Source organism: Callospermophilus lateralis, chromosome 4 (genome assembly GCF_048772815.1).
Source record: "Callospermophilus lateralis isolate mCalLat2 chromosome 4, mCalLat2.hap1, whole genome shotgun sequence".
Lineage (NCBI taxonomy): Eukaryota > Metazoa > Chordata > Mammalia > Rodentia > Sciuridae > Callospermophilus > Callospermophilus lateralis.
This window is the reverse complement of record NC_135308.1, coordinates 25,234,522-25,522,879: the sequence shown is the minus strand read 5'-3', so window position 1 is coordinate 25,522,879 and position 288,358 is coordinate 25,234,522. Positions and strand designations below refer to the sequence as shown.

Below are 288,358 nucleotides of genomic sequence, written 5' to 3'. Positions count from 1 at the left end.
GGCAAGGGATTAGGGTTCTGGGGTTGCTTGGCAATGTCCTGTGGTCAGCAAATTTGACTGACATCTCGAAAAGCCATGCCCATCTCAGGTGCTGTGTGGGATCAAAGTCAGAGCAAGCGAAAAGGACACATATGTCGTCAGTCCAGTCAGAGAAGCAACGTCAGGCTGGTGTGGACACATTTTTAAAGGCAAAAAACTGTAATGTTCTCCTTGTCTATTACAGGAGAGGCATGATTCTGCCAAAAGCATTTCCTCTGCTTTTTCCTCTCTAAGACAAGCAAAACTGAGAAGGGGGAAGAAATTCTTTCAGCACCTAAGATCAATTTCAAGTGGCATAATAGAATCACTAATGAGCAAAGCAATCAAGGAACACCTTGAAATGATTTTCTCACAAGCTACAGTGGAGGGCCAGGCCTAGTCTCACCTGTCTGACTATTTTTGGCCTGGGAGACTATAGACAGACCAGGTAGAAGGTGACATATTTGCAAGATTCCAGGGGAAAGTCATTCAAACAATAGCCTAAGAGCCTAGAGCCGTAGCCAGAGCAGAGCCTGCAGCAGACAGAATCATGAAGGCTTTGTGACCAGGCAAGTTTTGCCCTGTGAGTCCAAGAGACACAAACCAAAAAAAGATTTTTCCACATACACTCTGCAGAAAGGCCCTGTCATCTGTCACATCCGGGTATTTTCCATCACACTTGTGTACATGGATAACAACAGTGTCAACAGTATCATCCTTGACTACAAAAGACAACAGTGATAAATCTCAGGGCCCTTTGAATTTGAAGATAGCATTGTTAACTACTGTGAATGCCAGATTTTTTATTGTCAACAGAGCTTCTCAAGTTATTTATGCCTGCAATGAATTGTTTTAGATCACCCCCCTCTTTTAGCTGCTTTTCTGAGACATGTCATAATGAAATTGAGACTGTTGTTCAGTAACAAGTCCTACATTGCCTAAACGACCACTGAAATTGGAGTTCCCCAACCCAAACTCTGAACCTCTCTTTTCACCTTGCTCCACTTTAGCCTGTCTCTATAATTCCCTTGGGAACTTATCAGTGGCACAAACTGCTATCTCATTCTTCATTCTGGAAACTCTGAAAATCTTCCAAAAGAATAAATCACTCTCTGAGACTCCTTAAATGCTTGGTTCCAAACCATTTCTGCAAGGATTTTTGAAGAACCTGCACAAGGAGGCTATTGTATGCATATACAAATAAATGACACAATTCAATGGTTTAATACTATCTGCCAAGTTAAACTACTGCCGAGCAGCTGTGCACATTTAAAATGATGCCTGGCACAACTGGAGATCCATAAATCATTAGCTGCATACTTTCATCCAATTAAGAGAGTAAAATAAGAAAAAAAAATCCACCAATTGAGATGTGTCTAAGGACATGGATGAAATCGTCATTCTTCCCTGAATGAGAAAATAAATAAAAAATAAAAATAAATCTTCATTTTGCTAATGTTAAAACTAGAATTTCATTTCTAAGGACACAAATTTTCTGGTATATTAAATCCTGGCATAAGATCTTGTTAGGAGGGTTATTTTGGTCTCATTGCTTTGTCTTTCTGTAAGTAAGAGGGCAAACTAAAAGGGATGATTCACTCTGAAGAGCAATCATTCCTAAAAAGGAGTGTGTGCGTAAGCCAAGATTCCAAGGCTTTCCTGAAATTACAGCCATGTTATAGTTTGGGGGGATCATCTCTGTGTAGTAAATTCCTTTTTTTTTTTTTTTTGGCTTGTTCATCTTCAGCTGTCAGATAGTAGAGGCAATGGATGCCTCCATCCTGCCTTGGTCAGCCTGGGCATGTAGGCTTGACTAGAGAAGATGGGTCAAACTAAAATGAGGAGAAATCACATTGTTATAATTGGGTCACTGTAAGAGGGGGTGACCAAGCATTCTGTTTTGTTTCTGGGATGCATGTTACAATGAAAAAAAAAATTCCCAGGAAATCAGGATGAATGGGTCAAATCTAGTAGGAGATCAAGTTTTAGATGATTTGGAAAACCTGAATTATCCTAAACTAGCTTATAATTCTCCCTTTCTCTTTAGCTGAATGATTAGTCTCAGCAATCCAGGCCCCAAACACCATTATGTCTCAATTAATTCTATTAATGGAATCTTTGCTTTGTACTCTCTCCAGACAAGAGGACTTACATTTAAAAAGATTTGGAGAATCCTTGCATTAACTCTAAAGGAACCAGTGACAACGTCTTGTTATCCTCAAATTTACCATTTTTAGGTACTTTCTTAATGTGAAACTTCAAATGTATACTATTATGACTCTCAGACCATCCTACAGAAGCTCTGAGAGGCACATCTGAGCCACGATTGCTCCTAGGAAGTTGCACATCATCACTCTAAGCCTAAAATATAGATGAGAATCACAGCAGAAATAAGGCCAGATGGTAGTGAACCCAACAAGGCGAAATGCTGAATTTCAAAGCTAACTATGAATCAAAGGCTTGAGGAATTAAATACATGTTAAAGATCCTGGCAGGCAAGAGCTCTCAGGAGGATCAGAAATAATTCCTTCTGCCCAATAATGTTTCAACCTTTTTACTCAACTTGGTAACTATTTCTTAATTATTGTGTGCCTGAAATTGAACTGGGGGTGGGGGGGGGCAGATAGGGCCATAAACAAGGTCAACATGATCTCTTTTACCATGGATTTTATGGTCTGTAGTGTATATTACTTGTGTTTTCTTTCTCCCGTCAGACTAGACTTTTCGAGGACAGGACTAATATTGTATTTACTTTCTTAATCTCCTCACACCTAGCACAGTGGTTTACACATAATTAATAACAAAAGTTTGTGGAATGAATGAAGGACTCCACTGACTGACTGAATGAAGTCAGCTCTGAGCTGAATGCATGATCTTTTATGAGCGAGAACAGCCCTACACCCCAAATCAGAAAAAAAATGAGAGGCCTACAGGTGTTCCATGTTCACTATTGGAACCAGGCCAGAGAGGCTAAGATTACAGAGATTCTTGCACCAGGAAGTGTTAATGTGATATATATTTAGCGCATGGGCTCTAAATATTTCACAGCTGAGAATAAAGTAGAATTGCCTGGATCAGAACATTGAAAGAGACCTTGTTATAGGAAAAAGACAAAGTAAATGTTTGAGGCTGAACTTCATTCTAAGGTAATACAATAAGAATCTCTGTGTAGAGAGTACAGGGTTTTTTCGTTTGTTTGTTTGTTTGTTTTTTGGTGGTGGTGATTGAACACAGGGCCTTATGTATACAAGGCAAGCACTCTACTAATTGAGCCATATCCCCAGCCCCTAGAAGGCATTTCTAACCCTGCTTTGCACTTATCACACATGTTGCGGTGATGAATAATCTTATTTCCCTTTTGCTCCCATTCAACTTTCAAGATGCAGCTCAGCTGTCATCTTCTCTAGGAAACATCCTTTGGTGATCTCTCTGACTTGCCCTGATCTGGGTAGAGTTGAACAGTATCCAGAATTCTTCTCCACCTGGATCCTGTGAAGTTGACCTTATTTGGAAATGGGCTCTTCCAGACCTAATCAAGTTAAAATGAGGTCATACTGAGTTAGGATGGGCACTAAATTCAGCGACTGGTGTCCTATAAGGAGAAGAAAAATTGAACACCCACACAGAAGAAAAGGCCTTGTGGAGAGGCAGAGATTGGAGTGATGAGTCTATAGCCAGGCAATGCCAGGAATTATTAGCAGCTACTAGAGGCCAGAAGATGCTGGCCTAAGGAAGGATGCCTCCTACACTTTAGAGGGAACACTACACTGCCAACACATTGATTTTAATTTCTAGGGTCTAGAACTGTGAAAGAATAAATTTCTGTTGTTTTAAGCTACTTGGTTTGTGACCATTTGTTATAGGAGTCCTAGGCAACAAACACAAAGCCCTTTTCTTCTACATCCACCTACAGACAACACTGCCACACCATATTGGATGTTCTTCTCATGTACATATCTCCCCACCCAGATTATGATTTCTGGGATAGGAAGTATGTTTCACTTGTTCTAGTATCCTCACCACCTAAAACAAAATCTGGCAAAATAAATCTTATTAATGTAAATTGATTGGGGCATGACTGGTAATTCTAAATGCTGACAAAATTCAGATTTGCCATGTTTGCCAAAATTTCAGACTCACTAATCCATGTCAAAGCCAGGCCGTTCCTCTAGAAATAGCTCCACCCCTGACTGCTACTTATTCTAGCCTGAGGAGTAGAAGTAACAAATATGGAAATATGGAAAAGTGAATTTACTACAAATTAGTAAGAGTAGTATTTAAAAAATATCTCAATCTTGATATTGTCTATGGAGGGCAAATGTTTGAAATGGAGTTCTTCATGATAAACATGCTCAAAAACACTGTCGTAACCCATGTTTTATTAAGAAAAGAGCCCCAAGCCCCCACATTAAGGGATTGGCTATTTGCCAAGCAATAAAAAGAGAAACTGAGAAGTTTGTTTAAACATACCATAAAACCAGAACCTCCTAATTTTGCCAGAAATATTATAATATTTTTGCAGAAATGCAACTAAAATCTTAGAGTACTTCTGTGAAACTTCATCAATGTTTATAAGTTGATTATTTGGATTAAGAGCCACAAAAGAAGTGTCCATAAAGAATGTAAGAGGATAATAATTTCTGTGAAGACAGTGTCATTTGTCCTTGTTAAATATGAAGAAACAAGAATAATTAATCATGTCATTTCCTCAAGGACCAAAGGACCTGGCAGGGAACATCTTTCACATGGCATTTAATTTTGGGGGTCTAAGTTCTTCCCATCTTGTAGTTCTGTTATTTGCAACACATGGATTCCAAAGACCCTGAACTTATTTCCATTAATCTGGAAAAGGGGAACGAAAAAACATGGAGAACCACTCTTGGGAGGCTCTTAGGGGACAGAAGTGTCTCTGTCACTTCTGTACAATTTCCATTGACTGAGACTTAGTCTTGTGACCACTTATAATTGCATCAGTGCCTTGGAAACCATGTGCAACCAGGAAGAAGAGGAGTCTGGTTCAGTGAACAGCCAGCAGTCCCTGTCTTATTGAATTACTGAATACAACTATTTTATAACACATTATAGCATCTCAAAAGTTTTAAGAAAACTTAAATAAAACAAAGCAAAATATCATGAGCAAGTCTTGCAAGAATTAGGTAAATCTATTCAATCCCAATAACAATATTTGAAATGAAAGAAAACAATTAGAAGTATGAATGAACTCTGATAAAAACAGAGTCTGAGGCTGGGAATATAGCTCAGTTGGTAGAGTGCTTGCCTCTCATGCACAAGGCCATGGGTTCAATCCCCAACACCATCAAAAAAAAAAAAAAAAAAAAGGGTCTACAGATACTTAGAATCCCATCAATTAAACATTTATATTGTCTTTTTCTAACGTTCCTTCTGAATATTTTGTTAAGCTTGTGATTAACATTTAAGTCACTAATTAAATTAAAATTTCCTTATCTCCAAAGTTTATAATTTAAACTAGTAGAAAAAATGATAGCAATTTTAATGTGACACTTAGTTGTAAATTTACAAAAAGCTTAGTTGTCAATGTTGGGTTACCTCTCTTTGCATTGAGAATGGCTACTTCTATACAACCACAGTTTTGGCCAAATCAGTTTATCTTCCTGATAGCATCCTTAGCAAAATTCCACACATTTGATGTTTCTTGGAATGATGTGGTATAGCAGGCCTTATGGATCAACTGAAAGCAAGTTAAATTCAGCCTGATGTTTGGAATGGTTATTTTCTGATGCAGGTTGTTTTAAAATCTGGGTTTCTTCATTGTCTTTCCCTGCAGTTAACATTAATACAATGAGGCAGAGACTATGTTTTAAGTTATCTTTACTGTGTAAAGGGGCAGATTGTCATCAGCTTGCTTGAGAAGTATCATATACTGACTAACTCAAGCAAGGTCAGCCTTTGGTATTTTCTAGTTTCTGCTGAAGGTTTTCTTTTCCCTTTTTTCTTTTCAGCTAATATATGACCCTAATAAATTATCACTCTAATTGGGTGTTTGCTCTGTCAACTCAAAAATAGAATTACTAAGAAGGGTAAATGAGTTAATAAGTTCTTTTGTTTTTTTTAACGAGGCATCTCTTAAATTCTAAATGTTAAATTATAGGGAATTATTACAAACCTTCCCTCATTTGATGACATCTGTGGCTAAATGTTGGGGCCTTCCTTTGTACATAAGTTATTGCATTAAATGCTGCCAGGGAAAATAAGTACTGTGTGCTTTATGAAATATGTTATTGAGTAAGTGAGGTTTTAAAATAAGGAAAGGATACCCAAACTGTTTTGTCCTGACCTACGTGTGTGTGTGTGTTGGTGCCTTATGTAGTGAATCATTCCAAGATTGCTCAATAACACCATTTCATGCTTTGAGAAGCTGGGGTAATATTTGCTTCTTTTCTAAAATAAAACTCATCAGAAAGCATATCACAGAATGCAGACGATGAAAGAATAAGTTGATGTTAACATAAAGTCGGGCTGCCTTTTATGTCTTCCTGGACTCTGAAGAGAGGAATCCCAACCTCATTACTGAGCAATGAATGTTTCCGGTTAATATGAGTGTGGGTGGGGGAGCAGGGGAAAGCCAGAAGCAGGCTTGGACTGTTAACTAATCTCTTACAGTCTTGGGAGATGCTTAAATGAGTGAAGCAGTTAAAGTCAATACACCTGGGAGACCAGGAGGAAAACTGGTGCAGAGTGAATGAAACTCCAAACCTACAAGCAGTTGTTATCTACAGACTCTGAAGTTGGTGGTTCAGCCAGGCATCAAGGTATCTCAAACCCTAACATATGAGCAGATGCTCAGGTTTCCTGAAAAACAAACACACACACACACACACACAATTTGTGTATGCATGTTACACAGCTCCAAGTTTACCCATCACACAAACACAAGTGGTTTATGCACTATGGGCAGTATATAAATTTATACCAAAAAAAAAAAAAAAGATGAAGAATGCACAGAGAACGATTGTTTTGCTCAGTGTGTAGGTGAACTTTGATGGAACTTAGTAACGAACACAGAACATTTATTACCATGATCAATGGCTCTCTAGGGAGTCATTTCCTTGCCCTCCCGGCTGGAGGTACAGGACTGCAGTGACAGCATTGGGTAAGAAAGGAAGAGAACAATAGGTTCTGTGAGTTCAAGAAGCTGAGGTTGCCCTCACTGAGTGGGTGGTACAAGCATCAGTCCTGAGCAGCACATAATTCAGAGGAGTGACGGATTCCTGTGCAATGTGGAAATAACAAAGGGGGTAAATTGAGAGCAAATTATGAAAGTGCACTTGAATCACCCAAAGTGCTGAGGATTTTTCGTGTCAACAGATTCCGCTATTGAAAAGCCACACGCCTGGTGAATTTCCTGATCAAATCCAGGACACTAACACGAAGCAACCCAACAATATTACCCAAACCAGACTCTGCCGGGTGTTGAGCCGACTGGATCAATTAGAAAACAAGTAGCTTTTTCACCCTTAAAAAAAATAATGAATGAACGAATTTTATTTGTTTGAATTTTTAAAAAATAAATATAGTTAAATCAGTAACTCTGGTTCATTTCAGCTTTCCCTACCACTGGGTGCAGGGCTGGCTTCAGTTTCTCTGCCTTCTCTTTGTCTGTGATGACAGGTATGAAAGTATTTGCTACATCAAAGTTTTAACTTCATATTATCCTTATTTTTATTGAACTTGACAGATTTGGCATCTTTTCGCCTGGCTGTGAGTACAAAGTCCTTGGTTTCCTCATTTTGAAAGGAATGGTGGCCAGAGAGGACTCTGACAGGCATAGCCCTAGAAAACCCTTGTCACCCTCTTCACAAGAGTGCTTAAAAACTACTGAGGCTCTCCTTTGCTTTGTTTTTCATTTCAAAGTCACAAAACAAAACAAAACTGACCCTGGAAAACTTTTAAAAAAACATATAAAAAACTTTTAATGAGGACATATTCATTAAATGAGACACTTTCCTTCTGTTTGCCTTAGCTATGTTCTCTCCTTTATTTCATTTTCCATTTACTAGATAAACTCCTGGTAGTATCCAGGGACATACTTGGGCGTTTTAAGAAGTCAGATGCCTGGTCACTACATTTTAGAATCACACAAAGGTAACAACTGGAAAAAAAGCTTTGCAATGAATAAAAGCCCCCCTTGGGAGTATATCCCAGTGCCCTGGGCACCCCCTGGAGCCCTGGCACCCAGAGATGTGCAGTGGTGTTGAAAGAGAATTGCCAGGGCTGACTTGGCACTAAGGATCCATGATTGGCTTTGACGTTGGGTGGAGGATGATCAAAAGCCCTTCAAAAATCAGCCTCCAAGGGAAGCTCCATTGTCTTTTGTCTTTTCCAGCCCAAAGCTTTCCCCACTGCCCCCTGCCAAGATAGGGATTGTCAACACGTGATACTCCTGACTCAAACTTTCAATGAGGGGGTAGAAAAGGCTGAATTATGAATCTAAGTTCTATAGAATGAAATAGTTTTATTCTATGTAACAATGGATCTTAAACGTGTTGATTATCAGAGTCCCTTGATCACATGAGGAGTTAAAAAAAAAAAAAAAAAAAAAAAAAACAGCTCTAGGATGCCTAGCTCACAGTCTGAATCCCTGGGCACCAGGTCAAACTCAGCAATCTGTAATTTGAATGCTCCCAGATGACTCCAATGATCAGCCATATTCAAGAACCAGAGACAGAAGTTAGTTATTTTTTAAACCAAGTATTTTTAAATGTACCTTTGGAGATTCCATTAAAACATATTTCTTGCACTTTACTCCCAATTCTAACACTTTACCAAGTCACATATCTCCTCCCACTTTCTTTGAATAACTATGGTTTATAGTCATAGCAAACTCAGCCCTGCAGAAGGATACATTAAGCTCTATTTTTACTAAATTTACCATGTAACTTAAATCAATAGCATTCATAATTTCATAAAACCAGAAAAGACTTCTTAATCCAATTTTTATAACACTCAGAATTGTCATCTATTATCTCTTGGGATGTTGTAAAAAATTTTAAATTAAACTCCTCTGGGTTCACTTAAATTGCTTAAGTTGGAAAAACATTGCTTTATTTTATTTATTTATTATTTTTTTAAAACATTGCTTTAGATTGCAGCAAAGACTCCAAGGTGCATCTGATCTCCTCCATGCTCTCCCACCCTCCCTGCGCCTATGCCCCACACCTGTGCAACAGAAGCTCTGACCTAAGTTCTTTTCCATTAAGGTCCAGGCAGGAAAACATACACTATGTTAGGTTTTTGAACAGGGAATTTGCTAGGGGAAATTTATTATAGACGTTAAAGGGTGAGAAAGCAAAAAGGGCCATTATGAGCACAGACAAAGGCAGGAGACAGCTACCACTCTTAGGGATGAGATTGGAGATACCAAAACTAGAAGTTGGACAAGGGTCATAGACAGCTGGGACTCAGGTATCAGGGTAGGGGGACTGCCAAGCCACTGCTGGTGCCCTGGAGCTTGGAGGATGGCATCCTGGGTCTAGGTCTCTGACCTCTGATGGGGGCACTACCTGGATGCTGCTCCTACCACAGGCCTCAGTCCAAGTACAATGAGTTCAAGAGTAAGGAAAGAAGCTGAAGCCAGGAACTGACTACTGCGGCCAATGACAGGCTATCCTTAGGGTGGCACATGAACCAGCAAAAGAGGAAGAAGGAAAGTCCCTCCCCACTCTTCTTGCTGCCCAATCTCCTTCTAGGATCTCCTAACAAGAAGCGAGCTGACCAGTGCAAAATGTGGTCTCCAGAGTCTTCGTCTCTGCAACACAAGAGAGCATCCTAATCAAGACAGGGTCCCCTTGGGTCAGGAGAGCACTGGAAGTTGCACTGGTAGGAACAACGAGGTTAAAGCTTTTGTTTTCATGTCTGTGTTTTTTTCTGATGGTCAAATAAATTTGGGGAAATCAGATTTTAACCCACTCTGGGAGTGTCACAGTGTCTGTTAGCCTGCTTTATTATTTATTTATCAGAGGTAGTGGGGATTGAACACAGGGAACATTGAGCTATACCTTCAACCTTTAGGAGCATATTAGAGGACCTGAGAAGTCCTACACTAAAGGAAAATGCTCTACTTTGCTTAATTATTTCTAAAATTTATTCAGTGTAGACTTTCTTCCTCAGAAAATATAATATTCCTCAGAACTTGCAAACTTTGTCAATGCTATTCTAAAGAAACTACTACATAAGGCCACCTTTTTAATCTATTAGCTTCTAAAGTTGGGAAAAAGAAAAACAATATATCTAAGTGAAATCAAATAATTAGTAAGAAGACTGCAATTCTATCTGCTAAGTATTCTACCTATTTCTCTTTTATGCTTCCTGGTATCTGTGAAATGGAGATCCTTGTCTGCCCTTTACCATACTCTTTGGGAAAAAAAAGTCCTCACTGACCCTCCAGAAGGATCACTCCTTGTAAGCTACAACAAAGACCATCAAGCTCAACAAAACCACATAGAAATGGTGGTGTTATGTGGAACTGTACAGATCATTGCAGGGTGCCCTGGGTGCCCAAGCTGCCTGAAACACACAGAGCTTGGAAAGGGAGCTTGGAAAGTACAGAAGTCTCTCCATACTGCCTCAGACTGGAAAAACCCCTGATCATAACATCTGACACTGACAGAATTGAGCCAGAGTGCAGCACAGTCAAGTTTGAGGAGCTGAACCAGAAGGCTGTGTAGATACAGGCTCAGAGGCCACCATTTGGCAGGTGCAGGTTAGTGAGCATAAAAGGTTCTTTACAAAGACCCATGCTAAGAGAAAAAGAATGGTCAGAAATGGATGTGGGGAGGAAGGAACGAATAACCACTGGATGATTTTTCAGATCTCATGAGGACTGGCACAAAATTCTTCATATTTAACTAGACAGTTTTGTTTTTATAACACTGCAGTGTCCAGCTAATATAAGTGGCCCCATCAAGTTATGCTAATCCCGTTTTTACCTCTGAGTTCAACTTTGTTCATGAAGACAACTGATTCCTGTCTAGAAATCTAGAATTATCTTCTTAGGCAAAAACAGTTTGAATTAATTTTATGAATTTGATTATTCATTTCCTACCCTAAAAATAGGTGTAAAAACGTTCCAAACACTTGAACGTAGGTGCAAGTAACCAACACAGGATTTCAGCTTATTTTTTGCATCTTGATGAGTTACCTATAAACCTGACATGATGCTAAATTCACACTAAGATAAAACATCAAAGCCTAATTCTAGTGTGGAGAACCTTTCTATCTCACTCATTTGGAAGGTAATGAGTTGAGGCAGAAGCCTGGAAAATTTGTCTCCAACACTCACACAACAAAGATCAGATGTTCTTGGGTGTAGAGACAGGAGAAACCATACCCATTTAAATGTCTATGGTTCCAGGAATTAAAATCTCCTGTTAACATCTCAGCCTAATTCAGAATTTTATTTCTGAGATTAAATTCTTCTATTGGATCTGGTTTCATTTCACAGGCAAAGCAATGTTCCCAAATATTGCCCAAGTCAGCCTCCAACCACAGACTTCTCTAAGGAAGAAGATCTATAATGGGTTACTTGTGTTTGTTCTTTTTCCTTAGGGAATACCATCTTCCACCTTTGAAATGCTCTAGCTTTGTCTTGTTTCTCCTTTATTTGATTCTGTACTTTCTTGAAATTAGTCAGTCTGCTTTCCAACTTCAGTGGTAACACAGCTTTCCCTTTGCTCAGTGGCCCACAATTGAAGCAAACCTCCCTCCCCAATCCCACATTTAGTTCTGTTACTTGAACCCCAGCATGTATAGGAAAGATTGATCTAAAAATAACAGAGTACCCTCTCACCCCTAAGTGGAATTCTGGCTCTGATTAACTTCATGACTAAGGTGCAGACAGCACACAAATTAACCCTTTTGTAGGCCTGAAAAATTAGTCCTAATAAATATTTCACTAAGAATATTTATTTTACTCCTAGTAAATATTTCAGCAGTATCTGCTTTTTCTCTTTAACAAATTTAAACATTAATTTTATAGGTTATTTCTGAACTAGGATCTAATTATGTTGGCTGTTATTTCTGATGATTCTGGATTGTTTGTGTATTTTCCAATTTTAAATTGTGAGCTCATGTTTAGTGGGATTTTATCTATAGAAATCCTATGCAGCCCGGGTTGAAAATATGGCTTTCTAGAGAAGGCTTTGAATTACTTCTATTAAGTGTACTGTATTATTACCAGGCCCATAATGCTTTTTCCCCCTCACTTAAAGAATCTAGGTCTTCTAGACAGTATAAATTCAAACCCTAAACTGGAATGAGAGTAGCCTAAGGTTCTCAGGGTTTTCCTTTCTTCCCCTTTCCTTAGTAGATCAGGCTAAGCTTGAAAGTCTCTTTTAAATCTCACTTTGAGAAGAAATGAATGGTTTAAGTTCTCCTCTTTCACAGTTCCACAATCATTCAAGGAGTCTTTATTTGAGAGTCTTAGATACAATTTTCTGACCCTCATGGGCCCAAAGATTTGTCAACTGTTCTTTCATGGTCATTGAAACCCATACCTAATGTTAACCAGACTGGCAGAAAAGTAAATCTAGAGGAGTCAAAAGATCAATTTAAAAAAAAAAATGAGTTTCCAGGGTACCCTCCTGCCTTTCATAATAGCATTTAAAAGCACGCATGTTATATTTCATCCAGCATATCATATCAAGTGGTTTGTAGTAAAAGTGTTTTCAGATTATCTGGTCAGAAATATTGCTAGAAATCAAAGTCTTAAGTTGTTATTTTTTGTGTATTTCACTTTAAACATTTCCATTTTTCTTATCTTTAATTCCTTTGGATCTGGATTCACTTCTGAGAATGAACTTGTTTGCGTGAGGCATGGTGGTACACACTGGTAGTCCCAGCTAATGGGGAGGATGAGACAACAGAATTGCTTGGGCCTAGGAGTTCAGGGCTTGCCTGGGGAACACAGAGAGACCCTGTCTCTTTAAAATAAAAAAGAACTTGTTTAATAACCATTTTTTTAATCTTTTACAGACATACATGGAAAATATATCCTTAGGTAAAGTGAAAAGAAGAATTGAGCATTTATATGCCAACAGAAACTATCAGTGTGGAGAGTACAGTTCCTCTTCCTGCTGTTCAGTCTCCATTAACATGCTTCCAAAGTATTCTCCGACTCCCCCAAATGAAACATAGGATGTGAATGCTTCCTTATTAGAAATAAGCTTTGGGGAAAACAAGCAAACAAAAAAGAAACAATCTTATTCTCAAAGAAATGTAGGTTCTCCCTGGGAAAATCAAGATTCAAATCTTAAATATAATATTTGAAGATTTTTCATTTTCTATTTTCTTTAATAGAAATTGTTGTGTGGGGAAGATTGTGTCTTCACAAAAACAAAATTAACTTTCTATTTGATAAATATAATTAAACCCAACAATCAAATTTTTTTTAAAAAAAAACACGTTATTGGATTGAGTAATAGTAATAAGAAGAATAATTTAGAAAAGTTTAAGAGTGATGTTAGAAAAGTGGGTAGAGTAATGCAAATTTTATGTGCTAGATAGAATATTCAAAAGACCTTATGATTTTTGGAAACTGTTAGTAATACAATGTCTATCACAATTTTACAGATCTAAGGAAGGATATTGCTTAGTTTCTCTTGGATATCTATTGTACTGATTACCAACATTGTCAGAGAGTGGATTGAGCTTAAATTCTTCCTTCTGCAATTCAAACATATTTCCTCTTGTTCTATTCTTAATGGAGACCAGATTCTTGTGAATAACCCTTCATCTTCTGGAGGACTCACCCTATTGCCGTGCATTCCACTGTATTGTCTTAGTTACACAGCCGCCATAGAGGATATCCTCAAGCAAAACGTTCAAGATCAAACGATATACGTCTTTCTTCATGAACTAACAAACATAATTTTCTCCTTTCAGTTTCATTAACAGTAAGAATTTATCTTCAAATAACACATTGAAGCCGAAGGTGCCACAGGGGGGGGGAAAGTAGCACTTTTAAATCCCACAGAGGCTTGAAAATATTACCCTGGTAAACATTTTTTAAGTAATGCTGTCTGTTGAATAATTATAGTTTGAACTTATCTGTCATCAATATCAAATGGTTAATTCTTCAATGCCCTTTTGCTCTAAAACAAGTTCTGTTTCTGACCAAAAATTATATTATTCCAGGATAAAGTTTGATTTGTCTCTCTTTGTCTCCAGAGTGTTCATTCAAAATCAATCAATTTGGATAATTAAATACTGTCACCTCTGTTTGCCCCCTATCCCATACCCCAAATGCATTTATATACATAAGGTCTTTTATTTTCAATAATGGGTATTCATGTTTGACTTTCCTGACATTTGCACTTTTTCCACTTCATTTTTTTCCACATCGACTCTCTTTACATATTTAATCCCAGAAAGAAACTGTTATTTATAAGGACTTGAATAACCATGTATTCTAGTATCCATGTATTGTAAAGGATCAGAAGATAAAACTACGAACAACTGTAAGAATTGCTAAGTACTTCTTATTTCCTGGGATTTCTGTTAGGTGCTTTATTTATTTAGTGGTACTAGAGATTGATCCCAAGACCTTGTATATGCTAGGCAAGTGCTGTACCACTAAGTTACATCCCCACCCTTTAGTTCGGTGCTTTGTATAAGTTATTTACTCTCTTAACAGCATGTTATGAGTTGAACTCTATATTCTCTAAAAAGAAATGATGGAGTCCTAGCTCCTAGTACCTCAGAGTGTGACCTTATTTGGAAGTAAGGTCTTTATAGAAGTAATTATGTTAAAGTGAGGTCACAGGGTTAACCCCAATCCAGTGTGACTGGTATCCCTTATAAAAAAAGGAAATTTGGAATCAGTGACATACACATTGATAAAGTGCACGAGAACCTAAAGACTACCATCAAAGCCAAAGAGAGAAGCCTGGAACAAATCCTTCCCTCCAGGCCTCAGAAGAAATCAAGCCTGCTGAAACTTTCAGCTTCTTTAGCTTCCAGAACTGTGAGACAATACATTTCTATTGCTTAAGCCACTTCCATACTTTGTTATGGAAATTCTAGAAAACTAATATATAACCCTACAATTTAAGTCTTATTCCCTTTTTATAAGGAAAGAGAGGAAGATTAAGAACCTTGCCCCAAATCATGTGGGTAACAAGCAGAAGAGATGCAGTTTAACCCAAATTTGTTTTGTTCTAAAACCTGTGATATTTGACTTATATTATGCTGCCTCTAAACTCACTTTATGCCACCTTAAGTTAATACTTTTTAAAAATCTATCTATATAATAAAACACAAACACATACTGCATATGGGCTTGTATAATCGAGATATTTTGACATTATTTATTCTGAGGAGAACTTTAGAAGATAATTCCACATCTTTGAGGGGTGAGTTATATAGAAAACTCAAGAGGTAGGTAGAGTTGTTGACTTGATCGGGAAAGGCAAGAGCTTTATTAGTACCTAAGATTATCAGCTACTTCACTGCCGCAGTCCGGCTGCAGCAGAATATCCGGGGGGGTGACGAATAATTTGTGTAGATTGATGCAGCAGGAATAGGAGCCGTTTATTGTAGAATAAGAGCGGTATTTAAACATTTTACACAGCTTATCTAATTAGCATAAAATAGATACAGCAGTCAACCAATAAGGATTCTCCACACTTAATGGCTTGCTTTTGTTACTTCACAAACCACTCCCTCTGGCATTTGGCCAGGCGCCATCCAGACTTGTTTACAGACTCTAACATTTCTCTGGCAAAATAACAGGTGCCAATCTGACTTGTTTACAGACCTTAACACTTCACCCTGAAAATCAGTTGGAATTGGAAAGGTAAAACTAGACCCAAGTGGGAAGGTCTTAGATAGTAGAGAGAGTTTGTGTTTGCCTGCTTCACTGGGGTTGGACATGGCATAATTTTCCTAGAAGAGGATCCAATGGATGATAAAACAGATTCAGCTGGGAGAAAGGCAGTAAGACACCTGGAGAACAGGTAGTTAAAAGCAATCATGAAATTCATATGGAATAACAAAATACCCAGAATAGCAAAAGCAATTCTAAGCAGGAAGTGTGAATCTGGAGGTATAGCGATACCAGAGTTCAAACTGTACTACAAAGCAATAGTAACAAAAACAGCGTGGTACTGATACCAAAACAGGCAGGTGGACCAATGGTACAGAATAGAGGACACAGAAACCAATCCACAAAATTACAACTTTCTTATATTTGATAAAGGGGCTAAAAACATGCAATGGAGGAAGGATAGCATCTTCAACAAATGGTGCTGGGAAAATTGGAAATCCATATGCAACAAAATGAAACTGAATCCTTTTCTCTCGCCATGCACAAAAGTTAACTCAAAATGGATCAAGGAGCCAGATAGCAAATCAGAGACTCTGCATCTGATAGAAGAAAAAGTTGGCTACGATCTACATACTGTGGGGTTGGGCTCCAAATTCCTTAATAGGATGCCCATAGCCCAAGAGTTAATAACAAGAATAAACAAATGGGACTTACTTAAACTAAAAAGTTTTTTCTCAGCAAGAGAAACAATAAGAGAGGTAAATAGAGAGCCTACATCCTGGGAACAAATTTTTACCCCTCACACTTCAGATAGAGTCCTAATATCCAGAATATACAAAGAACTCAAAAAATTAAACAATAAGATAACAAATAACCCAATCAACAAATGGGCCAAGGACCTGAACAGACACTTCACAGAGGAGGACATACAATCAATCAACAAGTACTTGAAAAAATGCTCACCATCTCTAGCAGTCAGAGAAATGCAAATCAAAACCACCCTAAGATACCATCTCACTCCAGTAAGATTGGCAGCCATTATGAAGTTAAACAACAATAAGTGTTGGCGAGGATGTGGGGAAAAGGGTACACTTGTACACTGCTGGTGGGACTGCAAATTGGTGAGGCCAATTTGGAAAGCAGTATGGAGATTCCTGGGAAAGTTGGGAATGGATCCACCATTTGACCCAGCTATCGCCCTTCTCGGACTATTCCCTGAGGATCTTAAAAGAGCGTACTATAGGGATACTGCCACATCAATGATCATAGCGACACAATTCACAATAGCTAGACTGTGGAACCAACCTAGATGCCCTTCAATAGAAGAATGGATTAAAAAAATGTGGCACCTATACACAATGGAGTATTACGCAGCACTAAAAAATGACAAAATCATAGAATTTGCAGGGAAATGGATGGCATTAGAGCAGATTATGCTAAGCGAAGCTAGCCAATCCTTAAAAAACAAATGCCAAATGTCTTCTTTGATATAAAGAGAGCAACTAAGAACAGAACAGGGAGGAAGAGCATGAGGAAAAGATTAACATTAAACAAAGACGAGTGGGGGGAGAGAAAGGGAGAGAGAAGGGAAAGCATATGGAAATGGTAGGAGACCCTCAATGTTACACAAAATTACATATAAGAGGTTCTGAGGGGAAAGGGGGGGAAACAAGGGAGAGAATTGAACAACAGCAGATAAGGTAGAGAGGGATGATGGGAGGGGAGGGGAGGGGGGATAGTAGGGGATAGGAAAGGTAGAAGAATACAACAGTCACTAATATGCCATTATGTAAAAATGTGGATGTGTAACCGATGTGATTCTGCAATTTGTATTTGGGGTAAAAATGGGAGTTCATAACCCAATTGAGTCAAATGTATGAAAGATGATATATCATGAGCTTTGTAATGTTTTGAACAACCAATAATAAAAAAAAAATGTAAAAAAAAAAAAAGAAAGAAAGAAACCAGGGATAAAAAAAATGGCTGTTAATTAAAATTAAAAAAAAAAAAAAAAAAAAAAGCAGACAAGGACCTGAGAGAAAAGAAAGAATTCTCAGTTTTTAAACAGGTGCTATGGACAAAACTCTAGTCCAAGACCAGATAGGCCCAGGAAGGGACCATTAAGTATAGAGGTATAGACTGCTCAATCCATGAGGGTACCTGGCTAGGTGGTGAGTGGGAGCTGAAATTCAGCCTGCATTCCTCCTACCAGGTTATGTGCCATGGAGCTGTGCTGTTCTCTTTTTCTAATTCACACAAAGGTGTCCCATAGACTACGATGGGACATGATATCTCTATGCTAAAAATCATTATCTTAAGATCAGGGCATTTGTGCTGGACTCTCAGAAAGGGTGTGGAAAGAGCAGGGCCTGATGGTCACTACAGTGTGTGAGCTTTCTGTTACTATTACGAATACGTGAGATAATGAACTTAAAAAGAGAAAAGCTTTTATTTTGGCTCATAGGTTCAATAGTTTCAGCTTATAGTCAGCCAGCCCCATTGCTTTTTGGGACAGTGGCGAGGCAGTACATCATGGTGGGAGCATGGGGCCAAGGAAGCTGCATACCTCATGACAGCTGAGAAGAAAAGAGAAAGGAAAGATAGACAAATTCTGTGCTTCATTTCCACAGACGTAGCACAGAAAGACAGCCAGACAGTTGTCAGACAAACTACACAAAGTCCAATTAAATTGAGTTTCAGATAAATAACACATGCTTTTTAATAAAAGTACTTCCTATGCAATATTTAGGACATACACTAAATTTTTTCCATTGTTTATCTGAAATTCAATTTTCACCAGGCTTCTTGTATTTTTATTTGCAAAATCTGGTGATCTTACACTAGGAGAACCTGTAGCTCAGCCCCTCATGGAATGAGAGTGATGGCACAGAATTGGTAGTGGGAGTGTTGATAGTTAGGCCTAAGGAAGCATTCTTGCTTCACATTTAAAGTTCCTGGATTGTCTGGCCCACAGTTAAGTGCTCAGTAAATATTACACATTATTATCACTACAGCAGTTAGTGACACACCCTCTTAGGCCCCTGTAGAAGATACAGAGGGCAAAGGGAAAATGCAAATGCAAGAATAGAAAAAGTTGGACTAATATGATTATTTTAAGAGTAGACTTGGAACTGGCAAGGTTTATTTATATATATTTTTGCAGTTCTGGGGATTGAACTCATGGTTTCATGCATGGTAGGCAAGCAATCGACCACTGAGCTACAATCCCAGTGCATTGGAAAGGTTTATGTTAGATAGATGCTGAGGCATCTGGTTTCAGGATCCAGCTCTCTTGATGATAGGAGTCTCATTGGTTCCTGAGCCAAGGAAATGAAAGAGGACAGAGCTTCACCACTCTAAGGGACTATTAGTCTAGAAATACAGTAGCCCATATTTTCTCTTTAGAGGAAACAGGAAGAGATTCAGTAGATATATGAGAGACACAGAAGTGGATATCTTTTAAATGAAGTGGAATGACATAGTGTTATTATATTGGAAAACTGATGAAAAGCCAGCTATCAATTAAAATAACCAAAAAATTCCTTGCTGTTGAATCAATCTCAAGAAAAGCATACAGTGCTCTTTTTGATTAGCTTACCTTCTGAGTTTATGGCTAAATCCTCCCAGCTAGTAATAATAAATCTTTTGGAAAATGAAAAGAATGTTGTAAGAACAAATTAAAAGGTCAAAATGGTGGTCACGCAATTGACAACTTACTGGTAACTCTTTTTTTTTTTTCTTTGAAAATATGTTTTTACTCCTGAGTAGCTCAACCTTAAAATTTTCAAGTGATGTTACAGAAACACAAAAAATACTTCCATAGCATAAAATTCTTGTCGGCTAAGAAATTCTAAAATATATATATAAATTTCCTGATTATTGGCATAGGAACTTCCAACTTAGGGTCACTGTTTATTCTTACTTAGCCCTATGATGATTTTTCTTTCTTTTGACTTTTCATTTCTAAAAATGTGTCCACCAGTGGTGATAAGTGAAAGTAGGTGAAATTCAAATTAATGCTTTTACCAATTCTGGCAAAAGTTCAGAAGGGAAGAGGTGTGAAGTGATTGGCTACAATTAGCACCAAGTATATGACCCTGAATATAGCAGTCACTCAATAAATCCTTAATTAGTTAATTAGGTTTTTGGTCTATTTTTGTCTTCTGTCCATCATAATATGTATTCAAAGTTAATTATAGTTAATTTTAATGCTACGCGATGTTACCAATGATCGTGTTATATCTAAATACATACAGGGTAGAATCAATGCCCACTTGAAACACACATGATTTTATTATTCCAGTCTCACAAAAAGCATTTGAAAGCCACAGCTGTTGATAATGCTTTTGATTTGCCAGATCCTCTAACAGTCTACTTACTTTGCCTTGAACATGGCATTTGTACCACATTAAAGTTTGGCAAGCTTAATCTTTGCTAACCACTGGCAAATGTGAACATGCTATAAAATATAAAAATATATTTCAGCCAAAGCCATTATCAGGTATACATTTGTTTGGATTTGACTAAGAGCCTCTAATTTGTTCATGTGCACTTGGCATCTTTCTGCATGGTGATTATGCTTGCAATTTATATATTATATGTCTGACAGCTGACTAAAGTTCTAAGTACTGGTACAGGAAGAAAAGAAAGAGGAAAGAAAGAAAGAAATCCAATTTTACTTCTGTTAGTGGGAGAACTTCCCTAAGCTCATGGAGGGAACTAAGAAGATCAATGGTAATCTCCCCCAATCTCACCGTACCTGCTACACATTAAGAATGTTTTTGAGTAGTTTGTATATTCTCTTTCACATCATCCCCCAGGAGAAGTTACCCTTGCAGTCTACCCAGCTAAGAACCTCAGAATAGAGTAAAAACTACATGATCAGGCTTTCTCTGAACACAAAGCTCAAGGAAATACTAGCACAAGACAGTTCTTCAGTGTGGAAGTCTGCACCATCCCCAGGTGTAGGTAGTGTATGATATTGAGAATACTGATCTGTTTCATTTTTCCATTCATCTGCATAAGGACAGCCACAGCGATGCCTGATACTGGATGGAGCTGGTGACAGACTCCTTCCCCAGTGGACATTATAGGAAAGTTTTCATTAAACTTTCATTCATTGACAATTTTCTCATTTCATGACTTAAAATCTTTTCAATATGACATCTTATCATTTCCTCATGACATGTGTTGAAGTAGAAAAAGTAGGAATTATGTAATTATCATTCCCATTGTACAGAACCGAAGGGAAAGATCTCTTGCCCCTGCAGAGCTGGAATTACCATCCCCTTGTCTTAGCTTTTCATCCATGCCCAACTTTATGGGTTTCCTGATAAGGACCATCTTCTACTTTTACTTTTTAGGACCCAAGAAATGGACACCTCACTGGGCACAGTGATGCACACTTGTAATCCCAGCAACTTGGGAGACTGAGGCAGGAAGATCACAAGTTCAAAGCCAGCTCCAGCAACTTAGCTTGGCCCTAAGCAATTTAGCAAGACCCTATCTCAAAATAAAAAAAAAATTATTTGGTTAAGTGACCCTGGCTGGATTCAATCAATCCCTGGTACAAAAAAGAAAGAAGGAAGGAAGGAAGGGAGGGGAGGGGAGAAAGAAAGAAAGAAAGAAAGAAAGAAAGAAAGAAAGAAAGAAAGAAAGAAAGGAAGGAAGGAAGGAAGGAAGGAAGGAAGGAAGGAAGGAAGGAAGGAAGGAAGGAAGGAAGAAAATGAATACCAATAAAAGGATAAAGAGTACATTCTGTACCCACATTCTGAGGTTGTTTGATTTAGTTCTGTCAAGGAAATACAACAGATCAACTCCCCTCAAACCAAAACAAAGATTCAAATTCTTCATGCTAACTGTCCTTTACCTAGATACTCACTCATTCAACAACTGTTGAGCTTTTACTAAGTTCTAGATGCTATGTTGACATTGGTCACATCAGGGAGCAAGATAACAGGTAAAATTACTTATCATGGTGCCCCACATATGGGAAGTGATCTAAAAGCAAATTTCCTTTTCTCAAATGTTTGTCCTTAAACTAATCAATCAGGGCTGGGATGTGGCTCAGTGATAAAGCACTTGCCTATCATACACAAAGTGAGTTCAGTCCCTAGCACCACACACACAAAAATCGTATTAAGTTAATCGATCAAATCTAATATGCAATCAAAAGATAACAGTTCACTTCTGATGTGATATCACTGTTTCTCTATATGTAGTAACATATTGTGACATTTAAGCATAAGCCATTAAGCCAAGAAAAATAAACCATACTCAGGCAGAATCATAGCTTGGAACTGCTGGTTTGTCATTTTTTGTGGTGTTCTTGTTGTAAAAGGGAAGAGGAAAATTTTGTTTAAGTGTCCTTGTATTGAGAAGATTTATCTGTACACGTACACACACACACACACACACACACACACACACACACACACTTGGTGGGGGAGATGTTGTTTATCTAAGCAAACAGCTTTGCAATGGAAAAGAAACACTTATTATGCTCTGTAATCATTTGATTGATTTTAACTTTCATTTACAAGCAATTTATACAAATACAGCTTTAAAGCCAAAACTTTTTGTTCTTATAGAAAGAAAATTTCAATTTCTATATTTCCCCCCTGCTTTGCTCTCAGGACCAGGTCATACATGAAGGGGAAGCCAATCTGAGGCATCATCCATGTGTGTCTTTCAGCAGTTTCCATGATCCATGGAACTCCCCCACCACACTGTTAATGTGGAAATCCACACTGATCAAGATCCTCCTATAAATACAAAAGTAACTGCAAGTCCCTGATACTTACAGAGCTCATCTATGACCTCTACTGGTCATGTTACTAAAATACAACCGCTCGCATTCAGAACTGTTCTTGCATTTCATTCGTTCATTTAATAATCTTAGCATCTACTGTGTGCCAGATGCTGTTTAAGGAATGACAGTAAACACAACAGACAAAACCCCTTCCCTCTTAAAATTCATCAGTGGAGACATTTTAACTGTAGACATTATAAACAAATTCATTGCATAGAATTTTAGAAGGTAATAAAAACGTTTAGAAACAGAAAAAGTAGCCTGGCAAGATGGTACACACCTGTAAGACCAGCAATTTGGGAGACTACAGTGGAAGGATCATAAGTTCAAGGCCAGCTTCAGCATTTTAGTGAGACCCTGTATCTAAATAAAAAATAAAAAGAACTGGTGATGTGGTTTAACAGTAAAGTGCAGCTGGATTTTAACTCCCAGTATGAGAGAGAGAGGGGGGGGGGGATGCGGGGCTCAAGGTAAAGGAGAATCAAAAGTACAGTGGAAATATAGTCAGAAAAACAGGTTGCATAATTAAATGGGTGCTTAGGATAAGGGGCAGTGATAGCAGAATTAAGTAAACCCTTAAAGGAGGTAAAAACATTAACAACTTAAGATCTAACACTTAATTGGTTCTCAAATCAGTTAAATTGGACATCATTCTGGAAGTACTTTCCTCTTTCACAGAGAGTTTCTAAAATTTCTTAGAGTTCATCAGACTTGTGTTCAAACCCTACTTGTCAGTTTTTGCTGCAGGAATAAACAAACTCAAATTCCCAGTAGCTTAAAAAAAAAGCCAAATGTTTAGTCAAAACCACAAGGAGATACCACCTCACATCCATTAGGATGATTTCTACCAAAACAAAACAAAACAAAACAAAACAAACTAGAAAGCAACGAGTGTTGGCAAGGATATAGCAAAACGGGAACCCACGTGCACTGCCAGTGGGAATGTAAAGAGGCACAGCTGTTAAGGACAACAGTGTGGCACTTCTCCAAAAAATTTAAAAGAGGATTAATGTTTGATTCAGCACTTCCACCTCTAAGCACATAATCAAAAGAATTGAAAGCAAGGACTTAAGGACATTTTTGCACACCTGTGTCCAGAGCAGCATTATTCACAATAGCCAATAGGTGGAAGCAATCCTCATGTCCATCAATGGATGAATGCACAAACAAAATGTAGTATATACATACAATGGGATATTATTCTATCCCCAAAGGAAGTAAATTCTGATGCATAATACAATGGTGATGAACTTTGTGGACAAACTAAGGCAGGTCACAAGAACACAATTGCTGCATGATACCTAGAAGAGTCAGATTCATAGAGATAGGAAGTAAAATGATGTTTGCCAGGGGCTAGAAGCAGAGGGAATAGGGAGTTATTGTTTAATGTGTACAGAGTTTCAGTTTCACAAGATGAGATGCTATTGAGATGGATGGTGGTGATGATCCCACAACAATATGAGCTATACTATGCCACTCAACTGTACACTGAAGAGTGGTTAAACTGGTAGATTTTTTGGTAGGTGTATTTTGCCATGATTAAATTATTTTAAATATTTAAAAATCAAAAGCAACTGTGAAACTTTAAATTTAAAACAAATATTTCTGGCTTACATTTCAGGAAGGTGCACATTAACTGTGGGTTAGCAGTGACTCTGATGGGCTCAGCTTAGAGCCAGGGCTAAAGGAACAGTCTCTCTGGAACGCATGCTGTTCACATGCAGAGTCACAGCTGAAGCAGCCTAATCAAATCACACAATTTAAAGGTCCTGCTCATAGGTGGTACCCAACCAGTCTAGCCACATTCTACTGACCAAAGAGAGGATAGAATTGGCCAACCCCAAAGTCAACTGAGGTCGGGAGGAGTATATTTTGCCTAAACAGAAAAACACACCAAAAGGCAAGGATTGAATAAATAATTGTGAATAAATAATAAAATATAATCTTAATGAGTTACTCATTACCTCCCGTTTTCACAATCTATGCCAATTGCCACCACCAAATTGTCTCCACTCTGATCAAGAAACATCTAGGATAAAGACATCTTGTATAAACATAGACATGAAAGTTGCTGCAGGTACAAAATAAGTTGTGGGTCTCCCAATTTTATTTTGTCCAGCTGTTGAACAGGAGTAAGAGCAAAGATCCTCTTCCAAAAGTGACATCACTCTGGCCCAACTCCTTTTGGAGGCTTAAGAGACAATGGAGACAAGCCTGGTACTGAGTTCAGACTTTAAATTCCAAGTACACTACTAATCTATAAAATGAAACAGCTGTCTAAATTATCTCAAGTTTCCTTCCAGTACTGAACATCTTCAATTTGAATTAAAATATTTCTTTTTTCTCTAGAGCTGCTGTTCACTTTTAACACCAGGTGGCGCTAGATAACAACTTAACAGAAAAAGATTAAGACTTTTTGGTGGTGAAATCTGGAGTTCTGCGCTATTTACCCTCTTCTGTTTGTTGTTTTGAAGCAAAACTCTTGCATCTGATAGTTCCTCAGAAACCACCACTCTTAGGAAATGGCATCCACAAACATAAAATGAGAACACTAGTCCCAGGACTAGTGTGTACTTTAGGAGAGGGTCCCTAGATAATTTCTAGGGTTTGACTTTGAATTTGGAAGTTTCTCTTCTTTTGAGCAGAAGCTTGAGGTAATTAGAGCTGTACTTTCTGACAATATATCTAGCAGTCATGTATCTGTAGCTAATAGTGGCTGGCAAGGGGGAAAATTGTTTAGGAAGTGTTTACAATGGACCAGAATCAGTACACACTGTTCTGCGGATGGGGTAGCAGGAGTGAAGACAGAAGTGGTTAGTTGTTGCACCAACACAGTCTCCAGAACTTGGCAACATTTAAATGAATAGGCTTTGAGGTGGGCATGGTGGAGCCCGCCTGAAACCCCAACTACTCAAGAGGCTGGGGCAGGAGGTTCAAAATTCAAGGCCAGCCCCAGCAATTCAGCAAGACTCTGTCTCAAAAACAAAAACAAACAAACAAACAAACAAAAAACAACAACCAAACAAACAAACAACAACAACAACAACAAAAACAGAAAGGGTTAGAGGTGTAGCTCAGTGGTAGAACACCTTTGGGTTCAATCCCCAGCACCATAATTAATAGGTAGATAGATATATAGATAGACAGACAGACTTTGAGTAGGATTATTCACCACAAAAGATGACTTCTGATAAATAGGTCCCTGATGGAAAACAGAAGAGGACTCTGAGGTGGCAGTACTGTCTCACTGTCATTCCTGCACAGCTCACTCACACTGAGAAGAGACTGGTGTGCTTCTACCCTCTTCCATACTAAGACCACCCCCTGGTGTGTGAGACCACCCCTTGCCTGCTCCGGAGTGTGGAGATATTCCATATGACAATAAGCCTTGTTTCAGAGGTTTAAAAAATAAATACTGACTTCTTCCTTACATTTCATGAGGGTGCAGGTTGACTTTAAGTCATCTGTGACTCTGAAGGACTGAGTTGATCTAAATTTTCTCAGAAAATATTTTCTCATACATGTTTTTTTATTCATGGCACTTTAAATTCCTGTGACACTTCTCTAGGCTTCTGAGTATTTGAGTGGCAATCTGGTCCAATACAAGGAGCAATGGATTTGGGATCAGATAGACTTCCATTTAAATCCTAAAACCCAGCTCTATAGTATTATCACCTTGCTTCTACTATATAAATGACCAGAAGAGAACCTGTCTGTTTTAGGCTTCTAAGGTTGTCTGTTACCTTTAAAAAGTTACTTAATTTTCCTGAGCCTCTATCCTATTCATAATATAGGGGAAATAATACCATCTCACAAATTTGCCATGAGAGTTAAGGTAGTGTGGCTTACATAGTAAGTAACCAGTAAACATCAATTCTCTTTGCCTTTAAAGAAAAGAATGTAAAGATGTTCTTGTGTGACTCTGTCAGATAAATTCAACATCAGCACAACAGGGAAGGTGGTAATTTCCATGGTTATCTGTGGGCACTTTTTGCAAATGCTGAGCTGTCCTGATATAAGGCACTCAAAAATTCAATCTATTAAGCTGGTGTACAGTTTGAGACTTAGGATACTCACTGGTCCACAAGAAATAAAGAAGAAGAAGGAGTTACACAATGTTTCTCTGTTGGAATTACTCAATCTCTACCCAACTGAAATCTTGCTTCACAAGAGACTAGCCACAGCCCAAGAGCCATAAACATCCTGAATTGCTAACCCCTTTGCCACCTCACAAAATCTTTGTAAATCTCAGTTGCAGCCAATGCATCCATTTGTTTTATGAAGTGACTGTTTTGAAAGCATCTTTATTTTTTTTATTTTTATAATTTTTATTGTTGGTTGTTCAAAACATTACATAGTTCTTGATATATCATATTTCACGTTTTGATTCAAGTGGGTTATGAACTCTCATTTTTACCCCGTATACAGATTGCAGAATCACATCGGTTACACATCCACTTTTTTACATACTGCCATACTAGTGTCTGTTGTATTCTGCTGCCTTTCCTATCTTCTACTATCCCCCCTCCCCTCCCCTCCCCTCCCCTCTTCTCTCTCTACCCCATCTACTGTAATTCATTTCTCCCCCTTGTTTTTTTTTCCCTTTCCCCTCACTTCCTCTTGTATGTAATTTTGTATAACCCTGAGGGTCTCCTTCCATTTCCATGAAATTTCCCTTCTCTCTCCCTTTCCATCTTTATAATAGTCACCATTATTTATCCTTTTACCAACTCTCCAAATTGGGGGAAAGAGAAATTAATAAGCAATATCAATATTTCCATTTTGCATACGAAGGGAAGATAATTTACTCTTTTTAAGAGCTAAGGTCAGGGGCTGGGGATGTGGCTCAAGCGGTAGCGCGCTCGCCTGGCGTGCGTGCGGCCCGGGTTCGATCCTTAGTACCACATACAAACAAAGATGTTGTGTCCACCGAGAACTAAAAAATAAATATTAAAAAATTCTCTCTCTCTCTCTCTCTCTCTCTCTCTCTCTCTCTCTCTCTCTCTCTCCCCCCCCCCCACTCTCTCTCTTTAAAAAAAAAAAAAAAAAGAGCTACAGGTCAATTTCTGGGATGTCACATCACCTTATGTGGTTGGTAGATTATTTCCAAAGTTGGATCACTGCTGTTTCCATCTCCTTCTGCAGTCAGACAAAAACGACTGTTACCAAAATACCAATGGACAAATGCCCTACAGCAAACAAGGAATGTACAGTATCCATCAAGGGGTGCCTGGTGATAGCCCTTTATTCCCAAGGAAGGTGACAACTAAGTGAGAATATTTGAAGTTCTGATGTCCCATCTGTACAAGAACCAGGGATAAGAATGGCAGAGCAAGCCATAGAAGCACATGTTCTGACAGTGAAGAAATAGGCAAATCTGTGTACTCACCCACAGCTGCTATGTACACAGTTCTGCTCTTGTGGATAAGAACACCCTACCCTTTCTTCGTTTCACCCAAACCATTCCCTTTTCAAGTTACATGATCAAGGAGCACGAGGGGCTCAGTAGGAACTGTGCTCAGTGGAATAATCGTCCTTTCCCATTCCTCACCTAAGGGAGCTCTGTGCATCATTATGTGGCCTCTCCTCAGCTCACCCTCTCAAGATGAAGAGGGCAGTAAAGCCCGCGGCAGGAAGCTGCAAGTTTGCTTCTTCATGAAACTACATGGTCACAGCATGTGAAATATATTAACTTGTTTCCTAAGGCTCGGGGCTATAAGACACCAGAATGCATTACAGAGAGCATTTAGAATTATCTTCTGCTGATTTTAAAGAAGTCAGTAGGGAGTTGACTTCCTAGTTGGATTTAAAGAGAGGCACATGAGCCAGGGAAGGAAGCCTGAGGCTTCATGGGTGGAGCTTCACAGGATGGTAATATGGGGGAGTGCTCAGGCTGTTCTGGGGCTGACAGTCAGCTTTACAGGTCCAAAGAGTGGATTCTGTCTATGTTGCTGGGTGAATAGGTTGGGGGACTGACCCATGCTAATCAAGCCCTCAAGAGACTGACATATCAAACAGAATGCACATTAATTTGTTTTTGTTTTGGCACCTGAGATTGCACTCAGGGGTGGTTAACCACTAAGCCAGATCCCAGCCCTTTTTTTTTTTTTTTTTTTTTAATGTTTTGTTTTGAGATAGTGTCTCATTATGTTGTTTAGGGCCTTTCTAAATTGCTGAGGCTGGCTTTGAACTTGGGATCCTCCGGCCTCAGCACTGAGAGCTGCTGAAATTATAGGTGTGCGCCACTGCACTTGACTTATAAAAGACTTCTGAGTGAAATGTGCTCTGTAGATGATCTGAGCACAACCCAGGAAAACTCCCTCTCTAATCTGGAAAGTGTTAGATCAGTGGGAAATTTTCATCTTCCCTTTTATAAAATTCTCATCTTCCCTTTTATAAATAAATGTTGATCACCCAGTTCCTAAATGTCGACCTATGCTAATCCCACATTTCTTTAGATGAAGCACAGTTCTCACTGCTTTGTTACATATTCAGTCACTTTCCTTAACCTATACTGGCTCATCTTAACTATCCCCAATCTTTTCAGCTCTTTATTAACAACTTTCAGAGAAGGTTATTGATGGTTGGTCTCTTCAACAATGTGTTGGCTTTTATTAGTTCTTCTGATGGACTGATTTTCTGTTCTGGGAGCACTTTAATACATGTGTGACAGGTTTATCCTCCCACCTGCCTGGAGGCAGAAAGAAACCTCCTGTAGCCTTGTTCAGCAACAATTATTCTGTTCATCTATGGAATGCATTTGTAATGTGTTTTATTTATTTGCCTCCACACATTCCCACCTTCCTAGGGAAGAGGTGAATAAACCACCCGCCACAAGAAAGTAATTTTTTTCACCTTAGGTGGGCCATCTGCTTCTCCTAAGAACTCTGCTTTGACTTGAATTGAATACATCTTGTCCCAGGCATTTTGCCAGCTGTAGGCTCCAGGAAATAGAGCAACTAAAAGTGGTTTCCTTATGATGTCAGGCCTATTTTTTTTTTTTTTCCAAATGCAACTTATAGAATTAACCTCAAGGAAATTGTTCATCTGCATCCATAGGAGTAGTCACAGAGTGGCAGGAGTCCCAGATTAAAAAAACAAACAAACAAAAAAGCTAAGCTGTATATGAATTTCCTGAGCTAAACTCATTGAGTATGTATGAAGTCTAGTAGGGGACCTGAAAGATGGAGGGGAAGATTGAATACTTAGGACCCAAAAGAGACCTCCAAAGCTAAAGATTGTCAACACTGGGTGCAAATCCAATTTACATAGGGGAATTTTAGTTTTCATGCCTTGGTCCCATTCGACTGACTGCTTCAGAACAATTCTCCCAAACTATTAGGGATCAAAGACTTCTTCTTAAGCTCCCAAGCTATTGGGGAAAAGAAATTACTGAGGGCAGAAATTGTCAAAACGCTCAATTGTAATCTAGAAGATGATGAACCATGGGAGGTAGCAGTAAACTGAGATTGTTTTCTAACAGAGTCATCCAGACACTCAGGGTTGTAGTAAGGAACAAGTCACAAAGAGAATAAGGCAGTCTTGGCCTGGTGACCATTGGCTGCTCATGCCAATGGAGGGGGATTTTCTCCTACTTCAGCTCAGAGACAGAATGTCAGCAAGGGCAATACCACTTGAGTAACTTCAACAGGTAAAACAAAAACAGTAGCTGCTTCTAAAAATCAATACATAAGCACAGGAACAACTTCATGGAAGTGAGAGATAGCAGAAGAAGCTGTAGAAAATAAGGGAAAGAAGAAAATAGCACTCATGGTCTTCTTGTTCTGAGACTTGTGGGAGAAGACATAGAAACTTTCTGAACTACTTGGAGGAGATGGGCCACAGCTGATACTCAGGCAATACATACTGGTGCAGAGTTATTACAGGCAGCAACATAGAAACACTGCACTGATGGTTGGTAAATAGCTTAAACTAAACCATGTCACCAAACAAAATTGTACAGCAGCCATTGCGTAGGCAGTGATGGGACTTGGTAATGGTGGACCTGGACCTTAGAGCACGGGAGGAATAGACCAAGGTGGTATCTGAGGCCAGTGCAGTGTCTACCAGTTGCTCAGGAGAGGCCCAGGGCTGCAGGAGTAGTGGGACAGGCTGAGCTGATGGCAGTATTGTCAATAAGAATGGAAGCCCCTTAGGGAGAGGGTAGGTGAGAAGCACTAGCATCCTGGACAGAAGGAGCAGCCCACCCAGTCACCCTCTTGCTGAGGCAAGTGCCCCATCCCAGATCCAATCTAGCAGAAGTCATTGGAAGAGTTTGGGTGAATTTTCCCCTATAAAATTGTAGCTTAGAGATGAGCAGTATTTAGTTTAAAGGAAACTTATCAAACTTAAGACCAACCAGGAATTTCTAAAAACCAACAATGACTTAGAAATTATCAGAATGATTTCATGAATATTGTGCCTTATAAGTTATATTACAAAGCAATGTCATCATAAAGCCTAGTTAGAAGATAGAAAGGAAGTCTTTAAATTTTATTTTTTATACTGATTAATAAAAATATACTCCATTTATTTATAAAGTGTCTGCAGCTATACAGGTTGCTAAATAAACTTCTCATCATCTTCAAACTGGGGAATGTGGAGACGAGGAAGAATGGGATTCAGCTGGTATGATTAGAGATGGCTCCCTACCATCACACCCCATTCCAGGTTGGTGGAGTTGGTAAAATATGGTTTCCTTTGATTTACAAATGAAATGAGGTTTACCGTTTGTTCCTGAGGATGGACCTACTAAAACTAATCAAGAATTCTTAGCCATTACTGCTCTCAAACTTCCTGAACCTTCCAGGAGACATCTTCTCTGAAGCTGTAAGATGCAAACTGTGCAAAAGAAATGGCTGTTAGATTTTTAGTAACATTGCCAAAATGGTGATAACCAGAAATCCAGTTTCTCAATAAATGGTTACGAAGCATCTAAAATTCTGTCATTTGAGAAGCATTTTCCAAGTTTTCTTTGGAATCCAATCACTTTAGATACTTAGTTTTTTAAAAAATAGTTCTGGGTCTGGGGCTGGGGTTGTGGCTCTGCGGTAGAGAGCTCGCCTAGCCTGTGTGAGGCCCTGTGTTCGATTCTCAGCACCACATAAAAATAAAGGTATTGTATCCAACTACAACTAAAAAATAAAATAAAAAAAACAGTTTCAGGTCTAGGGGTGCAGCTCAGTTATAGAATGCATGCCTAGCATGCATAAGACCCTGGGTTCAATGCCCAGCTATACACACACCACCCACACACAAGTTCAGTGGTCAAATAAGTTTGGTAAACACTTCAGCTTTTAAAGATTTATAATGTACTTGCACATTTAAATGTAATTGTCTAGATTCAAAACTTGGGCTTCTCTTCACTTTGCAATTATTTGATCAAGCCTTCGTTTCTCTATTACTGTAGGTAATTCAATAACTTTTTCTTAAGGACACCTCATCTCTCAAGTTGATCAGGAACTCTGGGAAATTTACTAAAGGGGGAGTCTTGTTTCAATGTTCCATGTAGAAAGAACGGATCAGTCATTAACAGGTTCTGGTTTGGTGGTGCTGGGGATTGAATCCAGGGTCTTGTGCTAAGCAGGCACTCTACCACTGAACTACATCTCCAGCCCACAGGTTCTGGTTTTAATCATCACTTCTACAGGAGATCACTGTTGTAAACTGATTCTGACAGGCTCCAGTGAGTCCTTGTCCTACTTTAAGGACATCCTTGCTCCTGCAGAACCCTGTGCAGGCAGCAGGGTAGCACTGTGCTCATGGACATCCAAGATGACAGCTTACTGACTCACACAATCAGCTACTATTGCCCAAACATAACTGCTGGCCAAGGTGGCCAGGTATAATTGGGTTTCAAACCACAGCCACACATAGTACCTAGGACAAGCTGTCCCCTACAAACCTCTAGGCCTGGCATTGAGCCTGTCACTGAGCCAGGCTTCCTCTTTCTTCTTGGGGGGGCTGTGTCAGGACTACCTTAGCCCTTCAGAAAGTTCCAATTAGGTTGAACTTCAAATGGAAATAGGATATGGTCTTGATCCCTTTCCTCCTGAAAGATCCTTGGCCTAGGTAAGGTTAATCTGGCATATCAGGGAATACGGGAAAGAACAACCTTAATAAAGCTACAAAATGTTCTTTACCTAGAGACAAAAATCTCCACTCACCTTATATTGGTATGAATAAGAGTATTTAGGAAACTATCAAAGAAAATACACAGTCAACTACAACAACAAGACAATACAAAGGCCCAATATCTTCATCTATCTTTGTGCTTCTCCAGCTTAAGAAAAAAAAGAATGTCAAATCACTACAAGTGTTATTACAAGTGTTTCTGGGAAGTTAGGACACTTTAAATTCATTGTTTTAGTTTTGCCCAGATTGTTTGATTTGTTCTTATTTTGAAAGATAAATAAACTCTGGAAGGATAATGAGCATAGTGCTAATAAATTGTTACAGGAATGAGAGAGAGAGAGAGAAAGAGAGAGAGAGAGAGAGAGAGAGCGAGCAGTTGGGGAAGGGAGAGAACATGCAAATAGAGAGAGGTTCTATGATATTGAGGGCAAATAAGCATCTGAAGTTCCCCCTGTCACATGGGGTAATAAAAGATGAGGCAGAAGGGAGAATTCTCATTATAATTTTGTATAATAAGAGAGACATGGTGTATCTAAGAAGCTCCCATTTAATGAATCATAAGGTCTAATCTACTTCAGAGAGAATTAGACCCTCAGGAATTCTCTCTTAAATTTCTTCTTCTTTTTTTAAACTATCAAAGAAAATTCACAGTAGTAACAACAACAACAAAAATTTGTTATACATGACAGCAGAATGCATTTCAATTCATAGTACACACATAGAGCACAATTTTTCATGTTTCTGGTTGTACACAAAGTAGAGTCACACCATTTATGTCTTCATACCTGTACTTAGGGTAATGATGTCCATCTCATTCCACCATCTTTCCTACCCCCATGTCCCCTCCCTTCCCCTTCCTCCCTTTTGCCCTATCTAAAGTTCCTCCATTACTCCCATTATGAATCAGCATTCACATATCAGAGAAAACACTGGGCCTTTGGTTTTCTGGGATTGGCTTACTTCACTTAACATGATATTCTCCAACTCCATCCCATTACCTGCAAATGCCACTCTTTTAATGCTGAGTAATATTCCATTGTGTATATGTACCACAGTTTCTTTATCCATTCATCTGTTGAAGGGCATCTAGGTTGCTGAACTTCATTTTCAGTGATACTATAACATCATTCATGGTATATAATAGACACTCAATAAATAATTACTGAATGAATAATTTTCAAAAACCTATCCTCTACCCAAGAATTTCATCCATTTACTCATGTATTCATTGACTTGTTGTCTTTTATTATATTGAGTGCTTGGCACTATAATTTTATTCCTAGATTTATAACCACTTAGGAACTCTAGCTAAAGTACTGACATTCTGGCAATTTCACATATCTGACTTTGTAGATAACTCTGTTCAACTTCTTTAAGTTTATGTGTCTAGGTAAGAATCACATCAAGCCAAGATTAGCAGAAAATAGATTGCAGAGACATAATAAGAGTGGGATGGCTATATGGTTTGAAGAGAGCATGTGCAGTTAATTCACACTCAAATTATGGACCACAACTTTTAAAAATAGTATTATACTTTTCAATCACTTCTTCTACTTCTTTTACTATTTACTACTTATAGGCAGATAAACAAAGATAGTTTTGTCTTAGGCTTCACTATTTACCCACTGTGTGATCCTAGCCAAGGTGCCTAATTCTTTTGAACCTCAGTTTCCCATCTGAAAACTACCTCAGAAAATAAGTCACTCAGATTAAATAAGACAACATTTATAAAATGTTTAGTATGCTTGACAATGTCAGCAAATGTTATTCTCACTAGTATCATTACTATTATTTACTACTATTATCAACCAATCTGATGCTTGTCTATAAAACAACTTTGGGAAGATTAGGGCAATAACTCAGGACCTACAACAGAACATCCTTTGGCATACTCAGTCATTCTTTCCATTTTTCAAGGTTTATTAAGTAAGTAGTATTGTTTCCAACAAAACACAAACTTATTTTGGGGGTCTGGGCTCTGATTCTATGCATTGCTAGTCTGACACTCTTACAGCCTCTCAGAACACAAATAGGTTCTTTTCAAATTTCTCCCTCCCCCCCACACATCTTTTTTTGCCTCTTTCCCCCCCAAATTTTCCTTCCATACTAATATTCTCATTCATTCTAAATATAGAAAGGGCTCCTAAAACTTAACAATTTTCCTTGACACACTTCTTTCTTGATGTTCATTTTTCTGACTTTATTTCCACTGTATTTAAAGATCATGTTACTCACAGTGTTCATGACCTTTATATATAAATTCCTTGGAAAAAATCCATTGCTCCAGTGGGAGCCTTACTCTCTCTCCCTGGTAAAAGAGAGCTTGTCCTCATTTTTCTGTCTAAAGGCATCAAGAAGACAGTCCCTGTTATCCCCATGATAGCCAGGGATGCCCACCTGGGAACACTGGTAGTTCTAAAGTACATCAGATCATTGAAATTGCATTCTAATACAAATGCTTCTGGAAAAAATTTCTCTTCCTGCAGTTGTAGCATTAGCTCAACATCTTACCTTTCCTATTTAGTAATTCTGCTTTCCCCTCCAGGGCCTCACTGGAGACTCCTCAGTGCACTCTGTTTTCATAAGCTTCACTTCTGTGGCATAAAGCTAAGTTTGGGTAATAGAGGTTATATTGTTCAACCCAGTTGCAAAAACCATTCTAAGCACAAATGTTCCAGGTTCAGTTGAAATCTTAAGGGAACTTTTTAAATAGTTCCAATCAAAAAGAAATCTCTTTTACAGAGTTCAAAAATAATTAAGTTAATAAAACAGCTTATTTATTTTTAGCTGATGAAAGATTATAGGGTAGTTTTAAAAGATGATTTTAACTGTAATTTGTAATATTTCAACAAACATATTGAGAATTAATTTCCAATTGGTGTAATTACTTTAAAACTCCTTTTATGGAGGATACTTGCATAAAATAAGTTCTACTTCTCTCCTGGGAGGATCTGAACTGTGAAGGCTGAACCCAGCAGCTGCTTCCCCCCTGCACCTCCAGTTTCAGTGATTCCAGAAGGATGTAAGCCTGAGGGAAATAAGAGAAAGGGGTCAATTATAGAACAGAGAAGCAGCAGATTCTAAATCAGGACAAACGCATGAGCTCCCAGGTGAAAATCAGAGGGAGAGCTTATGTGTGCTTCCATTTTTTTTTCACAAGTTTAAAATTTCTGATGTCTGAAATTATTTGTTTCTAAGATGTCTCCTGAGACTTCATCTGGTTAGAAGGATTTTGATGATTTTTTTCTTTTTTCTTTTTTTTGGGGGGGGGGGAACACTAATTAGATCACTTTTAAAATTTAATAACAGTGCTTCAAACACAATTGTTTAAGTTCATATAAAATGTTTACTCATGAATTGGTCTGTCATTAATTTGTAAGGATTTTCTATTTTTAACAAAACTAGATTGGATCTAAAAGTGATAACAGGTATCTATATAAATAAAACATCCAGATAGGACACACACATATATATATTTTCTAGAAATCTGGACAGGATATTTAGATGGCCTTACTTAAAACATACTAGATGTCACTTTGGGGGGTTTCTAAAGCTTTCTTCATGAGACAGGTGGTCTCTAGAGCAGGGTTCAACAAGAAGTTTGAGTAATAGCCTATTAGGAGAGAAAGCAAAAAAGAAATCCTAATTCTCTGTAAACAAGACAACAAATAGTGATTTCAGATTTGAGCCCCAAATTAGAAGTTACAAGGACAGATATTCCAGTTGTAGTTCTTGGTTTGCAATTCACTTGCTTCTCAAAATGGACAACTCTGTAATGGACATCAGAATGAATAACATCAAGCCTTTTAAATTTAACAAAGTTTAATAGTTCTCCCCAGATATAATGGAAAGTCCAGCTAAGAATAAATGTTTGACAGCACAACGAGGGACTAGGAAGTCAGGATTTAAATGTGTTTCTTGGGGGATCACTTTTCTAAGTGACTAAGAATCTATTCCAGACTATTAGCCCATAGGCAGAGCATCTGTGTACCACTTGAAGCCAGCATGCAGGACGCACAAAGCCAAGCACATGTATGTATGGATTTGAACATTGCTGAATATAAAAATGTGAATTCAGATACAAGGAGACAAAGTGCGCACAACAGGGAAATAAAAAAAGAGACACACAGGAATTTCAGAGTAAAACAAAGACAAAAGAGAGGATCCACCCACAAGGAACATTAATTTGCCTTGGCATCATACTTAATGTCTAGATCTACTTAAGATAAATAAAATAGATAGTTCTTAAGATGGAATGAAGGCCAGTTTCCATTTCCTTTCTCATACTCACATATTTCTACACACTTAAATCATAAAAGCAAGTTAATATCCTCTATGACATAAACTTGACTTAGTAGGATCACAGGAGATTTGTTTATTAAAATGCGAAGGAAATGTACAGTCAATTGCATGCACGCTTCTCATTTCCTTTCTTGAAGTCCATGCCACTTGCCTTAGCTTCAGTTAAATGGAGATGGGGCAAAGATCTGCTCTCTCTCAGGGCTCACATTAAGAGCATGGTAAATTTCAAGGGTCATAGCTATCATTTAGTTGAATAACTCCACTAGTTACTTAAGTGGCATTACTTGGTATTTAGTTGATTAGTTAATGAACCTCAATTCTCTAGAAAAGATTTTGTTTTCCTGATCTCTAGGTCTATTTAGCCAGCTGCCCAGTAACACTCCCAATTGCATCAAGGGCTCCTTAAACTCAACATTCACCATTCACCAACCAATTCATTTATATCTTCCCACTCCTGCTAAGGAAAAACTTTTAGATTATTTTTCCTGTTTAAATAACAGATCTTCCTTTTATATTCTTTTTTAATTTTTTAAAAATTTTAATTTGTTATATATGACAGCAGAATGTATTACAATTCATATTACACATTTAGAGCACATTTTTTCACATCTCTGGTTGTATACTCCTTTTGTATTCTTTTTCTAGATAAATATCACCACCATCCATCCAAGGGCCCAAGGCTTGGAAAGTTAGTAAAGTCTCTTCTGCTTCCCTCACCTACCTCTACCTTAAACATGACCCAATTGGGTATTGGTCCCTTCAGTTTTGCCTTCTACTTATCTTCCCTTCTGGGTTGTTGCAAGTGCTTCTGTTCTCCTGTCTCCAATCCCCTTCATCCCACACCATCCTTCTTTCACACTGTTGTTGGGGATTCATTCTTTCTCATATTCATTCTTTCCATTCACTTTCAGGAAAAAAAATTCCAAATGGTTAGCACAGCAAATGAGACACATCATCTACTTGCTTCTTTCTCTAACTTCATCTCCTACATTTCTGATTCCAACAACATGAAGCTACCTGTAATGCCCAAGTTGTCACCTTCTTCACCTTCAATGCTTCAGTTAATTTAACCTGGGATGCCCTTTCCTCCTTTCTCTGTCTAGATAATTCCTACTCTGTCACAATATTTTCTAGTTCCCAGAAGACTATTCCTAATTGAATTTTTTAAAACTGATGCTAAAAAATAGTTAAACAGATGCTAGAGTTCCAGGATTGTTTGCTCAAAAAAGAATGAAATTACTTTTGTGTCTTAATTCCTGAGACATAGAATAGATTTCATTTTTAGTTGCTTAGTTTTGCTTTCCATTGACTGCTAATAAGTCTTTGAGTGAGAGGTTGAAGGGATGAAATAGAATGGAATATAAATTGGAATATATCTTTTGCCAAAATGTTATATCTAGATGGTATGAGAAACTTGATCAAATAAACAAACAACACACACACACACACACACACACACACACACACACACAGAAACTGTGAAAGGGGAAGAGGTGTTTAGCCATCTTCCTAAGTAATGCTAACCATTCCCCTCCTGTTCTTCTCTCTTCCTTTCTACCCTCCCTCCCCCCACATACACATGTAACCTTTTCTTAAGGTAAAAATCTGTGTGTTCTTTTAAATCCCTCAGGTTTCATATTTATTGCTCAAAAAGTCTGCCTCCCTGAGGTTCTTGTATGGACTAGTTATTTCCTTCTGTGAAGAAGCTGTTTAGTTCGTTCTTGCCTGGTTTGGAAGAACCCAAGGGAGGCAGCTCTTGCAGTCCTGTCTCCTTCCATTCCCCTCCTCCCCTCAGTCCTGGCTGGAGCAGTGAGTCTGTCAGTTCCAGGCAAGAGACAAGGCAGACAAAGGTTCATTTGTAAAGAACCTCTTTCCAGCACCTCCTCTCTTCTCCGTTTGCCCAAACTCACCCAGTCAGTTTGAGCATTTAAGAAGATTCTTCTGCCAACGAAACCAAAAGGAAAGAAGAAAAAGGTATGTAATTTTTTATCCTCTGTAGAAAGCATTTTATATCATTTATTTTGCTCCAAATTGCTGTTATAGATTAGAACAGAAATGTATGCATGTGTTGAGTCAAGAAGGAAAGACAGTGAGACAGAGATGCTCTAAGGAGATGGTGTCTGCACTTTGAAAAAGATGATGCTTCCTGGGATAAAAGAAAAGAACCAGATCAAAAGATAATAGAAAACATATATTCCTTAACTGGGAAAGCCATTTAATCATGGGTTTAAGAAGAGGCAGGCTTCATTCTTATTCATTTAATGCACAAATCCTCTCTGAATCTTATCCCATACAACAGAACTTATGCTACCCCCCAGAATTATGTGGGCATGGTTAAATATATAATTGTTTTAATGCAACAGTTACATTGCTCCAATACCTACTCTACATGAAGCTAACTTCCATGTCTAATAAAGCATGTTTTTTTCTTTTAAAAACCCTTATTCCTGAAAAGAAACTGGTGTTAACATTTGATACAAAGAGGGAATTCATTGAATTCATTCTTGGTGTTCCCACCATGGAACACAACACAGTGTCTGTACTGCTAAGATAAAGGGAACACTTTTTCCTTTGGGGATTTAGAAAAATTCCTTAGCTTAGTTACCTGGGCTGTGAAAAGCTCTCCCCAGTTTTGGTCCTTTCCTTCTATGATGATGACTTATTGTGGCCAGGAAAACAATTAGAATGGTGCAAGACTAGATATTAATATCATCTTCTAGCTTGCTCTAAGAGGCCTGAAGGCATATCTCCATCAGGGAGGATGCAGACTTCATTTTTCCACAGATGAAGGAATCTTAGGTAATCAGGCCACTGCCTGTTATAGGAATCTTTGAAAGATTTATCCACTTTCTAATGTCACTTCTGTTCCTTGACGTACACTTTGAGAAATTTCACTTCAGGACTTGGTCATCTTAGTACAAACTTCTTCCAAGACAGTTAATAAGAAAAAGAGAGAACTTAAAAAATAACAGTGATTTTCATTATCCAAAAGAAATGAATGAGAAATCTCAGAGCCTGAGCAATTTTAATCTCTTCCATCTATAATTTTGATATTTCAAATGTCAATTTCTAGACTGAAGTTTTCATTTATTTTTGTGGTTTTGTTTCACTCTTGCTGCTTTTTGAGAGAAATCTGAAAATGAACTGCTCTTTCTGTGTAATTCATCAACTTTGTTTCATTCCACTGCTCTTAATACCAGTTCCCAGAACTGACATCAGCTGCCTGTATGAGCATTGCACCATAAATGTCTGAATACATAAACTGCATAGCCCTGTTGGTTTTGGCCATTTAATGAGACAATTTTTCTTTTTAAGCCTCCATTTAACTCCAGCCATTCAAAAGCTTGCTGGTGCCAAATACGCTTCCAGAATAAAAATTTGCAATTCCCTCCCAAATGATGGTGGCAAAGATTTATTGCTTAATTGGAAATGTCTTACTCATAACTCTGTATCCTCTGCATTGATTTTTTAAAAATCATATCAATACTGGGATATGAATGATTTCATACAATATTGGGAACAATGTTAATTACACAAAATTGAATTAAAAAAAGCAATGTATAATCAATTAAGGCTCTTTTGCTATTCCTTCAGAGTTTCTGTTTTTAACTTTGTTTTCTTTTGTAATTTGGAGGCACTCCCAGGAGAAATTTTAAATGCATATACTTCAATTGGAAGAGAAAAAAATAGAGTAAATTTACTTCAAATTGGCCAAAATCATTTTACTCTGGTTAGCACTTGAAAATATATGGTTTTGATGGATTAACAAGGATTGAGGTTGGTGTCTTTTAATGAAGAAAACAACCAATGCATCCCAGGAACACACTGGCTCAGTCATTTTTCCATTTGCTAAATACAAGTTAAAGCTATTTATCTGTACTTAGGTAAACGAAGAAAAGAAGGCTTCAGTTAAAAGGTGTAATTTATAAAGTGTTAAAAAAAAAAAAAACTACCATAAATGCTTGCCAGGTGTGGAACTTTCCACCGTTGTATGTGACTGAGACTGGCAGAAATACTAACTACTTTGTGCTCTGGCATGGACATGAGCTAAATGGTATGGTTACATCCTGCTTTCCCAGAAATTTATTTATTCATTCCTTCAGTGAATGTTCTCAAATACTTACACTGAAACAGGTGCTCTAAGAGATTGAAAAAAAAAAAAAAGTTACAGTCTCACCTTCATGATGCTGGCATCTCCTCTTCTAGTCCTCTGAATATTGAACCACCCCAGGCCGCCATGTTCTGCCTTCACTCCTCTAGGTCTCTATTTACTACTCTCCCAGACCCATAGCTACAAATACAATTAATAAATATCTTGATTACTCTCAAATTTGTATTTCCAGCCCTGACCTTCAGACTCATATTCGGATGCCAAGTTACTCAATGTCTTCACTTGGGTGTGTAACCGGCACCTCAAACTTAACTATCACAAATACTTACTCTTCATTCCCCCAAAACTGGCTGCTTCCAATTATTTTTTGGGTCATAAAATGGTAATACCATTCAGGCAAAAAAAAAAAAAAAAAAGAGTCATCCTTGATTCTTGCTTTTGTTGTCTCATATCTTCCATCAGTTCTCACCCCAAATCTCTTATCTTGTCTTCTGCTTCCAATCTTGCACCAATACAACATGAATCTGATTTTTAAGACACAAATCAGCTCTTTTCACTTTCCTGTCTAAATCTTCTAGTGGTTTTCCAATAGGCTCAATAAAGTTTAAATTCCTCATCATGTCCTATAAGGCCCTTTATGATCATTCCAGGTCTTCCTTACTGTCTATAATCAAATTCACAAAATGACCAATTCACTAAATGGTTTTTTTTTTTTTTTTTTCCGGCTCTCAGTGAATTTCCTATTCCTACATATCCAGTTATAGCCATATTCTCCATATGGTTAACTGACTTATGTAACATGCTGACAATCACAAGGCATTATTTAGTCAAATTCTCAGGTCTTATAGTACAGATTATACACACATGCTCTGAAAACAGCAAGGAAACTGTGAGAGTGGTATTAAGTGGATTAAGAAAGAGTTCTCAGAAGATAATGTTTGTGGTTTGCCTTTTGTTGATGTTTTGGTGAGAAATCAACATTAAGGGACGGAAATGAACGTAAAGGGAAGAGGTAAGAAGTATCAACAAGTCAAAGATACACATATTGACAAAAGAGACAACTGGGCTGACTGGCTAGCTCAACAGGAATGAATGATAGGTGGGGGAAGTAGAAGGAAGGCCTTAGGATTAGTCCTAAGAAGCTCACACAGTCTTTTAGATACCAGGAAACCTATATAGGACTTTGCCCCAGTTTTTTTTTTTTAAGTGTTTTTTGAGAATCATTTACTCATTTCAACAAATATGAACAAAACTCTGTATTAGCCACTGAGTGTGTGGTGGTAAACAAGACAGATTGCTCTTGTGGAGCTTTCAGTCTAATGGGAATGATAGACATATAAAATGAATAATTTCTCAAATAATTTAAATTGTCATAAGTATCATTAAAGAAGGGAATACTGTGAGTCAGGTTGAAACTACTTTAGAGGGTTGGGATGTGGCTCAAGCGGTAGCGCGCTCGCCTGGCATGCGTGCGGCCCGGGTTCGATCCTCAGCACCACATACAAACAAAGATGTTGTGTCCGCTGAAAACTAAAAAATAAATATTAAAAAAAGAAACTACTTTAGATTGGAAAGCCTTTGAAAGAATGACATTTAAATTGAGACCTAAATGTCGAGAAGTCAGTTAAGTAGAAAGAGTTACTGGTAGAAGGGGAAATACATAGAAAGATGACAATAGAAGCAACATTTACTTTTAAGTATAATGAAATACTCTATACATATTTATCACAATTTTTTTTTCTTTCAAATGGGTGAAATGGCTTATTTTCCAATAAAATAAATTATCAAAATAACTCAGGTAGAAAACTTTATAACAATTGGTATATGCTTACACTAAAAACCATTCATTGTTAATCCAAAATTAAACATAGATATCATGTATTTTACCTGGCATCCTTACATTTTAACAATGCTAAATATTGTTGTCTGAGTGGAGATCTTGGGCATAAGGAGAGACAGAGACTATAAAATAGGTCAGAGAGCGATGATATACAGATTTTTAAATTTATCTGCTTTTATGTAGCAGAGTGTAATGGAGACATCCTGAGAAACAAACCTCAGTTAATTCCAAATTCCACATGTGTTTTCTGAGCTTTCCATTCATATATCCTTTCCATCTCGTCTCATTACCTTATAACCAATATTTCCTCTCAAAACCTTTGACTGGTTTATAACCTGTTTCTCTTACTTATCTCCCATACAGTTCATAAATGTTTGAGTTTCCCTGTATTCTGTCCCCCGCCATCTCATTTTCTCCTCATCAATGTAGAACAAAACAAAGAAAACAACAACCTGCACACCCAAATGTTAGCAACAGTTCTCCCTATATTGAAACTCTAGTCGAATTTTATACTATCTATTCTTTTCTGTATTTTTTATGTATCTATAATATGCACTTTTTTATTTTATTAAGAAAATATATAAACAGACATACTAAAAGCACACCCAAAAGGATGCACGTTCAGACACTATGTATAAGTCTTTCATGATATTTTTATAATGTTCTTATACACTATTTTGCTTTCTAAAATGGCCCATGCCTTAATTTCAGTTAAATGCTTAAAGTTTTAATTAATAAGATTATTAATGTACTTTTACCTTTTAATAAACACAAATATTTCAAGTTACCACAGTCTAGAACTAATATTAATAATGTAATTCACGTAGATAAATCCAGATAGTGACTTTGAATAGTTAAAAAGTGTTTAACTGAACAGTTTCTTTACTACTAAATGGTTGTACAAAATGAAAAATTTACTTCTATCTTTTCACTTTTCTTTTTCATCTCCTTTGCCTGACAGGTTTGCAAGAGTCTCAGAATCTGACCTTGTATAACCTTTAAAATATTTTTTTTAGTGAGTTGCTGTTTTATTTTTATTTATTAATTTATTTATTAATTTGTTCTAATTAGTTATACATGATAGTAGAATGCATTTTGACTCATTGTACAAAATGGAGCACAACTTCTCCTTCTTCTGACTGTACATGGTGCATAGTCATACTGGTAGTGTAATAATACATGTACATAGGGTAATAATGTCCATTTAATTCCATTGTTTTTCCCATCCTCTTTGCACAATCCAAAGTTCCTTCATTCTTCCCTACCCCTAACCCCATTTTGGATCAGCATCCGCTTATCAGAGAAAACATTAGGCCTTTGATTTTTTGGCTTATTTCACTTAGCATGATATTCTCCAGCTCTATCCATTTACCAGCAAATGCCATAATTTCATTCTTTTTTGAGGCTGAATAATATTCTATTGTGTATATGTACCACATTTTCTTTATACATTCATCAACAAATAGGTATCTAGGTTGGTTCTGTTTAGCTATTGTGAACTAAAATTCCAAAGCCAAAACAAGAAGAAAAAAAAAGAAAGAAAAGAAAATATATTTTTGGTTAAAAACAAAAAAAGTCAACAAGGTATATGGTTCTAATAAGAACCATTGGGGTGTGGGGGGGAAACAGCTGTCATGAAGAGAACTCTGGAACAAACTGTACTTATATGTAGGTAAGATAAGAAGAGTAGCACCAGCTCAAGTTGGCTAACCGCATGACCTTGTCCAAAAGCCACACAAGTGAGACAGAATTAAACTAGGAAAAAAAAAAAGACTACATAGTAAAAAACTAGGAAGATCAAAGCTATAAAAGATATGAATAATGGTGTGGGAGCACAGTTCACTGGTAGAACTCTTGCTTGGCATGCTTGAGGTCTTGGGGTCAATCCCTACCACACATATCACCACCACCACCCCCACAAAAAAATAACCTGCCAAAGATCTAAAACAACAGAAATATTCTTCAAATACATTAGGAAAAAAGACTAAAAAGAGTTTGTAATTTTTTTCCTCCTTTCACTTAACCTTTTGATGGAGAAGAACCTAGTAAGAAAGATTAAAGGCAGGTGGTAGCTGATAAATGTACACATATACATACTTACATGTGTTTTAAGTCAGATACAAGAAAAGTAAATGATAGTTTTTATTTTAAAAAAGGAAAATAACAGAAGTTGGGAAACACATTTTAAAGTCACACTACAGAAAAACTGATTATTAAAACAATAGTAGCTGATGGCAAGCAAATTTAAGAACTTAACAGCTTGATAACCTCTCCAAGTAACAACTAGATACTAAGTTTAGCAATCTGAGAAACTCCTGCCTTCCCTGACTTTTTAAGCATTTAGAAATTAAGATATATTATTTGAATTCACTCACCAGCATGCCAGGAACCATTTCAGGTGGTTGGTTCATATATGTTAGATGAAATCCTTGCTCTCTGGGAGCTTCCATTCCAACAGGGGGAGGCATAATAAGAGTATTTTATAATAATTTAGAAGAATAATTTTATGATCATAATTTTGTAATAATTTGGAAAAATAAAACAAGCAAGGCAGCTTGACAGTACATGAGAGGAGATATGATTTTACATAAGGTAGTGGGGTGGGGCTTAGAGAAGAGATGACATGTGAGTTAAAAAGTGAATGAAGAGAAAGCGGGGGAGATGGGAATAGGAAAGGCAGTAGAATGAATTGGACATAATTTTCCTATGTTCATATATGAATACACAACTAATGGAATTCCACATCCTGCACCATCATAAGAATGGGATCCTAATTAGAATAAGCTATACTCCATGTATGTATAATATGTCAAAATACATTCTATTGTCATGTATATCTAAAAAAATAATAAATTTTTAAAAACTGAATGGGAACTCAGAAATGCTGATATCTGATCAAAGAGCATTCTAAGAAGTAGAAGCAACCAGTGAAAAGTTTCTATGGCAAAAAGTATCTGGGCTAGGGTTGTGGCTCAGAGATAGAGCACTCACCTAGCATGTGTGAGGCACTGGGTTCTATCCTCAGCACCATATAAAATAAAGATACTGTGTCCACCTATAACTAAAAAAAATTTTTAAAAAGTATCTGTCATTCTTGAGTAATACTGGAGTAGAATGAACACAAAGAAAAGTAGATTATTTTAGAGAGATAATAGGGAACCAGATTGCATTACAAGGCCATTGTAACGACATTAACTTTTACTCCAAGAATTTGGAGTTGTTGGAAGAAGCTATGTTTATTTATTGATTTTTAGTTTCCTGAATTCATTTAGTATTCCTGGTACTTAGAACATTGTCTCGCATAAAGAAAACACTAACAAATATTTGTTAAGTTGAATCAGATAAACTAGCTTACTCCTATGTTCATTTTTCTGAGACAATTACTTAATTACTTTGTCAGTGAGATAGGCCCACACCAGTGCCAGTCCCTGCTTTGCCCCATGTTTCCAATATTGGCTGCAGTTCCTGTAAATATCCTTGACAGCTTGGTCTTCGTATGGGCAGAGGAAGTCTAAATCACCTGAACAAGTGTACAAAGATTTGGGCCTAAAGATAGGAGAATGATTCCAGACTGTATTTCAACAGCCTATTTTTTCTAGAACAAAACAGACAAGGTTTATAATCAGAAGTATGAAGGGCAAGCCTGTGGTTCCTTGTGCAAATAATAAAGGGCCCTATTTGTTGTATTTGGGACCCACCAGCAACTAACCCTATCCAAGAGATGGGAACCAGAGGAACCACTGTTCAACCTGGGAAAGGGAGTAGGAGAAAGAAACATAATTTTGATAATTGAGTTTGAGTAATGTAATTATCAGAATAGAACACAGCTGATTTTTAGGATCTATAGGATTTGGGTATCCTTCTTTTGTATTCCTCTAAAACTAGTTACAATTTAGAAAGGATGATATAGTATGTAATTTTGTAAAACCCTGAGGGTCTCCTTCCATTTCCATGCAATTTCCCTTCTCTCTCCCTTTCCCTCCCACCTCTCATCCCTGTTTAATGTTAATCTTCTTCTCATGCTCTTCGTCCCTACTCTGTTCTTAGTTACTCTCCTTATATCAAAGAAGACATTGGCATTTGTTTTTTTAGGGATTGGCTAGCTTCACTTAGCATAATCTGCTCTAATGCCATCCATTTCCCTGCAAATTCTATGATTTTGTCATTTTTTAATGCAGAGTAATACTCTATTGTGTATAAATGCCACATTTTTTTTTATCCATTCATCTATTGAAGGGCATCTAGGTTGGTTCCACAGTCTTGCTATTGTGAATTGTGCTGCTATGAACATCGATGTAGCAGTGTCCCTGTAGTATGTTCTTTTTAGGTCTTTAGGGAATAGACCAAGAAGGGGAATAGCTGGGTCAAATGGTGGTTCCATTCCCAGCTTTCCAAGAAATCTCCATACTGCTTTCCAAATTGGCCGCACCAATTTGCAGTCCCACCAGCAATGTATTACATACAAGAGGAAGTGAGGGGAAAGGGAAAAAAAAAACAAGGGGGAGAAATGAATTACAGTAGATGGAGTAGAGAGAGAAGAGGGGAGGGGAGGGGAGGGGGGATAATAGAGGATAGGAAAGGCAGCAGAATATAACAGACACTAGTATGGCAATAGGTATATCAATGGATGTGTAACTGATGTGATTCTGCAATCTGTATACGGGGTAAAAATGGGAGTTCATAACCCACTTGAATCAAAGTGTGAAATATGATACATCAAGAACAATGTAATGTTTTGAACAACCAACAATAAAAATTTTTTAAAAATGGAAAAAAAAAGAAAAATGTACATTGTTAGCTTCTCATTTTATGTTCACACACCTTTTCTTTGATAAATAAATATTAATTCACTCTATTTTTAATTCACATCCAGTAATGCAGGCATCAGAGACTTTAATGCTATTCATCATTGTTGCTGGAGTTGCTTGTTTGTAAGTTTGTTGGGAAGGAGGGACCTTAGACAAAATGCTTTGCAAAAGTAGATCTGAAATACACAACAGTAAATCTCTACATTTGTACAACCACAAGACTGGGATCCTAATTAGAGTAAGTTGTACTCCATGTTTGTATAAATATATCAAATCACACTCTACTGTCATGTATAACTAAAAAGAACAAATAAAGTAAATAAATAAAGAAAAAGAAAAAAAAGAAAGGATGATATAGGAAGCTTTGTTCTGTCTAATATGGAGTAATAGAAATCAGATTTACCTGCTCATTTGAAACAACAAAACGACAAAATATATGAACATTTGGTTTTCAAGCAGCAAAGGATACATGTCTCTAAGAGATGAGTAACAAGAGAAGCTCTAAAGATTTCCCAATCTACTACCTTGAGAAAAGTTTCCAGGCTGCAACACAGACAAAGGGAGCCCAGACAGAGTCCAGCTGACTCCCTGATACAAAATTACATATAAGAGGTTGTGAGGGGAAGGGGAAAATAAACAAGGAGGGAAATGAATTACAGTAGATGGGGTAGAGAGAGAAGAAGGGAGGGGAGGGGAGGGGAGGGAGGATAGTAGAGGATAGGAAAGGTAGCAGAATACAACAGTTACTAATAGGGCATTATGTAAAAATGTGGATGTGTAACCGATGTGATTCTGCAATCTGTATTTGGGTTAAAAATGGGAGTTCATAATCCACTTGAATCTAATATATGAAATATGATATGTCAAGAGCTTTGTAATATTTTGAACCAATAAAAAAAATAAAAATAAGTTAGAGACAATAATAGATTAGCAACCAAAAAAAAAAAAAAAAAAAAAAAAAGAAATGGAGAGGAGAGATAGGGAGACCAAGCCAGCTACAGTTCACAGAACAGAGTACCAGCGAGAAGAAAGAAGACATGCACAGAGAAAGAACTCTGGAGGTCTACTGAGGGCCCCACTCAAATATTCAGCAGAAAACTAACCAGTATATCCACACAAGAAAGCTGTCCAAGGTCAGGGAGGAAATCCAAAAGGATTAGAATGCAGAATGCCTGCCTACTCATAAAGGTTAGGAATGAGCAGATTGGAAAAAAAAAAAACCCTCATATTTCAGAGGGCATTGGGTAGAATGCTCAGGAAGGTTTGGTCTCAACAATAAGTAATGATTAGCCCTAGACTAAACACTGCTCTGGAACTACCTAATGAATCACAAAAGCAAGACATGAAAGGGTAAAACTGTTACCAAGCAAAAATTTAGTCACCTCCAATAACAAAGCATGAGTATACAAGAATATAAAACTATATAGCATTTTATCTAATAAAATAAAGTTTTCAATGTTCTACGTCTGATCAAAGATTACCAGGCATTCAAAGAAGCAGGAAACCATAAATCATAGGAGAATAATCAATCAATTAAAACAACCTCAGAACTGATACAAATATTAGAATTAGTATATAAGACATTAAAACAGATACTTATAGAAAGAAGGGAAAAAACACCAACAAAAAAACAAACAAACAAAAAACAAAAATGCCAGGCATGGTGGCTCATGCCTATAATCCCAGCAACTAGATTTCAAATTCAAGGCAGCCTCAGCAACTTAGCGAAAACCTCAAAAACAAAACAAAGCAAAAAAGCTGAAATAAATACATTTTCAGACATACAAAAGCTAAAAGAATTGGTCACCAACAAATATTCACTACAAGAATGCTAAAGGGTGACTTTCAGGCACAGAGAAAATGATACTAGATGGGACTATGGATCTACACAAAAGAATGGAAAGCACTAGAAATGGAAACTAGTACATGAATAAACAAATGTATAAGATGTTTTCTCACATTAGTCAAATCCCTAAAATATAATTGACAGGTTAAACAAAAATAATAACAAGAAGTATGGGATTTATAATGTGTGAGTGTATAAAATGTTATAAGAAAAATAGCATAAAGGTCAGAAAGAGAGAAACTCAAGTATAATCTTCTGCAATATTCAGCTACATGACTAAACATTGAGGATGGTATGCTAGGTGAAATGAGCCAATCATTGAAGGGCAAATACTATATAATTTCACTAAAATAACTATCTAAAATAGTCCAAACCATTACAGAATCTAACATTGATTTCTAGGGATTGTGGGAGGGCACATTGGGGAGTTTCTAATCAATAGATATAATGCTTCAGTTAGGCAGGATGAACAATTGGTAGAGATCTGATGTACTGCCGCAGTCTCTGGCTGGGCACAAATCACGAGTCTCCACACAGCTTGTAGATTCAAACAGCAATTCTTTATTCCCGAACTCACACCGTCCGTCTACAAACACGTTCTGGGGGAATCCACGTTCTCTGCCCAAATCCACTCCGCATGGGCTTCTGTCTCCCAAAATATACTGTCTGACCCTAAGCACTCAAGAGGAACTCAGCAGCAGGATACGCCCTATTCTAAAGGGGGAACACCCTAATCTCCTATTATGCTAAACTGCCCTATTCTAAAGGGGGAACACCCTAATCTCCTATTATGCTAAACCGCCCTATTCTAAAGGGGGAACACCCTAAACACGGATCCTGCCCTGGTCCTTGAGCAAGGTCACCTTTCAGAAGTCCTTCCACTAGACAGCATGGGAGTAAGCTGGCAAGGAATTTGTCATACCTACTTGGCTGATGGCTCCCAGCATCTCCCCCCTTCTGATTAATTAAACAACAAGTAATGTGGCTTAAGGACCATGCCTGGTAGGTTGTCCAGTTCAACATATGGCTCTTACCCGTCATTGGAAAACTGACCTTTAGGCGTCAGCCTCCTGTCTTAGGTTGATACCACTGCAACTGGATCATACCCGTCACTGACTACCGGTCCAGCATACAGCCATACTTGTGGATAGGTCTATGCACCAGTGGGGGGGTGAGGTTCTTTGCCTCACCTCTGTTGGCCCCCAAATTTGGCCTTGGTGCCAGTGGGGGAGTGAGGTTAATGTGGCTTAAGGACCGTGCCTGGTAGGTTGTCCAATTCAACATATGGTTCTTACCCGTCATCGGAAAACTGACCTTTAGGCAACTGACCTTTAGGCGTCAGCCTCCTGTCTTAGGTTGATACCACTGCAATTGGATCATACCCGTCACTGACTACCGGTCCAGCATATAGCCATTGGCCCCCAAATTTTAGACCATCACTAGCAGAAGGGAGGAGGATACAGAAATGCCACGACACCAAGCCAATTGACAGTTCCTTTGGAAAAATTGCATCATTGGTGACACCATCAGCAAAGATCACTGGTGACACCATCAGCAAAGATATGCCAGCATTACCACAATTTGCTGCACTAAACGTAGTTACATAGTCCAGGCAAGTTCTGTAAGCAGTTCAAAGGGGAGGAATCTATCAATCTGTCCGTCTCTTCCCAAAGTCCGTTTCCTCCCAAAGTAAGTTGACTCCTTGATTGAGCATACTTGTTGAGTTATATTCATTGGGATGAAGATAGGAATTCTGGCAATGATGCTAAAAAGACATTAACCTGAAAAGAATTATTAAATATAATGAAAAGGAAAGGTGAAAGTAAACAAACAGATCTGTTAACCTTCTTAAAAAATAATCCTTAACAGCTGTTTACCTGATTTAAATTAGTGAACAAGTAGATCTGTTAACCATCTTTAAAAAGAATCCTTAACAGCTGTTTACCTAATTTAAATTAGGCCATTTAAATCACGTGAATTAAAAAAATGATAATTTGGATCCATTTTCTCATGAGCGCTCCTCATATATGAAATACGCACACACAGACATACAACACAAAACACAAATGTGCAAACAAACGTACAACACATAAGATAATAATAAAGGCCTTGTAGCTTTACCTAGGTGAAATCTCCATTGCAATGTTTAAAAACTCTATAGTCAAAAAATAAAACTGATCAGAAAAACATTAACCTAGGTTTGTATGAGCTCAAAAAATAAAAATAGAACCTTATGATGTGGAAAATGCAATAATAAAATAGATATTGAAAAAAGCATCCTGGTTAATCACAGTCGCAGATGTAAGAATGGCCAAGCTGGAGTTCTGGATATCAGCTGTTATGGATTTGAGTCAAATCATCTTCTTTTCGATCTGTAGAAATCGTTTTGGTTAGTCTTTCTGGAATCCAAATCGGCTGCTGTTCTCCCTGTGGAAACACGCAAACAGAGCCCCGACTCCAGACAATCACTGGGTCTGGACCTTTCCATTGTCCTGTTAGAATATCTTTCCAAAGAACTTTAGGCTTATGCACATTTTTTGGATACATATGCCTTTCCGCAGCACTAAATCCTGATGAATCCAAATTTAAAAAGTTTAGAGTAAAAAGCGTTATTTTAAGTTTATCTTTGGGGGATATATACCCCTTTCCAATTCCCTCTTTTTGTTTTAGTAAGTACGTTTTAATAGTTTGATGAGCTCTTTCAACTATGCCTTGTCCCTGTGGATTGTATGGAATTCCTGTTATATGAGTAATACCAAATGATGAGCAAAATTGTTTAAAAGAGGTAGGGGTATAGCCAGGACCGTTATCAGTTTTTAACTGTTTAGGAACGCCCACAGTGGCAAAATTTTGTAAGCAATGAGCTATAACATCTTTAGTTTTTTCTCCGGCATGAAGGGAGCCCATCAAAAATCCGGAAGAAGTATCAACTGTAACATGTAAATATTTTAATTTTCCAAATTCTGGCAAGTGTGTGACGTCCATCTGCCAAATATGGTTAGGTATCAGTCCTCTAGGATTGACTCCAAGATTAACTTGTGGTAAAAAGGTCACACAATTTTGACATTGTTTTATTATATGTCTGGCTTGTTCCTTAGTTATTTTAAAATGCTTTTGTAAAGTATTAGCATTAACATGGAATTTTTTATGAAAATTCATAGCTTCTTCTAGTGTAGAGAAAATATGTATGTCATGTGTAGTTTTATCTGCTAAATCATTGCCCAAACTAAGGGCTCCAGGCAATCCTGTATGTGCTCTAATATGTCCTATAAAGAATGGATCTTTTCTGTCCCAGATTAGACTTTGTATAGTGGAAAACAAAGAGAAAACAGTAGAAGAAGGGGAAATCCTACCAGCATCTTCAAGAGATACTATAGCATTAACTACATACTGACTATCAGAAAATAAATTAAATACAGAATCTTTAAACATTAAAAAGGCTTGTAATACTGCATTAAGCTCTACCTTTTGAGCTGATTGTTTGGGTACTAAAAATGTAAAAGTTTGATCAGGGGTAACTACTGCTGCTGTACCATTATTTGACCCATCAGTGAATATATTTGGAGCATTCATGATAGGGGTTTTTCTTGTCATTTTTGGAAAAACTACAGGATGCTTAGACCAAAAAGACAACAAAGGATTAGATGGTAAGTGATTATCAAATGAAACATTAGATTTACACATGATTATTGCCCAAGTATTTTTTTTTTTTTTTTGCCCAAGTATTTAACTCATTAGCTAACTCATCAATTTGATCCATAGTATATGGAGTAATAATTTTATTGGGAGAAATTCCAAACACTCCCTTCGCTGCTTTTATTCCTTTGAGGATTAATTGTCCTACAGCCTCAGGATACCTAGTAAGAATAGTGTTAGGAGAATAAGATAAATGTATCCATAATAATGGACCTTCTTGCCAAAATACTCCTGTAGGAATATTTTTTGTTGGTAGTACAATAAATAATAAAGGCAAACTTATAGCAATTCTATCCAAATGTATATTTTCCATATATGTTTCAATAATTTTCAATGCCTTTCTTGCTTCAGGCGTTAACATACGGGGTGAGTTTGGATCTGATGGACCTTTTAGAATATCAAATAAAGGTCCCAACTCTCCTGTTGGTATGCCTAGATAAGGCCTTATCCAATTTATGTCTCCCAATAACTTTTGAAAGTCGTTAAGTGACTTGAGTTGATCTACTTGTATTTGAATTTTTGGTGGACGGACCATGGTTGAGGATAATAGAACTCCTAAATAATTAATTGGAAAATTTAATTGTACTTTATCTATTGCTATCTCTAGATTATAATTTTTTAATAAGTTTGTAAGTGTGGCATAACATTCCAGCAATATGTTTTTATCTTTATGTGCCAATAATACATCATCCATATAGTGAAATATTTGTAGTTCAGGATTTTGATTTCTAAGTGGCTGGATTGCTTTATTAACATATATTTGACACATAGTTGGACTGTTAGCCATCCCTTGAGGGAGTACTTTCCATTCATATCTCTGATCAGGACCTTCATGATTTAATGCAGGGATAGTAAATGCAAAACGTGGACTATCCTCGGGATGAATTGGAATTGAAAAAAAACAATCTTTAATATCTATGGCTAAAACATGCCAGGTTTTTGGCAAAGCAGACAATTGAGGAATCCCTAATTGAGCAGGTCCCATAATAACCATTTCATTATTAATGGCTCTTAAATCTTGCAATAATCTCCATTTACCAGATTTCTTTTTAATGACAAAAATGGGAGTATTATGAGGAGATATGGAAGGTTGTATATGTCCTTCCACTAATTGTTGTTTGACCAGATCATGGGCTACTTGTATCTTTTCTTTAGTCAGGGGCCACTGAGGAACCCACACTGGTCTTTCTGATTTCCAAGTAATTTTTATTGTCTCAGTGGCCCTTTCTGAAAATCCAACCCATGTCTGTCTGTTCCTTGATCTATTTGAATTGGTGCTGCTATACCTTGTCCTTGCTTTCCTAATCTTTTTTCTTTCCTAAAACCTTGTCTAGCCCTAGTAGTGGGCGCATTAGGATTGATGTTATTTGTTAACGTCAAACCTAATTGATCTAGGACATCTCGTCCCCATAAATTTATAGGAAGATGATCCAATACATAGGGCTGTAAAGTTCCCTCACATCCTTCAGGATCCTTCCAATCTAATATCATTGCACTTCTATGGGGATTAGTAGCCACTCCTAGGCCTCGAAGCGTTTGAGTGGCTTGTTGTAATGGCCAATGTTTTGGCCATTCCTTACTAGATATGATGCTAAGGTCTGCACCTGTGTCCAGTAGCCCATTAAAGTCGTGTCCTTGAATATTTAGTTTTAACATTGGGCGAGAATCTAAATTTAAAGACAACATAGCCCAATCTACACCTGTGGAGCCTAATCCCCTGGAACCTCTTTTTACACTATGACTAGGAAATTTATTATGTAGGCTGGGTATTATTAACAACTGTGCTATTCTATCTCCAGGTGAAATTACTGATATACCTCTTGGAGAACTAGCTATAATTTTTATTTCACCTACATAATCGGGATCAATTACCCCGGGACTTATCATAAGTCCTTTTAATGTAGATGAACTACATCCCAATAATAAGCCTACTGTCCCTTGGGGAAGAGGTCCTTTTATTCCTGTGGGAATGATTTGAACTCCCATCTCTGGAGTTAGTACTGCTCTGGCAGAGGCGCAGATGTCCAACCCTGCGCTCCCTCGGGTTTGTCTGATGAGGGATTTAATGGACAATGTGTCCTGGGCACTACTCTGATGGTGTTGCTGGGTTCCTCCACTGCCCCGTATATTTGTGGTTGTGGGCCCCGGAGCATTGGGCCCGGCTGTCCGTTTTTTGGCAATGGAGCCTGATGCCTTTCTCCACGATATCGTGGGTAAATACCTGGTCCTTGTCCGTTTTTTGGTAAGGGAGTACCCTCTATGGTAGTTTGAGAACGGCATTCATTAGCCCAATGTCTCCCTCTACGGCATCGTGGGCAAATACCCGGTATTCTATTTCTTTGATACCTAGTTTTGTTAAATCCTCCTCCTATGGGGCAACTCCTTTTAAAATGTCCTGTTTGTTCACAATCATAGCATGTTTTTGGCCTGGCATCTAAAGCCTGTTGTACTGCAGCTGCCAAGACTTGCCCTTGTTCATTAATATCTCTACATAATTTAATATATGTGTTTAAATCTTCATGTCTCCATGGTCTAATAACCTCTCTGCAACAACGATTAGCTTGGTCATAAGCCAGTTGTTTTATTAATGGCATTGCTTGTTCCGTATCACCAAAAATTTTGGCAGCCGTTTGAATTAGCCTATCTACAAAGTCAGCGTAAGGTTCATTAGCTCTCTGTATTACCTTAGATAGCTGACCTTGTAAATCTCCATGTCCTTGTAAAGTCTTCCATGCCCTAACTGCGTCTGCAGCAATTTGTGCATATATAGCAGGATCATATTCAATTTGTTGCCGTTGACCCTCATAAGGTCCTTTCCCTAGCAGCATTTCTAGATTTCTTTGAGGGTAACCGGCTGCTGCATTTCGCCTAGCTGTCTCTGCACAAAATTCCTCATTGGCAACCTTCCATAACAAATATTGTCCTCCATGTAGCACAGATTTACACATGCTAGCCCAATCTGCTGGCGTCATGTCCAAGTTAGTAATGGACTCGACCATGCTCACCGTGAAGGGAGCTTGGGGACCATAGGTTGTTACAGCCTCCTTTAACTGCTTCACTGTTTTAAAATCTAAAGCACGGTGAATTCGCTGCCCTCCTACCTGTTCAAGTACAGGGCATGCTAATCTTTGAGGTCCTGTCTCAGGATTCCATTTATCAACTACGGGGTTTGAGGGCCACTCAGCTGTCTCTATCGGTGGGGCTGTTGGTTGAATTAAACCCTCTTGTGATAAAACGGAGTTAGTAACAGCCTCCTGTTGTGGCCTTTTTCCTAACAACCCCTTTTCCTTTAAATTTTCTTCCTCTGTCTGACTAGCTCGAGAGACCTTCTCTTTTGCTTGATCTAAAATGTCTTTCTCCATATTCTGAACCTCTAACAATTTACTTAACATCTTTTCAGTTTGTTTTAATCTACTATAAAGATAACACAACCCAATAAGATAACACAAAACAAAACTGAAATTGAATGAAGCAAAAACGGAATAAAAAATCGTTGTATCAATTTTCTCTTCCTCAGGGCCGACAAACTTCAAGCCTTTAGTCAACCATTTTTTCCAGTTTGCCTGAGAAATTTCTAGGGATAGGCAGCTTGAAAGAAAAACAAAATAAATCAAAAGAAGAACACATTGTTTTCTGAAATGGTCACCCATTCTCTTGCCTTCCCTCAGGGGCGAGCAATTTCACTTACCTCCAAGTTTCAGACGTACGAGCCACCAGATGCCGCAGTCTCTGGCTGGGCACAAATCACGAGTCTCCACACAGCTTGTAGATTCAAACAGCAATTCTTTATTCCCGAACTCACACCGCCCGTCTACAAACACGTTCTGGGGGAATCCACGTTCTCTGCCCAAATCCACTCCGCATGGGCTTCTGTCTCCCAAAATATACTGTCTGACCCTAAGCACTCAAGAGGAACTCAGCAGCAGGATACGCCCTATTCTAAAGGGGGAACACCCTAATCTCCTATTATGCTAAACTGCCCTATTCTAAAGGGGGAACACCCTAATCTCCTATTATGCTAAACTGCCCTATTCTAAAGGGGGAACACCCTAAACACGGATCCTGCCCTGGTCCTTGAGCAAGGTCACCTTTCAGAAGTCCTTCCACTAGACAGCATGGGAGTAAGCTGGCAAGGAATTTGTCATACCTACTTGGCTGATGGCTCCCAGCAATGTACAAAACCATGCCTACAGATAACAATACTGTATTTATTGTATACTTAAAATCTGTTGAGAGCAAATCTCTGTTAAGTATTCTTACCACAATACAATAAAAAAATAAAGAAACGCCCTTGAAATATAAATAAGTAAACATGAAAGTTTGGAAAACATGTTAATGGATAAGAAGATCAAATATAAGAATCAATGCAATCTCAATCAAAATTCCAGCAGACTTTTTCTATGGAAACTGATAAGATGATACTAAACTTCATGCAGAAATACAAGAGCCTAGCATTGCCAAAACAACTTGTAAAAAAAGAACAAAGTTGTAGAGCCAACTCTACCTGATTCTAAGAACTATTATAAAGTGGCAGTAATCAAGCTGAGCATGGTGGCGCATGCCTGTAATCCCAGAGGCTCAGGATGCCAAGACAGGAGGATCGAAAGTGCAGCAGTCTGACTGGGCACAAAATAACTGAGCCACCACACAGCCTTGTAGGTTCAAAACAGGAACTCCTTTACTCTCTGCACTCCCTCCAACGCCACGCATGCGGCCTTCTCCCGGGACACACTACACACCACCCGGAAAATCCCTCCTCCAGAAATCCCTCCTCCCACACTTCCCCAACCAATGGGAACTCTCCGGGAATCCCCACGAGAACTCCAAAGTATCGAGAGAACTCCAAAGTAGTAGGCCGAGGCGGACAGTAAAGGTCTAATATACAACCGAATCAATCCAGCATCATCTTAATGGCTTGCCTCTCAATCAATACTATTGGCAAAATGCCAGGGGCCATTCCGACTCAGCTGTGGCTCTCAGGACGAAAGTTCAAAGCCAGCAAGGTACTTAGCAACTCAGTGAGACCCTGTCTCTAAATAAAATACAAAATAGGATAGGGATATGGCTCAGTTGTTGAGTGCCCCTGAGTTTAATCTCTAGTACCAGTCCCTCCCACCAAAAAAGTGGCAGTAATCAAACTGTAGTTTTAGCATAAAGATAAATAAATAAATAAAGAGAAAAAAATGAAGAGTATGGAAATGGGCCCATACTTACACTGAAAAATGATATTTGACAAAGTTAAAAGCACTTCAAGGGAGAAACAACATATGGTGCTAAAATTATTTGACAACTATATGAAAAACAGAAGAACTTCAATTCATATCATGCACTATGTTCAAAAATTACCTAAAATGGACCATAACTAAGTACAAAACCTAAAACTTAAATAAAACTTATAGAAGAAAACACATCAGAGAACACCTTTGTGACCTTGGGTAAGGCAATGATTCTTAGATGTAGCATCAAAAGCATGATCCATAAAAGAACAAATTGAGATCTTCTGATCTTTGAAAACACCATTAAGAAAATGAAATTGAAAGCCTGTGACAGAGAAGAGTAAATATTTAGAAAGCATACACCTAATAAATAATTTAGATTCAAGGAATATCAAAAACTCTAAAAACTCAAGAAAATCAGCAACCCAAAATATTTCAATGCACAAAAGATTTGAAATAAACTTCAACAAAGAAAATATATAAGTGAAAAATAAGCACATAAAAAAAAGGTTCAACATCATTAACCAGTAAGGAAAGTCTACATAAAACCACAATGAGATACAATTGCACAGCTTTATAACAGCTAAAATTTTAAATTTTAAAATAGTGACAATACTGGGTGTTGGAGAATATGGAGAAACTGGAACTCTCCTACACTGTTGGTGGGAATGTATAATCATTTTTAAAAAGCAGTTTGGGAGTTTCTAAAAATGGTAAAATATACTTGCCATGTAACTGAGATATTCCACACCTAGGTATTTGCTCAAAAGTAACAAACAAATGCATGATCTTATAAAGACTTGTACACAAATGTTCATAACAGTTGTATTTATAATCACCCAAGCTGAAAACAACCTATGTATTTATCAACAGGTGAATGAGTAGAAAATCTATAGTATATATAATGGAACACATCAAGCAATAAAAAGAAATCAACTATTGATACATAGAGCATACACAAATCTCAAGATTAATATGTTGAAATAAGCCACATAAAAGAGTACATAGTTTATGATTCAATTTACATGATATTCTAGAATAATAAAATTAATCTGTAACTTCATAAAGCAGATCATGGATTGTTTGCATAGAGGTGGGAGATAAGGAGGGATGTATTACAAAAGGGTCTGAGAAGATTTAGGGGAGAGAAATAATGTTTATTATCTTGATTGTGGTGACAGTTTCATGAGAATCTATACATGCCAAAACTTCTCAAATTAAGTATTGGCAATTTATCATATGTTAGTTTTACCTCAATTAAACTGTTTAAAATACTTTGCTTATATAGTGGGATTCAGTTCTATACCTCAATATTTTAAAAAACTTAATGGTTTTGGTGATTTATGTAATATAATAAATGTCCAACAAATAATAACTTTACTCTTATTGAAGATTAAACTGCAATCTGTATATGGGGTAAAAATGGGAGTTCATAACCCACTTGAATCAAAGTGTGAAATATGATATATCAAGAACTATGTAATATTTTGAACAACCAACAATAAAAAAAAAAAGAAGATTAAACTGAAAGAATGTCAGGAAATGTGGTTGTTTGTTTTCGATACTGGATATTGAACACAGAAGGCCTCTAGCATTGAGTTACATCCCCAGTTCTTTAAATTTTGTATTTTGAGATAGGATCTCACTAAGTTGTTGACGGTCTCCCACCTCCCACTTGCAATCTCCCCGCCTCAGTCTCCCAAGTTTCTGGGTTACAGGCATACACCTACCACGCAGCAGAAATGTGTCATATCTTACTAGTATCGGAGGAGGTTCTAATCTGAGATAATTGAGAACTGGAGCACCTTATAGTAAGATATTCCCCACTCCCATCGCCTACCCTGGAACTGGGGATTGAACCCAACAGCAGCTGGGCAAATGCTCTACCACTGAGCTTCATCCTTGGCCAAGAATATGTTTTAAGCTATTAAACTTTAACTAAGATCAGCAAAAGGCCCATCAAAGGGCATTGTGTGTGTGTGTGTGTGTGTGTGTGTGTGTGTGTGTATGTATGCTGGATTATGAAGCACTCTAACACCAATGTTTTACTCCAGTAAATCAGAAAAAATTTGTCTGATGAAATAGATCTCATTTTTATTTTTTCTTTTACTAATGGTTAGAGGTAGGAATTAAACTGGATATTTATAATTCTAAGAAAATACATAAGCAAAGTCAAAAATTGTTAGCTCAAATTAGAAAGTAAAATAAAGAAAATTTGAAACTCATAGGATTATGATGGAGTATTTTTATTCTCTGAACATTAAAAAAAGAAAAATTTGATGGTAGGCCTGTGCTGTGGTGCATGCTTATAGTCCCAACTATTAGAGATACTGAGGCAGGAGAATCAGTGGAAATCAGGAGTTCAAGACCAGACTGTACAACATGGAGGGACCCCATCTTTAAAAAAAAAATTCCCATATCTTACCTGAAATAATCCACTCTTAAGCTGCATCTAATTACTGAAAATTCCATTTAGAAATTTCAACAATAGAGCTTTCTTTCAAAGTACAAGATACAAAGAGAAGTAAGCATTTGTCCTTCCTCTTTATATGGTGGGAAAGATAAATTGGCACTTGTCAAAAGATGAAATATGAATGACTATGTATTCTAATTCTGATTCCTCCACTCTTTTGCTGCTCTTCCTTTATTATAATAGCTTGAATTTTCTTCATGTCTAATAGAGAAACCTGATTACATAGATGATGAATATGTCATAGTTGAATATAAATACTGTACTTAAAGAATTATTTCCTAGAAGAAGGATTAAACTTGTTTGGTATGACACTCAGGATTCAAATTAGGATTGGTGGTGGAAGCTATAGAAAAATATTTTACAATAAGGAAAATGTCACTGGAATGTATTGATTTGGTCAGTAATGGGTTTCCCATCATTGTAGGCCCTCAAGGACAGGCTAGATGATTATAAACGGAAAGTCAAGCTTACATTCTCAACTGGGACTAAGATGTAGTGCTGTATGTAGATGACAATTCAAAACATTAGTAAGAATTTGTAATAATAAGAGGACCTAAAAATAATTCTGGAGGCTTTAAAAACTTAACCAAACTATAAATATATCTATAGAATATCATCTGTCAATATCAGCATAAATGAGTGTCTGTCAGCACAGGATCTAGGTACTTTGGCAATGTTTAGTTAGGATACATGACATGATATGCATGAGGTGCAGTGGCACACACCTGTAATCTCATAATTTGGGAGGCTGAGGCAGGATTGCAAGTTTGAAGCTAGCCTCAGCAATTCAGCAAGACCTTGTTTCAGAATAGTTTTAAAATGGACTGGGGATGAAGATAAAGTGCTTCTGGGTTCAATTCCCAGTACCACATAAAAAAATGTAAAATATACAAGGTCAAGATTAATTTTTTTCTTTCTTTTTTCTTTTTGGTGGCACTGGGGATGAAACCCAGGGCCTTGTGCATGATAGGCAAACACTACCATAGAGCTACACCCCCAGCTCCAAGATTCTTTGTATATGATGATGCTATTTGTTCTACCAATTTACCTGAGTTTATACTATCTTAAAAGCAGTTGATAGATAAATGGTAGATAAATCAATAAATATTTTAAGCTCTTGATTTTAAAATGCTTAAAAAATATAACTTTGGCTACCTTGCTAAATACAGATTTTATCCCTTACCACCACATTCCATCCCATGGCATTTTTCATTATATATATGCAATATGTATTTATTACATATATTATGCATAAATATTAACATATATTATATATATTTGTGTGTGTGTGTGTGTGTGTGTAGTTCAAGCATTTGGTTTTTATCAGTCCAAGTGATTTTTATTGTAGACAGTTAGAAAAACCATACTTCAAGAAACACAAAGAGAAGCATGGATAGACCAACTTCCATTCTTTCTATTCATGAGTTTATGAGAATGCTACAGAACTTTATCTTCGGAAGAATTTCTTCTTAAAAAACAAAAACAACAACAACAACAACAACAAAAACAAAACACTGACACATCCTGTTTTCTCTTTTATCTCAGGGCCAAAACCAAGATGAAATTTATGGTACTTGTCACTGTTGCAATAACTTTGCTGCTAGGAGTCCAAGCCATGCCTTCAAATCGCTTGTCTTGCTACAGAAAGATACTAAAAGATCGCAACTGTCACAACCTTCCAGAAGGAGTGGCTGACCTGACACAGATGGATGTAAATGTCCACGACCATTTCTGGGATAGGAATGGATGTGAGATGATCTGTTACTGCAATTTCAGTGAATTGCTGTGTTGCCCAAGGTAAGGAATGAAATCATAAAATGTATTGCTATGAAATGTATGCAGAACAAATCTTTTTAAAAGACATTTCCTTTAAAATAGTTATGCTGAAAGTAATTACCCATTTAAGTGAAATCCTTTTAAAATCCCAGTTGTTTTCTAGAATCATCACCATAATGTAAAGAACTGAATGTTTTGTTTAAGAAACAGAATTTGACAGAATTTAATAAAACTAAGCAAAAACCAGAAAATTAATAACACTTTAATTGATTAAATTCTGAATTCCTCATTTAGTTTCTACTATAAAAAAATCTACTGGTAGCAGAAATGAACATCAAGGCTGTCATCTTAAACCAATTTGAAAGCCAGTAAAAGGTTTTAGATAAAAGATGCTAGTATACAGTACCAATTACTTAACTGGATAGAAAAGATGAGTAATGGTCAAAGAAAACTATTTCCATGTATGGATTAACCAGAAATGAACTAAATATAAGTTCAAAAATTCTACTTTTTTGGAAAAAAAGGTGTATTTTAAGTATAAACTAGTGATAGATAAATCAATAAATATTTTAAGCTCTTGATTTTAAAATCATCTTCCTCTAATTATTGAGTCTTTCAAATATTATGATCTTTAGTATACTGAAATTAACTTTTTTTCAAATTACTTTCAACATGTGCTGTTATATTTCCATTCTTCTAACAAAGCCTAAGGTACAAAGGGCAGATATTACTATTTTACCAAAGAAAGATACAGAGACATGAAAGGACCAGCACTATCTCACATAATTAACTAATATCAGACCTGAGACTATAACTTAGGTATTCAGATTTGTACCAGATTTTTTTCCCCCTCTCCCCATCAAGCCAGTTGGTTTTCAGGTAAGGCTCTCAAAAACAAGCTTCCGCATCCCCTGTGTTCCAGGGTTAAAAATGCACATATAGCCTAGTGTGGTAATTCATGTTTGTAATCCCATTGATTTGGGAGGCTTGATGCAGGAGGGTTGTGACTTCGAGGCCAGTCTCAGTAATTTAACAAGACCTATCTCAAAATAAAAAGGACTGGGATGTAATTTAGTGGCAAAACACTTTTTTGTTCAATCTCCAGTACTGCCTCCCCTCATATTATGCATACTTATTCCTGAATCCCAATCTACTGACTCCAAAACTCTGGAGGTGCTCAGCAATTAGGTTTTAACAAATCATCCTCATGATTCTGATGTTTGATCAAGTTTGGGAATTAGTGTACTGAATGATTCCCAAGAACTGACTTAATTTTTCTTGTACTGTGTAAATGAAATGCCATCTAATATTAAAATAGAGTGCTCGCTGGAGTTGTGGCTCAGTGGTAGAGCCCTTGCCTCACATGTATTGAGGCACTGGGTTTGATTCTAAGTACCACATATAAATAAATTAATAATAAAGGTCCATCAACAACTAAAAAAATATTTTAAAAAACACAGTGCTTGCTTTTTGTTACTGTATTACTTGAAAAAATTACTGGAATGAACTTGTATTTATTTATCATATAATTTTGTGATTATTTGTGCTAATGGATATAGAGAGGAATGTGAACATACATAAGTAATTTCTCTTTGATTTTGGGATACTGCTTTCTCAGTAGCAACAGATTTACCTTGCTAAGTACATTTCTAATAAGCCATAATGACACATATATACAATTGTACCTTATTCTATACATATTTATACATTGCTTTATGTGATCTTTCCAATAAAAAAGTGTAGATTTTTGACATTTCTCTTTTCCCTATCAAACCTAGAAATTTATTTAATGACTAAGAAAGTTTTAACATTGTTTCTTATCAGCAGATTCAAACTTCACAGCCCATCCCCTTATCAAATAAAACTTTATGTATGATTATAAGGTTTTGAAATTATCTATTTGTTCCTTACTTTATAGATAAATGATAGCATGCCATCGGTGGCAAATAGGAGGAAAATAGAAGAATTAATTACCTTTTTTTGGTCCTTGTTAGTTCTGTGACATATCCTTTCATTCATCCCTTTGTACTTTATTCACCTGAAAACAATAGTCATATCTGAAATCCTGGGAATCACTATCACTGTTTAATTCATAAGATTAATAGAAACCTTCTTCATTTTCAGCTAAATTTAATTTATATTCTATTTTCTTTCAGAGATATCTTCTTTGGACCAAAGATCTCTTTTGTAATCCCTTGCAACAATCACTGAAAATCTGCATGTATTCTGGAGAACACCATCCCTAATTTCCTATCAGTGTGCTGAATTTCTAGTTTCTATCCAGTGCAATAAAACATAGAGTCTATAATGTCTTATTTGCCTAGGTCAAGTGAACCTATGTTAAGCAAGTACTAATAAAAGTTAATTCAATTTAATTTTTCTCTGTAGACCTTGTTAATAATGGGTAAAATTTTTGTCTCTAGATTTTCCATTTATGAGATGTTCACTATACTCTGTAAAAGAATTTTGTCCCCCAGATGGATGTCAGAATCCCTACTCAAACATTGAGGATACTTTTAGTTGTTGACAGTTTTTTGACCATGTTTGTTTATTTAGGTACCAGGCATTGAACCCAGGGACGCTTTACCACTGAGACACATACCCAGTCCCTGTTATTTTATTATTTTGATACAGGGTCTCATTTGCTCAGGGCTTCGCTAAATTGCGGAAGTTGGTTTGAACTTGAGATCTCTTGCTTTAGCCTTCTAAGTTACTGGGATTACAGGCATGCATCACTGTGTCTATGTGTCTAGTTTCATGACTATGTATATTTAATGGGAAAAAAAATGTTACAAATTGAACTTACTGGAAGGGAAACTAGTATTCTAGAAAGAAGGAAAATAGGAACTAATAATTAAATGTATATTATATATGCCACTCACTTTAAATACATTTTAATTTTACTATTTAAAAAAAACACTGTGAGATATTTTTCTTAGCTCCATTTTTCAGATACTATCTCAAATTTAAGGGATTAAATCTTAAAATCAAGATATTAACCTTACAATCAAGGCAAAATATGAAGAATTCCAATTCTGAAGCTCATATACTACACCCTCACGCAGTTGGATCAAAACATAATACATATCCCTGAAGTATGGATTTTTCTTAGAATAACAAAACATACATAAAGAAAGACACAGGATGAAAATTTAAGAGTCATATAAAGTTTAAAAGTTAAAACATGTGACTTTAAATATATTTCCTAATTGTTAGAGGATATGGCTTTGAACTATGCCCCCATATTTTGAGAGGTATTTGTTGACTTATAATGGTTATCTGGGGTAACATCAGAAAGCCTTTCATGTTGTAAAATTCTATTACATGCTATGTGCCAGCCACTATTAAGATTTGGGGATATCATAATGAATAAGATGGACTTTTCCTCTTGGAACTTGTGTTCTAACAAAGCTATAAAATCATTATAAACAAGTAATTATTTATAAATGTGAAACCTTTTCTAGAGAAGTATAGGGTACTGTACAAAGTATTGTAGGTAGGGGGAACAAAATATTGTGGGGAAAAGTTTAAGAAACACCATGCAGGCAATCGAGGAGATATTTTGTGACAAAAATTACATTTTTTCATTGAATTACATTCTTGGAGGTCCTTGATCTGTTTCTGAATACTCCATTCAAAATAGTATCTAGTATCAATTCAGTTTAATAGTCATTACTGGGCTGGGCTAAACAATTGTGAGGTATAATTCAGTGTCTCTTAAAATAAATACAGGCCAGAACATCTTTTCAATATTATGACCTCCGATGAAATTCATGAAGAGAAACAGAATTGTACAAAGCAATCAAATTACTTGTTTTATCAAGATAGTATATGATTTAATTGGCCTTTCTTCACTGAATTGACTGGCAATAAAATCAAGATTGACTCAAGAAAAGGTGTCTTAAATCCATTTTCTGGAATAATGCATAGAACAGGTAAACAAAACCATCAGTAAACTTGTTTCATTTTCTGTTCTTTCTAAGTGGGGAAAAAGTGTAACAATCCATTATCTCTTATAAATGACATCAGCATGAGGGTACGAGTGAGGCAACAGTGGCTTTTTACTGTGTCTCTTTTGCAATCAAAACCTGATGAGAAAAAACTTTAAAAAAAAATCTTTATTTTTATTTATTTGTTTTATGTGGTGCTGAGGATCAAACCCAGAGCCTCATATGTGCAATACAAGCACTCTGCCACTGAGCTACAACCCCAGCCCAAGAAAAAACTTTTTTTTAAGAACTAAATTTTAATAAATGAAATTTTATAGATTACCGATGATTCTTCTTCACTGTATTCTTTCCTTTCTGGAAATAACTGGAACATGAAATTCAATAATATTCTTTTAGAAATGAGTGCATTATAGAACTATGTATACTTCTCTATATTAACAAGTAAGTGTAAAACATAAATGTTCACAGAGTTTACCTCATGTAATTTTTCCGGACTTGGTCAATATGTTTTTAAAGGCAAATATTTACTCATCAAATTAATGAACAGATATTTTATTTTTTCCAACAGATTTTAGTTATAAAATACAATTAAGCTTTTATTAAAATTTTACTATTATGCTAAATATTGTCTTAAAACAACTGAACTAAGTACTGTCTTTATCCCTCTTCTATGGACAAAAAATGCCAAGGTTTAAGCTGGGTGTGGTGGTGCACACCTGTAATCCCGGAGACTCAGACAGCTGAGGCAGGAGGATTATGAGTTCAAATCTAGCCTCGGCAATGGCAGGGTGCTAAGCAACTCAGTGAGATTCTGTCTCTGATAAATATAAAATAGGGTTGAGGATGTGGCTAAGTGGTTGAATGCCCCAGAGTTCAATCCCTGGTACCAAAAAAAAAAAAAAAAAAAAAAAAAAAAAAGCCCAAGGTTTAGAGCAATTACATAGCTTAGCTAATGTTACATTATCAATAAGCAGTAAACCAGATTTTAAATATGGCCAATCTTATTCTGGAATCTTACCACATTGTTTAATAGCATCATCTAATTTATTTCCTTTTTAGAAAAGCAAGACTTTTCTAGATAGGAAATACAATTGTACAATTCAAATAGTTCACATGGGCTAAATGCTTTCTGAATAACAATGTCTTTATTTTAGCTTTATATCTGACTTTCTATATCCTTGTTTTTACTATAAGTCCCATGTTGCAAGCACCAGATTGACAGTAATACCAACAGCTCATCTTTTCTTGATAGTATCAATTCCTCTTTTCTCATTATAATCTCTCATAGGGACTCCCTGAAAAAAAAAAATGTATATACATATGGGATTAGGTACTGATTGTACAGGATTATTAGAGAACTGGAAGCAACATAGAAAAACCAAAACAATGAGCAACAACTGTTGGAGAACAAGTAGGAATATTCAAAGATCATTTTGCAACTTTTAACTTCCTTGTAATTATCAATAGACACACATATGTTCTTTCCATAATAAATCACTTTTAAAAAAAAGGAATAAGATAAGAATGTTTGCTTTTACCATTTTTCTTCAACATTGTACTGGTAGTCCTAGCTAGAGCAATTTGTCAAGAAAAAGAAATAAAAGGCATTCAAATTGAAAAGGAAGTAGTAAAACTACCTTTATTTGCATATTAACATGATTCTCTCTGTAGAAAATCCCATGGAATTCACAAAAACCAAACCAAAACAAAAAATTCCTAGAACTAATAAATTCAGCATAGTTCAATGGTCAACACACACAAAATCAGTTGTGTTTCTCTATACCATTAAAAAATAATCCAGAAAAGAAATTAAGAAAACAATTCTATGTAAAATAACATTAACAAGAACAAAATATCCAGGAATAAATTTAACCAAGGAAATGAAAGACTTGTATACTGAAACTATAAAACACTTAAGAAATTAATTAAAGCAGGACTAACTAAATGGAAAACAATCCCATAGATTAGAGTGCTTAAGATTGTTAAGATGGCAATCTTAAAGCAGTATACAGATTCAATGCAATCCCATCAAAATTCTAATAACGTTTTCGGTAAAAAATGGGAAAATCCATCTTGAAATCCATATGGAACTGCAAGGGGCCCTGAACAGCTAAAACAACATTGGAAAGAAAAACAAAGGCTGATAGACATGTAGATCAATGAAATAGAATTGAGAATACAAAAATAAACCCCAACATCTCTAGCCAATGATTTTCAACAAGGGTGCCAACATCATTCAGTCTCTTAAAAAAAAAAAAAAAAAAAAAGTGTTGGGATAAACTGGCTAACCACAGGCAAAAGAATGAAGTTGGACCCCCTCTACTTCATTACCTGTATGAAAATTGACAGTACACAGATTCAACAATCTAAATTTAGCAGCTAAAACTATAGAACTCCTAGAAAAAAACATGGGCATTAATCTTCATGGTGTTGGATTTGGCAGTGGATTCTCAGATTTTATAGCAGAAGTACAGCAACAGAAGAAGTGCTACTTAAATTGGACTACATAAACATTTAATAAAACTTTTTGTGCATCAAAGAAAATTATCAAATGTGAAAAAGGAACTTACTGAGTGGAAGAAAATATTTACAAATCACGTATCTGATAAGGGTTTAATAAAGAAGTCTTTTAGAATAAAGAACTCATACAATACATGAAAGAGGCAACCGAATTAAAAAGTGAATAAAGGACTTGAATAAACATTTTTTTTCAAGGAAGATATACAAGTGGCAGCAAGTGCATGAAAAGATGTTTATTACTATTGATCATTAAGGGTATATAAAACAAAATTACAATAAGGTCATTCACACCCAGTAGGATAGCTTTAATTAAAAAAAGAAAGAGTAGCTCTCATGGTTTGTGGGAATGTAAAATGGTTTAGCCTCTTGGAAAATTTGGAAGTTCCTTAAAAAGTTCAATATAGAATTATCATGACTCAGTGATTCTACTTAAGGGTACTCAAAAGCAATGAAACCTATATCCACAGAAAAATATGTACAAGAATGATTATAGCAGCATTATTCCTAATTGCCACAGGCAGAAACTGAATGTTAATCAATGGATGTATTGGTAAACAAATTACTGACAGATACAATGGCATGTTTTTCATCTATGGTTGAAAGGGACAAGGTACTGATACTTGCTGCAAGTTGGATGAACCCCTGAAAACAATGCAAACAAAATAAACTAGACATATTGTAGCCCAGTGGTAGAGTTCTTTCCTAGCATGTGTGAGGCACTGGATTCAATCCTCAGCACCTCATAAAAATAAAGGTATTATGTCCGTCTACAACTAAAAATGTTTAAAATAAAGAACATATACTGTATGATTCCCTTTATATGATATATCCATAATAGCAAATTTATGGGAACAAAAAGTAGATGGGATGAAGAGAAGAAGAAATGGGGAATGATTATATATGACTATTTTGGGGGGGTGATGAAAAAAGTTTTGAAATTAGAACGAGTGGTTGTACAACATTCTCAATTTACTAAATACCACATCAAACTAAACTTTTTTATTAAATGATTGTACGTTATGAAAATTTCCCTTCAACTTCAAAAAATCGATTCATGTGGAAATAATATACAGCTTATTTCTAAAAATAAATGTATTTTAGGCATTACTCTTTAGCCTTCCCTAAAATTATTCTTTTAGTTATCAAATAACTGACTTATTTTTTGAGCCCCTCTATAGGGTATGCTTTCTTCTTTTTTCTAGTCCAAGGCAGTAAAATTTAAATCCTTTCCTTGATGCTCTAATAATAAAATTAATGCGCACCCTTGTAGATAGAGTACTTATTTTAGTTCTGATATAGATTAAAAGGTTTAATTAATTTATAAGTTTTACAACCCAATAGCAAGGAGTTAAAATCATTATATAAAACTTAACTCAATCTTGATGAGTTTCTTACAAGTCTCAGTTCATAAGATCCCATTTTTTTTTGTTTTAAATTTCTCTAACAAGGATTTAATTTCCTTGAGTAATTACATTCTTATGCAAAGTTTCTGAAAATTAACATTACCAAAGGTTATGTTCATAGAGCTAGTTAAATGTAAACAAATAATTTCAAGTTTTCACACTTTTTTTTTAATAAGAAAAAGGAAGCCTACTGTCAATTTTTTTTAAACATTTTTTTTTGGTAATTTGTAGATAGACACAACACCTTTATCTTATTTATTCACCTAATAGACCAGTTCTTTAGATATAGTTAGTACTTTAGCTACACCAGTGGTCCTTACCCAGTGGTTAATTTTGTCTCCGTGGGGATGTTTGGCAATGTTTGGTTGTCACACCTTAACAATGCTACTGGTACCTGCTGTGTGGACTTCATAGATGCTGCTAATCTTCCTACAATCCAGCACTGTCTCCACAACAAACAATTATCAGGTTCAAATGACAACCTTGAGAAACTTGAGCTACATTAGTGATCTTTTCCATTTTCAGCATAAAATTTGCAGCCAATCATAGAACATTTCACTGGAGCTGTTTTGTTTTTTTTCACATCACAAGCTATAAATTTGATTTGCAATTATTAACTAAGAATTTAGCTAAGCAATACAATCCCAGGAAAAGCAGAAGATGGCAGAATCTGACAGAATGAAACATCAAAAGGAAATGCAATACAAATCAAGTTAGAGCTACATAAAACAAAACTTTAAAGGATGAGTTTGTTAGATATTTAGACCTTTCCACACTTCGGTCATAATTTGCAACACAAATGTCACAGAACATGACTGAAAATTAAGGGGCACTGCAGAAGTATTATCTATTTTCATGTTATATAAATAATTTTCCTTAAGACAAAATTTATTTCTATATTCTTATTTCAACTTTCAGCACTGTGTTTGTTTTTATTGGCACATTATGTCTTCTTTGGAAAGAGGCGGGCACATAAATGAAACTATTTTTTAATACTACCTCAAGTAATAATAACAAAGAAAGAAAATAAAAAGATGTTGCATCCTACTGAAAGTCTATTTTTCAACTCTGACAGCACTATAAAACACTTTAAAAATAATGCTATTTAGGATATCCTTAATTTCAAATCAAACTTCCCCAGTGAAAGCCAATGTAAATTACACTTGCTACTTAAGCTGTTAATTTCTTGGAATTTAAAAAAAGGGTTACATCAATGTAGGCTCTTTACATTAGAATTTCAATTAGTATTGATTCCTAAAGTCAGTTTAAAAATCATGTTTCACAAAATAAATACACCGAAGCAACTATAATAGTAATAACCTTTATTTAAAATATTTTTAATCTAGGAAGCTCATTTTACATGAGTTTCCAGCTAATTATTAGAATCAGAAACAAAGGAAATAAAACCAGAGAAAATTCTCTGTAGAAAAAATACACAAAGAACATTTCTACATGTGAAAAAACAGTAAACAGTCTTAACATCTGAACATCCACATATTAGACTTAACGCCTTCTCTCCTAGTGAACACCACTATCAACCTTGAGATCTGATTTGTTCTTGTCATTCTTCACTGAGTAGATGAAATATGTTAAGGTGTCTTTTTCATTCACTGGAATAGACCTAAAGTGGCAACCAACTATCTATAAAGAAAAAAAAATCGAGGAAATTAAATTTTAGATATAACAGGCTTCATAAAATAGGTAAAAGGTACTGTTTCATCAAATGTTCAAAAGTGCTATGTGATGATAAGAGTTATTTCTTTTAAAGATTAAACTATATTTAACAAAACAGCAACAGGACAAAAAAACACACAAAAATAAGATGTTATGAACAAAAGACAGTCTGATTTTAAAGGATCCTTTTGACCCTATTTAATTAAATATACATTGATTAGCGGCAGTATATTTTCTTATATTTAAAATTTTACAACTGGGTCTAGATCAGGAAGTAAATATTTCTACTTTTAAACTTTAAATATGCATTAGATAAAAACTGAAGAGTCAAAAACATGTATCACACTAGGAATAGTTTACAACTTAGAAAAAGAATAAAATGAAGTTCTCGAATTTTTTATATTAGCGAAACCATGAAATAGTTTACAAATATCTTTGCTGCCACTTATATTTATTCATTTATTAGAATTATTCTTTATAAAGATTCCTTGAAGTTTTTTTTTAAGTATTTATTTTTTAGTTGTAGTTGGACACAATACCTTTATTTTATTAATTATTTTTATGTGATACTGAGGATGGAACCTAGGGCCTCACATGAGCTAGGTGAGCGCTCTACTGCTGAGCCACAACCCCAGCCTGGTTCCTTGAAGTTTTTTCTGAGCACAACTTATGAACAGAAAATGAAAGGAGAAAGGGGAATGTTCATTGAAGACTGTATATTTGCTTCCTTGTCTTTTTGTGGTGCTAATCTAATGTGTGGACTACAATTAGCAATAGTAGAACAGAGCGAATGGAAGGAGGAGAAGGAGGATGATAAGCATACCTGGAATCTAGATTTCTTATTTATTAAAAAAAAATAGCTCTAGAATAATATAACTGTTTTTATAAGTTTGGATTATCAAAATTTTCAGTTTTAAATTTTGCATTAAAATATATATGCATTTAAATACACATTGCAGGGCTGGGGATGTGGCTCAAGCGGTAGCGCGCTCGCCTGGCATGCGTGCGGCCTGGGTTCAATCCTCAGCACCACATACAAATAAAGATGTTATGTCCGCCGAAAATTAAAAAATAAATATTAAAAAAATCCTCTCTCTCCCTTAAAAATTAAATAAATAAATAAATAAATACACATTGCATATACATGTTGCAGAACAAAGGTGACTTTACTCAGTTTGTATCTGATCTACATGGTAGGCAATATCTATGTTATTGCACAATCAAAAATGGACTAGATCTTTAAAAATCAAATATAAAGAAAAAAGTTTTATTTTTGTTATGTAGGCAAGAAATAGAAAAGAAATTGTGGCTAAATAGCAAATATCTTGTATTTTAACAGCATTCAAAAAAATTTTGTCAAAGAACTGAAAAAGTTCTATTTATTTTTATCTTAACTAATATGAATATTTTATTTTATTTATTTTTCTGGTACTGGGGATTGAACTCAGGGATGCCGCCATTAAGCCACATCCCCAGCCCTTTTTTATTTTGAGACAAGGTCCACTTCATTAAGTTGTCCAGGCTGGCCTAGAATTTACAATCCTCCTGCCTCAACTTCCCAAGTAGCGGGGATTATAGGAGTGAGCCATCACATCCAGCTAATATGCACATTTTAGAAAATTTTGAAATAACTACTGAATTCAAGCTACAGAATATGAGAAAACTGATTCATTTATGTCTATTCTGTCTAGTAAGTGAAAAAATGTATTTTAAATGATTAAAGTGTAAATATATAAATCTATATGTATCTTAAAAATATTCAGATTTTTTGGTTCTGGTTCATATAATCAGTGAACTTTTCAAAACTAATGAGAGGACCAGAAATCCTATATAAAAGCATACTATAAGTAAAAGCTTGGATAAGTTTTTGCCTTTCTTGATGTGAAGAAAACATAGATGTTAATAGTCAGATAAACAAGGACAAATTCTGAATAGTTAAATCAGCAAGTTATGGAAACATCTCTTAAAGACTCATTTGTAGACTCTTCCATCAGAAACTTCAAAAACTAAATTCTAAAAAAAAATAATGGTATATTTGTTTACTATGCCTCAATTAGGTATTCAATAAACATTAACTGATTAAATGGAATTTTAAAACTAATATTTCTAGAATGAGGAAAAAAATTTTTCATTCGATATTGTGAAAGCCTTTATGTGAAGATGTTGTACACAATCTGAATATAATCCACTAAGTAGTCATTACATATAGAAATTTCCTAAGTAGCAAATGTTTCTAGGCATCTAGATTTTTCTACAATAGATTTCTTAATAACTTTGATCTTTCTAACCAAAATGTATAGTTACATATACTACATTAATAATTTTGTTAGCAGTATTTGTTTCATCACCTCTTGTTTGTGTATACAGGCTCATTTGAAGTTTATATAGTTCAAAACTCATATATACCTCAACAAGTTGAGCTTTATTAAGTCCTGGTCTGGTTGGTAGCTTGAAGTGTCTTTTGTATCGCCTAAGTGTATTTACTTGTAATTGGTATAAGTCAACCTAGAAAAAAGTAACATACATTAATTAGTTCAGAAATTTTTTTGAAAATTTATCATTGATATGCATAACAACAATAAAAATTCAATTTGATTGTTGCAGAGCTATAAAAACTGTCAATTCAGATGTAAACATTCAAATTGTGTACATGGAGAGTGTTAACTGGCTATATTAATCTTTGCTTTAAACATTAAAAAATTGTTTATCTCTTTCTAGAAAAGCTTTGGAATATAATACTTATGGTTTATATTTAACATACAAAAGTTTTCTTCTACCTCTGGAGTATCAATGTCTTGAACAGGTGAATCACCTCCATCATCATCACTCCCTTTTCTCTTTCTTCTGTTTCGGACACTTTGAATTAAGTTTTTATGATAATCACAAATGTAAAGATGCCTTGCCTGAAATAGAAAAGTTTCACAGACTGCTTATGATTACAGTAAAAATGCATCTATACTTTAATAAAATGCATAGGCCACAATGAATTATTACAAATAAAAGTCAAAAACAAGCCATTTTTAATACAATGGCATGTTTCTTTCTACTCTTTTTAATTTTTTTAAATTTTTTAGTTGTAGTTGGACACAATATCTTTATTTTATTTATTTATTTTCATGTGGTGCTGAGGATGGAACCCAGGACCTCCCACGTGCTAGGTGAGTGCTCTGCCACTGAGCCACAACCCCAGCACTCTTCCTACTCTTAAATTCTTTATCTTGTTAAAACATAAGATGCCTGGCAATACTGTTAAGAGGAAAGGGTATTGGTTGGACAGGTGGGGTGCCAGTTGGAGGCAGGGGGTGGTACCAATTGAGGAAGGTAGGGAGGCAGAGATAGAGAATAATAAATTCCAATCCTTTGGGTTTTGAGGAGAAACAGTGAGAATGACCTGAATTAGTTCATGCTAGATTCTTCCTCAAAATAGGAAAGATGATATTGCTCACAATTTGGCTACAGTATTTTCTGTAGTTAAAGAACAGCATATTTTAGTAATGTATGATTTACAATCTATTTTTAAACTTCAGTTACTAATTTTTCTTTCTATTAAATGTATATATTTATCTGAATACATTTTTCCGTTTAAAGCAATTATTTTAAATTCAGGTTCATTTGAAATGTTTCTCATGAACACCACTGAAGAACTGTTACAATAGACAGAAGGTGTGACACACTTTTCTAGAACTTTACACTCTGGAGAGTTGAATAGTGACAATGAAATATTGGGTTCCAACTACCGAAAGTTAACTCCTTTAAAAAAAATACAGTTAAGGATTGATTTAACAGGCATTTAAATTTACTTCTAAGCTAAGTTCAAATTTAAAAACATACAGGACATGTGCTATGTTCTGTATCTTGTTATTTATTCACACAAGTCAGAGCTCTGAAAGGTAGCAATGGTTCTTTCTAAAAAAAGAAATTTAAAAAAATTCATAGATGGTCAAAAGAACTGACATGCAAAAGGACGAAAAAAGAAATCCCGATGGCTGCCAAACCGACTGCAAAACCGCAGAGGCTTACGTGCTCTCCACGTTGGGAGCAGCTGCCCTAAGAGCTGACATCGCAAACATCGTTTACAAGCTGGCTCCTCTCTCACTCTGCGTTCAGAAAAGACCCAACATCGAAAAGAACAGATCTTCCTCGACTGCGGTGCAGGGTCCTGCAGGACTCCACTTTCCTCAGACGAGGGGAGCTACAACTCCCTGGGGCCAATCGCCAGCTCGGGCAGCAAAACAAAGGCGCCTCCATTCCAGAAGACTGCCGGGCTACAGGAAAACTACTCTGGGCCCTCGGTGCGGCGGTCCCCTTTGTTTCGTTTCCAGATCACAGCAAAAGGAGGAAGAGGGAAGGCAGTGCGCGGGAGAGGCGGGCAGCGGGAGTCGGGGTGGGGGACTAGCAGGACTGGAACCACGGCATACGTGTGCATACGTAGTGGTTGGCGGTCCGAGTTGCAGCGACTTTGTTGTTTACTCCCTAACGGAGAACGCACGAGTCCACACTGCAGCCAGTCTGCAGGAGCTGTGAACCCCGCCAACAACCCAAGTCTCTGCACAGCTGCTGGGACTCCGCGGGGCGGGCCGAGGTCACTTACACTCTTATCCAGCTCGATCTTCACCTTCTTCTGGGAGATGCTCTTCTGAATCCTCTTGCTGAAGCTGGCGTTGCCAGCCGCTCGGCCGCACCGCTCACCGTCCTCCCGTAAACAGCACAGCTGCCCGGGGCCTGGCCCGGCCGCCCCCGGGGGCCCAGCCGCTGAGACCGCCCCGGCGCCGGGTACCTCAGCCCCGGCGCCTGCAGCGTTCCCGTTCCCGGCGGAGGCGGCGGCCGCTGCAGCCGCAACCACCGCAGCCACGGCGGCAGCCGCGTCCCCGCCGCGGCTCATCTCCTCAGGCGTGAAGCCGTTCATGTCTAGGTGCTCAGGGGCGCTGGCGCTGACAGAAATCCCCGCTCCGCCTCTCCCGGCCAGGTCCCTCAGGCGCCCTACCCGGCGGCGGCAATGCACTCTGCACCCCAAGTTCGGCGGTCGTCGGCCAAACACCAAGTTTCCCCGGCCTGCTTGTCTCCGTCGGCGATGAACAGTGGACAGCGCTTGTGGCTGGGACCGAGAGTCGTGGGGCGCCTGGAGAGGGAACCCCGCTCACTGTCACATGGAGACTTCAGCAGTTGGACCGCGGCGCCCCCGCCTCCCTCCAGCCCCTGAACTTGCGCAAGCACGACGCATCTCCTCCCACCCCGCCTCCTCCACTCTGCCGCGAGGCCCCACGGGAACGGTAGTCCTCCGTGGGGGGAGTCCACCTGACCTGCGTTCTGAACCCGGCGCCTGGCGGCTTGGAGAAACTACTCATCCCGGCATGCAGCGTGCGGCGACTGGCCGGCCTTTTTTTGTTTTTAAGCACCCGGCAAAGGGGAGTGCGGTTTTAGGGTGTCTTGCCTCCTGTTTCTCCCGGGAAGGTGGGATATGTTCAGCTATTGTTCTTTTGCAGAGTTGGTGTTCAGTCAGTCGGCCCATTCCTGAGAAGCACAAATTGTGTGTGTGTGTGTGTGTATGTGTGTGACAAGTGAGCGTGTGGAAAAGTTTCGGGGTGTTTCGTACGACCACGCTTTTGTGGAAACCTGAGTCAGGAACTCGGGGGACCAAGCGCTCCGCCTCAACTTGACCAAACACTGAAGCACCAAATAAATACAGCGCGGCGGGGAGTGGGGGGGGAAACGCCCTCCAGTCTTGTCGACCATGCCAGGTCCTCACAAACATCTACTGACTAGTTCGCAATTGCAGGGCTATTTTTCGTCTCCACTTCCGACCTTTTCAATCTCTCCTCAAAAGGATCTGGAGAAGGACGCAGTTAACATCGCTTAAAGGGGAACGTAGACCCGCCCCCCCAAAACCAAGTCAGCCCGATAGCTCCTTGGAAACTTCCCAGCGTCAGTTCCACGGAGCGTAACGGGAGAGAAATCCGATTTCCTGAGTCGTCCACACGCCCGTACGTGCGTGCGGGCGTGTGTATGCCTGCGTGCAAGTGTGCTTGTGCTTATGGAGGGAGGGGCAGGATGGGAGTGGCTAATGTGAAAGCCTGCACCTTTGCTAGTTATTGTGCGTCATTATCAGCACATACTGTTAACCAGTATCACTGTTTAAACAAAAATACGTACATTTCAGGCAGTAGATTTTTCAGGTTTTTTTTTTTATACTTAACAAATTTATTGAAAATGCTATCTACACTGAAAGCCAAAGCTTTCCATTTCCTGTGTGCATTTCAGTTCAATGAAAAAAATGCATTAAAAAAAATCTTGCTTGTACTTTACTGAGCTTCTTAAATTATAATTAATATTTTAAATCAATTTTCAGAAATTCTACACCATTATGTTTTTACATATCATTTCTGCCATTATCTAAACTGTTCCATTTCTGGGGCTCCAATTCAATACACATCAGGTCTCCCCTGTATCCTTGTATCTTCTGCCCTATCTTCAGTAATTTTAATTTTTAAATGTGTATCTCCTCTTATTTTGGATTCTTCTAACCTGCACGCATTCTTTCTTTAGATATGATTTTATAATTCTTACGTTGTTCTTTTTCAAACCTTAAGTCACCTTTTATAGTTCCCAGTTCTCTGGTAAAATTTTTGATTTTCTTCCGTGAACACAGCAAAATAGTGGTTTTCAAAATTATGTTTATTCTTTCTTTTGTCTGTCATTTCTGCTGGTCTGACTCATGCTTGACTTTTTTTGCATCCTTTATCTTTGATTATTGGTATGCATTTTATCTGAGAAATAATAGAAATAATTTAAAGAATTGGGTGTTATGTTCCTGTAGAGAGAGGCTTCATTTCCTTTTTTAAAGTGCTAACGGGTACCAATAGTTCTTATGAATTTTTCAGCCAACCAGATGATATTCTAGTCTATATTCCCATTTTGGGCTGTACTTCTTGGAGTCTTACCCCAGAGTGATAACTAAGGTTATCACCCTTCATGCATATTGAATTCCAACCCTAGATCCAAGTGACTTGACAGATGTTGCTTGATTCAACTAGTACTATATACATTTTAAAAGATAAGCATTCTGAAGCTATCCATTATCTGACATTTTGTATAGGATATGATTTCTACCATGATTTAATTATCATCAAAGTGTGAAGTGTACAGAAAAGTAGATGTAGTTCCCAGGTAATGCTGGAGCTTGCACTGGGTGCAAAATTACTTCTGGCTATCTATTGAGATAGAATGTTATTATCTTCAAAAAGAGATTGAACATAGCTCCCCACTATCAGAGGTGTGGGCCATCATGCCCAGCTAGAGTATTTTTTTTTTTTTTAAGGAAGAAGAGAATGGTTATTGGATAGATAAGAGTTTTCTACAATGATGTAGATTTTAAGAATGTTTGACAAAGGAATAGACAGGTCCATGCTACTTTAAATTGCTCAAGGAGATGAAAAATTATTTTAGAAATTAGGAAATGAGTTACTATTTTTAATTATAGGTAAAAATATTTTTACCTGTTAACCTACAAAATATGTTCAGGTATTAAAAATTCATCCAGTAAATATTTAAATATTTGTGACTTTGACACATGCATAGCACTGCACTAGACCCTATGAAATATATAATGATGATATACATTCCTGCCTTTCAAGAAACTTCTAAACAATAATTTTTGATATTATACTTTCTGCTTTATAAAGCTCCTTCACAGGTATTATTTCTTTTGAAATTCTTAACAACTTTGTTCATTAGGTACAGGAAATATTTACCCAATGGAAAAACTCAAGAGTGGCAGACACGACTGATCTCTGCCCCTGCCTCTCTGACCTTTATTATTTCAATGTTCATTTCTTTGCTTGAGGGCTTTCTCCTAAATTGTGGAAGGCCCCTGTGTCCATGTGGTCAACGCAAGTTGAAAATGCCTTAGAATTAACTTCCGACCCTAGCAGCTTTCACCCACTAAAGAATTCATTCTAACACACACCCACACACATCCTAGCTAAATCTGAGTTTTACACTATTTCCCAGAGTTTTCCCCTGAGATTATGCTCCAGGCTTTAGCAGTTGTAGCTGCTTGATACTGCACCCTTTAATGACTGCATTCCCTTCTTTTTCTTTCTTCTTCACCTTCCACTGATATTTCCTGCATCCCTTAGATAAACTATCTGCACTAAAATCCTTGTCTCGGATTTCTAGTGGTCCTTTCCATTTGGTTATTTCCCCCACTACTTGCCCCTTAGCTAAAGTGCTAGTTCAACAGGTGGTCACATGATTCAAGGTTGGCTACCTAGAATCCTTCCCAGGGAATTTTGTTCAATCTAGAATAAGAAAAAAGGAGCACTTTAACTTTTGTTTCTTTTTGTTTGTGCATCATCCTATATCCATTGTAACAATGTCTGGCACAAAGTAGACACTTAACATTTGTAGAATGAACTCAATCCTTAGAATTTCTTTGTTGCCAACCTGCCTTAGTCAACAGCTATAAATTTAAAAATGTATGAAATCCTGTTGTTATAGCATGTCATAGTGTCATAACATACTATTGTAGTTAAGAGCATGGACTCAGGAGCCAACTGCTTGAAATTTAAACTCTGTCACTTGACAGTTATTTGTGCTAGTTGTTTCTCAGTTCCATTTTCATTCTTTTACTCTCTCTTGTGTACCACAGGGTACTGGCATCCTAAAAAGCATTTGCCAGACTCACTTGCTACTGATTTCAGTTCTGCTAATGGAAGATTAAAAGGCAAGAGGCAGACAGAAAACATTTTTTCCCTTCTGACTTCAGCAGCCTTGGGAGTATTGTTCTCTTCTACTCTGGATCCAGGAATGGTAGGGGCAAGATAAAGGCTGGTTGCTGACTTCCTGAAATACACCTAGCAGAGATAGTTCCAATAATGCCATAGTTATATTCCAAAAGCCTCAGAAGCATCACAGTTGTGGGTTTTTTATAATATTATTTGCCTTTTGTCCTTTTAATGATAGGATGGTAGCTTTTCTTGTTCCATATTAGTATCAACACAAATATCAATAATTAAAGTTACCTCTGGATTAAAGCACCTTCCCTTTTTGCTCCTCCAACCCTAATACTTTTGTAATGATTCTCTCAGTAATATTTCTTTCTGAAATATCTGAAGTGATTTTTGTTTTCCTGGTTGAACACTAACACTGTGAGCTTAGGCAATTACTTGCTCTTTGCTTTAGTTACTTCTATACCACAAAGATAATAGTATACATATCTCATTGGTGCTATTTTGAAGATTGATAGTTCTACAATACTTAAAATCATATAAAACACTGTTAAATAAATGGCATTATATATATTCTGTTAAATATAAATGGCCTGAGCCACAAAGTTCATAAATCTAGTCTCTCTCCATATATTTGTTATTTTGTGCAGTTTACCTCCTGATCCATTCTTGACCTTACTGCTTATCACTGTTACTTTTTTTTTTAACCTGTGTCCTTTTATGTCTATCTTCTCCGTTGCTTCTCTTTCATAAATCGGCATGCATGCTTTCAGTGTATTTTTCTTATTTGCTGACATAATAGGAACATCTTGGAGACCCATAGGTTTAAGTGTTTGGAAAGGCTGTAATGGTGAGAAGATACTTAGGGTAGATAGCAGCAATGGCAGTGGAAAACAATAGCTTACATTAGACCCTGAAGATGAATCCAGAATTTTTAGCTTGGGATGTTGAGGGCCTCGTGTAGGAGAAAGACTTGAGAAATAGATTCTTTTGCTTAAATCTTGTCCTCATTAAGATTATTTAAAATTTGGATGGAATTTTTTCACTGGCTTCTATTTTTGAATTTTGAGAATAGATTTGGTTTTGGTCTCATACTCAGCAGTCTCAGATTCTAGAATTATAATTACTCCATTCTTAAGATCTTTGGGACCCAAAACCCCCAAACAAACAAATATGGGAATAAGATAGGCCTAAATATTACTGAATAGACAGAATTCTTCTGTGTCTGTACAAGAGCTGGATTGCTATCTAGAGCATTGCTTATACAAATTCCTAGTGTGATTGTTAATGTTTTCAATGAAGATCACGTCTTTAATTTTTACTCTTTTAAAATTTCAGTTAATCCTACTAGATACAGAATAAACTTTAAAAAAATTGTTGTTGTAGATGAACACAATATCTTTATTTATTTTTATGTGGTGCTAAGGATCAAACCTAGTGCTTCACACATGCCAGGCAAGCACTCTACCACTGAGCTACAATCCCAGCCCAAGCTCTTCTTTTTATTTATCCAGTAATCCAAATTTAAGGTATGTATAAATACATTTTAGCTTAATTAAAATTTTAGGATTATTTGAAAAGTACATCTGAAAATTTCATATTGTTTGTAAATGTATTTCTAAATACAGTCAAACTACAAAGCGCAGGAACAAAATTAGAAGACAAAATAAATATATTACCTTTATATTTATGTGTATTTACATTAGAATTTGCAATTTTAAGTCATTACCAAACTTAAGGAAAAAAAAAAACTATCATTGGTTTAACCTAAGATCAACATAGTACTAATATTGTAAGAAGCATCTGCCATAGACATGCTAGGACTCATTAAATTGCTGGCCATAAGGAACAGCAGCCACTGAACTGCTTAGTCATGTCTGCTTGCCACTGATAAAGAGCCATAGGGGCGCTAGCCATAGGCATACTTATCAATGAATGGTTACAATTGATAGGGAGCATAGATCCATGGACACGCTCAAAGAACACGCCCAAATGCAATTACATCACCTCACTGGACATAACCAATGGACATTGACTTTCACTGGGTGTAACCAATAACCAACATACACCACCAACTTGGAACTGTATTTAAATTGCTATCCTGCCACAATGAAGAGGTTTGCTCCAAGGCCATCAGTCAGACTGGCCACCTTGCTGTCCATCTGTAGACCGACTCTACCATTCCCTGATGTCCAGCCATCAGCTGGAGAACCACCAGACAAGGACAACATCTGCTCTTTTACTAAGAGAAGTCATGTGGCATGGGAGGTATTTTGGGGCTCCTGGTTGCCCTAGGATTGTGTGGTTTGCTTATAGTGTTTAGTGTGCACTGAATGCTAGTTGGGGTGCTCCAGCAAACCCAACACTTTTTGCATTGTTTCTATTTGATGATTGGTGTAATTGAATATATGCTTTACATTTAAAGACAATCTACCTCTGGGTAATTATTAATAGCGCCACTAGCAACAAATATAAAACAAATTTACCTTAACTGAAAATACCTACAAAAAAGTAGATAAAAAGTTATTTTCAAAATTATTTACAAAAGAATTACTTTCCTATTGTATGAAAGCGAGGTCTGCCATCTATAGCTAGATTTTTGTCCACTAAATATCATGAAATTCTGGGAGATTCACATTGTCTTTTAGAATATTCAGTCCTTGACTATTTCAAATGTCATGTTCTAACAAGTCATTGGCTTTTTTAAAAAAAATAGCTTTGATGGGGTGTAATTTATATATATATATATATATATATATATATATATATATATATATATATATATATATAATAAATTTTACCCATTTGAAGTATATGGTTCAATGATTTTTAGTAAACTTATGCAACCATCACCATAATCTAGTTTTAGAACATTTCTATCACCTGAAGACATCCCATTGTGCCTTTCTTCAGCCAGTTCCTGCTACCATTTCCAGCCCCGGGAGCAATCTTCTGCTTTCTGCTTTTATACATTTGCTTGTTACAAAAATGTTATGTTTGTCTCACTTCTTTCACTTAGTATAATGTTTTTAAGGTTTATTCATATTATAGCTTGTATTGTTGTTTGTTTTTATTGATAAATAGTATTTCAATGCATGGATATACCATATTTTTGTTTATTCACTGTCCAGTAGTGGGCTTTTGGATTGTTTCCAGATTAGGACTTTTACAAATAAGACTGATATGAACATTTTCAATAAAGTGTTTTTGTAGACATTGGTTTTCATTTCTCTTGGGTAGATGCCTAGGAGTGTTTAAATTTTGAGAAACTGCCAAACTGTTTTCCATATGACTATAGCATTTCCATTCCCATCAGTGATATATGAAGGTTTCAATTTTTCCACATCTTTACCACACTTCTACCATCTTTTGATTGTAGTCATCCTAGTGAGAAGTGGGGGTGTCTACTGTGATTTTAGTTTGCATTTCCCTAATGACTAACAATATTAAACATATTTCACATGCTTAGTAATCATTAGTCATTGACTTTTAGTATAGATTAAGACATAGTATCTTATGTGCAAGAGGATAAATTTTTACACAGGCATGTATCTAATACATATGTATTTATTTATGTGTATGTATATTAGCACCTTAAACAGGATATAGCATGCTTGGCTCAATACAGTTTAATACAAATTGCTATTTTTACCACTTTATGAACTATAAAAGACCTTTACAACAACTCCACTTATCCTTCTCATCTTTTTTGCTATTGTTGTCATATATTCTACTTCCACATTATACAGTTATTATTGCTGTTTTAAACAGGTAATACTCTTTCTAAATCCACATAATTACCCTTGTTTGTGATCCTTTTCTCCTCCTGATGATTTAAGATTATTTTCCTTAAGCAGGACAACTTTTTTGTCTTGAAACATCTTTTTTTTTTTTTCCTCTTAATTCTTGAAAACTTTTCCCCTGGATATAGAACTCAAGGTACTTTCTCATTTTTGTTTCTAAAGCCATTCCATAGGCTTCTCATTTAAGAGTTGGCTGTCAGATTTATTTTTGCTTTCTTGAATCTCTCTCCTCTGGTTCCTTCTTCTTCTTTTCCTTTGGCGGGTGGTACTGGGTATTGAACCATTGAACTATATCTGTACCCAGTCCCTTCCTTCCTTTATCCCCTGCAAAGCTCTCCCTTGCTTTCCTTCCCTTCCCAAGGATTGAACCCAGGGACTCTCTATCATTGAACTACATTCCAGCCCTTTTTATTTTGAGATAGGGTCTCACTAAATTTCTCAGTACTTCTCTAAGTTGCTGGGGCTGGCCTTGGACTTGTGATCCTCCTGCCTCAGCTTCCTGAGTCATCCTAGGATTACAGGTGTGCACCACTGGACCCAGCATGTCTTTAGGTTTTAAAACTTTGTATTATGATGTGCTTAAAAGATATATTTTACTAGAGCAGGTTTGACCTTTGTTATTTAGGTAGGAACAACCTCTCTAATAGATGGAAGGATAAGGAGCTACTTATCACAATTCAGTGAGGGATTCAGCAGTGTCCATTCTGTGTTGCAAAGTTTTAATAAGACCCAGATCACCTGTGGTTCATTCCTGTTCCTTAGATATTTATTGCTGCATGATATATTTTTTTCTTTTAATACAAGTTTTTTTTTTTTGTTTGTTTGTTTTTAATGTAGTGCTGGGTATCGAACCCAGTGTCTCACATGTGCTAGGCTAGCTCTCTACCACTGAGCCACAACCCCAGCCCTTCATGACCTTTTGATTGAGGGCTTGGTGGTCTCTGACTCCTTACCCTTGAAATACTGGAAAATTATTTTCATCAGGAATAAATCACTTTTTTCATGGAGAGAAAAACAGTTTAATAGTTAAAAATAACTTTGTTTTCTTTCTATTTTTTGGTACAAGGTATTGAACCAAAGGATGCTTAAACACTGAGTCATATTCCAAGCCGTTTTTATTTATTTTGAGACAGTCTCACTAAGTTGCTTAGGGCCTCACTGATCTGCTGAGGCTGGCTTTGAATTCTCCATTCTCCTGCCTTTGGCTTCCAAGCTGCTGGGATTACAGGCATGTGCAACTGTGCCTGCCCACATTTTTCATTTTTTAAAACTTGTATTTTCAGTTCTTCAAAAATACATTATTCAACTATATCACTAAATTCCATTTCTGAAGTGAGTATACAGTTAGGCCTCATAATCAGTGATCTACCCACATGTGGATGTGCTTACTTGATAATAGGCTTATCTTTCCTCACTGCCTTTAAAACGACTTGAAAACACTCAGCTCCAATTTAAGATTACTCTTTGAGGAACTGTGCAGAGTATTTTTTTCAGTTTATTCACCAACTATGCAACTCAAAATAACTATTTTATATGCTACTAACCTTGTATAAAGTAGACTTCATTTTGGCTCACTTTATGAGTTAATTAATCAATGATAATCACCATTGAGAATTTATTATCGCTTTTTAGGGAAAGGGTCTACAAAAAATGTATATCCTGCCAGGCACTGTGGAGCATGCCTTAATCTCAGTGACTCAGGAGGATTGCAAATTTGAGGCCAGTCTCTGCAATTTAGTGAGACCCTGTCTCAAAATAAAAAAATAAAGGGATGGGGAGATAGCTCAGTGGCAGAGCCCCCAGGGTTTAATCCCTAGTACTAGAAAAAAAAATGTACATATTATCCATTAGTATTTTCCAATCTGATTATGACCACAGATTATTAAAAGTATAAAATTTTTAGGAAGACTGATCAAATAAATGATAGGCATTCCAATGTAGCATATCATTTTAATACAATTCTGCAAGACTGACATTGTTGAAGATGAAAATTCAAGTTTTTCAATAGAATAGTTGTTTACAGGTAGGTATAGGATAGGGACAAACTTTGGAAATAGTGTTGCTCCTCATAATTAGTTTATTGCTAACAGCATATGTTTTATGATTCATGAGATGCTGAATTAAGACAGTTTGGCAAATAAAGTGATACAATGATACCATATGAGGGGAAAAGTTGTCCAGATAATTTTAATGAAAGGATAAGATGATGGAAATATTGTGTGATCCAGTTTAATCTACATAATTTATTATGTTTAGCATCTATCAACTCTTACTCCATCAACCACTGTTTTAGAATAACTGGAATTAAAACTAATCAGTATTCTTATAGACACGTTATTTATATTTTTAAGTTTAATTATAATCACTGAACTACATAACAATTGCATAAGTTTAAATATGTTTATTTGCTCACATTATGATCACATACTGCCAAAATTACAGAATCATACAGTTTGTCAGTTGATACTTTAGAGATTATCCCTGAAGCTCAATTTAGTTTGTCAATTGAAGGCCTAGAAATGCCAAGTGAGTGAACTGTCTAAATCACAAGTTCCTGTTTTTTTTTTTTATCTTTTTAAAAATATTTTAGTTGTCAATGAACCTTTATTTAATTTATTTATTTATGTATTATACATGGTGTTGAGGATTGAAACCATTGTGCCTCACAATGCTAGGTAAGTGCTCTACCACTGAACCTCAGCTCCAGCCCCTTTATTTATCATTTTTATGAAGAATATAAACATTTTGCTTTTCATCATCTTTTAGAAAGGTGTACTGCCTTAATAAATATAGAGTATTTGTTTTAAAATACATAAAATTAATGTGTTCTTGGAAAAAAATGGTTTTCAAGTTAATTGAGAATACCACTTTATTTCCCTATTTAGAAATATCATAAGACTGGAACAGTGGAAAAGACCTTTAGTATTACTCCTTTTAGGACATTTCAGTTTTCTGATAAGTTGTAATAGTATGTCAAATAAGTCATACTACGGTGAATCAGGCCTTTATTTATTTATTTTTTCTTTCTTTTTTTCTTGTTTTGGTGGTACTGGGGATTGAATTCTGGCCTCATGCATGGTAGGCAAGCACTCTAACACTGAGCCATATCTCCAGCCCAGGCCTTGATTTTTTTGTGTATTAATTCATCTTTTCAGAATTATATTTAGGACTAAGTTTTTTTTTTTTTTTTTTTGATGCTACCAGATACTTTATTTTTTTTCACCAAAAATGGTAGTGTTCTGTAATCAACAACCATCAAGATCTTAGTTAAACCTATTTACATTTTAATGTGCTTCTCAATATTACTACTTCTAGGCCAGGAAGTATAGCATGAAAGTGAAATCTTAACAGCAATGGTAAAAGTAGATTAAATATAGAAATGTTTTTCTTTTCTCTGCTATGATGAAGAATGGAAATTGGTATCAGCAGATCTGAGAGCAGTAAGGGAAGGAGAATATGTTATAGGTTTCTCTACTTGTACGTGCTATATTTTTGTGTTTTCACACTGTCTTACCTCTATACCTGTATAGGTGTCCAAATTTTTCTTTTTGATAAGGACATCAATCATACTGGATTAGGGGCTCATCCTACTCCAATATGACCTTGTCTTAACTAATAGCATCCCACAGTGACCCTATTCCCAATTAAGATTATCTTCTGAGGTACTGGGTGCTAAAAACTCAACATATGAAGTTTGAGGGGGGCACAATTTAACCCATAACACTTAAGTGAGCCTATCATCAATCTTGGCTTGCCTGATGGTCCTTTGTCTCTTCTAGGCATCAAGATTAGGGATTTAAAAACCTTTCTGAAAAATAAGCACCTCACACCCAATCAATTGCTAGTATAATTGAAAGGAAGAAGGTCTTAGAATCATGATTCTTATAAAATAGAATGAAATGTAGACTTCAGTTAGTAGCTCTGATTTGGGATTTTTTTTTTGAGTTATTATATTTTATTTATTTTTTTTATTAGTTGTTCAAAACATTACAAAGCTCTTGACATATCATACTTCATACATTTGATTCAAGTGGGTTGATTTGGGATGTTGAATAAATTCACTATTTGCTTTATAGTGACATAAAAAGTTTTGAAACCAACTTATTATTAGAAGCAACACAAAATTCTCCAAGTGAAGTAAACTTTAGTAAATATTGGTACTGGGGATTGAACCAGGAACTCTCTGCTTCAGAGCTATGGCCAGCCCCTTTTCAACAATTTTGAGACAGGCCTCACTAAATTGCACAGGGTGGCCTCCAACTTTCAACTCTCCTGCCTCAGCCTCCTGAGTAATTGGATTATGGATCTGTGCCACTGAACTCAGTGAATTATGACTTTAAAGTTAATGTGACTTCATTTTACCATGCTGTAAACGCTACCATCTAAGGTGGAAATCTAATTATTTTACCCTTTCTCACAATTTTCAGTAATTCCTTTGACTATAGGAAAGACTAAATTTCTTTGTAAACTGCCAGTCCAACACCATCCTTCTAGTTGATCTCCAAATAAGTCAGGCTCTTTCAAAGGCCTTTCTGTTTATTTTCCCCCCTATTTAATATTCCCACTCCAACTGTAATCAAATGCTACTTTCATGGAAGGCTTCCCTATTTCCCCATGGTGTTAGGTAATTATTTTATGCTCTCATAATTGAACAATTTCAACAATTATTATGTTTTACTGCCCTTTCCTATTTTTGTCTTCCTCTACACTGTAAATATTCCAAGGGCAAAGGCCATGACACTTCATCTTTATATTTTTACTGCTAAATTCAATGCTTAACATATTCAGTAAACAGTTCTTGAGTAAATGCCCAATTCTTATATAAGCACAACTTATATTATAGTTGCAATTGTCATTTTGTAGGTATAGAAGATTCGGCAGGCACAAAAATGTTATAAATTAAGGATTATGACTAATAAAATTCTTAAGATCCTTAAAACAAGAAAATTCACTTTTATCTTTTTGAAAAACTGCCACTTTTTTTTTTTTTTTAACTGTGGTAAAACATACATAAAAGTCACCATTTTAGCCATTTGTCGGTGTACAATTCACTGGCATGAACTGCATTCACAATATTAAGCAACCACTATCCCGTCATAAGGAAAATACACTTTAAAAAAAAACTATAGTTTTTATTAGTAAATCTGGGTAAAGAATTGCTGGATCTGCGGTATCACCGAGTATGATTACCATACTCAAACCAAAGAGAAGCATGCAGTTTCAAATGCAAGCAAACTTACTGTAAAAACAAGACAAAATTAAAAACCCGTTGAAACTGTCAGTGCAATAGATAATAGGCCAAAAGGCTGGGGGGCGGGGGAACCTTCAAAACTAGACATAAGACAGAAATAGTTTACTAAAGTGTCAAAGTCCTACCTTAGGGAAGGCAGCTTGTGAGGCTGGTAAGCAGCAAGTTAAGGCAGCTTGCAGGAGTCTAAAATGTTGCTGTACATAATTTGACGAATATATGCAACTGGGAGTGAGGCAGGGTGAAGCATCCATTGTTTTATTAGATTTTCAATTTTTTAAAAACTGTCACCTTAGAAGCCTGAGTCAATGAGCAAAGTGAGGCGTCCGCCTGGGCCCCGACCTCCACGCGCGCGCTGAGGACTGGGGCGTGGCCCGCGGGTCCTCAGTCCGCCCTGCCGCCTACAGCCGAAATCCGGGACCAGACCGGGGAGGCGGGGCGAGCGGGGCGCGGGAGGGCGCGCCCGTTCACCTCCTAATGTTTGACACCTGAGACAAAGAGCCAAGGAAGGGCGGGACTTCCCGAGGGAAACTCCCTCGGCGGGAAGCGCCTCACTTGGCTTTTTATCACCCTGCGCACGGGAGGCGGGAGCAACTGCCCTCTCGCGCGCCTCACACTCTGAGGCTTCTTGCCTTGTCTTTTGCGGGTTTACTCAGCCTCAACGACACATCCAAGGGGCTGAGAAATCGGTCCGCAGATCAAACTCCTCAGTCGGGGATCCCCCACTTACTGTTTTTTGAACAGTGTTAGGGAGACTGCAGGGCCGCAAGGGACTACAGCTCCCAAGAGACAACGCTGCAGGGTCGGGCTGGGACGTAGGAGAGAAAGGACCAAAACTGGTTGGAAAAGGGATACGACAGGCTTCCGCCTTTACCTTAGCGTCAGTAAGTCCAGAGGCCGCCGCCAGGCCCTGGAGAACCACCCCCAGGCTCCTGACTTATTACTTTTAAATCTGGCGGGGCTTTTCCTCTAGGGCCAACCACTCCTCCATTTGCAGTCCTGGCCAATCACTGTCAGGCCCGCCATTTTTCAAACCCTTTTCCTGCCGCCAATCAGGATCGAGCAGTACATTCCTCTTCTGACCGGTTCTAACGGGTCTGGGAGTTAACGACCTGGGCGACCCACCGAACCTGCTAGGCTGGGGAAAGGGGGACGGACCTAGAGAGACACTGACCAATAGGGAGCCGTCTTGGAGAGGAGGCGGGGACTCCCCGGGTTTGAATAATCGTACGAGCCAATCAGAGAGGTAGGGGTGTGGTCTCTGGCGGCGCTCGTCAAGTTGCCGTGGCGCGGAGAACTCTGCAAAACAAGAGGCTGAGGATTGCGTTAGTGATAAACCAGTTCACGCCGGAGCCCAGGGGAGGAAGCTTCTCTGTCTGATCCGGCCGCTCTGCGGGTCTCTGAGGAAAAGCTCCCATCAGGCAAGAATCCCCCTTAACCTCTTCTGGTTCGTGGGCCTGCCCTTCCCCCTTCCCCCTTCCCTCAGAGCCCTCTCTTGTGTCTCTGCGCCGTGACTCCTGGGGTCCGACCTGGCGAGCTGAATTTGGGGTACTGGCTGGTGAGGGCCGGGGCTTCCAAGGGCGGGCGGGGTCGGGTGTCGGGGCAGGCGGGAGGGCGGGAAGCTCCCCCGGGCCCGGTTCCAGTAGTTTTTGAATGTCGGTCGCGAGGCGACTAGTCTGCGCTAGGCTCGCGACGTAGAAGTCGGGGGACATTTCTGTCAGGAAAGGGTTTCGAGGGCGCTCGCGGCGTCCCGGGCCTCGGTGAGGGGCGGGCGGCGGAATCCGGCCTCGCGGAGAAACTTGCTGACCCGGCGTAAGGAGTCGTCGGCCGCGGCTGTTGCGGCGGGCGGAGGCGGCTGGGGAGCCAGGAGCGGCGGCCGCCCGCCCGCCCGCGAGGAGGGGGGCGCGGGCAGTGTTTGGGCGGGAAGCTGCACCCCGCCAGCGCTGCTGCGGGCTCCGCGCCCACCCGCCGGCTTTCTCCCCGCCAGGTAGACGGCGGCTGCCACCATGGGTAAAGGAGACCCCAACAAGCCGAGGGGCAAAATGTCCTCGTACGCCTTCTTCGTGCAGACCTGCCGGGAAGAGCACAAGAAGAAACACCCGGACTCTTCCGTCAACTTCGCCGAATTCTCCAAGAAGTGCTCGGAGAGATGGAAGGTGAGGGCTTCAGAGCTGAGGGTTTTCAGGTGTTTTGGGCAGGCAGCTAACAACCTTGATGACTGGCGTTTTAAGCAGCCCACTTCAGTATTTCACTGAAGCGACGAAAGCACAGAGTTGTTAACTAAGGAAATGTGATCCTTAAAAATGCTCTTGTTCTTTTTGGATGTCTATAGCTTACAAAATTGCTGTGTTTTTACTTCTCATTCTATGCTCATAGACCATGTCTGCAAAGGAGAAGTCGAAGTTTGAAGATATGGCAAAAAGTGACAAAGCTCGCTATGACAGGGAGATGAAAAATTACGTTCCTCCCAAAGGTGATAAGAAAGGAAAGAAAAAAGATCCCAACGCTCCTAAGAGACCACCGTAAGTTTATTTTAAATTAACCAAACTATCCCTTAGATTTTTACTTTTGCTTTATTAACCCTGTTGCTTTCTTTCAGATCTGCCTTCTTCCTGTTTTGCTCTGAACATCGCCCAAAGATCAAAAGTGAACACCCAGGCCTGTCCATTGGGGATACTGCAAAAAAACTGGGTGAAATGTGGTCTGAGCAGTCAGCCAAAGATAAACAGCCATATGAACAGAAAGCAGCTAAGCTAAAGGAGAAATATGAGAAGGTATAGTCTTAAAAAGAGGTTAAAATGAGGTAGACATTGTTTTTTTAAAAAGTATGTTAGATATGAACTGTAGAAAGTTGGGAAATTCAGGCAATCTTATGTTAATGGTCATCAGTTACATTAAGAAGAGCCTTAAGGGAATTTGTCCAATTAAGCAACAAGCTCATTGAAGCCTTCTTTCCTTTGACCAAAAGCAATGTTTGTAGCACTGTGAAATTTCCTACAAGAAATTAAGAAGTTGGAGGGCCAAATATTTTGTGTAGATGTATTCAGAATGTGAAGTTGGCAGGGAAATGTGTGATGTAAATGAGTATTGGTAGCGAAAGCACTTGCTGACCAACTCCCATTTTTTACACCATTTGGTTTCTGAAAGTCTAAAGCAAACAAATATTCCCCAAAGTAAGGTAGACTCTGAATACCTATGTAGACAGCTATCAAGGTTATTGGTCAATAGTTTTAGATTTTTTACAATGAAGTGGTTTTTCAGAGTTGAGTAATGACACCGGATGTTGATTATATTATTTTGACAATATTTCAGGATATTGCTGCATACCGTGCTAAGGGCAAAAGTGAAGCAGGAAAGAAGGGCCCTGGTAGGCCAACAGGCTCAAAGAAGAAGAGTGAACCAGAAGATGAAGAGGAAGAGGAAGAAGAGGAGGAGGATGAAGATGATGAGGAAGAGGAGGAGGATGAAGAATAAGTGGCTGTCCTGTAATGATGTGTGTGGAGTGTGTGTATGTGTGTGTGTGTGTGTGTGCGCTCAGGCAACTGTTTTGCTAAGAATGTGAATTCAAGTGCAGCTCAACATTAGCTTCAGTATAAAAACTGTACAGATTTTTGTATAGTTGCTAAGATTCTTTGTAGAGAAAATACTTTTTTTAAAATGCAGATTGTAGCTTTTTGAAGAGCTACTACATACAGTTAGATTTTTAAAGCTTCTGATGTTGAATGTTCCTAAATATTTAATGGTTTCTTTAATTTCTTGTGTATGGTAGCACAGCAAACTGATAGGAATTAGTAAATTTTGGGTTTTTTAGGATGTTGCATTTTGTTGTTTTTTTTTTAAAAAAAATTTGTAATAAAATTATGTATATTATTCCTATTGTCTTTGTCTTAATACGCTAAATTAGTTTTCCCTTTTGAAAAAAATTTATGCCCAATAGTTCTTAGCTAACAGTAGAATTAGTAAAATGTTTTAAACTTTGAAATTCACATCTGGAATTTAATACACTTTAAGAAGTTTATGAACTTTCAAAGAAAGATTACACTTTGTCCTTGATGCTTATATTCATTTATTTAGTAACTTGTTCCCTACCCACTCTGGCCTTCAGAAATTTTATGTAGCTAGGGTGGTGAATTCTAAAATGTATACATTTGATTTTTTTAAAAAAATTACAAAAATTTTAGCTTTTTATTAAGTTAAAGGTAGAATACCTGAGAAGATTTTGAATTATATCTGAAATCTTTGGTCTTAAGTCTAGAATTCTAGGTAACTAGCCTAAGAAGTATTTGATTGTGATATTCCCTGACTCATCTAAATTTCACTAGGATTTGTATTTATAGGGGATGGCATTTATTTTAGGAATGCTTACTTGAGGAGGCAACAGTTAACTTGTAAGTTGATATTAGAGGTATTAGTGAAAGTTGATCATCTATGGACTAAATACCTACCTACAGAAGTCTTTGTTGACAGTTTGACTATCTTGGTTTTTTTTTCTTTTTGATAGAGGATTGAACCCAGGGTCACTTAACCACTGAGTCATGTCCCCAGCCCATTTTTGTTTTGTTTAGAGGCAGGGTCTCATTACGATTTTAGGGTCTTCCTCTTGCTAAGTAGCTGAGATTGGTCTTAAACTTGCAACCCTGTCTCAGTTTTGTGAGTGACTGGGACTACAAGTGTGCACTACCTTACCTGGCAGGATTTTCGCTGATCATAAAATAAAAATTTGTTTTCAGGTGTTCGGTGACTTAGTACAATTAAAGTATTTGGGGTACTGTATTTCAGATGCATACCCTGGTGTAGGGCTTTATAGAAATAGGAACTTTTGAGCCTATTTTTTCCCATTTGTAATATGGGATAAATACCTACTTCACAGTGTTTTAATGATGAAAATTTTGTAAAGTACTTGAAAACAGCACCTAATACACAGAAAAGATGGGAAGTTGTTAAAATCTAAATAGAGAAATTTTGTGTTTACTTAATTTCCATATCTATAGAATAGACCCACAAAGCTGTCCTATCGAGTTTCTTGTCCCCTAACTTTGGGATACTGACATTCTGTTGTTTGTAGTTTAAGAACACCCATTTGAATCAATAGCAAATCGGGATTTGAAATGGGCCCTGCCTAGCTCATGTTTGAAATAAAAATTTCAGATCTGAGAGACTAAACAAGTTCTCAATAATTGCGACTAGGTGACTAAAAGATATATGAAAGCATTGAAATGAGAGTAATTTTTAAAATTCTCTTCTAGACTAGCCGCTAATTGGAGGTATGTTTATGTAAGCTTTATAAATAGGTCATATTTAAGTGGTACAAAATGTAAAAGGGTAGATATGATAGTTCATCTTATTAAGTCCCAGCTATACTGTTCCAGACTATTAACTTGGATAACTCCAGTGATGCAATACTTTATTCAATAAAGGTGTAACCATAAATAACGGTGTATGTATACATCTAGATGCATATATCTAAATAAGTAGTTCTTAACATTGTTGGAAACTTTTTAGTATGACAGTTGGCATATTAAATAGCTAACTGCACTATGCAACCGAATAAATCAGTTCCCTAAAGATATTGTATTTTTTTTTTCTTTAAGAATTGCTGAAGCCTGCTAAAATTGCTCTCCATAGAAGGTGTGCTAAATATACACGTTTTATATGTTTTGCAGTGACTGGTTTCCTCATCAACATAATTCTCAAACTTTTTAGTCCCTTATTGTGATATATTAAGAGCCAATTGTGTTTTCTCTTGATCTGTGATCTTTTTTGTCTGATTGGTCTTGTTATTCATAGTTTATTTAATATGAAGGAAAAGGATCTTTTATGACACATAAATATTTCTTTGACTTTTGGTACTTTTCTCATGAAGATTTCTTATTTCTCTGTAGTCTGTTTCAGTTCTTTCATGGTTTTCAGAGTTCTTTCCTATTCAGATTACAACAACAACAAAAACTTTGGTTTTTCTTTTTTAAAATTTAAATATTTGGTCCTCCTGAAATGAGTGCAAGGACTGAGATAAAGGCTCAGATTTATTTCTTCCCCAATGTCAGCCACTAGGTTTTGGTCTTTTAACTTGTAATAGGGCACTGGGCTAGAAGACCCTATGGTCCTTTATACATCAAAGCACACACTGCAAACTTGGTGAGTTAATAGTATGCTTTAAAAAATATTTTGCCTTTTAACAGCATCATTTTCAATAAATAGTAAATAGCTTATCTTACAATAGTATAAATACAACAGTATCCTAAATCTGACTTCCCATTACTACATATATCACTAGAAATGATTTTATTTCTTGGGGAATAGCAAGAAAATTAAAGGAGCTATTATGCCACTGCAGAAGCTCCTTTTAAAAAGAAAATAACCTTTTAGAAATAAGCCATTTTTAGGGAGTGGGGGTGTAGATCAGTGGTAGAGCACTTGCTTAGCACCCAAAGCCCTGGGTGCAAAGTTTGGTGTGGACGCTGTGCACACACTCAAGCAAGCCATTTTTGGATTAGTTCATGAGAGTTCCTCATGAGATGATGGCATTTTTAGAGACAGGATATTTACTCATAGGAAATATAAAAACCTAGACCAGGAAAAAGCTTGTATGTGGTGAACTAAGGAGCATACAAGAAAACTCTTGGGCAAATAAAATTTTTATTTTATAGAAATGTATTAAAAATTTCTATACTGCTATACCCTAGTGTCACAAAGTGTTCTATGCATATTTATAAACATATAATGCCCAGGGTAAAGTGGACAGCCACTATTTAGCTCAAACAAGTAAATCAATCAATTGATGGTCATCTATCTACAGACATCTATATATGAATATACCTATGTGTGTGTGTATATATATATATACACACACATTTTTTGTACCTGTGTGTATGTATACACAAACGTGTGCGCACACACACACACTATGTATAGATGTATGATAGAGTAATTGGATTCACTTCTGAGATTCTTGTCTGTCAATGTGGGTAGGAAAAATAACCATGGAAGACGTTCTTTAAGAGTTTTTCTCAGCATCAAATAGAAATTCCTACCACAGGGTTCTGGGCATATCAAGTACAGGATTTATGTCCTTAACCGCAACATGAAATTTGTGAACTTACAATTATTTAACCTCTTGTATAAACATACAACTTACTGTATATTTAATTTTAGTAACTTAGTATTTATAAAGAGTGCTGAATGGAGTACTTGAGGAATTGCCTTTTTCACTTAACATAGTATTAGTAAGACTGTTTATATCTAGTCCATTCATGTTCATCACCGTAATGTTTCTGTTTTACCATAATTCATCCATTCTCCTTTCAATGGGTATTCAGGTTATTATTACTATTTTGCTATTACAAATGGCAGCACTATAAAATTCCTGTACAGGTCAGCTAATACACAAAAGGACTCATCTTCACTAACTTCCCTGAGAAATTCCATCAGCTTTAACAACCCCAAACCCCCACTTTTCCTGCTCAGCTCAGCAGTATCATCATTCTTGAGCTCCATTATCCATTTGTTATACCATGGTGGAGAAAGTTCTCTTAGACATAGTGAACCTGGGTTTCATCCTATTTCCCTTTTTAAAAATAGTTTTCTATAAACCAATTCCTAAAAACAGTTGCCCCTATATATTTTGTCCAGTTTTAGAGTTGTTTAGAATAGCCAGGGTAATGTCAATACCAATTACTATGTCATAGCTATTTTCTACTATTTAGTTTTGAGCCCACCATGGTGGCACACACCTGTAATCCTAAAGACTCAAGAGGTTAAAGCAAGCGAATAACGAGTTTAAGGCCAGCCTCAGCAACTTAGACCCTGCCTCAAAGAAGTAAAAAGGACTGGGGATGTAGCTCAATAGATTCCATTCCCAGTACAAAAAAAAAGTTTTGATTTAATCTTAAATTAATCTAAATTCATTTGGAGTATGATTACCCATACTTAAAAAGATTTTTTTTTTTTTTTTTTTTTTGCACTGAGGATTGAACCCAGGGTACTTTGCCACCGAGCTACATTCTCGGACCTTTAAAAAAGATTATTATTTTGAGGCAGCAGAGTTGAGGCTGGCTTTGAACTTAAGAACTTCCTGCCTCAGACTTACTTCAGAGTTGTTGGGATTACTTGTGAGCACTGCTGAGCCCATCTTATTTACCCATATTAAAATCCCAAGTCAAATTTCATTTAAAGATAATTTAAAGGGCACAGTATCTTAAGACAACTTTCAAGATGGCACTTGGTTCTATCTAAGAGTTGAATTGGACCACTGAAAACTACTTTCTGCTTATCATGTGAATGACATGAGGCTGAGACAGTAATTTCTTTTGGAAACCATCTTACCTCCAGTTTCTTTAACTTTTGAGGTTAATTTTCACTTATAAAGTAGGGGTAATGATATATGACATATGATTTTGAAACACAGGCATACACACATAGCTTTTCTAGAGGTTTGCAGTGTAGCCATCTTCTTATTCTGATTAAAGACAGATTTTAAGACTTTGAAACCAGATAATAATAGTTAACATATTACCTTGACTGTATTCCAGGAACTTTATATGAACTCATTTAATACTAATAACAGCCCTCTAAAATAGGCACTATTATTTCCCTCATTTTACAAACAAGCAAACTGTTAAATAACTCACCCAAGTATTTTGTAGTGGAACGGGATTCGAATACAAACGGTCATACTTTGGAGTCCACCCTATTAAACTATATTATACTACCATTCAGATGAGCAGACTATAATGTCATTCCATTGTAAAAATTAAGGAGCCTTCTGTCACACTTTTGTTCAGATGTACTGAACCAGGTGTAATTCACTCAGAAGTTGAAATCTACTAACCTCAACTATGAGCATTTCAAAATCTTAAAAATGAGAATTGTAGAGCAATTATTGAATCTAATTTAGAAACAGTCCTTTCTTTATTCTCCACTTGCAGGGATAGTGGTTCTCAAAATCCATTCCAATTTTGTCCATTTTCACACAGATTGATTCTAATGAATAAATTTTCTTAGTGCTTTAAATTTTTAAAAAGTGCTTTCACATGGACTGATTTTCATATTCCTAAACTATTAAATATCTGGCTCAGGTCAGGTAGCTGACATGTTTTTGAATTACATTGAATTACAGGTGAATTCTTTTCCAATTACATTTTCCCTGGAAACGAAATATATTCCTAGATTGCTATAAGAAACTATCTTATGAAGTAAGTGAGTCTCCATTTATTCCAGTCTAGTGCTGTCACTTTTCAAATTTCCTAGCCTATCCCTACAGCAGCTAAGAATTGAAAGACATCAAACAGACAAATGAGTTGGAAGGTCCCAAGTCAACAAAGCTACTTACTTGAATCTGTTAGCAGCCATGTTTTCTCTTGGGATGGCATGTTTTGCACCACACGGTCCTATGGATTATTTCTAATTTCATTCTCGTATGCTTCCCTTCTCTTTGCTTTTCTCTACTCACTTGATCTGTTTGGTTGTAAAGAATTTTGATTTAAAGACACTTTCACTTTCAATAGGCAATTATATAGTAGAATACATTACCAAGAAAGATATAGGTTACTGGGATTATACTTTATAATTGGATAGGTGACTTAAAAAATTGCCATTCACAGGTATCTAGAATTGTAAAAAGAAACCTTTATATTTGCAACATTTGGATGATTATAAAACTCGTAATACGTAAAATTTTTTTAAAAAAATTTGCTTCCTTCCTATAGACAGGTAAGCACTGAGTATTCTAAGCACATGCAGCAGAATTCTAACTCAACACTCAAGCACAAAGTCAACTAGTAACTATGGTTTGTAATATTTTAGCTATAAACAGTATATCTTGTAAATTAAACTAATTCTTTAAAATGTGTAGATTTAGAAATGATTACAAATACTGAAAAACACCATGGGTTAAAATACAATATTTTATTTTTTTCTCACCTAAAAAACAAGCAACCCAGAATTAGGATATACATAAGCTTCTCAAATTTACCCTAATAAAATTTTGAATATTTGTACAATTTCTACAGAAACATACAGTGTATCAAAATCTGCATAAATCAAATTTATAAAATGTGTAGAAATGCATAGTGATATTATCAACTTACAAAGCAAGGATATGGGAATTATTTCCAAAGCAGCCTACAGTAGAAAATAGTCATTATGGCAGCAGCTTCTGATGTTTTTCACGTTTGGTAAGGTTTCTGATTTCAATATATAGAATCATGTTCATAGAGTATCTTCTTTTAACGAATTGCACAAAAAAAAAAAAAAAACATTTAATTTACCCATAAAATTACATGCACAGTTCATGTGCCACCTTTCTTAGGCCTATGCATAGATAACAAGGTTATAATCTATTCAACATGGAAAATGGGGCCTATTTGCCAACACAAAAGTAATTAAAGTACCAATTCAATTCTCTCGGTTTCTTTTTTATAGTTGATTTTGCAATTATATAAGCATACAAATGTATTTCTTTTTAAATATCCCTAGAAATGGATGAACATTAAAATGGCTGAGCACAGATCAGTAGCAAAATACAAACTGAAAACTCAAAATTTTGAATAAAACTGTTTAGGATGTTTAACTTTTACTCTCCAAATTTAAGAACTAAGTTTGGATGAAACAACTATGTAGGCTTTTCTTTTAAACAAATGTAGGATTCTTTTCTTTTTTAGGCTTTAAAAATATTTCCCCATGGCAGTAGTTTTTTAATTCCTTTCACTGTAATGATACCATGATTACAGATCAAAAATGCTTAATTTACTTGCCATTTTCCACCTTATCACATTTTTTTAAGCACCCAACCTAGGCATTTTAATCTTTTGGGTAATAAAAGACTTTATTTAGACATCAAAACTGAATAGACTATTTGCAGTATTTGGTTCTCCTTTAGTAGGTACTGTCCTAATAAATGTTTAAACCTAAGCAAATCTTTTCACTGGAAAAATGCTAATAAAAATACACTTACTAAAAAAGAAATAAAGAAATACAAGAGAATTAATACCCGATTCAACAGAAAGTAGTTCACAATTGTTAATGAGTGGTATTCTTAGTAATTTAATTTAAAATATATATAGGGAATTTCATTTGGATGAAGATAAATGAAATATCAATTCACTCTTGGTTTCATAGGTTACACAACTTAGGATGTAATGCACAGGAGTTTTATAAGGCTTAATCTAAAAAGGGCTTAGAAATTCTTACCTCAGCCAGAATGAACCTTTGACGTGTTTATTATAGCAGTGTTTTATTATTTTGGGTATCCCCCGCCCTGCCCAAGTTTCAAAACTTAGATTTATTTATAGCTTTCTGTATCAACAGGTACCAGGGAAAAGTAAATCCTAAATGTAGGAGTACAATTTTTCTCTAGTTGGAAGATCCCTTTATTACCCTAAGAGTTGGCATGGACAGATGGCACTGAGAATGCCAGCAGGTCTGGGTGGGAGTTAATGCCACACAATTTTCAAACCCCATGTACTAAAGCCTTAAGATGTTACATATCATCATTTCTTACTCAAGCCACATAACATTCAACTTCATAGCAAATGGCAGCACACAAATTCATTTCTGAGAAGTCTAAGTATTCCTGATACAGGTGACAATTCATTCCATCATTACCATCCTATAAATTTCATCAAAAGGTCTTGAAAAATATACTGAGAAATGAAAGAGGCACTAAATGTGTTGAAATTCACCTTTCAAAAAAGCAGCATGACTGTGAAAGAAGGCCACCTTGGCTAATAACCTGTGGCAGTGCTTCAAAAAGATGTAAAATTAAATAAAGACACAAGAGGTTGATAATCACCAAGTTATATATGAAAGTCTGGTTACTACAACCTTTTTTCAAGTGTTAAAAAAAAAAAAAAAATCAAACTGCCTTTCAGACCCCTGAGTGTAATCCCAAAGAAGACGACATGCTTTTAACTCTGTTCCCACAAAACAGAGTTAAAGGCACAAATTACCAACATCATCTTAAAACAAAACAAAAAAGATGTAAACATCTACAAAGTTTAAGGTAAAAGCAGTTTTGTAAACAGTAACTGCAGATGATAATGTTATTGTAAAATCACAGTTTATCGATGTCCTTCAAACTGATCAGGAGGTTCCAGGTTTGGAGCTGTACAGAGTTAATAATAATTGTTGCAGCAGGTTTCAGGCGGTTTTCAGTCCTGTATAAATTTACTTGTCAGTAGGTAGATTATTGGTTTCTTTTATTCTTTCTAAACACTGTGGATATTATTCATTTCCCACTTTTGAGTCATTTTACTAGAGTCACAATTAGAGATGAACACTTGATGTAGGACCTCGGAGCGATCTAAGCACTTTCCTGAAGGTATGTGAGTAAATCTGTGCAGGTTCTGGAAAACACAATAAGGAAAAATTAGTTTTAAATTTGGACTCTTTTGATAGCCCTGCTATTAGCAGTCAATATCTGGCTTTCATAAGGAAATCTTTCAAGCCTACCACACCTCAAACTTTGGATTTTTCTTGATTGTCAGATTTCTAGGTCCTTTTATTGTCTGTTAAGTCTTAACATATTGCTGGTACATCAAATTCAATGTGTACAATCCTAAATTCATCATCTTTACCCTTAAGTCTACTACTTTGAGTTCCTATTCTGGGCAAAAATGACAATACCATTTTCCAGTCCTCAGGAAATACTGCACTTTTCTTCATTTGTTTGTGTTATACCAGTTATCAAGAGCTGATATTTGTAATGTTTCTGGTTTATATTTTTTCCTTCTCATCCCTACTGACTATACCTTATATTAGTTTTCATCATACATTGTAAGTTGTTTTACTATAACTCAGTGTTTCTCAAAGTGTGGTCTGCAGACTATCCAAGATTAGATCTATAAGGTGAAAACGATTTTCAGAATTCTAAGAACTCATTTACCTTTTCAATGTATTGACATTTACACCATTGGAATAAAAGCAATGGAGTAAAACCACTGGAGCCTTAGCATAAATCAAGCAATGACACCCAAATATGCTAGTAGTCATATTCTTCACTGCCATATACAGTTTAAAAAACAATCTTGGTTTTGTTTAAGAATTGCTTTGGTTAAGTGGTTAACACTTATTAATCTTATTAAATCTTGAACCTTACGTCTATTGTTCAAAACTACCCCAAGAGATGGAATGGGAAGTATGTATCAAATATTTCTACACAATGAAGTACAATGGTATTTTCTGGACAAGCACTTGTATAACTGATGTGAGGGATGAACTACCTGTTGTTTTTTTTTTTTTTTAATGAAATGTCACTGTTACTTGAAAGAATAATTCATCAACAAACTATGATTATTCAAACTTGGGTAATGGGTAGAGATTTTCTCAAAACTGAAGTGAACCTGTCACTTCAAGGAAGAAGGAAAAAAAAAAAAAAAACCTGACAGTGTCTGTTGTAATTGATAAAATTTGAGTCTGCAAGCAAAACTTGAGTTTTGGAAAACCTTTATCCATCACCATGAGAAACTGACAGCTTCACAAAAAGACCTTTTTGATGAAACCAGTAGTGGTTATATTTGTGATTTTTGGACATTGTACAATAAAATGTATTAACATTTGAAAGATTTATGTAACTTAGTAAAAATTATTTCTAAGTGAGCAATGCATGATGTTTAAAGCTCATATGGATAAAAGATTCAATCTCAAGGCCTTTCAGGGGCACTTTGTGAATGGCATCATGCCCATGGAATAAGGTGTTTGGGCACCCTAAACAATGCTCACTTTGCTAATGTGACCAGACTGAAGATGCTGGCTCCTTGTGGGCAAAGTTGAAACTGCAGAAGGCTTCAGAAAGATGGCAGCCTGACACTGAGGAAGAGTATGAACACTCCAGTGGGAATGTTGTGAATAAGAAAACATAGGAAGATCTGAAAAGATAAGGACTGTTTAGAGTACAGGATGCAGCTCAGTCTTTGGGCTTGCCCAGGCTTCCCTGAGATCTGCCTTTTCTATTTTTCTCAAGTGAATTCTCTTAAAGACTCTGCTACAAAGTCTTATGGTCTGGCATGCTTCTTGTAGAAACAGGTCATGCTGGAAGACTGCAAGGTTGTGATGTGTTGTATCTTTATATATATATAAAAATCCTGTGGGAAAATAAAATTAATCCCTTGTTTAAAAGAACGTAAGGAAGACTAATGGATTTTAATGTTTAAAACACAACAAAATTTCAGTGATATGATTTCAGATTCTACATTGTCAATAACTTTCTAACTATCAATTATTGAATTGCAGTGCAGTAACAAAGAACAGTCACAATTTTCTGAAAAGATTATTAAATTATCCCTCTCTCTCAAACTGCAAGTTTGTGTGTGTGGCAGGATTTTCCTCTTGTATGTCAACTTAACAAATTTCATTTGAATACAGAAGCAATATGAATCTAGCTGCCTTCTATAAACCAGACATTAAAGGGATTTACAAAACTCTAGACTATAATATTCTTCTATTTGCAGTGTGTATATTTTTCATTTAAAATATGGTATTTATATTACCATGTAATAAGGTGATTAGTCTTATTTTACATGACTTTAAACAAAAAATTTTACCAATTTCTCAGATTTAATTTCTAATGCTGAAAATATTATTAGTGATAATCTACCTAAACAAAAGCTGTTTAAGAGGGAGTTTCAATAATTTTGAAGATTGTAAAGAAAGTCCAGAGATCAGAAAGTTTGAGAATTGCTGCTGGAGCTGACCTTGCTCCATCAGTTCATATCTTGCAGTATTTTTCAGGATTATTTTCCTGAAAGTATCCATTGTTTCCTATTATTATCTTTCTCAAATAATCTCAATCACTCTCCAAAACTGACAAAATGAAGTTCAATGTTCTTTCTGATAGTGCATAATTTACAGATACCAAACAAAATGAGATTCTCAGAATTTCCTATATATTTTGATGGCATTCCTCTGCACATCTACCTTTCTTATTTATCTTCCATGGGAAGCTTTTTTCTTTTGGGAAGTGGGGTTTGGGGATTGAACCCAGGGTCACTTTATCACTGAGCCACAACCCCAGACCTTTCTACTTTTTTATTTTGAGAGAGGGTCTTACTAAGTTGCTTAGTCTTACTAAGTAGCTGAGGCTCGCCTTAAATTTGGAATCCTACTGCCTCAGTTTTCTGAGTCTCTAGGATTACAGGTAAGTACCACCACGCTTGGATTTCCATGGGAAGCTTTTTATATATTTCAGATCCGGTGCAATAATACTTCCTCTGTGAAAATTGTCAGAAATAATTACTTCTATTAATCTCTCCTTTGCACTCTGATGACATTTGGCTTATTTTTATTACTGAATTTTTCTTTTCTGACATTATAGCATAGTGTGTGGCTATTTTTCAAACTCTCAGACCATCTATTGTGTCATTGAACATTTAACGAAGACTTAGCAGAGTCTGATGTACAAAAGTGCATTTAATTCAGTCTCCTTTAAAATACCTAAAACAATATATATTCCATTTTTTATCCATCACTTTTTTTTTTTTAATGGTTTTGGGGAATGAGCCCAGGGCTCTGCTCTACCACTGAGCCACACTCCCTACCCCTATCCATTACTTTTTGATGGTTATTTCTGGTCTACAAGGCTTCTTCTACTATTATACTAATATTGTTCTCTCTGATCTCTACCATTTACTGCTATTCATTTTTCTTTATGAAAATAAATGCTCTGTTCTTCATGGTTTGTTATTCTTTTTCTTAACTTGTTATAAGGGAAAAGAGTAATTGACACATATTTACCACGTTTGTTAATTATCTATGAAAGATGATAACTGGGTATTATTAAGATGGGTCATAATATTATTATTACATAGCAAATAAGTGCTTACATGACAGATGGGGTATGATAACAAATATTAGATGAGTAAAGTTGAGTGTTGCCATGTTCTTTCAGTTTGAAAAAGCATTCCAAATGTTTTATTTCATAATAAATTGGTTTATTTTAGTCAAATCTAGACTGTGAAAACAATCCATAACTCACTTTGATTATTCATAATTTATGTTTGATCCTCACCTTGTCCTAGAGCATTAAACAGACACAGCTGAAACAGAAAAACTGTCCCAGAAATGTCATGTGAATAAATCCGACCTTTAATACAAGCAAATAGATACATTTATCCTGTTGTTTTTAATTAGCAAACAATGATAAGGAAGCAGAGAAGGCTCAAGTATCCTAGTTTTACTTGTTTGTATCTATCTCCACCTGCTGGATGACATGAAATACTAACCACACATTTTTTATGGTATTAATACATTTTACTTTAGTGAATGACTCATTTAGATTTTAAAAACCCAACTTTGAGCCTAGAACAATGGTGAGGATTACTTCTAAAATACTGATTTTCCTGAGTTACTGAAATTAGCAGTAGGTTTTCATGAACATCACTGTGACCTCATTATATGACAATATTATACCAGATAATAAAAGTGATGCCTCATTATAAAACAATAATTCACCCAGTACTCAGAAGAACCTGTTCAAATGATTAAATGAGAGGAAAATGCAAGTCAATTTGTATGTAGGTTTTAAGATTTATTCATCTAAATTCCATGCTAGTTGCTATTGAAAATCAAACAGCATAAAACAATATTTTAAGAGTTGAAACAATACCTTGAAGTACTGCCATTCCTTAAATTCATTTAGATTACAGTGCATAATCATAACTTTTGTTCCATCAGGCCCTTTTGCCAAACACTGGTCATATTGCATGAGCTGATTTGCTTCATTGATTCGGAAAAGCTATTAAGAAGAAAAAAAAAAAAAAGGAAACAAATAACAGAGGCAACTTCCCTACTCATATGCACTTTACAAAAAAAGAAGAAAAAAAGAGGAAGAATTGGAGGAAAGGGAGAAGAGGGAGGGAAGCAAGGAAGAAAGGAAGAAATTAAATTCCTATAATTAAGCTGAATAACTAACTTATTGTTTTATAGTTTTGTGTGTTTGGAACTGTTATTCCGCAGGCTGAAGTTGGTGAAGATCTCTGTAAACACTTAAACAATTGTGTTCTTTAGCCTCTAAAATACAGAATGGGTCATTAACACATACTTATTATGTATTATTATGTGAGAAAATGAAAAATTGTAAAGACCTGATAATATTTCATAATCTAAATAAGACATAAGAAAAATACCCAAATAAGGTAGTAAGAAAATATATTAGTAAAATACATTACTGTCAGTAATACTCTACTTTATTGAAGTGACAAGTACCTACTCAGAAAATATTTTAATCTCTTACATATAGATATCACTCCTAGATTCTGCTTGTTATATCCAAGACTGCTATTATTCCCTTACTTAAGTGAATGTTTTAACATTGTCAATTCTTTAAAGAATGTTTTATTTTATCAAAATAAAAATATTGGGCTTGGGGATGCAGCTCAGTGGTGGAGCGTTCTCCTAGTATGCATGAAACCCTAGGTTTGATCCTTGGACAGGAGAAAACAAAAATCAAACTGAAAACAAAACTAAATTCTGTGATCAATAAACATCTCTCAATGCTGACCAATGTATATGCAAAGAAGGTGATGTACCTGATTTCCTCCCATCCTGTGGCAGGGTCCAAGTTCAACAATACCTCCATTTGTTTTTCCCATGCTATCAATGCAGTAAGCAGTTTCAAAGCCTCTGATCTAAAAATATAAACAAAGGACCAAAAAGCAAGAAATGCTTTAGTTCTTTAATAAGCCCTAATATCAGAGTAAAAGATTTTCATGTTAAATATTGCAATTTGCAAGGGAAATCTGGGGTGTCTATTGCCAGGTTATTATGGCATTGTCAGTCTTTAAGTTGTTTTGAGCAAACCAGTCATCTTTGAAATTCTGATCTTGAAGTCAACACTGGGATGAGCTCAAGTAAGGGTACAGGCCTTAAAATACCACAGGGGAAAAAATAAAATGATACCATAAGTACAATTTCAGAATCATAACAATTCACACAAATGAGAAACAAAGAGAATAAAGCTACCTTACCACAGTGGCAACAGACACTGGCCCTAGGAATTTAGAGCAGAAGTGGATTTGTAAGAACTCACAGATAGCTTGGGGCACTATTTTTCCTAGTTGTCTCCAGGCCAGGAGTCTCTAGGCAAACATGGCACAGAGGCCAGGCAGTGAGGTTTTTCTCTAACTATGGATAATATAGATGAAAAGCAAACACAGATTTCCATCTCTGGAATGGAACTTTGTATCAAAATAACTACTTTTGGAAATACTATATATTTATCTCAATTATGCATCACTATAGTATTTGAATAAAAAGTTACATTGATTCATTCAGCAAATATTTACTATGTACTATGAAGAAAGAGCTTTTGAAGATACAAAGATGTGTAAGTCAGGGTCCTCCATACCCTCACAGTCTGTAAGGGGATACAGGGCTAACAGCCTGTAGGGAGAATCTGGAGGAAGCAGTCTCTCACCCTGCCTGAGGAGCTCTGAAGACTGCCCAGGAGGTATTTTTTATTATAATTATTAGTGCAACTGTACAAAATAATGGGTTTCTTTGTGATATTTTCATACATGCATATAACATACTTCAATCATATCTACCCTGTTACCCTCTTAAACTCTCCTGGGACCCTCTCCCAGTCCATCCCTAATAGTCCCCCTTCTACTTTCATGTCACAAAGACATCTTTTGAATAGACAGGGTTTTACCCTGTAATGTTCATGAAATGCTGAGAAGTGAAGTGTAAAGGGCAGAATGGGGAGAGTTGAAATGAAAATGAATTTAGAAATGAGATAGTAAAAGGAGGACAGAAAATGCTATCCATCCATTCATCCATTCACTCATCTATTCTTGCATTTACTCATTCATCAAATAGTAAGTAATACCTATTGTGTGTCAGGCATGTTGTAAGGTTTGCTACTCCAGTGAATAAAACAGACTCACATTTCTAGGGAAGGAAAGAGACTACATGCAAAAACAAAACCAAACAAAAACACCATAATAGTCAAATTATTATGTTAATTACAGATAAGTGCCATGGGGAAAAAAAGAGAAAAGAAGAGCAAGTTAAGTGGGGAAAGGGCTAGCGAACTGAGGGGTGTACTACATGGTAAGTCTCACTGAGAGGGTGACAAGTGTACAAACTTGAAGGAGGTACACAAGTTAAGACAAGTCTGCAGATGTTTAAAAGAAAGCAGTGTGGGCAGAGGGAACAACAAAGGCAGGAGTACGTCTGGAGGAAGCCTGAGGACCAGCAAGGCCAATGGGACTGGAGTGGAGTGGAGAGCGCAGAGCAGGTGAGGCGAGAGAAATAGGGCAAGAGGTGCAGGTCTTGGCCATCAATGAGGAGGTTGGTTGCCTTTGCCTGAGAGAATGTTGTTTTCCAACAGAGGGGAGACAGGACTTGACTTGCATTTCAAAAGGCTCACCCTGAGTTCTTGCAGTTTAGAACAGGCTCTAGGAGGTCCAAAAATTTAGTATTGGTCAGAGATGATGGTGACTTAGACCAAATTAAGAAAGGATCACATTCTGGAACTGGATGTGAAGTGTACGAGGATTCAAAGAAGAGTTTAAAGTTTTTGGCTTGAGCAATCAATCAGCAGAGATGGGGTGGGGAAGGAGAGATGGAGTTCAATTTTAAGTATATTGAGTTTGGAATGTCTGCTAGACATTCAAGTGGAGACATCAAGTACACAGTTGAATATACTTGTCTGGGTCCTAGGAGAGAGATTTGAGTTGAAGATGCATATCTGAGAATCATCAACAGAATGATAGTGCTAAAGCCATGAGACTAGATAAGATTAGTACAATTCATTCCTCTCACAGAGAAGAAATTCTGAGAGATTAAAAGATAGCCCAAATGTGGTCTGAACTCCCAAAAGCTTATGCTTCACTTGGGAGTCAAACACAATTTGCTGTAACTGGAGAGATGAAATAAGAGTACAGGAGAGAGAGAGGTGTGGTAGGAGGAGGTATTGAAATGAACTACCAATAAAATAGTTCAATTTCCTCATAGACACCCTTATTTCTACTCTACATTTCCAAGCAGGGTGATTAAAAATAAACTATGAATCAGATCATATTAGCTTTTTGTTTAAAATCCTCCCTGGCTTCTCACCACTCTTGGGATGAAGGCCTTCCTTCTCACATGCCTACCACTTCTGTCTCATTTAATCTCCTCTTTTCTGCTTACCAAACATGCAAAGCATTTCCTGACTTGGAACCTTGGAACTCAACATTTTCTTTACCTGTAACACTCTCCCCTGGCTCTCTGATGTGCTTGCTCTTTTAACATTCAGATCTCAAGATTAATTGTACTTCCTCAGAAAGGCCTTCCTCACCCTGTCCCCCAACTCCTCCTGACAGCCTCCCAGGTTTATTTCCTTTTGTAGCTCTCACCACCTCTCTCAATTATCTTTGTTTTTTGTTTTCCTATTTTGTTTTGGTGTCTCTATCCACAAGTTCCCTGAAGGGAAGGGCCTTGCTTGTCTGGTTTTCTGTCTCGAAGAATGACTGACACACAGTAGGCCCTCAACCAATATTTGCCAAATGCATAAATAAGCATGGGCACATAGACTTGAAAGTTCACAATACTTTTAAGGTAACTGTGAGGTAGCAGTATAAGGTACTTGGGTGAGTACAATCAGAAATGAGGTTAAAAAGACAAGTCTGAAGAAACAGAAATGACAACAAGCATTAATGTCTTTGGTTGATTTTAATAGCTTTTAATTATCATTATTAATTTATTTGACAAGCACTGTTTAAGTGCCCATTATATACTGGGTCCCTGCATTAGTTTATTATAGCACACTGGGGGTGGAAGTCCTGAAGTACTTAAGAATGGCTGGGGGATAGGCAATTTTGGGTGTTGGGAGAACCCATGGAAAGATCACAGAGCTAAGCCTTTCTGATGAAGTGGGTAAGAATAAGAAATTATTCTCAGTATTCATCATCTCTAAGTTGGGAAAAATAAGATAACAGTCAAGAAAGGGAATTGAAGTGAGGGACAGGGAAGTGGCAGGAGATGGAGAAGAAGAGGCACAGTGTTCCAGGCAGGGCAGCCTCACGTGCAGAGGCTGGGAAGAGACATCTCAGGGTAGCTATGGGTGTTGACTGGTAAGCTGGTAGATGTTTCCAGTCAGTTTTTAGCCAAACTTTCCCCTCCAAATTCTTTTCTTTAACTCACACATTTTCATCTCTCTTTGCCTTTTTCCCAAATGCAGACCCCAAATACACATACTTTGTGATCTGAATATTGGTTGATACTTACTTCTCCCCAGTCAACATTTTTGGGTGGCAAAGGGTAGTGTGAGGTGATGTCATAAGCTATTTCTTCCATGAACCATTTGAAGCTTTTGCAGTTGTGATCTTCTCGAAATTTTTTCAGCTCAGATATATCCCCATATGGTAATGCCTTTGATTCAGGACGACTAGCATAGAAGTAGTCTTTATACTCATCCCACCAAACCTCTACCACTCTAACATAATTCTGTGAAAAAGAAAATTAATATCATTTTGAAAACTGAAAATAATTGTAATGGAATAAATAGCCCATCTTAGATACATGAAGTATGATCAACATATAACAACCTCATTTCTATAGAACCTGGCATTTAATTTAACCAAAGAATTCAAGTGAGCTGATGAGTCCAATATGTCATTTGCCAAGATAAAAAATGTCACGTATGTTTAACAAAAAACTGAGGTACATAGAATATACTATCCCTGAATTGAAGATCATTTATTTTAAGTCAATGTATTCTCTCCTGGCGAGAGAGGAAGAAAATGAAACCCAGAGGATTCCTGAGAATTTGGCTGAGCACTGGTACTCCTTCTCCCAGAACAATCTCTTTCTGTTGAACCACACAACTGGTATGCATAGGGAAAAATCTCATTTTAGAAACCATCATGAAAAAATAGCTCTGTTTGATAAAACACATTTAAAAAATTTTTTTAGATATTGATGAACCTTTGTTTTATTCATTTATTAAATGTGGTGCTGAGAATCAAACCCAGTGCCTCACACATGCTAGGCAAGTGCTCTACCACTGAGCCACAACTCCCGCCCCTGATAAAAATGTGTTTTATTTTTATTTTTTTAACAATCAGAACTGAATCATTTTACCATAGTCCCAAATTAAGGAAAAACAATTATAAAGCAATAAAATGGTAAGGAAAAGCAACTATGAAAAAAAATAAGTTGATGTTGTAATGTTACTTCCTCAGATTGAGTAATAAGCTGACGTTGTCTTAACTTCTAAGGTTTTATATAGAAAGAATGAATGTTTGCATTTATATATATGAAATGACATTTACTCGTTCTATCCCTTGATTTTCTGTACTATACGTCAGCAAATTTTCTCTATAAAGGGTCAGATAGTAAGTATCTTTGTCTCTGTGGGCCAAATAATCTCTGTGGCAACTACTCAATTCTGCTAGTATAGGGTGAAAGTAGTCAGATGATATGTAAATAAATTAGTGGGACTGAACTCCAACACAACTTTATAAATGGGTTATATTTGGTCTCTGGACCACAGTTGCTAACTTCTGTTTTACATCAGGAGTAGTACCTAGTGTTCATTTGAGAATTATTCATAACAGTCAAGACATGAAATCAATCTAAGTGTCCATCAACTGATAAAAGGATAAAGAAAGTGTGACATATACAATGGAATATTCAGCCTTTAAAACTAAGGAAATCATGTCAACTGCAACAACATGGAGATCATTATATTAAGTGAAATAAACCAGGCACAGAGAGACAAATACTGCATGATTTCACTCTATGTGGAGTAAAAAAATGTGAAATAGAGTGGCTATCAAGGCTGAAATAGAAATAGAGTGGCTATCAAGTCTGAGGTAGGTAGAAAAATTGGGGAGATGTTGGACAAAAGACACAAAATTTCAGTTTGACAGGAGGAATAAGTTCAAGAAATCTATTGTATATTATGGTTACTGTAGTTGATAACAATATACTGTACACATGAAAATCAATTTTAAGTGTTCTCACCACAAAAAAGTGATAAATATGCTATGTAATGAACGTTAAATAGCTTGATTTATTCAATGCACAATGTTTATGAGTAAAAACATTAAGTTCTACAGCATAAATATATACACTTTTTACTTGTCAATTAAAAAAGAATGGGGTACAGTGAATAATCTTACAGAATAATAAGATTTCATGAGAGTAAGCCTAACCTAAGTTAAAGGTGAGAACCAGGATGATTGTTTAAGAGGTGTACCCCATATTTAATGGGATGACATTTGTTAATTGACTATAATAGCATGTGGTCTGTAAATGTTAGTTCTCTATCCTATCCTATCCTATCCTTCTCTCGTTTACTCACCTTTAGAGTTGGAGAAGACCCAACATAAAGGGGTGGAGGATTTCCTTGCCAGCCCTCAAGACGGTAGATGTGTCCAACACGAGAACAAGGGACAAACAATAATTTGCCGCCACATTGCCATATCTATCAAGAGACAACACATGTTGTTTATAATGCAAAGATGCATTATAATTAAAAATTTGTCTTCTAAGTATAAATCTTAAATCTAAATTCGATACAATGTCCACAAAGAATTCATAAGCTGAACAAATCCTAAAATAATTGATCATTTAAAAAACTTATAATAACAAGGAAGGCAATGGGAATATAACAAAAAAAACTGCTAAGGGGGTCTCTTCCTGTATGCTTGCAGTCCTTAGAGACTTTTCCTCAATATAACCTTGCAAAACAATGCACATTCTTCATTCCTAATATCATCTGTGTTTTCAATGCTAACATATTTCCTACAAGGGTGATTATTATAATAACCTAACTGACATCTTCACCTTCATTCTCTCTCTACTTAACTCTATCCTTATTTATAGCAAGAGATTACTGTGGATGAAGGGCAGCTTTGGGTCATGTTATTCCTTTGCTTAGTATCTTTGATGGTTCTCCATTGCTTATAAAGTTAGGTAAGAATCTCTTAACTCAGCATTAAAGACTCTTTAATATGGCCCTAACCTCTTGCCCACTTTATTTTCTTACATGTCTTTATTCATGCTGCCTGCTTCTGCCAAACTGCCCTTCACTGTTTCCTGACTGTGCTCTTCGTGTCCATACATTTGTACCTTCTCCCAATCTATCTGCTCAGGTCTCCCTCTTCCCTCCTCGCTTGTTCTCTGCTCAGTTCTCTGATATCATTTGCATCTTTCTAGTTCTGCCTCAAATTCTACCTCCAGCACAATGTGATTTATGAATAACACCAAGTGAATGCCATTCCTCCTTTTAATGTATTAGAAATTAAAATTAGCTGTAAATTCTTTGAGAACAAGGACCAGTTTACTCTTATTTCTCACAGTGCTAAAGCACAGGACAGTTAAGACAAGAGGTAATGAATACCTGTTTAACTCAAACTGTGATATAGTTTTCTCTCTCTTTTGGAAATTGGGGATAGGAGTGGGTGTTGAGGTAGGGGTTGGAGCGCGGAAGGTATTAGTGCTCAGGGACTGCCTCAACAACAGGGGAGGTGCTGCAGGAAGACAGTTCCAATGTCAGTCTGAGGATGCACAGTCACTGTGGGGATCTGCTTCTGTCTTGGCTCATCATGTCCTACAGTGATAAAGGGTGACTGTGTCAGTGGATGGTCAACTATGGCCCTAACATATGCAGATTCTCCAAAGAGCTACTATCATACATGGCTCCAGTGTACAGAAATCCTGGAAGTGAGGAAAGGGGTTATTTCCACTTCTGAAGCTTATTGGCCACAATTTTGAAATAAGCTCTATTAACAAATAAATTTAGAATTTGCATTTTGCGCTATTTTTCCCCAGACGTATGTTAAGTCATTCCTTATAATTTGGAGAAATGCATTACATGGATTTTTTTTCAAAGAAACTAGTTTTATCTGAAAAATCACAAAAGTCAGTAACTGTAGAAAACTGCATCATTTAAATGAAACATTACCTTGTATGAGATCTCAAAGTTTTCACCACCCCAAATCTGGAGACCTGGATCATACAGACCCAGTTCAAAGAAGAACTCTCGTTCAATAGCAAATAATCCACCAGCCATGGCTGGGGACCTAAGAAAGAAAAACACCAAGATAACCATTAAAGACAAACCCCCAACATCCTTTTGCCAATAGAAAACAAGATTTTTGGAATACAGTCTAAATATGCACAGAAGAGACAAAACTGATGGCCAAACATTAAGAAATTATAAATCCTTCAAAAATAACTTGTTCCTGATTCCTTAGCGAATTTACCAAAATTTCTGAAACCAAATTAGTTTGTCACAAATTGGAGCATTGTATCATTTTACCATTAGAGGGCGCCTTGGTTCTTTGTTGATTTAAAAATTAAGGCTTCATTTTAGTTAAAATAAAAATTTCTTTCACTCCTGAAACACAGAGCCACACAGCCGTGGTTTGCTAACTGCTCCTGCAATGATTTATGAGTCATTCTGGGATGAACGAAACCATACACCATGGAAGTAGTCCGTCATTTTTTAATTTTATAGCTCAAGGGCTTGCCAAATAAGAGTGTAAATCACACTAGAACAGCCACAGTTCATTCAGAGTTTGCAAATGTAGTGTAGGAATTACACAGGAGAATTCCACATTGCTATTTACTGTATAAAATGAAAAAGGGTGATCTCTGGGCCTTCTTGAATGGATCTTAAATTAGGTACATTTTGAGGCAAGAGAAAAAGGACTGGGTATATTTTTAGGATCAAGTCACTCCTACTATTGGAAGAAATGAAAGTGGAATAATTTTCATACTGCTAAATGCCCTTCCACTCCCAAGGAAAAATTAATTATTAATGCATCACAATTCTTAAGTTTTAGGGAACTTCATACCTTTAGGTACCTTCTTCGTCATCACACCTAATACTAAACCAATCACTGAATAATATTGATTTGACTTGGAAAATTTTGAATCTGTCTACTTCTTTCCAACTTCATTGATACCACCCTAGACCACACCAACACTGCTTGGACTATGCCATATCTCCAGAACTTGTGTCCTTTATTCTATTCTATCCCCATCCAAATCTATTCACACAGCAGCCAGAGCAGACTCCTTTGCATGGGCCTGTATGATTCCTCCCCACTGCCTAGGCTCACCCAGCTCCCTCTAACCAGCTCTTTGTCACTCTGCTCTTAGCTTAGCTAGGTCATGCCTTTGCCACAGAGGCTTCACCATGCTATTTATACTCCTAAATGTTCTTCCTCCTTAAAGTCTCAGCCTCGATGACACTTTGTCAGGGAGGCCTTTCTGGGGCCTCTAGCTGGATCAAGTTTTCCTTTCCATAAGTTCCGCATACCTGTGATTTTTTTTTCGTACTACTTATCATAGTTGCTGTTTCAGATTTTTGTGTGTGTGTGTGTGTGTGTGTGTGTGTAGTAATCTGTTCAATTTCTATCTCTCTCCTATATTTTAAGTTTCATGAGGGAAGATATCTGTTAAAATGTACAGTGGCTGGCACATAGTAAGCACTCAATATTTGTTGAGTAGATAATGAATCAGATAACATTTCCATACTAACAGAAAACCACATCAAGAGAAAATTGTTTTTCTATGCCTTTTCTTCTTAAAATATACTAACTAAATACACAGTACTATCACATTTTTGGTTATACTTTAACTGTCATTAAAAATTGTTCCACTACAACTGTGCACATTTGGCTTTTAGATATATTCCCATCCATCTGAGTACAGATTTGAAAATGCTTTAACCCATTGGTCCCATCATCCCAGATGTGAAACACCTAAATAAAACTTAAACTGAGCAACAAATATACCAGTCATGGAAACTTTGAAATAATATTTGAATATGTATTATGTTTTCAGAATTGAAAACTTGGTTTTAGTGGGCTATGTGGAAATTTGTGAGTTAGTTAAAGGGAAACCACTCTTAAGTTTTATAGCTTGCTTTAAAAAGGTCTTTACCAGCCTGTGGAATGAACAGAAACATAAATGTAGTCAGCACCCTTTATTTTTTCCCCCTAGAATTATTTGTTAGGTTAAGGAGGTAAGCAGCAGATTCCTGAAGTATTTTGGGTAAGAAATTTTCAAATGAAAATTTGGAGAATGTCCAAAAAAGCTTAAAGTTCTGTAATTTCCTTATGTTTGCCATTCAGTATCTTGATATCATGACATGCCCAAATCCCATTAGCATTTCCACAACATTGAAGCATCTTTCCAAAACAAAGTTCTAACATTTATCAGCAGCATAACAGGGAGAAAGAAACTGAAAGCAGAACCATAGGGTCAAAAAATAAAAACAGACACACTTTGGAGACAGCTGCACTAACATTTAGCAAACATTTCATTTGGGGGTCACTTTTTTGAAAGACAGTAAAATGTTCCAATTGAAAGATCAAAAAGAAGAGAGTAGCATAAATTGTTCTACTTGAAGAACCACAAGAAGAGACTAAAGCTGATTGTGGAACAGAGTTTTCTTTTAATCAAGCACTCTTCTGAGAATGAAGCCATAGGGAGTCTATGTAACATCTTCTAAAGTGATGCATTTTTATTCATCAGATTTAACCAGAGCAAAATTAATATTTAAGAGTTAGCATATAAAACAAAAGGAGGGAACTTCCCAAATCTCTTGCTAGTGTCTTTCATTGTTATCATCACACTAAGGCATCAAAGTGGAAATTAGAATCTTAGATTGTAAGTAATTTATGTATTTTAAATTTATATAATGATATTGTCACCAAGAGAACAAAATTTGTTATCTAGTCTAATAGGACAGGACAGTAAAGGTTTTCTTTTTTTACCTTATCGTTTCACATTATTTGTTTTCCCCAATGAAAGAGTATAATTAAATAGTGGAGCTTGCATTTACGGTAAAAGCAATTACAAAGGAGCAAATGTGAATTCAAAGCTCTAAAAGAGTGGAAGGAAAGAAGCTCTTTCAGAATCTGAGACAGCATCTACAGGTTTAACAACAAATGTTTAGCTTGCCAAGAAGTTAATAGGTTAGCAGCAACCGGAGAAAAGAAAAATATGTAAGTGATTTAGTGATTACCGATACGGTTCAGTTTTTGTCTTTCTCAGTCTCTTCTCTTGAGGGGTCAGAGGCACCCGTTTCCAGAGCATACTCCAATCCCATGCTCCTCGGGCATACCCATCTTCATCACCACCCCCTTGGGGTACAATTTCATATGTGTTGCCATTTATGACATCTATAAGCGGCACAGTGCAAATGGTTCTGTATTGTGTTGATGATGGCAGCAAAGATCAAATGGAAACGTACGTATGGACCCACATATTTATATGAGTTCATGGGGAAGGAAAAAAAAAGTACTTAGATAAACATTCAACATTGAAAAAAAAAGTAATAATCTTTACCGATAAGGTTCAGTTTTATGTTTTCTTTTGGCCTTTTCCTTGTGGCTTAGAGGGATACGTTTCCACAGTAAACTCCAGTCCCAGGCCCCTCGGGCAAAACCATCTTCATCCCCACCTTGCTGTGGTTCAATGGAATAATCATTCCCATCTATGTAATCTATTAGAGGCACAGTACATGTAGTTCTGAAACATTTACAGAAAATGAAGAAGCATTTAAGAACCCCAAACTGACTAGTTCAGCATGCCTAACTACATTGTCCTTTTTTGTAGTTTTGTTGTTGTTGTTTTGTAATTGGTTTATTTTGCATTAGGGAACTTTAATATCTAATGGGGAAACAGCAAATGAATGTTCCTCACAAGCCAAAAGCCTGTCAGTGCAAGGACAGATAGAGGAGACTTATCTAGGCTTACAGACAAACTTCAGGGACAAAGGCCCTTGCCAACTGAGTTTAACAGTGTTTTTTCCATTTCATTTTGGTGCTAGTGGCAACTTTCTCTTGGTAATTTTGCACTATTTACAAGATTTTTCTTTCTGTCATTCTTCCTCCCTGTCCCCCATTAAAAATGTGTGTGTGCATGAGCATGTGTTAATAATAGTTGCCATATCATTAGTGGTTTCTAGCTCTTTGTTGCTATTTCTTTGAAAGCAGTTTTTATAAAAATGTGTTTTTGTGCTTGTACTCAATCGCCTTCCCTCCACCTTTTATTGCAAATATAAAGGTTCTGTAATGTATTGCTGCTTAAAAAAAAAAAAAAAAAAAAAAAAAAAAAAAACAGCAAGAACAAAATCCCTCAAAATCTGTTAAAAACTTAAGTGGTGCAAGAATTTGGAACAAAAGAGAAAAAAGCCAATTCTTTCTATTTGGACATCATAAAAATGATAGTACTGTGCAACCAATCAGATACAGAGTTGACATTACAAAGGTAATCTGGTACCTTGCTTGTTTCAATGCTCATATTGTTGGAAAGGGTTTTAAAATGTATTTCCTAAAACATAGATTGTACCTTCCCATAACCAGGTTACAGTTTTCTTTAGAAACCAAGAGAAAGGAAAACTCTCTGGGGGCTTAGAACATTGATACGGGCAAGTAAATCCTAAAAGGGGGCTTTAGTCTTTCCAGAGTATGAACACACACTGGAGGTTCCCTGTGGGATATAAGAGATTGTCACTGGAACTTTGGAAAACCACTTTCTTACTGCCAGGAAGACTGCTAGCATCTCCCTGGACAAACTTGGTTATCTGATACCTGGTTTATATCTTTTCTCACTAATCATGCTTTTCAAATTTCTAAAAAAATGGTACAATTTAAAATGGCCCAGAGACCTCAGTTTGGTAGTTTATTAGCTATCTAATCTGGGGCAAATTACTTAATTTCCCTAAGCCTCAGGATCCACTTCTATAAATGAAGCTAATGATCTCTTAACTTTCAGGGCTGCTGTGAAGATTAAGTCAGGCAGCATGTGAAAAAAATGTTTTATAGGACTTCATCTTAAATCCTCTGATGATAAAATATTCTAAGTTCTTCCTCTGACTCATGCCATTCACAAAAGAGATAGGTCTCATTCTCCTAGATTCTGAAATAGCCAGAATTCTGGATGAGAAGCAAGAAAGGCTTTTGGAACTAGGAGATTATGCTGCCTTCTGCTGTTTCACACATTTCTGGAGATTTATCGGTGAGCACCACATTTCCATGGCACAGCTATCCATTTCTAAACCTTAAAGTTTTCACAGGAACCCAAAGCCTTGACAGAAGTCATAGCTGGTCCTTACTAACTAAGGTAATAATTTAAAAGGGTGTTAAAAAAGAATAGGTACAATTTCAAAGCATGGTTCTTCAAGTCTCTAGAACTCGTGTTCATGTTTAGAGGGAGCAACTAATATTTCTGTTCAGGAAAGTTTTTGGAATCAGAGGGAGTCTCAGTAATGGAATCACAAGATGACTCGACCTAGTTTCCCAAATACCAGACTTCATTTGAATCAGCCCAAAGTATCAGCCAAGTTCCACCCAAGGAAACAACTAGCTCAAGGATAACACTTAAAACCCAATACTTGATGCACTAACTAGAAGTGGAATCAAAGAATATTATTTGTCTTTCCAGGACAAGGTTTACTTTTCAACTAGGAAAGAAAAAAAACAAGGTAATGTTACCTGTCCTTAGAAATGGGAGCTACAAGTGGTGCATACCAGTTAACTGCCACCTCACAGTGGGCATCAAGGTATATCAAAACCTTAAAAAAAAGAGGCAGGGTGAAAGAATACTCCTTGCATACGGTACATCACAAATCACACACAATTTAAAATCAGACGCTAACAAAAATTAGCATTATAGTCAATTTTGACACAGTAGTTATTTGTTCAAGCCAGCATTCTCATTTCATTTTTAAAACTTGAAGGGTGATTAAAAATTTATATAATCTTTTAGTTACCAAATCCAAGCTAAAGACATTGTGGATAGCATATGCTTCCTACCTGTCCAAGTTTAGCCTTCTGAGCACCAATACTTCGTGCTTGAATTAATCCTTCTCTTCTCTCATTTCGGAATACCTTTACTAGGCCATTCCACATCTTAATGTAGTCATCCAGTTTTTCTTTTAAGTGGTCTATGAATAAAAAATTTAATCAACATTATAAAATCAAAACTTCGCATATAAACAAGTATTATTTTTCTCAACAAAGAGTATAAATGTGCTGGACAGTCAATAATTTTACATGGGCCCTATCAAATATTTAATCTATTAAGAGGACAAGCAAGGACTGTGGCCTGCTGGGGGTGTAGCTCAGTAGAAAAGCCTGAGCTCAGCATCAGTGAGGCCCTGGGTTCAATCCCCAGGGGGGAATAAAGAATGGAAGCTGATATGCATTACTTAAGTTAAAATTTAAGCTTAATATATCTACAGAGAACTGGTTGGTGTGACAATTATCAAACATCCTGCTAAACTTAAAATAAATGGTGATTATGCCAATTGACAGTTGAGTCTTTAAGATACATTAAAAATTTTTTTTAAATTAACACAGTAATGTTCAATCTAAAAGATTTTTTGTTGTTTGTGTTGTCAGAAGCAATGATTTTGATTTCTGAAGATACAGTGTGCACTGATAACATAAAACTTCACCGAAATCTGCATGGGTTATACATTTCATTTCTGGGCTATCTTTCTCCAACTGCAATAGGGAATGAAGTCTGCAGTCTTATTGTGATGAATATGGTTCCTGCCATGTTGGTGAATAACTATCAAAAGATCCCATTTTCTGTATATCTTAGCATTACAAGTATGTGTATAATTTTATTGGATTGTTATTATAATTGTATATATATACATATATGTTTATAATTTAGTAGAGGATATTTTCTTTTATAAAAACCAGATACATGGGCTGGGGTTGTAGCTCAGTGATAGAGCCCTTATGAATTAGATCCTCAGCACCACATAAAAATAAATAAATAAAATAAAATCATTATGTCCACTACAACTAAAAATATTTTTAAAACAACAACAACACACATTATGTCCATCTATGACTAAAAATATTTTAAAACAACAACAGCAAAAATATATTTGGCAAAATTTCCATCTTGGCTTCCCATTGTAAGAGAACAGCTTTTGTTTTTATCACTATGAGCCTGTGAAATTTGCTCACCACAGCCAGAACAAGCTCTAAAGATGATTCTTGACAATACAAAAACTGTTTAAAAATTTGGCCTATGAATATAAAAATCACAAAAAATTGCTACAGAAATGAGCTAGGGGTTAAATAGGTATATCAGACAATACACTTAATATTTTACTAATTTTAGGAATCTTCTATTAGTAAGACACCAAGAAACACATGGGTATTCAGAATTTAGAATTTTTTTTTCCTTCTGTTTTGGCAGTTTTAATGAGTGTTATAAATAAAACTCTTGTGCTTCATGTTTCCCCCCACCCCAGAAAATCTGGGTAATTTTCCCTTCTAGATTTTATTTATTTATATACTTTTAAAACCTTTTTCTTTTCTTTTCTTTCTTTTTTAAGACTAGTATCCTAAGTTATTATTTTTTTAAAAAATTTTTCTTTCTGAATTCCATTAGGTACATTTTTGGATGTGCAACCTAAACCATCTTAATTACATTTTTATGGACAGAAATAAGTTGGTGGCCTATTCTTCAAGTTTAGATTATTGTTTAAGATGGCCCAAAAGAAGAAATAGTGAATACAATGACTCCTTGCTCCTCTGAAATCTTACGTGGTAATAGACTGTATTAAGGTTCAAAATATCCACTACTCCTGGAGTAAAATTATCCGCCTCTAACCCACTGATGTCAGGCTGGGTGTGTGGTTTGCTGTGGCCAATGACACATGGATAGAAATGCTATGGGTCACTTGTCAGCAGAAGCACTGAGGTCTTTTGTGTTTTACTAGATCTCTTCTTTCTTCTACCTTTATGCAGGCAGCATGAGCTGAGGCTGCTCTGCAAAATGTAGATCTTGCAATGAAGATAGAGCACAGAGATAGGCTGACCTGTAGGAAATGTATTATAAACAGAGAAAACCTTTTGTTGTTATGAGCCATTAAGAGTGGAGTTGAGGGGCTGCTCTGCAAGGCAGAGCACTTGCCTCGCATGTGTGAGGCTCTGGGTTCGATCCTTAGCACCACATAAAAATAAAGGAAATATATAAAGTAAAGATATTGTATCTATATTTAAAAAAAAAAAAAACATTAAAAAGAAAAAGAGTGGAGTTGTGTTTTACCTTAGCCTGACTTAGCCTCCCTGGCTGATGCACATGTGTGTGGAGGAGCTTGCTATTTTAAAGGCTCCAAACCTTGTTGAGAGGACACACCAATTTTCAGAAATCTAAGTGTTATTATGAGTAGTTAGCTCCTTTGTGAGGTTTTTATTAGTAATTTTTCTCAAATGGAAAACTTACCAATTCAAAGTTTAGTTTCTGAATATATTGGAGAAAGTACAAACCAAATTTTTCACTCCAGCCATATTAAGTAAATATGATATAATTTTACTGAAGTTAGGACCAACAGATTTTAAAATTATTGTGAGTTTGGGAAAACTAATGACAGATTTTCTGTAGCTCTGTTCAAGGAGAACCTTAAAGGCTTTGCATACTATGAGCAGTCCCTGCATGACTACCTTCAAATTGAGGTACATGAGACTGAACATAAGAGATCTATAGAAACAGAAGCACTGATCACAAAAAGGTGAAAGTAAAAGGCACAAAAATCTTAAGCCCAAAATTCTGTTCTGATTTTCAGGATCAAGTAGTTATTTCAGGATGGTAAATACTTTTTAGTAAGCCTTTACATTTTTAAGGATATGTTAAAATTTTTCTTATGTTAATAATATAGGGGTTCTTAAAATCAGTACAATCAAAGGAGATTTCTCAGAGTTGTTTTGTTGGTTTAGAGTTTTCTATACTTATAATATTGTTGGTACCAACAGTATCATCATAAAACATATGTTCAAATATTTGTCTTAGAATAAGAATAATATTTTTGATGTAAACATTCCTGTGATAGAAAATTGCAATGAAGATAACATATCTATAATCTCAGTAACTCCAGAGTAGGATCGTAATCCATGCCAGCCTTGGCAAGTTATTGAGACCCTCAGCAACTTAGCAAGACCCTGTCTCAAAATTAAAATAAAAAAGACTAGAGATATGATTCAATGGTAGAGTGTCCCTGGGTTCAATCCCCAATAGCAAAAGAAATGAAAAAAGTCTAAATGCATTTGATATGATTACAAAATTTAAAACTATACATTCTCTAGTGTGATTAAATAGGATTGGTCCCTTTATCTTGCTACACCAAGATAAAGGGACAAGGAAGTAAGTCATATTTCTATTTCTCCTAATGCTAACATGTATGCAGATCACGATTATAGTCATGTCTCTGCAAAAACAGTATGAGTTTATCCAGATTACAAGAGTTCTAAATTAAGTGGAGGAAGGAAGCCTTTCTAAAGTCTTTTAGAAAGATATTTTCATGCTACCTATGTTCTGTCTACATTCAATGATACCACTCTTATACAGAACAATTTTCTGCAAAATTTATTTGCCAGAATGAAAACATCCTGTTATTATTGAGTAGTCTGAGCTCTCCGGTCAATTTCCAAAAGTTTCAATTCTATTTTGAGACAAGAAAAAAAATCCAGATCTGGGTTGCAGCAGCAAAATTCCATTTTTATTTACATGCTGACTTAGGTTCTGAGTTACAGCATTATCTGTATTTTTACTTTATGTCATTAGTGAATGTCCTCAATGTAACAGTAATATATTTAAAGAAAATATATAATTTAAAAAATCACTGGGGCTGGGACTGTGGCTCAGCGGTAGAGCGCTCGCTTAGCACGGGCGGGACCCAGGTTCAATTCTCAGCATCACATTAAAAAAAAATAAAGGCATTGTGTTGTGTCCATCTACAAAAAAAAGATTCTCTCTCTCTCCTTAAAAAAAAAAAAAAAAAAAAATCACTTATCTGAAAGATCACTGCTCAATCATTCTCTTGCCAAATTGAGCCAAGACTAACCAAGACCTTCCTAAATGTTAAAATAGCTGCCTCCTTAAAAAGAATAAAAAGCATAACTTCCTTTTGTTTACTATTCTAAACTAAATACGTAACAAAATAAGCTTTAAAATATACTATAATAAATAAAAATAGTTCATAGTTTCTGGTCAAAATTAATATTTCCATCATCATTCAAATATAAAGTATAGGCTATGCAATATGTATATGGATTTCAATGTGAAAACTGTGGACGGCCCTTTGGGTGGCCTTGCAATAGACATGTGATTGCATTTTTTCAGTCTTTCAAACTTCCATGACTAAAATTTTGCAAAATCCAAGCCCTAAAGAACTGGTATAGTGTAAGATAGTGACTGAAGACACAAACTTATGAGCCCGTGGCTTTGCATCCAACTTTTAATTACTGTCTTTGGGACTGTTAGCAAGTTACTTGACATTTCTGAGCCTTTGGTATGTAAAATGGAGATAATGACAATATTTATTCTAAAAATTACTGTTAGGATTAACAAAATAATTCATATACAATGCTTGGCACAGTGTCACTTGCTGATAATAAATACTGTTGGCAGTAACACTTAATTTTAAATTTGCAATTACTCATAATTAACTCGTTTTAAAGACAAACTGTCAACTTGATAGCCATTACCTTTATTACTGAAATCATCAATTAACACAATCTCTGCTAAATATTTCCTTGGAGTTCTTTTGATTACACTGTGGACTGTTCTCATGAGGGTTGACCATCCTTCATTATGGAAGACAATGACAACACTTGAAGTAAGCAGGTTTTCATCATAATGCCAATACTTGCATCTGCAAAAAGAAAATTTCATCATATTTATTTAGAGGTAATTTATAATGCTTGGCTCCAAACTTACTATGATTGTATTTTTCTAATTGGATAAAGTTTTATTGATTTAAATAAAGAAAGTGAATGAAATACAGTCTTTCATATTTTAGCAGAAACACAAGATAGAAGAGAAAGCAGCCATGAGATAAAGTTATTCCTAGATAAAGCTAATTCACAACCAGAACATGGTGGGGTAAAAAGAACTACTTTATAAATTTCTGCTGAGAATGTGTAAGATACTACTGACAGGTATCAGGTTGTTGTTTTCTCTGACATAGATATTAGTTTATTTTCCTTTTTGAAACTTGAGCTTTTGGTGCAAGATGTTTACTTCACTTCTTGTGAAGAAACAACTCTATTACTGTGTTTAAAAGCTGTCCTGCTCTAATATGGATAAGTAACTCAGAAAAAAAAAATTTAAGAGGCAGAACCAAAGCATACAGCAGGCATTAAAAACTTAATCTTGAATGAATAAACAAAGTCTAATGTTGTTTAGACTTTGTTGACTGGCTAAAAAGGATCTTTAGTTATTCTGTACAAAACTATCTGAAAAAACTGCATCAAGAATAAAGTTTTCCTCCTAACAGGATGAAGCACAAGACAGGGCCCAGCCCAAAGGAGACTCAGGATGCCAGGGGAGGGTCAAGAGTATGATTCTAAAAGAGGGGATTCAAGTACAACCTCAAGTAAGGAGAAGACAAATGCTCTTTCAGAATAACAAGTTCAAAAATATAGTAATGGAGAAATGCAAGTTTTGTAAGAAGATGTGATAAGTACTTCTGGAGAACAACTAATGTAGGCAGAGCAAGGAACATCTAATTTTAGGTAGGTAGGGATGGTAATCCCCCAAAACAAACTGGGTTCCAGATGGAGGCTCAGGCTACATTTTTCTTCCTCTTACTCTAACCACTGGGCTGAAAGTGGCAGAACTGGCTAGGAAGGACAGCTAATTTCTAAGGTAACTCAAGGAAACAAGCAAGATAGGAAATTTGAAAGGGAAATGGAAAGGAGTTGAAAACAAACTAAAGGAGGGTGGGAAGTGGGTATGTTGAAGACAAGAGAGAGGATCCATGAGGGCTTCTTCACTATCCTTGGACACTCCATGTGGAAACCTCCCAAAGGCCTTGTACTCTTGCAAAGGACAGGGGACAAGAGAGCTGGAACAGTACGTTGCTCATTTTATCCACTTCTTCTTGCCTATTGCATTTAGAAATAATAATTCTCTAAACATGTAGTCTAGATTGTGTGCCAGTAACAACTCTGGTTATTTATTTTTTCTCACTTTTTTATATTCTTTGTTTTAAAAACAACAAAATTATCACACAGCTTGCCATACAAAACTCAAATGATACAGAACTTTATAATGATGAAAATTCCCTTTCTACCTCTCTCCAAGCATGTCAGATTTCATCTTCTAGAGGAAATCATCATTAATAGTTGCTTGTATTTTTCTAAGTTTCTATTCATGAAGACATGTCTGCATGTGTACATGACATATATTCAGATGATTAGGTATAAATTCTTCTTTTATGTGAGCATGTACAGACACATCTAATTCTTTTTAATAATTGTATAGTGTTCCATAGTATAACTATTACATAACCTATTTAATCATTTCCTGATCAATGAATGTATCAGTTGAGTCTTCAACAACTGTTGAAATGATCAATCTTATGTATATATCTCCATGCTATTGAGATACGGCAACATTTCCTATAAAATGTTCAAGATTGTAAGTTCATTAAGGGTAGGAACGTCTTCTGTTGTGCTCACCACCTTGTTCCTGGCTCCTAACACACAGAAGCTACTCCATAATAATTTACTGAATTGCTTTGGAGATAGTTATTTTGAAATGCCTTTTGATGTATTTTCTTCTCTCAATAATGTCCACTCAATGCATAATTTTTCTATTTAAAGTACCCTTGAGAACAAGTAAGTCCAGATGGTTCCACATTCCATGGAGAAGGGGGCTATTCCTCTTCCACATGAAAGATTAGTAAAAGCTCTTTTAGTAGAAAAATCTGGAAGAACCAAAGTAACGGAACATAACAAAAGCAGATGAAGGAAGAGACTTTTGCCTGGCCTCCATTTCTAAGCTTCAGGAGGAGACCATCTAATGTGGGGAGGCTACATTGCATTCTCCCTTCCCACCTCTTTTTTTTTTTTTTTTTCCTGTAGTTTCTCTTGGCTGTAGAGTGACATGATAGAGCTCAGAAGCTTCCACAAGCTTTCAGTGGGGAATATAACAAGTAGTTAAGAGTTAAGAGCCAGCAGCCTGTTAGGAGATGCAGTGGTAAGGCATAAGATGACATGCAGTGAATACATGGGGTAGAAGTTTTAGGCCAGGGTCTGGCTGTAAAATACAAGTAAAGTAAGAAAATGGGGATGAGTCACCAGAGTGAGGCTGCTGTGAAAGGGACCATTGGCCCTAAATTTAGGAAAGTGATAACCTTAAGTTACTATGGTTAGAATGTATTCCCAAAGCTAACATATTAGAAACTTATCCCTAAGGCAACAATGATGGGAAGTGGGGCCTAAGGAGAGGTGGTTAGGCTTTGAGGGCAAAGTGTATACATTAATGCTATTATCAAGGCAATGGCTTCCTGAAAAGGAAGCTTGGGGCCTCTTCCCTCTTGCTTTCTCTTGTTCAAATTCTACCTTCCAGAGATCTAGCCCAGACTGCCCACACAAATAGCCCATGCAGGACCCAGGCTCTCAGTAGACCTGATCCCCCCAACCCCCACATGTCAGATACCCGCCAGAGCCTAGCCCCTTCCAGCCAGCAGATTACCAAGGGAGGTCAAGCCCGGTGGCCCAGATCCATCCACTCCAACTTGCGCAGGACCCAGGTCCAGGATGCAGTAGCATTCATTGAGGGACACCAGCAGGGTCTGGAAGCCCAACATCAAGGTGAGATACAGACAATCTGCACGGGTACTACAAGAATATAGGGATGAAACTATAATATCTCAGATCCACACTGCAAGAAAGCAAGACACACAGACAACATGAAAAAACAAGGAAGGAAAGTGGCCCAAACAAATCAGGATACTATAATAATAGAACCCATGGACAGCAAAGTTGACGAAATGTCAGAGAAAAAGTTCAGAAGGTTCATAATTAAAATGATCTGTGAATTAAAGAATGACCTAAATGAGCAAATACAGGCCAAAATGGATCACTCCAACAATGAGATAAGATAGCAAATACGGGTAGCAAAAGATTACTTCAAGAGAGAGAGACTCTGAAAAAAAAAAAAAAAGTCAGAAATCCTTAAAATAAAGGATACAATAAATCAAATAAAAAACTCAATAGAAAGCATAACCAACAGACAAGATCACTTGGGAGAAAGAACATCAGACAATGAAGACAAAGTATATAATCTGAAAAATAAAGTTGATCACACAGTGAAGATAGTTAGAAACCAGAACAGAACATCCAAGAATTATGGGACTGCATCAAAAGACCAAATATAAGAGTTATTGGGATAGAGGAAGGCACAGAGTTTCAAACCACAGGAATGCACAATCTCTTCAATGAGATAATATCAGAAAATTTCCCGAACATGAAGAATGAATTGAAAAACCAAATACAAGAGGCTTACAGGACACCAAATGTACAAAATTACAACAGATGTATATCAAGGCACATTATAATGAAAATGCCTAACATACAGAATAAGGATAGAATCTTAAAAGCCACAAAAGAGAGGAATCAGATCACATATAGGGAGAGACCAATTTGTATCTCAGAAGATTTTTCAACCCAGACCCTCAAAGACAGGAGATTGTGGAACAACATATACCAAATTCTGAAAGAAAATGGATGTCAACTGAGAATCTTATATCCAGCAAAACTAAGCTTTAGACTTGAGGATAAAATAAAAACTTATATGATAAACAAAAGTTAAGAGTTTACAACTAGAAAGCCTGCACTACAGAACATCCTTAGCAAAGTATTCCAAGAAGAGAAAAAGAAAAACAATGATGAAAATCAGCAGAGGGAGAGATTACACTAAAGGAAAATCTAATCAGAGGTGAAACCAAGTCATATAAAATACAAAAATAAACAAAAATGGCTACGAATACAAATCATGTCTCAATTATAACCCTGAATGTTAATGGCCTAAACTCACCAATCAAAAGACATAGACTAGCAGATTGGATTAAAAAAAGAGAAAAAAGATACAACAAACGCTGCCTCTAAAGACTCACTTTATAGAAAAAGATATCCACAGACTGAAGGTGAGGGGTTGGGAAAAATCATACCACTCATATGAACTGCGGAAGCAAGCAGGGGTTTCCATCCTCATATCAAATAAAGTAGACTTCAAACTAAAGTCAATCAAAAAGGATAAAGAAGGACACTACATACTGCACAAGGGAACCATACACCAACAAGACTTAACAATTATTTATGCCTCAAACAATGGAGCATCTACGTTCATCAAACAAACTCTTTTCAAGTTCAAGAGTCAAAAAGACCAAAACACAATAATTTTGGGTGAACTTAACACACGCCTTTTATCACTAGATAGATCTTCCAAACAGAAGCTGAACAAAGAAACTATAGAACTCAATAATACAAACAATAACTTAGACTTAACTGACATATATAGAATATTTCATCCTTTAACGAGAGAATACACTTTCTTCTCAGCAGCACATGGATCCTTCTCTAAAACAGAACATAATCTATGCCACAAAGCAATTCTTAGCAAATATAAAAAAAGTAGAGATACCACCTTGCATTCTATCAGATCATGATGGAATGAAATTAAACATCAATGATAAAATAAGAAATAAAATCCACTCCAACACCTGAAGACTAAATAATATGCTGCTGAATGAACAATGGGTAGCAGAAGACATCAAGGAGGAGATTAAAAAATTTTTAGTGGTTAATGAGAACACAGATACAACATATCGAAATCTCTGAGACACTATGAAAGCAGTTCTAAGAGGAAAGTTCATTGCATGGAGTTCATTCCTTAAAAGAAGAAAAAGTCAACAAATAAATGATTTAACATTACATCTCAAAGCCCTAGGGAAAAAAAAAAAGAACAAATAAACACCAAAAGCAGCAGAGGACAGGAAATAATTAAAATCAGAGCTGAAATCAATAAAATTGAAACTAGAGAAACAATTAAAAAAATGACAGGACAAAGAGTTGGTTCTTAGAAAAAATAAATAAAATTGACAGACCCTTAGCCATGCTAATGAAGAGAAAGAGAAAACTCAAATCACTGACATAAATGATGAAAAAGGAAATATCACAACAGACACTACAGAAATACAGAAGATAATTAGAAATTATTTTGAAAACTTGTACTCCAATAAAATACAAAATATTGAAGGCATCAACAAATTTCTAGAGTTATATAATTTGCAAAATTTGAATCAGGATGATTTAACAGGATGATTTAAACAGATTAATTTCAAGTGATGAAACAGCAGATGCCATCAAAAGCCTACCAACCAAGAAAAGCCCAGGACCAGACGGATACACAGCCAAGTTCTACAAGACCTTTAAAGAAGAACTAATACCAATGCTCTTCCATTTATTTCAGGAAATAGAAAAAGAGTCAGCACTTCCAAACTCATTCTATGAAGCCAATATCACCCTGATTCCAAAACCAGGCAAAGACACACACAAAACAAACAAACAAACAAACAAAAAAACTTCAGACTAATATCTCTAATGAGCCTATGCAAAAATTCTTAATAAAATTCTGGCAAATCAAATACAGAAACATATCAAAAAGGTGGAGCACCATGATCAAGTGGGATTCATCCTAGGGATGCAAGGTTGGTTCAACATATAGAAATCAATAAATTTAATTCGTCACATCAATAGACTTAAAGATAAGAATCATATCAATAAACGCAGAAAAAGCATTTGACAAAATACAGCATCCCTTTATGTTCAAAACACTAGAAAAATTAGGGATAACAGGAACATATCTCAACATCATAAAGGCTACCTATGTTAAGCCCCAGGCCAACATTATTCTAAATGGAGAAAAATTGAAGACATTCCCTCTAAAAACTGGAACAAGGCAGGGATGCCCTCTTGCACCACTTCTATTTAACACAGTTCTTGAAACACTGGCCAGAGCTATTAGACAGGTTAAACAAATTAAAGGGATACACATAGGAAAAAAAGAACTCAAATTGGCACTATTTGCTGATGATATGATTCTATACCTAGAAGACCCTAATAGTTCCACCAGAAAACTTCTAGAACTAGTAAATGAATTCAGCAAAGTAGCAGGATATAAAATCGACACCCATAAATCAAAAGCATTTCTGTAAATTAGTGATAAATCCTCAGAAATGGAAATGAGGAAAACTACCCCATTTATAATAGCCTCAAAAATAAAATAAAATACTTGGGAATCACTCAACAAAAGAAGTGAAAGATCTACATAATGAAAATTACAAAACCCTAAAGAAAGAAGTCAAAGAAGACCTTAGAAGAAAGATCTACCTTGCTCTTGGATAGGAAGAACTAATATTATCAAAATGACCATACTTATAAAAGCCAATATACAGATTTAATGTGATTCTGATCAAAATCCCAATGACATTCCTCATATAAATAGAAAAAGCAATCATGAAATTCATCTGGAAAAATAAGAGACCCAGAATAGCTAAAGCAATCCTTAGCAGAAAGAGTGAAGCAGGTGGCTTCACTATACCAGAACTTAAACTATACTACAGAGCAACAGTAATAAAAACAGCATGGTATTGGCACCAAAACAGACTGGAGACCAATGGTACAGAATAGAGGAAATAGAAACTAAGCCACAAAACGACAATTATCTTTATATTAGATAAAGGTGCTAAGAACATGCACTGGAGAAAAGATAGCCTCTTCAACAAATGGTGCTGGGAAAACTGGAAATCCATATGCAACAAAATGAAATCAAACCCTTATCTCTCACCATGCATAAAATTCAACTCAAAATAGATCAAGGACTTAGGAATAAAACCAGAGACCCTGTGTCTAATAGAAGAAAAAGTAGGCCCATCATGTGGGATTAGGCCCCAACTTCCTTAATAAGACTCCTGTGTCACAAGAATTAAAATCAACAATCAATAAATGGGATGGATTTAAACTAGAAAGTTTCTTCTCAGCAAAAGAAACAATCTGTGAGGTGAATAGAGAGTCTACATCTTGGGAGCAAATCTTTACCCCTCACACATCAGATAGAGCACTAATCACTAGGGTATAAAAAGAACTCAAAAAGCTAAGCACCAAAAAAATCAAATAACCTAATCAATAAATAGGCCAAGGACCTGAACACTTTTCAGAAGATGATATACAATCAATCAACAAATATATAAAAAAAAGTTCATCATCACTAGCGATTAGGGAAATACAAATCAAAACCACTCTAAGATTTCATCTCACTCCAGTCAGAATGGCAGCTGTTATGAAGACAAACAACAATAAATGTTGGCGAGGATGTGGGGAAAAAGGCACACTCATACGTTGCTGGTGGGAGTGCAAATTGGTGTGGCCAATATGGAAAGCAGTATGGAGATTTCTTAGAAAATTGGGAATGGAACCACCATTTGACTCAGCTACCCCTCTCTTTGGTCTATACCCAAAGGACTTAAAAAAATGGCATACTATAGGGACACAGCCATATCAATGTTTAGAGCAGCACAATTCACAATAGCTAAACTGTGGAAACAACCTAGATGCCCTTCAATAGACAAATGGATAAAAAAAAATGTGTCATATATATACACAATGGAATATTACTCAGCAATAAAAGAATAAAATCATGGCATTTACAGATAAATGGATGGAGTTAAAGAAGATAATGCTAAGTGAAGTTAGCCAATCCCAAAAAACCAAATGTTAAATGTTTTCTTTGATATAAGGAGGCTGATTCATAGTGGGATAGGGAGGGGGAGCATGGAAGGAATAGATGAACTCTAAATAGGGCAGAGAGGTTGGAGGGGAAGGGAGAGGGTATGGGGTTATAAATGATGGTGGAATGTGATGATCATTATTATCCAAAGTTATTCATATTGCCCCCTTTTAAAGGTTGTATCTTAACTTCTAGATCATTCACTGAGAAATCTCAATAAAAAGAGTCATTTGGGATTTGTTCCCTTATGAAGACACAAATTGGTGTGAATACACTTAGTATACAACCAAAGACATGAAAAATTGTTCGGCATCCATTTGCAGTCTTAGAACATATCCCCTGTGGATACGGTGGGAAGGGCTGCTGTAAGTTCTAATAAGGAAGGCTAACTAAAAAGAGAATGCCATTTTTAAGTGGACAAGTCTTGTTATACATTTTTTACTAACTTCTGCTCTCCAGCAACTCATTTTCCAGAAAAGCTTTTAAATCCTCCAGGATAGTAGTAGTTCACCTATGTTGCAAAACTGCTCTGACTGCAAATATTCACATTCAGATTACAGGCTTGAAGTGATTAAAGCTATAGAGTTATTCTTGGGGTAACATTATAGAATATTTTCATGGTAGCTATGTGGGCCAGGTGCTTAGTATCAGAAAAAAAGATGGGAAAATTAAAAAAAAATCTTTATTTATTTTTATGTGGTGCTAAAGCTTGAACTCTGCCTTACATGTGCGAGGCAAGTGCTCTAACGCTGAGCTATGATCCCAGCTCCCGGGAAAGAATTTTCATAGTGACTTTTCTGTAAGTTATATCAGCAGATTTCAAAATAAAAAATGAAGGATCTATGAAGAATTTTCTTGCATTCTCTCTGTATCTGCTATGTTTTTAACATTTGTAGTTTGATATAAAGCCTTGGTATATTTGGACCTTATTAATAAATAGTATCTAATTCCACAGACTACAAAAAATGTAACATGTTTAGGCTGCAAATCCCTACAATCCATATATGTTACCATCAGTCTTTGGTAAAGTGTGCATCCATACACTTGTGTGTGTGTAAGTTATTCATATTGCCCCCTTTTAAAGATTGTATTTTAACTTCTAGATCATTCACTGAGAATCTCAATAAAAAGAGTCATTTGGGATTTGTTCCCTTAATTCTGCAAGCAGTCTAAATCTAAAAGGGAAGATTTTTGAGGCACAGGAAATAAATCTTCAATTTGGGAAGCATTGATTTTTAAACTATCTACTTTGATTATTATTTTTTAAATATTTTATTGGTGCATTATAATCATACATGACAATGGGGTTCATTGTGCTATATTCACACATGCACATAATTTGATTTCATCCCCTAGTACCTTCTTTTCCCCGTCTCCTTCCTCCCCCCATCTGCTTGCTCTGCTCTACTAATATGCCTGCTCTATTATTATTATTATTTTAATTAGTGTATTACAATTGTATAATAAGTCAAATTCATTGTGGTATACTCATACGTGGACATAGGACATTTAGGTAGATTTTATTCCCTAGTACTTCCCAATGTCCTCCCATTCTCCCTCTGATCGCCTTTTTCCACTCCATTGGTTTCCCTTCTATTTTCATGAGATCCCCCTTTAGAAATTCCCTCCACACTGGGCACGGTGGCGTATGCCTATAATTCCAGCAGCTGGGGAGGCTGATGCAAGAGGATTGCCAATTCAAAGCTAGCTTCAGCAACTTAGCAAGGCCCTTCAGCAACTCAGCAACTTAGCAAGACCCTGTCTCTAAATAAAATATAAAAGAGGGCTGGTGATGTGACTCAGTGCTTAAGTGCCCTTGGGTTCAATCTCTAGTACCAAACAAACAAACAAACAAAAACCATGAACACCCCTCCCACCAATCTCTCTACACATGTGAGAAAAAACATTCAGCCCTTAACTGAGTCTGGTTTATTTCACTCAGCATGATGTTCTCCATTTCATCCTTTTACTAGCAATAAAACTCTGTTATGTATACATACCACATTTTCTTTACCCATTAGTCTGTTGATGGGCACCTAGGCTGATTTCAAAACTTCACTATTGTGAATTGCACACTGATGTCCCTGTATCACTACAGTATGCTGATTTTTAGAGCTTTTGGATAAATTATAAAAGAATGGGATAGCCAGGGTATATGATGATTCCATTCCTAGTCTTTTGAGGGATATCTCCATACTGCTTTCCCAAGTGGTTATACTTACCCAATCAAAAAATGGGTAAATCAACTAAACAGATAATTTTCAAAAGAAGAAATACAAATGACCAAAAAAATATTAAACAATGTTCAACAGTATTAGCAATCAAGGAAATGCAAAACAAAAGTATACTGAAATTTGTCTTACTCCAATCAGAATGGCAATCATCAAAAATAAAAGTAATAATAAATTCGGGCAAGGATGTGGAGGAAAGGTACACTTCTATTTTTGTTAAAAAAAAAACAAAACAAAAACAAACTTTTGGGCTGAGGATGTGGCTCAAGCGGTATCCTGTTTGTCTGGTGTGCGTGCGGCCCAGGTTCGACCCTCAGCACCACATACAAACAAAGATGTTGTGTCTGCCAAAAACTAAAAAATAAATATTAAAATTCTCTCTCTCTCTTAAAAAAAAAACAACTTTTGCTCATTTATATAATAAAAGGAAGTGAAAAATGCTTATAATTTACATAAAACAGTGCTGACACCCAATGGTTGAAAAAATTAGTAATGTAGATATAAAATTTAACTCCGCATGCAACATTAATAGAAATTAATATACATTTTCAACAAAAGAAGAATTATCATTGCTAAACACAATTGCTCAAATGCAACAGACTGAGGTAAGTAAATTTTACTTAAGTGTTTGGTTTCTACACACTTTGATTGGAATGAAACTAAATTAGTGCCTTGACATACATTTGACACAGCATCTGGTATACTATGGTAGATGTTATTCCTTATAGCGCATTAAGAATAGCAAAATAACCTAGGCATCAAAAGAAATTTGTAAATTACATATCCTTATCACACCTCAATGGATATGCTCTATTTTATCAATGTATGTCCTAGAAAAGATTGCTATAATAATTGAGATGTGGATTGGCAAACAAAAGGGGATAATACTACAACCCGAGTCTGTATAGCATATTCTTCCATATCCGTGATTTAAAACTACATTGGCACCACACTTCTTTTGAAACTATATCACATTCCAGCTCACAGATACCTAGAATTTTTCTCCCCAAATTCCTGCTATGCCTGATGTTTCCCATTCTGTATTTTTACCATTTAACTCAGCATAAAATAACATGCTTATGCTTTCCGCATTTTATATTGTTGGTTTAGGTGCCTGTTCCAGCAAGCTCTGCTTTCTTTTCAAAATTATTATCACTGGTACTGGGGATTACCATTGAGCAATATCCCCAGTCCTTTTTATTTTTCATTTGGAGTCAGAGTCTTGCTAAACTGGCAATCTTCCTGCCTCAGCTTCCAAAGTCACTGGGATTACAGATGTGCAACACTGCCCAGCAGGCTCTGCTCTCTTTGGTATTTATTATTTGTTATGAATAACCATCCTTCCCAGTTCTCTATGTTGAAAACTGGATTACTATGATTTCTATCTCATCTACTACTTACATGGGCAAATATGAGAAGGTCAAATGTTGGTTTTTAAAGCATGTTATCCCTGGATGATACCACTCCCTCTATTTCACCTAACATACTACTATTCAAACTACATTTCTTTGTCTTGTCCATAGGGATCTGAAGACTTTACTAAAACATCATGCTAAATCAAGATGCAGTGGGCACCACACAGTAACCTGTTCCAGCTCATCTCTTTTTTCACATGCAGGTCTGAGTTTGGTCTGACTCCTTTTCACAGACCCATGTTAGCCTCTCCTGAGGGCTACTGAGTAAGTCTACCTAAGTGATCTCCTCCAGGATCAAAGTCAAGTTTCTAGAACCAAATTTTCTCTCTTCCCCTTGGAAAATAAGATATCTCATATTTGCTTACATCTCTCCTATTTCCCTAATACATCTTGATAACTGGCAGTATTTACTCTTAAACTCACCTGGCAACTCCCTCAATATCTGGTGCTGTAAGAGGCACTTAAGAGCAAAGCAGTCTCAACAAATCTAATGCAGTCTTAAGATGTTGGTTATAAACATTCAATATGGAGATCACTCCTGGTAAGAAGGAAAAAAACATTGTACATGTATTTTTTTCTCATCTGTTAAAATCATAAAATGCCCTAATAATTTACCTATCCTTCACTTTTTTGTTATTTTACTCTAAACAGAATTTTAATTTTTTTTATTGTCTTGGTATGCATGTCTGGAATGTTTCCTGCTTTTCTGACAGCTGCCACATCACAGAACCTGGCCTAGATCCCCTTCTTTAAGAGTCTTCTTGTCCTAAGAAGCAGTGGTCATATGATGTCATCCTTGGACTGGGAGAATGAACTAGCAGGAAACACTTTTCCACTGGGCCAATCAGAGCTCCTTTCTCTGGACTTTGAGCTTCCTTGTTGGTTTATATTAGGCTTGTGCACTGTGAGGCAAGGGCTGGACATGGAGATGGTGTTCTTGGAGAAGCAAAGAAAGAGGAGACGTGAGTCCACAAACTCTAGAGGGTCCCAACATGTCACTTTACTTCTCAACTTTTCATCCCCTGGTTCCATGTCTCTCATGGTCATTACAAGTGCTTTGTCACCTTGGGTTCTATGAGATACCACCATATCCTTCTAATTAACCCTTCATTTCCCTGCCCTTCTTTTAGCTTAAGTTAATTAGATTTATATGTAGGCAAATAATCTGTAACATGCTATTCTTGACATTTTTATAAAATTCAGTTCAGTTCATTTTATGTACGTATTCACAGAATTGAACTTAAGGAGATTTTCACTAACTTTCAATTAGTTAATCTATTTTCTCCTAAAACATGAGATTATTAGAATAATCTCCTCTATGGTTATTGCTGAAGTTACAGAAAAAGGAACTAGAGACAGCCTCTCTAGATAGCTTTATTTGATAGGTCTTAAAAATATTTTTAATTGATGAACAACATTAAGTTTAAGATAACTGTATATGCTTACCAAATTCAAAACTTATATAAAAATATTAATTTGAAATGAGAAAAAAAATCCTCAAATTTTCATGTCACTTAGTCTTCAAATATTGGTTAGATTATTTGGCCAACACAAAATTTGTCTTGATGGCTGGTGCCTTACAGTTTTGAAAGTTCCACACATTCTCCTCTATAATTGGGCTTGCTGAAAGACTAAATTTGTAGTGGCTAACTCGGACTCCCACTCTGTTGGACAGCTGCAGGCACAATGATCAGTTTTTCTTTGTCTTCATTATTCTAACTCCTAGGTAGATTATTCCTTTCTTCATTATATACTCTTTATTTTGAGTAGACACAATAAAATTGAGGTTATAGTTTATTTTTTATTTAATCATTTTCTCAAACCCTACTTCAATTCCTTGAAGAGCATGTATTCTTTTCCTCGATGATTAGAAACTCTTAAGATGACCTAATTACTTTTCCTTAATGTTCTTCTTATCAGTCAGTTCTCCCTTGAAGGCCAAAATTAAGTCTATAATAACAACTCATTGTTCAATATTATCTCCAAGAGGAAAATGTTAGCAAAGCTAATCATCAGAAGTTCTGCTTTTAGATAAAATAGGTTTTATCCTTGGTACATACATGTTGACATGATTTCAAAATTTTTTCTGGGGCTACTCTTTTTCAACATTTCAACATTCAAAAGCCACCACCCATTTTATTCATTAATGATTAAATATTCATGACAAGGAAAATAATCTTTAATTTCTGTTCTACTTGGGGATGAAAGTAAAATCAATCAACATAGAATTAATGGTTGGGCCTGCAAAAGTTTTTCACGTATACTCCCTAACAGAATGGAACCAGGTAATTGAGAAAGGATGACTGCTAACTATAATCCTTGCTTTGGGGTATACTGAAGTATGGAAGGCCAGAAACCAGAAATGAAGGTAGGGCTAGTGGGTGGATGTAGCTCATCATGCCCATAATTCCTATCAGATCCACCTCTTCCAATCATCTCAATTTAAGTCAATAAGTGTTTGCTGAGTGTGCAAGGTTTTAAGACACTGTCTGGTTCAACCAGGTTGCTGCATTTAATCTCATCCTGGGATAGATTTCACATTCTGGGCTGATTTCATGTTGAACTGCACAGGTTTATTTTAGGCCCAATCAGTAGACTGGACAAAAGGGGCTCAGCAAAGCAACATGGCTAGAACCAGAAATGACTGTGGCTGAACCACAAGGCTGAAAGCTACAAAGAGAGCTAGTAAAAACCTTTGCATGGGGTTGGGGTTATAGCTCAGTGGAAGAGTGCTTGCCTAGCATGTGAGAGGCACTGGGTTTGATCCTCAGCACCACATATAAATAAATAAAGGTCCATAGACAACTAAATATATATATATATATATATATAAACCCCTTTGCTTTATGTAGCTTCTATGACAAAGAACAACACCACTTGTGGCTTCCTCCAATCCAGGGCTAACTGAAAAGTTTTATTTGTATTTACGTCCACTTCCTCTGAGGTAGCCATTTTCCTGGCACCCCCACAGTTAGAGAGAAATAGCTGTTTGGTCATTAGATGTAATGCCACATTTTCTCCACCTTTCCTTTCCCTTAGCCCCTCTTCTTCTTATCACACAGTCTCTGTATGGCTAAAATGCACAGCTCTGAAATAGCCATAGGAGCTATAGGTTACGTCATCATTGGACCACACAGTTTATGGTCTCTGTGGCAAACTTAAATAGTGTGCACAAACCCTAGGGCAGTGACCTTTGAGTATGGCTCTGGAGAACACCTCCAGCTCAGCCATTCCACTGATGCTCCTCCTCAGTGTCCTAACAAGGCCAACCAGGTGAGAAAGGTCTGTCTTCCACCTTGAGGTACTGTAAGAGAAGACAGGGATGAGAACTTCACAACTGAGCGATGTCAAGACTGGTTACATGGGTTGACTATACATATATATGTCCCTTTAGTGAGGACGATCAGTGGCATCAGACTGAGGCTAAGGAAACAGTGAGTGCTGACTGCATGAGCAGCAGGGAGACACAGGGAAGGAACATGAGCACCCAGAAGGAATCCCAGGCCACTTATTCCCAAGAAGATGTTCATTTTTCCCAGCAGGCTCCCAGAACTAGTTATGAAGAAGTTGAGGAACCTAAAATTCTTGCAGAATATATGATGTTTAAGCTAAAAAAAAAAAAAAAAAAAAGTGTTTTTACTATTAGTGTGATCTCATTTAGTCCCAGCCTGGGGAAATGGGGAGTTCTTATTATAGCTCTTAGTTTCCAAAGCTCTTTAGACATATTATCTCATTTAAGTTTCACAGTCATCCTATGAGGAAGGCAGGTGTTATTATTGTTAATTTTATACATAAGAAAATAGGCTGTTAGGTTATAGGGTTTCTTCAAAGTTACAGTAACAGGAGTGAGAGGTTTTTTTGGTTTTGTTTTTTTTAATGAATCCTTTGTGACTTTAATGTTCTTTCCCTAAACCACAGATTTATTCAAAAAGCAAACAGGGAAATAAATTTTTTATTTTCACCCATACCTACTAACAAAAATGACTACACACACAGCTGGGCATATTTTTGCCAGATTTCAAGTACTGAGGATACAAAATGTTAAGGATAGCTAAGAATGCTGAACTACTTTTTGGTTAATTGTCTTCAAATTTTCCTTTTCTGAAAAAGATAACATATTCAGACAGATGTGTCTAGTTAATGATCTCAAATCTCAAACCACAGTTTAAGAAAAACCCTGGCAGGGAGTCCTAGGAATGGACATATGTTCTTTTAGATTTCTTCAAAATTCCTGGGAAAGGAAAGGAAAAAAAAAAAAAAAGAACATTTCACACTGTGAGCCATATGTTTATAGCTATATTGGACTCTCATTTCACATATGAGCTTACATATCATATTCTAATTTTATAGAAGTGCCAGCTTATCAAACACCAATATATTTGAGCTGAAACAATCACCACCAACAGGAGTAAGGATCAACACCAGGTGCCACACACAGATATAAAGACACTGATAACACAAGCAAATAAATATTTATATCTCTGACTTAGTTAAGTAATTTATGCTGCACCTTATTCCATGAAGGACTTTGGGAAGCTTACAACGACTCACAGAATCAAGCAACATTACAAAAATTAAAAATAGAAGGGGAAAAATGGATAAACAAAGAATGAGGAAGGGGGAGAAGGAATCAAGTCAGAGGTTCTAGGAAAACCTAGTTAAGTCTGTGCTTAACAAACTAGTTGTTCAGAAGAACTTCATACTCTTGGAGTGAAGTCCAGATGGAAGATTTTTCTTTTTACAGAGGGTCTCCTTATGGTAAATACAGTAATGAGTTTCATTGGGCTGTTTTTCATGAAAGCTTCAATGGAGACCAATGGCATTATACCAAAGTGCAAGTCATTAAAAACAGTTGTGCAGAGAACAAGTTGGAAATTTAAGTTCAACACAGATTTGAAAATCACACTTTGCAAACATTCCTTAAAATGTTTATTGAGTCATCTTCTATTCCACATTTCATCACCCAGTGAGTGATTATATGCCTTCTCAATGTACTCTAATTACAACAAGGAATCACATCTACCATATGGAGAACTTGCATTTCCAAAAGCAAATTTCAACACTGTTAATGACTGAAGAAGAGTTATGAGCTTTCAGCAGTAGCATGGTAACTTTAGGTTGAATGATTTCCCAGCAAAGAACTATTAGAAATTTCAAGAGTTATCAAGACAGGCCATATACTATTTACTTATGTATGTCTTAAACACTGATTGATACTATAGCCAAATGAGGAAGTAATAGAAGGAGATAAAACAAATTTACTCTGTGTGAGGTAGAAGGAACACAGAACAAGATATAATGGTCAGTAAAGGAGAGTCAACCATTAAATTCTGATTACAAATGTGGAAAAAGTACATAATGTTCAACAGTTAGCATTTATTAATTCAAAGTAAAAAGCAAGTGCTAGGGCTAACAAAAATATATTAACTATGTTTACTAATTTATCTTGTTAAAAGTATTAGGAACCAGGTGGTTCATTTAGCATATAACATAATTCATACAAATGAAATGTTTAATATATATCATGGAAGAGAAAACTTGGTAATACTATTTCAAGAAATCATTAGTCTGCCTCTTTTCCAGCATTAATTTGAGTTGTCTTTACTCCTCCCTTACATCTTTGTAAAATTCATTGTAATTTTAGAAAATTATAGAAAATCAAATCCTTTTGAGCAAATGAGTCACCGAGATGGAGCTGTAGTTAGTTATCAAAAGATTTACTCCATCCATGAAATTATAAGCTAAGAACTAAGAGGATATGTTAATTCTCATCCTGAAGAAGGCATATGTCAGGAAGTCCGCAAACCAAATTTTTAAAAGATACTTTAGTTCACGCAAAACCTTGGCAGGAAACCCAAGGACTAAACACATGTGAACATTAACAAGTGAGCCACTGTTGACTGTCATCTTGAAACAGTATATCAAGTTTGCTGCATTCTGTTCTCATAGGTTCTGGATTTCTGATAGGTTTATAGAGAAGCTCATATACAGGAGACTACGAGGAGAGAAAAAGAAAAAAGGCAGGGGGATCAAAGGAAAGGAGATCTACTCTATGTGGTGAAAGCAACATGGAATAAGACATGATGGTCAGTAGAAGAGAGACTCCAGAGTTGAAAACAACACTACAAATAAAGAAGAACAGATACTGATCCTTTGAACTAGAGGCTCCACTACACATTTGTACCATTGAAATAATAAATGATGGGCACAAAGACTGAGCCACAAGCTTGTTCATAACCACATTTTTATAGAAGTGAGAAACTGAAAACAGTTCCAATGTTGCAAAATAAAGGACTGCTTAAATAAACTGTGGTCTTTCATGCTTTAGCATGCCCATCAAACACCTTGGAAAAATGATGCTGTGGAAAAAACATTTAAAAACTCATTAAAATGTTTTAAAAAGCTTTAATGCATTTTATAAAATACTATTACATACAATCTGCCTTGAAAAAACATACTACCTGGGACGGTAGTATTACAGGTGATTTTTATTTTCTTTTAAATTTTCTATTAAAACTGTATAATTCTTTCCTTTTTTTCCCCAAAAAATGTTTAAAAATGAAGTTTTTACTTAAGACAATTGCAAGTGAACTTAGAAAATTACTCTGGTGGCTTTATTATCGGTAAATCCCTGGGCAAGATAACCTCTTCTCTTGTAAGAACTATCACATGAAGGCTTTCCCCACAACAAGAGTGCTACCTTATGAAAATAGTTGGACCAAAGTTCTGCATTACCTTTGCAGAAGCCTTTGCTGGAATACATCTATTCTAAGTATGCAAGGGCACATTTAAAAAAAACATTATTATCTATACCCATTCTCATTTTCATTCAATGGCTAGGTATTTGAAGGAACTACAAATTTTGCTGAAGTTATCTCTATACTTCATTTCTGTCAGTTTTTTTCCATGCTGATACTTAGCTAAGTTGTTCCACCTAATTGCATGGCCCTTCCAGATAGCTGTTGCACTGATAAAGGAGGGGCCAACATGGAACAGAAGAATAGAGCTGCCAACAGATCTACTGTTTCTTTGAGGGCTGGAACAGCTAGAAGAAAGACAAATGTACTTAAGTGGGAGATGGAAACACAAACAAAGATATAAGAGCTCTGTTGGAAGACATCTTTTCTAAGAGCCTGTGCCAACTTTTGGTGGTTTAAAAATTCAAACAGGAAAGTCAGCTCTTTGGAGTTCCAGGATAATGTTCCAAATATTACTCAGTAGATACATTTAATTATCACCATTTTAGAAATAAAGCATTTCATGTGGTATAAAAATATGCTTTTTTGATGGAAAAATCCATTAAAAACATTAGAAATTCCAGATATCCTGAAGAAAATGAGATGAGCTCAATTATGTATCATGTAACTCAAGAGTAAAACAAGTTTGACTTTGAAATTCCTTTAAATAACTGCAAGTAGACATGACTCTGCAATAATCTAAGGAAATGTATTTATTTAAATGCATTTCACTGACTTCTCAGTGCTCTGCCATCTGAATGCTCCTCCAGTATGTCATGCCATAGCCTGACAGCTCGCTTGTGGTAGCATCTGTCCACCTAAGATTAGAGTCACAGCACTGACCTCCCTGGCAATTTTAAAGCCTTCAAGAAAGAAAGTATGCTTTTGAGGCCTCTTCATTAACTAAGACATTGCACCGCAGAATGCCAATTCTTCCCCTAAATTTTATTACCCCAAACACTTGTCACACAAAGAAAAAAAAAAAACACTTTTTTTTTCAATCTTTGAAACTGAAGGCCTCACAGGAGCGATTTGATTGAATCCCAATCTCACCTTAATTTCAAAGATGTCTCCAAGATATAATCCATAACACAAAAGTCAGGACTTTTATAAACAACTTCTTCACAATCAGCTGGGGAGGGGCCCTGGTGAGGTGTTACTAGTTTTTCTGGATCTCTGCAATATGTTAACCCCCTAGAATCATGCCTGCAACTTTTGATGCTCAGAAACCATTAATTTCTTTTCCTGCATTATTACAATTATACTTCATGGCATGGTCTATTGGATTTTGTTCTATGTTTCCTTGAGACCAAGACAAAAGAAATAGATGGAATGTTCTTTTGTTCATATGATACATGGAAAGAATTTAAATTCTTTCTTTTGAGGAGGAGAAGAGATAATATCTAAAATTAATAGGCATTCCAGGTAAAGTCAAGGCCAGTTACCAAGAAGTTGAACAGATTCAGTACAGCATCTACCCATCTAGGTAAGATGATGCACCTGGGGTCTGAGAGTATGATGCTACCACATTTACATGGTCATCAGTACCTCTGAAATTCAGATTAGGTCTGCTAATCAAGAGAGACTTTTTCAGCACTAAATCTAATAAATATTCCAAACAGTGCAGAAAATCTCCTGTGCTCCATTGCTCAAGCCACTGACTGCAGCCTCTGTGGTGCATGTCTTGGCATGACTCCAGTTTCCTTCCCAAGACCATTTGAGCAGTAAGACATCCGTAAAAGGAGATGGGGGATAAAGTTGGGAAGGAGGAGTGGGAGTGAGAAGAGAAAGATGAATTACAAGGGTACACATTATAATAACTAGGCCAATTTATTTCTGTTCCTTGCATGGAAAAATTTAATATTCTATCCTTTTTGTTTTTGATATTTTAAAAGCCATTATCAGATTTTATATCTGGCACAAATTAAGAGGTAATAATATTTGTTCTATTAGTGGATCTTCATAATCCATGGCTTCCATGTCCACAAATGTAGATTGAAACTATATCATGGACTCATGCAAGATGATGACCTGCTTCTTGTTTCTGCTCTCATACAGAAAGTGTGTGTCCTTTTGCAGACTATTTAATGCCACATTTTTCTCTTTTCTGCTTTTTGTTGGTGATTTTACTGTTTAAAATGGCCCTAGTGTAATGCCAAAGGGCTTCTAGTATTCCTATGCACAAGGAAGCTGTGTTGTGCCTTACAGAGAAAAATTGTTTCATAAGCTTTGTTCAGGCATGAGTTATGGTGCTGCTGATCCTGACTTCTATATTAATTAATCAACAGTATACATAAAATAAGGTGTCTTAGACAGGAACATACATAAATAAGATCATCTATTTGATCAGTTGATGAAAATGTTGTAACCAAAGACTTACAGGACCTAAGGAACAACAGTTCAGTATTCCTAACACAGTATTCACAGTTACCTTATAGAATCTAAGTCTCATGAACAATGGGGATCAATTATATCAAAATGCTAATACACAGAAATGACCTGTCACCATTAAAGATGACTCTTTTGGACTGCCCACTACAAAGAGAAAGCGTGCTAGCTGAATGGATTTTCATTGTTTAGGTAATGCTTCTGAATACCAGAATAACCTGCAGAATAAAAGAGACTGAATTACATTCTCTCAATTAAAATTAAATGTATGCTTTTGAATAATTATGCCAGAGAATGGGACATTAATCAATACAGTCATAAAAAAAAGCCAGAGCAAGTCAGAAACATTCTGTAAAATATTCAAGGGTGTCATGTTTAAAAATGTGCCCTGAAAACTGCAGGAAGAGGCCAAAAGAACAGTGAGAAACAGGGTCTTCACCACCAAGCAACAGCAGTTACCAAGAGCCAGAGAGCCCATTTTATGACAAACCTATGCTAAGGACAACGTGGTCTCTTGCTTAGATTATAGTCTAGGCTACAAAAATGATTAGAGTCTGAACAATTATAGGGTTAAATTGGAAAACATTTATAATTTCAGAAATAAAAATGATGTTTATTTTGCAAAGTGCTAATGAATGTTATTTAAATACTAAGTATGACACCCAGGATGAATTTTCCTTCAGTTCTATCAATGCAAATTAGAGACTTGATCACTGAGTACATGCAAGGAAGCATCTTAGATTGCTGTTAAGGATTTCATGTTTGCTCACTTCCAGTAGGACTCTTCCTCCACTTACATAGTAAGATGGCAGGATAAAAGACAAGGAGGAGGGTCAGACATCCACAGACAGGGCGGAATCCCACAGGCCCATCACCACGAGACCTGTGTGGAACAAAGAGCTTCTGTAGGTTCTCTGTCTTCAACTATTATCATCTCCAACCAGTAGGGCTCATGCCATCTACTGTGTGAGAAGTCTTTTGTGTTCCTTATCACATTTATTTCTCTTAATAACTTTATGAGCCAAATATTATTACCCATATCTGCTGGAAGAGGAAATCAAAGCTCTCTGAATGCTAGCTGTCATGCTTATAACTCTTTGCCACCATACGTGGGACTCCTCCAGGTCTGCGTCACATGAACTCATGAATTGGGGCAGTCTCAGGTGCCACACAGCGCTCCATTTTTGTCATACTCAAGCTCACCAAGGAGGCACAGAGCAGCCTCTGATCCTGAGAAGCTGGTGTGCCTGTTCCAGGCAAGACCAGCTGAGGATATATGTCAGTCTGCCAAGGTTGTGGCTTCCTGTCACTGGCTGGTGATCCACATACCCTCAAGTGTAAAAATCTGCTGTCCCAGAGTTATAGGCATTTGAATGAAACGCTCTTTCACAGCATCTTCTTCATATTTGGGCATGAGTTTCAGGAGCTAAGCCCAGAGGATGATCTAAGGAACACGCACAATACCATGGTAAAATCTGCTCATTCCCACAACACCAATCCTCTGTTCTTGGGACTTACTTAGGTGCCTTTCTGCTCTCAGTGTGGCTTCTTCCAACTTAGTCTTAAGCAGAGGCCCTTATACATATAGTTTAGGTTTTATATTTCTTTACATTTAAAGAGAGCCACTTTGGGGTTTGATAATATATTTCTTTTGCTCTTAAGCAAAAGTTTTTATTACTATAAAAGAAGTTTCAGAATGTGCCACAGATACTACACTTAAAGTTACTTCACTTAAACAAACTTTCCTGACCTTTTGTTTGGTATAGTGAAAGGTCCTAGAAGACATGAATTCACTTCTGGCAATATTTAGTCATTAATGGTCACTTACTGTTTGGCCTGATAATTCTTTGTTCACAAAACGAGGGAAGAGTACCAAGGGATCTCTCTGGCCACTTTTGGCTCTCAAATTCTATAAGTCTATGACTATTTAATATATCATGACCAAGTACCTGAGCCATCTCCTTTAAAAGCTACTGTGTGACTCTAAAAAGTGCAAACTTTCCCATGCATTCTTTTTTTTTTATTCTTTTTTTATTATTAGTTGTTCAAAACATTACAAAGTTCTTGACATATCATATTTCATACATTTGATTCAAGCAGATTATGAACTCCCATTTTTACCCCGTATACATATTGCAGATTCACATTGGTTTCACATCCACTTTTTTACATACTGCCATACTAGTGTCCATTCTTATCAACAGCTTATCTGGGCCATTTGAGGAGTGGGATGAGAGCAAAGATCTGCACTCAGAGGGAGAAGATGGGAAACATAAAAAAACAAGAATAGGAGTGCAGAAGGAATTCAAGGCAATCCCACATTGCTTGAGAGAAGGAGAAAAGGGGAGCAAGAAAGACAGAGGAACAGAGACAGATAACAGAGACAGAAGCAAGCATTTATGTCACCAGTACTATAAACAGCTAATGTGTTCTTGCTGCTTATGATGAGCCAGGCAGGGTACTAACCATGTCATAATCTGATATCACACAGAATTGACTGGTGAGGCTCAAGCATAAGGAAGTATAGAAAGTGATGAGTTTTGAGAACACAGAATTAAATTTTATGCTCTAAAATTCCCAAAGTGTATAGATACATGGATTAAAAAAAATGGCAACTATCCATTAAACAGTAGTTGCCCCTAAAAGGGAGAAAGTTGACATTCAGTTCTTGATCTATAGAGCAAATGGGTTTTCCTCCATTTCAGGAGATGGTGCATACAAAGGTAACAGGAAACACTCTCATAACAGGTTTATACTTTGAAAATACTAGCAGGGTTGAACTTGGCAATATAAAATGACTGATTGTCTTCTTAGCTAATCCATCCTGGTTCCCTGGTCCCCTGCCTGCTTCCGAGGAAACCAAAGAAGTAAGAGTCTGGGATCCTGGCTGCAAGACTGATGGTCTATCTGCCAGGTTGGCCACAGCGTTGAGTGGCTGGACACCAAGTTCATGCTTTGCCAAACAAGTGCAAATTGCTAAGGTGCTGGAATCAAATCAGCGCTCACTTTTGTATGAATACTACATAACTCAGTAAATGCTGCACCTACTACTACTTTCCAAAAAGAGCCGTCACCCCTTGGAGTGGCCCAGGGACTGCCAGAACCCTCAGACCTTCAAGGATACAGGAAGAGGTAATACCAAAACAGAAAGCACTCCACCAATCTCAAGTGATTACACCTACACACCAGCAACTCACTGGCTGGTCCATTTCAACTTTTCCACGCAGATAAAAATGATGGAAACCTAGGGGAAGATGTAAACACAGAAAAGCACTAATTTTAATATGGAAAAGATCTGGGAAAACAATCTAAGCCAGTGATGTCCAGACTCGTTTAAGGAGGTAGGGATTCAAGAAGGTATCAAGAATGAAAGTATAGAGTTGCCTAGAAAGTCATCTGAAGAAAGGACTCTGAGGATTTTGTAGATAAAGCAAGATAAAAACCACTGACAACTTCCTCATTCTAAACAAATATGGAAACAGATTCATAGATTAAGAGGGAACAATACTTCACCTTACCCTACCTGATCTTACTGTGTAATTAAAGAATTCATACCACATTAGGACAGAGACAAAAAAATAAACACCACAAGTGTGTAAACCCATATATTTTACTTTATGATGAACATTTATGGGAAAATAAGCATTTATCATCCTGTAGGTTAATTTTGTCTTACAGCAATTGTCTCATAATCACTCATATTTTAATTACTTTGGTTTTAGGTGAATTTTCCTGATTCTAGTATGTATCTGCTTAAAGTTTTCCAGGCATTAGAACAGAAATAATAAACTCCTTCTGACTACTAAGGTATCAAATGGCAGATATTTTTCTTTTGAAAATGGAAGAATGGGCAGGGTAGAAAAATCAAAGTATGACCTCAAGTTGTTATAATTTGCTATTGAAACTTGGTCCTAATAGTAACTTCAAAGTTCAATTATTTTATCTATGGTAAAATGCCCCCCACCTTTGTTTAGAAATTTGGTAAGGGAGAAGGCCTTGCATGCAATAGCTTTGTAATTGTTCAACAAATGAGTTAACAGTTTAGAACTTAGGTCATCAAAATAATGTCTGATGTTTTTATCATGTAAATACTATTAACCTTATTTTATCATGTGTCTGCATAATATATTTATATTTATCTTAGTACTATCTCTAGACTTTATTTAAGAAATATAGACTAGACAACTTTTGGGCCCCTTATTATGAATTCTTAAATTCCAAAAGCCATCACTACAAAATAGTGACTATTATAATAAATAAATCAACAATAAATTGTGTTTGTTCCCAGAAATTCCTTTAACATTAATTATGATAATGGTAAACTGAGTTACTTTTCCAGTTTAGAAGCTGATTGAATTATACCATTTAAAACCATTTCTGTTCCAGGAATATTAGAGGTGACCAAGTTTGTTACTATTTTACCCATCAGTCCTATGCAAGTAGTGTAGAGATGGGATTTCATACTATCAGATCATCTGCCATTTTGCAGATGTTCTAGCACTTCTTCTTTATCAGTTAAAATAAATATCAGTACAATTTTGGATTAAGTAAGCATCTTAATTATCTCACTGCTAACCATGGAATCTGGTGAAATTACCAATGATTCAGCTGTTAACAACTTTATAAAATTACATTGTGTTTGTCAATGGTCAAACCGGAAGACTAAAGATGACGATCTGCGGGGCAGGGTACTGGGTATTTAACCCAGGGGCATTTTACCATTGAGCTGTATCCCTTTCCCTTTCTATTTTTTTTTTTTTTTTTTTTTTTTTTAGAGAGAGTGAGAGGGGAGGGGAGGGGAGGGGAGGGGAGGAGAGGGAGAGAATTTTTTTTAATATTTATTTTTTAGTTCTCGGCGGACACAACATCTTTGTTTGTACATGGTGCTGAGAATCGAACCCGGGCAGCACGCATGCCAGGCGAACGCGCTACCACTTGAGCCACATCCCCAGCCCCATCTTTCCCTTTCTATTTTGAGACAGGGTCTGGGTAAGTTGGTGAGGATGGTCTGAGTCACTGGGATTATAGGTATGTGCCACTGCACCTGGCTACAAGATTTTTTTCTTAAAGAGTTTCATTATCATTATTCATCTAGTTCATCATAAAATCTATAGTAATGGTTCTCAAAAGTATGATCTAAAGATCCTTGGGATTCCAAGAACACTTTCAGGATCCTGGTTAGTTTAAAATTATTTTCATGATAATATAAAGACCTTAATGCCTTTTTCACTATATTGATATTTGCACTAACAGTAAAATCAAGGCAATGGCACCAAATGGTACTTGTCTTTCTAGTACTCTAGTATTTCACTAAAACAAATGCCACTTACACTGTAAACCCTTGATGAAGCAAAAAGTCTTCTTTGATGAAGATTTATTAAATTTTATTAAATCTTGCCCTTGGGTACATGTTTTAAAAACATTCTGTGAGACAAAATAAGAAGTATGCATAAGGGACTTCTGTCACATGCTAAAGTGATGATTTTTCTCAAGGAAAAGCACCTGTGAGACTGTGATGCCTGCTAAACAAGCTAATTTTTTCACAGAATGTCATTTTCATCTGAAGGAACCAATGGACCAATTGTAGTTATTCAAACTTTGGTATGTGGCATTTTCACAAATGAACATGAATGAAAGGAGCCTGTCACCTCAAGGAAAATTTGAAGCCCAATAAAACTTGAGCTTTCAGGTAAAACTTATAATTTGGAAATATAAACCCTCCCAGGAGTTAAAAAAGACTTTTCTGATAAAATTGATGGTGATACTAACACACACACTGCTGTTCTTATCCTACAAAACAAAATGTCCAATATTTGGAAGATATGCATTATTCAGGAAACTAGTATTTTACAGAAAGATAAATACCTCATATTCTATCTCAGATGTGGAAACTTAAAAAAAAAAAATTATCTCAGAGAAGTAGAGAGTAGAAGAGTGGTCTCCAGAGCCTGGGAAGGCTAAGGAGAGGGGAAATGGAGAAAGGTACAAGGTGTGGCTGAACAGGAGGAATAACTTCTAATGTTCTACAGCACAATAGGAAAACAATGATTGATAACAATTAAATATGCATTTCAAATAGCTAGTAGAGAAGATTCTGAACATTCCCAACACAAAGAAGTAATAAATGTTTGGAGGTGATGGATATGCAATCACTCCAGATTTAATCATGACATGTATTAGATATCACGGTACCCCATAAATATTTAGAATTATTATGTGTGTCAGTGAAAAATTAAATTAAGAAAAAGGTTGGACAAAATCACACAAAAAGCTGAAAGTGCCATCAGTTACCACAATTGACTGAAAGGTAAAACTAGATAACAGGAAGGATTGGGTTTAAGAAAAATTTTTCTTTTTTTTAAAATTAAATAGTGGAAAAAAAGATAGCTCCTTCCACTTCAACCCCAGTACCTTTTACCTTGACTGATCCCTTACAACAGTGATTCTTAATCAGGGGTGATTCTGCCCTCTAGAGGTTGTGTGGTAAAGTCTGGAGATTTGGTTGTCACAAATAGGGATTCATAAAGGGTGGGCAGGGGATATGTGTGTGCTCCTGGCAAATATCCTTCAATGAATAGAATACTCCCCAGAACAAATTATCCAGTCTACTATGCTGAAATTGCAAAATGTGGTCTCAGAGGCAGAAAAAAGTCTGCTTTATTATGCGATACAAAGCCTTTGCCTTTTACCTTCTTCTGACTTTCCTCTGTTTTTCTCCTGTAGCACACTGTAATGGACTCCTCTGACTGTTAGTTTAGCATCACTAACAAGGCAATATGGTGTGTAAGCCAGAATTTGATTCTCAGTACCACCTTCTTATAGTTATGCAACCTTCTCATTATCTACTTACTCTGAGCCTCATTTCCATCATCTAAAAATATAGTGAAAATAAAAATATGCTGTTTCAGTCTAACAATAAGGATTAGAGAGAGTGTATTTAAAAACCTAGCATACTTCCAGAAATATAGTAGATAATCAGTAAATGGACAATGATGCTGTGAACTCTCCTGTCACTTATTGAGGACCCTGTGTCTTCATTAGCTGTGCAACAGAGAAAAAAAGGGAGAGGGGCAGTCACAGCAACATTATTTATCACAGGAGGTGGAAGACATGGCTTAGGTTTCATTTAAAGAAATATTCCCCCAAACCAAATAAAGAAGTGTAAAAAAAATACCCTAGGGCTGGGACCTGCTTTTCTGCATCTATGATGGGCATACCCTCGTACACTGCTAACTTTAGCCCTTGCTCTCACCAGCCCCAATGTCCTGCAAGGACTGCAGAGAAACAGACAATGACAGGAGACATGAGGTCCAGAACCAGCCCCATTTGAGTCTACGTTGTTTCCTGTCTGCTTATAAATAGATTCTTCTTTACAGCTGATTTAAGTAAGAACACTTAAGCCAGGTATGGTGCTGCACACTTATAATCCCAGCTACCCAAGAGGTTGAGGTAGAAGATCCCAAGTTTGGGGCCAGCTAGGCAACATAGTAAGACTCAATTTCAAAAAAAATATTTAAATAAATATGACTACCCAATGTCATTTTCCTAAGTAGTTGTGGTTTACAGATTTTGCCTAAAGCTTTTAGGAGAGAGTTTTATTTTCTTACTTCAATACCACTCCTTATTCCCTCTTTTTCAGAGAACAAATCAGTATTAAGAATCTCCCTTGGAGAGAACTGAACAACAACAGATGAAGTAGAGAGGGAAGATGGGAGGGGAGGGTAGGGGGGATAGTAGGGGATAGTAAAGGCAGCAGAATACAACAGTCACTAATATGGCATTATGTAAACATTGTGAATGTGTAACTGATGTGATTCTGCAATTTGTATTTGGGTTAAAAATGGAAGTGCATAACTCACTTGAATCAAATGTATGAAAGATGAAAAAAAATAAATAAATAATAATAAAAAAAGAATCTCCCTTGGATGTGGACCCAGGTCAGCAGGCCTGCTGTTCAGCCTAACTGGGCTCTGGAGGGAGCTCCTGTCTCACAGTAAGGTGCAGCACTGTGGTAGTTCACATTCTCTTTTTACTGAAAAGTTTACAACTCTTTCCTTTAAAGTGACAGTTGTACATCTCCAGGGTCTTAAGAATGTATAGTTGAGATTCTCAAATCTTTCCCCAGAGCCTTTTATTCTGTTTTTGATTTGCTCACTGGGACTTTCTATTCTGGAGAACACATAGATACTTTTCATTTGATTAAAATGGTGTTGCTCATTCTAAAAAAAAGTTACTAGGTTATTAAAAACATGATTTTCCTCCCAATCATTAGCTACATTGTAGAGCATGGAATCTCCCCCAGGATTCAGTGAAGACAAAAGCAAAGCTATGGACCCAGTGATACATTAAAAGGTATTACTGAATGTTATTTACATAATTTTAACTCATGTAATTAACTTGACTTTGGTGCTAAGTCCTTTCTACTTTTTTAGCACAGTCACCTTATATATTCTAAGAATGATGAAACAGCAATTCTATAGATATACCAAGTACATCATTTACATATTTAGCTTACAATGAGTAAAGATAATTAACTTTCTTGTAAGTGCATTCAAGAAGTGGGGTGGGGGGAGGGACTGGGGTTGTGACTCAGTGGTAGAGTGCTTGCCTAGCATGTTTGAGGCATTGGGATCGATCCCAACACCACATAAAAATAAATAAAATAAAGGTATTGTGTCCATCTACAACTTAAAACAAATTTTTTTAAAATGGTACACTTATTATACATGTTATTACTCTACACACAATCCTTGCTGAAGAAAAAAAAAAATGGTGCTCATGATCTTGCTTCCTAGCTCTTTGCAATAACCTGCCTTTCCCATTGGGGAGCTGTCACAAATTACCCCCCATGGACTATAAGGAGTGGATGTCAGCTTGAAACTCAGTCTGAGAGGAAGAAAGCCTCCCCTAATCAGCTCTGACCTGATTCAACAAGTTTCAATGACTGTCTTCTCTTCAACATTGCTCATTTTTATCAGATATCCCAGGAAGATCCACATGTACAACGTGAAAGAAACCAAGTTGTCATTTCGTGTTTTTACACCCTGCTGTGGCAATAGTGAGTGCTGGCTCTAAACTAGTCCAAGTTCCTCTCCAGTGCAGGACCCAAAGTTAGTACTAGCTCACTGAGAATAGTTTATTTTTCAGAATGGTTACTGTGTATTTTTAGAATAAATGGAAAGGTAGGGCATCTCCCTTTTCCTCCAATGTTGGTTTATGTTTAACAGCTAATCACTTTCACATCAATTATTAATCTTAAGCATGGATAACATCTCCCCTTCTGCTTCCTTATGGTTGTATTGTCATACCATGATCCTAGGCCCAGAGGCTTTTTTTTTTTTTTTTTTTTTTGTACCGGGGGATTGAACCTAGGGGCACTCTGGCCACATCCCCAGCCCTTCCCTTTTTTGTTTTTTATTTAGAGACGGGGTCTCACTGAGTTGCTTAGTGCCTTGCTTTTTGCTGAGGCTAGCTTTGAACTCAAGATCTTACTGCCTTAGCCTCCAGAGCCGCTGGGATTACAGGCATGTGCCACTGAGCCTGGCCAGAATTTGATTTTGATGAACCTGTAGGTGCTATAATGTCATGTATATTTTCCTGATAGGCTTTTTGTTTTGTGAATATAAACTAAAAAACGAAAGAAGGAAAGGAAAAGAAATAAGACTTAAAGGAAGATAAGGGTTAAAAACCACAACACTCAAAAATCAGGGAATTTTGAGAACCAGAGCTCTAAGGAAAACAGAATCAGGACAGCTGAAATCACCACAGACATTTGTACTTTGTATTATGGCCCATCCTCTGCAGCCCTGAAATCCAGGGGCTTGTGTTTTCTTTTTGGTTAAGTTTTGGAGACATTTGCTTTCTAATACGAAATTAAAAGTATGATCCAAGGATAGCTTTGGATTTACTAATTTCCTTCTCGCCTTATTTGGATGCACTAGCAGTTTCCCCAGAAAGCTAAACAGTGGCAAGTACAGTGGGTTCCGAAGCCACTAAACACCGGATTGACACCTTTTTTCCTAAGGTCTTCATAGATAGATTGTTATGGCTATACCTTTCCGAGAAACTCCAATTCTCACCCCCTCCTCATTCTCTCCATGCCCCCGCCCCCACCACCTAGAAACATTAACACATAGGAGGAAATCTACAAATCCCTTGGGACTTCCACAGAGAACTGACTGCATTTTCTCATTACCAAACACACAGGAGCCAATACGCATTAAAGCAGCACAGACCAGTGAACAGGCAGCATCTAAGGGTTCTGCACTTCAGAGTTTGAACTGTTAAATTCCCAGAGGGGGCCAAGTCAAGTCACTGAGCGAAGGGACCTGCTCTGACATCCACCCTGCACTCAACATATTTAGGTCTATTGGCAGAGGCTCTCTTTTGTGAGGAATTGATGACCTTTTCACAGTGGATGAGTGATTTGATCCTTACCTCCTGCTACAGGACAAAAGGTCATAAACAACATTACTCAATGCCCATGTAAGTGCTCCTGGTCGGTAGGACTCTCACTCTAAAAGGAAAGAATTGAAATTTTCTTAGTCTGTCATGGGAGTGGATAGCATAGGGTATCCAGTGAATTCATTATAAATATTTTTCTAACTAACTTCTAGGGAACTTATTCTGAACTGCTGGTTGAGGGTAGAGGGCTGTGAGAAAACAATACATGCAATGGGAGTAGATTTTTTTTTTTTAAATCATGTAGACTTCGTGACTTTTAACTCTGGTGGCAAGGGTTGGGGGATGGGGAATGAGGGAGAGGAAATGAAGCTAAGTCTCCTCTTAGAGAAACCTGGACAATGACCATAGTAGGAATACCTCATTGACTACATGAGGTCTGGGCAGTAGGACACTGAAGGAAGTTAGTCAACCTGGAAAGGTATCAAGGGGAAGGAAGAGCAGAGATAGGAGCAGAGATGGAGGCAGAGATGGAGATCGCTGATGTTGATGGCAGCTCAGAGCAACCAACTGTTACAATTTCTAGTTTTTGTGGCCTCATTCTATGAATGCAGTACTCCTCTAAACTGCTATGGAACATAGGGGTGACATAAATTACTATATAATCTCTATAATAATTTGTTTCCTTAAATACATCTATTGTTAGCCAGAATCTTAAACATAAATCAGTTCTGCCATCATAATGGAGAAAATTCCAAAGTGCAGTGTGTGTGTGTGTGTGTGTGTGTGTGTGTCTATCTGTCTATCTTTGTATGTGTATGTTTATAAAGAAAAGTAAAAGAAACTAGGCATCAGAACTTAAGTTATTTTTAAAGTTAATCTCAAAAGCCCCTAAACTCATTAAGAACTTTTCAAGAGTTAAAACTTTTCAGGGCCATTAGAAAGCACCTTTTGGACTTAAAGAAGCAACATGTCCATTGAAGGCAATCTGAAACGTTTCTCTTTTTTTAAGGTATTAGAAATTGAACCCAGGAGTGCTTTACCACTGAGCTACACTCCCAGTCCTTATTTATTTATTTATTTTTAATTTTTATTGAGATAGGGTTTCCCTAAGTTGCTGATGCTGGTCTCAAACTTGCAATCCTCCTGCTTCAGTCTCCTGAGTTGTTAAAACTGAAACCATTTTCAAATGTGCCTGTTGTATATTAGATCTAAGGTTGCCAAATATAGTTGGAAAATGAGACCCATTTTGGCAATGTATGAGAGAAAAGAGTTGTGTGTTAAAAACTGTTGTCAATGAAATTTTGGTGTTCACCTAGACCCACTATACATTCTGATCAAAGAACTGGAACAAAGTACTGAAATATATATAATATGAGATCCACATTTATATGTATGTGTGATTTATATGTCATTTTATTTATTTGTTTCAATTTCTTATGAAAGGCTCTAAGATTTTAGTAATCTCTGAAACCAACAGGTCATGTTATTTAGAGACTGAAACTAAAAGGAAAATGACAGCATTTCAGCTAATTGACATTTTAAAAATAGCAACCATTTCATAAATTATAATACTATATTTTAAATATAATAGGCATCAAAGAGAACTTTTAACATGGATAATGAGAAAAGCTAACAACCATATTCAACTTAAATAAAATTGAAGTATAAAAATCAATATTTACTTTGGAATCATGTAGGAAGAGAATTATCTGTCTTATAAGTTAAGTGTACAAATGTAAATTATTTTTAAAAACCCTCTATTTTGCACAAATGAGCAGAGGTTATTAACAATTAATTATATTAACATTTGCATAGCTCTTAGAATTTTCAAGGCACTTTTTTTAGAAAAATATTTTTAGTTCTAGATGGACATAATACCTTTATTTTCTTTATGTAGTTTTTTTAATGTGGTGCTGGGGATGGAATCCAGTGCCTCATGTATGCTAGGCAAGCACTCTACCACTGAGCCACAACCCTAGCCCTCAAAGTACTTTTACATCTATTATTTCACTTTGCAAATGCAACTAAGATAGCTTTCTATAAAACCAAAATGCAAAAGGTGTGTTAAGTGGGAGGAAAGGTTAAATATCAGAAGCAGCACATTTGCTCAACATGTCAAAATATTTAATTCATTTATTTGGAACAAAGCAGCTTGGATTATATCTCTCTGGTTATATGCCTTTGAGGGCAGAAAGAGGATAAGAATGATTTTCATGTATTTCCATCAGCAGTTCACAAAATAGATATAAAATCTCAAGTTTTAATAGAAGAAAATTTAACATCCACAAATAGAACTTTTCACCTCTTCCCAGACAACCTTTTCACCCTGCCTGGCTCTGCATGAAGTCACCCAAAGCCAGCGACAGACTGGTTTAGGTAAATGAGTCTTCAGCAGAATCATTGTTTTATTCCAACCACTCTGTTTCTGTTAATGGCATGATTCTTCTTTGTATTACTGGGCTTCAAAACCTTGCATTTACCTTTGATTTTTTCTCTACTTGATCACCTGCCAAGGCCTACTGATTCAAACTCTTTCTTCTCTTACATCAAGCTCTTTTGGTTCTATAATCTCTACTGAAGTTCCTACTCCAATACCACTAACCTCTAACAGGTCTCCACCCTCTAATCCATTCTACCAGTCCAACAGTCCTGAAGTTCTCTTTATCAACCTTCAGTGGGCCTGAATATTAAATTCAGTATTGACTTTGTAAATGGCATCATGGCCTTCCAATGCCCTAGTCACCCTACCAGCTCTGTTTCTCTATATACTTTCTGATTCAAGTAAACCACACCACTTGTTCATGTCTTATGCCCTTATTCCATCTTCCTGGGAACACTCCACTCATCCTTCAGACGTCTTACCTTGTATCCCCTCTGTGAACCATTCTCTGACTCCCCTAAAGTGACCAAGAGTGACTCTTTGAACCCAATCATTTTGCTAACACTTTCCTTTAGCTCTTCTATTTTGCCCCATATTATGTCATTCTTTCCTTTCTCCCTGGGTACAGATGGTGAGCCTCTTGAAGGCAGGGACTATGTTTTCTATTAGTTGTGTTTCCTAGCATGGTACCTTACATATTGGAGATACTCAGTTAATGGCTGGCAAACTGTAAAGAAAATCATATTTTTTAATCGAAAAAAAGTAATGAAAACAGATGAAGTCATTCTTCACTCAAGTCTTTAATAAAGAAGTAGGCTCCATTTCACTCAAAATTCTGTTACTCATCCTTTTCACAAGCAATCAACAACCAGTAAATTACTCAGCCAGTGAATATAATTCAAAGCTATCATATACTAAGTGTGAGTCATGCTGGCAGCTAGGCAGTTCTCACCTGCTTCGAGGGGAAAACACATTCATCCTAAAAGAATATGGAACAGCCACAAGAACAAACAAGTTAACCACAGTGTAAGATGTCACAGCTGGACCAACAGTCCAAAGCTTGGTTGCTAAGTGTTGCAGGTGGCCCATTTATGTGACTAATAGAAGCAAGAGAACCAGGCTGTTAAGACCTATATTCTAATGTTGCAGAGAGTCAACAAAAACAAGCCAGTCTCTGGTAGGCTCCATAGCACATTGTCCATGAGGGACAAGGGATGCTGTGTGAGATATGAAAGTATGGTATGTTTTCAATATATTGTCAGTAAAGCAGAAAGGTGCAATTTGCATATTAGATAATATATAAAACTTGTTCTTTTTCATTTTAGAGAAAAATTTTAAGATTGTCCACTTTTAGGCTTATGAATAACTTTTCTTAAAAAATTGTTATACTCTGCATTGCACTTCTTTTCTCTTCTTTTTGAGACAGTCTTACTCTGTTGCCCAGGCTGGCCTTGAACTTGGCAATCCTCCTACATTAGCCTCTCAAATAGCAGAAATTATAGGTATGAATTGTAGCCAGCTTACGATGAACTTTTTATGTGTTCACAGAGGAAAGAAACCCATCTGATTTTTAAAAAAAGTGTGAGAAACAATTCAGCTTAAAATTAGAAAAATGCAAATTAAAACTAACATAGAGATTTTAACTCTCTCCAGTCAGAATGGCAATTATTAAGAATACAAGTAAAACAACAAATGCTGGCAAGTATGTGGGGGAAAAAGGTACATTCAAACATTGTTGGTGAGACTGCAAATTGGTGCAACCACTCTGGAAAGCAGTATGGAGACTCCTCAGAAAACCTAGAATGGAATCACCATTTGATCCAGTTATCCCACTCCTTGGCATACACTCAAAAGACTTAAAATCAGCATACTATAGTGACACGGCCACATCAATGTTCACAGCAGCTCAATTCACAATAGGTATGCTATGGAACCAACCTAGGTGCCCTTCAACAGATGAATGAATAAAGAAAATGTGGTACACATACATAATGGAATAATACTCAGCCAAAACGAAGAATGAAATTATGGCATTTGCCAGTAAATAGATGGAACTGGAGACTATCATGCTAAATGAAGAAAGGTAATCCCAAAAAACCAAACGCTGAATGTTCTCTCTGATATGTGGTCACTCACTCCCAATAGGCAGGGTGTGTGTGTGGAGGTTCTTTGGATTGGTAAGGTGCGGGTGGGGAGTAAGAAGAGGGATGGGACTGGGAAAGACATTAGAATGAATCGAACATAACTTTTCTATGTTCAAATATGAATACACGACCACTGTAGCTCCACATTATACACGACCACAAGAATGGGAAGTTATACTCCATGTATGTATAATATGTCAAAATACATTCTCCTGTCATGTATAACTAAAAAGAACAAATTTTAAAAATGTGGGGGAAAAAAAAATCCAGCTTAGAATGTAATGTGGATTCGATTTAAAAATTATTTCTGGGGGTTGTTACACTTGAATGCTTTTTGTTGGGAGTTGCCCTGGCTCCAAAGACTAACTTCCCCATCCCCTGAGAAGAGCTGTCCAATGGTGAGCCCTGCTGGCTCACATGATCCTTATCCACCAATCAGACTAGCTCTGCTGGCTCACATGATCCTTATCCACCAATCAAAAAGCACCCCATGCCAACTGTCAAACCCTTCAACCATTAAACTGTCATAACTGTCAAACCACCCCCGGTTCTATAAATATGCAGAGCTGTTCCTCAATAAACGGGCATTTTCTCCGACGATGAGTCTTGTTCATTCTTTCACTTTTAAAATTATTTTTCTTTCTTTATTCATTTATTTTTGTGGTGTTGGGGACGGAACCCAGGGCCTTATGCACACCAAGCAAATACTCTACAACCAAGCTACCACCCCAGCCCTTGAAATATTTTTAAAAAGAGAGGAATTTATCACTAGTATAGAATTTCAAATAAAGGCATAAGAGTATTTGCTAAAGTAGTCTTGAGTCAATTTATTTGATTGGAGACAAAATATAAAATGACACATAAAAACACAAAACATCGTATTTCTAGGTCCTGTTGTAGATGTGCAAAGGAAAGCACATGGGAAACAATGGACTATATGATGCAAGAGAGAAGAAGGGGAGGGAGAAAAAGGCAGAAAAATGGAGGAGGGGGGCTGGGGATGTGGCTCAAGCGGTAGCGCGCTCGCCTGGTGTGCGTGCAGCCCGGGGTTCGATCCTCAGCACCACATACAAAGAAAGATGAAAGATGTTGTGTCCGCCGAGAACTAAAAAAAAATATTAAAAATTCTCTCTCTCTCTCTCTCTCTCTCTCCCCCCCCCCACTCTCTCTTTAAAAAAAAAAATGGAGGAGGAAAGGAAAGGAGAGGGGACAAAAGAAGCAAAGGGGCAAAGAGAAAGGGGGAGATAGGAAAGAGACTGTAGGGGAGCTAGGAGGACTCCGATGGGAGTCAGATGGCAATTAGGGTGTCTAAAATTTTCAAGAGACAAATGAAGGCTTTGCCATCATAGAAGCTACAAGTAGAAGCAAGATGACATAGCTAAGGCATGTGTGATATTTGTGCCTTTCAAAAAGCAATAAAGAATATCAAAGTTAAATAATAACCGAAAACATTCCAATGTTGACAAGAAAGTCCTAAGAAAAGCGCCACAGCAGTAGAGGAGCTAATAATACTTAAGTTTCTAAACAACATGTCTATAATAAGAGTTTTAATCTATTGTTATTTAGTTCTAATGTAAATCCTGAGATTGTTATTGCTAATATTATTTTAAGTTAGAGGTTAGAAAGGATAAATAACAGGTTGAAGATCTCACATCTGTTGTTGGGGCCAAGGGCTGAATGTTGGCCTATTCCCTTAATTCACTCACTCACTCACTCACTTATTCATTCATTCTCTCAAAGAGATATTTAGTTGGTACTACTGAGCTCCTATATTTTAGTTACTGGGAGTAGCCAGTGAAGAAAACAGACATTGTCTTGTGAATGTGTGTGTTACTGGGGGTTGAACCCAGGGTCTCACACATGCTAGGCAAATGCTTTATCATTGAGCTATAACCCCAGCCCTAGACAGTGTTTGATCTTAGGAGTTTTATCACCTAGTGAGATGAGTCAATAAACAACTAGGTAAGTATAAAAATTTTTTTTAAATAATAATTTTTTTTTCCTTTACTTATTTTTGTATGTGGTGCTGAGGATTGAACCCAGTGTCTCATGTGTGCTAGGCACGTGCTCTACCACTGAGCCATAATCCCAGCCTGTAAGTATAAAATTTGATAAATACTATGAACAAAATGGTCAGGGAGTAGTAAAAGAGAATTAAATGGGGCACTACTAAATTAAACAGTAGTGGTTAGCAAAGTCCAACTTAAATCTAAAGGATGGGAAAGGGCTGGCAGCAGATGAAGAGCAAAAGTGTTCGTGGAAGAGGGAGAAAAGCATATGCAAAGACTCTGGGACAGGTCAACATAGCTGGGGTGCTATGGGTGAGGTGTATGGCGGCAAAAGGAGGTCCACAAGGCAGATCATGCCTTATAGGGTCACAGCACAGCAAAGAGGCTGCTGCAGGGTGGGAGCTTGTTTCTTATTTTAAGTGCAATGGAAAGCACAGAATGGTTTTCAACAGACCATCTTTGGGTTCTAAAAGACCACCCTTTTTTCTGTATAAATAATAGGCAGTAAGTAAGAATGATAGTATAGAGACCAGTAAATAGGCTTTTGCAGGATTCCAAGAGAGATGATGGTCACATGGACATGGGTGGTAGCAATGGAGATGAAGGAAATGAACCTCAGAAGTGATCTGAGCTATATTTTGGTGGTAGAAACCAGAGGCCTTGCAGATAGACTGGATGTAAGAGGTAACAGAGAGGGAAGCAAGGAGGATGCTCTAAATCCTGTGCACAACTCTAAGTCTTGTACATAATTTGATTTTCTTAGCACATTTCTTAGATTAGAAAGCTATCTATATTCATACTAGTTTTTGAAATTACATATATTTTTATAATTAGTTCATGTGCTAAAATCTCCATTTGCACACTGCCAAGTTCACCCTCTGAATGTAACATCTACTCTTATGTTCACTATTTAGAAAGAGACATACCTTAAGGGTGATGTGGTAAAAAGAGAAGAGGTTTTCAGACCAAGCCATCTCAGGGTGAATCACAGCTTTGCCACTTTGCTGGGTATATATAAAGAAGTGATCATTCTGAGCCTCAGACTTTACATATACAGGTAAGAACTCTCTCATAGTTTAGTTGTAAGAATCCAATAACTTATAAGTCCTGGCATGAAGTCGGAAGCCAATAAATGATAGACTCTTTCTTCTTATTCCCCTCCCTTCCCTTTCTCCTTCAATATAGTATGAGAATGCCACAAGTTCTCAGAGTCCCTCTTTAAAAGAGTAAAGAGTACTCTGTACATATGAAGTATATTACTGAGTGCTATATTTAACATAACTGAGACACCCTATAGGTTGGGACGGCAGATCTTTTTATGGGTTCTAAGAGGTACTCTCTGAAAAGTTCTAACTCTGCAACAATCACCCTCACCTCCTGACTAGAAACACTCCCATATCAAACAGAAGACACTCAGTTTATTTGGATTTCACATAAAAAAAATTTTTTTTAGTATGTCCAAATACAGTTTATTATCTATCTGAAATTCAAATTTAATTGTGCATTTTGTATTTTTATGGGCTAATCTAGCAACCCTATGACAAGGCAAGTCTCTACTAGGAATAAATTGGTCCAAGACTCTTTCTTCACCGTCCCATATGATGCTAACTCTTCTCTGTATAAGTTATATTTCTTACTGTCATGGTGCTATCCACTCCTACTTTCTATGCACATTTCATTCATCTCTTCTCATTCTTACCAATACGTGTATGAGTGTCTGACGTCTATTGAGTGGTATTACATTAGGTATGGAATTTTACTTAGTGGTTGGTTATAAAGATGCTGGTGCAACCGTGTGTGTGTGTGTGTGTGTGTGTGTGTGTGTGTATATTGGGGGGGGATCTGTGCACCTGCTGTGTTAACCTTTTCACATGAAGACTATGCTAACAATACATCATTTTGAGAATATACTTTGAAAGTTTTCTACCAGTAGTGAATAAATTTGTATACACATCATTAAAAGTTCTTTAGAAACCACACTAGTAAAAACAGTTATTGAATAAACTGAAAGAGAAAAGGTTTGAGTTCATTCAATAATCACTGTCACAACTTAAGAGCTGGAAACCCTTCATTTAACTTATATATCACATGAAAAAAAAAGTTTAGGCCACAGTTTTATCTGAGTATTCCTTCTTTGTATATATTTAAATGCTTCAATTTCTTATTTCAGTACTAAGGAAAAAATTAAAGGAAATATAAATCTACCTAATAATATGAGATACCCAGAGCAGTATTGGTATTTACTCTTGTTCCACAAAAAAGATAAGGAACGTGCTTGCTCCAGAATGAAAATCAACATGTGGGCTGGGGATGTGGCTCAAGCGGTAGCGCGCTCGCCTGGCATGCGTGTGGCCAGGTTCAATCCTCAGCACCACATACAAACAAAGATGTTGTGCCTGCTGAAAAACTAAAAAAATAAATATTAAAAAATCATCTCTCTCTCTCTCTCTCTCTCTCCCTCTCTCTCTCTCTCTCTCTCCTCTCTAAAAAAAAGAAAAAAAGAAAATCAACATGTGGAAGAAGTTTTGTATCAAAAAATTGTCAGGTGAACTAAACAAAGTATTTAATGATATAGTTTATGTTCATCCTGGAATAAGCTCATTTTCTCACTGTGGGCAGGAAACAAAACAAAAATCATAGATTGCTGTCAGTCTGGGGACTGTGTTTTGTTTTGGTAGCACTGATACAGAAGACTCCAGCACTTTATACATTGTACCTTCAATATGAAGACAAAAATGGAGGCCCTCATCTTTCAGGTCATTTTGCTCACCAAAGGTCCCCTTATTTCATTGAAATAAAGGCATAAATATTTTCTCCATCCCTAACAATCTCAATACCTAGCAAAGCAATAGTTGCCCCAATTTTAGAAAGAAGAGGATGTGTGCTTACTCTTCTTGACGTAAGTCATTGACGCTGCGGTCCAGTGAGATCATGTCACTTGCCACCATGTTAAATCCAAACTCTTTAATGCTGGCTTGAACTGCATGTTTGAATTCTGGTCCCAAAACCAATGGCTTGGCTTGTTCTCCAGGGCCACCAACCACTCCATGAGGCTCAGGTTCTTTGGGTTCAAAGTTACCAAGGATCCCGGGGCGTAGCACAGGATCACGATAGGTGAATGTCTGAGGCTTAAATGTGAGATACTGCCTCTGTATTATGTCTTTTTGGGAATCTCCTCCAGCATGGTGCTCCTGTTCATTTTTGGCCTTGTTTTTTCTTCTAATAGACTCTAAGTCCACTTCTATTCCTTCAACATGAGGCCATGGTACCACAGGTTTGAATCTGTCATCCCCAGGAGCTAATCCATTGCCTCCTCGGTTGGGCATGGGGTTATTGACATCTCTGTCTTCCTATACAAAAGGAGGGGGATATACAATGAGTACATGAAGGCAAAGCACCACAGTAGAGTTTATGATACAAATTTTCATGTTTAAAGAAAGGCTGAGGCGGCAATAAAAACAGTGTAAAATGTGAAACGTAAGCAGGCCATTTTGTTAGGTTTTCATATTACAAGATCTTTCTCAGGATAGAATGGAACTACCAAGAAATAGACTATTTCCTCACCATACTATTCCAAAATAAATTAATGGACACTTAAAAAAAAAACTAACAAAGATCTCTTACTAATATCAATATTGTTAAGGGTTAATACTGTTAAGGATTAGAGCAATGAGTTTCTAGGATCTTTGATTAAAACAGATACTTAATAGGTCATGTTGTATAGTAATAATTTTCACAGGCATCTGGTATATGATAAATATAATCTTTTAGTAAATAATACAGCCATATAATGGCAAAGGTATTAGAGGGATCTCATTCATCAGCTGGCTTCATACCCCAAATGGCAGAGGGACAAGGTGAAGATATGTACTCAATAGGCCAGTTCAGTGTTTTCTATTCAGTGAGAGTTTAGCTGAATTCAAAACTGTGGGAAAAACTCTAATAACTGTAACCAAGTCTTTTAAACCACCCCAAATCCCTAGTTTGCCCCATTTCAGGAGTGGCAGAGGTAAAAACAAGTTCTGCTTATAAGGATATTCATCAGGGGGCACCGCTCTTTTCTGTTTGGACCCTCTTCATCTATGTAGTTCTTTCAGTCAGAAATCCTGAGAGATTTTGTTAACTTATTAAGCCAGAACCATTCTTCTCCCCAAACAGTATTTCCCAGCATTAACATCACCTCAGTGGATTTAAAATATATACTGATGCCTGTGTTCTCCCTTCAGACACTGTGATTTAATTTGTCTGGGCTTCCACTTAAATTACCTAATGGTTTACAGGAAGAAAACTATACATTAGAAGAATATGGACTATGATGATACATGAAACCAACCTATCCAGTTGTGTGAAATACATGCTATTATCTAGGCTGGCCTGTGCTTATTTAAATATTTCCCAAATTCACCCACTTCAATAATAAGTTCTAATGGATTCAAACTTCCACTTATCTTCTTCTAAAAGTTGTTTTGATTTTTCTTTAACTTAATGGTTCGTTGTTCAATATTAAACTATTGGTTTTCTTTAGGATTCTGTGAGAAGTCCATTTGCCATGCCATTCTCATTCCAGGTTACCTCATTCTCTTCTAAGCTTAGTGACCAGATTTATTCTGATGATTCCTACATCCATTTTCCCAGCCCACATAATAGTCCTGATCTCTAGACCTTATAGTCTACTGCTTCCTTAACATTTCTATTTATATGTCTCTGGGACCTAAATTTGAAACCCCCAAATCTGAACTTGACATTGACCTCACACCATATTATCTGTTTCATTTACTGTCTTTCCTGCATTTATATAATACCCCCATCATCATCAAAGAAGGCAGGCATCGGCTAACTTTTTATGCAAAGGGTCAAGTAGTGAACATTTTGGCTTTGCAGACCAAAATTGTTTTTGGTCTCTGTTGCAATTATTCAAGTCTGTCATTGTAGTGTGCAAGCAGCCAGAGACAATATAAACTTCAATAAGACTTCATATACAGGATGGAAATGTAGCTCAGTGGTAGAGTGCTTGCCTAGCATGTTGAAGGCCATGGGTTCAATTCCCAGTTCTAGGGGAAGGAAAAAACTTCATATACAAAGATAGATGGTGGGCTGGATTTGGCCTCCCAATCCCTGTACTAGATGATAAATTCTAGGGCAAGGTCTATGGTACACACCACTGCATTCCCAATGTTTATCTTGGCATATAAGGCTTCAGTGAAATTTTACTAAATAAATCAATGAATGAATTCTAAAATTTCTGCTTTGATGGTAAGAGAGATTCTGGGAAGAAAGGGGAAAGATAAAGAATAGAGAATTTGAAATTAAATAAAAGGGGTTGGGTCAGATAGACCCTTACTGCCAATACCCTTGAATTCACCAAGGATGTAACTCTATATTCTCTATACAGTATTACATCACTAAAAAGTGATATATAACAGCACCAGAAAAAATTAATTTGCTCACTTTTTAAAGCCCATAATCATTAAATCTGAAGGCAGAACCAAATTCTAGAAATGTCTGACTAACCCAAGTCAATTAAGAATAATCATGTCAAATCTTATATGTTATATGGTTCAAAGAATGGCTATAAAGCAGTGTAATTCTTAGTTCCCCTGAGAAGGAAAACTACACACTTCCTTTTCCTGAGAGTAAATGAGAAATCAGTAAATGCCTTTGTGACTCACTGGCACTGTGAAACTTTCATAAGCAACAACTAATTTACTGTATAATCAAAATCAATGGATCCCTGTTGAGTAGAAATGGAAGAAAATCATTAGATAATTTTCTGAGATTGTTAAGTTCAAAAAGATGGAAATGAACCGAAAAATAAAGTCACTTATAACAGGTAGTAATATGAAATACCAGATAAAAGGCCAAACTAATCACTGTCCACCTTACAACTTAAAAAGTATCCCTACCTTGTATTCCCAAATTCTGCTTATGTTTGCCATTTTTCCATGATAGTCCTGCCTTGCAAGAAATTTTATGAATCCAGAGGATTTAGAAAAATGGTTTTTGGAGCAAATGACAGTAATATAGGCCTGTTTGCATTTCAAATCATAGATGGATCTTAGAAAATTTTACTCATAATGATGAGTTGATGAGTTTATATAGTCACATGATTTCTTGAGAAATTACAATTTAGCAAAAGTGGCCACTATTGAACAATATGCATACTATTTGGTTATGCTTCTTCATAAGCCATAGAATTTAAAAGTAAAACAAGACAAATTTCATTTTGTAATTTGAAGCCCACTTAATCAAAACCACCTTTAGTTAAGAAAAATCACATTAGCATCTTTTCTCTGGCTGCACTTACTCAACTAGGAGCAGAAGAAACAAGGGGCAAAGAGAGCAGGAAGGGAGATTGTAAAAATAAAGCAGTTGTTACAAGTTCAGAGGAAACAGGGTGTGCTCATAGGCAGGGCTCCTTACACTCTTGCCAACATGTGGCAGGACATAGTAGAAAATATGGAGTGCTCAGGCCTCAGTACCCTAGTTTCTCTCTGTTTAACTATGGCTGGATTCTAAGCTATCCCATCTGACAGTCTGTGCTAAGCAAAGACCCAAATCTTGATCCTTTCAGAGCAGGGAAAGCTTCCTGCACTGGGAGTTGTAGCTCTGCTAGGGGGTGGGGTGGGGGAGGGGTCAAGTGATCTGTGCTTAATCAGGGCTTAAGATGGATAAACCCAAGATTAAACAGAGACCTTACCAGTCCTTGAATATATAGGATGCCATCCATTACAGGTAAGGACTCAATTTCCAAATATATTTTAAGACTCTTAAACTAGGAAGAGATTTAAGGCAACTTCCCAGTGGCAGTAACTCCGTTAGCAACTAGGGCAGAACTGAAAAATGGAGAAAGTGTGCTATCAGGGAAGTAAATTTATGTAAATATAAAAATTCCACACAAGCTCTGGGTGTGGCTTAGTAAAATACCATGACATTTTGATAAGAATTATCCAAAATACTTATTAAAGAGCCTAGCTAAGGAGCTAAGAGTTAGTAGAATGAAGAAAAGAACAGTTATCACTGTGACTACTCCACCCAAAGAAATCCAGGTCAGCAACTCTTACTCTATAAATTAGACTCAGGCAGGGGGGCCACACTGAGTACTATAGTAAACCACATGAACCTAAACTTAACCCTAGGGACTGAAACATTAAGATTCCTGACTACAGAGAGCTGCCTATTATATAATAGCAATACTTACTCTTTTTATTTTTCTCTCAAGATTTCTGATCCACTATAGAAACCAGTTACAAGGGGTAAGTTAGTGTTGCTTAAAATATATACTGGACTTCAGCAGATAATTCCTAAAAGGGAATTTTGAGCCAATTAAATGTTACTCCTCTTTAACCACTGTCAAGAGCCATCAGTGGGCCATGTGTGGACTATATTGGCATCACAGTCTAGTAAATAGGAGAATTTGGTGTCTGGGAACTTCCAGTGGAAATTTCCTCTGGCTAATACTGCCCAGACACATGTGACCTTATTCAAGCTCTGTCCCAGGCCCCACACAGCCCCAGAGATAGGGTGATTTACTACAGCCACATAGCCTCTCAGAGATGGATGTGACCTGCCAAGATGCCAATCAATCTGCTGACTGCAAGATATCATGAAGTAAGACTCCACCCCTGGAATCTATTTCCTGCCTTCAATATACCCCCTTAAATAAACCATGGGAGCCATTTTTTAATTGTCCAGCTCCAGCACCTATGTGGGCTGGGCCTATCAGGGGCTCTACTGTAAAACTATTTTTCTGACTCTGTCTTTTGTTCTTTACTAATTATTTCTGACTTATTTTTTCCTGTGGCTTATACCCTCCTGGGCAGGAAAAAAGGACCCCCTGGAGAGGCACTGGAGACCTCCCCATAAACCATATAAGCATAAGCAAAACATAAAATGCAATATATAATGCAGATCTATCCTATATAATAGTGAATAATACAGAAATTAATGTCTTCCTAAAGTTGGCTAGATCACATTCTTAAACACATAGTCATTTGAGTAAAAGGAAGATTCCCATTATATAAGAGTCTTCTGCTAAATTTCATGGTTATATAAGCAAGTAACCAATTTTTGGATTTGCATGCATACCATTTGGTATTCTTAAAAGGTATTCTGCATTGACACACCAATTTCTTGAAGATTTCTGTGTAACCTAGAGTAATTCTGATCAACTACAAAATACCTAGAGATGACAAGTTTTAGATCTTTGAATATTTCCCCACAGTTTTATCACAATTTGTTACTCATTGTAGGATAACATAGTTTTGTGACCTGACTGTTTAATAGGAAACAACCACGAAAATACTATATATGAGTGCCCTTCAACAGATGAATGGATAAAGCAAATGTGGTACACATACACAATGGAATATTACTCAGTCATAAAGAAGAATGAAATTGTAGCAATTGTCTGTAGATGGATGGAACTGGGAACTTCATGTTAATAATAAGCCAAAAAAAAAAAAATAAGGCCTAATCTTCTCTCTGATATGTGGATACTGAGTCACAATAGGCAATGAGCAGGGTGGGGATCGGATCGGATGAAGGTTCACTGTATTGGATGGAGGGGAGTCAGGGGTGTGGAGGGTAAATGGGAATGGGAAACACAGTAGAATGATTTGGACATAACTTTCCTATGTTCAAGTACGAATACACAACATGTTTAACTCCATATCATGTACAACCACAAGAATGGGAAGTTGTGTCAAAATACATTCTACTGTCATGTATAACTAAAAAGAATAAATAAAAAAATTTTTTAAATACTATATAATAAGTAGAAAAATATTAACTATTTTGGGCAATCAACTATTTGAGTTACTGCTGGGCATTATGATGCACAACTGTAACATCCACAGCTCAAGAGGCTAAGGCAGTAGGATTGCAAGTTCAAAGCTAGCCCCAGCAACTTAGCAAGGCCTACTCAACTTAGGGAGATTCTGCTTCAAAATAAAAAAAAATAAAAGGGTTGGGGATGTGGCTCAGTAGTTAAGTGAACATGGGTTCAATCTCTAGTACCCCAAAACAAAACATAAAGCAAAAAAAAAAAAAAAAGAAAAAGAAACTACTTGAGTTACCTTTTATGATAAACTCATGAAGGTACCAAAAGTTATCTACATTTTCTAATTCATGGTCCAAACATCCTTCCCAGCTTCTCTATCTGGAGACTGAATTCACTTTTTAAGCATGAGACAGATATGCATAGTCATCCCAGGTATTTCTAATCCAACCAAGGCTTCTTCCTCCAGGTAAATGAGGAGGTTGGGATGCTTGGAGTAGAAGCCTTTGATCTCTTCTAAGCATTTAAAAATCATCCATCTAAGAAACCACACAGGGGTTAAACAAGTTTCTTTCCTCCATTTAATATAGCATATCCAAAATATTGACTCATCAGTTGCATATGTTTTGCCTTTGGATAATAATTATGCCCTAAAGTATCTCCAGTTTTAAATCAGCCAATGTCCAATTATCATGGCCATCTGTATTTAAAGGAGATCTCTTAGTAAGTTTTTTAATATTTCATCTCCCTCATATATACTGGTAGTGGTATTATACAAATTTTTTATGTGGAAGCAACTCTTCATTTAGGCTTTAGGCAACTCTTCATTAAGGAAAATCACTCTTTAACAAGTAAGAAATATTACTATTTTTTTAAACAGAACCCAATCCTAACAGATAGGTATGAATTTCTTTATAGTATACACATTATTTAAAGTGTTTCCGAGATAGGAGGTCATACTAACAAAAAACCTCTGGAAATATAAAACTATTCCAATTTCTGAGTTTTATCTTTGGAAACTCTAAATTATTCCAGTGTTAGTTTAAAAGTAATTTTGGAAGTGATACTTTTAGTAAGTATGGATAAAAAAATCTATTAAATTTGTTTAGAAGTTTATAGTATAATTCTGAGCAAACTTTAGTTCATCAACACTAAATAAAGTTCATGATCAAATTGATTAAAATTATGCTAAAAATTACTTTTTAAAAACCATCTTGTATAGCATACATTTTAAAGGTAAGAGTAAACTGCAGATTCCTTATTAGTAAAAACTTTCAATTTTCAACCTAGAGGTTAGATTTCACACAAAATCCTTCTTTGTATTTTTATAATCTCTAATGTCCTATTTTGTAAATGTGAAATTCCCATTAAGCATACAGCAGTCCAAACCAGCACCTTAAACTCAGAATTCAGCTTCCAGAAACTTCTGCCCTTCTTCCACAGTCCTGTGATTGTTTCTACCATTCTCTTCCTGTATTGCCTTAGTTGTTTCTCCCCAGTCAGACTGAGAACTCTTGGAGTATAACGCATATTACTTATCTGTGTGCCCCAAGCACCTAGTACACAGTAGACACTCATGCATGTTTGTTTAGAGACTGAGTACACAAAGAATATCTAGCTGTGGATCATCTCTTATTACCCTGCTGGAATATAAACTGACTTTGAATCTATATTATCATATGCTTGACTTGATTTAAGCTAGCATTTCAGAAATCCAAATGAGATAACTGAAAACATTACTTTCCTACACATCTAAAATTTGAATAATCCTTTTTTTAAAAAAAATTCTTCTCTTCTTCAGATTTGGATAAATAATGTTTGCAAGTGAAATTTGGTGCTTCATAGAAAATGAGTACTTTATTTAAACATGAGAAAGTAAATCTGCTGATGTTAGTCGTAGTTCTCTAGGCCAATTTATCTTGTAAATGGCTTTCTGCTAAATTTGGTACTTGTTGTAAACAGACTCTAAATCAGATCAGAAAAAAATTAGGTTATACTTCAAAGTAAATTAAATGAAGAAATGTGCAAAGGGCCAAAATATAGGTTAATTTGTACAACAGGAAAATAAGAAATTGATTATCCTTTTATTTAAAAAAAAAAAAACTTTTATTCATGAGACTATTTAATTGGCCCAGTTCAAAGTATTATCATAGACAATTAATCAAGAACTCTATAAAACACATTAAATTTAAAAATATTTATGAAATTGAAATAATTTTTCTTTCAGAGACCTTATAAAAATTTATGCTTTAGCTAATAAACTGAATCATGAATATACTTGCAGGTTTTAAATTATTTCTTATTGTGCATATATAATATTAACTCTTTAGTTGGTTTAAACTGAATTTTAAGAATCACATGAGTATTAAATGACCAATAAATCATCGGTTAGTATATTTCAGAAGCTGATGTATAGTTATATTTGTCCAGGACTATGCTGTCATTTCAGTGCTAAGAGCACAAATTATCAAGACAGGGCTATAAATACAAAGCATATCAGTACTATTTAAAAGCCCCATCTCCTACAGGTTAGTAAAAGGCAGATGATAATACTTCTTGCAATCATAAAAGGCTATAATGGTTAGATTTTCACTCCTCCATGTTTGGGAGCTAAGTAATTCCTGAATTAAGAAAGAGAGCTCCTAAGTAGACTTTTTTTCATTTTATAGATAACATATAATAAGTTACATAAAATGTTTTCAGAAAACTGTCAATACTTTACAATATATCTTACCAAAATATTCCTATATTCTCCTAATATCGTTCTAAAGACAAGAACGGTATTAGGAGAATAAAAAAATGAAAGCAAAGTATTGAGAAAAGGATTGTAAAATAAAAATCTGTGAAGATTTTTAAACACATGAATAATTTATGCATGAATATATATTATGTATGCACATGGAGACAGGAAATATACATTTAAAAACCAAATGGCTTGGAAGGATAAGAAATTAACCCAGCCAAATAGACCCTTCAAAAGAACAATAATAGCATTTCATCAGGTGGAGAAAGGAGGAACTACTTAAAAGCTGAGCTGATTGAAATGAGGTCACATCTGCTCCTCTCCTGCCCACTCACATGTTTTGGAACTTTGTTTTAGCTTGTGCCAATTAACTCTATTTTCTTATTTAGACCAGCTAAGAATCTCTTTTCTACATCATCTTTAAAACATTTTAAAAGAGTCTTCCCAACATCAATCCCTGAAGACCACACTCAACACTTTTTTTTTTTTTTTTTTTAATCCAGGGAAGTGCTTATTTAGTCCTGTCCTTTGATTCTCGTTTCCGAGGTAATAATGAATTTTATAATTTAGTGTCAGCCAACGTCAGACAGTTTAATTCTTAATCCTCCTTCACATCTGGCAAATCCAGTGAAACCACATAATGATTTTGAATCTTCCTGAAAACCATATAGGAAATTATGTCACCAACAGAATCATCAATAATTCTTTCGACATTAAGGGAAACATTTTACTGAGTGAGAGTACAATAAAGTAAAATGTGGCATTTGTGTTAGAAGAAAATGTTTAATACCCTCTTGAAACTCAAAAGAGCAATGTCCTATTATCCCTCTAGGGGAGAAATTCAAGAATGCATACAGCACTCCCACATGAAGTGTTCCTATTTTATGTAGCTGGAAATGCATAAAACAGCTTTTTCTCTAGTGCTTCCTTGCTTTGCCCTGAAGCCTGGCTTTCATAACAGCTCATAAAAAAAGTATTGCAATGAGGGACTCTATAATACTTACATTTTGATTGGTATAAGATAATCTTTTATCGAAAACCTGGAAAAAAAAATCACCCCATGACAGAAAATATCTCTAAGTTTTCAAGGCAGATATACCATTTTGAAGCACAGACCAACATTTTGCTATCATGTCATGACTAGAAATACACTGTAGGAGGGTTTGACAAACTGACATAATTATGTCAGCCAGAAAATTATCTGAAAGTAGATCAAGGTTATTCATGTAATAAACTTTTTGACATTTTTTTACTATTCAACTATCAATATGTCTAATCTCAAGGGAGAATGTTTATCCAGTGATACTCTAGTTTATCTGGAGTATATTAGGTATTCAAGTTACTATTTATAGGCACCATTAAGAGATAAAAGAATTGTCCTTTTGGTACAGGCCTACTACATGCTAGGCACTCTACTCTAAGGGGGTCATGGCCTGGGGGAAGGGAAGCCTAGGAAACTGTCTGAAAACAGTAGGGGCTCCCCATCACAAAGCTGAGGGTAAGGACTGGTAGGTAAGGAGGCAGGGACAGAAAGTGGGGCATGGAAGTCACTCTAGGCAGAGGCAAAGGTACAAAAACACAGGAACACAGACTGTTCTGGGAACTTCAAATGTTTTGGTATGGTAAGTGCAGGAGATACATGGAGAGAGAGCAGGAGATGAGACTTGAATTGGAAGATCCTCAGAAGATTCTTAGGAACTACCAAGTGGTTTAGAATTCATCCTCTTAGAAACTGGAGGGGTGCATGCAAGATCAGAGTTATATTTTGGAATTAGTATCATTTTCCATTCATTTGCTCTACCAGATTATTAAGATGTTTTCAGAAAGACAAGGAAAAAAAATGGAAAGACAATTCAGGAGAGAATTTCAAGAAAGAAGTAGCTAATGGGGCTAAAAGCTGAAGGCATGGTATTAAATTAGTAAGACTTAGAAAGCCTAAAGATGTAGGTAAGGCAAGTTGAGTTGTTTAGTTGCAGTTCTGCAGTATGACTCTCTTACAAGCTATGACACACAGCACTGATGGAGGCCCCACAAGCATGGATCTAAAGGCCTTAGGACTCCTTCTGTTTATCAGTATCCAGCTATAGATGGAACTATAACACTGCTTTTTATCATCTAGAGTACAAAAGGCATTTCTGGGATCTTCTTGTTCTGCCCTAGACACTAATTTGAAATGAAATGTCTGACTGATTAACAAATATATACTGAGTAGCCACTATATACCAGGTTACAGGGATGCAAAGATAAGGAAATACATCCCTGCTCCTGTAGAGTTTTCTGTCCAGTGGAGGACTCAGATAATCAAATCACAAGTAAGGGCAAAATGTGGCTGGAGTACAAGAGTAACGGGCCTCAGTGGCAGGTGAGCCTGAAGACAGACAGCAGCCAGGCCAAGCAGGGTCTGGTGTCCACAGTAGAGAGCCTGGTCTTATTCTCAGAGCAGTGAAAAGCATGTAAATAGTTTGATTTAATGCATTATAGAAAGGACATAAGCATTTTGAAAAGAACCCTTTGGCTGAGGGAATAAGAGCACCAACTAGAAGGAAGCCACAGAAATGAGGATAGATAAGGGATTGGATAGTACCAGCCAGGATGAAGTTCTTGGCTGCGGAGAAAGAAACGTGGACGGATTCACAGGTTCATTAGGAAGTCAAATGGAGAAGCCTCATGATGGATTGGATATCTAACTTGTAAAATGCAAGTTTCTACACAATTGGATGCTGTTCACTGTAAGAGAAAATGCTGAAAAAGACCAGCACTGAAAATGATGAGGTCCTTTTTAGACATGCTGAGACTGAAGTGCTTCTGAAACATTCATGAGGAGAAAAACAGATTTTTAGCTTAGAAAAAGAGTCTGGCCTACAGAATAAAAATTTGGTGGACATCTTTATGTAGATAGTAACTGACATAAGGACTGGCACAGGACAAATAATGGCAAGATTATTGTGAGAAAAGGAGAGTACTTTGGACCTCACATGCAGGAATCTCTTAAGACATCTACCAAGGAAACAAAGAATCGCACAATATATAAGGAAACCAAAAAACCAAGAAAAATCAAGTCAGGGTGCTCAGTAACATGAATTTGAGGGACGGTTTTAGGGAAAGCTGAAAGCTGTTTTGATGATATCCTTGTGTCAAAAGCCCAAGCAGGGTGAATGGAGATGAGAAGCTAGGAAGTGTGCAAGCAAGAGTAAACAGCATGTGTGAAAAGTTCCCCATTAGGGGCAGTGTAGAGATGCAGAGGTAGCTGGAGGAAACAGGAGGTGTGGCGAGGAGTTTGGGTTTGTTTGTTTTGTTTTAATGGGGAAGACCTGAGTATTTCTAAAACGAAGGCAAGGTTGAAACATTAAAATACACATAAGAGAGGGGGTAATCAAGAGTAAAAATAACCTGAGATTGCGGAAGGGATGGGAGCCAAAGCAGTAGTAGGCTTGGTCAGGAGGAGGTCAGCCCCTGTACTGCAATAGGAAAAGATGAAACAAGTACAGACACCAGCAGTTTTCTCCTCCCTGGGATTTAAATCCTCACCACTGCTGTCTGAATTAGTTCACCAGCCTCTTATTTAATCTATTCTACATACTGTATTCTAGCAGTCTTCTTACTCAATAGTCAGTCATGCCCTGTCAGGAGATCAATTTTTTAAAAAAATACATACACACACACACACACACATATATATATTACACACACACACCCCACACACATATACATATATATCACTGAGTCTGGCCTATAGGGCTTGGCTAAGGTTATAACCTTAGCTTATAGCACTGACCTGTTTCCTTCTCTCCTTTCCAATTCCATTTATACAGATTTAGCCCTTGCCATCTGCTCTAGTAATTTTCCCTTTTGTGAATTTCTACTCAAAACTTTTCTGATTCTTTAACTATCCTATATATTACCTTTTCTTCCAACCAGACTACAAGCTCTAATTGATAAGTCTTGCAGTCTTTTGCACAGGAAGTTTCTATTACATTTCTATGATGTATCTTCTCCTAAATTCTCTGTCATTTCTCTTTTCCTTATTCTTCCCTCCATAAGCAAAATAATAACACCTATTCAATAGGAAACATGATGCTTTTGGCATCCATGTTTCTAAAAGAAAAATGTTTTTTTAGATGGATTATTTTGGAGGGGACAGTAAAGCAAAATTTGATTTTTAAAAAGTAAAATAATGAAATACTATTAAGTATGTTATATACTCCAATCCTCACAACTATCCAGGAAGATCAGTAACATAGGTCTTATAATTTTATTTTCACATTTTGTAATTGAGAAAGCTAATGATTAGAAAGACTAAATTCCATTGCAGTAACATAAAATTAGTAAGTAACTGATCTAGGATTTGAACCCTAGTCTATCTGGCTACTAATAACTGAGCATGTAGTTACAAAGCTAAATCATTTCAAAAAGACTGGTGATGTCTTTTAGGAATTGAGAAATTTATAAAAGCTATTAATTTCAATGGCCTTCAAAATGTGCAATTAATATAGACTACTGTATCTTCACTCTGTTTTTAAATCATGTTATAAAGTCTTTCTTTTGCAACCACTTACACCAAAGAAATAGCCAATTCTGACATTCTGCACAATGAGATCTGCCTTGTCAAAGACTTTTTTGCTCCTCCAATGTGTTAGGTTATAATTTCCCTTGACAGTGTGTGAAATAAGGAAGAAAGCATTTTGAACAATTTTATACAGGAATTAAATAAATCTTTCTCAAAAGCAAGGACTAACATGTTTTTTTGTTCTATGTTAAGTGACTGTTCTGACATACCACTGTGAATTTTGAGTGGTTCAAATGACCATTAAAGAACACCACTGCCTTTTTTATGACCAAAAAGATTGCTGTGGCTATGGAATAAAACCAGTTATTCATGACCAAGCTATGGTTTTGATATTCTTCTCTAATCAAAAACTTTCCAAATGCTTGGTTCCATAAAGACAGATGAAGTTTATTACATCATCACAAAGGAACTGCTATGCTTCTCAAGACATGTGAATTGTACCTGAGACTACAGTTCCATTTATTTTTCTTCCCATAGTGTAAAAGGTATCAATCAGAAAAAGGAGAGGAAATGCTCAGAGTGCTAATCCACAGATGCAATCGACAGTCTGTTTTTTTAGGACACATGAAGAAGCTCACTAGGAAATCGAAACTGAAACTGAACCAATTAGGAGTAGTACAGCAAGATACTGCTTTTACAGAGAATAATTCAGGATGTTTCCTAATTTAATCTCTGGTTTATCATGTAAGCACACAAATTACACTTACACTAAAACATTAAAATTTAATGCAGTTAACTTCAAATTAAATTTTCCATTTCTATTTCCATTTCTTAATCTTGCTAACCACCACCTTTTAGATATTAGAAATATTTCAATTTTATAATAAAAATGTTCATAATACTTATAATTCTTTTTTGAATACCTTATAAACAATTCAAATGGTCACTTCAAGGAACTTTTTGGCACTTTAAGAGAAGGAAACCCAGCAGTTGTTGAGCAATAGGAAGCAACTCTACCAATTAGCTGAGAGAAGCCAGCCCGTCACACTTGCCTGAATTCAGCTGTCTGACACTTTCCAACTGCCACTGGTAACACATAAGTTGCCAAGTGAAATCTGATATCCTTTTGCAAAAATTCTGGCAAATAATATGCATAATAATTGGGAAAGCTAATTTTAATGAAATACCAGTTTTATTATGCCATAATCATATCTGATGACCCTGAGTCACCTGGTTTGTTTTCAATCCCAAAGATTTACTTCTTTTACCTGGTATAGGAAAGGTATGCAATATATTTAACCCGGTATGTATGAATGAAGGGGAAAGGAAACCTGCTGTTACTACAGCACACATTGAAGACAGCCTGTCAACTGTCAAAGTATTGCCAAAATTAGAACAGAACTTCCAAAGGCTTAACAGGAAAGTGGAAGAGGCAAAAAAAAAAAAAAAAAAAAAAAAAGTGATAAATCAATTTAATCAGTGAAAGTGTTTTATAGAATACTGATGTCCACCATGATAGCTATTACAAACAGAAAGGGGCAGAAGAACCCTTACAAGCACTATTTCAAGTGCATGACACCCACCTCTTTTAACCCCTACAATAACCTTTTGAATAAGGAACCACTATTCTTCCATTTTACAAATGAGAAATGTGAGGCCAGAGAGTAACTTACTGAACACCAAAACTAGGGAGGTAGTTGAGGATTCAAATCCAGGGTCTCTGGCTCCATAGCCCATTTCTCAACTGTTTTACTCTGTCCGTGGACTAAGGCATCCAGGGTTTTTTTGTTTTGTTTTGTTTTTTAGCTTTTCAAACTAAAATTTGAGTGAACTTTAGATAAATAGTTATCCTTAAGGTTTTTTATATGCCCAAACCTACATATATTCCTTAGAATCACTGTTAATTTCAATCAGTTCATTTCAATAAAAATTCCCTTATTTTCAAACTAATTACAATGCTATTAACTAGGAATAGTAATAAAATAATTCACAGAGGACTATTTTAATAGAAATAATCTTCCGGAAATCCAATTACTATTTCAAAAGTAGAAATAGCTTACTATAATGCCCACTACCTAGGTGAATATCAAGATGTAGGAAAATGTTGTATGCTGAGAATGATACACTCATCTCATATTATTTTATTTCTATAAAGGAAAAAAAGGAATTATTTTCATTTAGTCACTTTGACACATAGAACCATTAAACTGAGTTGCTGTGCTTGCTTGTTGTGATTTCACAGAAACAGAATGATTTTCAAAAATCCACTGTTTGCCACTGACAAATATGAAGCAAATAAAGTAAGGTTCTCGAACTGACACCAAGGAAGATTTGACAGCATTTCAATTCAATACAGCATGTTAGTACTCCTGAAAGGTATCTTCAATTTTGGTCACATGTAAGTTGCACTAAGATCCCATTTTAACAAATTTTTTGTACATTTACTTCAGGCTATGTTTGCTGCTACACTTGGAGAAAGTTAAAAGGTAGCATTAGCTTCAAGAAGAATAAAATCTCTTTATAAATATATCGATAGATGGCTTAACCTTTTTTAAGATGACAAAGATCTTGGAACAATGAGAGAGAGAGAGAGAGAGAGAGAGAGAGAGAGAGAGAGAGAAAAGAATGTTGGTAGAATTCTTTGTACAGCCATCTGCCTCTATGTACCCAGATACTTAAAAACATTCTTTCTTCCCGACTACAAAATTTCAGACCGAGGAATATATTCTAGAGAGATAATTGTAATTACAGAAAAGACATTATGCGTAAATGCTCACTGCATTACATACCAGCAAATATACTAGAAATTAACAGGTTTTCTCAAAGAGAGAGTGGTCAAGAATATTATGCTACACTTAACACAAATGAGCAATATAAAACTATAAAGAACTTAAGCAAAATAATTTTGTGGAAAATGCTTATGTTGATTTTTAAAGAGTGGGGCACATACATTGGCTATACATAATGCTTTATACCATATGACTTCAAATATGCAAAATAAATAAAAACAATAAATTTTATGACACAGAAAAAACACTAACAGTGTATCTACAGTGGTGAGATTTTAAGTGACAATTGTGTCATATCTTTGTTTCCTTACTCACAGATTTAACATATGATAGTGTACCTTTTTAAAAATAATTATGCTTCCTATTGTTTTTAAAGTTTATTCAGAAAAACTGACCTTTCAGAAGACAAATTATATAATAACTTGAAGTATTTTTTCCAGTAAGGAAGTTCTTTATCATAGTAAGCTATAAAATTTGGTCATTGCCAAAGAGATCATTTTCATAACTTAAGGATCAAACAGAAAACACCACTATGGGCAACTGAGAGAGGGCTTAGAGAAAAGTATTTAAGACTATAAAAAGGATTCTGCTGAAAGTTCACATGATACCTAGGAGTATTTTTTTATTTGAGAACACAATTTACGTAGCACTAATACAACAGCAGAAGCAGCAAAAACTTGCTTCAAGCAAAAATTTTTAAAAGGTTTATGTGAAGTCAATTATAAATCACTCAGACATCAATTACCAATTTAAAAAGCAAAGAGAATTATGTTGTAAGATATGTTCTAAAATGAGACATTCATAATATAGAAGCCTAAGGCGTACACAGCATAGGGCTTTATGTAAAGACATATACACCTTTTTCAAAAAGAGGCAATAAATTCTGCACATTACACTTGTCTCTTACATCTACTCTCAGTTCGATCTTCCTCAAGATACTTTAAAGAGACGTAAATTGGGAGTTTTTTAAAATTAAATTTAAAAATTAAGGAAGTTAAATTAAACATCTTTATCTTAATTTCTTTCCAAAGTGGTAGATAGATGATGAATTAGGGGGGAAAAAAAGGAATTAAAAGGAGTGGTTGGATTTTAGCATCAATTTGTAGGCTATTTTTTCTTACACTGGCTTTTATCTGCACATAAAAGCATTTGATATTTGCATAATTTTAAAGCATTTCATTTCTAGTTTAATGAAATGAAAATACTGTAAAGCAAAGAAGTTATGTTGCTGGGTGCTGAATTTCAACATAAACAGAAATGATTTACTTTTTTAAAAAATAAAGAATTTGAAATTATTTCAAGATCTTCCAATAAAAATAAAGACCTGACATACCCCTAAAGTAAACAGCACATTTATAACATACAGCCTGACTTGATTCAAATGTAAATTCAGGCTTTTTCCTGAGATGACATAATGCTACAAACAAGGAACAAGTTATACCAGGCAGTGGTGATATGCGGTGGTGCCATGCTTCAACCACCTCCACTGGTCCAAATGAGCAGGTGGTTCATTCTCTCTGCAATGAGATGGTGGCTCCTTCTACATAAAGGCAGAAGACAGCCTGCAGGATTTTTGCCTCAAAGTTTACACAGAGGAAAACAGACCGTTGGGACAGATGGGGAGCAGATTAAGAGACTAACTCAATCCCCCCAAAAAATCACAGGATGAGGGATGGATGCTGAGTGTGAAAGTGTGCTTCAACAAAAAAGGACTGGAAAATCAGGAGGTCATGAGCATGGACAAACACAAGGAGCTTTTCTTGCACTGACTTCTTTGAGAATCTTCTCAAGCAGATTATAAAAGAAAAGCAGAATAAAATTATGAAGACTGGATTAGAGATGCTAAACACCTGATGCTTTTAAAAACAGCAAAAAGTTATATGCATGTAAACCTTTTGGCCCAGCCAAAATAATATAAGGCAAGGACATAAGTGTAAACTTCTTTAAATATACATTCTTCGACAAGGTAAATAAGAAAAGGATAGCCAGTGGTGATGGTGGTGGTGGGGTGTCTTTATCAAGAACAATTTGGTTTGGAGAAATTATATCAAATTTATCAAAGATGCAGTAGACTAGCATGATGACACCCTAGATGCCCTAGAAAGGACTTATTCCTCATCTCCTGCGAATACTGGCAGAAGTGTGTTTTTGCTGTCAGTCCTTGTCAGAGGTTAATTCCCCCAACAACCTTCTTCCAGGAGTAGTCTACATACAATAGTAAATGCAAAGGTAAAATAATCCAGTCCTCCCACCTCATAATGGAGCAACTTTGGGGGACTATCTTTGCTCCAGAGCTTTCTGTGGGACTGGCTGAGGACTTTCTACAGAACTACTTTAAAGCTCAAATTCTGGTAGTTGTCCTTGCTCCGCCTTCCTTCCAAGCTGTTGATCCCCAGAAGACTCTTAATAGAATCATGCATCTACTCTTCTATCTCATAGTCTGATTCCGGCAACCTGACGTGTGGCAGAAGATAATATTTGTATTTTCCTTGAAAAGTAAATCAGTAAGCAGACAGTAAATGTATTTAAGTCAATTTCTTCTTTTTTAAAATTGGAATAATACATAAGCACATTGAGGTAACTGCAAGGACTATATGAGGTAATATATAAAACATTTTGAAAGCCTAGCAACACTAAGTATGCAATAAATGTTAAGCCATTATTAAATAAATCCTAAAATGATATTCTAAACAGGATTACTGTTTAAAATCCTCTGAAGAACTATAAGGAAGATGAGGATGATGGGACTCTGAAAATATGCAACGTTAATTGTTCGTGGCAATAGCTTCTAAGCTCCCTATACTATCTCCCTGCAAATTCTTATTTTTCTTTTGGTTTCTCAGTCCATGCTTTTCCCATTTCTATATGCAGTTCGCCTTGTGCCAGTTTTTTTTTTTTTTTGACAATTACATTATAAGAAAATTATAAAAGTATTAGAAGACAAGAGCAAGAGGAGAGCTGAGAGCTGTCACCCAAAGGATAACAGATCTCACATATTCCTGCAGTCCTGAGACTGACTAGCTCAGACCATGGATTTTTTTTTTTTTTAAATACAAACTTATGGGCTGGGGTTGTGACTCAGTGGCAGAACACTTGCCTAGCACATGCAAGGTGCTGGGTTTGATTCTCAGCACCATATATAAGTAAATAAAATAAAGGTATTGTGTCCAGGTACAACTAAAAAAATAAATATTTTTTTAAAATACAAACTTACAAGTTGATATTGATATTCCTCTTGCCCCAAGATTCTGATTCAATAGTTTAGGGAAAAGTGGGCACAGGTAATATATTTTTCAAAACTCCTCATATACAAGACACTATAAAGAAATCTTAACCTTCATTCAGAATTTTATTCTTAGTAGCAATAATGACAACACTGTAACTTTATATATGAAGCAAATAAACAAATATTAGTAAGAATCAATATTTTCAATAGGAGACACAAAAGATAAAAATTATTATAGTGAAATTAAAAATGTCAGGACTGAGGTTGTGGGTCAGTGGTAGAGCAGTTGCCTCACAAACATGTAAGGCATTGGGCTCAATCCTCAGCACCACATAAAAACAAATTAAAAACAAAAGTATTGTGTCCATTTACAACTAAAAATATTTAAGTTAGAAATGTCAATATGAATCCATGATTCAAAGAAACATGTTTCCTTGATTTTATACACTGAAATAGCCTAGAAGCATGATTTTCAAGTCAGAATAGCACTTATCTAAATACCACCTCTCACTAAATAGCACTAGGGCTCCTTGAAAAAATTTTAGGTCTGAGGTAGGAGACAATAGAGACATCAGAAGGAAAGCAGCACTGGGGAAATTTCTGATTTGGTAAGATCTACTCCAAACATGGTAGTTAAAGGGGAAGCATTAAGCGTGTACCCTTGACCTTAATGTAATAACAGTAGTTCATCCACAGGTGTAGAAGGAACTCTCACCTTCATAGAATGCCACCTAACCTATTAAATAGAACAAGAAAGTCTGATGGAACAACAGATCTAGCAAGGACCAAAGATGTTAAAACCTTTAGGTAAAATGTTGGGGAACAGCATATTCATACAGTACGAAAGTATCACCTGTTCATATTTGTTATTTATGAAAATGAGATCTGGAAATTACTACCATAAACAAGGGTGTGTTAGCTTTTAGTCACTGTGACCAAAATACCTGACCTGAACAACTTAAAAGAGGAAAAGTTCATTTTGACTCATGGTTTCATTTAGTCAATTGTTTGTTGAGTTTATTGCTCTGGGCCCAAAATGAGGCAGGACAACTTGGCAGAAGAGTGATAGAGGAGTGTGGCTCACCTCATAGTAATGGGAAAACAAAGAGGGAAGGCGCTACAGGGAAGATGAAGCCTTCCTGGGCATGCCCCAAGAGACCCATCTGCCTCCAGTTACCACCCAGTTAGTTCATTCAAACTAGGATGGACTGATTAGGCTATAGCTCTCACAATCCAATCATTTCCATCTTTTTTTTTTTTTTTTTTTTGGAGGGGGAAATTAAAACCAGAGGCGCTTAATCACTGAGCCACATCCCCAGCCCTTTTTAGTTTTTATTTTGAGATAGGGTTTTGCTAACTTAAGTTAAACTAAGTTGCTGAGGTTGGCCTCAAACTTGCAATTCTCCTGCCTCAGCCTCCCTAGTCACTGGGATTTACAGGTATGCTCCACTACACCCAGCCAATCATTTCACCTTGAAACATTCCTACATTAACACAGGAGCTTTGAGGGGGAAGGCAAGTGATATTTAAACCATAGCAAAGAGACAAAATAATAGAACAATTTAACATCATTTGCTTCTTGATACAATGCAATATATGTACACACATCAAAAAATAAGTATTTTAAAATCAATATGCTTTACCTAAACTCAGATCAAGCCAAGATTTACATAAATAGGTCTATGTATATACATGGAGAAGGAGAGAAGCAAGTGTGTCAAAATATTAACAACTATTGAAGCTATAAGGTATTTACATCAATGTTCATTGTTCTTGTCTTTCAACTTTTTATATATTTGAAGAAAATTTTCATTATAAAAAACTTAAGAAAAATAACACTAAAAAGGTTTATAAAAATTAGATAGCTTATAAAATTGTGGACCAGGAGATTTCACTTATGAGAGAGAGTTGGGTCTATTCTAAAATTTAAGTAAAGGAATCCCTAAAGATAACACAATGGGGCCTGGGGGTTGTGGCTCAGCGGTAGAGCGCTTGCCTAGCAAGTGCAGAGTGCTGGGTTCAATCCTCAGCACCACATAAAAATAAAATAAAGGCACTGTATCCAAGTACAACTAAAACAAAAAAAAAAAATTAAAAAGATAACAGTAAAATGTACTATCAGTACTTTTAATTCAAAAACATTTTTATTACTGAACAACAATTATGAGAATGCCTTATGTAAAAGTAGTATGATAAACTTCTCTTAGGTCAAGATGAAATACAGATATAACTCAAGCCTGACTTTACTAATTTAAAAGACCTACCACTTAAGGTAGTCACCAAATTTATTTATGTGTTAGGACTAGGCAGGATGTAATATTTTTTAAAAAGGTAGTAAAGTTTATTGCATTATAAACCACAATGAATGGAATCTATACAGGATACAGAGACTGTATGTCTTGACTTTGATGATTCGAGTAAGTATGAATCCTTGTAATTCTCAAACTCACTCATCAGGCAGCTTGCTAAGGGCTTATCTTTCATTAAAACACTTGCTTATCCTTAGAAAGCTCCACCTAAATACAAGTGGTTCTTGGAATTGATCTGGAGAACTGATGAGGACAAGCTGGATTTTTTTAAAGGATGATTCTCACTGTGAAAAAGAAATCATACTACCATTGCCAATGAAGATACGGAGGCAGAAACTAGCAGAGTTTCACCAATAACAGAAAATTACCATGACCTTAGTGGCAATTTTATTTAAAAAACTGATAGAAGTCAATGATACAAGAGGATTGATTTCAGCTCTAAATTAGGAGTCACAACACAATTCTACTTTTCAGCCAATGTTTTCCATTAATTAGCTACATGATATCCGGCAAACAGCACTTAACTCATTGGTAAAATAGAAATGATAATAAGAACCCAACCTCACAGAACTGTCAAAGAGGATCAAATGAAGAATGTGTGGGAGGACACTATGTTATCTACATGTGGTAGGTTAAGAAGGTAACAGTATAGTCTAATAATTCCAAGCACATGTTGGGGAACGTATAAATCTTTACTGCTTCAAACCCCGTAATTTCAAGACACTGATTTTAATTAAACCACTACCAAACATAAACACAGGGCATAGATTATTTAATAATGTTGAGACCTTCTCTGTGAAAAAAATGCTCTGTTCCTGCAGTGTTCACAGAGGGTCTAGGAAGCAGGTGCTGATGCTGGAGCAACAACTCAGCAGGAGCTATTCTGTGATGGCACAGCTACAGAAAGTAAGTCAGCACTGAAAGGTTCTCAAGCATCCATGAGATTAGGTTACATCTTCTGAATCTGAATCAGACCTGTATTGCGTATGCTTTGAAGTTTTTCATTTTTCTATTAATTCATTTTATTGTAAGAAGTACTGGTTTGTGACTGAATAGAAATAAAATAAAACAAACAAATACCTTCACTGCAGATAATTTGAGGAATAAGTAGAGTATTAAGTCATGAGAATAAAGTTTCTGGCTCATTTTGTCGTTTATACTACAATTTAATATTTCTACTAGACCAGTTTCCCTAAACAGCAGGAATTAAAGAGTGGGTGGAAATGAATAGATAACAATAACCAAAGAGGTAATTGTAATTAACTTAAATATTTGCCTATATAATTAAATTTAGATATGACAGATCTTAACCGATATTTGAATCAGAGCTGAACTGGCAATATCTGCCTTCAAAGAAACTTAAAACAGTTAATTTAGTAACTACTTTATAGTTAATATTATTAAAACACAATAAATCAAATGCTAAGTTATTTTAAAGAAAATTGTAGCTAGATTTGCTACTACCAAACTTTCTTTGTATACTCACCATGATTTTAGCAGACATGGCTCTGGAGTTAAGAGAGACAAAAGTTGTAGCTCCTGCCTTCTAGAAGCTTAGGTTCTGGTCGGGGAGAAATAAAGCTGGCAACTGTGATAGGGTTACAGAAGGGAATGGGCCTACCTGCCCAAACCACAACTTGGCTACAGGAACTGGCATTTGGCCACCACCAAGGCAGTCAGTGTATTCCTGAGGTACAACCATGGGCTAGATGCCAGGATGTGCTAATACTGCCTCTGATATTTGAGAAGTGTTGAATAACATTTAGGAAAACGCTATCCAAGAACTAGGATGGAAGGAGTATAATTAAAAAAGAAGTTCACGAGGCTGTTAAGTTTGGGAGCAAAAGGAAGACAAGGGTAACAGGTTACTGCTTGATTCCATGAAAGCGTTCTATGAACTTTCCGCTGCAAAATGCAAGTAATCTGATTCTTTATTATCAGGCTTGACAACTTTGATTTGCCCTCGTGGTTGGCACAGCTCTACTGGGAAAGTCTACAGTGTGTACCAGCCTCAAGCACTTCCCTTTTTCTTAGGGCTCATTTGGGTCTATCAGTTCCTTTCCTGTATGATGATGTCTTAAAACCTGCTATTTTCTTAGGACTGCTATTTCCCTGGAGACTTGATTTAATCACACTGAGATCTTGTTCTTTCTTTTGGAACACACTTTTTATCCCAGGGGACAGGCTAGTCAGAGATAAGAGGCCTGAAGCTCCTATGACCTTACATGGTGATCTGGGCCAAACCACAAGTTAATGACATGCTTCTGAGCATATCAAAATCGCAAGGCTGAAGTACTTATCACAATGTGGACTCTAAAAGAGTTTTTAAAGAGCTTTGAATTTATTCTGTCTTTTGAACTGAACTTAATTGTTTAAAGGAAACAACACTTGAACTTCTATTAAAACATCAAGATTAAAGGACACACAGTATAATGATTACCTCTCTAGTTATGACTTGCAAAAGAAGAAAAAATAACATTGTGTCCAATGTTATACTAGATATTGTTTGAGGTTATACTAGATCTTGCCTGGAGCAATAGAAAAGCCCCTAAATTAACTAAAGTTAAGTGCAGAGGTCAACATTTCAGACATGCATATTGGAAGAATCCATTTAAGTTTACCTAAAAGCCCTCAACCTAAAAATCAAAGGTGCTATAAAAAGTATATGAGAAATCCTTTTTAGTAATGACAGGCAAGGATGCTAATGTAATTCTCTCCAGAAGAAAAATAAGACTTAAAAAAATAAGACTAAAGTTGATGAAAAATGCAATGGCCAGAAAATGAATAAATTTGATGTTAAATGCATTTTAGTACTTTAATATTTACCTGAATAGTTGTAATTTAGTAATCTAATATTTAATTTCATAATATTGAATTTTATTGCAGATTTTTTGGTTGGCAGAACTTCAAAAATTACCAAGAAATAACAACTATATAGTTCAGGCTCTTTTGATTGCAAAGTACAATACTCAATAAAAAGATCCTTCCAGGACTCTTATAATAAGACAATGTAAGATTATTCATATTTATCCATCAAGCTCAATTGTACTAAAGATTACTGTCTGATTGCCTGACCAGCTCTACAAACACTGGCATAGAAATAACTCTTTTCCTTGCGAGCTTCCAGCCTAGTTCTCCTTTAACTCTCTTGAATGGCAGTTGCTTAGGCCTAATAACTGCCTGAACAAAGTAGCTTCTAATAAACTCCCAGGTTTATGGAGAGCCGTTTCCTCACGGCAGTAACCTGAATAGCATACAGAGCAGAGGAGCCGGTTTATCAGTTTTGATTGTACAATAAAAAACGTTGTCCCACAAGAGAAAAAAAAAAAAACCCACTAGGAGGAGAATGTAAAAAGAAACATTTTTTCTCATTTAGGTTGAGGATTTTGAATACTAACAACATATCAGAGCACTCCGAAAAAGGAGTTTTCCTATTTATCACCTGGGTCAACTTAAAATTACTGATAAATACATATATTTCTCTCAGGTATTTAAGACTTTCGAAGACCAATCAACCTATTCTTCCTACTGCGTTATATATAAAATTATATCCACTTGCCCAAAGGAAATTTTTTCCTTAAGTGAGCAAATATATTAAAAGTAAAAAAGAGGGTTGTGTTCCCAAGTTTCAGTATTTTCCAAAAAAGGGTATTTTTAAAATTTGGCTTTTAGCTCTGAAAAACCTATTTTTGAAGAGATTGTCATTCTCTGTATTAATGCCCTATGATAGACAGAAGGAAATACAAAAATAACTTGGAAACACCAAAGTCATGCTGCCATTTTCTTTGTTCTACTGAATTGATGACTCTAATATATAAGCAAATATCTTAATCATTTTGTTACAGCAAATCACCACACCTTAATATGCTATTGCATTCTAGCAAAATAAAGTCCTCATAGCTGAAGAAAAAGACAAGTCAGTGGAGTAAGAAGACAATGGCAGACCTGCACTGAAAGGAATCTGTGTGACCTGGATTAATCTCTTGATCCCTTTGGCTCTCGAAGTGAATTTTTCATTTGCAAAGAGAGTTATCTAGATCACCTTAAACAGAAGCCTCTTTCCAGTAATGGAAATGCCACCATCCTGATTATTGGTAAAAATCTGTTTAAACAGCTTAGACCTTCAAAATGCTCTTTATGGATACCATTATTTATTTAATGGGTTTTGTTAATTATTTGAGACTTCTATAGACGCTAATAATTTTTATTAAACAGATATAAATTAAATGATTAATATTTAATTGTAAAATTCATTTTCCTTGAATAAAACTTATAATTTTACATATTTAATTACTCCATATATACCCTGTTAAAAAGCAAACATTTTTCTCCACATTTTCAGTTCATCTAAAATAATACTCAAAGTACCTTTAGATGATCTGAGATTTATATTATTGCAATGTAGTATGTGTGCTGCCCTTGTCAGCTCTATGTGAGAGAAAGACAAGAAAGTCATTGTGACTCATTCTATAAAGAATTTCCATAAAATTACAGAGTAGTCAACCATACTGCCTGCTGGTATCCAGCAGCTTTGTCATTACATTAAAAATATAAAATTTTAACCTGAAAAGTCCATGGTTGACACTTTAAAAACTGATAGCTTGAAGAACTTTTATTTTAGTTAGAATTTTAATCAGAATAGCCCCCTAATTGCTATTTTGATATAGATTTTTAAAAGTAGTTTCAAGAAAGCACTGGCCTATCAGGTGGGTCTAAAAGGTATCAAGATCAAAGAATCAAGTAAATGTAAAATCTACAAAGTCATGCCCATCATTATGAAACTTGAATTAAGAAGACTTTTTAGGCAAAATGTGTGTGCTTATACACACATTCCTGACCATCTAAAATTTAACTTCAAAATATCTTTTGTTGCTTCCCCTTATTACTGAAAAATCAACATAGGATATTAGTCTGCTTTCTATCCTATATGTTACAATTGATAATGTAGTTGAGCAACAGAAGACCAGATTTGCCAATGGAAGATTCAAGCCTAGATCATTACTCTGTGTGGGAAAGCTGTTTAATCACACTTGGATGTGTTTAGTATGGGTAAAATGCAGAAACTGTACTATCTCAGTGGTTTTTAATTATAGGTACTTGTCAGAACTACCTATGTACCCTTCTACAAACACAAATGCTATGGCTCATATGCAGAGATTTTTATCTTGACAAATTTAGTGGAGGTATAGACAAGAATATACATTTAGAAAAAGCTTACAGGTAATTCTGGACATGCACTCCTAGTTAAGAACTCCTAGATATAGCCATTTCTAATACAAGAACACAGCAAAATAATCCAGGATTTAGAAATACAGCAATCTTCCATGTGTCTACTAAGCACTTGAAATGTGACTAGTCTAAATTGAGATGTATTATAAATGCAAAATACATACCAGGTTTCAAATGAAAAAAGAAAAAAAAGAAAGTGAAATATCTCAAGTTTTAAAATACTGACTATATGGTTTGAACACAATAGGTTAAATCAAAATATTAAAATTAATTTCACCTGGATTTTTAAAACTATTTACATGTGACTAATAGGAAATGTAAAATTACATATGTGACATGTATTTATTTTTCTGTTGGCCAGCAATGGAATAGGATTTTTAAAAATCATATCCTATAGAAGCTATTTAATAGTTAACATTTTGATTTTTTGTTGAAGAACCAAAAAGGATAGAACTAATACAACAAATGTAAAGGAAAAATAAAGTGATTTTGCTTTCCTTGGTCTCTGATAAATATTTGTGCAAAGGAAACCGTTCTTCATTTAGCTCTAAGTATGTTTATGAAACAGTCAATGAAGGTGAGTTTCCAACAGCTGAAATTCTATCTGCCTCAAACACAGGCTTCATGCCCACAGAGATTCCAAAGCATGGGTTTCTTGGCATCCTTCCTGCCAGGAAACAAATACTCATTCTTCTGTCTCAAACCAGTCATACTTATGCTTCAGTGTTTCTATGTAAGCATAATTAAATAAGCATTTCTTAAATTGCTAGGTGACTAATTCTGCCTGAGCCCAGAGGCACTTGTATCAGAAACTTTTTGTGTGGACACTATGGCAGGGAAGGCAGAAGATGGGCTGGCAAATGGGGAGGGAAAAAGGGAGCCTGACTAAAAGGCCTGAAGTTCATCTACACATTCCTGGGGGAGGCAGTGATGGAGGCTAAGGCAGACTGCTGCAGAGGAGAGATTGGATTGGGTGACTTGGAGGTATTGGTAGGTACAGTAGTAGAAACACATGCAATATTGAGAGTGAAATTTGGCTAAGTGACTAGTTTCCTTTTGGTTGTAAGTAACTACACACAAATGTCAGTGAAGGTATTGAAGGTATATGTTCACAGATTAGAGAAGACTGGAGCTACTGGCATACACTGCATTTTCCAATCCTACAACTGAAAGCAAGTAAGAACAAAACTGGGTGGAATAGGAAACTAATATAACACACATTTTACGCCTACCACATAGCTGGAAAAAAAACATTGAAGAAGACCGAAGAGATGGACTGACACAAACACCTTCTTCAAACTTGTACTATATGCTACAACAAACTTTTCTTCTTGCTTCAGGGTAGAGAGAACACGACATCAGCTAAGACTACCTTGAAAAAGATTAACAATGATGGGGAGTGGTGGAGATCTGCCTTCCAAATATTAAATAAATTCTAAAGTTCCAACAATTAAAATTTGGCACCAGTGTAAATAAAAGATTAATGAAACTAAATTCACAAACAGATAAGACTTTAATATTTAATAAAAGATGGAACTTCAAAATTTTATGTTATTCAATAAATGATACTGAAAAACTGGCTAACCACTTGAACAAAAGATAGAACTCCAAGCTATTCTACCCACTAAAATCATTCTAGAAACTAATAAAGATTTAAATACAATAAAGAATTTATTAGAGAACTAAATAAAATATAATCTTAAATTGGAGAAGAGAGCTAAGGCTATAGCTTAGTGGTAGAGCACTTGCCTAGTATATGTGAGGCACTGGGTTCGATTCTCAGCATATAAATAAATGAATAAAATAAAGGTTCATACATTTTAAAAATTTTGGAAAAAAAAGAATTAAAAATACCAACATGTGCCACACAATGACATTTTGGTCAACAATGGAGCAAAAACACAACCGTGGAATCATAGAATTCAAATGGAGCTCAGAAATGCCTATTATCTAGTGAATGCATAACTGAAGAAGGGGCAAGAGAAAAGGAAATACCAAAGAAGAAAAAGAACCACCTCCAAGAAAATTCTTAGGGAAGAGGTTAGCAGAAGTTTTTGAAGACCTCAATAAACTCTTCAAAAAGTTTGAAAAAATTGATCTAAACACTGAAAGGTTTTCATTAATAAAGAGAAATGTTCCTGATGCATTATCTGCTTATGAGCAAATATGTAAGGAAACATGGACATATTTCTGAAAAGAAAGCCACTAGACATACTTCGGAAGAGTGACAACTCCTCAAGAAGAGCCTCAGGCAGGGTGGTCAGATGTGTTCCAAAAGAAGGCAGTGTCATCTTAGGAAATGAAAGCACCCTGTGTGTTACTGCCCTTGAAGACTTTACAGTAGGCCAAGACATGGAGGTAGGAGACAGTGATATTGAAGATATTGATCCTGTATAGGCCTAGGCTATTGTGTGTGTTTGTGTTTTCATTTTTAACAAAATTTTTTTAAATTAAGGATTTTAAAAATAGAAAACACTTTGTTTTTAGCTAAGTATTATGATGAGTAGAAAAGTTTTAAAACTTATAAAGAAAAAATTACAGTAACAACAGATAATTTATTACTGAAGAAAAAAGTTTTTCTTAATACATATAGTGTAGATAAAGTCTACGGTAGTGTATACTAATGTCCTTGGCTCTCATATTCACTCACGTTCATTCACTCATTCACCTACAAAACTTCCTGCAAGCTCTATTCATAGTCAATATCCTACACAGGTATAGCATTTTTAATCTAGTATATCACATATTTTACTGTACCTTTTCTATATTTAGATATGCGTAGATCCAAAACGTTACTACGGTGTTACAGGTGCCTCCAGTATTCAGTACAGTAACATGCCTACGAGCAACAGGCTGCACAAATATCCTCAGTGCATAGTAGACTATTACCCTCTAAGTTTAAGTACACTACAATATTCACACAATGAAGAAATTGTCTTAGAATGTAATCTTGTCATTAAATTATATGTCTTTGCTTTAAGGAAGCTTAGCTTAGCAAACCTCAACTAAATATACAGAAATGATTCAATGAAATCAGGTAAACAATAAATGATCAAAATGAGTAATTTAACAAAAAAATTGAAATTATATTTTAAAACTCACACAGGAATTCCAGAGCTGAACAATAAATGAAAAAAATGCAATAGAGAACAGCAACAGTGGAATCAATCAAGCAGAAGAAAGAATCTACAAACCCTAAGACAGGTTATTTGAAAATATATAGTCAGAAGGGTGGAAAAAAAGAAAGAAAGAAAGCTTCTGGAACTTATGGGTGTTAACAGGCCAGAAAACCTTATTTTTATTGGTTCTTTTTAGTTATACATGGCAGTAGAATACATTTGGACATAATTATACATGTATGGAATATATCTTGCTCTAATTCAGACCCAGTACCTCAACTCTCCTTACATTTCCCTCTCCCTGCTCCCTTCCCTCTATTGCTCTTTCTGCCATTTACACAATTACTTTTGTTAATTAATTTCTTGTGGATATACATGACAATGAGATTCACTGTAGTATAATCACATAGATACATAAGAAAGTTTTGTCAGATTCATTCCACTATTTCCTTTTCCTATTCCTCCTCCCCTCCCTTAATTCCCCTTTGCCTACTCCACTGAACTTCTATTCTCCCCACCCACCCCTTATTGTGAGTTAGCTCCACATAGCAGAAAACATTCAACCTCTGGTTTTGGGGGATTGGTTCTTTCATGATAGTCTTTACATCCATCCATTTCCTGGAAAATGTCATAAAGGCATTTGTTATGGCTGAGTAAGACTCCACCGTGTGTGTGTGTGTGTGTGTGTGTGTGTGTGTTTGTGTGTGTGTACATATATATATATGTATATATATACATACCACATTTTCTTTACCCATTAATATGGCTGCATCACTATATTAAGTCGATTTTAAATCCAAGGGGTGGAATAACTGGGTCAAATGGTGGTTCCAGTCGTAGTTTTTCTGAGGAATCTCCACACTGCAGAAAGCTTATTTTAATAAATAATAGCAGAAAATTTTCTAAATCTGGGGAAAGATACAAACATCCAGCTATAGGAAGGCCAAAGGTCTCCAATCTGATTCAGCCCAAACAAGACTACACAAGACATATTATAATCGAACCATCAAAAATCAAATACAAAAAATAGCATCCTGAAAGCAGCAAACAAAAAGAAGCAAATAACATACAGGAATTCTAATAAGTCTAGCACTAGATTTCTCTGCAGAAATCTTACAGACCAGGAAAGAGGATGTTTTCAAAGTGCTAAGAAAAAAACTGTCAAGTAAGAATACTGTGGCCAACAAAGCTATTCTTCAGAAATGAAAGACAGATAAAGATGTTCCCAGAAAGACAAAAGCTGAGGGAGTTCACTACCATCAGATCTGTCTTATAAAAAATGCTAGAGGGAGTTTTTCATGCTGCAAGAAAAAGACGTTAAGTAGTAACACAAAGACATGAAAGTATAGAACACACTGCTAAAAGTTAGCATCAGAACACTCTAATGCTGTAATAATGGTGGTACATAAATCAATCATAATTATTGTTAAATATAAATTAATTACAATTAAGTTATGGAACATAACTTACTATAAGAGTTAAATGACTAAACTACTAAAATAATAATACTTACAATAAGTTTTAAAGGAAGACACAAAAGAAACTAAGCAGTTTTCCTCTACCATGCCCATTTGCCATGATGTTCTGTCCTCTGGCGCAGAGCAATAGACTCAACCCACCATGGACTGGAACCATGAGTCAAGATAAGCCTTTCCTCCTTCTCTCTCTGTTGAAAAAATGTGTGTGTATATATGTATGTATTTTGTGTGTGTGTGTGTGTGTGTTTACATATATGAGGAAGAAAGCTTGGATGGAGTAAGAGTTGTGAGTCTTTTAATGCAAAATTACATTATCAGCTTAGAAAATCTGTCCCAGCCATCAGATGTGTTGTGTAAACTCATGGTAGCACAAAGAAAAAACTAACAGTAGATACATAAAATTTAAAAAGTACAAATCCACACATAACACTAGAGAAAGTCACCTAGTAACAAAGGAAACAGCGGGGGCAGGGGGGAGTTGGACACAGTATTTGTAAAACAATTTTTAAAATGACAAAATGGAAGTATTATTCTTATTATAATAATTACCATGAATATAAATGTATTAAAACCCCTAATAAAAAATATAGAGTAACTGAATGGATAATAAAAGCCCAACTAATATGCTGCCTATGAAGAGACTCATTTCACCTTTAAGACACACACAAAGACTAAATAAAGGAATGTATAAAGATACTCCATGCAAATGGAAACCCACAGAAAGCAAGGGTATTTTACCTGTATCAGATATAGACTTTCAGCAAAAAATAAAAAAATGAGGCAAAGAAAATAATTATATAGTAATAAAATGGCTATTATTATATAGTAAGAAACTCATCAAGAGGACATAAAGAATTGTGAATATATATGCACCAACATCAGACCACCTAAATACATAAAGCAAATATTAATAGATTTTAAAGGAGAGATACTAAAATATAAATTTAGAATAACGTTAGTACATACCTCATAGAACTGCTGTTAAATTTTTTTAAAGCACAGAATCTTAGAAAACAAAATGGCAGCTTTCATTAGGAGACTCTAGGCAGTATTAAGGGTCAGATCATATGATCACACAAATATTATAAATGCCAACCAATGGTCCAATTAAGGGCCAGACTGAGTGGTGAAACAAATACTGAAAATGGCCAAGAAAAGAAGAAATCAATCAGAACTAGAAGGAGCCCAGAAGGTTTTTTGAGCTGGGCAAGGTGGTACATGCCTATAATCCCAGCAACTCAGGAGTGTGAGGCAGGAGGATCTTAAGTTCAAAGCCAGCGTCAGGGTCTCACTGAGGCACTAAGCAACTCAGTGAGACCTTGTCTCTAAAATATAATATAACATAGGGGCTGGGGATGTGGCTCAATGGTCGAGTTCCCCTGAGTTCAATCCCTGATACCTGTCCCTACCCCACAAAAAAAAGGCTTTTTGCGATAGGTAGGATTTGAACTAGACTTTGATGGCTACATAATGAAGAGGCAGAAAAGAATGAAAAGGATAATCCAAGAAAAGGCAAAAGCATGACCAAATGAGAATGACAAATCCGCCATCCTTTCTTTCAGTAATTTCTCAGCTCTATGGCCACATAAGACTTACACTACAAATCAACTTTACAGGCTTATTCTTCTTCCAGTGACCTCTAGGCTTAGGAAAAAGTTGGTGGTAGTGGTTTCTGCTTTCAAAAGTATCGAGTTAGATCTGAACCCATGGTTATACACTTCTCTTTCAGAAAATTCTCATTCACCTGCATATCTCAGCAGTGTTCTTCAGGACCATGTTATAAGACACTGGGAATGAACCATAAGACTTTCAAATACTGTTTGCATCTCAGTTTTCAAAAATGTAGAAGCATTATTATCCTTTGGCAAAATAAAAATAACTTTTATTACACAGTATCAAGATTGGTCTGAAATAGCAATAATCATCAAAAAGACAAAGTAAACATGAACTTTCTAGAAGAACACATCTACCTTAAGAAAAACTAGACTTCCTAATAAACAATTCATAAAGATAGGATCTGCTGTGTTTTCTTTTGCAAAGATTTTCCTCTCATCAGAAGTATAAGAACCAGGCATTTATTTACAATGACTTTCACTTTTCTCAAACTTCAGAATCACCTAAGAGACAGCAAGGTCTGCAAGGTCTCTGTTTTTCTATTAAGGAAAGGCTGCAATATAGCATCCTAATGAGGGCTGATGGAAAGATGTTTGTGGGGGTTCTAGACAACCTGGATAAAACATTACTGAGGCACTCCAAGCTAATTAACACAGAAGGTTGTAGGACACAATTCCAATCACTAGAAAAGGGATTCTTTTTTCCTAAGATGTCCTCTCTCTGATATCACCTGTTGGTCATCTGCTCTAAATGGGAGTTGGCATTTTCATTAATGTTAATACAATGTTGAATTGCATCCTACAGACTGAAAATGACTTACTGGTCTGACTCAATCTAGAAATAGCATATAACCTAGTTCTCTTTGCTCAAAATAGATTAAACTCTAGTCATACAAATAGCTGTGAACCCTTTCAAAGCACTTAAATGTTTTATTTTTATCTTGATTTCATAGGCAGTAAGATGAAACAGAAGACAGACATATAAATCCTCAAGCAAGTACCCTAAAATTTATTTGGATTTATATTATTATTTAGCTCTTCTATTTCCTACCTGTATGACTTTGGCCAAGTTTAAAGTCCATCAATTTATTAAATTTATTTAATAACCTCAGGTTATACTAAAAAGGACAAGAGATGGCTTACCTAAAAACATACAGTAAAAACACCAATTTTAAAACTCTGAACTGATAAGAAAATGAAGGAAGGAAAATCAGGGAAGAAAAAACTACAAAATTTATTCTAAAAGGTCCCATATAATTGCTAAAAGTAGGCACAAAATTTAACTCTATAAACTTCACATATTAAAGTTAACAATGGTAATTTATAAAATCAGTAGGCAACATATTTAATCTGAATAAATGTATGTGTGATGGATTATATAAGAAATCTTTAAGGTTTATTGAAATAATTAAATGCCTCTATGAAAACACCTAATATAATCCCTAGCACATAGTAGCTGCTCCATAAATGTCTTCTTGAATTTCTTTTCAGTTTTTTTGTAATAAATCTATTTTAAGCTGAAGTTCAAAAGTGGTATTTGAGAAATGCTACTCTAATCCTTTTTCACTTAGAATATTACTTTGGTCTCATTGAAATAAAAAGCAACATATAACAATCTATAATACAGAATTTCAGGATCATAGAATCTTTGTACTAAAAACTGAAAATAACTATATCCTACAAACATTATGAGAACACATTCACCTCCAATTCTTTAGTATATCCTAAAGAGAGGCACAATTTTAAAAATATTTATATTAAAAAATAATACCTTTATTTTATTTATTTATTTATTTTTATGTGGTGCTGAGGATCGAACCCAGGGACTCACACATGCTAGGTGAGCGCTCTACTGATGAGCCACAAACTTAGCCCGAGGCACAATTTTTTTTAAAAAAGACAAATAAAATTGCTGTTAGCAAGCTGCAGAGAATATGTGCTATTGAAACAACCAAAATAATATGGTCTTGCACATGGTATTCAAAAATAATATGTAGGAGGTTGTCAGTTCTCAGATATTAGTGTTCTAATTAGTCTTCCTTAGAATAAAATGATATGTCAAATGAGATAATATTTTTTTTCTATTTTTGAAGAACAGAATCCTATAGGGTTTGAAAGCAGTATCTAAGCATAAAGTAGTCTTAGAATATGGCTACATGTAGACATATACAGATAACTGAAAATAATCCTAAACAGATAATCTGAGTAGTTTTCTTTCTGCTTTAAACAATCAAGAGGAAGAGTGATTCTGTGTATTAGGAAGACTTGACATTTTCATTTTCTCAGCATAAAATTGTCATGTATAAAAGGTGACTGGCTTTCAACAGAATGCTATTAGATTAATTCCAAACGGCTGCTACAGAAGCTAGATATGTAACTGGTGAGCTAAATAGTCTCATCCATGCACAAACAAAATGTTATGAAATTTATAAAAATCATTTATTTAAAATGGTTAGGGAATGGGTTCTTCAGGTTATGAACATTTGCAGCAACTGAGGCTTTCCTATTCTTTACATGGTTTACCAATTTTCTAAGAATTAGACGCCAATAATGTGTTAAAACTATCCCAGATAACTTTTAAACTTTGTTAGTTCAGAAGGAACACGGTAAATCTTTAAGAGCTTTAGAGTCACTGTTAAGATAATCCATTATTAGTACAGATTTATGGTTCTCACCTACCCTAATCCTTCTAGCAAGTGGTATATTGCAAGTTCTCATTTGTTCCACACTACCTCAACCTATTACCACCACCATCACACAACTGAAACAGAATACAATCATACTCATAAATCCTCAAAAAACTTTTGGGATTCATTAAGCAGTACAAAACAGATGAATCAAGTTTTATTCTCTTCTTTGTTGTCTAAGAAGAGTGTCTAAGAATAGAGTCATGTGTAGAACTCTGCCTACAAAGCTTGGATTTCACTAGGAGGTGATGAAGGATATTCAGGCAAACAAGCTGGGCCATGGAACTAGGTAGAAGATTATAATGAAGACAAGAATAATGACATTGATTATGATAGGAATATCATCACTGCCATCCTCATCATCTATTTTAACAATGTTCCTGAAACTGTTCTAGGAACTTTACATCTACTTCCTGATTCAATGAAAGGCCTTATTAATATACCAAGGTTCAGACACATTTAACAAAGGTTAAATAACTTATCCAAGGTTATAAAGCAAGAAGGTGGCAGAGCTGGGATTTCAACTTGGGCAGTCTAGCTTAGCCTTGTCCACTACAACATGCTACTTTCATCATACATATTATTACCCAGTTCCCTAAACACCAAACCTTTCTCCTCTGAATTACTTTCTTCTGTTTTTTTCCAGGTTTTACCAAGTGTTCTTTTTTTCTTTTATTAATTTTTTTAAAAAATAAATTATAGCGGAATGCATTATAATTCTTTTTACACATATACAGCACAAGTTTTCATATCTCTGGTTGTATATAAAGTATGTTGACACTAATTCATGTTTTCATACATGTACTTTGGATAATGATGTCTATCACATTCTACCATCCTTGTTAATCCCCTGCTCCCTCCTTTTCCCTCCCACCCCTCTGCCCTATTTAGAGTTGTCTATTCCTCCCATGCTCCCCCTCCCTATCCCACTATGAGTCAATCTCCTTATATCAGAGAAAACATTTGGCTTTTTTTTTTTTTTTTTTTGGAATTGGCTAACTTCACTTAGCATTATCTTCTTCAACGCCATTCATTTACCTGCAAAGGCCATGATTTTTTTCTCTTTTATTGCAGAGTAAAATTCTATTGTGTATATATGCCACATTTTTTAATCCATTCATCCACTGAAGGACATCTACATAACTATATTCTCATTGTCTTAAGCATACAATATATAGTACTTAATGCTCAGTAAAAACTTATTCTATATTATGCATGCAAAAAATTTTGATGAGACACTTCTGTACATATGCTCTTTGCTTTTATTATAACATCTTTCTCAAAGTACACTCCAGAGAATACTCATTCCTTTATTGTTTTTCTTTGTCTACAAGATTCTACTCTTCATAATTTCTGCAAGGTCAGTTCACTTATGTGATATCTCTTTTTCAAGAGGTCTTTTATGACCACCTGATTTAAAATAGTTTTCACATCTTATCTACAATACACATGGATTTATTAAGCCCAAATTATTCGTGATTATCTGAAATCAGCATTGCAAGCTTTCTAGTTATCTCTACCTTCCCCAGACTGCCCTGAGGCAGCCTATGACAGTGTCTACAGCATATAACAAGTTCTGCAATCTGAATTTGGGGTAAAAATGGGAGTTCATAACCCACTTGAATCTAATGTATGAAATATGATATGTCAAGAGCTTTGTAATGTTTTGAACAACCAATAAAAAAAAGGAAAAAAAAATAACAAGTTCCAAAACATCATTTTTTATTTCAGTAAATAAATTATTCATAGGTTATCCTACTAAATATTTTGTTTTCATATAAATTTGTGAGACTCTGGGTTAGAGAAAGTTCAATAAATTTCATCAAGACTTTAGAGGCCTATGATATTTAAAAGGCAGTACGGCAGCTTTTGCCAAATATATCTGGTCATAGAAATGATCTGGCCATGAGAAATTTGTGTTTTTAATGGATCTCCTCACACTCTGACTCTGGCAAGGGCCACAAGAGATGTATTAACTATAGGAAAGCCTGGGCATTGCTTTAAGATGTGCCTTCTCCCCAATCTTTTCTTCACTAAAGAAATAGGTTCAAACAAGGTAAATCCAGGTAAAAGAAAGTTGCAGCACCTATACAGGCTGCCAAAATGAGGATCAAATATGGCATAAGGCATGGTTCACATGTGGTAACTCCTGGCCTTCCCACACCTTGACACAGTCTCCACGATGAGAAGGGTGAGGCTCTGAGCAATGAATCAATATGGCTCATTTACCCACTAAGAGGGTAGATTGGGACTCAAATTCAGAACTGCCTGGCTCCAAAGACCATTTTCTTCCTGCTACTGTAGACTCTACCTTTTCATTCCTCCACTTCTCTCCAATCAGAACCTCGACATCCTGGGCCAGATGCTAGATGGGATATGGCTAGTCAAGAAGGAGCAAAAGTACAGGATAGCACATTTGCCCTCTCCATACATGTTTAATATACACTTATTATATACTCTACACATGCTTATATATTATTTATATAAACTAAGACAAGTTTTTCTTAATATTCAACATCAGGTACTATGAAATCTATGTAACAAAACAAAGTAGGAAATTTTATTGTGTAAAATTTGAGAAAAACTCTTTTTTCTATTGATGATTTATCAAATTAAGATATGAACTATTTTTATTATAAAAAATCTGATCTAGGATTTATCAAATTCATCCCTAGCCTTTCTTTTCCGTAATACACAAAAAAAGTGTCTTTACTTTTTTTCAAAACAACATGTTCTAATAGGCTCTAAATACTACTACCTTAATGCGATACAAATTTATTTTAAGAAATGTGGATTACAGAAACCTTGCAAGTAGCTTTATTTTGTTTAAGAAAGGAATTTAATTTAGTAATAAGTCTGAAACTCTGGAGTTATTTTTTTCCAGAACGTGAACAGAGAAGGCATTCATGAAATTAGATCTTTGCTATATTGACCAGAAAGAGAGAGAGAGAAAGAGAGAGAGAGAGAGAATGTAAGAATTTCACCTTCTCTGAAACACATTTACCTCTAAATGTACCACTGGATTCTGGGCAAAGAACCCACTTTTACATGCATAAGCCTGCTATTTAAACAACAGGAATTAATGCAGATAACATTCAGGAAGCAAAGCAGAATTCTACTATGGAGTAGCTCTAAGGTTAGGCCATTATTACACTGTTGCACCATTCTAGCCAAACTAATTTGTTTTCATGACAACCAAACAGTAATAATCTTCATATTACAAAGTAACAGTGCCTTATCCCTGTTCCAAATTCCAAGTTTTTTTTAAGAAGGTCTTGTGGAAAACATAAAATGCTTCCATTTTAAACAACTTAAATTCATTTCACCATAAGACTACTTTCACTATTAAAATATAAACTAGGAAACTAATTTTGCATTGTTTAAGAGTTACAGTGTTTTCTGTTTTAATAGGGAATTGCCAGGTAACTAAAAGTATCTCATCCACAATGGAAAGTAAATAAAGACAGTCATTAGTTTTGTCCACATTAACTTAAAGGCAGCCGTTATTCTGACTGTATAACATTAATAAGAGGTATATTTTAGTTTTAGGGTTTAAGTGAAAATGTCAGCTGAAGCCACATCATGATGTGCACTCTTTTTCCTCATTATTAAATCCAACATGACATTTTTTAAAGCTTCTCTGAATTTTATACCAGATCTAGTTGTCTTCATTAAGAGATTACACATCTGAGTAAACCAGGCACAAATTTCTGTACTTGTCTCCTCTAAGTCACCCTCTTTTCTGAATAGCTATGTAAGAGCAACAGCATTCATTACGAGCATGGAATGTAGCAGATGTTCTTGACGGTAATTATAGATTGTCCAAAGAGATTAGACAGAGTAAGGGCAACTCTGCTCCTACACTGACAGATTATTTGTCTTCAGGATCTAGTATTATTAGAGAAGAAAATGTATTTCTGGGTTATATTGAAGTATCGAGGACACCAGGAAGTAGAGGTGGTTTTTACACCACTTTCGTTTCTTTGCAAAATGACCTTAAGATTCTGGAGCCAGAGAATATGGAGAACAAATTCACTCATTTAAAAGTATGAAAAGCCATTAGATTCCAAGAACTATTCCAAATATGAAACACTTCAAAATTACCCTGAAACTAGAGTCAGCCATTTGGAAGATTGTATGCCTAATTTTATAGATCACTTTAGTATCTTTTAAGAAATAATTACATTCAGTAATAAAGGAAGTAGTTATAAATACTTAGAGAAGAAAATGACAGTTTCCATGCTTGGTTTAATGCCTCACTGTCACCAACAGCTTGCGATTCTCAAGTTTTGAAGAGGACTCTTTGCAGCTTCATTTTGCTCTGGGCCCTGTGGATGATGTAGCTGGTCCAATTTGTAGTGTGGTTTCTCTTTTTCTTACCTTCTTTTTTTTTTTTTTTTTTTTTTTCAATTTATTTTTTTAAGTACTGGGATTTAACCAGGGGCATTTGGCCACTGAGCCACATCCCCAGATCTTTTTTGTTTTTATTTTGAGAAAGGGCCTCACTAAGTTGCTTTAGGGCCTTGCTCAGTTGCTGAGGCTGCCTGTGAACTTTTGATCCTCCCGCCTCAGCCTACCAAGTCAGGAGAATTACAGACATGTGCCACCATGCTTGCTAGTTTGGGTTTTTCAAATAAACTTTGGGTAAATGAGCAAATGTCATTTTCAAAAGGAATGTTAAAACTACGGAGAACTTCCAAGCTACTTCTACACACACACACACACACACACACACACACACAAGAAAATGACAAAGTGAAAAATAATAGATGTATAAAAACTATGACAGATATTTAAGGACTCTTCATCAACACCAACATTCAGTATTAATTCCAAATTCCAAAGGCATTTGGAGTTATATTTTGGTCTTGAAATTAAAGAAAATAAATAGCTTTATAAATACTTTATATGTGTGAAACCAAATCTTATGAACAACTCGAGTTATTATTAAACCAGTACTGAAGATTAACATCTGCCACAATGTACCCTCTACCATGCGGCCAGCGCAATGGTTTCATTAATGAGGTTCTTGGCATAAAAGTTAGCTAGCAGAGATCGAAATAAACACACAGACTCAGTTACCTTTTTCTATGACCAGGTCCGAGACGGCTCCCCTCTCTGGTTCCCTCCTCTAACCGCCCGGCAGGGCAGCAAGAATTACTCAGGGCTAGCAGGAGAGAGAGAGCAAGCACGCCAAGGAGTAGCCTTTTATTGGGGAGCAAGAAACTCAGGGGATAATTCCATCCAATGAAGGTTGAAGGGGGGGCCGCACTCCAAGGTCAGGGTCAGTTACACCCCCACACGGACAGGTTCTCTCAACAGGAGAGGGCCGGGAAAGCTCCGACACACAGCCAGAGCGCCTCAGACCCTGACCAGGAGTCACCCAGTTACGTGTGAGAATGGTTCCCGACAGTACCCACTGATTCCAAGTGGAAATTTAGCTAAGAACATCTAGGCCAGAAGTTCTCAGGTTTAAAAAGCCCTTCATTAATGTCTTTGATGGTAAGAAAAAGTAGAGAGAACATTTTCAAGATTCAGTCTGAATGCTTCTATGGCTAAAAACCAGATTAAATTTATCTCCTATAAGATAAAATCTTAATCAAGGACTCATATGAAACCATCTTCCAAAACAAGTACTTACATTCAAAACTGATATTAGTTTTATTTTGTCTGTAAACATTATGTCTCCCGAAGTTGTGAACATAAAAATTTCTCAAATTTACATTCAAAGCCACAGAACATGAGAAAGTGGAAGTGTTGGCAAAAAAGTTCCCAACAGCTTTCCAAACATTTTTCCATAGTTGCAATATAGTGTATACTATCCCTCAGGCAGTAAGACAAACTTCCCAAGTTGACAAGTAAATTGTCTATTTAAATATAAATTGTTCCATTAAACAACCCATGGCATGTAAAAACATGCCTCTGTGTAAATGCTATATATTAACTTGTCATATTACATCTGACAATAAGAACCCCAATTAATTTACATCATTAGTTTCCTTAACATTCTCTTAATGTTTTTATTTTCTGTACCCTAAGCAAACATAGCAAAATAAATAATGGTCATAAAGCAATTAGTTGAACCATTAAAAAAATATTTAATTGGTTGCTAGACCATCAAAAGGACCTTAAATTCTTTTACAAATAGGAAAGTTCAAAACTTAAGTCTAATTGTTTTTACTACCTATAGCTACATAGCATATGAACAAAATCTATGTTAACTAAAAACTCACAACAAATAAAGCAATAAATTATTAGTACCATCAATGCTGAGTACATTTAGCTTCCTTATTTTAACAGTCTATAGTTTGGGCTATAATCATTTATCTCATAAGCCATTTAGGTACCTCTATAGTAAATGAAAATTTTATTTCATATCCATTAAATTCATGTTCTTTAGAAAGGTAGTTTATATTAACTAAAGGCCAACAATTGGGGAGATCAGCAATTCCCTTTCTCTGTTTTGTTGCCTTCTGATTTAGCATTCATTTGCACAGAAACTTCCATAAATTATATACTCTGTATCACACAGAGTTTTTTTATTGTCAAAAAAGATCAACAAAGTCAGACAGGCTAAAAAAAATTAGAAAAATACATTTTACTCTTGTAGAAAACATGTTTCATCTTACTTGACTATAGGCAATACCTTGAAAATAAAATAAAGTTTGAGTCTGGGGAAAGATAAGACAAAAGGGACTGTAACAGAGCTAGGCAGCAACTTTATGTACATCTTTTTGGGGTTCTGCTTAGAAGATTTCCTTTTTGTCTTATATACGAGGTTTCCTTAATAGTAAATTCCTTTAGGTTAAAGTAGGAGATTATTTCCATTTGAGGTGTATGTTACTCTAGAATGACCTGTGTACAAGTTAGAGAAACCCATACAAGCTATCCCACTCCTCAGTCTATACCCAAAGGACTTAAAATCAACACACTACAGTTATGCAGCCACCTCAATGTTTATAGCAGCTCAATTCACAATAGCTAAACTGCGAAAACAGCCTAAATGGCCTTCAATAGATGAATAGATAAATAATCTATGGTATCTATACACAATGGAATATTACTCAGCCTTAAAGCATAATAAAATTATGGCATTTTGGGGTATTAAATGGACAGAGTTAGAGAATATCATGCTAAGTGAAGTAAGCCAATCCCAAAGAATCAAAGGCCAATGTTTTCTCTGATAAGTAGATGCTGATCTATAAGGGGGCAGGGGTGATGGGAAGAATGGAGGAACTTGGGACTGAGCAGAGGGGAGGGTGGGCATGGAAGGGGGTGTGGGGTGGTAGTGGAATGAGATGGACATTATTACCCCTATGTATGGGTATAACTGCACAAATGGTGTGACTCTGCATCATATACAACCAGAGAAATGAAAAGTTGTGCTCCATTTGTGTAAAAAATAATTTTAAAAAGTAAAAAATAATAATAATAATGGACAGGAAGAGGGTACATATGAAATTCAAAATTCTGAAGTAAGAGGAGCTCCTTAAAACCAAAACAAGAAAGCTTTTAGGGCAAACAAATAACACTACATCACACAGCAACCAATAATGGCACATTGTGATCATAATAGTTATTTCTCCTTTTCCCTTAAATTCCTAGTTTCTATTTATTGCCCCTACCACCCAAACACACACATATACATACTTCTCCCTCATCCTGGCAAATCTTTGCTCTGAAAGATGAACTCAAAAGTTAATTATCCTCTGCAGGCCTTCCTTTTTCCATTTCCCACACATAATTCATTATATCTTAATATTTAACATGTAATATTAGTGTCTTCACATTCTCCTTGTACTATAAACTAGGACGTGACTTCTCTGAGAACATCATAGTCATCTCTGAACCCTCTCTATGCCTAAGAACATAAAACTCATTATGTTAAAAATTCATTTATAAAATAAATTCCTAAATATTAACACTTAGATTTATCAGGCTGCTGTCGCAATGTAGCAAGATCGAGGTTAACTAACAAACTGGTATTGTTGTAAGAAACCTATTTTAACTGATCAGGAGGACTTTTCTATAATTGTGAAATGCATTTTAAAAATGGAAATTTACCCAAAAAAAAACCCTGAAATCATTTTTTTATAAAACAATATTGCAAGATCAATGATTTATTTCCAAATGGAATTTAAGGATTAAGAATGAATTGCAGCTGGGAATGTAACTCAGTGGTAAGAGCACTTGCTTATCATTCAGGAGGCTTTGGGTTCCATCCCCAGCACCATTCTTCCCCCCAAAAAGAATGAACTGCAGGTTTCACTGGGGAGTGATGAGGAGAGAAACAATGAGTATTTTTTTGTTAACTGAACAAAAGCCTCTCCAGAGTACTTAGACCTCTCGCCTCCAGGAGACAATCAACAGGGAACCAAGGCCACAGTAAGAAATAGGGCCTACCTGCCCAATGAGTTTAGGGAACAACTGGGGAAACAGCCATATGCTAACATTATAACCATGACCACAATGAGGGCCCTTTCTGAAGTCAGATATATCAGTGTGGACTTCAGTGGTTAAGGAAGGCATCAGAGAAGAGGTAGAACCTGAACTAATTTTGAAAAGTGGTAAGATTTTTGATAGCTGGATGATGACACTGCATACATAAAATTGTGAAATAGTTCTAAAAGCAGAATTCAACAAGCCAAGGCAACTAGATTCCTCCCCTGGAGACTGTGGATCTATCCACAGAGCACTCACTAGAAGGTAATATCCCCAGGAAACTCATGACTGATCCAGGTATTACTTAAATGTTCTCTGAGGACACTAAAGTAAGTTCTTTAACAACAACGATATTCTTTAAAAGGTAGATTGACCAGATCAGCTTGTGAAAGATGAGCAAACATGCTAAAAACTTTCTTTTCTGTAAGACTCTACAGCTTCTAACATGAAAGTACACTGAATCTCTGAAAGAGTGATATAATACACTATATTTCTCAAACTTATTAGCTCAAGAACCTTCTTTAAAAGTAATACATGTTGGTTCACAGGACATAGTTCAGGAAGTGCAACTTGGAGGTACTGAAACCTGCCTGAGAGGATGGGCCTGGGTGTGAACTTGGTTCCATTACCTACATGACCTCAGGCTTGGCATTTCCCTTCCCTACACCATGAATTTCCTCATCTATAAAAAGTCAGAATACAAAATTGAGAATGTAAATATGCCTAGCCCAGGATATTGTAAGAGTTCAATCAAAGTTAAATTATTTGTATTTAATGCTCACTTTTCAGACTAGAATTTATATCCCCAACAAGTGGAAAATGATTGTACTGATCCATTGTACCACAATATATAAATATAAAAAAGTAAATAAAGTGTGTGTAAATGTATGGATTTAAAATATGATTTGAAAACAGAGAAAAAAAGAGCCTTATCACTGCCCAGGGAAATAAGTATAGCCCAACTACACAAAGACTAAAAGAAAGAACATCATTTTCAAATATTCCTAATCTGGAGGAAAAGGTTTAAGAAAATACTGAAGTAGTGAAAGTGAATTAATAGAACAAAAAAATTATTCTTCACAACACAGACACAATAGGAATAAGACTAACAAACAGATTAATAGAACAAGTATTTACTCAACCTCATAAATTAATCACAGGTCAATGACTTAGATTTCTTAATACTGATTCACTAAGCAAAAGTTTAAAAGTTTTAGAATATTAAGGGACCACAACTCAAAATTAAGTTGTAGACTATGATGGGTTGAAAAATAAGGGATAGAGTGTAAAATCAGAAACTTCCACAAAATAGTTGCTCTTCCAGTTTTATTGTCTGTCCCTCACATGGCTTCTGTTTTTCTTAAATTCATTGTAGGTTCAGTCCGAAAGCACCTGAAGTTTTAGCAATATAATGAACCATCTTATAAAAATCAGAATCACGCCTAAGTTTTTTAACGGGGAAGATTAAAAATAATTTTGCAAATTCATTGTTCATTACAAGAGCACAGAGTTTCTTCTTTTGGGCTGGGGATGTGGCTCAAGCGGTAGCGCGCTTGCCTGGCATGCGTGCAGCCCCGGTTCGATCCTCAGCACCACATACAAACAAAGACACTGTGTCCGCTGATAACTAAAAAATAATTATTAAAATTAAAATTCTCTCTCTCTCTTTAAAAAAAATTTTAAAAATAATTTATAAAAAGAGTTTCTTCTTTTTTTAACTAACGTCCGCTTTCATTAAACCATCTCCATGCAAAAATGATCAGACATTAAAAGAGATTACTTTACAAAAGTATATACCCTAAAAATAGTTCTACTAGGAAATAGAAGAGGCAATCCACAAAGCAGCATATATGCTGTGATCTATGTCTACATTGGGCCAGGAATATACTGAATAGTTAATGATAATTATCTCTGGATAGAATGGATTATAGGTGAGTTTTAGTTTCACACTTGCTTTCACTTTTTTATACTTTCTACAATAATCATAATTTATATTCTGAAAGAAGTTATTTTAAAACAAATAAAATGTAGTGTTTTCTTCTTTCCCCATTTTAGAACACTGGTTTAGTGAAGGATACAACTTTTAAGACAGAAGCCTTAAATCTAAGAGTAAACTTTCATTAACTGAATTACTTTCTTTCTTTTAAGTGTTCTTGAAACTATGTACAAATTATTATGCTTATTCAAGAAGAAAGAAAAAGAAGAAAGGGAGAAGAGCAAGTATAAAACTGCAAGTTAAATCCTGTAGTTAGCAGCTCTGGTAACTGTAACTAATGGAAGAATAAAAAAAAACATTGCTATGGAGATTTTATGTCTTCTAGGCAGGTAAGGGTGGAAAGGAAACTGAAGAGAAGGTAAATTGCTAGGCCAGGCTCATAAAACTAGTAACAGTGATTGCACCAGGATTTTAACTCATGTCAGAGTCCATGTGTACTTTAATTATATGATTGTCAGCTTCTATTTTTTAATCCATCAACTGCCAATTTGTCCTTGGGTAGCAACAGATTTTACAGTAAGAGAAACTAAATATGCATATAATTTCTCCAGGATATTTAGTATTCATGGGGATTAATATTCATGGTTATTGACCTAATTGTTTTAAAAAAGAAAAAAAAACACATGTATGTAGTTCATCTCACTGCACCCTATCAAATCCTTCTTAATCCCTAACCCCAATACAAATGAGTGGCCTACACCATGACTTTATATACCAAGACACCTCCTGCTTTTGGGTGGCACACACTTCTTTTCTTCCTATACCTGGGTGCTCATTTGTCCTGCCTTACCCCAAGCGCTAGTGTTACTAAAATCAAGTTGAATGTAACTTCCCTAGAAATCATTAGAATTAATTATGGGCATATTTGGGTTTTTCAAAATATGAATTTTTCACTGTCAGAGTGAGGCAGTGACAAGAAAATCATTAAAATCTGGTTGAAGTGTATGTAAATCAAAGAAGCACATCATAAGCCTGTGTAAAGAAAGTGAATTCATATGTTGAAAACCCTCAATAAAATAAATATTGGGGAAAAAAAGAAAATCACTAAAATATCACATTATTCCCAAATCATGAGATCACTCAATCTCTTGACCCAAAACAAAGTTTTTATCTCTTATTTGAGGAATACACAATTCCCTTAAGATAAACTACTATAGTCTACATACTGGCAAAACCAAGAAATTGGTAGGCTCCAAGGTTTACACAAGGAAATAAAAAACTTTCCCAGCAGCACAGATTTAACCTCCACTATTTCCTGGTAACCAGCTTATACTACAAAATTCCAAATTTAGTATTCTTGAGCTGTAGGTCCCTTTTGCTGAATATCCAATACATTTTAATTCATTGTTCTGACTGAGACAGGAAGCATTTAAGAGTATTTTAAAAATCATATATAGTAACTATAGTCTTATAAGATCAGGAATTTTTCTCAATGAAGTAACCATAGAAATGAAAATCCTCAATTAGCTTCCATATCCCAAAATGAATTTTTGCACTTTTTTCTTGAGACATTGATCTTCATTCCTATTAGGTTAAACCTCTAAAAAACATTGATCTTTCAAGATTTCAGGTGCCACTTAATGCATCATTCACTCTTTACACATATTTAAGGAGTACTGTATAGTGCTATATGCTTTCACAAAACAGTAAAGAGAATTCAACAAACCTAACTTCCTGGCGATGACAACAGTGATTTCTACTGATAATAAGCAAACTGAAACACAGCAAATTTCTCATGTATTTTGCTTCACCAAAAACTAGTTAAAACATGATAGTTTTTTTTTAACACATTTGGTGTCAGTCATCTATTACTGATGTGTTTTTAAATATACACATGTTATATCCTAAAGACAATTATGAATCAGTACTAATTCATGTATTTTAGAAATAAGTGCATGAAATATATACCTAAGTTAAAAGTACTAGAAACAAATAAGGCACTTGATTTAATAAGGCACTATTTTCTGACCTTTCTTACCATTTAAAAATGGTTATCATGGTTGGGTATGGTAGTGCATGCCTATAATCCCAATGACTTGGGAGGCTGAGGCAGGAGGATCACAAGTTTAACTAGTTCAGGAATTTAATGAGGTCCTAAGCAACTTAGTGAGAGCCTGTCTCAAAATAAAAAATAAAAACATTAAAAGGACTGGGATGTATTTCAGTGGTAAAGTTAAAAGAAAAAAAAGTAGTAGTAGTAGTAGTAGTAGTAGTCAGCAGGTAAAATTATGACAAATGAACCAATGCTTATAGTTCACTGACAAGGTAGTGGGATAGAGAGAAGTTCATTAAAACTTACATGATCAACTTTCGGAATACTAATATTTCAAAATACAACCATTCTAATTTTTTTTTTGGTGGGGGGAATATTATCAGGAGCATGGTCTGCTTAGTAATTTAAATTTGATTTGATTTTCACCACTTGATATATATGACAGTCTTAAATAAAGCCCCTGTCAACCCAGGAAAATCTGCAGTCCATTGACAGAAAGAAGTCTCCTGCAAGTAAATCCCTAACCTTACCCCCATTATTAGTCAATCACTGGGGTCTTTAGCTTTCATCATTCTTCTCTGTCAAGATCTGTGGCATTTCACAGGATGAAACAGCCTGTTCAAGGCAGGTTTTTTTTTTTTCCTTTTTAGTGAGACATGAGAGAAGCAAGGAGGTATATACAGACCAGACAGCAAAAAAACTTTTTTAAAGGTTCATTATCTCTATAATTTTAGAAATGAAATTTCATTTTCTCATCAGTACTGTCTCATCATGAGAGTTATCCAGTTTATAATCTTTAATTAAAAACAATTGGGTAAAAAAAGACAAATGCAATCGGATATATTCAGAAAATGCAACTTCTCTAGTGTGAGAATTTTAAGCAACCCACTAGGCTACTCACTTTGAGGCAACATGCTGTGTATCCAAATGGTAGATATATTTTATTGAAAATATAGATAGAAAAATCTATTGCTGACATTTGACACTAAAGGAATCATTCTTACAATTAGTACCCAGCGGGACCCAAAGAAACTAACCTACCACCAGTTCAACAAATTCCAAGCCTCATAATCAGGAAAAGAAATCCTCTGTCCCAAAGGAGGAAAAGAAAAAAGAAATGACTAAATAGATTGAAGTTATTTCCACAAAGAATTGAAGGAACAGTAGAAAAGATATCTTACTTCATTAGTAATCAAAAAATCAAAAAAAGACACTGAATAAATATGTAAATATGTATTATTATCTTTGTGAATACCTTAAGTTCTGATTTTCTATATTTAAAAAGCATTTATTCCTTAATTGTTACTTATAATAACTTCCTTTTACTCTTCCTGCATTTTAACAGCCTTTATAAGCCATAAATCATTACATAAGACATGTTTACTTTTAAACAAAGTACCTGTTATTTAAGCTAAATAAGTAGACACAAATCGGAATAAATGTTTCAAGCCATTCACTTTATCTGACAGGATTATTGCCAAAGTATAACAAAGATTTTAACATTTACATTTTGCTTAGTGTTACTGGGTAATTGAGCAGAGGTCAAGAATAGTAACTGTCTCTTATGAAACATAACTGTACCAGATGAAACTATTCATTAGACTCTGGCTGCTATTTTCTTGAACTGGTACAGGCTGCTCAAACAAGAGTAGTTGGCATTAGTCTGTGGCAGTAATTAATAGAAAATAAAGTGAAGCTACATTCATTAACACATCTTCCCATTTTCATATAGGAATCTGGGAATAAATAATCTGAGAATAATCTTGTAGTACATATGGATTTTGACCAATACTTCAGATGATGCTAGCAATTCTCAAGCTATGAAGACAGCAGGACTAGGGAAGAGGTATGGCATTTTTGGCTCAATTAAGATTTGCAGATTGATATCACTCTTCAAAATTTTACTGCGCTTTCAAGTACCCTACATTTATTTTAAGATAAAAGCGTTTGTTATATGTGCCATGATTTAATGTCTAAATGTTAACTATAAGAAAAAGAGTAAATTATTTTAATTCATACCAAAAGAATGTATTTCTCTAAAATATTGAGGTATTTAGAAATCATCCTCTTTTAACATACTGTCAGAATACAAAAATTTTAGAAAATTATTTGCTAAAGCATTTTTTTTTCTTTACCACTATGATCTCTCTAATCTGTAAGCAACTTTATTTTAATTGCCCACCACAGGAAAAACATTCTTTTCCAATCTCCCGTGACTGATATTAGACTTAGAACTTCCTGAGGCCATCACAGGAAGCAATAGTTAATGAAACTGCACACCTATATTTCCTTATTCTAGCACTCCTTTGCTTATATGTTAAAATACAATTATCTATTTCAAGTGATTACGATTTTCAATGTTGACATCAATCTTTTAGTTTAAAAAACTAAACATCTACTATAAGAGAAAATCTGCATGTATAAATTAGTAAGATTTTAGTCATTTCTATTTTATTACTCTAAAAAGCTCTTTGTAGTCATTTATTCTGTCATTATTTGAGAACATATTTGCCAAAAGTCTGATGGATTTTTTATTTATCTTAAATCATCCTGGTAAGAATTAGTAGACTTTTAAACAGGAGGTTTAAAAAGCTTTCTTTCAAAAGATGCAAAACCTTGCAAACAGATTGTAAAGGAAATAAACACTAACACTTTCACAACACATCTTGCCACATCAAAGATTAAATGGATTAGTTAAGACATATGATGATCAAATTATCTAATAAGAACTGCATGGAAAAATACTAAATTTTGAAGGAGAAAAATCTGTCAGGGGTGGGGGTATTTAAGTCATCCTAAATACGTATACTTAAAACCTATGCCTAATAAGACAAATGTTTTAGGACATGCCTATGCCAGGTTTTGAAATTGCTATACAAAGCATTCTTCTTTTATAGGTACATGGGCTGCTATTAACAAAGAACTCTAGTATAGTATAACATATTGCTAGGTAAGTTTTTCTAGGTAAATAATTTCCCTCACAAATATGTATTTTTCATAGTAGCATTAACAATCAAGCAAATAAAATCCCTTAATTGATTTGACCTCACTAGATTGTTCACAGAATCATTTTTAAGATATTTCCACAACTGACTATAAACTATACATCTATCCAGAATTAGAATCTCCTTGCCATGTTCTTCTCTTCCCATATCCTGTACTTGAACATCTTTACCCAGTTACCTGTGATATATTATGGCAACATGACAACTGCATGATTTACTTAATTATACTGATAGCTCATGCAAGGATTATGAGGTCATATTATTTTTTGCAACAATAGATGTTACTAAAAATGTATGTGAACAATTTACTTCAACAGATGTGCAATTGTAAGTCTTGATAAATAAAGAACTTCCAGAGGACTCCAAACAAAACTTTATTTTCTCAATGTCCAGCTGTACCTTACTGTCCTTTTTTTCAATTTAGCCTTTCTAAGGCATATATTTTTTAAAATGTCACAAAATTATGAAGGTATTACTCTCATGTTATGACATCACTTCTCTTAAGGGTTTATCCTTAAAATTCTATAAACTGTTCGAAAGTGACTTCCATATTACATTAAGAATCTGAGACTGGTTAATAAGCAGAGTTAATAGGTTTTGTTTGTTTGTTTGTTTTTAGTGTTAAGTAGTTTTATTTTACAGTGCTTCTCATTTTTTATGTACATTTTTTTATTTATATGACAGCAGAATGCATTACAATTCTTTTAAATATACAGAGCACAAGTTTTCATATCTTTGGTTGTATACATAGTATATTCACACCACTTTGTGTCTTCATACATTTACTTTTAAATCAAGCATTCCAGCTGGAAAAGGGGGTAGGTATCAGTTGTAAAAGCTACTTGCAAACCTTGCTCACAATAAAAAGAATATCTTTTCATAGATGGGTTGGGTTTCTTGTTTGTTTTGGTTTAGGTTTTTATTAAAAGGAAAATCCAAAGTCAAAGGAGAATATAGTTTAATAAACAGAAATGTTACACATCTATCTTCTCATATGAATGACCAAAAAAAGATTTGACAGTTTCTCAGTTAATGCCTACTTAGTTAATACCAAGTTGTAATACACATTACCAAGGAATATACAGTTTTCACAGTAACTCAATACGGTAAGCACTAAGGTATATTATAAAATAATTTCATAAAAGAACAAGATATGCTAAAATTACACCCAAGCCAGATAATCATTAAGCACATTAAATTTGCTATTGAAGGAGTACCATTTCCCTTGAGGCCCAAACATATTTCTCAACTCAGGGAATGGATAAAAAATTAAAGATTAAAAAATGATTAGGTCATCTATTCTATCCTCATACAGAATGGTTCCCGATAGTATGTAATTTAATTTTAATTCATCCAGTTTAAAATATTCTTGGTAATAACAAATTCCAATTGCTTTGCTTAGAAGCCTATTAGCAGACTAGTTGATATTGATATAATACTGCCGTTAATTGTACCTTCTAGATTTGAGAAACCAGGCTGCTCTGCTGCAATCCTATAAACTTAATTAGATAATGCAAGTTAATTTTTTCCTCAAGTTTCAGTGTACCAGTTCTTATATTCAGTGAACTGAATCAGGTCTCCCTGTTGGCATGTTTAAATGCTTCTCAGGAGCAACATTTAAAAATGCTATGAAGGCTAGGGAGCTTAGAAGGGAATTTATAATGAAGCAGAACTGGGAACATTTCTCATTTTGAAACATTCAGATTCTTCTCAAATGAAGTATCTGAAATTTAGTTCTTCTTTCTCCAAAACGATTTAAGCCCTGAGTAGTTGCAGTTCAAGTTGCTTCAGTCTTGCTTTCAAGATCACAGGGCTGAACTAGAATTAAACGGTATCCTTCATTTTTAAAAATTTACTGCTTAAATGCTGAGCATACAAATTTGCTATCCTGTTTTTTTTCTTTAAAACACATCAAATTAATGTATAAAAATTACATTATTTATGCAATATTCCCAAGAATATTAGGTAATTTGTACACACACACACACACACACATACAATTGGGTAGCAGGAAGCGGACAGCCCATCAAATTACGGTAAAAGATATAAGCCAAAATGGGTTAAGTTCTGCCTTGATTGTTACAATTCTCTAATAAAACTTTTTCTCTATTTGTATTCTTTCCATAGTGAAGATGATTGTTCATAACCTGAACTTCTTTCTCATCTAAGCCTGTTTCTCTGGGTCATAATATTTACTGAATTCCACTAACAATGCTCCCTCTCCAGGTCAAAGTACTACTGGTTAGTTCAGCAGAAGATAACATTTCCAGTCACTTGCTGCATCATATCTTAACTGGCTCCTTCTTAATATTGCAGTATTTGAATGGGTGATGGCCCTTTCCTATATGCCTACAGGGTAATAATATTCAGCTGTGTTCCTTCTAAAAGCATTCCTACCATTCTTTTCTCCTTTCCTCTCAGGAATCCTCTTCCTAACTGCTAATCTGGGCAATTCTATCTTTTTCTCCCTGTATTCAGTTTCTGGGTCCTTCTACTAGTATAGACTTCATTATATTACAGGGATAATTATCTCCACACAGAAATCTAGCCTGCACTTATTTCCAGAGTTTTCTTTATAGTCCAGCTCTGACCAGTCATACCATTCAAAGTCTTTTATGGCTCAGATTCTATTTTTCTTTTTAGGGTCTTCTCTTCTTCCCCTCCCCTACTCAATCTACCAGTCATATAGTCCCCAGGACTGGCCATAATGTTTCATGACATAGCAATATGGCATGCTGCTCCTCTGTCCTCACATCTTCAGCATGTCCTTTTCTAAGACAAGCTTTCTAATGGCACCCTGCCCCATAAAACTAGATGATAGCTTTCTTTTGTGATTTCATGGGTCCCAATGGATTTAGCTTACACAGTCTTGGCTTATCCACTGAAATTGTGTATTTGCATGTCTGGCCCATAAACCAGGTGCCAAAAAGTTTATTACTCATTTTGTTTATCTAGGACCAAACAGAGTAAGTAAAATGACCATATAATTTACCATGCAACCCATCCACTGTTGAGAGAAAGGATTGTAATGGCTAAAGGACAATGAGTGTAAACTAAAATAAATAACAACCCTAATAACACACTACAGGCCTTACACTTCCCATCATCTGAGTCCTGACTACATTCCTCCAGCTATACTGGCCTTCCTTCTATTTCTCAAACACTCCAGCCTCGTTCCATCCTCAAGGATTCTGCATTTCTGTTTCCTCTGCCTGGAATGCTCTTCCCTTAGATTTATATATTTATATACTCATTCTTTAGGCTTAAGCTCAGTTGTAATCTTCCTTCCACTGAGTGATCTTCTCTGCCCCCATTTCCTTCATATTCCCTTGAATTGTCTTCACAGTGTTTATCTGAAATTATCCTGCTATTGTCTTCACATATGTACTCCATATGAACTTGTCCATGTTGTTTAAATCCATAATACAGAGTCAGAGAACACAGATGTAAAGTTAGAACACTTGAAATTGAACCCTGGCTCTACTGCTTTCTTTGACCTCAGACAAAGATTTTACTTCTCCCTACCTATGCCACCTCATCTATAAAGTAAGGATTATACAGATTTGCATTAGAAGGCATTTGTTACAATTAAACAACATAATGCATGTAGAATATTTACCTGGTCCAAAGTAAGCATCCAATATATGTAAGCAATTGTTGTTGTTATTATTTACTACCTTAGAGCATCTCCAATACCAAGAGCAATGTCCACTCAGTGGACATTCGACATATATCTGAAATATTTGTTAAGTGAATGATTAAGAGTTGATAAGTGGGCTGGGGATGTGGCTCGGGCGGTAGAGCGTAAGCCTGGCGTGCGTGCGGCCAGGGTTCGATCCTCAGCACCGCATACAGACAAAGATGTTGTGTCTGCCAAAAACTAAAAAATAAATATTAAAAATTCTCTCTCTCTCTCTCTCACCTCTCTCTTAAAAAAAAAAAAAAAAGAGATGATAAGTAAATGAATGCTACCAATTCCTCAACCCTACTTCAAAAGCCTCTAGAAAGATACTGCTAAATTAATGAAACCATAACTCAGTTCATTAGCCTACCATTTAATTCCTTTCAAACACAGCCCAAATTTAACTTTCCAATCTTTTTTTATTGGTGCATCTCAATTGTACAGAATGCCGATTTTCACTGAGGTACATTCACCCAAATAAAAAAAAAAATTATTCCACCATTTTTCATCAGTAAAACTGGACTTCTTTCTGGTTTCACTATATTCCTTTTGTTTAGAATGTTTTTCCTTGTAATTCTACCTGGCTAAATCCCACTGACATTCCTGGTATAGCTAAATTCTATGCTCTTTTTTTGTTCTCCCTCTCAACATCCACCTCCTACAGCTCTGTAAGAAGCTTCTTTTTATGACTAACATTCCCACAGTTTATCTCTCTTAAGGAATCTGAGCCTAAGTCCTTGATTTTTTTGCATCTCCAGGACCCAGCCCAGTGCCTCACAGTAAAAAAGATCTCAACACATTATTTTGAGTGAATAGAAGTTTCAAGGTAGGGGAATGGGAAAAAGCCTCTGTTGCTTTCATGCGTTCATTACCACACACCCCCCCACCACACACACACAAATTGCTATTATGGACACCTACTGTGGCTATTAGGTCAAGACTTGAATAACATCTTTATTAAGTCAAAACTTTCCACCTCCTCCACAATACACAATCTCCCATGCCTAGAGCAATGAAACTTATATTTTAGGGCCTGGGATCTAGCTCAGTGGGAGAGCACTTGCCAAGCATATATGAGGACCTAGGTTCAGTCACACACACACACACACACACACACACACACACACACAGAAAAAAAAAAAAAAAAAACCCTCTCTCCATACATACACACACACAATATTTGTTGAGTATCATATTATTTAAATATCAATGTATCATATTTAAATATCAATATATCTCCTAATACTTACAAAAATTGTCCACATTAATATATATTTCACCTTCTCACCCTTCCCCCTTTCCATCTTATATAAAACTATAAATCCTTCCTTTCACAGCCTTTTTCATTGAATTCTAGAAATTTTAAATTCTTGACTTAACGACTTTTCACATGGCAGATTGTACATTCAATCTTCAGGAATGTAGAAATCCACAGTGTACATATGAACAAACACAATTATCTAGTTTGAAGTTGAATAATTGCAACGGTTTTCCTATATTCAATAGCTTTTCAAATCTTGCTACCCAAATCCCCCCATCTTTTTTTTTTTTTTTTAAATAACTCGGAAGTTAGAATGTGTATATGTTCTGGTTACAAATGGTGCAAACTCAGAATTTTGCTTTCCATTCCTGAAGCTTACCTTTCACTTTCTCCAATTTATAACTGACTGGCCTAATGCAGCTTATACAGAAACCCAAATTGTATCCTTCGTCTTATTTCCCCTTCTACACAACTAACCTAAGTCACAAAATAGTGATCCAAATTCAACTGTTTTACAACAGTTCTCATTCTCTTTTCACTAATAACTGTGCACTTCCCAAATGGATATTTTAAACCTTTCTACTTATTGGTATGGCTGTTAATGAAACATATTCATGTGACACCTTTTATATTGCTACTGGATTAAGGAACAGAAAATTTATCCCCAGTAAAACATGAACATATGCAAATAGGGACTTTAACTCTAGATATTTTCAATGTTCTCCAGGGGACATGACTGAGGGGGAAATAAGGGGACAGGGAGCAGGCTGACCTTACTTAGACCCCTGTATGGGAGACTCTTTCAGAAAAACCAACAAATAAAAAGCAATTCCTAGGAAATCCACCAAACATTTTCAGTGTCTAGACATATAGGGAATACATAAATAGATGTACCTTATGTTTTTGACCAAAAATTTAATATGTACCTTCCACAAATTCAACACCAAGAACAGAAGGGAAGATATACCCTATGAGCAGGAAACATGAACTTTGCCTCCAAAGGGCTCATAGTCAGTGGTCTGAGGCCTTGTTTGGCTTATAGGACCATCGGGGAAGTAGGGAAGATTCTAATTCTCAATCCAGAAAATGCACATATACACAAAAATCTGCAATAATTTCAGGATGTCTATAAGTCCAGATTTCTTAGGCTTAGTGATATAGATTTATTATCAACATCAATATTATTATTACTAGAAATTTTGGACAGTGAAAAGTTGAGAACTGCAAAGAAAACAAAAAACATCCTGAGCCATGTAGACTGGAGAACTGAGAGAACAGTGGCCACTGAGGACATTACACTTTTGCTAAGTGATAGCTCTATCCCTAACAGTATAAATGGCATTTCCCTTTGAGATAAAATCTCATGGTCAAAGGAAGAATTTTTCAGGTTACAACTGATCATCACTGAGATAAAATTACTTTGGTAAGTTGAAACTAAACTGTGACAGGGTAGTGAATTTGGCCACTAGTCCTCATTTAAGCTATACCCCTTTCAAACCTAACCTCTTGGCCAAGCAGTAGTTGCTGAATCCTATCGTGTATGCTCTGAATTTACATGTCACTAATGGTTTGGCCAAAGCATCATTTGAATATACAGAGAATCATTATCATCATCTTCCCTAGGTAACAACTTAATGCTGCATTCACAAAATCTGACTATTCCAATAACTTAAGAAAACAGCGAAGAAAGCACGCGTACACACACAGATGTACCTTTTCAAAATCCAGGAATGGCTCTGTGAACTTAGGGGATCTAAATCCATGTCTGCAATATACATCCTTACCTTTGTGGTATCGTTACACCTATCTCCTCACCTTCCATGTTCCAACTACATCCATCTTCCAGTTCCTTCCTTCCCCTGCCTCAGGACCTGGTACATACTGCTATTTTCAGGAGTGTTCCATCCCCAGATCAACAACTGCTCTTCTTCAAATCTTCGGATTTCAACTCCAACTCATTTCTTCAGAAAACAGCTCCTCTGTTTTCTGGTCCCCTATGGTTTTCCTTCACAGCATGTAGCACAATTTTTATTTATATATTGTCGAGGCTAGATCAATGTGTTTTCTTCTCATTAGACTATAAGATCTCTGAGGTTAAAGACAAGGAATGTTTCCTTAACAATCAGCACCATACATGGTACACAGTAGAAACTCAAAAGTATTTGAATAAATCAAAGAAAAACAAAAACACAATATGATTGGGATAATAAGGTCATTTTTCTACATCATTCACCTCAAAGAAAGGACAAAAGATTCAGGTACAAGGATGGAGCTAAGAACATGTTTCTCTTGTCTTGACTCCACAGGTGGGAAATATTAAAGCAAAGAAATACTCCCTGTAATGAAGGAGCAGGTTGTAACAGACTTTAATGTTTGGAATAGTAATAATACAAAACAAAAAACTGCACAGGGTGGATGGAGCATAAAAAGCCTGATGGAACACAAACAGAACCTATATTTGGTAAACTGGATGTTCTAGCCAATCTCAGGACATTTAAAGAGATCCAAAACAATTCCAGATTAACATTAAAGAGAAGCAGGGTTCTCAAAATGAATTGGAAGTGTCTGCAATCATAATCACAGTAAATGAACTGCAAGGGAGAGAAGAAACTCAGGAATCAGCATCTGAGTACCTGGTCAGTCTTCCCTAATCAAGAAGATCTTCTAAGACTGGATTTCTTAAGCTCTTAGATTAGCTTTAATTAAAGAAATGCAATAGTCCCTCATTTACACTTTTCTGATTTATATGCTATACCTTAAATCACTTAGATTACTATTTGCCTGGAAAGTTAATAAAGAGTTTGCTTTCCTGATACCTAAGAATTCATTTTAATTTTAATTATGTTGGTAAATCTTAAATCTTGTAAATTACACAATTGCACTGGGTCCACTGACAAATTTCACTAAATAAGTTGAACCACAAAGATATCACCACCTCACTGTAATTAAAGGGGCACTATACTTTACTTACATATCAGCACTGATAAAATATCTCAAGAGATGGGAATGATGTTTCACCATCTCTTTAAGAAACTCATCATCTAAACTACAGGACATTCTAAACATGGCAATTTTGTCAGTTTTTCCTCAATTTCTCTTCCAGAAAACGAAGACTAACATTTCTAGCACTATGTAAAAGGCCATGTGATGATTTCAAATATTTACAGACAACTGCAAATATTCAGTTATCCTTTGTCAATAAATCCTCAGCAAAATTAGAAAAAGGTCACCATCACTCACTCCATGAGAGCCGCCAATACACTGCAAAGGAAAACGACACTTTTTATCATCAATTTAGATGACTTAGATGGGAATCCACTCCAGATAGTACAACAGGAGATTCCTCTGCAGTAAAAACTATCCAAATACTGAAATTTACAAATTAAGTCCTGACATAAACAAGGACTGATAAGGGAACCTCCTCCTAAGATTCTTACTCTTGAAAGGACTCCACAAGCCTTTTCACTCAACATCCTAACTTTCCAGAAGGAAAGTTAATAAGAAGATCACATGGATACAATGTTGATCGTTTTTGCAAAAGGCACTTTGCTAAAGACTCCGAAGGCTCCTCAGCCTGTCCGTGGCTCTGAACCACTGGCCGGGAGGAGGTGGGTATCCAAGTCTCAGGGGCGAGGTACTAGGTGCCTGCAACGGCTCACGGGAGGGAGGGGGCGAGTCAGGTTGGGGAACCAGAACGCTCTAGCCCCTACAATTGCTTGGTCAGTGCAGAAGCAGTGACCGCGGTCCCTTCCAAGCGGCGCGGCTCACGGTAACTAAAGTTCCGAGGCTCCTAGCTAAATCCTCAAAAGCCAGGGAGTGTCAAATCTAACACCCGCGCCTTGGGCGAAAGACAAATGCGTCCCAGAGGAGCTGCAGGGAGCTCCGCGCCCGGGCGCCACTCTGCGTCCGGCTCAGGGAGGAGGCAGGCAGCGCGGGGAACCGGGCGCCGACACAAGTTAGTTTTCCAGCCCGAGAAACACAGCTGCAGCCCGGGAAGAGGAACTGACTCCCAATCCCCGGGAAAGCACCAGCGCGCTGTCAGCTAAGGGGTTTCCCCAGGCGCCAGGGGTGGGGGACGCTGATCCGGGCGAGGACGCCCCTCCCCTCGTCCAGAGAAACGGGAGGAAACGCCGGTCCGGGGCGAGGCCTCGGCCGCACATCGCACCCGACTCCCGGCCACCGGAGTTGAGGTGGAGGCGGCGCTCTCCGTACTAGCCGGAGGCGGGGCGCCGTCGTCCTCCCACTCCCCGGCGGGCGGGCAGGTTGGGGGAGCACCGGGCTACGAGCACCCCCGGACGGGCGGTGGCGGGAGGGAAGGCTGGACCGCGGGGCCTGGTCCACCGGACCGCGGTGGTGGCGGCGGCATCTCGCCTTCCTCAGGCCTGCACGCGCCACAGGCCGCAGCCTGGACCAACCCCACGTCCCTCGGCTGCGACCGCGGTATTCGCGGCACCAGCGAGTTGGACGCCGAGCAGCCGCGGTCCCCCGGACCCAGCTCTCCTCCGATCCCACCCCGCAGTCCGGACGCGGAGAGCGTCCCCCGAGCCGCCGCCGCAGCGCGGGTGTCGGCGGCTGAGCCCGGGGCGGGGAAGCGCGGGAGGAAGGGGCGGCCAGGGGGCGGGCCGGCTGCGGCCAGAGGGGACCCGGTGCGTGGGGCTCGGCGCCCCCTTCGGCCGGCGCTGAGCCAGCACCACCTGCGGAGCTGCGGCGCCAACGCCGCGCCGCGACCCCGCCGCCCCCCGCTCCCGCCACACGCGCGCGCAAACAAAACAAGTTGCAGGTCGCAGCCGCCGGAGGGGGCCGGGCGGGTCACTCACCCTCATCCTGCTCAGCGGGCTCGGGTCGTCGGGCCGTGAGGAGAGGGAAGACCAGAGGACCACGAGCCCCAGGAAGCTTCCCACCACCAGCAAACTGCGTAAGATGAACCCAATCTTCAGCCTCATCTTCCTCCGGCGGCGAGAGACACACAGCCCGGCGCAGCCGCCGCCACAGCTCTCCCCTCCCTCCTTCCCCCTCCTCCGGCTCTCCTCCTCCTCCTCTTTCCCCCACCCCTAACGCTACGGCTGCCGCCCTCTCCGCTGTCTGCCCTCTCCTGCTCCAGCTCCGGAACTCCCCTCGGCTATACCTTCCCCCGGGCGCTTCCCTCCGCCCCCTCCCCGCAGCCCGCGGCTCGGACCGCGCTCGCCGCCACCTCCCCCTCCCCGCAGGCGGCCTCCGCAGAGCTCCGACCGGCCGGTGTGCCTCGCTCTCTTGGTTTCCTTTTTCTCTACCTGCCCTCTTCCAGATCCGCAGTCCCCTTCTCTCCACCTCCGAGCACACGAGCCCCCTTCCCAGTCCCTCCTTATTTTGTAACTAACTTAACACTTTCCCCAGGTCTGGTCCTTAGCCTTTGCCCTACAGCTCAGCTCCTTAAAGCTTCCAGATTGCCAAACTTTTATGGTAATTATGGACCATAACTCTGCCCTTAACACCCATGCCCTCCAGGATGCCGCGGACCTGCCCGAGCCCCCCCTGATTGCAGGAAGCAAACCAGGAAGTCGGAGCTACAGCTGCCGCAGCATCAGCTCCACGTGGCTGATTTATAGCTGGGAGGATTTTTTTTTCATATATATATATTGATCTTGCTTTTTCACACGGCTTCTAGGGGAGGTGGATTTGTAACCGAAAGGCTCAGGTGAGATGTGCAAATATCACTGAACTAGAGGAGCTCACTTGGAAAGCCAGTATTACTCTTGCCCTTGAGCTAATTAGAAGAAAGCCAAGCATCTTCTGCTAATAAGCAATGAATTCTTGATCTTAGACTTAGATTTCTACCCAGAGAAAACAATTTGTTTTTAAGACAATACTTACCCCGTATTGTTTCCTTCACACCTGATTTTTGCCTCTTGATGGAGTTTCCTTTTCTGTCCATGAGACCTGACGCCCTTGAAAGGATGTTGGTAATTACCAAGCCCCTTCTCGAGGAAATATTGTGCCCATATCTTCTAACAAAGATGTCCATCACTATATGTCATGGAGTGTATGTTATTGCATTATCAGTGTGCCATACGCTGAAATGCCTAATTAAAGTTAAACAGAATGTTTAAAATTTTGTCCTTTGTTTTAGTATGGTCAAAGTATATTTTTTCATAATATTACTTCAAATTTGCAAGGTTTTTTTTGTTGTTGTTTTGCTTTTTTGGTTTAAAACAAGTAAAACCTGGTTATTAAGTTTGCCTCGGTGATTAAACCTTGCATTTGTGCTCTCATTTTCACAGTCAGAAAAGACAGTCTTTTGTTATGAATAAAATCAGAAGCTTAATTTTTACTCTTAAAAACATAGCTGCTCAGTATACAAATGGAAAGTGGTACTTATCGCTAAAGCCATCTGAATGGTTCTTTTAGAGAATTCTAGGGAGATCCTGCCACCACCACTTGCACACAGAACTGGAAATATAAATGAAAAGGCCACAAAGTTAGAAATTAATCAATCTGTATACAGTTGTAAAAGACCATGTTTCTCCGAATTCTAACAATGTTTAAAAGAAACCTAACATACACCTTAAAATAAATGGCTTTTACCACATTTGCTGGGATGCAGCTTTCGAAGAGTTGACAAGTCTGTTGAGAAAGAAGATGAGAAGCTACATTCAAAGCTTAGGTCAGGGTAAGCCACTCTTAACCTTTTTTAACCTAAGGCTCTTATCTGCCAAATAGTGATTATACTGCATGATATTATCAAAGGGAATAATTGAGGCCAAGTACATAGCAGATATACAGTTAATGTAATGGATTAAGTCTCAGTGTATGGGTGTAATTCTTGTTTTACAAATGCTACAGCTGTTACTGTATGCAGGGATTGATATTTTGGGGGGTACTTCTGGCTTGTCTAACACAGGGAAATGTTCACTGTGGAGGAAAGTAGCCTCTAGAGCGTAATGGGATGAGCATAGGAGATGGCGTCTGCCAGGTTAGAAGGTCACATATGGTCATTGTTGACATGATGCCTTCAGTTCAAAGACCAGCTGGGGGCTCAGAAGCAAGTAACCAGAAAGGAGGTGAATTCTTTGAACACCTGGTATGGGTAAGAGGTTTCATGTTTTATTTTTTCATGTAACCTTTACACAACGTGAGATTAGTATTAGTGTCATTTCTAAGCTGGGATTCAAAACATGTTTTTTCACCTCAAACTTCTTGCCAGTACATACATAATTTTTGCCAAGAAATGATTATGGTTATCTTATAATATTACATAATAGTATTTATTATATAATGTTCTCAGATTGGATGCAGAGGATCAGATTTGTTAGTTTTGTTTTATTTAAATTTTTTTCCCATGTCAACTCTGCTACAAAGGAATCCACTATAAGGAACTGTGTCCATCCTGCACTAACTTGGGACTCTCACCATGCCTTCCTTCTATGTGCTACAGTAAGGCTGAAGGTCTAAGTTTCTCAATGTAACTCACTTGCCTTTGGGCCTTTGTATAAGGAGCCTCCCCACCCCCTGAAATATCCTGTGACACCTTACCATTAAGCTTGGATGTCAATTACAAAAAGCTTTTCTAGACTCTCTCCCATGCCCCTTCCACAAAGGTACAGGGATAGGTCCCTCGATAGGTGCTTCCATAGCACCTTCTACTTCCTCACTAACGATTATCACTGTGTTATAATTCCTGAATTGTTTTCCCACTCCCAGATTAAATTTGCAAGAATCTGGAGATTTGTCTAATTATTGTATCCCTGTGCCTAGTGTGTCAAAAGAGTTTAATAAATATTTCTTGATGGAATGCTGAGTGAATAATTGGATTATGAATAAAAAACAGGAAATGAAACTTAGAAGAAGGGTGGGGACTGCTTCATTGGCTATTCTTTACCTGAAGGTTCTTCCCAGAATAATAAAAGTTTAGAGGTTTTATTTAGAGTTGTGATTACTTTTTACACTGTCAACTCCATTAACTGGTAGGCCGTTGTTTCCCTTTTAGTCAATATCCTACTAAGAATACTCAGAATTAAGAAGAAAATGATAGCTTTAAGTTGAGATTTTTTTTTATCTTTTGAGGTTTTTTTTTTTTTTTTTTTTAAGGTTTATTGAAATAGGAACATGCAGCTATGGGCAATTACTGTTTACAACCAAATTTCAATTTTAACTCTGTCTGGTTGCCAAGAATTCAGTTAAATTAGAATCAGTGACCTGTAAATTACTAGTTAAATATTCTGCTGCCTATTCTGGAAACCATTTAATCATCTCTTTTCAAAGGAGATCACCAGTGGTCGTATTTCTAAATCAAGATAATATCTTATTGTTTATAACAGTTACTATTTAAATGCATACAGTTTGTAAAGAGTTTTTAATTTTGTATGGTGTTTATTTTCTATTACTACCAACAAATTATACCAAAGTTTAATGCTTTGAAAGAACAAACCTTTGTTATTTAACCCTTTCAAGGTTCAGGAATCAAGGAGTACTTTATCTGGTATTTCTGGCTCAGATTCTCTCATGAGGTTCTTGCCAGGCTGTCAGTAGAATTGCAGTCAGCTCAGCTCAGCTCAGCTGGGCCTGGAGAATTGGCTTCCAAGTTCATTCACATGGCAAACAGAAAGACCTTGGTATCTCACAGGTGGTGGGTGGGACATTTCAATTCAAGGGAGGAAGGCTAGAGCTCAAAACCCACAAGCTGGTACCATGTTAGAGGCTGGGGCAACTACAACAGATGTGAATACTAGTAGGCAGGATCCATTGAAATCCATTTTGGAAGCTCAGGAACAGTGTTAGTAATTAAATATATGCATCAAAATACCTGATTTGCATTGTGAAAATTCAGTTGCCATTATAATGTGCTGAAATCTTCCAAGAAGAACCCAGATCTTAAATAATTGCTTATTTCTGATTATCTTGTGTACTGTTTTCATGTATAAAATGAAGACATTGGACGGAATGACCTTTGATATCCCTTTCAGTACTGAAATTCTGAGGATGACTATAATGTTAAAACTTAAATTTATGTTCTCATGTGGAATACTATGAAGTCAAACTCAGCATATATATATTTTTTTTCCAACATAGATTACTATTTCTATTATAAGCTTAGTGGGTGATTCCTGAGTTGTACTCATCTGGAATAAAAGACTGTTGTCAAGGCTCCCATTTGATGAGGTTAATGGTTTCCTACCATGTCCTGAAGGCAAAAATGCTTATTTAAAAGCCCTCTTAGATTTCACACTGAAGAACACTAACTCTTCATAATTTGGTACTGTTTTTGGACTCCCATAATTCCGAGTACTCTTTTGATTTAAATATTTGTTTAGGAGGAGATTGAAACAGATTGTATTTCCTACTACTCTTGTTTGAAACCTCTTAAACAGCTTCCCATTGTTCATGGAATTACACCCAAACTCCTCAATGTATTGCAAAGATTTTTATGAGCTTTCATCTGCTTATCTCCATAGACTCAAAGCTGGTCAATTACCGTTTTTCCAGCTTAAACTATAGCCATGTTGATGTCTCTCTGTTTCTGGAACAGGTCAAGTTCAAGTCCACACTTCTATCTCACTTCTAGGTTTTTATGCACGTTATTCCCTTTCCCAGGATTCTCAGTAGTTTCTGTACCAGTCCTTCCCCCATCTTGGCCTGTGCCAGTGCCATCAAACTCCTGATAATCTTTCAAATTTCAATTTATACATCAGTTCTTTCAGATCCCTCTGATTCTCTTCAACCCCTACATCCTTGCTGAGTCCAGGATCCCTGATTCATACTCAGAACATCCCATAACTTCTCTCAGAGTATGTCATCTCCATTAGAACAAGTTTTTTTAGTATTGTGTTCCTAGGATACTGACAGTGCTTTCACAGAAGACATGCTCTATAATTTGAGTCGAGTAAATGGGGGAAAGTATGTTTGATGCCTTCATTGGTTTAAGCATAGAGAAGTTTAGAAGCATCCTTTTTCAATTATAAATTAATATATCTTGAAAGGAACTAATATCTAAATTTTTGCTAAATATTTTACGGATAGGTGATTTTGCCCTGATTTGGAGGTTGGAAAAGAAGGGTACACTATTCTGCATCTTGTTTGACCAAAATGAGTACTATAATTCCTAGTACTATAATTCCTAGCAACTGATAGCTGCTTGAAACTAACTGGTCAGTGATGGGAATATGTGTTGCCCAGAACTTCACAACCCTTAATGTAAATTAAACCCTTAATGTAAAATAGTCTAGCCTATTTCTTACTAATATTGATGATCTCTTAGAGCATAACTTTGAAAAAACAGGTGAAATAGAAAGAAACTACATCAGTAAAAGAGCCCAAGAACCCATTCTTCCATATGTAAAATGAGAGATTTGACTAGACTCTAATTTCCCTTTACAGATTTCACTGAAGAAAGACTCAGGTTCTCAGCAGAATGGTTAAATGACCAGAAAGTTTTCAGGACTGAAATTTGTCAAGGTATTACTGTAAATCCTATTACAGTTTGTGCATATGAACTTCTGCATCAGTGAACAGACGGTTAGTTTCAAACAGCTGTCAGTTTATTATCACATCCCTCCAGAGATCTTGCTTATCCAGTTAAGCCCAGAACCTCACAGTCTTTAATGTGAGAATCTGATTCCTACAAGGCAAATTGGACTCTGTTTTGTTAATATTGATAATCTCTCAGCATAATTTATGCAGTGGATGGAATGGAGAGAAATTATGTCAGTAAAAGTGCCAGAGAACCCATGCTGAGAGATTTGTCTGGACCACAGTGGGTGTAGCTGGATAAGCAATATCTCTGTAGGGATATGCAGGTGTTTAGACCTAGAGAGCCGGACCAAGGAGGAAGCAATTCTCCTGTGCTTATCCAAGATGAGATGTACAGCCTACAGAACAACCTGATAGGAACAGCATAGAAGTAGTTTATACCATCTTCATTTACTAATTGGTTTTTGATTAGTTTAAATAAGATTTGGATTATTTTTAATAATGAACTCTATTCCTACATGCCTTTTTAGATACTTCAGAGGAGATAAACAGAATTGAATATAAATAAAGAGATCTTGAGACAGTCAAGAGATTATATAGGAAGTTTATCCCAGATAACCTAGGAATTAGAAGCTCTATAGGAACTAGTTACCTGTCAATTGCAAACTTTTATTTTCCATCTATGCCAGGCTGCATCTCAGTGATGCCTGGAAATTTTTTTCCTCTTTTTTTTTTTAAAGTTATTTCCCAATAACTGAACAGTGAACAAGTCCCTTTTTCTCTTTTATTTGAACACATGGCTCTATATTAAATGAGATTAGAGAGCCACACCAGGGAATTGTGGGCCAAGAGTGCAGATCTTCAGGGGAGTTCAAAATACTGTCATTTAGATAAATGTACCTTTTGGCATATTGCTAAGAGTTTTGAAATTTGAATTTTAATTACATTTCTTTTTGGAGAGTGGTCTTTGAGGACTCAGTCTTTTGGGATGGCTTCTATTTCTCAAACCTTATAACATCATTTTTAATGAAGTGAATCCTTTCCTGTGATCTTTTATTATATATTTATAGATATTTCTAGTCAACCTGTTATTTGAGCACATATGATGTGCTAGCCATTGTTCTTAGATGCTGGGAATATAGTAATAAAAGCAAAAATTATTGTCCTCTTGGCATCAGCCAATAAACCAATATGTAAATTAATTATTATATATTGTCATGAAACAAAAAGTCAGTTGTGCCAAACATTGTTCTAAAAAATTTACAAATAATAACTTTTATTTTAGATGGTATATTAGAAGATACGTGTTATAGAGAGAAATAAAGCAGAAAAATGGAATATGGAATGCTGGATGAGGATGAGGGGAGGTTTCCACTTTAAGTAGCCTGAGATGTCACAGAGAAGATAACACTGAACAAGACCTGAAGGTGGTGGGAAAACAAGCCAAGTGAATATCGCAGGGGAGATGGCTCCTATCTGGCATGAAGAGCAATATATACAAAGGTCCTAAGGCAAGAATGTCTGAGGAACAGCAAGGACAGGGGAGCTAAGACTGAGAAAGCGAAGGAAGAAGATTGAATCCTAGTACTCACTGTGGCTTTTATTTTTAGGTGGGAAGACACTGGACCATTTAGTGCAGAGTGGTGGCATGATCTAACATATCTAAATAGAATCACCGTGGAACAAGAAGGTGGGAAGGGAAAGGGTTAAATAAATAAAAAAAGACACACCTTCTGGGTTTGGCTTGGAAAGAAACAAAGAAATTTTAATAATCCAGGTGAAAGATTATGGCAGCAAAGACTAAGGATTATAACAGTAGCAGTCTTTAGAATAGGCCAGAATATGGATATATTTGATTCTTTTTCAACCATTATGGTTCCAAATAATTTAGTTTATTGTTTTGCTTGTGTGCAATCTGTAAATAGTTAAATTAATAACCTGTAAAGCAATTCTAAATGCTTTAGCAACACACTTAAAGAAACTATAAACAATTAATCATTTGTTTAACATCTTTTGTTAAGATTTTCATGTAATGCAATATATTTTCAAATGGAACATCCTGTATTTACAAATTATATGTTCCATGCAACAATAGGACTTGAGGTGCCAGGATCAACTGCTCTGTTGAAAACAACTGAAAATGACAGGTAAAATTTTTATAATCTTTATTTTTATTTATTTTTTTTTTAGTGGTGGTGGTGCTGGGGATTGAATTTATGCATGCAAGGCAAGCACTCTACTAACTGAGCTATGTTCCCATCCCCTATAATCTTTTAAAATGTATCCATAGGTAATAAGAAAATAAAGAATGCTAAGGTCATGGTCTCAATAAAGAAGATAAGCTGAGCACCCAAACTGGCTTTTACATTCAGGGCTTTGACCCATCCTCAGTGTTATGGTTTGGATGTGGAATGTCCCACCAAAATACACGTGTTGAAAGCATGGTCTCCAGTGTGGCAAGGTTCAGAGATGGAGCTTTTAGGCAATGATTGAATTATGAGGGCTTTGGTCTCATCAGTACATTAATCCATTTATTGATGATTGAATGGACTACAGGGAGGTGGGATCTACTTGGAAGAAGGAGGTCACTGGGATGTGCCATGGAAGAGTTTATCTTCTCCCTGGTCCCTTGCCCTCCCACCCTCTGCTCCCCAGATGCCATGAGATGAGCAGCTTTCCTCTTCCATGTCATCTGCCATGATATTTTTGCTCAGAACCAGCCAACCATGGATTAAAGTCTCTGAAACTATGATCCAAATAAAATTTTCCTCCTCAAGTTGTTCTCGTCAGATAGTTTGTTCACAGCAATGAAAACATGACTGATACACTGAGGTATCTGTGTATCGCTTTTATTTTGAGTTTATGAGTTTAAGAACAAAAAAAAATTGCAGAATCCCATCCATAATAGACTGCAAAACCTAGGCTTTCCAAAGAACCACATTCCCAAGGTAAGAAAGAATTAATTACCCATTCCCTTTACTCTTTAAGAAGAAACTTCCCTCTACATGTGCCCACACCATCATCTAAGAAGCTAGTAATCATAAATTGGCCCTCATGCTGGTTTACAACCAGAATTCATACTACCTGGGTGGCTAGAAAAACCTCAAAACCAAGAATGTAGTTAGAAGTGGGCCCAGACCAAAAATGTCATAGGCATTTGAAAAACAAATACAAACCTATTTGTAAAGAACCCCCTTTACCTCACATTTTGAAAAAAATATTCCATCCTTGTGGTCTCTTTAAAAAAAAAAAAAGTTGAAAATCAATGAGTACCTGAGGCACAATAAGAGCCTGCAGAAATAATAAACTACAAAATAAAATGCATAAAAAAACCTAACTGTTGCAACTGTAGGACACAGAATATAAAACATGCTTAATACATCTCAAGAAGTGAAAACAGAACTCTGAAAGATGAGTAAAATCAAGAAAAGACCTAGTTTCCAGAAGTAAAAACTATAATTGAGATTTTTCTAAAAAATGGGTGGGTTAAGTTACATACTAGAATTATTATTATTGAAATTTCCTCATCTCTTGGGTTCTGGAGTTCTGGTTTTGTGTTTTGTTTCTTTCTGTCTTTCAGGTCACTCAGTCAAAGTCTCACTAATTCTACTATCTCTAAAAAAGAAGGCATCCTTTGGAATTTAGAGAATTTTAGTTCTTTATCTTTTCCTCAGTACTTAATCTTTTCCTGGTTTAACCATTCACAAGGTTTTGACTATGTTAATAATTCCCACACCTGAACCTTTGGCACAAATTGTATTCTGAACATTAGACCATTTCTCACTTGGAATTTCCCTGTGGTACTTCAAAGTCAGCATTTCCAGAGTGAAATTCCTGTATTATTCCACCAAATCTTCTATTCTTCCTGGGCTCCTGATTTAGCCTTTGACACTCAAAACATGAAATTTCTAAGAAATCTTTCATGGTTTCTCCTACTTTTCTCTTCCAGATCTGGTTGTTATCAAGTCAGGGCCACTCTAGCATTGATGCTTCCTTTTGCTTCTATTTCCACAGCTGAAATTCAGGATTCCTTGAAGTTTCTTTCATCACCTTCTAACCTCTCATCTCTTAAAATGCTAATTCCTGTCACTACCAGAATTATTTTTCTAGAAATATTAGTTTAATCCTATCACTACTGGAGCAAAATGTTTTAGTGGTTCACACTGAAAAGTGATAGTTCATTGCATCCTGGCAAGTATAATCTCTTCAAATAAAGCTCTACACAGTGTTGTTGCCCTGGTTGGAGTGCATCATGAAGATTATAGGTTTTCATGGACTTTTGGATAGAGAATGTTAGACACCCACACTGATAATGGATAAGGAAAAGATGCTACAGCATCATACTGGGTAAATCCTCGATACAAAATTGTCTTAGGTTATGTTCACAGCAACCTAGTCTCCTACTTTAGATCTGAGAAGTGGCAGTTGGTGAAATCCCTTATAGTCACTCAACCAGGAACCACCAGATAGATGACTTCAAGTAAAATGAAAAAAAAAATCAAGAGTCATAGAAAAATTGCTACAGAACAATGGAATGGGGGTTTGGAAGTTTTTAAGACTTAGAGAAAGGGGAACTTTCCAGAAAGCTTGGTGGGAGGCAGGGGAACAGCGGCTGCCTGAGTTGCACACAATTAGGGTGCTCCTTCCCACTCCCCCACATCAGCCCCAACCTACTCACCTGCTGTAGAAAATGGTGAAAGAAACCACTTATTATGATGTTTCAGGGGTCAAACCCAATGCCACCAGAAAGAATTGAAAAAGACACAGAAACTGGCCTTGAAGTACCACCCTGATAAGAATCCAAATGAAGGAAAAAAGTTTAAACAGATTTCTCAAGCTTATGAAGTTCTCTCTGGTGCCAAGAAAAGGGAATTTCATGACAAAGGAGGAGAATAGGCAATTAAGGAGGGTGGAACATGTGGTGGTTTTGGCTCCCCCATGGACATCTTTGATATGTTTTTTGGAGGAGGAGGAAGGATGCAGAGAGAAAGGAAAGGTAAAAACATGTGTCAGCTCTCAGTAACGTTAGAAGATTTATATAAAGTGCAACAAGAAAACTGGCTGTGCAAAAGAATGTGCTTTGTGACAAATGTGAAAGCCAAGGTGGTAAGAAAGGAACAGTAGAGTGCTGTCCCAACTGCCAAGGTACTGGAATGAAAATAAGAATTCATCAGATAGGATCTGGAATGGTTTAGCAAAATCAGTCTATGTGCATGGAGTGCCAGGGCCATGGGGAACAGATCAGTCCTAAAGATAGATGTAAAAATTGCAATGGAAGGAATATAGTTCAAGAGACAAAGATTCTAGAAGTTCATATTGACAAAGGCATGAAAGATGGACAGAAAATAACATTTCATGATGAAGGAGACCAAGAGTCAGGAGATATTGTGTTAGATCAGAAGGACCATGCTGGTTTTACTCGATAAGGAGACAACCTTTTCATGTGTATGGACATACAGGTGGTAGAAGCATTAGGTGACTTCCAGAAGCCAATATCCAGAGGTACTATTAGTGTCAGACCTCTTAATGGGACCAGTGAATAACACTCACTGCAGGCATTTTATATGCAGTAGTGAATGAGTGTAGGACTATAATCATGCTCACTACTTGCTATTGTTTTTGTTTTAATATTCAATTATAGTAGTGTTTTAAAAGTTAAATGAAGAAAGAATAAACATAAATATAAAAGCTCAAAAAATACTTAGAGAAAGAATGTAAATGAATTCAGATAGGCTAATTGCTATGACAACTCCAGATTTCAGGGGCTTAATACAATAAAAATTTATGATGTTACATTCCCTTTTACTCTGTGGTTGGTTGAGGTTCTTTAGAAGGGATTTACATTAGTCAATGTCATGTCACTGTAATAAAATACCTAGCGTGAGAAACTTATGAAGTAAAGAAAGTTTCATTTTGACTTACAATTCTAGATGTTCAAAAGTTCAAGATCCAGTGGCCACATCAGTTTGGGCCTCTGGAAAGGGCATCAGGGTTTGGCAGGAGTGTATATTGAAGTAAGTAATCACGTCTCAAGGCAGGAAGCAGAAAGAGACTGAGAAGAGACTAGGATCTCATAATCTCTTTGGGGGAATACCCACCTCCCCTACATGACCTCAGGACCCCTACTGGGTCTTACCTCTTCAGGATCTAAGTACCTTCCAATACCACCACCCCAGGTGCCATACCTTTATATATGGAGCTTTGCGGGGACATTGATCCAAACCATAGCAAGACCCTTTCCATTTGGTGAACCTACCACCTTCAGGAGTTACAGTCCTCCCCTGGATTCTTTGTCTCTGGCTGGCACTCAAAGGGGAAAAGAGCACATGCAGCTCACTGGGAAGAGCTGGGCCTGGAGGCCAGGACCATCCCTTCTATCCCATTTTTTTTTTTTTTTTAATATATTCTTTACTTGTTTGAAGGCCTTTGACACATCATATACAAATTCATTCACCTGGTTGTACCTGGTACATGATATAGTTACACAGGTCATGTAATCATATATGCACATAGGGTAATAATGTCCAATTCATTCTACTATTGTTCCTACTCCCTTGCCCTCTCCTCTTCCTTCACGCCCCTCTGTCTAGTCCAAAGTATCTCTATTCTTCCCCCTCCCATTGTTGTGAATAGGCATCTGCATATCAAAGAAAACATCAGACCTTTGGTTCTTTAGGATTGGCTTATTTCATTTAGCATAATATCCCCCAGTTCCATTCATTTACTGGCAAATGCCATAATTTCATTCTTTAAGGCTGAGTAATAACCCACCATGTATATATATCACAGTTTCTTTATCCATTCATCTGTTAAAGGGCACCTAGGTTAGTTTAGCTATTTTGAATTGAGTTGATATAAACACTGATGTGGCTGCATCACTGTAGGATGCTGTTTTTAAGTCCTTTGTCATCCCAGTTTTTTTTGACTAGAGCTAGGCCATATGTCTATTGGCAGGTGAGTAGTTAAGACAGTATATTTTGTCCTTCAGATTATATTTTGAAAAATAGATAACACTGTGTGAAAATGGAAAGAATAAAATATTAAATGGAGAAAAGGTGTGATATAAAATTAAATGTAGTCAAGTACTAACTCTGTTAATAAAAGAATTCTATATATTTTCTTTCAAAAATGACTTTAGAGAAAATAATCATTTGCATTTTAATCTATATCTGAACAGTGAGGTTGCTGAGATTCCTCTTGACATAGTTTTTTCTGTATTATCTATATATTTTTAAATTATTTTGTAGTTGTAGATGGAAATGTGGTGCTAAGGATTGAACCCAATGCCTCACATGTGCTAGGCAAGCACTCTGCCACTGAGCTACAGCCCCAGACCCTGTATTATCTATATTATTAACAATGAAACTGTTACTTTTAAAAATAACCATTACCCAAAGATTTTTAAAGAAAGACAATGGAGTGACTTTAAAAGATTTTTATAGAATTCACAAAACTTACCTGTCACAGGACCCCATGCACAGTAAAGCTTAATAAATATTCATTGATTGATCAATGTATTATTGAATAGAATAATTAAGTGTAAAAAGCCTAAGAACACAATGTTAATAATGAGTTATTTCGATAGACACTATTCAAGATGTGGTAACGGGTAAACCAAATAACCACATTTTCTTTAAATTACCTTAATTTCAGTTTTATTTTTATTTTATTTTTTATTGGCCTTAATTTCAATTTTAAAACACTATAATCATTCTGTATTTGTGACACCAATACTAGTGAGTTAACAGTGATAGTGTTTTCTGAACTTTGTTTATCATAGTACTATTTATAGCATTTTTCAGTCATACCTGGAATTGCAATACACCATTATTTTATTATTTTTATTTAAATTACTTTTAATCAAAATTTAGCTTTGTTCTAAACAAAGATACCAGTAAAATTGCAGGAATGTAATATTGTTTTCTATACATATTAAATATGTAATTGTCAAAATTAAAAATATTTGTGTTTTTGCACTCTCCTGATCATCTTTTTACCCCCAAGTTTACCACCCTTAGGGAGTAACTGACTTATAATGTGTTGTATTTGCCTATTTAATGTCTTAGGTTCAAGCTTCTTTGTGTTTGGGGACCATGAACAACATATGTTTTGCTTAGTTGGCATCTCATTTGTTTATTTTTGAAGTGCTGAGGCTCAAACCCAGGGCCTCATCCATGAGAGGTAACCACCCTATCACTGAGCTACACCCCATCCTGCTGGCATCTGGTTTTATGATTTATGATCTAGTTTCATGATATATGTTTATACACAGGTACCAAAAATTAAATGATTTAATAGATGGTGTATAGGGTGACCTTTTTTTTTTTTACATGCCAGTTGTTTTTTGTTGTTGTTTGTTTTTTTAACAATGAATACTGTATTTCTCCATGCCAACCATTTTCAGTGGATGTCCATTGATATAATGTAGAATATTTCAATGGCAAAACTTCATAAGTTGGATCATACATGGAGCATTTTTAAAGTCCAGAATTCTTTGCTTTGTACATAGCTCAGATGAGTCATGATAGTCATGATAGAGAAGTAACTATTCTTTCTTGAGATCATATTCCTATTCCAAGAGAAGACAGTTGACCAAAGTAAAGAAAAAGAGGCTAATCATTAATTTTAGACTTGGATGAAGGTTTCTTTTTGGATGATAAATAAAAGGCAAGCTTTAAGTCTTGAAACACTTTAAAAACAGAGGAAATTCCAGAATCTGTCTAGGGAAATCCTTAGGCTAGAGATCTGTTTGGGGTGATTTACGGGTTGTCTGAAAGTATGGATGTGGTTTCGAGGTTATTTCTGGCTTTGTGGTTTTTATGATTAAGTCACTAATTTTTTTAAGGTTAAGTTAAGGAGGAATGGGAGCCAAGCAGGACAGGGTGAAGTCAGCAATATAATAATTGAGACACATAATGAAGTAGTTATTAAACCAAATGACTTAATTAGTTACATTAGATAGATTAAGGCAGAAAATGTGTAAGATTTTCTTTTCCTATGTTTTAAAAGCAAATAAAACTCTTTAGCTCAAATTCCACCTACAAAGTCTGTGGAGCATCTCATAAAACAAGAGCTAACCAATGAACATTAGCATTCATTTTGGAGCACAGGCTTTTTTTGTAGTAAGTATTTTCTTGGATACTGATGACCATAAACACATTGGCTGAATTATTTATTGTTTTTACGAATGAGGTGTGACTGAGTTTCTAGCATACGTAGTCATTCCATTATGTGATTCAGTCTTTGGTTGTATTTTAATTGTTGAACCAAAAACTATATGATTAATTAGAAAGGAAGACACCCAAGGGAAAAAAAAAAGTCAGTATTTTGCATTCTTCTAGTGAAGAACTATGAATTGCTTTTTCTCCCTTTTGATATCTAAAAAGGAATATTGTACATCTGTAAGATAAAAGGAAAGAACAGGAAAATATAGCAGTGAAATTCTAGATCAGGGCCCATGGTAAATGTCCCATTTGCTCCATATTTCACGTGTTTGAACCCTGCCCCTACCATACAGAGCTTCAGTGCTCAAATGTCTCGGCATACTGTTCTACTTCTCTGACACTACCATAATACCTGTGTAAAGAGTTTGTTTCATTTAACTATCTACAATGCCTCATCTGTTTTGAAGCTGGATATAAATTATAAATAATAGATGATGAATTTGGCCTCTATTTTGACTTTTGATGGCAATCATAGCCACAAATGCAAATTTTAGTAGTTTGGCACTGAGTTATAATGCCTAGGATTTATAAATAAAATAATAGAAATGATTCTGTACTACAGACTGTTGAGAAACAAACGGATGTACCTTTTGGTCCTCTCCAGTCAGTTAGCTGGAGGAATCACTGGTCTCAAGCATCCCCAAGAGGCAGAGTGGCAGACCTGTCTTGTTGCCCTGAACTATTCCAACTGCACATCCTACAACAGTCCTCATGCTGCCCTGTGGGAAAGACTTGTTTGATTATTGGTCTTTTCAGTCACATTGTGTAGACAGCAGTCATGTTCAAGGGTACCAAAGTATCTCAATTTGTGATAGTGCAAGTGTCTCTTAGTTTCAAAAACTATGATATGAGCAAACTAAATTATACTATTTACCTTGCTTTATTGGAGAAGAAGGGGACAGGGTAAAAAAAAAATGGTCACATCACACTGATAATAGCATTTGAATCCACTTCTACAGATTCCAATGCTTTTGCATTGGAATTTTTATCCCATCACTCTACTGAATCTTCTCTTCTAAGGTGAAGACATGATTAATTTGTTCAATTTAATTTAGTAATCATAAATTCAGTATGGGTGCTGGAGAGAAAGTATTTATCAAAATAAAAAAATTCCCAGTTTTGCATAAAACTTAGAGGCACAGAGGTAAGACAGACACGAATTTATGTGATGAATAATTATGACAAGAGATATTTATACTCCAATATAGTATGCTCTGGAAGTACCTAGTGCTATCTAGTCTATTCTAGCGGAACAAAGAAAGGCCTTCTGGAAGAAGTGGCATTGAAGAGAATGCTGACACAATGAATTGGTGTTACCCAAGCAAGGGGGTTTGGAGGAAAGGGGATGTGCAGAATGCCTGACATGACATAGAGAAATAGAAAGAAGTCCAAGGGGAGCAATAGCTGAGCCAAAGATTTTAGAGGTAATCCTAAAGACAATGAGCAGGGAAGGAAAACAGCCCATCAGAGGGCATGTTACAAGACCCACAAAGAGCTTCAGCACCAGCTAATGGACCCAGAGTTTACCTGGTTCAGATTAGTGTTGTCATTCAGATTAGAGTTATTTTATCTGATAATGTTGAGGACACACATATTAGTTTCCGTAAAAGTAAACTGGAGGAAAGAGAAACCAATGCTCTTCTGATAGATGCTATTCTTCAATTTATTCAATATAAGGGCATGTGTGATCTTGCACTTGACACTATTGAAGATTCAGTGAGCAAGTAAATATATATTGAGTGTTTGTCCATCACACACTTTAGAATGGCGGTGATTATGCAGGAATTAGAGGGCCTTGTTTATAGGAATTTGAGGAGAACATAGGATGGGACAGAGTGAAAACATCAGGGCTGTCTACAAACAAGTATTATGCAGACTGCTTAATATTGTAATAAACAAGTTGATCTCAGGATTACATCCAAACATAAAAGAATTTTGGGTTCTTAAAATTATTATTTTTAAAATATTGAGAACTAATTTCAGTCTTACGTTACCATATTACTTTTTGCTTTCATATATGAATGCCTAACGTGCCAGGTTTTGTACAGGGGATACAAATCGAGGACACTCTTGTTGGCTTCTGAGGAGCTTACAAAAGAGTGAGAAGTGTAGATACCTGAACTAATACATTACAATAAGATGTGGGGGCGTTAATGTGGGCAACTTCATAAACCTGTTTAATTTGTTTCTTTGTACTGCAAAAGTGGAGAAAGGCATTTCCTGCATTTTTTTCTGTTGACACAATTTTAAGTAAAATGTTTGAAATCCAGCACATTCCTGTTATCTTCTAAGTTTTTCCAAGTAGAATAAGATGTGTAATAAAGTATAAAATGATGAACCATTTCCTATTTGGCAAATTAGTGTCTTGGTAACCAGAAAAGGATCAGGTAGCAAATTGCATTCCAAAAATGAAACTTTTAATTAGGAGACATTTTCAGTGTGATTAGGCTGTTTCCTATCAGCACAGTTTGAAGAAAATCAACCAGTAGACTAGGCCTCAGAACACTTCATAAAAATGTTTAATTTTCTTTGTTTTCTTAAGAGACTTATACCAATTTCCTTATCTCAAAATGAAAAGGTTTCTGGTTTTATTTGAAACCCATAAAGCTATCATAACTTTAACCATTCCTATATGAGTTTATTGATATACTTATTCAACAAATACTGAGTGATTGGTGCCAAATTGAGGATAAAAAATCCTGCCCGTAAGGCATTTATAACTTGAAAGATCTACATGGAATGATTAATAAAATCATCATATCCTCATATCAAAATAAAAGTATCTCTTTTGCTTGGCCATTCTGATCTTCTGTTTTAAAAAAATTTAAAGTCACATTAGTATTTTCAAATAATACTTTTTAAAAATTAGAATTATGAGAACACACTTTTTCTGGGTGCCTTTCATTTAGTTTTATGCTATACTGACTCCCATCATGAACTTACCAAGGAAGGCCATTGCCATGATTTAACCTGGTGAATTCTTCTGTATTTTAAAAAAAGAAAAGAAGAAAGAAAAGGAAGTAAGGAAAGTCAGAAGGGAGGTGGGGGAGGAATGGTGGAAGGAAGATAGGCCAATTAACATGACTATTCCTGAAGTTCTCTATGGAAGATGTATAATAAGAAAAGGAAAAAAGTGTCATTCTTGGGGAGCATCACTTTGAGAATACAGAAAGAAGGAAAGGGGAAATATAGATAGAATTATAAAACAAACCAGTCACTAGTATGGTGGTGCATACCTGTAATTCCAGCAACTCAGGAAACTGAGACAGGAAGATTCCAAGTTTGAGGCCAGCCTGGGCCATTTAGCAAGACCCTGTCTCAAAAATAAAAAATAAAAGGGACAGGGATGTAGTTCAGTGGTATTATAAATATATAAATTTTAAAATATTTTATTTTCTTATAATACTGGGTTCACTCCCTAGTATCATAAGAAAATAAAATACTTAAAAAATTAAAATTTATTTTTAACCAAAATTTGGAGAAGAAGAGTTTAGTAATCAGTCACCGCAATCTGAATAAAATCCTCACTTCAAATTCAAGAATTGAGAAGATCCTAAATCAGATATATTATTAAAAAGAAATAATTTGGGTTGGGGTTCTGGCTCAGAGGTAGAGTGCTTGCTTAGCACATGTGAGGCACTAGGTTCTTCAGCACTACATAAAAATAAATAAGGTATTGTGTCCATCTACAACTAAAAATATATATATTTTTTTATTTATATATGACAGTGGAATGCATTGCAATTCTTATTACACATATAAAGCACAATTTTTCATATCTCTGGTTGTATACATAGTATATTCACATCAATTCATGTCTTCATACCTGTACTTTGGATAATAATGATCATCACATTCCACCATCATTAATAACCCCATGCCCTCTGCTTTCCCCTCCAACCCCTCTGCCCTATCTAGAATTTGTCTATTCCTCCCATGCTCCCACTCCCTATCCCACTATGAATCAGCCTCCATATATCAAAGAAAACATTCGGCATTTGGTTTTCTGGGATTGGCTAAATTTACTTAGCATTTTTAAAAAAATAATTCATGGCAATTCCTTTAATTCAACATTAAATAAAATTTCAGTCACCAGTTTCCCATGTAAAGCCTATCAAATGACTATGTTTCTGGCCTAGAAATAAGTCAAATAAATGATTGCAAAGAAATGTGTGAAGTGTGATTTCATGAATCATTTAATGCTTAGTACCAAAAGCAAACCAATTAAAGAGTGGAATAGTTAACCTAATGTGTTGATTTTGAGGTTTTAGATTTTATTTTACTTTAATTTTGAAATCTCAGCATTAGAAATCTGATTTTTTCATTACAATTCTCTTTTTCAAATAGTCTCAAGGACAGTATTGAATTCATAGTATTATGCATGTAAATTGTAATGTACAGATTATTTAACTTGATGGATTTAAGCGTCGATTGTACAGATAGAAGGTGCTATGTATGAGAATTCATACCTTATACAAGTAGACCTTTTAAATAACTGTACATTATTTTAAATACATATTGTCATACTTCACCCTTTAGAGTTGCCATGACTTGCATTTAGTGGACACCCAGAGTTTAAGCACCAGTGATTTTAATACCCAAACCTCACTCAGCAACTCACAGCATCACAGCGGCTGCATGCTAGTCCTTTCTCTTCATTTGGAATCTATTATCTGTCACCCAGTACAAAGGCCATTGTGTAGCTTTAAAATTCAATAAAGTCTCTTCTTACCTGTATATTTGGGATAATCTATCACTGATCTAAATGTCAGCCCTCTTTATTCTTTTTTTTTTTTTTTTTTTTAATTTTTGGGACAGCATCTCACTAAGTGGCTAGGTTGGTCTCAAACTTGCAATCCTCCTGCTTCAGCCTCCCATGTTGCTGGGGGACATATACCACCATGCCTAGTTATCTATATACTTTTGAAGAATAACTGTTTCAAAACAGAAAATTAGGAAATTATAAGTTGAAGGACTTCTGGAATTCATCAAATTACTGATTTTCCATCCTACTTATTTCTTGAACTTGACCTCATTCTCCTCTTTTATTTGTTCTTTGCCCCATGTCTTTATCATTCCTCATTTGGTCTGTTATAATTGCTTTCTAGCTGGTCTTACATCTCAAATTCTTTCACATAGCCATTAAAATGTCAATCTAATAATTCACCTATCTACTTTATTTAGAACAAAATCTAATGATCTGGCTTTCCTAAAGTTGTGCTGTCTGCTCTCAGTACCTCCAGAGGCATTTATTATATGCCTTGCTACCATATTATAGATATTTAAAAGAATAAAATTAACACATAATTTCATTTTATATTATTTACTTAGAGAAAAAACTATTTTGCTCTGAAATATATTGTTAATGAGAATTTTTAGGCAAGAAATGTACTTTAATAAGCTTCAGCTGGGCATGGTGGTGCATGCCTGTAATCCCAATGGCTCAACAGGCTGAAACAGGAGGATCACAAGTTCAAAGCCAGCCTCAGCAACTTAGTGAGGCTCTAAGCAACTCAGTGAGACCCTGATTCTAAATAATATATTTTTTAAAAGGGCTGGAGATGTGGCTCAGTGGTTAAGTGCCTCTGGGTTCAATCCCCAGTACCAAGGAAATAAATAAACTTCATCATTTCTGAAATTTTGGTGCAAAGCTTAGTAATGAAGAGTCATAGATCTGGCTCCAAGATCAAAAAAATTTTTTTAATATTTATTTTTTAGTTGTAGTTGGACACAATACCTTTATTGGACACAATACCACAAATGCTGAGGATTGAACCCAGGGCCATGCACTTACTGGGTGGAGTGTTCTACCACTGAGCTACAACTCCGGCCCCAAGATCAAATTTTTTTGTGTGATTCTTAGTTTTAATGGTTATCATATCCTTGTTTTTTTTTTTTTTCTGAATGATAGTTTTTTCATCTCTTGAATTGTCTTAATTATAGTTTTCTTTTGGTATTGTACTATTTCATAACACTATAGTATTACATCAAAATGAATGGAAGGAGAATAAGCAAATAAGTTGAACAAACCATTAGATTCAAATTATGCTTCCAACAAATAAGTGTTTATAACTCAAAGTTTTCAAAAACATAAAAGTTTCATAATAAACAGTGAATAGTTTATGGAGACTTTATGATAGTAATTAATGCAAAGATAAGTAAATCTTCAATCAATTCAGTTCTGGAATTTCTGGACTCTATAAGCTAACTTATATGTTTGATGACAGAGCACCAAACTATGAGAGGAAGATATTTTTTAGTCACCTAAAGATTCAAGTTGCTACATTATTTTATTAATCATCATGAATTTCTACCTTACACTGCACTTGCTAAGTTTGAAGAATAACAAAATACTTAGATTTTAGTTTCCTGTAAACCTTCTCAGAATACAAAGGACAAGAAAGGACCAGCTTTTGTTCTCAACAATTCTGTTGTCTTATATATGATGCAGAAGTGACAAAACTTTCATCAACAATTACTGGCTACTTTCACTGGCATCCTCGTGGGAGTTCTGAAAGACTGAAATGCATTCAAGTAACAGGAGAGTGTATTAAACAAAGAGTAAGAGAAAAAATATTCACTCCTATCCCACATGTGAGCAATAGAGCATTAACACAAACAAAACAGGCACAGACCAGAAAGCCAGGGAAAGAAGATCAAAACTAGGTTCTTCAGAGGTAAATAGTATAAAGGAAATACAATGTTACTGGGACGGAATTTTTAGAAAAGATTAAACCTGAATAGACTTAGGCAGACAGTTATTTACTGTGGTCCAGTGGTCCAGTGGTTCAATTTGTAAGGGTCTAGTAGTACCATATACAGAACTAAGCAAAGAGTTCACAAAAATGCTCTGCCACTGTCACCATTCAGGGCAGTCATTCACAACCTGTAAATTCCCAAAGCCTAATTTACTGAAAAATCATGATGCCTCAATTTTTTCTGTAAAAATATAGAAGAGGTGGATTATGGGTGAGCATCTATAGAGAAATTCCAGATTGCTTCATAATCATTTGTGGCAATTATTTTAATGTCATTTTAGCATTTGAGAGACTTCCAACCCTAGGTGGAAAAGCCCACATGATTCTAGAAGTACTCATACCTCTCAAAAACCAAGTAAGAATTTTATACCAAACCCTTTTATTATAAAAGTATAAAATGATTTACTTCTTTGACATTAGAAAAGTGAACTAATTAGAGAATGTATTCCAGATTTATGATGACACCTGACAGATAATGTAAGAACTTCCTAAATTTAATGCACTATTATAAATTGCACAATGGATCATATTAGCATAATTGTCAAAGTAAGATTCTGAACACCTGAAAGTAATATTACTTTGGAAGGAAAGAATATATTTAGTAAATAGTGCCCCTATGGTAATCAATATTGTGGTTTACAAATTCCAGCCTCGCTCTCTCAACACACACTAGAATTATACTTCCCTGTGGATTTGGGATTAGATGTGGCAAGTCATTTTTCTGGCTTCTGTGTTGCCTCCTTCAACACATCTGCTTTTCCCTCTGGCTTTGTGATTGACAGTATTTAAGATGGCAACTGTTCAGCCCACTGGAATTCCTGAGTGATTATCAAAGACAGGGTTCTGCTTCCAGACTGTTATAGAAATATAGCATACCAAGAAATAAGAGAGTGAGATGTCCTTTCTGCCACCGATATTTTGGAGTTCATCACTGTCACAAACCTAGCCTATCCTACCACAATACTAAGGACAAAAGTATTCAAGAATCAAGAATCAATCTTTGAACAGCATCATCAAGAGTGAAATAAAGACAGCTTCTCTATCTCAATTGCTTTTTTTTTTTTTTTTTTCAAAAGAACTGCTAGTAGTTGCTAAAAGAAAGAGATTCCCAAATTGTGTCAGTTAACTTCAATACTACAAAGATATGGCTGGTGAAGTACAACAATGTTCTATATTCTAATACACATAGCTGAAGAATGCTAGCCTTGTCAGGCATCTTTGTGCATTCTTCTCTACTTATTTGTATCAATAGGAAAATATGAGTTTATTTTTTAAAGCAATTTATTCCTATTCTATTTGGGCTCTGGTACTTACCCCCACCTCTTGATTAGAAATGAGCCAAGGTAATAGTTTGGGAGTCCTTTAATTTATTTTTTACTTTTGTTTTTTTAACTTCAAGCCAGCACACCCCTGTTATTCTCACAACCCAGGAGACTAAGGCAGGAGGATCACAAGTTTGAGGCAATTTAGTGAGACCCTGTCTCAAAATTAAAAAAAAAAAAGAAAGAGATTTGGGGATACAGCTCAGTGGTGCAGTGCCCCTGTGTGCAATCCCCAGAGCCACAAAAATTTTAAAAATATTTTTTTTAAAATGAAAATAAAATTTAAATGATATTGTAGATCTAATTGGCATTTTTCAAAGACATTATATTTATTGTATGAAAAAAGGAATCTCGTTGCTTTTGTTCAAAGCCATATTTCTAGTATTTAGACTAGTACACATAATAAGTAGACCAAAATAAGTATTTTTTTAAATGAAAGAATCTACATTTTTGCTAGAGATTTTCATTAACTGCAAGGTCAATGTGAGTTAACAGTCTGATTTGGCTCTTTCAAAACCATAATCTCATTTTAGGCTGCAATAATAGTAATAGCAGGACCAGCACAAATGAAGAATACAATTCATTCTACACTGTTTAACCTGTCAGAGTAATATTTGGTTAAATATAATACTCCACACAGAAGCTGGATACAGTATTACAGTGCATACCTATAATCCCAGTGACTCAGGAAACTGAGGCAGGATGATCACAAGTTCAAGGCCAGCCTCAACAACTTATTGAGACCCTCAGCAATTTATAGAGACCCTGTCTTACTATAACAAATAAAAAGAAGTGGGGATGTAGCTCAGTGGTAAAGTGCCACTGGGATCAATCCCCAGCATGAAAAAAAAAAAAAAATACCCCACACAGGACAGTCATTAGTAAATTTTATTGTACTCTTTCTTGTTTTTCTTCTTGCACTATGGTGATCCCAGAAGAGGACAATAGTTGTAAGATACAAATGAGTAAAAAGGCCTTTCTGGGTCACTCTCAGGGGTGAGGGACTAAAATACTGCCAAAAACTAAAATTTAAATTTCTTTTAGAGAATTATTTCTAACACAAGTTGCTATTTAAATGCTGATAATGAAAGAATATTTATATGACAAGGGAAAGAGCCCTTTAAAAAGAGAGTGCACCAAGTTTTGTTGTTCTGCAGATGTATTTATTTATTTTTATGTGGTGCTGAGGATTGAACTCAGTGCCTCACACACCAGGCGAGTGCTCTACCACTGAACTACAACCACAACCCCAACAACAGCCTTTTTTAATTTAAAAAACAAAAACAAAAATTGGAGGGCTCTGGTAAGACCATAAAAATGAATACAGTACATACATTCACCAAGGGCATGACTCCTACAGAAAACAGTATTATTTTGGCATGCTTGAAACACACTGTCTAACTGTGAAGTTCTATTCTATTGTATCAGGAGAAGAACAACTGGGATAGGAGGAGGTGACTGGAAGCCACTATGTTAATAATTATACTAGCCACAATCTAGTACTTCCACTGTAAGGCATTTTGCATATATTAACTAATTCAATCCATTTAATGACTATATGGAATGGGTGTAATTTTCTATGCATTTTCATTAATGAAAATGACTTTCAGATATTTAATAACATATCCACTTCTATGTAAGTGGTTTATGGCAGAACCCCATGCTCTTTTCTCTGCAAAATAGGCAATAAGAGTTTATATGTACATGAGTTTGTTCAATCTAAAAGAACTGTTATGTGACAGAGAGTTTAGAAATTTATATTCCAAGAAGTTGACCTAGTACCTATAAGTGGAATCATGAAGGAAGTAACTATTTCAGAATGAGGGAAAAAATGACTTAACCTCAAGAAGGTGGAATTCTCCACCAGAGTTGGTGGGAGGATTTCCAACTTTACTCATAACTTCAAGTATGATGTTATACTAAATAAAAAACATGAAAATCTTTTGTAAATATTGTTTTCTTTATTATTTTCTTTATTTCTCTCTTTATCAGAAGGGATTTGTATTTTAGACTGTATAGCATGTGGATAAAGAGCCCACTTCCAGGAGAAGAGGCTCAATAGTTCTCTAAAGAAGTTATAAATGCCTTTCTATTAATTCTGCCCTGTTATTTTGGAATTTCTAAGAGCTGGTCATTCTGAAAAATCAAAATGCAGTCTCGAACCTCCATCAGCAGCAGAATGGGAATAGAACACAGAGGGTCTATTACTTTTTTTAGTTCTTTCCCAGGAATTCAGTGGGCACCAATTAACAAGAAATCTTCATATCTATATACATTGCCCTGCTTTGGGGAATGCTAATTTTTAATGTGATTTTATTGTGCCTATAAGGGAAAAACTATATTTTCAGATTTCTTCTTGTGTTTTATTGCTTATTTTTATTTTCCCACCCCCTCTTTCATAGATACACTTCCATTTTCTGCCTTAGACACCAACTACTCTTATAAATCAAGGATTCTCTAAGAAGACTATTTTCATTCTTGACAGCAAGGGAGAATTAAAATGAAGTGTTGGCCGTTGACAAGTAAAGAGAAATTGCAAAGCGAGACGGTATTGCTGCTGTCATACTCCATCATTGCTTTCTCTGCCTTCCTTTAGGCTGGGGCGGTCGGTGCCCTGTTGAACTCTTGTGATGCATCTGAAATGACTTTGGGCCCACAGCTGTTATTACCTTGGCTGTTCATTACCCAAACTGAAGATGATTAAGAGTCAAAACCATTACAGGGCAGGGAATTCTCCATAGGGATGCAATCTCTCAATCCCTTGCAAGTCATTTCCCTTTCCTTAACGGAAGGTACCTTTCATTATAAGGCAGAATGATTGATGTCAGAGGATAAGTCTAGTGGATCTGGATTGTTGAGAATTCTGTCATTAATAGCGGTATCTGTTAAATGACAGTGAGCCATGTTTTAAGACAATTGTTTGATTGTTGAAACCATCTTAAAATGGAAGTCCTTTTCAGTTCAGCAGACCCATTTTGCAAAGATCTAAGACAGAATCAACACATACCTAATTTTGCTTCATAACAATAAGATTGGTGATAATTTTTTCTTTGATGAGCTCAGAAAATAACATAATATGTAAGAGTGCATACTCAGTTGGGCCCAGTGGTGCCTGTTTGTAATTCCAGTAACTCAGGAGCCTGAAGCAGGAGGTTTGCAAATTCTAGAGCAGTCTTAGGTAAAAAAACAACAAACAAACAAACAAACAAAAAACACGTAAGATCCTGTCTCAAAATAAAAATTTAAAAGGGCTGAGGATGTAGTTCAGTGGCAGAGCATCCCTGGGTTCATCATAGTATTGGAGATTGTGGTGGAGGGGAGTGGGGGGAGTGTACACTCAGCCCTTAGACTGCTAGAATCCAGCTCCAGCATTTACAAGCTTTATCACATTGGACAAGTTTTTTTTTTTTTTCATCTAGATTTCTCATCTATATGACTTTCCCTCATTTATAAACTGGGGATAACTGGCAGGCCTCTTGACAGGATTAAATGGGAAAAATCTCATAAAATACTTGACATACTGTGACTCCTAGTATCTATTAAATACATGTTAACCATTATTATCATCATTAATTTATCAGCATCTAGAATAAAAGTAGATGTACCCATAAGGAAGAATAATGCTAATAAGCAAAAATGTGTTTGGGTGCTTTCCATTTCTGTGTACTTATTTTTTTGAGATTTTAGAGTATTGTGTACTGTTTTTCTTTTTTTGTACATACTTCAATACTTATAAGAAAATAAACTATTCAATACTACAGTATTAAATATCACTCCATAGAAATGTATACAAAATGGTTAACTGCTTTGTAAAATATCATCAAACCTAAACTATTAAAATTTTTCTTCCTCAAAAGTACTTTTTTATGTTTTCAATATCTTTAAAAAGTGCAGTCAGTGACTTTTATTCAATAGCAGAATCTCTATTATTCTGAAGTCTAGAGACATAATGCTATCACCATTGAAGTTTGCAAGTGGATTGACAAGTACTTCTTAAAAACATGGCACAGTTCAGAATATCATCCCAGAAGGCAAAGAACACTATGTAAATAGACTTGGAAATCTCTTTGTATGGAGCTGACAGTTCTGCATCTTAACATTAACAATCTTTCAAACACCAAAGTTATTCATGTTCAAGACAATCCCTGATGAAATTAGTTTAATTGCCACGAAGGGGGCCAAAGAGTGAGGTTACATACATCCTCTTTGAGAGAGTGATGTCATTTTTTATTAGTTTTCAAGCTCTTTCAGATTTCCACTGATTTTTTCCTAACAACATTTAAATTTAACTTCTCGTTCACCTTTCTTACTACTTGTTTTTGTCTAGCATGATTTTTATGCCTTCAGGTGTATATGAATTATTTATGGACCCATATGATTTTCTTTCTACATCTCCATGCTGTGTTTTAAGTGAAAAGTTATGAAGGAATATTAAATAAGATGAGAGCAAAACCAAGAGAAATGCAATATAGTTATGTGTGTGTGCTGATAATGCCAACCTCAAGTATTAGAAACCAAATATGATATATTCTGTAACTGTCTTCACCAGTTGCTTATTTTATATTGCCCTCCTCCTGCTGCCCCAAATGCAGGTAATTTTACCAAATCATAATGCATTTTGTTAGCAGTAGAGAGAAAGGAACTAAATGAATGTTGGATCATTTATTATGCCAGTGGGTAAATTACAAAGTGCCATTTCTCCAAATCAAATGCATTTGTAAATCAAACTCTGCAGTAGCTGCAAAAAGCCAGACATTGCTAGACTCATGTTTTACATTCATCTTAAGCCATAAATCTTTAGGATGGCTTTTAAGTCCACAGATACAATTATATATCTCTTTCCATGCCTTTCACAGAGAGCTAAAGAATTTGCCACACTTGCACTATTCTTGCCTAACAATTCATTTCCTTAACAGGCCTTTTCTCAAAGACCCATTTCTCCCTTAATATTCTCCAAAAGCCATAAAACTCAAGCTTTTTCTGTGATGGAGAGACAGTTTTAGTCTGAAATCCTCAACTTTGCATTTTCATCTTCAGAATCTCCTCTCTATACAGATTAAGCCCCTTCTTTGGTTTTCAAGTCAGGAAAAAAAACGGAAATGGTATTTCAAGTCTAACTTGATCTTATGTGTTTTTATATCATTCAACACCTGTTTCTTTCTTCTATTCTCAGTCTGCCACAAAATTCTTGTGTTAAAAATTATACCTCATCCATCACAAAGTAAGAGATCAGAAAAAAGTACCTATCAAGGCCATTGTGAAGCCATCTGCTGACTCTTAACTGGCTTGCCAGAGGTTACAAAGTAAAACATTTTATTGGCTTGTAGCATTACGAAAATGAAACCCCAGGGCATTCAGTAAACTTCAACAAACAGCAAATGATTTCCCCCCTCTATTCCTAAGTCTGCTCTAGCATATCTAGTGATCTAGTGGAATTTTAAAATTTCTTTTACCTTCAGCAATGAAAGAAAATGTCTTTCATGTAAAGTGACCTCTAACACAACTGTGCAGTAGTAATGTGGTTAGATCGGAGCGATTTAAATCCCCAAATCAAGAATGACCTTGCTATATTATCTTTGCTGTTTTATTCTCTTGCTGTTCTGTGAGTCCATTTTTCTTTCTGTAAAGTATACACTGCCATTTAACTAATATTATAGTAATAGGAAAAAAACCTTTAAGAACTCTCTTACCGTGGTGTTTTCTTGTATGAGAACTTAAAGTGTTTTTTTGTTTTGTTTTGTTTTTTTGTTACTGGTGGTAGTTTTTTAAAGGATCACAAGTTCATTTATTTTCAGATATCTGTATTGTGGCTTCATTTTTCAATCTCCATGTATCTACCATTTAGCTCCTGACATTATTCCATATTACTTTTTTGTCACCAATGTAAAAAATTAAAGATCCTAAATAGCCACTGCAGGACTTTGAGTTTTTCTTTAATGTAATGCTTCTATAACACCGTTCATTTTAACTCCCCTCTTTTCTAGAGATCGTTCATGTTGGGAGGCATACTTTCTAAACTCTTCTCAAGTGATGATAAAATGGACTAGTTGATAAATCTTCCTGTGTACAGAGTTTCAGAACTCCTATTGATCCACAGTGCTTTCATGTTAAAGAAAGAATTGAAACGTCAGCTATAAAACAAGGTAACTTCAGGCAGCAGGGCTGAGGAGGCCATCCAGCCGCTGGGTAGTTTTGATATCAAAAAGATTTCAAAAACTTCCCTCTGTGGAGGATGAGTTATACACCCACACTGGGGCATCAACATGAAGGTGGCAACCAGCGTGGAATTGATGGAACTCTTCAGGTCCTACGGGTCACTCCGGCTAAAATATAACAGTTATTCTCACAGAAGTGCTGTCACAAAGCCCCAGGGCCTGACCCAGTGGTCAGAGTGAGAACATTCTCATCTCTCCAGAGTCAGACGAGAGAGGATATAGAAAGTATGTAGATCTCACAGTTTTTTCCTGCTATAGATATTAATACTGTCATGGGAATAAATTACTCTGAGGCTATCGAGACCCATATTTGGCTTTGATAATGGAGGATGTGCAGTTGGATACCATAAACCTCTACTTCAATTTTTATAACATTTTTACAATATTTGTGTAAATTATCTGCATAAGTTCAGTTAATACCCTTCAGACAAGAACCAATGTTATTGTTGTTGTTGTTGTTATTATTATTATTATTATTATTATTATTATTATTATTATTATTTGAGAAAGCATGGAAACGTGAAAGGTTGATTATCAAAGGCTTTCTTCTTACGGTCTGTAGGCCCTACACCAGGGTGAAATGAGAAGAACAGATGTGGGCAGGGGAGTGACTCTCTGCTGCTTCCAGTGACTGCATTTTTCCATGACTTCTCAGCCTTTTCAGGGGCCACAGGTTTGAGCTGAAAGCAGCTTTGGCCATGTAAGTAATGTTGGGGAAAAGGTTTTCCAGGAGGGGTGGAGGATGTAATAGCTACCAAGATAAATAAATCCTCTCCCCTAGCTATGTGAATATTATTGCTTTCCTCTTTTTCCAAGGTCTGTTTACATATATATAACAATTGTTGACCTCCAGGAACTCTAAAACATGGTCTCATTTGCACAGCAGTAACAGAAGCAGGCTATTCCCATGATGTGTGTGTGTGTGTGTGTGTGTGTTTAAAAATGCTTTGTAACAAATGTATACATGCAATTGACAAAAGTAATAGTCTCATTTTACATTTGTGTTAAGTCTTTTAATACTATCAGTAAATGCAAAACAGGTGCTGAAAAGAGCCTAAAGCAATTATAGCAGGGATGACACATCAGTAGTTGTTATAATGACTTAACAATTAAGGGTTTGCTGAAAATCTTGTAAAACTCAGGAGATTGTTCAGTACCACCATCATGTAGAAGGGCAACAATTCAGCTGAGTTGCTTGCCCTGTAGTTTATCCAGAACTGAAAACGCCCTTCGGATTAGTTTCTCATTTCCTGGGCCTGCTTGTTTTATGGAATGACATGATTATGTGACTCTCCTAAGTTTTTACTTGCCTTCTGTTAAAAGGTTTGCTTTTATGTATTTTCCATTAAATGTCCCTTAACCCCAGTGTAAACCATAAATGAAATTACCCATTGTGTATACTATGTTTAAGTCTCATGTGTCTTTATTTCATAAAATTATATACTATCTACTATAATCCTTTTTATTGTCAGTACTAAAATACTATTTGGGGGCAAATTAACAAAATAGACTCGAAAACAGTTGAAAATCCTTGCAAAGACTTAAAATGCTAACCTAATTTTTTCAACAATAACAACTTACAGTTACTTTTTTTTTTCCTTTTTGACATGCTGGGGATTGAACCCAGCACCTCATGCGTCACTAGGCAAGCACTTTACCACTGAGTTACATTCCCCAGTAGGAGTTAAGTTTGATTGTTTCTTCCAACTGCTAAAATTCCAGTTAGCTTCACTTCTTTTATTCTATTCCTTTTTTTTTTTTTAATTTTACTTGGATAAGATTTCAGTTCCACGTGTACTATTCCAGCTTTCACTTAAAGGCTGTAATTAAGTCTTTGTTTATTCTGACTGCAATTCATTTCTGGCATTGGGTAAGAGTTAAGCTATTGCTTCTCCAGGTTCTTCCCACAATAAAACTAGAGGTAACAGTAGAATGATTACTAGCTTTTCTAATGTGAATTATAATACACATGACAAAACAAATTCACTGTAATATAAAATGAGATGTAGAATTGTATTTCATCAGCCACCTGTCAAGCTAACCCGCTTATAAATTCTAAAATAAATTTTTAACCTTTACATTAATGTTTCTTTTCATTTTCATTCTCAAAAAAATACATCAAATATCCAGTGACAGTCTCTTTCTTGGTTTTATATATGCTTTCATTTTTAAAAGCAATTAATATATTATGTTAAAAGTATTGATTTCTTTGTTACACTTCAGTTTTTTTTTAAGGTTAGAGTTATGCTCAATTCAGCATGTTTTAGAACTCCATGCTGGGAAAAATACCCTACTTTCTGGTTATTTATTTATTTGTGATCTAAAGTTATTTTCTTTATTAGGAAGGAATAAATTAAAAATAAAACTGACCTCATAATTTTAGGCCCACCACAAGATTGGGTATATAGGAAATAATTTAAAAATTACTTACCCATCTGAAAAGCAACAAAATCTTAACATTTTTTGGATGTGTCTTATTAATTCCTTTGCAGTTAGGCAACTGAGACCCTGAAGTTGTTATTGTCTTTTTTTTTTTATTTGTTTGTTTGTTTGTTTTTTGTACTGGGAATTGAACTCAGAGGCATTGTACCACTGAGCTATATCCCCAGTCTTTTTATTTATTTATTATATATTTTGAAACAGAGTTTCTTGTGTTTGCTTTGTGTGGCTATTACCAAAATACTTGACAAGAGGAGGCAAAGTTTATTTTGGCTTCCAGTTTCAGAGGTATAGTCCACTGTTCTGGGCCCCGGGTGGAGCAGGACATCATGGCAGAAGGGCATGCTGGAGAAGTGTTGTTCACCTAATGGTGGCCAGGAGGCAGAGAGGGAAAGGAAGGGGCCCTAGAGAAGATGAACTCTTCTAGGACATGCCCCCAGTGACCCACCTCCTCCAGCTATGCCCCACCTGCCTACAGTTACCACCCAGTCCATTTAAACTAGGATGGACTGATTAAGTTACATCTCTTGTAATCTAATCCTTTTACCTCTGAATATTCCTGGATTAACAGGTACTTTGGGTAGACACCCATATACAAACCATAATAGTCTCCCTGAGTTGCCAGCACTGGCCTGGAACTTGAGACCTTCCTGCTCCAGTCTCCCCAGTGGCTGGGATTACAAGCATGCACCATTATACCTGGCTGAAACTGTAAAGATTTTAAGTTTATAAAGTGGATAAGGGAATGGGAATACAAGCCAGCTTCCTGATATCTTGTTCTGTGTTTCGTTAACTACGTGAAGAAGGGGCTACAGCTGTTATCTTCTAAAGGATAATAATCTCTCCATTCAGTGTTTCTGGGATCCCACATTCTTCACGGTTCTTTCCCTATTCTTGAAGGCCTTCTGCATTGTAGCCTTTCCTTACTTATTTGGACCAGTCTACCCATTGATGCCTCTACTTTAGTCAGAACACATTATACTTATTCCTGCTTCTTTGCTTATGCTTGCACTTTTCTACATAATGCATCTGTAAATCTGCTTCCCACTATCTGGTTTTCCATCTTTTAGAGTTCAGATCTGGTCTTATCTCCTTCATTAAGTCTTTTCTTGATAGCTGCTGTTACATCCATCTCTCTTTTTCCTGAACCATGAAATTTGTATCTATACTATTTTACATTTTTATTCTATTTACATGTGGCTTTATATTACATACTCCTTATGAACTCTATTTCACACATGTAAATCCACTACTGGTAAACAATAATTTTGTATATTTCATTTTATTGAATTGAAAGGTCAAAAATTGTCACTGTGTCTCTTTCATTTCCTAGTCTATTATCCCATTTCCAATGGTTTGAATTTAAGACTAAACAAAATGAATCAATCAGAATATAGTCAGGAAGAGAGAACCCAAACTAAGCCATGAATAAAAGGATTTAACATGGAAAACTAGTTACAGAGGTGTTGGAACAACTATAAGGACAGGCAGAAAATGGTAAAGCCAGGGATTGGCAAAGCAGGCAGTTGTTAGGGCTGGAGAGACACAAATAGGAGATGGTCATCCCAGAATTCAGGAACTAGGGTGCTCAGTGGGAGCCAAATCCACCAAGGGCAGGGTTTGCGACCTTGGAGGGGACACAATCATTGTCAGAAAACTGGCCAGAGCAAAAGGAAAGACATACCCTGGCTTCTTCCCTCCTATTACACTCCAGACTCCTGTCTGTGACTCTTAGTGGCCAAACTTACCAGAACCCAGTTGGTAAAGAAGGCTGGCAATATGTTGTGCAGAATCACCCCTCTGTGTGTGATACAGAGCAAATCAAGGAAACAGAGGAAAGAGATCTAAGAGCAAAAGGCAAAGGATTACCACATGGATAGGCTGTTTTGAACAAATTCAAAGCCATTCTACATGTGGCAAAACTACAAAGAGTTTAATATAATTCACAAGTCACTTGTTTCTAAAACCTTAATGTAATATGTATATGAAATATGTACATATAATACATGTATAATATATATTTACACATTCTTTCTTCTTATTATCAGCTTCTTTAAAATTGTTTTTGCTATTATAATTTTGTCAATCATGCAAGTTATAAACCATTTACTACCTAACTTACCTGCAGACTCAATTGATTTTTTAAATCTTTTTAAAACTTTTCCCTAGAAAATAATTCTAATAGTTGTCTTTTTCTTTTATTTTCACTGCCACCACCTTGATTTAGATCGGTTTTCTCAACCTGGGTACTTCTGACATTGTGGACTAGCTGGTTCTTGGTTGTAGGATGTTCTTCTGTGCTTTGTAGGGTATTTACCTGATGGATCCCAGAAGCACATCCACCTGAGTGACAGCCAAAAATGACTCTAGAACTTGCATATGTCCACTGAGGGTTAAATATACCCTATTTGATAAATTGCAATTAAGATCCTTGTTATTTTATACTGAGACTGTTTTGCTGAGTTTTAAACTAGGGTTTCTACTCTCGTTCCTTATCCTTTTACTCCCCCTCCCCCATACAGCACTGCCAAAATAATATCATTAAAGAACCACATAGATTACAAAAACCCTTTGATAAAATTTCTGCTGATTTCTCTTTACTGTCTCCTAAATAAAAACTGGCTTCTTTAATCCAGGATTTATAATCAAACTCATAACCTACTACTACTCAGCTAAATATAAGGGGCTACTTTCCACTCTAAATGAACTGCCTAGCTCTGCTTCCATTTTCCAAGTCATTGGTTTTGCTAATTTGTGATCCAGCAGTCTTCTCTCGACTTAGCCTGTGAAATTTTCAAACTCCTGAGCATCCTCCAAGGACTAGCTCTGGCATCACTTTCTCTTTTCTTTCGGGGAAATCTCTCTTGTATCTTCCTCCCTCCTCCCCACTTTGTCCTCATCCCTGTCTCCTTACACTTTACCATGCTCTTTTATCACATTCTGGCTCATTAGCCATTTGGCTCATAGCACATGCATCTTGCGTCATTATCATTTACATTAAGAGCTTATCATTCCTACTGCATTATAACCTCCTTGAGGGAAGTGATTGACAAATGAGATACTATCCTTGGCATTATCACTTAGATGCAACTTAGGGCAAGTTACAAATTTTCCTGTGTTTTTGCTTCTCCATCTGTTTAAAGAAGTCATGTCCCCCCGCCCCTCCACATATCTCACTTACCTATGTTCTTTTGTTGTTGTTGTCTATTTTGCTTTTCCTTTTGTTTTCCATACTGGGGATTAATCCCTGAGGCACTTTACCACTGAGCTACATCCCCAGTCCTTGTCATTTTTATTGTAAAACAGGATCTCCTTAAGTTGCTGAGAGTCTCACTAACTTTCTGAAGCTGACCTTAACTTGGAATCCTCCTGCCCCAGCCTCCCAAGGCTCTGGGATTACAAGCATGCACCACTGTGCCCAGCTCTCACTTGTTTTTTTTTTTTTAAATAAAATAAATAAGGTGAATGCATCTTATACAGTTATTACAAAAGACCACATAATTCTTATTTAAATCATTATAAGATTCACTGTGATTTGCTATAGAGAGCTCATATGTATTTGTGAATGGATGGGGAAGTGAGAATCTTTATTCTGGAGAATTATTTGTGAATGTGATTGACACAGTGTTTTGTGCTTTCATTTAGATATTAGGTTGACTACCATTGTAACAGTTAAAAGGATAAAGAAAAAGAAATGTGTTCCTGAAGACCTATTCTAAGTAAAATAATAATAATAATTGTGATTATTACAAAATAATATTTAAAAAAGAAAAAGAAATGGAAGAAATCGTGGTAATGCAAAACAGTATAGCCACTTGGGAAAACAATCCGGCAGTTCCTCAAATAGTTCAGCACTGTTACTATATGACCCCTCATGTCCACTCCCATCTGTCTACTCAAGATAAATGGAAACATCTATCCACAAAAATGTGTACATGAATGTTTATAGGAGCATTACTTCTCTTAGCCGAAAGGTGGAAACAACCCAAATAACCCAAATAATGTCCAGCAACCAAAGAGTGGATATAGAAATAATATTCCACACAAAGGAATATTATTCTGGGGCTGGGGATGTGGCTCAATTGGTAGCGCACTCGCCTAGAGTGTGTGAGGCACTGGGTTCGGTTCTCAGCACCACATAAATGTGAAATAAAGATACTGTGTCCACCTAAAAACTAAAGAAATAAATATTTTTTAAAAAAAGGAATATTATTCTGCCATAGAAACATACTAAGTGAAAGAAGACAGTCACGAAGATCTCATATCACTCACTCTGTTGGTATGCAATGGCCTGAATATGTAAATACATAGAGATGGAAAAGAGATGAGTGTTTGCTTAGGTGTTGGGGCAAGGGGAAATGGGGGTCAAAGGGATGATATCTAAAGGGTACAGTTTCTTTTTGTGGTGATGAAATGTTCTAAAATAGTTACACATATTTGTGTATGTACTAAAATCTACTGAATTGTACACTTTAGATGAGAGAATTGTATGGTATACAAATGCTATTTCAATAAAACCTTTTTAAAGACAAAACTCTAAATCAACCAACCAAAAAAAAAAAAAAAAAAAGAATCTACAACCTACACGTGTCTGCTCAAACTTATTGAATCAAAACAGGCAAGATAAACAAAGACTAAAATGTTAAGCCCAGGGATTGTGTCATACATGTCTTTGGAGTTAGTCCTTCGATTGCCCTCAATTCATTCTTATTCCCCTGGCAGAAATTGTGTTCTGCATTCTCCACTTCTGCATTCTTATCTGATGCTGAACTCAGTGACTCATGGATCCATAGAATTCTATTAACTTGCCAATACTAATTTTCAGGTTTTAACTTAGCTTGGTCAGGTTGTCAAAACAGGAATCTTTATTACAATGAATCATACTTATGGTAGAATACAGAGGGGAAAATTCTGACTTCACAATGCTAGGGAACACGGGAATGAATGGCATCAATTTTTGCAAGTGCCCTTAAGTCATGGCCAGCTATATAAAACCAAGTTCACGCAGACCATGAATTTTCGCTGTTGTCAGAGGCATCCTGTTTCCTGTGCTCTTTCAGACACATGCTAAATTTGCCAATGAATTACTGAAGAGTTTTCATTTCTTTGTATAATAAATACATAGATTGTTCTATATAAACTCATTTTCACCTTTCTGATCTATTTCCTCTTTTAAGTATAAAAGGAATTTGTGAGCCTCTCAAGTCTTTCCTGAGGGGGGTAGACATTTTAACCCACATAAGACAATCAGGAAACTTGGCCTTAGTATCTCTCTTGCAAATATCTGCCTGGTGTCTCTGACACTCTGGGTTTCTTGGTTGTCACAGTAGCCTCTGTATCTTAACACATCCATTAACCTGACTTCCCTCTTCTCTTGGTGCTGGAGAAAGTGGAATAGAGAAGACTCCTTTGTAAAAGCAATGGGAAAACATCAGATGACATGGGCTGTCTAATATTTATCAGAAATAAAAACCAGTAATAGCAATAATGGGAAAATTAATATGAACATTTATTGAGCACTTACTATACATCATTAACTATGTTCAGTGCTTTATAGAATCTCAACAGTCCTATGAATACTTGTGCCTATTTTATAAGTAAATAAACTAAGTCTTTTTTGTTTGTTTGCTTTCTGTTTTTCTTACTGGGGATTGGACTCAGGAGCACTCAACCACTGACTGAGCCACATCCCCAGCCCTATTTTGTATTTTATTGAGACAGGATCTCACTGAGTTGCTCATTGCTAAAGCTGGCTTTGAACTCATGATTCTCTTGTCTCAGCCTTCCAAGCTGCTGAGATTACAGGTATGCACCACCACACCTGGATAATAAACTTAATCTTGTGGGTGTAAAGAAATTTGTTTCAGGAGATATGACTACTTAATGGCAGAGCAAGGATTTTAACCTAGGTGGTCTCATGGATGCTTTAAATCACTGCCAAGATTCAAATTCTAAGTAGCCTGAACTTTCTTTGTACATCTGAAGGAAATGACAACAAGATGTGAGCTTTCATAATGGGAAAGCTCACATGAGTTGGACATTGCTGGTCCTCCTGACTTTCTCTGTATTTCTCCCTTCTGCTTGGGCACCAGGAGGATAACCTTGGATTCTAACAAGGTTGGCCTTCCCCTTTGGCCCAAGGATAGAATTGGCAGGGATTAGAGGGAGGAGGGGATTGGAGTCTAATTCCATTGGCAGGTCCCTGCCTGTTGGCTGTGTCCTGCCACACGCGTCTTAAGCTCTTGCCATGTGGCTCTCCTCCTGTAACCCTCTTTGTCTCTGGGTTCTAGTTACCATTCCCTCCCTTCAACACTTTGACCCAGGGGTGGTAACACCTGCTATGCCAGTCTCAGGGATTGCATTAATCCCCTGTGGTTTCTTCATACCCTGCCTAGACCTTTGTAAATAAGCCCTTTATTCAACTCTCTGAATTTTCCTGTTGTGAGTTTGCCATTTGCTTCCTGCTGGAATCATAACTGATAGAGTCCTTTGGGTGTTCCCTGTTCCTGACCTGTTTCTACCTCAGTTCACACCCATGCTCAAACTGGCTCCTGGAAAATCTTTATTCAGGTTCACAGGAAGGGACTTGTTGTGCCTTGGGTTCTTTCCTGAATCCCACAACCTCAAGTAGAACCCTGTTGAGTCTGGTGGACCTGGGGAGAGTGAGAAGCATGGGGTCCTCCCATTTTTATTCAGTTTTCTCATCTGGGAGGGCTGTGGATCTGCTGGTACCTTATTAATTAATTACAGTTCAGTTTAGTCCAGGGACAACATGGACTAACTTAAAGAAAAATACTTCCCTTATTAGTAGGGCTCTGGCCCAAACCAGCAGAAACAGTGGGTCTTCATTATTGTGCCTAAAATCATCAGGTTCAGATTCTTGTGTGCTCTGCCTGGGAGCCTTGCAGCATAAACAGAAGACTATAGTAGCTTCAGTGGCTCCCTGGAGACCAACACCACAAACTGTGACCAAATTACTTTGATTCAGAATTTGGGTATGCTCTTTCATTCATCCTCATTCACAACTAAATTGGGATAAGTAGTCTGCAGTAAATACGCCATCTTAAGGAAGAACTTCAGAGAAGTACCTAATTTAGGTTTTTGTTTTGTTTTGGTTAAGGGGATTGGATCCAGGCTGCTTTATCACTGAACTATTTCCTGAGTTCTGTTTTTGTTGTTTTGTTTTGTTTAGAGTCTTGCTAAATTGCTGAAGCTAACCTCTTACTTGTCGTCCTCCTACCTCAGTCTCCCAAGTAGCTGGGATAACAGGCATGCACCACTGTATCACTGGCCCTAATTTGTTTTTGTTTTTTGGGTACTGGGGATTGAACTCAGGGGCACTCAATCACTGAGTCACATCCCCAGCCCTATATTTGTATTGTATCTAGAGACAGGGTCTTACTGAGTTGCTTAGTACCTTGTTATTGCTAAGGCTGGCTTTGAACTCACGATCCTCCTGTCTCAGACTCCCGAGCTGCTGGGATTACAGGCATGCACCACTGCAACACTGGCCTTAATTTGGTTTTTGAAAGGTCACAAAGTCTCCTTGCAAGAAATGACAGGGTGTTGGGCAGGCCAGAGAGGGATTTTCCAGGTGGAGACAACAACATGTGCAAAGGTACAGGGGCAGCAGAGAGCCTGAGCAATTTGGGGAACTCACATGGGACTGCATGATTCCCTGGGTTTATCTGGTAGAGTTATCTTCAGAAGGCAAGAATGAGAGATCACGTAGATGTTAGGAAGGCCACAACGGTTGTGGATAGCTGACATTTGAGTGATCAACCTTCCTACTTTGCCAGAACTATTCCAGTTTTACTGCTAAAAGTCCCATGTCTCAGGAAACCCCTTCATTCCAAACAAAGTGGGACAACTAGTCACCATGTCCACCATTCAGAAACTGTTAAATATTTCGGACATCCCTTCTGCATTAATATGTAAAGGCACACACATACAGTGTATTATGTATGTAATATGTGTGTGCTCTGAGTCCTTGTTTTACAAGGATGTGTCTTTAATGGCACTCTTGCTCTTTTAGCTTTGAGTAGGATTCTTAACTTGTTGCTGCCTTCTCATGCATCCTCTAAGATAACCTCCTCTGACCTTGACAGTCTAAAGTGTTTTTCTATACATGTAGTCTCCGAGGCATCTTGAACTTTCCTTCCCTGCTATCAGATGAATTCCTCTCAAGGACCTTTGAAGAACTCTCTTCAGAATTTTGTGCTTAGAGGAAATTCCTTTTTAGCCTCTGAAGATGGCAGGCTGGATGAAAGGAAGCGTTGCTATGACTGGAATGTTTGAAGACTTATTCTAGAAATTGTGGCTTCATTTTAGTTTTAATTTTAGTCCCTGAATTATGTGTTCAATATAGACCAGTTTGCAAGAATAGCAGATATGCCAGCTGATATCTGTGGCAGGAAGCATCGTTCTTCCTATCTGAAGTTCTCTGAGCCAAACATCTGGGCTCCAACTTGGCTCCCCAGGCACCTGCTATATGCTCCCACCCTATCAGAGCACTTTCCTGTTTGGTTGCCACATCTGGAAGCCCAGAATGTCATTAGACGGACCATACCACAGAAAAATCTATCATCATTCCTTCCTACACATATCTGAAACTGGTTTTGCCAAAATGTGAATGTCTACATTGAATTAGGGACCTCTGAGATTTTTATTTAATATCAAGATATACAGAAGGTCTCTGATTTATGATGGTTCTGTTTAGGGGGTTTCAACTTTGCAATGGTGCATGAGACATATGTATTCCATGTAAACTATACTTCAAATTTTGAATTTTGATCTTTTCCTGGGCTAGCAATATGTGATAGGATACTCTCTTCTGCCAGCCACCTAATCTCAAATGCAAACGACTGCTACTCTACAGTATTATACTGGGTTATGATGTTCTGTGGGTTAGGTTGTTGAATTCATTTTTGATTTATGAGATTTTCAACTTTTTGTTGTAAGTTCCATCCCCATATATCAGCATTTTGAGAAGGACACCTATGCAATATCTAGGATCATTAAAAAAAATGACTACTTTCTTTCCGTGGAGCTGTATATTTTTAGAGTTTGAGAGGGATTTGGCAGTTCTGTGGGTACACTCTCTCCAGGCTCTTTTCTCCATTCCTACTCTAGTTATTTGCCTCTCTGCCTTTCTCTATTGCTCCTGAAAGGCAGGGCTGGGTCATATTAATTATAGTATTCCCAACAGTTTAGTGAGTATCAGGTATGTAAAAGATGCTCAAAAGTTGATTGATAAACAGTTGCTTGAAGGGGATTTTTCAGAGGGGTAAGTGGTCTGCTCAAGGTCTGAGAGCAGTTAGTAGTAGTTACTGTATCATTTCTTTGTGTACCTCAGCAACACACAATTGGGACCATAGAAGCCCAATAATGAGAAGGCCAAAAATCATCCCAACTAAGGTTAGATGAAAAGCATGAGTGAGACTGACAGGTTCTGACACACCAGCTAAGTCACCATGAATTATCCCCTTTTTATCATGAAAGTATCTGACAAGTCAAGCCTTATGGGTGGAGTTGAATAAAATACAAAGCAAATAAATGACTTCTCTAATCTGGGAAAGAAGCAGGAAGAATTTTGAAGAAAAGTGATACTCTATATTTTTCTCACCAGAAGATTAGGGAGAAGAACCTTGCCAATCTGATGAAAATTTTGATGATGTGATGCCAGTTTTGTAGAAAAATTATGTAAACATATCATAAATTGTAAGACATCATTTATACTGAATTATTTTTTATTTATTTTTGGTATTGGGGATTGAACCCCCAAATACTTTACCATTGAGCTACACCCCAGCCCTTTTTACCTTTCATTTTGAGACAGGGTTTCACTAAGGTACTTAGGACCTTGAATATGCAATTCTCCCTCCTGAATCATTGTGTGCACCCCACAGTCAGCTATATACTGAGTTCTTAAGAGAGATTGTTGTTGGGGGGGCGTGGAATTATAAGGCACTTTTGCTTATTATTTTCCATTTATATTAATTCTTCTTTAACCAAAAACAACAGTGAAAAAACAAGCCAGCTTTATCTATAGATTTATCTACACCCCGCCTTTTGGTACCAGAGATTGACCTGAGGGCACTTAGCCACTGAGCCATATCCCCAACCCCTTTTATTTTTTTTATTTTGAGACAGGGTCTCACTAAGTTGCTTAGGGCCTCACTAAATTGCTGAGGCTGGCCTTGAACTTGTGATCCTCTAGTCTTAGCTTTCCAAGCTGCTGGGATGACAGGTGTGTGCCACTGTGACCGGCTTATTTTCCCTCTTTTGGTAACTTTTGAGAATAAATAAAATTTTATAGATCTTAAGTTTAAGCAAACAATGGAGCCTCTCCTATGAGCATAGGCTCAGTACTGTGTGTACAGAGATTGGTCAAAATGTTTTATGTCTAAAAGAAGTAAAAATACTGTCTGTGAGAGTGTGGGGGAAAGAGTGGGGATGGGTTTGGTAATGGCTTCAAGTGAAAGGTAGCTTTGGAGCAGACTGGAGGCATCAGCATTTCTTAAGAAGCGAATATGGAAGATTTCTCTTTCTAGGTTGAGAGCAACTGGAGCACCATGAAGATGTGATAGCATGCAGTTCTTCTGGGACAGGATAATAGGTTTGTGTGAAGGCTGCATATTCTTTTAAGTGAGGAAAAGGAGTGTTCTCTGTAGAAAGTGTTGGATGGCATACTAAGCAGGCTGGCTGTTCTGTGGGGATTCAGAAGCCATAGGAAGCTTTGTGAAGAGGAAAGTGATCCAATTTTACTTGTACAGTTGAACATTAAAAAAACACATACACACACAAAACTAGATACTTTTTTGTTACTACTTCCCCACTTATTAACATTTTTGGATATCTTTCCATATCAATAAGCCTATCTATATTTATTTTTAATTGCAACATAGTATTCCATTATATGGAATAATTTATTTACCAAATCTTGTTGGTGAGTATTTAAATTAGTTCAAATATTTGAATATTCTAACAGCACTACTACAAGAATCATTTTAAGTATGCATTTGTCTTTTTGTCTTGTTATTTCCTTTGAACCACTTTCTGGAAGTGTACTTGCTAGTTTCTTTCTAAGTGTTCTAGTTTTCCTCTTCTGTTTTGAAAATTCTTAGTGCTACTCCAAGAGTTTATCAATATTCATTTTTATTAATCTGTAATGTTGAATGTTTTCATTTTGCATATGTAAATCTTTAATCCATTGTGTTATTGGTGTTTTGTTAATGTAACAAATATCTGAGATAATGAGTTTATACAAAGAAAAGGTTTGTTTTGGTTTACAGGTTTAGAGGTTCCAGTCCATGATTGATTGACTCTCTTGCTTTGGGGCATGTAGCAAGGAAGCATGTCATGGCAGACGCATATGGTGGAACAGAAGCACTAATCTCAGCCAGGGAGCCAAAGATGTGAAGACACTCGGGTCCCACAATCCCCTTTGAGATTACATACCCAATGACCTAAATACCTCTCATTAAGCCCACCTCTTAAAGGTTCCATAGTCTCCTTAATAGCACCACTCTGGAGAACTAGGTTTTGATACACAGGCCTTTGGGGACATTCCAGATCCAAACTACAGCACCTATCTAATACAACAAGATGAGGAATCTAAAAGTTAAAAAAAAAAAAAAAATTCCAGTTTTCTCACTGACTATTGAAGATTCTATTTTCTGTTCCTTCCCTACTATTCTGGAATTTTATATTTATATATATATATATATATATATATATATATATATATATATATATATATATATATATATGATTTAACTAATTTAATTCCATTTATATGTGATTTAACTTTTGGATATGGTACTTATTCTATCCATTTATTATGGATGTAGTACCGCATGCTTTAATTTTTGTAGTTTTATAATAGATTTAATTCACTATAGGGGCGTCTCCCCACACTCTAGCTCGTGTTAGGTAGTTTCTGAAATCTACTTTAGGAATTATCTTAGTAATCCTCAGCTTTTTATTTTTCATGCCAATAGCCTTATATTAGTGGTATTCTCAGGAATGATGTGATTGCAGGTGTCCACCCTTAAAGAAGGTGGTACTAGAGTCAGAGGAGCCACATGCAGAAGTGGATGATCGAGGAAACAGCGGAGAGTTTAGAAAAACTAAGGCAGGTGTTATATTGATTTTGAAGGAAAGACTGAATTCAGATGGCTGTAGAGATTGAAGACCCAAATGTTACATATATAAGGTATTTTATATCTATAAAGTATGTATTTTTAATACAGTGATACCATATTGTATTCACAATTTTATATTAGGCTTCTTAAAATTAACATTATTTTAGAAGTATTCTCTCTAAACATATTTTTATGATATAAGCTTTATTTTTATTTGGTTGCATAGTATTCTATCTATGGCTATCTCATGGTATCATGATGCTTTGTGAAGTCATATAATAATACTTTATTATGAACATCTCTCATGGGGGTCAACTACACGGGGATAATTTGAAAGCATTTTGGTGTCAGAGAAAAGATATTTTTCTCTGTGCCTAGAAATTACAGTGCTCCATTTAAATTGCTTGACTTAATGTGTTCTCAGGTTTTTCTGGCATTCAAATGTGCTGAGCAGCTCTTACTAATTTATAGGTTTGCTTTAGCTATTTACTTTGCACACCTACTTTTGAGTAATCAGTATATTCTAAGAGTTCATTGATCCTCATTCTTCTAGTTGAGAAATCTTGCTATTTCATTAAATTGTTAGGAGTGGCCTTATAAATATGACTCAGAAGGAACTTTCATCTTCATATAAATGTCTGTTTAAGACAATTAACTTAATCATCTTTGATGACAGTATTGTATACAAGAGGTTTCTCCACATTCTCTAAAATCTTGTTTTTTTCTAATTTGTATTTTAAAGTTGGGAGAGATTTTAAATGTAAATATTACCATAGCTCAGACAGGCTAAGTGAGCTGCATGATTTAGGACTAGAATACAAGTCTTCTGGCTCTAAATACAGTGATTACTTTTCTTAACCTCACCGGGTAGTATTGTTGCTGGGAGCCATCAGCCAAGTAGGTATGACAAATTCCTTGCCAGCTTACTCCCATGCTGTTTAGTGGAAGGACTTCTGAAAGGTGACCTTGCTCAAGGACCAGGGCAGGATCCATGTTTAGGGTGTTCCCCCTTTAGAATAGGGCGGTTTAGCATAATAGGAGATTAGGGTGTTCCCCCTTTAGAATAGGGCAGTTTAGCATAATAGGAGATTAGGGTGTTCCCCTTTAGAATAGGGCGTATCCTGCTGCTGAGTTCCTCTTGAGTTCTTAGGGTCAGACAGTATATTTTGGGAGACAGAAGCCCATGCGGTGTGGATTTGGGCAGAGTAGTGGATTTGGGCAGAGAACGTGGATTCCCCCAGAGCATGTTTGTAGACGGCCGGTGTGAGTTCGGGAATAAAGATTTGCTGTTTGAATCTACAAGCTGTGTGGAGACTCGTGATTTGTGCCCAGCCAGAGACTGCGGCATATTGTGAATATCCTTGCATAAACACCTCTTTAGCATGGAGTGATGGATTTAAATACTAATATCTTATTTATGGTTTTAATCTTTATTTACAAGTGACATAGGCCTACCTTTTTATTTGTGTTGTATTTTCAGCTTTATAATCAAAATTAGCTGCCAATTTTTAAAATATTTTCCTATACTCTGGATTGGCTCATGTAACACAGAAATTATCTGTTACTTATTTATTTTTAACATTTAATTCATTCATTAATTTACTTATATCTGCAGTGTTGGGGATTATTTTTTGTGGTTTATATATTTTATAAGTATAAAAGATAAATATAAACATTTTATATTTTAAAATATAAAAATATGACTCTTTTTTAAAACTGATAAATGCTTTTTTTCTTTGAATTTTACCTAACATTAATATTGCAATACCTATTTTCTTTTCACCAAAAATTCCTCTGTTGCATCTTTTAACAACACTTTTTTTTTGGTGTATTTTTGTGTGTTTTAGGAGCTGCTCAACCTGGGACTACATGCATGTTTCTGGCTCATAATTCAATTTTACTTTTTTAATTATAGTAAGAGAAACACTATGTATAGAGACAAAAGTGTGTATCTGCTCTTCATTTTCTATTTTATGCATTATTCAAATAATACCTTAGTGCTAACAGACTGAACCATGACCTCCCCAAATGCATATACTGAAGGCTTAACACCCTGTGAGATTGTCTTTGGGGGTGAATTCTTTGGGAGGTCATAGGTAAAATGAGATCATGAGTAATAGAGAATGGACAGATATAAGCAGTGGAAACATGAGGTTAAGGGGATAATTCTATAAACTGGGTCCACTGTCCTGACCCTTACATGCTTTCTTTCTTTTAAAAAAAGCAGTTTACCTGCAGCTCTGCCTGGTTTAAATTGACAGGATATATTACATTCCTCAGCAAACTTCCTGTTACCTGCAGAAGAAATTCAGGCCTGAAAGCCCAATAAAATGATCACAAGTTACCCTGAAGGGGGACTTTTGTGACCTAATCCAGACCCAGAACTCTGGGGAGATGATAATTCCTCTTAACAATAAAGTCTGCAGGAACCAGTTCCAGTTAGAACCTGTCAGCATGGGCCCAAGTCACCTAGAGCCCTCAAGTGCAGTGGGGACTTGAAAGACTGATGTCATCCTCCTGTCTTATCAGTCAAAAGTCAAAACCTGGGGGGCAGGAGAGGTACACCATTCCTCTCCTAGCTGAGAGGACTCACTGTCCCTTGAGTGTGTCCTCCTGTCCCCTCCCCTATCCCTTCTAATAAACTCATTGCCGGTTTCTCGGAGCGACATGTCTGATATCTTTCTGGCATGATTGCAAGAATCAGGGTTTGAAGTCTCCATGCTGCCTCAGTTTTGTGGTAGGCCCCTGCCCTGTACCAGTGAGGGTGGGGTCCCTATGATGGGATGGTTAGTTACTAGGCAGGCACTATTAAGGGCATGCTCTATGCTTATGGGGAAAATCTGCTCCTCTTTAAAAGACTGTTCAAAGTGATTTTTGAATTTTTTGTTTGTTGTTTCAGCTAAGACTCTAAATGGAAACTTATAAGGGACCAGTTAAAACTGCTGAGTCACTTTGACTCGTGCTTTTTAGATGACCTAGAATAAACTATGCCCATTACGGTGGTAAATTCTCCATCCAGAAGCTTCATGTCTGCTATTTTCTGAACATGTGATTATGACCCTGAAGTAGCATGCCCAGGAATGTGCCTACCTTACACATAATAATGATTAGTCTTTCCTCTATGAACATACCCACAATTACCCAGTAAAAGTGCCTTGCTTTTTTTGTTCAGGTGAACACTGCTTTGGGAATCATCTCCTGTGCTCTCCTTACCTGCCACCAGTAATATACCTCTCTCTACTCTTTTATCTCCTGTGCTTATTGGTTTGGCACTCACCGAGGGGCAAACCCATTGCATTTGGTTACAGGATTACAAGAAGAGAAAGAGAGACAGAGCTTTTTTTCTCTCTCTGAATCATGTAAGGACACAACAAGCTGGAAAGAGTCTTCACTGGGGAACTAAAATAGTGGCTGCCTTGATCTTGGGCTTCTAACCTCCAGAACTGTTTTATAGCAGCAGCCAGAGCAGAGGAATGCCCTAAGGCTCAAACGCCTTGTTACACCTCTCTAACTCAGTGGTCAGGAGTGTGAGGCAACCATTGCTTATTCAGTGATTGCAGGGTGGAGGGACCGACAACTCTGAGGCTTATCTCAGCAAATGTGAAGAAGGGACCTGCTTAGTAATTTAGGAGCTCTTCAGATTTTAAAATTTCCTCTTCAGTGTCCCCACATTCCTCCCTGGATATTTTTCAATTCCTGGTTGAAATGTAAGAGTAAAAGAAATTGAAGTTAAAAAGTGAAGGACCAGGTATTGTTAAATTCCTCTGCTACACCCTGAGGCAGTTAAGACAACGCCCTACTAGGCTATTTTGCTGACTCATAGCCTAGAGCATACAGGGCCTGAACCAATCACCCCTGCCCAATCTGTTCCTGCTAATAAATGTACAAATCATGTCTCAGATTTGTTGTTCAATTTTCCCGCGCCTCATGCTGATTTGTTCTGATGTATGCAAAGCCCCCGCCCTCCCCAAGAAGTGTACTTAAGCTCTGCTCAACCCCTGCTTGGGGCTCTTGGCTGCTCGCCCTTCTTGAGTGGGCCAGGAGCCCCAGCGCGTTGGAATGGATCCCCAATAAACCCCCTTCTGCAATTGCATGAGTCAGTCTCTTGGTGGTCTCTTCCTCCGACGTTTCGCCAGACCCTTACATTTGGTGCGTTGGCCGGGAACTGCGCATCGCCGGACAGGGAGACCCCAACGGACTCCTTTTAGGGGGTAAATAAGTAAGGCGCCTCTTTTTCTTCTTCTTCCTCCTCTTCTTCTTCTCCTTCTTCTCTTTCTTGTTTTTCCTTTGCGATCGCTCAGGGCTTGGTTTTTGGCTCAGTGGAGTGCGTGAGCTCTCAGAGCTTTTCTGGTTTTTTGGTTTGGGTTGGCAGGGTGGCTGCCAGCGGAGAGCGTAAGTTCTCCCTGGCGGTGGTGGACAGACGTGTCCTGAAGCCACAGGCCACGTTCTCCAAGGGACGCCTTGGAGGACTCGGGGAGGGACGGAAGAGCCCTCATCTGGTAAAGGGACGGAAGTGCCCTTAGAGGGACGGAGGCGCCCTCGTCAGGTGTTCTGCTGCCAACCCGTCTGGCTTTGCCGGCTATTCTTTTTTTTCAGGTTAAGTTGACTGTCTGTCTTTAATTTTTGCTTCTAAACTTGTGTTAAACGTTTACTGTGTGTCTGTGTCACGTTTGTATTGTCTCTGTTTGAACAACATCCAGTATGGGACAAAACCATACCACGCCTCTGTCCCTGACTCTTGAACATTGGACTGACGTCCATTCAAGGGCCCAAAATCTTTCTTTTTCAGTGAAACACCAGACCTGGCAGACACTCTGCACTTCAGAATGGCCCACCCTCGGAGTTAAATGGCCCCCAGGAGGGTCCTTCTACCTCCCTCTAATCTGCAAAGTCAGGGATATTGTCTTTCAGCCGGGGCCGCGTGGCCATTCAGATCAACAGCCATATATTTTAACCTTGCAGGACCTCTGTGAATTTTCTCCCACGTGGGTGAAGCCTTTTCTTGTCCCAGCTCCCATTCCAACCCCCTGCCCCACGATCCTATCACTCAAACCTTCCGTTCCTCCCCCTTGTCCCTTCATTCTCCCTGAGTCACAGGATTTAACTTTACTGGACTCTTCTCCCCCTCCTTATTCTCTACCCATGCTCCCAAACTTCCAACCTGTCCTAGATGATCCTCCCGCCGCTGACTCAGTCACCCTGCTGCTAGAGGTAATTGGGTCAGACCCAAGCCCTCCCAGGGATTTCCCTGCGGCAACCATAGCAGCGGCAGCAGCCCCTCCCCCACCGGAGGAACCTGGACCAGCTAAAGGAACCCGCAGGCGGCGGATAATGGAGAACTCGGAAGCGATGCTTCCTCTTCGTCCCTATGGGCCCACGATAGATGATGGGCGCGGGGGACAAATGCAGGCTTACCAATACTGGCCTTTCTCCTCCTCAGATCTGTACAACTGGAAAAATAACAATCCCCCTTTTTCTAAGGACCCCAGCCGACTTACAGGTTTAGTCGAGTCGCTGATGTTCTCACACCAGCCCACTTGGGATGACTGCCAACAGCTTCTGGGGACTCTCTTCACAACAGAGGAATGGGAGAGAATCCTCTTGGAAGCCCGAAAGAATATTCTTGGACCAGATGGGAGACCAACTCAACTCCCTAACATCATAGAAGCTGGCTTCCCCTTAAACCGACCCAACTGGGACCCTAACACCTTTGAAGGTAGGGAGCATCTGTCCACTTATCGCCGGGCTCTTGTAGTGTGTTTTTGAGCGGCCGCTAGGCGGCCAACTAATTTGGCCAAGGTAAGAGAGATAATTCAGGGACCCAATGAATCTCCCTCCATGCTTCTGGAGAAAATTATGGAAGCATATAGGAGATACACTCCCTTTAATCCTCAGGCAGAGGACCAAAAAGCATCTGTTGCAATGGCTTTTATTGGGCAGGCTGCCCTAGATATTAAGAAAAAGTTACAATGTTTAGATGGACTACAAGATATGACCTTAAGAGATTTAGTCAGAGAGGCTGAGAAAATATATTATAAGAGAGAAACTGAGGAAGAGAAGGAACAGAGGAGGGAGAAGGAAAGGGAACGCAAGGAAGATGAGAGAAACATAAGGCAGACTAAAGCATTGGCTAAGGTCCTGGTCACAGCCGCAGACAGGCCAGAAGTTAGAAAGCAGGGAGACAGGAAGGGATACCTGGGCCCACGCCAAAGGCTGTCCCTGGCCTCAGATCAATGTGCCTACTGTAAAGAAAAAGGACACTGGGCCAAAGAGGGCCCCAAAAGAAGCAATCACGTCAGCCCGCCATGCTGACTCTAGAAAATGATTAGGAAAGTCAGGGCTCGGACATTCACCCCACGGTGCCTAATCCATATAATTTGCTTAGCACTCTGAATCCGGAGCAGAAATGGCACACTGTGCTGGACTTAAAAGATGCTTTCTTCTGCTTGCCCCTGCATAAGGACAGTCAGTTGTTGTTTGCTTTCGAATGGATAGACCCAAAAATAGGAACATCTGGCCAACTAACCTGGACTAGACTCCCACAGGGGTTCAAAAACTCCCCCACTCTCTTTGATGAAGCTCTCCACAGGGACCTCAACGACTTCAGAACTGCACACCCCGAAGTCACCCTACTCCAATATGTGGATGATCTGCTGCTGGCAGCCAATACCAAGGAGAACTGTGAGTCTAGGACCCAAGCACTATTATCCGAGCTTGCTCAGCTCGGATACAGGGCTTCTGCCAAAAAGGCCCAAATTTGTCAACAAGAAGTAATCTTCCTGGGTTATTCACTTAGGGGTGGCAAATGATGGCTTACTGAACCCAGAAAATGAACTGTTGTGCAGATACCGCCCTCATCTGATAAGAGACAGCTCAGAGAGTTTCTTGGGACTGCCGGCTTTTGTAGGTTATGGATTCCTGGGTTTGTGTCTTTGGCTGCCCCTTTATACCCGCTGATAAAGGGGGATGCCCAATTCCAATGGACCCCTGAACACCAACAGGTTTTTGATAATATCAAAAAGGTGCTGCTATCCGCCCCAGCCTTAGCTCTCCCAGATGTAGAAAAACCCTTCACTCTCTACATCGAGGAAAAGAAAGGAATAGCACGGGGAGTGCTCATTCAGACTTTGGGACCTTGGAAAAGGCTGGTAGCATACTTATCAAAAAAATTGGACCCAGTGGCTAGCGGGTGGCCCCATTGCCTAAGGGCTATAGCAGCAGCAGCCCTTCTAACAAAGGATGCTGATAAGTTAACACTGGGGCAGAAGCTAACCATCATAGCCCCCCATGCCCTGGAGAGCATCATCTGTCAGCCTCCAGACAGGTGGCTATCAAACTCCAGAATAACCCATTACCAGAGCCTCTTGCTTGACAAGGACAGAATAACGCTGGGACCCCCTGCTCCACTCAACCCAGCTACACTGCTGCCAGAAGAATCATCAGGACCCATCGCTCATGATTGTCAACACATACTGGCAGAGGAGACCAATGTACGACGAGACTTAAAGGATCAGCCACTGCCCCGCCCTGAGGTCGTATGGTTTATGGATGGGAGCAGCTTCCTCCAAGACGGTAAGCGGCAGGCTGGAGCAGCAGTAGTTAGCAAAACTAATGTTATCTGGTCTTCCAGAAGGAACATCAGCTCAAAAAGCAGAGCTAATTGCCCTTACAAAAGCATTGGAGCTAGCATCAGGCAAAAGAGCCACCATATACACTGATAGCCACTATGCATTCGCCACTGCTCATGTGCATGGGGCTACTTACCAGCAAAGGGGGCTATTAACCTCCCCTGGGAAGGAAATAAAGAACAAAGATGAGATCCTCCACCTTCTCTCGGCAGTAAAAGGCCCTAAAGAACTAGCTATAGTGCACTGTCGGGGCACCAGAAGGGGAATGACCCCGTGGCAGTTGGAAACAGACGGGCAGATGAGGAAGCTAAGCTGGCAGCCCTAAACGGAGTGACCCTGTTAACTGTTTCCATGCCGGGGGAACAACAACCAGGAAACTTGGCTGCGCGGGAACATTCAGGCAACTTATGGCCTGGGGACATGGACACCGAACTCCGGGATCCTACAGAGCCAAGTTCACAATTCCAAAAAGCCCAACTTTACATCAAAGATGTTCACCAGCTCACCCATTTAGGCTCAAAGAAGTTACAGGCACTCTTGAAGGACAAAAGAAAGGACTTATTGTTGACTGGCTCACAAAGAAAAGAAATAGCTGAGCAGGTGACCAGAGCTTGTCAACTCTGCCAATTAGTTAATGCATACCCATCCAAGCTTCCTGTAGGAAAGCGCTTATGAGGGACCAGACCCGGACAGTTCTGGGAAGTGGACTTTACTGAAATCAAGCCAGCAAGGTATGGACTTAAGTATCTCCTAGTCTTTGTAGATACTTTTTCAGGATGGGTCGAAGCCTTCCCCACGAAAAAAGAAACTGCTCAGATGGTGGTCAAAAAGATTCTGGAAGACATCTTTCCAAGATTTGGACTGCCTAAGGTAATGGGCTCCGATAACAGACCGGCATTTGTGGCCCAGGTAAGTCAGGGATTGGCCAGGACCCTGGGGATAATTGGAAGTTACATTGTGCCTATAGACCCCAGAGCTCAGGACAGGTAAAAAGGATAAATAGAACCATCAAAGAGACCTTAACAAAATTAAGCTTGGAGACCGGCATAAAAGATTGGACTATGCTCCTACCTTATGCACTGTTTCGGGCAAGAAATACCCCCTCCGTCTCTATGTGTAACCTTACCCCCTATGAAATTCTCTATGGTGCCCCTCCTCCAATCAGGGACTTGACCCCAACCCTGAGACTTAACGATTCCTTTCACACCCCCTTGCTTAACAGACTTAAAGCCCTTGAACACACCCAGCGATACCTGTGGAAACAGTTGGCCACTGCTTATCAGCCCGGAGACAAGGGAACCCCACACCGATATCAAGTGGGAGACTTCGTCTTCGTGAGACAACATCAGGTGTCATCCCTGGAACCCCGCTGGAAAGGACCATACCAGGTGCTGCTTATAACGCCTACAGCGGTGAAAGTAGATGGGATCACTCCCTGGATCCATGCCTTCCATCTCAAGCCTGTGCCCTGTCCAGACTCCGGCTGGAAACTGGAACAGACTGGTAACCCTCTCAAGTTGTGTGTCCGTCATGTGGGTAGGGCTATGGATTCTTCCCCTGACCACCTGCAGCCCTAATCCCCATCAGCCTGTTCAACAACACTGGCAGATTATAAATCCCACTGGACAAGTAGTATGGTCTATTTCACATATAGCCCCCCTATGGACTTGGTGGCTATCTCTCCATCCGGACATTTGTCAACTGGCCATAGGCCTCTCTGACTGGGACCTCCCTGACATAGAGGACCCCACACAGATCCCGTTTGACCCCAAGCCAGGGCAACATTCCCCACACCATATGTATCATGGATGTCATTGCCCCTATCATAGGTGTAGACTAGCCAGTCTTGATTATTATGTGTGCCCAGCTGATTTCCGAAGCCGCAAACAGGTCCGAATCTGTGGAGGGCCCAATGACTTCAATTGCAAATCTTGGGGTTGTGAACAAACGGGAGCTGCATGGTGGAAACCAAACTCCCCAGACAGCATGATTCAGGTAGGGCGAAATGACACCTGGATACACCCTAGGAACTGTTTAACTAGCCGAGTGTCAAACACTCGCTGTGGAAAAAAATATTCTATGTAACCCCCTCAATATAACTTTCATCTCCAAAGCAAGGGGCTACCTCAGGACAACATGGCTTACAGGAAATAACTGGGGAATGCGGTTCTATGTTTATGGCCCCACTTATGACTTTGGTCTCTGGTTTACCAGACTTAAGCAGGAAGAAAATCCCACAATAGGGCCCAATCCCCTCAAGCCAGGAATTAAGCATCCCAAACCCCCTTTGCTTAGAACTACCAGAACCCCTCTTCTATCTCAATCCTCCAGGTTTCCGTCTTTGTCTACTTCCCCAGTCCGGAGTATAGCTGACTCCTCCCCCTGGGAATTAATTAAAGGAACCTTCGGGGTACTGAATTCCACACAGCCAGACCTCACCCAATCCTGCTGGCTATGCCTCTCTGCCGCGCCCCCTTATTATGAAGGAATAGCAGTTAATGGGACTTATGCTGTGAAGACGCAGAGTTCCACCTGTAGTTGGGGCAAAAATCCAAAGTTAACTCTCCCAGAAGTAACCAGGACAGGTTTATGTCTAGGGTCCCCACCCAAAAGTAAACAGCACATATGCACCCAGATAGGAGAAATCAATGTCACGCAGGGCTTTCTAGTCCCTGAGAAAGGAACCTGGTGGGCGTGTGACTCAGGATTAACTCCTTGCATTTCAGTCCAGGTGTTTGACAGCTCAGTAAATTATTGTGTGATGGTGCAAGTACTCCCCAGGGTGCTTTTTCATGATGCAGAATCATTTGAAGGTCTAGTAGGGGGACAAATAACCCGTTTCCACCAGGAACCAGTGTCCCTCACTCTAGCCATATTGTTGGGGATAGGAGCTGCTGCAGGAGTAGGTACGGGAGCAGCTGCTATGATCTGGGGGTCACAACAAATGGCCCAGTTAGAAACAGTGATAGATCAGGGCTTGAAAACATTAGAGACTTCTATCACAGCCTTGCAAGAATCTTTAACCTCTCTCTCTGAGGTTGTTTTGCAGAACAGGCGGGGGTTAGATCTTCTCTTTATGAGGGAAGGAGGCCTCTGTGTAGCACCAAGGGAAGAATGTTGTTTTTATACTGACCATACTGGAGTTGTAAAAGAATCTATGAGTAAATTAAGAAAACGCCTTGAAGAGCGCCAAAGAGAAAGGGAAACTCAACAAGGGTGGTTTGAGTCTTGGTTTGCCCAGTCCCCCTGGTTAACTACACTCCTATCAGCCCTAGCCGGACCCTTGATCATTCTTATGCTGTTACTGACTGTGGGTCCCTGTGTGCTTAACCGCATAGTTTCTTTCCTCCAGGCTCAGATAGGACAAGTGAAACTCATGGTAATCAGGCAGCAATATGCTCCACTGGCAGAAATGGAAAATGAGACCCCTCAATAATTATGATCTATCACTTTTAAGATTAAAAGTAGTCGGAAAAAGGAGTGGGGAATGTAAGAGTAAAAGAAATTGAAGTTAAAAAGTGAAGGACCAGGTATTGTTAAATTCCTCTGCTACACCCTGAGGCAGTTAAGACAACGCCCTACTAGGCTATTTTGCTGACTCATAGCCTAGAGCATACAGGGCCTGAACCAATCACCCCTGCCCAATCTGTTCCTGCTAATAAATGTACAAATCATGTCTCAGATTTGTTGTTCAATTTTCCCGCGCCTCATGCTGATTTGTTCTGATGTATGCAAAGCCCCCGCCCTCCCCAAGAAGTGTACTTAAGCTCTGCTCAACCCCTGCTTGGGGCTCTTGGCTGCTCGCCCTTCTTGAGTGGGCCAGGAGCCCCAGCGCGTTGGAATGGATCCCCAATAAACCCCCTTCTGCAATTGCATGAGTCAGTCTCTTGGTGGTCTCTTCCTCCGACGTTTCGCCAGACCCTTACAGAAATTCCTGACGACTTTAGTCTGGGAGATGTTTTTTTCATTTCCTAACTCACTAATTTGCTTCTCAGCTAGGTTAATTCTGCTATTCAGTCCGTTGACCTTTTTATTTTGTCAATTACATTTGAAAATGCTCATCGATGCAATAGATTCTTAAATCTCTTTGAATATAATAATTATGCTTATGTAATAGATAATGTGTAGGTTCACAACCTCCCCTCTCTCTGTCCTTGGTGTTGTAATTTATTAAAAAAACAACAACAAAAAAACTTATATCTGTGTGTAGCTATAACATATAATTCTGGCTGAGTTTGTTGGTGCTGCCCTATTTACTTCCTTCTTTTTCCTTGATAGGATGTAGCTATGAGGTCTAGAGCTTCAGCAGCTATTTTGCTACCCCTTAGAGGGGTGGAGGAGGGACACAGGGAATGAGGAGAGTGGCCAACCCCTTCATTCCGTGTAGCTGCCTAATCACCAAGGGCCCTGACCCTTCCCACCCACCCCATCACTTCTCTTGATGAGATAGTCCAGACCTGAAGAACTCCTCCCTATAAGACATTTTCTCTTACTCATAATAAAACCTGTAATTTTATTTTCTTTTAGAGCTGCTTTGAGAATACAATCTGATTTGCTTCCTATGTATCAGAAATGTTTCAAAAAAATTTTTTATGATGATATACTCTATTTTTGGGCTACTCTGGATTTATTATTTTAGATCAGAGACTCTCAAATGTTAGTCTGCTTCAGAATCACCTAGAAGTCTTGTAAAAACATAGATTTCTGGCCCTCACCCTCAGTGTTGCAGTAGATGGGGGAGGCTGGAGATGTTTACATCGTTATGTTTCCAAGTGATGATGACATTGACCTGGGGCACCACATTTGGATCCTCACTTTAAAAAATATCTAATGTTACTTAATAGACCAGTTTACCAAACTGATGTAATCTTATAAGTTTGATTGATGTTTAACAAATTTTATTTATGTATTTATTTATTTATTTTTAATTTTTAAAAATTTCTTACATACATAACATTAGTAAAATGCATTGCAATCATAATTATCCATTCACTGCACAATTTTTTGTAACTCTATATAAAGTATGTTCACGCCAAATTATAACAAATTTTATTTTTCAAGATCCAAGATTTTGGTAATTTGTAGTCAATTAAAAAGGGAAAAATAAAACAAATGTTAGTCTTAAGTTATTAACCCCCCCCTCTAATTTTTCCTACCTATTTAAAATTATTCTAAATTTTTCTTTCACTCTTACATAATCTTGTATCCCTTATTGCCTTTTGAAACTCTGTTTTCACATTGTTCAAAGAAAAAAACAATGTGCACGCACATGACTCTCTGTGTATGTGTGTATGTGTGTGTATGTGAATGTGAGAGAAAAAATGAGGAAGCCAAGTTTATTGTCTTTGTATATAGAAATATGTGTGTCATTTGCTAATAAAGTATAATTTAGATATCTAAACATTGTTTCAGAAATATGTTTCTACAAGATTTTTATAAACACACACTGGGTATAAGGTACATTTCTGTAGTGTTGCCTGAGATTGACTCAGATAATTCAATCATCTACTGAAACCAATCTACTCCTGGTTTCCCCAAAGTAGCCCCTGATACCTAAGGAATCCAAACAGACAAGGGAAGTCCAAATATATATTGCTTCCTTTAGTCTCATATCTTCTTTCTCCTTTCTGCTTCAGAATCCATTTTCAGGCCAAAGAAATATTTTCATACTAGCTTTCAAGATTAAGTGTTCATATCTGCTTTATACTATGTTTTTATGAAATGATTCAATGCATGAATGCATTTAAAAGAATTACATGTATTTATCAGGATTGTTAGGACATTAAATATAGCAGGATATACACTTATTAGCAAAGTTTATTTTAACCTGGAGACTCTCTCCTACCTTATAAATAAGACAGTCCTCCACCCTCTTGAGTCTCCTTAACTTAAATATTTGAATGTGCTCTGGTGTTATTTTATTCTGTCATTGTGTATTGAGTTCAAACACTATTTTAAGCTCTACATACTTTAATTTAAATTTGCAAGTAATTATTACTCTTTGGATTTGAAATGTACATTTCTGTAAGTGCAAAATCACATTCAAGTGAATCAACTTATATATAAGTATAAACAACCACAGAGGAAATCTAAATTAACCATTCTTGTATTAGCTGTAATCTAAACATATCACACATATATTTTAGGCTGCAACATTCCTGCTATAACCTAACAACTAAAAATACTACCTGTGTGCTGGAGGGTAAGTTATGACTGTCATGGGAACCATAATTTTGAACTTGATATTTGTAGGCATAAATCTCAGCTCTGTTCTGCTTAGGCCTTTAGCGTAGTCCCAAAAACTGTTTTGGAAGCTTCTTTGCTTTGTTACAATAATAGCATTTAGCTGGAAGGTGAGCTATTGAGTTGTCATCTAATTTTTACCCAGATGCAGGTGTATATGAAGATGTCCCCTAACATGGGACCTCAGCTGGATATCATTGCCCTTTAGCATGAGCATCACTTGCATTGCAGTATCAAAGTCGGCAGCTCAGTGGGTCTTTTAGCTCATGCAGAATATAAATCAAACATGGCTAACAAAGACTGGGTTAGAAAAAGCATGTTATTGCATTGATTATTATAGTGCGGTGGCTACCTCTTAGGCAGATAAGATAAAATCAAGGGGTAAACAGCATATATGCATCTTGGGGCTAGAAATCAACATATTCATAAGATATGTTAACATACACCTGTGCCAATTTGGACATGGTCAAAAATATTTGTACATGCTTCAAAATGTGCCTAAAATTGTGGTAAGGTCTTCTCTTTGGACTTACCTCTTAACATGGAAATGCATTTAACATGGAAATTCACAGTACTGGTTACTTTAGGTCAAGGGGTTGTGGTCAGATCTGTTGCACAGGTTTGACGTTTTCTTGTTGTTTGTCTTAAATGATGGATGTACCTGGGGGGTGGGCCTTTTTACCATTCATCTTAAGCATAAAGCATGCAGTGCTTTTCTTTTAACTGTCTTCAGCTTAAACTTTAGCCTTTTTTACTGTCCCTGCCATTTATCTTAAGCACAGGGTGTGTAATGTCTTCTGTTAGCTGTCACCAACTTTCCACGCTATGCTTCTGCCTCATCCATACACAGAGGACACAGAGAAGGGCAGGGTGAATGGTCTTTGATGCATTTGAATTTTCTAGCTGAAAGAACCATAGAAGAAGAAGACTATCTTGGAGGTCTTTATACATTATATCTATAGAGACAAGAGTTATCTTCAGAACAGCTAGGTGCATAATTGGCAGTGGCTTTCTGTCATTCTGATAATTTAGAGTATATTGCTGTGTCCCTAGAAGGTGGGTTCAGCCGTCCTGAGACCAGTGTTCTGACATTTGGAATGAAGGAACAATACTCACCTGTCAGAGTTTTTGTGGAGGTTAAGTGAGATAATAGGGTAAGGCGCTTAGCCCTCAACTCATGCCTGCTGCATGGGGCACTTTGTAGAGTGGTTATACTGTTGAAGAAGTAGAATCAAAGTCAGAGAATCATGATGACCAAAGGAAACATCAGTCAAGTTTGGGCCCATTCCATGCATGTGTCATGACAAATAATATTTTAAAGAATTGTCTCTAATTGGGCACAGTAGCACATGCCTATAATCCCAGAAACTAGAGAGGCCAAGGCAGGAGGATTACAAGTTTAAGGCCAGCCTCTGAAACTTGTCAAGACCCTGTCTCAAAATTATAAATAATAATAAAAAAGGGCTGGGGATGTATCTCAGTGCTAGAGCACCCCTGAATTTAATCCCCAGTACCAAAAAAAAAAAAAAAAAAAAAACCAGAAAGAAAAAAAAAAAAGAAAAAAGAGGGAGGGAATTTTCTCTAGGCATAATTGCATTAAAATTAAATATAATTACGGAATATAAGGAAGAAAGGCAAATTAATATTCATCTGAGTAACGACTTTGTGTTAGGTTCTCTCTGGGTATACTAGGCAGCTAGTGCTGCAAAGCAAAGTGCCACCAAACTGGCCATCTTAAAACAACACATGCTCAGTGTATGGAAATTTTTGTGAGTCAGGACTGTGAGCACGGTTTAGGGTTCCTCCTGGCTACAATCAAAATGTGGACTGGAGTTGGGAGCAGTGGCCCACACCTGTAATCACAGCTACTGCGGAGGCTGAGGCAGGAGGAATGCAAGTTCAAGGCAAGACTCAGCAATTTAACAAGACCCTGTATCAAAATAAAAAAATACAAAGGACTGGGTGTGTGGCTCAGTGGTAAAGTGTCCATGGGTTCAATCCCCAGGACCATTAAAAAAAGAAAAATAGGGGCCAGGACTGGGGTCTCAGATAAAGGCTCAGCTAGCCTTATAGTTCACTTCCAAGTTCACATGGTTGTTGGCAAAATTCAATTCCTGGAGGGTGTTGGTCTGGGACCTTAGTTCCTACAGGTTGTTGGTTGGAATATAGTCCCTTTCCAATGTGGAAGCTGCTTCATGAAAGCAAGCAGAGAATGCAACAGAGTCTAAGGCTCAGGTTTTGGTTTTATTTAACCTAATCAGGTTCATGTAATCCCATCACTTTTGCTGTATTCTGTTGCTTAGAAACAACTAACAGATCATACCCACAAGCAAGGGGAAGAGATTACTCAAAGGTGTGAATACCAGTAAATGGGGCTCTTTGGAGACCATTTAAAGTCGACTTAAAGTTCTTTTCTAGCTGAAAGAACTATAGAAGAAGAAGAATATCTTGGAGGTCTTTATACATTATTTCTATAGAGACAAGAGTTATCTTCAGAACAGCTAGGTGCATAATTGGCAGTGGCTTTCTGTCATTCTGATAACTTAGAGTATGTTTCTGTGTCCCTAGAAGGGGGGTTCAGCTGCTCTGAACATGGAAATAATAGAAATTAACATGGAAATAATAGAAATTGTAATTAGAGTAAACTTAGCATTGATCATATGGAAATTGTAATTAGAGTAAACTTAGCACTGATCATATGCCAGAAACTTCTCTAAGCATTTAAATTTATAAATTTAAATTTAAATGCTTAGAGAAAGTAGGTTTTATTGTAATTAAAACCAGGAAGTAGGCTTTATTGTAATTTTTATTTATTTTTTATTTTATTGGTTCTTAGGTAGAAGAAGACAGTAGACTCTATTCTGATGAAATTATACAAACATGGGATATATCTTATTCTAATTAGAACCCCATTCTTGTGGGTGGGCACTATGGTGAGATTCACTTAGATATTTTCATAGGAAAATTACATTAGATTTATTCTACTGTCTTTTCTATTTGTGTAGCTCCTCCCTTCCTTGTGTTACCCTTTGTCTAATCTACTGAACTTTTCTTCTTCACTTCCCCCACTTTATTGTGGTTTAGCTTTCACATGTCAGTGAAAACATTCAATCTTTGGGGTTTTTTTGGGGGGGGATGGGGGGTTGGCTTATTTCACTTAGCATGATATTCTCTAGATCCATTCACTTACTGGCAAATGTCAAAATTTCATTCTTCTCCATGGCTGAGTTGTATTCTATTGTGTATGTTAACCACTTTTTCTTTATCCATACATCTGTTGATAAACAAAATGTGGGCTAAAATTGGGAGCAGTGGCCCACACCTGTGGGCCTTACCGGATTGTCTCATTTAACCTTCACAAAAACTCCAAAAGATGAGTATTATTTCTTCATTCTGAATTTCAGAACACTGGTCTATTGAGAGGCTGAACCTCTTCCAGGGACACAGCAACATACTCTAAATTATCAGAATAACAGAAAGCCACTGCCAATTATACACCTAGCTGTTCTGAAGATAAATCTTGTCTCTATAGAAATAATGTATAAAGACATCCAAAAAAAAAAAAAAAAAAGATTGGTGTTCTTGTAAGAATAAGTTTAGCTATTGTGAATTGTGCTGCTATAAACATTGGTGTGGCTGTGTTACTGATTTTAAATCCTTTGGATGTATACTGAGGAG

General features: G+C 36.7%; 4 protein-coding genes and 1 pseudogene across 6 annotated transcripts; 3 read left to right on the top strand and 2 right to left on the bottom strand.

Annotated features, from left to right (window-relative positions):
* Nucleotides 1-62,615: 62,615 nt before the first annotated feature.
* On the top strand, nt 62,616-65,044 carry Scrg1 (stimulator of chondrogenesis 1). The gene is made up of 2 exons (XM_076852368.1): nt 62,616-62,854; nt 64,990-65,044. The coding sequence occupies exons 1-2, from the start codon at nt 62,616-62,618 to the stop codon at nt 65,042-65,044; spliced, it is 294 nt and encodes a 97-aa protein (XP_076708483.1).
* A 7,053-nt stretch (nt 65,045-72,097) lies between these two features.
* Sap30 (Sin3A associated protein 30) lies at nt 72,098-77,556 on the bottom strand. The gene is made up of 4 exons (XM_076852367.1): nt 76,972-77,556; nt 75,158-75,283; nt 74,787-74,885; nt 72,098-72,347 (listed from the first exon to the last, which is right to left on the bottom strand). The coding sequence occupies exons 1-4, from the start codon at nt 77,284-77,286 to the stop codon at nt 72,225-72,227; spliced, it is 663 nt and encodes a 220-aa protein (XP_076708482.1). The 5' UTR covers nt 77,287-77,556; the 3' UTR covers nt 72,098-72,224.
* A 13,865-nt stretch (nt 77,557-91,421) lies between these two features.
* Nucleotides 91,422-95,696, top strand: Hmgb2 (high mobility group box 2). 2 transcript variants are annotated; one of them, XM_076852366.1, is made up of 5 exons: nt 91,422-91,578; nt 92,149-92,313; nt 92,534-92,679; nt 92,757-92,931; nt 93,470-95,696. In XM_076852366.1, the coding sequence occupies exons 2-5, from the start codon at nt 92,164-92,166 to the stop codon at nt 93,629-93,631; spliced, it is 633 nt and encodes a 210-aa protein (XP_076708481.1). In that variant the 5' UTR covers nt 91,422-91,578; nt 92,149-92,163; the 3' UTR covers nt 93,632-95,696. The 2 variants fall into 2 exon arrangements, with proteins under 2 accessions (XP_076708481.1, XP_076708480.1); XM_076852365.1 differs by having other exon boundaries at nt 92,145-92,313.
* A 4,385-nt stretch (nt 95,697-100,081) lies between these two features.
* Nucleotides 100,082-227,256, bottom strand: Galnt7 (polypeptide N-acetylgalactosaminyltransferase 7). 2 transcript variants are annotated; one of them, XM_076852364.1, is made up of 12 exons: nt 227,080-227,256; nt 166,297-166,757; nt 125,611-125,777; nt 120,916-121,046; nt 120,595-120,674; nt 118,445-118,627; nt 115,047-115,164; nt 113,442-113,564; nt 111,362-111,580; nt 107,677-107,775; nt 106,755-106,883; nt 100,082-102,498 (listed from the first exon to the last, which is right to left on the bottom strand). In XM_076852364.1, the coding sequence occupies exons 1-12, from the start codon at nt 227,203-227,205 to the stop codon at nt 102,361-102,363; spliced, it is 1,974 nt and encodes a 657-aa protein (XP_076708479.1). In that variant the 5' UTR covers nt 227,206-227,256; the 3' UTR covers nt 100,082-102,360. The 2 variants fall into 2 exon arrangements, with proteins under 2 accessions (XP_076708479.1, XP_076708478.1); XM_076852363.1 differs by lacking the exon at nt 118,445-118,627 and adding an exon at nt 118,122-118,304.
* A 10,139-nt stretch (nt 227,257-237,395) lies between these two features.
* LOC143398180 (dnaJ homolog subfamily A member 1 pseudogene) lies at nt 237,396-238,248 on the top strand (annotated as a pseudogene).
* The last annotated feature ends 50,110 nt before the right edge of the window (nt 238,249-288,358 follow it).

Bases quoted from the DNA above. Each gene is read 5' to 3' on its own strand.
- Scrg1 (XM_076852368.1), top strand. From the start codon at position 62,616: ATGAAATTTATGGTACTTGTCACTGTTGCAATAACTTTGCTGCTAGGA. The intron at 62,855-64,989 runs GTAAGGAATGAA...ATTTTCTTTCAG, and splicing joins GAATTGCTGTGTTGCCCAAG to AGATATCTTCTTTGGACCAA.
- Sap30 (XM_076852367.1), bottom strand. From the start codon at position 77,286: ATGAACGGCTTCACGCCTGAGGAGATGAGCCGCGGCGGGGACGCGGCT. The intron at 74,886-75,157 runs GTAGAAGAAAAC...ACTTTTTTCTAG, and splicing joins AAGACATTGATACTCCAGAG to GTTGACTTATACCAATTACA. The intron at 72,348-74,786 runs GTATATATGAGT...TTTTCTTTATAG, and splicing joins ATAAAGCTCAACTTGTTGAG to ATAGTTGGTTGCCACTTTAG.
- Hmgb2 (XM_076852366.1), top strand. From the start codon at position 92,164: ATGGGTAAAGGAGACCCCAACAAGCCGAGGGGCAAAATGTCCTCGTAC. The intron at 92,314-92,533 runs GTGAGGGCTTCA...CTATGCTCATAG, and splicing joins AGTGCTCGGAGAGATGGAAG to ACCATGTCTGCAAAGGAGAA. The intron at 92,680-92,756 runs GTAAGTTTATTT...GCTTTCTTTCAG, and splicing joins AACGCTCCTAAGAGACCACC to ATCTGCCTTCTTCCTGTTTT.
- Galnt7 (XM_076852364.1), bottom strand. From the start codon at position 227,205: ATGAGGCTGAAGATTGGGTTCATCTTACGCAGTTTGCTGGTGGTGGGA. The intron at 125,778-166,296 runs GTAAGCACACAT...TTCTTTTTGCAG, and splicing joins AATGACTTACGTCAAGAAGA to ATGCAAGTATTGGCATTATG. The intron at 107,776-111,361 runs GTAAGTATCAAC...TTATATTTTTAG, and splicing joins AAAATGTTGACTGGGGAGAA to ATCAGAGGCTTTGAAACTGC.